Source organism: Molothrus aeneus, chromosome 1 (genome assembly GCF_037042795.1).
Source record: "Molothrus aeneus isolate 106 chromosome 1, BPBGC_Maene_1.0, whole genome shotgun sequence".
NCBI lineage: Eukaryota > Metazoa > Chordata > Aves > Passeriformes > Icteridae > Molothrus > Molothrus aeneus.
The window spans coordinates 42913228-43157889 of record NC_089646.1 but is presented as its reverse complement, the minus strand read 5'-3'; the positions used below and the strand labels follow the sequence as shown (position 1 = coordinate 43157889).

The window sequence follows — 244662 nt, the reverse complement described above, 5'->3', positions numbered from 1 at the left end:
AGGCGTCTGAGCAAAGCTTGCACAAGGCCTGACCGAGACAGTCTGTACTTTCTCCTGTATCAATATTTCAAAACCCCAGTCCCAAGTATTCAATATTTGAACAAAGCACTCTGAAGTCAAGGCAGGAAGAAACCACTTGCTCTTTCACTAATGGGATTCCAGAGTGGCCACAGTAGAGAATTAATCCAGACTTGTCAGGCTGGGCAGCAACTTAACATGAGCTGTGCTGAAGAGGGTACAGCTCAACTAAAAAGCACAAGGAGAGGTTCTGGTGCAGGAAAAGCCACGATCCAAGCTGCTTCAGCAACCAATTTAAGTGTATCAAGCAACACCTTATATTACAGCAGGCATTTAGGGTGCAAGCTTTATCAGTAACATCATGCCCTGGAGCAGAAATCCCTAGGCAAGGGTGATGTTCTGGCTGAGAGTACAGCTACAGCTCTACTTTTGGGGGAAGTTAAGCACATTATCTGGTCCCGTGGAAATCCTCAGTGTACAGGCAAAAGGAAGATTTGGCAAGGGAAAGATTGAAATGTCTGTACTTTGAGGAAGGAATTCAGAGAAGAATTCTCTTCCTCATTCTGGAAGATGGTTTGTAGATTCAGTATTACATTGCTGAATAGCCATTGGGGAACTAGAAGTTGCATTTTAAATAAGATCAGCTGGGAAGAAGTATGCATCAGTGAAGAATTGCCTGAGGAAACATTCTAATGACTATAGTTAATTTAGGGATAAAATTCAAAGGGAATGGATAGAGTAATTTTACATATATTTGATAATGGTGGATTCTGAATGGATTTTAAGGAAGATTTTTTTTTCCAACTCTCATTTTACATTCAAATTTCTGCTAATACTTGCCCTCAAAGCTTGCTTCTGCCCCAGCACTAGAGGCAAGAGCCTAAAACACAAATCAAAAGTTGCATTTCCTTCCTCATAAACATGTATCTTCTCTTTCTGAACATTGATAGCAAATTAAGCAAAGTTCAGGACTAATTAATGCACATTTGATTACTGAAGACACATTTCAGCTCACAGAAATGTTCAAGAAGAAAACAGCCTAAGAGACAGAGTCCTGCTTACAGAATACTGCCCCTCTCCTCACGGGGACTGGAGAAACAGTTCTGCTCTGAGAAATTCTTCTGCTTCCCTTGATGACGGTGCTAGAGGCTAACTTTCAATTGGCTTCAAATGTTGAAGGGCTGTTGTAATTCAATTTTAAATAATTTACCAACAAACGAACACAGAAGTATAAACAGTCCAATTCTAAGGAGTAACACAGTCCCCAAAATACATTTATGAGCATAAAATCTACCATGTAGCTTCTTAGCTGAATTAACCCTGAAGACCAGTTTACTACACTGACTTTTGCAATGTTACACCAGAAATTAGTCTAACTCAGGGAATGTCTCATTTAAACACAGAGCTACCGCCTCTATCTTCCAAGATGCAGCAAAGACATTGCTCTGCCAGTGTTCAAATCCAGTATACTTTCCTGGTTTTCCAGAAGTCTACTGCACATGTTGGAAACATTTTTAAACATTAAGTGGGATCTCACCCACAGTTATTGTACATTTGAGATCTGGGCCTCTATCACTTAATCATTTATAGGAGGCTAAGCACAAAATTTTTATGGAAGATATGCACTGCATTTATTGAAGATTTTAAATTTCTGGAATGCATATGCAGGGTATTAAACACAAAGTGGTCAGAATCAAAATTTCCCCCGGCTTATTTCTCAATAAATTTCACGCTTCCATACTCACAGTGGTTGTGGCATGTTTGTGCTCTGCAGTTTAGAAAGCACTAAAAATCAATTATCTCTCCTACACCAATCTGTAAGATGGTATCGCCTTATGAACTTGCACACAAAGAAATATTAATGGAGCTTGAGCATCTGTGGTACAAAAAACTTGTAGATTTCCCCACCTACAAGGAATGTATTTAAAGAAAAGGCTACATTCCAAAATACCCTTTGATTTCACTTCTCTTTAACAAGCACAATTTAAAATTAAAAATAACCTCCAGGCTTCACAGGGCTACAAAGAAAGGAGGCTCATTTTAAAGAGGTACAATCTATTTTCAAGCCACACTAATCTTAGTATCTTCCATAAAAACTAAATACAAAGATTATTAGCAAAATTATCCACTGGGCTATTTTCTATTGTATATACATTTATCTCCCATCATATCATGAGTTACTTTTCTTATTATTTTGAAGGCTGAAATTGATGATGCTTCATACAGAGAGTGTGAGTGCAGTATAGTTTTTTATACACACACATAGACACACTCACATGCACTATGCTATATATATATGTGTGTGTGTGTAAAAAAATGCATGACTAACAGCTTGATGGATTTCCCTGCTGGTTCTTATTTCATTGGGAAAGAACCACCATCATCACAGGAAATTTTCTCCTCCTCCAAGCTGTCCTTTGGCAAGGCTGGTGGTGGTGGAATTTCCCACTGGAAAAAACCATCCATGCAATGACACTACACTTGCAGCAGTCCTGCTGCTCCTCTGGCCACAATGCAGAGTGTGCTGCACTTGCAGATTTAGAAAATAACAGAGTAACATGAGCCTCTTCCTCAGATGTGCTGCTGAATGATAAGGAAGATCTCTTTCACAATGCTTCATACTTGAACAGGGAAAAATCCTAGACTGCACCCTTTTAAGTTGAATATATCCACCTAGGTTCCCAGTCCTGCTATCTGCTTTCCTTGATAAGCAGCCTCACATCAGTTTCAATGGCAGCAGGATCAAATGCAAAGGTGTTAGTCTGTACTCAAAATGAGGCCTTAGACAAGAGGCATTGGCTTGTGAGAGCCAAAATGAGATGCAAGTGCCATCCTCCTCTAGCCAGCCTGGCAATTCACTGAGGCTTTGCAGCGGTGTGGATACATCATTGCTATTCAGTACAAAAACACCCACCCTCCTCCTTTATTCTTTGTACTTAGACATCTATGCAAACCACATCTAAAGCATTTATTTAAAGAACCACCTCTGACTCTCAAATGACGTCAGCCACGTGCAAGAATACATCTCATTTTTTCAGTAGTGAGCTTGATGTTCAGACCAGTTCCATATTTGTGGCTATTTAACTGTATCAGTAGATTTCTCATTGGTAAATTAAAGATAAAATCAATTCACAGGTTTCTTGCCATCAGCCCATGCTCGAATGCAACACTGACAGAAGGCAGGAGTTCCTGTGAAAATGTAAGGACAAACAAGAAACTCCAGGTAGTGAAGTTCCTGTGGCTCTGGTTCAGGGTATTCATGTGTCTGGTGCACTTTCTGTGAGAGAGCCAGGAAGGGCTGCTTAAAGCTGGCAATTTCCACAACCTCATGCAGCATGGCTGCTCTACATGCTTGGCACATTCCAGCTCAGCAGGAGAGGGTCTCCATGTGTCTCCATGTGTCTCCATGTGCCTCCTGGTCACAGGCAATGCTCCTGACAGATGCTTTGTGACACCCGCTCCCTGCCGTGAGTCATCTCCCATGGAGGAAAGGTACCTGGAGTGGGCAGGCTGGAGCACAGCTCTGTGCAAAGGCAACCAGGTGACTGCTGAAGGCTCTCTGACCACAGACTTTGCTTCCTACTAATCTTGTTATCAGGCAGGAAATTCACTCATGTCCTATTTTAAGCTGCTGAACACACAATATCAAAATCTTGAGCTTCTGTCAGAGATCTCAGAGCATTCCTTCAAGCATGAACTATCCAGAGAACCTTTCCCTTTGTATCCCAGCACAAATCCCATTTATTTTACATGCCAATTGATTAATAGAGGGAAGTAGCATAGACATTTCAAGTAAAAGCATGGCCCAGAGGATGAGGGAAGCAAATACCTATTCAAAACTAGCTCCCTGAGTAGACCAGATAGCCACAGGAAGATTTGGGATTTCATTATCATCATGAACAGCTCAAGTGCAAAGAGAAAAGGCAGAATCATGGTCTATATCTAGAGAAAAAAGGAAAAAAAGACAGGGATGGGCAACCAAAGGGTAACTCCTGCCTGTGAGTTGTGAAGGCAGACTGGCAGCCAAGAGGGAGACAGCTGGGAAGCCCAGAGATAGGGACAGACCCTTCCACAGCCAAGTCTCATTAGCAAGATATTAAGAAAGGTCTTTGCACTGCCTATTTGCTTCCTAACCACATTTGACTGCCTATAAACAGTGACGGGAGAAATAGGAAATGTTTTTATACCCTCCTCTATAGTTTCCAGGCTGGTTATAGGCTATTTTACCTTGTGCCAGAAAATATGAAGCCTATGAAGTATCTAGATACAGAAAAATTTGTCAGTTTTGCAAACTGAATTTGATGTGTGCAAGATCCTAAGTGTCCACACTTCAAGTGTGCCCTTCCATATATTTATGTATATAGGAAATTCAAACCTTTAAAATACTTGAATTAAAAATATCTGTCTCAGATTTGTACAAGTGAAATGCTTCCTGTGTACAAAGCCCCTTTTTTTCCCCTCTCCCAGCATTAATAGCTAGATTTTCTGCTCTGGCAGAATCAGACTTTTCAGTGCTTCCTGTTACATTAAAAATGGAATGATTGAGCACATTGTGTGTAGGAGTGAAGCAGAGTCTGTTTTAGCATCCAACTTTATATGTCAGGAGAAGTAGTGATTAACTGTGATCCCTCTCCTGCCTTCTCCCATGCCATAACCTCCAGAAGCATGCTGCTGCAGAGCCACATCCCTGCATTTCCATCTTGGTGCCCGAGAGCAGCCTGCAGCAGCAGCACCAAGGCTGTGAAACTAAAGGCAGTCACACAGGGCAGGTTTTGAAACCTCCCTGGCACAAACATGCTGCAGCAGTACCTGACCAAATGCCTCACATCTCCTAGAGCTTAATAAACACTTTGGATTGCAATGCAGATCTCACCTCTGCTCCTCACTCCTCAAGTCTGTCATCTCTACTTCTCCCTCACCATCCAGCTCAGCCTTGTTTATTCCCCAGTCTCAATACCTTCCCCTTCTTTCTACCACTGCAAGTATCATTTAAGCCATTGTTTCCCTCCGTCCTCAATTTGTCTTTATCCTTCTTTTCTCTTTTCCCCTTCTTTCATGTATGAACTGTTACACAGCAATTGCCATTAGCTATGCTAATGGTTCAGCACCACCATTTGTCAAAATGATGCAGCTTCATCATTTCACCTCCCACTTTGGGGTTGGGTTTGCTCATCTGTTGCAGAGACTGAAAAACTTTTGCAGTGTCATTTTAAGTATGTTCATCACCCCCAAAGCAGAGCAGTGTCTTTTGCCACAGGAAACATATTCAACCCTAGCTGCAAATTCCTCTCCACTAAAGTCTCTCCAAGATGAGGGCAGTTTTGCAATCCCAATGAATAAGAGGTCATAGGGACAGAAATGAAACATTTTAATTTGAAAGTCCCTGCAACTCCCCCAGTGGTTAGAAATTGTTCTTTTTTTTAAATGCCCTCTAGACTTCCAGAGTGGGATTCATTTTGTGCAGATAACTAGGTTAAAAAACTACTCCCTTTTGTCTAAAAGGGCATTCATTCTTTGGTTTTCCTTCTTCTGTTGACACAAGAAGATAAGATGACAATTCCTTTTTTCTCTTCTAGTGACTATACCAGAACAGCAATTTTCCAGCTCAGGTTGCAGGTATAGTTCCTAGATGTAACAACCATTACAAATCTCAGGAGCAAGTTCCACAACAGCAGGAAGAGATAAGGGAACACACATCAGCCCTTTGGAAAATCCTGCCCAAAAGGATCATGTTGAGCCTGACAGATTGTCATTTATTAAGATGCAGATGAACACAAATCACTCCACACTGGGGACTGTGTTCCTCTGATCTAAAATGTGACCCCTGAGCCTCTTTTTTTAGCTCCTTGGCCTTTCCTCCAATTTCCTCCCACCCCTTTTTTTCCTACCCTCCCACAGGGTAACTCCTTTCAATTGAGCTGTTCACACCAGAGGCCACACATACACCCCTGCACCCACACTTCTGTCGAGGCACCGAGGCACAAACAAATCTCCTGTGATGCAAAGCATCTGAATTCCCTGCAGTGGTAGGTATGCTGAATACCTGGGGGAGATTCTGAGTAGGACAGTGGGATTTTATATGTCCAAAATATGATTTCATATGTCCAAAAAAAGAGTACCTTCATTTCTCTGAGTTTTTCACATTACTTTCTGTGAAAAAGTGTTCAGGTCTTGAAAAGAAAAAGCTGCCTAGGTGATTTGCTGTCAGGACCATTTCAGCAAATGGACTTAGGAAATCAGTGTGGAGGAAAGTAGTTGAAGGGATTTGTGTTTGATGGTTCTGTGAGGATCATCCAGCCCTTGTTTGGAGAAGGATACACACATTGCAAAATAAGCTGAGAAGATGTTTGGCATATCAATCTCTCAACCTACCAGAAAGGAGAGGGATCTGCCTCCTTGGTCACAAGAAGGTTTGGTGTGCTCAACACCCTGGGGACCCAGAAGGCATCTGTCAGAATTCCCAGACAAATCGGGAAAACTGTCAATAATGCAAACAAAAGCTGCTCAAATGCAGTCTGGCATCCACACTGCTCCCCAGCCCCAGCAAACAGGAGTGGGAGGGCACCCCAGTATAGCAGCAGGGACAGACTCAGTGTTCCCACTGCCACTGCACAGTGCTGGGATGAGCAGTGGGATACCAGCACAGGAACATCCTCTCCAAACAGCAGGAGATGAAAGTGATTTTCAGGTGCAGGCATTCTGCAGACAGAGCAAAAGGAACAGAGCAGATGTCAGGCAGTCTGCAGTACAGCTCTCCTCTTGCAGGCACCCCTTTGCAGCAGTAACTCTTTCAAGGGGGGAAGGGGAAAAAAACCAGCCACCCAGCAGTGTGTCAATCTTCACAGATGGAGCAGCTTTAATGCTGTCTAATCCTCCAGAGGGAGGAAACAGCATTTCCTTTGTGCCAAGGATATCAAAATGGTTGAAGATGGCAATCTCCACTGACATTAACTTTATTAAAGGAGGGGTATTTCCACGAGCTTTGAGAAGGCTTGGTCAAGAGCCAGCTGGAGATGCACTGAATGTAAACATCTACTCCTAACAACAGAAAATAGCAGGCAGTCAGGAATTCCTGGAAGAATTTACAGGCACCAAGCATGCACACAAACTGGAGATTGCATATCACAGCCACACACATCAATTATACAGCTATCAAACAATTGCATAGCAGCAGCAATGTGAGCAGGTAGTTACTGCTTTTTACTCTTCTTTAATTTGGCTCCTCTATTATTTTGTTGCAGCTATATAATCAACTTGTACTCTGAAGAGGGAAGTGGTGCCCCTGGGTTGTCATAACTAGAATACCAAACCTTCTTGAGCCACTTCCTTGACAGTGAATGATTTTTATATGTAAATTGGATGCAGAAGTGAAAGAAAGGATAATCTTTCTCAGTAAATTTTGAGTATCAGGAGCCAGCACTGAATTAAACTTTACTTTAAATAGCAGTAATATTTACATTCCACTAATAGATGCTTTCTTGCATCTAAATATCAAACAACTGTCACTTCACAATGGAATTGCATACAAATTCAGTTCTCAAATAGTTTAGGTAGTGCACAATTCAAACATCATTTTAGGTGTCAGTACATCTCACCCAGCCTGCTTGGGAAAAATGGAAAATTAAAGCTCTGAATCGAGGATCTGAAATACAAAGCTCCACTGTTGTAACAGAAGCAGAAAATGCCCACGCATTCATCTCCCCTTCCTGGAGGACAGTTCAATTATCATCATGTCCCCAAGCAGATTTTGCACTGAATCACTGTGACATCTGCTAGGGAAATGAACACAAATCTATATCTGCATGCAGCAAATACATTGGCAAGGTTGCAAAGGGGGGAAGGGAAATAAGTGTCACTTTTCACACAAACTAGAAAATGACAGCTTGTCACATCCATGAGTAAATACTAGCAGAAGTGAGAGGAGGCAAGATGCTTCTTCACCTTTTCCCCCTCCATAGTATTACAAAGATACAGATTAAGGACAAAACTGGCTCCTCCTTCCTTGCCTACAGTAACAGCATCTGGACATTTCACCATCTGGGAACACTAACAATAATGGATCATATCTGCCATTGGCACAGGTTAGTAGAGCTCCCCTGAGTTCAAGGGAGCTGTGCCTCTTTCCTAGCTGAAGGACAGGCCCAACACGCCAGAGCTGGGGAAACAGAAACTGGAAGAGCCCCAAGGAGTGAGAGTGCAGAGCAACCTCCTTCAGGTCACTTCTGGCAAAGAAGACTTGCCCATTGCCTTGTCAGCAGGGGACAATTTTATGATACAGAAGCAAGGGGTTTAGTCATGATTTGCATGCATGCAAAAATCATGATGTAATGTAGTACAACTCTCTTTGTACAGACAAAAAAAAACAAACCAACAAAACATAGAAAAAGTATAAAGTTAGCTTGAACACTCCTGTATTTCCCCAAGGAGAGGTGGATGCCTAAGGACTACTGCTTCCAAGCCATCCACACATTAAAGCTGGTCTGTGGTCTGTCTGAGCCCATGGGCACCTTTCCTATCTTCTTCCAGTCCAGCACATGGGTCTTCACCAGTTGCATCACATGGCAAGGCACAAAGTTGACTCTCCAGTGCAGGATGGAGGAAAGGCCATGGTATGCAGTTACTAAGAGAAAATCACATTCTAGCAAGAGGTCCCTTGGCTCCAAAACCTAACACAGCTGCACCAGAACACTGTGACCTCTCCTCCATTGCAATCATACGTGAAGTTGGAGATGAAGGCAGCACAGCAGAGCACACCTGAGACTCAGATACCTTAGTCTCATGCAGGATGTGCAAGATGGATCTGACTTTACACACATAGAGGAAGCAGCAGCATCCTTCTAAGCTCCTTTTAAGTTAATGATACCTTTTACACAGGGTTACAGTAGCTGCAGCTGTTTTAGAAGGAAACAGGCTCTCTACTAAAAATACATAAAATACATAAAAAACCTCTGCATGCCACACCCTCACCTGTAACAAATGCATTGCATTAATATCTAACAGTATCTCACTGCTAGAGCAGAGCAGAGCAGAGCATTCTTTCATCAATCATGGTTTGTTTTCTGGTGCACCTTCCCCACACCCAAAAGCTTGTGTTCAGACATCTCTCCTCAGATATTCCCCAATTCAAATGGCATGATTAACATGACTGTAAAATGGGTATCATTACAGTTTCTTTTTAAAGAGATGTACAACCTTCCACCCACTCTTTCTTGTGCTTTTGCAGTGAGAATTTCTTCCTAATTGGTATCCAAGTGTGCAGTCAGATCAATTTCTCTTCAAAAAAGAGTGCTGCTTTTTATCCAGATGAAAACAGATACTACAGACTTCACTTACAGGCTCTGATTTTAAAAATTACTCTAATCAGACTTTGATAGTACCACTCTGATAACAGATGTGTGACTAATGTGTTTCCTGATGTTATGATAATTCAAATACTAAATAAATAAATAAATGGTTTAAAATGAGAAAAACTTTAGGAATTTGGACAGCAGCAATGAATGCCTAATTCAGAATTCAAAACCCTCCTCTGAAATGTTGTTCATATCCTCCTACTTCTCCACAACCCTGATCTTTAAAACTTAGGATAAAGAAAGCTCTGAAATTTGGACTCTTGATCTGAATACACTTTTTCATAAAGGAAATAAACTTTAAGCTTTCAGGAGTTACATATTTAGAGTCTGGTCTCACAATAAAGAATGTTGATTCTTCTAGTCAGTAGTAAAATAGAAACAGTTTCTCTTGAAAACTTTATTACATAGTTTACAACTAGGAACTGCCTGGAAAAAAAAAAAAGTAGAAAAGAAAGACTAGAGGGCTTTTTTAAGCTATGTAAAGGAAGGTTATTATTAGAACTGCCAGAATTCTTTACATTGGCATAATGCAGTAGGAACATTGAAATATTTCTCTACTAAATTATGGTTTTCAGCCCGGCACTTTAAATTGCTATGTTCACAAATCCATATGGTCTAACTCTTTCTGGCTAGAGCCATGCCAGAAAGCAGAGGTGGAGAACAAGTGTATGATCTGCCAGGTACCTCCTTGTGGGCTTGCCACAGCCTGACCCACAGCCAGGCTGCTGCTGCTGCTGCTGCCACCCCTGCCCCAAGCACTGCCATGGAAAATTGCAATATGAGCAGGTACAGGGACAGCAAAGGAACACCTGTATGCCCTGAAGGGGAAAAATAAATGCAAGCAAGAAAGAAAACTTCAGGTTTAAAACTCACCTTCTTCCAAACGATGCATTAAAATGGTCTCAAAGCTATCTTACACACAGATGTATCAGTAATAAAAAAATCATTGAGAAGTTCAAAAGAGACCAGTTTGCTTTTATCTGCCACACATTTTGCTTTTAAGCCTGCAGTTTCTCAGATGGGGTTTGAGCCTGGTGTTTCTCAGATGAGCAGACCTCTCTTCTAAGTATTTCTAACACACCTATTGACTTAGATTCCTATCCTGCAAATTCTGACAGTCATTACATGCATAAAATCCTTGTCTGCAGTATCCAAAATGTATTTTATATCTCTTTTATCTACCATATATTATATCTAGGACATCTTTAAAAGTTTCAAGCACATGAAACACAGCAGAGTTTTGTAAAGTATTTCTGTCACAATACAAAAAGTCCAGCAGTTTTTAAATCAAGAAATCCTAGATAGGTTTCCCCCATCAACTCCACATAATCTGGTACATTTCCCACCTCTTCATCTACAAGAAATATAAGTGGGGGAAGAGAAGGAAGATAATTCTGCAGCTTCTGCATAATACAATCAAATATCCTCCTCCTGCCAAAATGGCTTAAAATAGTTTCACAGAAGACTCTCCATTTGAGGGTCTTACTATCATGCCATTGTTTCAAGCTCTGCAACTCAGAGGATTGGGAACTGAGGTTGTATTTCTGGTCATGAGAACTGAGTCTGTAATTCAACAGCCTGAACTAGGACTCCAAGAAGAAAAACAAAATAATGAAAGTAGGCTGCATATTGGGAAGACAGCACAGAGATTTGACACTGCACACAAAGCCTTATTTCCACACTCCTTGCTTAGTTTCTCTTCTACTGGTGTCCAAATTGAGTTTTTGTCTTTCTTCTACTGCATGTATTCCCTACTTTCAGGACAACTGAGCAACTTTTCTTTGTAGAGACTTTGGAGGAACTCAAAGCAAGACAATGAAATTTTTCTTGAGAGCTAAAGCCAAGTCATGCCAAGTGAGCAAACCTTACTATTTATACTGATTAGGAGTTTGAGCCTCTCACTACTGTATTGTATGTTATATCAAGAGCCTCGAGTCAAAGGAAGAAGCTTGGGAAAAACAAGAAGAAGGGAGTCAAGTCACCTCTGACTGCCTGAAGCTCTCAGCCGGGTCTCACATGAAGCCTCAAGGAAAACCAGATCCTACCTCCCTCTGGTCCTCTTTTCCTATTCTAAACAGACTGCAAGTGGCCAAAATACATCCAGAGCTGCTTAACTCAGCACTTTCTTCTTTGTCTATGCCCTTGCAGCTATAAGCCCTAGCTAGTCTCAGTATCTCAGCTCAGTGATACAAATCCCATAGTGAGCCTGACCATCACTCTCTACTGCTTAATCCCCCTCTGCCTCAAGAGACTGAGGATGGGACCTGCAGTTTAAGTTTCTCCAAACAGATTTTCTGTGTGTAAGACACTACCATGCATTTCCTAGCCAGCTTTATGAAAATCCTGCACTGTCCAGGTAACTCTAAGGAACAGAGCAAACTGTTTGGAGAGCAGATAGCAGGAGCACTTATGTCTTGCACCACTTGACCTTTGTGTTCATGACACGTAAGGATCTTCAACCAAATCCACTCTCTAGGCAATGATTTACTCTACCCGTGCTTCTCTGCTGGTTAAAGATTCCATAGTCTTTGTTTTTTTGGAACCAAAGCACAACCCACCAGCCTCTGTTTTTTCTCACACATGTCACGTGTGGGAAATGGATTTGTAATTCAAACATAATTCTCCTCAAATCTCTCACTTCTTCATCTCAGCTGGGCTGCTCTTCCTCTCATGCCTACTTTCTGAAGGGAACATGACCCAAAATTGGAAAATAAGCACTTGGAGTGAATCTAAGAGCACAGGTGCTTTCTTTGCACAAATATCTGTAATAACCATTTGGCTAAAAGAACTTCAAATGCTATGAATGAGGTTTCCCCTCTTTCTGTGCACCCTCACAAACCAGGCTACATTATATGTCAGCTCACAGACCAATTAATGAAATTTAGGATCTTTTTTAGACTAAGAACTTGCTGAGATGAGGGCAAATGGCTGAAGGGAAGAGGCTGGATGACACACTCTGCTGAGCTGTATGTGAAGAGTGATGTGAAACTGTTTGAACTCACTACTCAGCAGAATAAGATGACAGAGAAGGCTCTTGCTGCTCATATAAGAAAAAAATGTGAATTGTTTACATTTTTCTGGGGGTTTAACAGAAAAAGGAGAAATTAAAAGAAAAAAAATAAAATCGAGATGTTGAATAAGGGTATAATAAAGTGCAATTTACTCCATGTTGTGTGTAGAGCAATTTCCTCCAACACATCCTCAATGCAAATGAGGCACAGCAAGAACCAAGGTCAGTGGAAGAAGCAGTGCTTTTTACAGAGCATTTACCTGTGGAACTTATCTTTTATAAATGATAAATAAGAATAAGGATGACTAAATCCTGATAGTTTCAGCCCAAATTTGGATTCTGCTGTTGTAAATACCATATAAACATACAGGAAATCAAACCTGCCCTCAAATATCTGCAGTCTAAAGACAATAAGCTAGAGAAGGAAGGAAATGTTTATCACATGCAGATAACAAGGGTTAGTTACATGGTAGCTTGCATCACTGAAGGGAGAGAGCCAGGCAAGTCAATTTCCTTAAGGGTAGGAGGATAATAAAGAAGGACATTATGGAAAATGGGGAAAAGGGCTGGATAGGGGATGACTTGTTGATGAGCTTGATTTCCTGATTCAGAACTCACCCTGAGCCAAGCAGGCACAGAGGTCTGCCCTGTGCAGTCTGCTGGCTGCAACCATGAAGCCCTGTGCAACGTGGGACTCTGCAGAGGAGCCTCCCAAAAAGTGCAGCACTGTTCCCTTCCCAAGGAGCACAGCCAGTGCTCCTCAGCACCCACACTCTGCACAGGCTTGATCGCCCTGAGCCTGCATCACTCAGTGGAATGTCTGTCTCACCACTGTCTCTCAGAGAAGGAGACCCAGGCAGTGACCCAGGCTGACAAAGCAATGCTCTGTAGAAATATTTGCTCCCCTTACCATTTACTGTTCTTGGCATTTTCCGGTGAAATTTCTCAGGAGCCAAGAAATCCCAAGTGGCATCTTAATGCTATCAGGATGAGTATACTGCATAATACAAGGCAGTACCTATGGAGACCTTTCTGGCTTTCTCCCTTCCTGCACAGATATTCTCTTTCTTAATGAAAACAAAGACTTTGAGAGAGAGAAGGGGAAATGGTGCACAAACAAGCCTATCCCAACATTCAGTCATTCGGGGGCCATGCTGCAGGTCCAAGTCCCACAGTTTAGCTGAGAAAGCAGTGTCCCAGCAATGCACAAGGTTTAAATGCATGTATGCATTCTTTTTAGGCTTTTGGAACTTTGCTGGTACACCAAGCTTAAAAAAAAATGTTTGAATTCTTCAAGCATTTTTCTTCCAGGTCATGGAAAAATGCTCCCTTTCTAAATGCTTATTAAATTTCTTTGGGTTCATATATGAAGTGGATAATTCTGGATTTCTGCCTTCTCTCAGAACAATGAGCAAATGGGTATCTATGCTGTTAACTCCCCTATTGATTTTGTGATTCACAGTGTAATCAATTTGCCTGTCTCTCCCCAGACTTCTGCCTCAGGGCAAGGAGAGCTATACTAATGGTATGGGACAGTGGGGCTGTCTCTGTTTGCTGCTGTTGCAAATACTGCTGATCTTTGGACACACACTCTCAATTTTCTTCTCTTTTTTTTTTTTGGCTTCCTTCCTCTCTAATGGCATATTCACCTTAGGAAGTCAGCAAGTAGGTAAATCCCAGATTCCCATAACAATTAGTATCCTCCCCATGTCTGCACTGAGCAAACTAATAGAGCCCACTCATAGCTTACCAAGATTGTCAATTTGCATCCCTTACCACCATGTCTTAGGCTTTATCTGTTTCTCTTCAGTCATATCAGCACTGTGTCTATGTTGATATTCTTGTATTTGTGGATCATATCAGCTTGTGACTCACTGGCTAACTCTTTGCTAACACAGCTGTGTGGTTTAGGAGAGATTTGCTTCAGCTGAAGCAGTATCCACTTTTTCTTTCTTCCTGAAGCTCACCATCCTCCAGTCCAACCTATACTCTTTGCATTCCACTAGCAAGTAATACAACCCGTGGGTGTTTTTGCATCCTTCTTTCAAATGTTGCATTGTCTTGGCTAACAATGTTTGCCAAAGTCTCTACATCAGCACATTTTTAGTTCTGGCATGTCTTTTTGCATTTCTTCTCGTTTTTAGATTTCATTTTCTAGTGCCTCTGCAGTACTGGACAGTTGCTCAACTTTCTTAAATTTTCTGAACCCACCTGGGGGTTTCCCTCTGCCTTGCAAATTATGATCAATCAATATAACAGGTCAGTTTTGTGTTGTCTAGTTAATAATGCTCTCTGACCCCCCTCAGTGCACAGCAATTCATCAGGGACCAAGTTAACTCCCTTGATGGAAAAAGCTGGTGTCTCAGTTTGCATTTTCAATTTGTATTCCATACTAAAAACAGAACAAGAAAATTCACTCTTCACCTCTTCTCTTTACTTGGCCACAATTCAAAAGTCTGAGACATATCAACTGATTCAGAATGGGAAGAAAGAAAAAGTCTCATGACTGTCTTCATCTTTTGCTGGTACCCACTGTCTGCATGAAAGGCTTTTTCAGTTGGCCTCTGCTTCTCCAGAGCCACGTCAGCTGTGGTGCCATTTTTAGCTGTGACATTTTCCCCACTCAGAATATTTTCTCAGCCCATTATACCCCGTGTGCCATCTGCCATACAATAGCCACACAGTGCCAAGAAGCCTGGTCACAGTCTGCTTTATTCAGTGGACGAGCCCTAATTGCTCAGCCTGGCACAACATGAGCCTGCCCACAGCACAGCCTCCCGTTCCAAGCGCTCGTGCCACGGCTTCTCCAGGGTACAGCAACCCAGCCCAGCCTGGCAGACAGCTGTGACACCGATTCATTCCAACACAGAGACACAGGGGGTCGTGCTTCCAGTGCTTCCATGCGCCTGCTGTGAGCACAGGAGGGAGCAGCCACGCTGCAGGCCCCCAGATGCCCTTTGTTCCCAGTGTCACACTGAGAACATGGCAGGCAGGAAGAGGCTGTGTGGTATTTTTGGGGTCCCCTGTGGCAGGAAGGAATGATGAATCTGACTCCATGTTCTTAGAAGGCTAATTTATTATTTTATATTATATTATATTAAAGAATGCTATATTAAAACTATACTAAAGAATAGAGAAAGGATGCAGACAGAAGGCCACAAAGAATGAGAATGGAAACTCATGACTGTCTCTCAGAGTCTGACGCAGCCTGACTGTGATTGGTCATTAAGTTAAAACAATTCACATGAAACCAATCAAACATCCACCTGTTGGATAAACAATCTCCAAACCACATTCCAAAGCAGCAAAACACAGGAGAAGCAAATGAGATAATATTGTTTTCCTTTTTCTCTGAGGCTTCTCAGCTTCCCAGGAGAAGAATCCTGGGCAAGGGGATTTTTCAGAAAATATGATGGTGACAAGGCTGTGAGACCGGGAGCCCAGGAAGGCACTGCACATCCTGGATGCAAATTGTCCCAGTGATTCTGCTGTCCTGCCTGGTGCTAAAGAGTGCTGGAGGGGTGGGGAACAGGAAGGCTGGAGTAGTAGTGTTGTCTCTAGCTTTGTCTTGGATGCAGCCTCAGTAATGTGAGCCAGGATCATCTAACCTGTTGAACAAAGGGCAGATGCCAATTTTAGTATCTCCCTTGCAGGCTGTACAGTTGTTGGCTCTGAAAACCTTGGTGCCAGCAATGTAGAGTGCAAACATCCAGTCTCATCCTTCTCCCCCTTGATCTGGCCATGGCTCCTGGAATCCACAGGCAGTGACACAGACCAACCTGCCAAGAGAAACACCACAGGGTAACACTCAACACCCTTGTCCCACCTCTGCTTCAGTGTGTAGTGAAAAAAGATGCCAAGGCTGAACACAATCCTGACACAACCAGGGAAACCTCACAGTCCCACAGCTGTGACACCCATCAGCCTGTACTAACCAAGGAGGGAAGACTTCTTGTCCTGCCCAAATACACCAGTGCCCTCTGAGCTGCTGCTCTCTCTGGGTCTGCTGCTCTCAGCCTGTACAGACAAAGGAAAGTTTGATATGACAATGACACATTTTCTTTTTGATCACTGAGTATTTAGAGAAGAAGTGGTAGGCCAGATGCTACTTCTATATCGTGGAAATCAGAACAAGTTTGGTGGAAAGGGAAGGAAGAATAACACAATGTACCAGGAGTCCAATACCACAGTATTAGTACTCACCTGTTAACCCCCACTGTAGCTCCCAATCAAAGTAACCTTTCCTTGGAATGTCTCAAGGCCCAAATCTGTGGTATGGTGTGGTCCCACCGTCAAAGTCAGTAGAAACTAATGGCACAGTGCAGCATTTTGTAAGATCAGGCCCTTGATAACCAGTCAGAGGGCTCTGAGCAAGAGAACCCACCAGATGCATTTGTAGATAGCCATAGTGCCTGTCCTCTCTCAGTCCTGGAGAGGGGCCAGGAAAAAACTGAAAGAGCCTGAAGAGGCTGTCTGTGGGAAGCAGGTGCTTTGTGGCACTTCTCCTGGGCTGAACATACCTGCCAGTGCACTCACCACTGCCTTGGGAAGTAGGAAAAAGCAGCTCTCAGTCTTTTTCTGCCTATCATCCAGTTGCTGGGAAGGAGCCATTTGGATACAGCCTCTGCACTGTGCTTGGTGATAGGTTTCATTCATAGAGGCTTTTCCATAAAGTCATGTATTTTGGGGTTGGCAGATCCCACTCACTTGTGCAAAAGGCAAGGAGAAACCAGCTCTAAATAAAGAGAAGGGAAGGTGTAAGAAAGGCCAGGAGAGAAGCTATGTTGTTACAAATCAGTTTCTGCACTGGCAGCTAATTAGCATTTACACTACCTCAAATATTTAATATCCAAAAGAATTACTGTTCTTAAAATGAAGAATTGAAGAAGAATTACTGTTCATAAAATGCAGTTGAGGCAATTTTACATGTAGCTTATTAGCAGTAATGGATTACACTGAACACACCATGCTTAAACTGAGATATAAAGCCAGCAATATGTAAATGTAATTTTATTCTATTCTTCCTCTTTCCCTTGAAATGAGAAGGGCTTGCCAGAGACAAAATGGGGATTACTGAAGTAGGAGAAACTGTAAAATGGCAAACTAAACTGCAGCTGACTTCACACAGTAATTAATGAGAGAGACACTGCCTCTCTGGTCATGTGCATCCTATGCATCTCTGCTTGAATGGCTGCTCAACTGGAGAGCAGCTTGTCTGTAAAACAAAAGAAGTGGGACAAAAACGGGAGCAGTTAATATAAACAGAGATTCGTCCAATATTTTTGTGGAATTAAAGAAATCTTGTATAAAGGCACTGCATTTTGAAATTTGTATAAAGCACTGCAGTTTCTAAGGTATCAGTACAGTGGGACACAAATGAAGCAGAAACAAACAGCAAGCTGTCAATGCAAAAAATTATTGCCTCATGGGTAGAGACAATTAGAATCCAAGCTGCCATTAATAATAATAGTATTTCACTGTACCCTCCCTCACATTATGCTAAGAACATTCCCTCTAACTAAGCATCTCTGAGATGCAACTATATTTTCTTTAAAAAAAAAAAAAAAAGTTTACATTTCTCTGATATCCAAGTGCTATTTAAGTAGACAAAAAAGAGGACTTGACTGAATGTAAGAAAACACTCTTAGTTGTCTGGTCAACAGTTAATCATTCCCAGCTCTTCCTACCACCCTGTTAAAGATTTAGACAATTCAGTGCTGGGACTTAAAGGAAGGTAGCACTGGTTAGTGGCTAGTGCCACCTTGTGAACAAAATCCCAAACACCCTTCCTTCACCATTTCTACCAAACTACTTATGCAGCAAAATAGAGCAAAAAAATAAAATCCAACTTTTGCAAGAATAAGTGACTTCATGCTAAGAAGTTTATCCCATAGGGATAAACATGAGACTAAGACTCCAACCAGGCCAGACAAGAGCTTTACAAAATAGAGACAGTCTAGAAAGAAGAGAAATATTTTACAGTACAGATGATGGTAAAAGAAGCTATTCCTTTTTCACTACATTTCAAACAACACAAACACAGGAATAACCAACCCTCCAGCTTCCCTATGGACTCCACAAGAGTGGGATTTGCAGTGCTCTGATTAGGAACAGATAGGAAAGACAGGGGAGATCAGAGGGAGAGCAGCACTGACGCTTTTTCTAACATACTAACACAAGATCTGTGCCTGGCAGCATACAATTGTAATTGAAACTGTGCCAATAAAACGAAAATTATTTTGTATTACTTACGGCACTTCAATACATTTTTCTCCTCCTCACCCACCTCTCCTACACCCCCACTCCATCCTATGGATTTTGAGTACCTACTTCATCAGGGGTTTTTTAATCAGGTTTGTCTATATCAGTGTTTCCTCTTTTCCCAACATCAAGGGTCAGCAAGGAGGAGGATCCATTAGATCCCCCATCCTGAAGTTCAAGCCCTTTTGCCATCCTAGAGGTGCAAGCAGCTCTCAAGGAAGTCAGATGAATTTTCCCCTCAGCTTCCAGTTTTGTCCTTTTACCCAATCCTTTCCTTTTCAAGCTTGCATTATGGTTAACTCTCCATCTCCTACACTTTAAAGACTTGATGTTTATAGCAGTAGGAAAATAAGAATTAGAACTCACACCAAATGTATCCCCTGGTTTCTTATGAACCAGGAGGGGGGACTTATTTCTTATTTCTTGTGGGGGCACTTCAACTTTCCAGGTGTGTGCTGGAAAGACAATGCAGCAGAGAGGAAGCAGTGTAGGAGGCTCATGGAGTGTGTGGAAGGTAATTTCCTGACACTGCTGATGAGGGAGCCACCTGGGGAAGGCACTGGACCTCTTGTTTGTGAACAGAGAAGGAGGGATGGGTCATATGATGGTTGGAGTTGATCTTAGTTATGGTGATCACAAAATTAAATGATAGAGTTTTCTATTCTCAGAGAAGGATGGGGATCAGCAGAATGACTAACTTGGATTTCCAGAGGGCAGACTGTAGCATGTTTAGGAGACTGTTGATAGAGTCCCTTGGGAAGCAGTCCTGAAGGGCAAAGGAGCCCAGGAAGGCTGGACATGCTTCAAGAAGGAAATAATAAAGTTGCAGGTGCAGGCTGTCCCACTTGCCTAAAGAAAAGCTGGAGTGGAAGAAGAGAAGCCTGGCTGAACAGAGAGCTTTGGCTGGATCTCAAGGGAAAAAAAGAGGAGAGTTTATGAGCTTTGGAAGAAGGGGCAAGCTTCTCAGGCAGACTACAAGGATATCTTGAAGTTTTACAGGGAGAAAATCAGAAGGGTCAAAGCCCAACAAGAGCTTATTCTGGACACTACTGTAAAAGAATCAAAATGTTCCTATAAATACATTAGGAACAAAAGGAGAGCTACAGAGAATCTCCATTCTTTACTGGATGCAGGAGGAAACACAGTGACAAAGGATAAGGAAAAGGCTGACATACTTAATGCTGCCTTTGCTTCAGTCTTTAAGACTAACATTAAGTTGGTCTCCAGGTATTCACTAAAATGGAAGACAGGGACAGGGAGCAGAATGAAGATCCCATAATCCATGGGCAAATTTTCTGTGACCCACTACACCTGTGGAGCCAGGCAAATGATCATCCTCTTGTATTCAGCACTGGTGAGGCCACATCTTAAAACCTGTGCTCAGTTTTAGGCCCCTGAAAAAGGCACTGAGGTGCTGGAGCTTGTCCAAAGAAGGGCAGCAAAGCTGGTGAAGGGTCTGGAGCTCAAGTTTTATGAGGAGCAGCTGGGGGACCTGGGGGATATTTAGCCTGGAGAAAAGGAGGTTCAGGGGGCACTTTATTACTCTCTACCACTGCCTGAATGGAGGGTGTAGGCAGGTGGGGATCAGTCCCTTCTCCCTAGCAAAAAGTGATAGTACAGGAGGAATTGGCCTCAAGCTGCACCAGGGGATGTTTGGAGATGAGGGAAAAAAGTCTTCACCAAAAGGGCTGTCAAGCACTGCAGCAGGCTGCTCAGGAAAGCAGTGGATTCACCATGCCCAGTAGTATTTTGGAGACTTGTAGATATGGCACTTAAGGACATCATTTAGTGGTGGACTTGGTGGTGCTGGGTTAGTGCTTGGACTGAATGATCTTAAAGAGATTTTTTTCTACCTAAATAATTTTATGATTCTTCAGTTTTTCACTCCAAGATCTTTCCCTTTTCCCTACAAGGCAGGAAGTGAGAGCAAAGGCTTGAAGTCACCCAGGAAACCAACAGCAGGGCTAGGAATGGTACTTGCCATTCAAATTGCAGTGAGAAGTCATTCAGGAACCAGGTTTTCTGTCATCAGAGCCAGTATCTCCCATCTCTGCAATAAAGGACCTGCTCTGCATCAAGATGGCTTGCTAGTTATACACTGAACCAAGATAAAGGAGATAATTTCTTCAGTCCCTTAAATTTGAAGTAGGGAAATTATCAATCTCTGTGTTTTACCACAAGGGGGATGTCCTTTCTTCCTCTTCTTACCCATCTTGCATAGTTGAATGGTTACAGTTTTTAGGACAGGGATTGTCTCTTACTGTCTGAGTCCACAGCACCTAGGAGAATGCTGTCCTATTCAAGGGTTCCCAGACATCACCCCAACAAGCATGTAGGGAACATTTTTAAAGGAGTTTGTTCAATAGATTCCTTGATGGAAGATGACATGTGTTAAACTTGTCATTCAGGCTCCATTCACCCTGGTTTCTTTGACTCTTGTTGTACTGTACAATCTATAATTCCAGTAATTTATATTTCTTTCCATGTCCTGTAATATTTAAGACACCCACCATAAAAATCAATAGCAACATAAAAGTAGCTAAAGTAAGGATATATTATATGAAAGGCTCCAGGAATTGACAAATCAAGCCACAAAAGAAGATTTCTCATACTTTGCTTATATTTACTTTACTCATATTTATGAATGTAATCAGCAGTAACATAGTCACAATTCTCTACAGGGTGACATGAAACAGAAACCATATCATCACAGTAACAGATAGTTACACTACTGCTGCCTATGCTGCAAAACCATTTGAGTTACCCTGCTCCTACCTATGCTGCAAAACAGGAGCAAAGTCTGGCATTGCACATCTTCAGCTCTGTTTAGTATTTAAATATGAATAATGCCACTGTTGCAGCTACAGTTTATTTGCATGCTCTTTGAATATGCCAGGCACATTCAAGCTCCTCTCTTGAAAATTTTTAAAGATGTTTTTTTAAAAAAAATTCTTATTGTTAAGGACATTATTTTTTGAATTCTTTTTTACAGTACAACATAATGCTGCCTGACACTGAATTTCCTGCCAAACAATAAGCTGACCTGGCACACGAACAAACAATGTTGCTGCTAGCATTAACAAAACAGTCTTGCCCCTTCATCAGTCATTCACAGGTAACTTTTTTTTTACAGAAGCACTAATATATCTTAAGATTTGTTCTAACTGCAAAATCATTTTGTCTCACTGATCTACTATTGGTGATTGAATCAGGCAAAGATCTCCCATAAAGAAGTCAGTGAAAATGAAGTACAAACTGCACATAATGGAATTGAGGTTACAGCTCTCAGTTGCTAAGCTTATCCCATCTTCAGTGGGCTTTTGAGAACACCACTGCCCTACTTTAGGAGGTGCTGTAGGGTCTGTTTGTGGTATTTTCTTTTCCTTTAAGGTTTATGGGTTTTGGAACTTGGAAAGTAGCTTGGAAAGGAATCCTTAAGCCTAAGGGCAGGTTAGTATTTTGTATGGAGGAAAATCTGTAAGAGGAAGAATTTTCATTATTTCTAAAATACATTCCTGGCTCTGTATTAGCTTGATTGTTTCAGTTTACTTTGAGGTGGGTTCTTGCCTCTTCTGAGCTTTATTTCTAACAGGTTTTTTCTTGGCCATTGTTTCCCAGCCAAGTACAGGTCAAGATTACACAGATAATTGCTGATCCTTAATTTATTAGCTGCTTTCAAAAACAAAACCACAGCCTGAAACTGTTACTGGAAGCTGATCCAAAGCCAGCAAAAGTCCTTAGTGGCATACACGGGATGGAGCCAAGAGGGCATGCTGCTGCATCAGGTGGCAAGTCCAAACATCTGCATATTCAACTCTCAGGGACTCAGATTCATCTGGTCAAGAGGTCACAAATGTGATGTTCCCTGAGGCCAGGTCCTAAAGGACTCACTCAACCAAGCACCCTCAAATTCTAAATGTGAGATCTTTGATTAGAGACTTCACCCAGATGGTCACAGCCAAGTTTATGAAGTTGTACAGGATTTCAGATCTTCCTGAATGTAGTTCTCAAAAAATGGTGGCAATGGTTTTGAGGCAACTTCAAACTATTTTCATGTTCCTGTGAAATGTGGTTTGCAAATAAAACAAATAGAACAGAACATTTCCTTGTTGTGTAATGAAAACAAGCCTCCTTTCCTCTCTCCTTAACTTCTTCCATCCTGCTTTTGAACGCTCTGGTTTTAGCAAAACAGCAACAGGTTGTTACGTTTTAATGAAAAGTACTTTTATTAGATGATAAGAATTCCAATTAAGCATCCTATTTCAAACAGAAGTTTGAAGACAAAGTTGGGGGGAAAAGATCCCAAAAAAACACATGACTATCCTTAAACTTCAGATGCACAACAATCCCATATGTTTGAAGATACCATTATCTCTTTGAACAGCAGCTTCTCTGCTGTACCAAGTTTACAACAGCAATCCAAGGGTCCAGAGAAATGGGCTGTGGAAAAATACTGAGTGGAGCCTAGACGGTAAGCAGGCTTGTCCACCTGTAATTTGCCTACTTTCTGACTTTTCCCGGTAGCTACCCTCATTTATTTCCACTCTAACTTCTCTGGCTGCAACAGGCATCAGAAAGCAGAGCTGCAGTTGATTGCTGCCATCTGACTTAAGACAGCACAGCACCTCAAAGTGGGAGCTGTGAAAAAGCACTGAAGTGACAGTGAAGTATGAAACTTCTTTCAAGTCAAAGGAGGAAAACAGTGCTCGATTTGTATTTTCAGTCACACAACTGCCTTTTAAAATATTTCACATCATATATTTTTCAAGCATATAAGTTAATCCTATGTCTTTGGCAAGGATTTTCAAAAGCGATCTAATTTTTCAAGGATGAGACCTAAAATTTGCTGGGAAAGAAAGTAAATGGTAACAAACAGAATCATTTAAGTAGAAATACACAAAATCACTATTAACTTGGAAGAATCATGTAGTCTTTTACTTGTGCCCTTGTCTTCCCTGATTTCACAGCACCCTGCTGCAAACACAATGAACAGTGCACATCAGCCTAGGAAGTGGGAATGAAAAAGGTTCCCTAATGGAACATCTTACTTGGCTAATAGCTTCTATCTTTGCAAGCAATGGCTCTGTGTGCCTCCCCACAGTGCAGGCTCACCATCTGCCTGTGCTCTTATAAATGAATTCACATTGCAAACACAGAGCACAAACATACTCATATCCTGAGCCTACTGCACCCAAGGGTCAGATGTTTTTGCAGTATGTCTAACTAGCAAATGTTTGCTCCCAAATGTTTGAAATGGCTCACAATCTTTCCTCATAACAATCATAACCAGTGAAAAATTCATCACAGCTATATTATGGTAAGGTAAAACTCCTTAAAAAATACTTATCTATTTTCACCAATTGTATCTCAGCAATGTCTTTGCAATATAAAATTCTGCTTCCCACAGAGTCTTGCATGTATTACTAATACCACATACAATCAGATGCCACCTTCCTGCCTCCCTGGAACATCAGCCTAATTTTGGAACCTGCAGGCTTCCATTTCCAAAATTTCATTTTTCAGATGAACAGCTTAATTTATTATATGTCATCCCTGATCTGTGAAACTCGGGATTTTCTTTTTCTTAGAAATTTAAACATAATCTTACCGTTTTTCCTTCACACACTGATGCTCAACATTGATATCCTCTCCAAATATATATATATATATGTATATACATTTCAGCTAACTCTTCCATAAAGCACTTAATTTGTAATTTGTATCTCTCAGTATACTCAAATGTATGAACTGTTCAACAGATCAAGCAAAAAAAATTATAACAGGTGAGCATATTAATGACATTTTCAATTTCATATACCAGTTTTCTCCTAGGAGACCAAGGCTGTATGTTTTACAGTTGACTGCTGCTGCTTACAGCTGCTGGAGTTTTAGGTCTCACTTTTATAGCACTTGGTTTCGTAGAAGTGATGCACAATCAACCATGGCTCTAGTATTATATTAATTAATTAATTAAATATTCTGCCTTTGGAACCCAAGGAGCTTTCAGGTACCTGAAAGATGCACCTGAAATAGCTTTTTAGCTACCAAATGAACCACATGAAACCTGCTGTGACACTATCACCTTAAAGCTGAAATGCTTTTTTCTCAGTAGTGCATATTTCTAAGGAAAGAAAGCTCACCCATCCATATGGTACAGACACAACACCTGTGTGGATTTCTGTCTAGTCCTAGCTTGTTGTCACACATCAGACTACATCAATCAAATTTGACAGAAGCTGTCCTTTGACAGAAAGGACACACAATGTCAGAGAACTCAAAGACTTCATACTTCTGTAAATTCGATGAAAATAGATGACAGTCAGACCTTACCCATGTCCTCATTACCATCATTCCTTAATACATGATGTCCAGTTCCAGGAGGAGACATCAAAGAATCCCACACTGAAAAGTGGTATTTAAGATTCCCTGACTTCAGGAAAAACCTTAATCCAAGTTCATACTTTATTAAACATTAGAGAATGCAATCTCAGGGCACCAAATCACTAAAAAAAATTGGGTTTTCTCAGTCCCATTACTTCAACAATTATTTCCTTCTATTCTAAGTATTGCTCAGAACAGGGTGTTGGCATAAAGGAACTTACTACTTATGCAGCAGCTAGTTCATCTTAAGGGGAACAAGAAGCAGGTCTACAGACAATTGAGTCACCTCAGCAGCCTCCACTGACTGCAGACAAATCAAAGAACAATCAGGACATTTATAACAATCACAGCACGGTGGCTTGCTTGTGCAAGGTGAGCATGATTCAGTGCATATATGCTTTTTTCAAGTCATTTTAACACCATTATCCCTGATTACTACATCTCCCCAAGGACAGCTCTACACAGAATGGTTTGGGTTGGAAAGGACCTTAAAGAGTATCTAATTCCAATCCTCCTGCCATGGTTGTTCAAAGCCCCATCCAGCCTGGCCTTGAACACTGTCAGAGAAGGAGCACCCCCAGCTTCTCTGGGCAACCTCTTCTGGTGCTTCACCACCCTCAGAGTAAAGAATTTTTTCCATATATCTAACCTCAGTTTCCCTTCTTTCTGAACCAGTAACTCCTTGTCCTATCACTGCAGTTTGGTCAAGTAAGGATACAAGGTACAGGTATTGCTGGCATGTGCTGCTGGTGAGCTTCCTTGAGCTTGGAAAGCTGAAGAGTTGGGGGAGTAGATTCCCTTTAGCCAGCACTGCAGCAACCCCATCAGTTACTATGTCTCACATGATGAGGCAAGGATTTCTTAAAGCTGACTCAACTTCCTCAAACTTTACCACAGTTACAAAAATTTGCCATGATTTAAAGTCCACAGAAGCAGAGTCATAGAAACTAAATTAACCTTTCTGACCATTCATCTCAAAATAACTTCTGCTTTATGAGAACTACAGCAGATGATCTTTCTGGCAGGGGCCTTAAAGCATGCTACTTCATTTTGCAGGTCTGACTGGAAATGAGACTGAATGAGATATAATAAAAAAAGTTGTTAGAAATATTGCACTCCGTTTAACATGCTGCTACACAAAAAAGTGTACACAGAAATACTGAAGCTATAGCCACACACAAAAACATGAATTATTGTTCTGGCAGTAGTTCAGTGTAAAAAGGAACTCAGTGGTTGTCTGAGTCTATTAGCTAAGTCTATTGGGCTGACTCAGGTCTTCTGATTAATATTTTTGATTCTTGCCTACATCTCATTTCCTTTTGGGGATGAGCAGTTTATTGCACTTGGATTTGCATGTGATGACAAGCACACAGCCCCAAGATAAGGCACCATGCAAGGCATTCCTCCAGTCTCATTTATGTGCTGTATACTCCAAAAGGACCAAGCCTGCAGTCCTGAAAGGCACTTGGAGTTACAGGCTGCAAGCACCACTAAATATCAACAGAGCTCAGACTACATATAATCATTGCAAAACTGCCATGCTAAAGATGAACATGTGCTGATGAAAGCAACCAAATAATGATAACTCAGATTAGGAGAGTGCTGTCATCATTATATCTCTTTTTAGCAATAGCTTTTCATTTACTGTAAGTGTTAGTCGATATTTATTACTAGCATGGCAGAAAGAGCTAATGGGTAGCACAGCAGGGGCCAGCAATGCATAAATCTCTGGGATAATATTCTCCATAAAAAAAAAGGAGATGACATGTAATAACCCTCCTTAAAGGGTCATTAGGAGAATTGTGAATGATTTAAGCATTTTTTTTCTCAGAGGCCAAAGATTTGTGATCTGTTGCAAATTTATTTCTAACCACATCAACTGAATAAGACCTTTAGCAACTCCAATTTGTTAAAAAAAATTGACTGGTTAACTTTTTAACATTAGCTTCAGGCTGGAAAATTATTACTTCTTTCGTTTCATGCACAATACACCCAGTGTTAAGAACCTGGAAAAAGAAAAATCATTATTATATCCTATATGATATACAGAGGGAAAAAGTCACCTCTGGTCCACATCAGATGTGTATGGCTGGGTCATCTAACAACACTCGAGTCCAGTGGAATGACAGCTTGAGTCAAGCAATCACATATTCGTATATACAGCCTGGGATTAAATCCCTACTGAGAACAGGGCCACCCTCAAAGTCACAGGATGCTCAAGGCCTTGGCCAGTCTTATTCCAAGTATTCCCAAGAATGAAGGCTCCAAAACTTCACTGGGCCCTGCCCCAGCATTTGCTTTCCCCTTAGTATTTCACTGGAATTTCCACTGTTGCACATTGTGTACATTAGGCAGGATCAGCACAGGCCATTGCACAAGGCACCGGATACTTCTGGGCTTCCTCTGCTGCAGTGCAGCTGCTCAAAATGCAGGTTAAAGACACAGGCATGATTCTGAAACTACATCATCCAAGAGCACAGAAAAGGTCCTGCAGTGCAAAGTGCCACAGTGCAAAGAGCTGTAAGGAAAGGATGAAGTTCCTTCAAGCAGTTACATCTGCAGCAGCAACAGTAAAGTGGCTTTTAGTGGCAGGAAGAGCAAAGACCAACACAACTTTCCTGGGAGTGATGGAAAAGAATTAAGACCTTTTCCCAGGAAAGAAGCAGCTGACTACACTTCATATCAAAGAAAGTACTCCTGACTTGCTGATTTCAGTTTCAAACGGGAAACTGACTTGCAAAACGTCAAATATTTCTGCATATTAAATGAAAAACATCTTAAATTAATTAGGGATAAATATCCACTAACATGATTCTTCGAGCATGAAATCAGATAAATTAGGATCTGCCTTAGAATATAAGCATTTGTTTATAGATCTAAATGCTAAGCATATTAAAAAGATACCATTATTAAAATATTAAGGCAGCTTACACTATACTGCTCACTGAGTCTGTTTCACTCCTGTATCTGAGAAAGTACACTCAGAAGTCCTACAAGTACTGAAAGTAAATTAAATACTATAACAAGCCTCAAAAATCACAAGTGACAGGAAACACAGGATACTTATTTAAAAATAGTTTTTAATAAAAATGGAAGTTTATTTATTTGCTTTACTTGCTCCTCCAACAATGTGGCAAAGGTTTTATTTTAGAAGCAGGAATACAGATGCTTAACAGGTTGCCTGCATCACTAAACCGTCTTAAAATTGAATTAGAAATAGAACTCATATTTTGTATCCTAGGATGGAAACCAACAAGAGGTACTGGATGCCAACATTTTTGGTGCACCAGAAAGATGAGCACACAGCAAGCTTCCATTTCAAACAAGCAATGCTGTTGCTGATGAGCAAGAACTTATGTCTCCCTGAAAGGCTTTTGAAACTTGCTTTGAAGAAAAACTCTTGGAACACGCAAATCTTCTTTCCTATTCACAGTTTCTCGCTGCACATACTCATTGACCACTTGCTCATATCCCTCAGCCTTGAAAAGCTGAGATAAGAACTCTGAAAGAGAATTTAAAAAAAAAGAAGATAAAATATTATGTTTAAGCTATTTATAAAACACCAGACAGCATTTATATAAGCATATGTTCTTATGTGTTACAGCATGAAAATCACACAGGCCTTCAGATTTCAAGCTGTTCTATGTGGGCAGACTGCTGAATAAAAATCAATAAAGATCTCTTTTGGAAACATCAACCTAAGCAAAACAGCTTGTAAAACTGGGGCTTAAGCTAGTTACTCAGTTCAATTTCCAAAATTTGCCACATCTCTTATTTTTATTAAGCCTTGTCGTTCTCATTGTGACTGACACCAGTGCATTTTCCCTTCGTGCAGCTGACCTTCACTAGCTGAATACATCACTTACCACAAATATTTCAAAGGTAATCCAGCTGTGCAGCTGCGCCTCGGCTCAGGGAAGAATAACACCCCATGTTACATGCAATTGCTCAACAGAAAAACTGAAAAAATGGCAAAGAGGATATGGTGGCACCAAGAGTCCACTAAGTTGAACTGAAAGTATTTTCCAGAAACAAAAGAATTTCACTCAGAGCCTATTTCCCTTAAGGAAGGCAGAAGCACCTCACAAACAGAGTGACCTGTGCAGCAGGAAGGTCTGCTCATGCTATTGACTTGTCATGTTAATTAAAAATCATAGTTTTTCCTTTCCTGCACCTCAGTTCACTTAGTCAGGCAGCAATTTCACAGCAAATTTAAGCTGTTCTAAACTTCTGTTACTTGATAGAAAACAAAGACATTCCATTTTTGACTGTTCAGGGGGATTAGCTTGATGAAACAGTGATCATGTGGGTACAGGAAGCGCCACCAGAGATGGTGTATTGAGGAAGATGAGACCACCCCTTTGGTGGCACTGCAGGATTATATCAACCCAAACTCACCATGGCTGTAAACATTGTGTGTTCATGTAAAATGGGGACCCACACCAATGAAATATAAATAAACAGCACTCCATTGTGGACCTATTGAAATTTTTTTGTAAGGAAGTTGCACATATTTCATAATACAAGACTACAACCATGCATTCCTCCACAAATTTAATATTATTTCAAACAGTAGAAGAATGGATTTTTTTTCCCATGGAAGAAGTTTGGTGTTGCCATCTGCCATATTATAAACAAGTATAATTCAAATCACCCCATGCAGCATAACTTGGTGTTACCAATGCAGTGCTAAAGAAATGAAAAATAGCAAGGGTTGCAACCTCTGTGGAAATGATGGGAGTCATGTCTCCAGTAACAAAAGAATTCTCAAGTGCTAAGCAATGTTTATATGAAAATCTGTGAAATGAATGAGATCATAATGATTAAAAATGGGAATAGAGGTGATCTGTGAGACAGTCACAGACCAACCCAAGGAAAAACAATTGCTGACATGAGCAATATAAAATAAATTCTCTCTTTTCTCCTTCCTTCCTGTTCCTTATCCCCACCTCAATTCTTTTTGCAAGGGAAACATGCATACTAGCAAAGAACTTCTCATTCAGAAACTATTCTAAAACACAATAAAAATGAGATTTAAAATTTCACAGATAGGTCAGTCTCTTATTTGTTCCCTTTAGCATCCATTCTCTTTGTAAGAGCTAATTGTTTAAACAGAACTAAAAATCAGTAAATAACAGTTCTAGAAATGCTTCAATGAAGTTGTAGCACTGCATTATCTTAGATTTCATCATTGTCCTATGAAGAATAGGGGGAGCTCAGACAAAAATAATGGTTTTTATGTATCAGAAGCAATTAGTCAATATGTTATGGCATAAAATATGAATAACATTTACTTGGCTCCAAATCGGTCTCTTCAGGAGCTGTATCTTGCTTTAGACTTAAGAACAAAGTACCCCACATAAATAAATTCACAGCTCTTGTTACACAATGCTCTACAAGTGATGGGGGGAGTAGGGAGTTTAGCATGAGGAATTGGGAGTTAGAAGCTATAGCCAAGCTGTAAACCCAAATCATTGTAAAAGTCTAAGCAAATTCCTTCGTGTGTCTGTCCTTCAAATTCTCCACCAGTAAACTGCAATAACTACCCTTCCTCCTAAACCATTATGAGCACTGAACAAAAAACTAAATACTGTATCACATGGAAATGGTTTTTTGCATTGTCTTCACTAAAAAACAAACCCTAGAAGACAGAGCTAGTCAGTGCTATCCCAGCAGGATTTGTGCATGAGCTTTTCAGTGCTGCAGTCATGGTTCTGCTTTTAGAAGTCAATAGACCTCATCCTGCTCACCTGCACAAAGAATGATGCCAAAAGGACTGCTTACTTGCTTCATGAAGATGATTAATTCTCTTACTGAACATAGGTCTTTTCCCCTTAGGTAACAAATCTGAATGAAATTCAGCTAATTCAGGAACTCCTGCTCTTGGAGAATTATAGCACATACAACAAACTTATAAACAAGAAAGGGCTCCACAAAGTTCTTTCAGTCTAAATAACTGCTTCTTCCCAAAAAGGATGGCAAATGAAATAAACCACAATTTAACAGTTCATCCACACAAAATAAAACTTCCCTGGGCATGTTGGCAGTTTGCTGGAGAAAGTTTGAAGAGAAGATGCACAGAAAAGAAAGCACTCTACAACATGTCTTACCTTCAGTAAAAAAATACGACCTTGTCCCATCTTGTCTGACATAAAAGTTTTCCCCGAGTTTGCTGCCTGATTTAAACCTGAGCATTGCATGATCATACAGGCCATAGTCTCGGAACAGGACACACTTGCCTGGTTTTAATACCTGTCACATAATACACACGTGCTTTAATAAGCTAAACAGATGTAGTAATAGATGGGTATATTTATTTGTGTACACATACAAACACAGGTAACTAAGACAAGGTAGACTAACATAGTCAATAAAACAGTGAGATAGATATCTATATCTATAGACAGATATACAATTCATTCCCTGTGCAACAAAAAGGTGGTGCAAAAACTGGATTGACTCTTAAAAACATTTCCCTATGAATAAAAGACTACAACTAGTTTTAGAACACCTATTTGGGTGCTGATCAGCTAAATTAGCAACGCTCTTCAAACACAGAAAAAAGAAGAAAATACAAAGTTTAACAAAAATTCCCATCAGCGCATTTTTTTCTGTTGGCTAGTATCCTGTTTAGCACCTGATTTTGTTTAATGGTTAACAATAAAATCTGGAATATTGTGACATTTCTTTTTTCATGGGAGAAAGAAACATGTTGCAATATGTTGCGAAATAAATAAGAAACCATTTTAGCAAAGTGCATAATGGATTTTTAACATTGCTTTTTGGTAAAGAAAGCAAGCTGTAAAGAGTTTAAAATTTATAAATACATAGTCATTGCCCACGCTGATTTTAGATATCTAAATATTTATAAGAGCTAAGAACCAATCCTGATTTTGGAAAACAGCTGGAGATATACAAAAAAACTCCTAATACTCCTTTTTCAAACTGCTGATAGTAAGCCAAATAACATCAGGAAATACAAGACTTATTATACACACATGTGCAATAGTAAAAAAATGTATTGATTGTTTTCCTCTGCAGTCAATATATGACATCTCAGGAAAATTCAGAATAATCACAGTTCAGGTTGTTTAAATCACCCTTTGGATGGGCCTGTCCTAGTCTGTCAACTAACAAAGACAGCTTAGAGGGATGAGTCTCTCTAGGTTAATGTTGACTTCTGAACACTCCACTGTTAAATCACCACAGGTCAAATAGGTTTCATAATAACAGCAACATCCTAACTGCAGGTCACTGGATCTCTGGAAGTTAATTTTGGCTCACTATCATTCACATCTTATGAACACAGACAGCTCTGCAATATATAAACATTATTCACAGCATACAGCCCAAGTCACAGCTTTAAAGTCACAGAGTCAGAGAGTGGCCTGGGATGGAAGGGGCCTGAAAGATCACCTGGTTCCAACCCCCCTGCCATGGTCAGGGACAACTTCCACCAGATCAGGTTGCTCAAAGCCCCATCTCTCCCGGCCTTGAACACCTCCAGGAGTAAGGCATCCACAGCTTCTCTGGGCAAGCTGCACCAGCAACTCCCTAAAGAATTTCTTCCTACTATCTAATCTAAACCCACTCTCAGTTTGAAGCCATTCTCCCTTCCTTGTCACTACATGCTCTTTCTTGTAGAAATCTCTCTCCATAATTCCTGTAGACCCCTTTCAGGTACATCAAGGCCATACTTTATATATCTTTTTGTTACACTGACAGCATGAATTAGGCCTCAATCCAAACAATCTCACAATACCAGAAAGAAAAAAAAAGGAAATTGTAAAATATATTTTAGTCCTGCATACTTGGTGAACTAATGAAATACATCCATGGAATATAAGATGAAAACTCACCATTGCAAGAGAGTAATTTTCTCAGAAAAAAATATACTTTTGAGCTAAAAAGAAGGAAAGTGCTTTAAAGGCTGTAAAATCAGCTGGTTTTACCTTGTAAATGTTCCTCAGGACAAGATGCATTTTGTCAGGATGAATGGCAGAAAGCACAAATATAAGTGTGACAACATCCACGGAATCTGCTGGTACATTGTCTAGAAGATCATCTTTGGTAAGATCACACTGGAACACTTTACATCTTTCAGTACTATATAAGGCATTTTTCTAGGGAAATTAAAAGAGCAAGCTTTCACTGAAAATTAGCAGCATATGTTGCTACAATAAAGTAAAAATCTTGTGAAATTAATCAGTAGAGAGACACAAAACACAGTGGCAAGATAATATTAACCTCCAACAGGTGGCTACTGCTATCAGAAATTCTTTGCTGCTAACTACAATAGTGAAACTACTACTAGAAGAATAGCCTGTTCCCATGAATTTGAGAAGGAATGTGCATTAAGACAATTCAGAAAACATTTCTGTTTTACTCCTGCTTCTACTTTTTAAAGAAGACATAAACTCTGTTGAAAGAAATTACATATTCCAGGATGATGAAAGTAAAGCTCTTGAGCTACAGGTAGATTGCAAACATTTGGGGTTCCTGTCACACAATCTGCAGCTGGGCTGCTCTAGCCCCAGTTTTGCTATGGAAAAAAAAAAAGAAAACCCAGTCTTGGCAAAAAAAAATAAATTCAGCAAGAGCTGTGGAGGCAGATGCCATTAAGTCATCCAAAACCCAGGGCACAGGCTCAGCCCAACCTCATCTTGGGGTGCAGCCACAGCATCCCAGGGAGCTGCTGTCCTCTTCTGTTTGCCACAGGTATTTCTTCCCATCTTTTGCATGATAAATGCTGTCTGTGCCTTGTGGTTCTTGGCCACACTGCTTTCAGTTAACAGATATATATAGGAATTTACCTGTGATTACAAACTTAATAATGGCTTTTAATGCCCAAAGCCCCCACCAGCCCTGCTGCAAGACTCCACTTTGGACTGCAGTACCCACGACTAAGTGTAAACATACCTACTCCTAATCAGGTTACAAACCCCTTTAACAATAATTTCCAGCCTTGTTTTTAAGGTTCTCCTTGGGACTCCCTCTATTAAGGGCAAGCTTCCATGACAAACAAAATTTTGGTTTTCCTGCACAGTCAGCAGAGACATAGTAGTGCACCCAAAAAAAAACCTATCTTCATAAATCATTCAAGTAATATACCATAATGCTCTAATTTGACACTGAAAAGCCAAGTTTTGAGCAATGATTTGGCTTCTTACATAGGATCTCCACTGAAATGCATCAGTCTCAATTTTTTTGGCAAAACATATTCTACCGTTCCTACAAAAAGGAAGCCAAGAGAAGTCTGTTGTTACAGTCATTTGTAATTTTAGAAGCTTCTAAAAAACACTCTAAAAGAAGTTCCAAATATCACACCAACCTTCACATACTCAACAGCTCTAGGAGAGAAATCACAGGCATATGCAAAAATATTCTTATCTTCTTCTAAGAGTGGAAACAAGCAGTTCCCAACCCCGCAGCCTGCTTCCAGAATGGTCAGCTTTTGATCTGCAAACTGGGGAGGAAGCAATACAAGACAAAACATAATTTTTGTTTTCTCATCATGTGAGCAGAGGCACTGTTCAACCAGCATTTTAAAAGCTATAATCAATTTTAATTACAATTCTTCAAAAAAAACCAAAGTAGAAGCCACTGCATAATCTGACATTAAAACCCAGACATCCTGAATTTCCACAGAATTAGAAATCATTTTAGAACATATTAATATTTCTTCAGTCATCTATCTCTTAAGTAATCAACAGACTTGTGCTATTTCTGTCTTGTCTTTCATTCAGCTGTAAGGAACAACAGATGCATCTGGCTATTCCCCTTAACCGTGTTCAGCAGTCAGCCTGCAGTTCTGGATGCTTTTCTCTAAAGCAGTGTACTGAAGTGCACCAGCTTGCACACACAGAGACAAGCTGTCTACTCTAGGACTCAAAAACCAAATATTCCAGACTGCACTCTCAGCATCCAGGATGCTATGAACAGCACCCCCATCCAGTAAGGGCCAATTACACACTGAAACTAAACTGATGCATATGATTCTGAGACATTATCTTTTATATTAAAAGAAAATACACAGTGCACTGCAAACCTTACATGTGGCAGCTCTTACCCAAATGGCTTTGTTCTAAGTATTATTCACTTCCCTGGAAACAACTTATTGGAAACAAGCAATCCCATCTTTTACAGCACAACTGTACAGACCTCACCTCACGACATGCCTTTAACTCTTGAAACTCTCTGGTTGTCCAATGTCTGTCTTTGAAGAAGTTGGTGCTGTTTCTTTTGTAAAATAGATCCCAGTTCTTCTGTGCCTCTTTCTCCAGTTTTAGCTGTTTGAACTCAGACACCAAAACCTGATCTTTTGCCAGTTTTTCCGCTTCTTCTGGGCTAAGGACTCGAGCACTGTGGCCTTTCTTTTGGAAAGCACCATCTTCAGTAGATGTTGGTACTATATTTAAGCAATTTGCTGATGCCTTTTCTTGAAACATCCTAGATTCTTTCACACAAACATGAACACCAAAGACCCAAGGATGATATTTTTTCTTTAGTGTATGGTTCCATCACTTAACTTAGGTTAAATAAGTGAGGATCTAGAAGCAGAATTAAAAATGAGAAATAATTACAGTATGCACTTACTACAACTTTAATGATGTGTCCTACCTGATGGACTTACATCTCACCAGATTTCTCTTAATTTCAGAAAACGTTCATCTAAGCTAAGAACTGTATACAACATCACACTGATGTCAAAGTTAAAGAGGATACTTCAGAGTCTCCTGGTCTTCCCTCTGCATTCTAGAAACCCAACAAGAAAAAGCTGGTGCAGCTCTAACTTTATTTTCACTAAAAGAGACTTAAGAAGGAAAGCAAGGGCTTTGTTTCTCATTAACCTCACTTAGAACACTTCCGGGAAAAAAAAAGGTAACTTAAGAACAGATGACATTTGAGAGTCACATTCAAATTAATGAAACAAAGTGTATTCACATTAGCATTTCTCCTTCCTGCTCTCAGCTCTGTGAGAAAACACTGGTGAAAACAGCATTTATAACATGTGACCTAAGGAAGGGGACAAAACCAGTACTGCAGGAAAAATGCCCAGAGCTGGCCTGTGCCAGCATTCATCCCACTGCCTCCTCCTGAGGATTCACGCTGGTTTTAACAATCACAGGTGGTTTTACTTTCAGAAGTTAACAGAAAGAGCTTCACATAGGCTGGGAAGGCAGTCAAACATTTTCTCTGATGTTAAACTGGTTCTGACATCTGCCTTGTCATAAACATGCAGATCCTGGATGATGGAATATGGCAATTAAATCCTGCATGGCCCTGTAACTCGCAGGGAAGCCCAGGTAGCAAACACACACCACTCGTGTACATCAGTGCCCAGAGCCAGGCATTGGTGTCAATTTACCAAAAAGGAAATGAGAAAACCACAACAATACACACCCTAAAACAAACAAACAAACAAACAAGAGTAATACTTCACTTGTGTATTTTATCTTATGATAAAATACATTCTATTACACATAACATGGATTGTATGTACATGTTATATATGATGCTATCATGATATATACGTCATGACACAAACATAAAATACGGAAGCGTGCAAATGAAGAACTGTCAGAATTTCATCCAGTGTCACAGACACACCCTCCTTTCCTCCAAGAACAGCGCAAGAGGTTATGAAGAAGAGGCTCCTTCGAAAGGATGTCTCTTCAAGAAGAGCATATCATCAAAACAAACAAACAAAAACTTAATCAGCAACATTTCTGCCGTATTTCTACACCCGCCTATATCCCAGGCACGCTCCATTATTTCATCACAGAAGGAGCACAAACGCAAACAAACAAACGCGAGCCATTCCTTTCAGTGACGCCTCTGCTGCGGTGGGAAGGCAGCGCGATGATAAACTCAGTCGCAACAGCCCATGCTTAGGGTAAAGAGCCTTTTAAAGGTGTTTAATCCAGAGCTAAGCCCACAAACATGTAACACCTCCGAGTGATCCTCCGGTCCCCTCACGCGGAACCGGCTTCCCTCCAGCAGCTCCTGTCCCAGCGTAGCCGGGGCTTAGATACCCCGGCAGGGAAGGGAACACCTCCTGCCCTGCCCTGCCCTACCGAGGGCTTGGATACCCCGGCAGGGAAGGGAAGGGAAGGAAAGTCCCTCCTGCCCTGCCCTACCGAGGGCGGGGAGCGCGGGGCTCCCACCTCCCCGGGGACCCTCCCCGGGGCAGCAGCCCCAGCCCGGCCCCGGGCGCCCGCCTCGCCCCGCCGTACCCGCCGCCAGCCCCGGAGAGGGTTCCCGGAAGGGAAAGCCAAGAATTTCCGGGAGGACGCCGGGCGGCCGCGCACGGAGGAGAGGGAAGGGACCGGCCGGGCCGGGAGCGGGGCCATGAACGGCTCGGCGAACTCGTTGCTGGACAAGGAGGAGCACCCGCTGCAGCTGGGCGAGAGCTTCGAGCGGCGGCCCAAGGCCTCCTTCCACACCATCCGCTGTGAGCGCCTCCCCCGCGGCCGCCTCTTCCTCCCCGCTCGCGTCCCGTCCCCCGGCTGCGCTACTCTTTCTGCCGCGCCCACCCCGCTGCTCCCCTCGCCTCCCTCGCTCCGCCATCGCGGGGCTCCGTCCCCGCTCCGTCCCCACTTTCTTACCCGCTCCCCTCCTGCCCCCTTATCGCCCGTCTCCCCCTTCCCTTCTATCCCATTCAGCGCCGTGCTCCCCCCGTTCCCCGCTGTCCCTCCACAGCCGTCTCCCCCTTTCCCTCTCCCACGGCGCCCGTCTTTTCTCCCCACGAGTGTTTTCCCCACAGAGGGGTCGCGCCCGGGAGGAAGGGGAGGGTGGATGCTGGCGGGTTTGAGCGAGGCAGGCCAAGGCGAAGGAACAGCTTTAGAAAGTTTGCCATTAATCGCTCGGAAGCATGAGGAGTTGCCCCCGTAAGGGGTGGCTTTGCCATCTTGGTTTTTTTCTCTTTGTGGTAATTAACTGCAGGACAGGTGCCACCTCAGGCCCGGCCTGGAGAGGCAGCCCGAGCATCCAGAGTTGGGTTTTTAGCTGGGTGTTTTCCTGATGAAGCAATGTGTATCCCAGAAGAGCTCTCCCTGGCTGTCCCGACGCCAGCCAGCTGTAATAAGTCAGTATGCCAGGAAAGCAAGCAGAAGGGACTCAGACACTTACAGTAATGCCTAATAAATGCAAGATAAATCCTGAGGTAGATTGTTTTGAAGAGGAACACATTGTATTACTGTACTTGAATTCTGTGGGGCAAGAAATCTGAGCAAAACGAGTCCAGTTTTTATTACTAAAATGACTGGTAAACCATCAAGAGTAATTGTAAAGAATACTAAACTTATAATTTAGTAGGGGAATTTATACAAAAAACAGTAGGATATTTTGGCTTATGATGCACAAATACAGGCCTGGTCTCATTGCCCATATTCATACATCGCAAATAGTAGTTTCAGTGATACTGGTCACCCAAGTGCCTGATCCTGTGTGAATTAAACCCTAACTATATCCAGGTGGAAATATACTGGATTTCTGAAATGGAAAGTGCTTCAATAACCAATTTCCTAAGGGATTGCAAAGCCAAAGGTCTTCAGACTACAACTGGAAGAATGCAGTTTTATTTCAGAAGATCTTTCTGAATGCTCTATTTTCCATCTGTGACTTTTAAATGAGATTTCTTGATTGTCTTGGTATATTTTTCCGAACCTAACTGTTGTTCTGGAAAGATTTATCTGGGTTCCAAACACTATATTATTGCCATAATCCTCTTCACACGAACTACAAAGAGAGGATTTTGTAGGCTACATTTGTTTCAACTTTCTTAAGATACTTCATTCCTGTACTGAGAAACTGGATTATCCTTGAAAAACACATCTTGAAACATCTGATTTTTGGGAAAAGAGCTGTGGGTATATTTGGAGGGAAATATGTGCTCTCCATCTACATGAGCATTAGCCAGGCACGTGATAACAAAATGAAAACAATTAGTTGAGTGTTTGTTTAAAGTAATTCTATATTGCTGTGCCTAAGAAAGAAGTCTGGTAGTGATATTCCTTTTAAGTTGGTGACTATGCTGTTGGAACTCTTGATGCCGTTTTGGCAAAGACACTATCTCTTGTACAGCTGGTTTATTTTATTTAGCAAGCTTGCACATAAAGTAGGTGGGAAACAATAGCTAGAAACAGATTGCTCAGATGAAATTGAAGGCAATGATTTGATCTGGCAGTTATGGCATGAGGATTAAGTCAAGTGTGTCTGATTCTGCTTGTTGTGCTGTCAAAGTAAAACTCAATTAAATATTAACATCCTCTTGATGAGAATTTATTACAAGCCAGGGTGTGGAGTTTTTCTCCTGCAAATGTGTTTTTCATAATGGAATTATATTTTAAATTTGTTCAGAGGTATTAATTTCATAACTAATGTGGTAATTAAAAGCCTTGATCATGAATATAATTGCACCTCTTCAGATGCAGGGATGCTAGAGTTGAATGCAGGCTTCTTATAAAAACAAACACAAGGCAAACTAGCCTATAGCTGTGTGATTTTATTTCAACTTGTCTAAATCCTCTCTCAAGATATTAGAGGTTCTGATAGGTTTTTTTTTCCTGTTATAAAATTGGCTTACCAGCACAACAGAATAATGAGGGGAAAATACTTTTAACTTAAAATATTCTCAGTTCAAATGAATACATTAAACAGAAGAGCCTGGTTGGGAGACAAAGCGTTGCTCAACAGAGCAAAACTACCTAAAACAAGTGTAAATTTAAGGCCAGTACAGTGCCTCCCCTTACTGGTGCTTTCTATCCACAGTGGCTCTGGACCAGCATGAAGCTGCTGTAGTAAGATCAGCACCTCTCTCTTTCCTTCTAAGTGGGAGCTGAGATCTCCTCCACCCATGTGGAGCTTTTAGCACTATTGTGGAGGCAAGATGGCCATTAAAGAAATTACTGAAATATCAGTAAGACTAAATAAGTGGGTGTCATTAAATTGGTGTTTGTCACAGAGGAGTCCTCAGTGTTGCAATTGGCAAGAGCTAAGCAGAGCCCAGGGTTTTGGAAGTTGTTACTCTCTTGAGTTTGATTGGTACAATTTACACTTGCCTGTAAAACCAAGTGCCACTCAAAGCTACAGTTGTCGTGGCAGGCGGAAGTGGTGAGAGTGCTGTGACCTTCCCAGAGAAGTGTCTTTAAAAAGACTTCTTGGGTGGAAGGGACAGAGTCTTCATGTGGGGTTCCACAGAAGGTCTTTATTGAGCTCCTGCCAGGAAAGGGTGCAGGGAGCAGGTGTTTATATAGGGATAGCGAGGGGTGGGGCAGAACATCAGAACAAATGAGAGGAGGGCACAGGCGTGGAACAAAGGGGAAGAGCCAATGGGATACATAAAATCAACATATGGCAATATCACTATGGCAATAATGCATTCTAGGGGAAGCTTTTTCCTCACCATGACCAAGATGTTGTTGCTTAAGGACTGTCCTTCAAGAGGACTGTAGTCAGCTTCTCAGCCAGTTTGCCAGCCTCCACAAGTGTCATTAAATTAGTGTTTGTCACAGAGGAGTCCTCAGGTTTGCAATTGGCAAGAGCTAAGCAGAGCCCAGGGTTTTGGAAGTTATTACTCTCTTGAATTTGATTGGTACAGTTTTACACTTGCCTGTAAAACCAAGTGCCACTCAAAGCCTGGGGGTTTGGAGAAGTCTGTTTTTGGTGTTCAAACACAAGATCTACAACCTTATTTCTATTTTAAAAAGGAAGCTCAGAATACGGTACCACCACATGACAGAGTTGCTACATGTAGACACAATGTACTGGTGTGTTATTCTGCCCTGCTGTAAACACTAGTGTGTGTTTTACCATTCCCTGTAATCACAGTAAATGTATGGTGGCTCTTTGCAAGGCACATTGATGCTTCTGGAGACTCTAACAAATGTAATCACAATTGTTTTCCTCTTTAGATGATTTTAAGCCAGCATCGATTGATACGTCTTGTGAGGGGGATCTCCAAGTGGGTAAAGGAGATGATGTTACCATCACTTTGCCACATATTCCAGTAAGTCTCTTATATATATGATCCTGTTTTCTCTCCAACAAATTTGCATTGTTGTTACATTCTAATGTAAATGCTATTTTCACTTTCTTTATTAACACTGTGGGTTCAATATTTAAGCAGCCAGACTTATAGTTTACCACCTTAGGAAAGGACTGTACAGTTGGCTCTTTGTAAAGGGCTCTATTTGTAAGGTTGCCAAATTGTTCTTTACTTTTGATTCCTTCCTTCCTACTCTTCCTTGAAAGGCAAGGAGACTTTTCCTATTAGCTGAAGCTGTACACCTGGTTCCCATCCATTTTTAGTGCTGTGTAAATGCAATGTCACTCGGGCTTCAGTCAAGGTTGGATGTTCAGAACCCACAGTCAGACCTGTAAGCATGCTCCTGCCTTTCTCAATCATGTACAGATAGGGCATAGAGGGTTCCCTGCCTTCAGCTTTATCAGTGGAAGCAAGGGGACAGTCCTGGTGAGTGGCCATGAAGTAGTTTCCCATCCACTTCCTTCCCTAATGATGCCATAAAGATCTACTGTGTGAGGATGATGGTCAAACAGCAATAAAGTGATCAATCTGTTTATAGGTGCAGCTGGTTTGTAATTGAAGATTCAGTGGTTTCCTTACCAAAACAAAAGAAATTGCTCATGTGCTGGAAGTGGATTTATTAGCTGAAGTTAATGCTATGTGTCAAGCCAATAAACCAGAATTCACAGACATCAATGGGTCTGGTAGCTGCAGGGGGCACCAGTTTGGAAGCCGTGTGTCAGATCCTTTTGGTATTGTTGTTCCCAGCACATCTGTGGTTTTAATTGGTAGGTGATGGTATTGTGATAATTGTCACTGAGTGAAGCTGTAGCCTGCTTCACCCTGCTCCTGTTCATTATATGGCTTTGGTCACCTTCAGTGCTGCAGGAGGTCACACACTCCTTTATGTGAGTTTTTGTCTATAGAAATGATGAGCATGGTAGTGCTATTGGAGAGCAGGTAACAGCACAACAGCAGCATTCATCTTGGATTAGTTGGAAACAGAGTTGCTCATTCATTTTTTTGTGTTGAGCAGCATCACTTGTAATGTTCCTTTCCAAATCTCTGTACTGAGGAGCTTAATTTGATTATCTTCCCCTCAGTATGAGCAGGCTTGAGTTTATGGTATGCTGCAAAGGCTGAGGCAGCCAAGCCACTCTGTGTATGTTGTTCCAAGGCAATGCTGCCTGTGTTCTGGACAGAGAGCTGGAAAACACTTGTCATACTGGAAAAGAATGAGAGGTTCTGAGATTGTTTCATCCTGACAAGTTTCACTGAATTTCTTGGATGCTGCTTTGCTTCCCAGTTGTCCAACAATTGGATAGGATTCAAATTCTGAGTTGAGGTTTTCTTTTTGAAACTGCCTAGTGCCTGAGAATATCTCTGATAATTTGTTTGGTGGAAATATTTTGGTGTCTCTTGCAGCTTGGATAAATTGAAGTACTATTTCTACATGTGGATTTAGTGACTTTAATACTTGAAAAAAAATCTGGATTGGGGAAGGGAAAATTTCTGCTTGTTAGAGTACTACAGAAGAAGATCATAGACTATCATGAGTTGGAAGATCCCCACAAGGATCATCAAAATCCAGCTCCTAACCCAGCACAGAACAATCCCAAGAATTACATCATGTGCCTGAGAGCGTTGTCCAAGCGCTTCTTGAACTCTGTCAGGCAAAAAACCCTCACAGGTGAAAACAATTCTGTCCTGTAATCAGCAAAATCTATAAGCCACTGTTACTTAGGCACCAACATAAACCCTAAACATTTAGTTTTAAGTAGAAGAGTGGGACTTAATTTGCTTAAGCGCTTACACTTCTACTTATTGTTTAGCCAAAATCACAGTCTTTGCTGCTTTAGGAGGCTTCTGGGTAGCAGAATGATAGCCAACAAACTTTGATCATTATACCTTTCCTGGCTTAGTTGTCAACAGCAAGCAGGATTTGACTTTAAGCTTTCTTTTTACTCTCTTAATTGTTGCTTTCCTCTCTTAAATGTAGGAATGATAAAAATGTAACATGCCTTTGAAGACTAGACTTTCTTGAGACATCCTTTCTGAATCTCTCTTACTGTGTCTTTTGTTAGGAGCTCAGATTTTTCACACTTACTGTTCAGAACCTATTTTAAATTCAAATATATTCTATCTGTGAACAACATGGAGAATAGGAATTGCTTTCAGAGTAGCTAAAATGTGATTGTTCATTTTTGCTACTCAGAATAATATATAGGAGAGTGCAGGATTTTTTCATTTGCTCCCTGGTTTCAGTTGCTTTCCTGCAGTATGTGCAAAGGTGCATATGAATAAACATTTATTTTTAAAACCACATTCTTTTATACAGTATCTACACATTACAGAGAAACCTGAGAATGTTTTATAGTTGAAACATAACCCCTTGAGTAACAGCTTTTTGACGTGGCCAGGTGTGTATCCATTCTATTATATGCAGATAGACCATGGGTTCAGTTGGCTGTAATGTCAAAACCAGGTGTATGGACCAGGCTGTGCAAGGATGCAGTACAGCTGATCATAATCTCAGCATTACCAGTTAGCCAGTGTGCACCACCACATGAGTTTGTTCTCTTTTTTCCTTCTCAGTCTAAGCCTTTAGACTTCTAAGGCTCTGTGTAACATTGTGTGGACTTGGGGACTTGATGGGAAGGCATCAAAATACCCCACTTGCCTTTGAGAAGACATTTCAGTATGATTGCATGGGCATATGCATGCTAATCTGACTTTGAAGAAGGCAGCTGCTCTTACATAGTTTGTGAGTGACAATTGCTTGTAATCCACTGTGAAAATACTGCCTATATATTTATGTAAAATATATGGTGCAGTTTAAATTATTTTTCAATTGACCGCATATTTCCTTGGGCAATAGTTCTGCTGCACAAATAATTAGAACTCTATTTCTTATCCAAACCCATGATTTCCAGGGCAGAAACATCAAGAAGATTTCTGATACTTGTCAGGGACAGCTATGCAAATTTAGTTACGCTGCCATTTTGGGAATGAGAACTGTAAATAAAGGCAGCCATGGCGAAGATGTTTTGTCACAACAGAGACACTTAAAATGATGAAAGGCATAATATTGCTATGAGGAAATGTCTGATCTACTGCACATTTTCTCTGTATTTCTCTCTTCATGAATGAATATTTTCTGTAGGTACTAAACATTAAGTTCTTAGCCTGTTTTTCAGAACAAAACATACATTCTTTCCTCTTAGTATTCATAAATTTTTGGACAGGGTAGTATAACCAGACAAATATGTGCTCTTTCTTTGTACCAGGGTTCAACTCCACCAATGACTGTCTTTAAAGGAAATAAAAGGCCGTATCAGAAGGACTGTGTGCTTATTATCAATCATGACACTGGGGAATATGTGCTGGAAAAACTTAGTAGCAGCATTCAAGTCAAGAAAACAAGGTAAAGCTGGGGACAGGGTTAATTGATAGGATTAATTATTGCTGAAGTTTCAAATTAAGACTGGGTTTTGAAACAGAACTCTCTTATTTTGTAGTGATGTTTAATTACCAAACCTTAGCTTTACATGGCCAATTATCATCCCTAAAAATGCAAATAGGAGTGTGAATCCAAGAGTAAAGAATTTGCAAATTCTCCACAGCTGAAATGACATAATTATAGTTTGCAGTGAAACACCTGTGATGGTTTCAGGCTTTAGACACTGGCTGAAGGATGGGGATGTGTTTCAAGAATCTCTAGTTAGCCAAAAAAATCCATGAAAATATTAGGCTGTCAAAAGGATTACTGGACTTTCTAGGTTTGTTCCCTACAACTTCCTGTGGGAGTCAGGACATTTCAATAACATAATCTTAGGGAACAAGAAACACTCATTCCCATATTGGATAAGCAATATATTAAGTGAAACACAAGTACAAAGCCTCCAGCTGGTGAAGGTGGGCAGAGAAATAATGGTTATGGTATTTTGCCTAGAAGAATTGATGAAGCCAGAAATACTTTCTGACCCAATACTCTGCTGCATAAATGCTACAAAGTATGCAGCTGGAAAGTTTTTGTCAGTCCTATTGCTCAGCAAGTACCTGAAGTGTCTGGATCTTTCAGCATCACTGAACCACAGGTTGACACATAAAGAGAAAACAGTCACTCGAATATCTTGTGAAGAAAAGACTCTTGAATAAGTTTACAAGTTTTACATTAAAAACACTTTGTTGCAGTATAGAACCCCTGGCTGCTAAAACTACTAGAAATGTGGGTTGCTGCTCATTGGTAGTTGGCTGGGTGTTTGCCAGGAACACCTTGAGTTCAAGGTAAATGGACTGTAACTCTCCTCTGAGTCACTGATGTGAAAACTCATCCATGTAGCATTCATCTTGTCCAGTGGATATGAGCACATCAGAGATGAGATTGGAATTCCCAATTTCAGTTCTGCTGGACTTTGTCTGGGTGAAGCTTAAGTCAGAAGGGAGCAAATAAGTGCAGGAGGGCCTGAGTTCTGTGAGATTGGTTACACTGAGTCTTGAGTCTCATGTGGGTAAAAATACTTGAAATTTTCTCAGGTAGTAAAAAGTTTGGGGATCCCTGTTTTGATGAACAGTGCTTTGCAAAGTCATTGATTTTCTAGATCAGAAGTGCCTTTTATTTTCCATGGCTACTCTGATCTTTAATGACCTGTTGGCACTCTGTGGGAACAGGGCTTTTAGTATTAATACCTTGATGAAATTCACAGGGGAGTAAGTGAACTTACTCCACATAAAACCATCTGTAGTTCCAAGAACATAATTAATGCTGGAAATCTTTGACTTTTACCATCCACTTGATACAGTGAGTATCTTGCCAACTTGTAACTTCTGCTGTAGGTAGACTTTAAGCTGCATTAATGTGGTATCTAACAGCTGCATGTCACTGATGAATGAAGAGAGGGTTGGTTCTGTGTGAGACTGAATCTAGAGTTCACTGAGGCACAGAGATATCCCAGTAAATGCTCCATGTACCAGCTCTGGTACCACAGGCGGTTTTAGGTGAATCCACACGACGTTGAACATGGGCTAGTTTAACTTATCTCATATTATGGGATTAGTTTCCAGACACAAAGTGGAACACTACTGAGGTGGGACCCTCCTAGAACAGAAACTGAGCTCTCATATCCACAAGCTGCTTCTGTGCTGCACTGCACAAAGCCATAACCCCAAAGGCTTTGCTGTTATGCAATAAATACACCACACCCTTTAGACTTATTATGGTGTACTGTAAAGGAACCTACTTTGGGTTTGTGGTTTGTTTTTTGGGTTTCTTTTTCTGCCAAGGGTATTGACTGTTCTGCAATCTCAGTCACATCAGAAGTTTAGTAAAAGGCAGAAATACCTCGGGTGAACTGAACAGATTGGCATAGTGTTATTCTAGAGACTATTTTCCACTAAGGAAATGGCTTAAACTGTTTTGAAGGGCTAACAGCAAATGGATAGAACCCAGGAATTAAATGCTTATATGCTGTATTTAGCAGTAAGAGTGATTACTCTAGCCAAGTTGACCTCTAAGAGAGTTCAGTTTGAGATTATTTAATTGCAACTGAGAAAATTGTTTCTTTTGCTGTGACTGTTTTAAGCAGGATTTTGTTGTGAATGGATTTGTAGTTACTTTAAATTACTATGATTGATCATTCTTTTTTTAAAAATGCAACTACTAATTGCTAAATTAAAGCCTTTATTGTTGTTCAAGTAGAGAATTTGGCATCACTGAACCACATCTGGATTTGAAAATACATTTTGTAAGGGTGTTGCAGTGTAGTATATGTTTCTTTGTTATTGAAAGTAAGTGTTGCATACAGAAAGCTGTAATTCAGTCTTCATCTTTGTAAAACAAATTAGAGATCTGTACAAAAGGAAGTCAGAGATGAAGCATTAGTACAAGGATATTGAAAAAGCTGGACATAGTTGCACAGTACCACTAAATGTGTCTGGTTGTTTCTTCAGAGCAGAGGGCAGCAGTAAGATCCAAGCCCGAATAGAGCAACAGTCTGCCCGAGCATCTCAGCCTCCTTCACAGTTCAGAGCCCCAACCAAGCCAGCAGTTGGACCTAAAACTTCTCCTTTGAAGGATAATCCTTCACCAGAGCCCCAGCTGGACGATATTAAGAGAGGTAAAGAAGGGTTTGTAGTTTCTTTGTCTTTCTTCTTTATAATAAAAACTATGACTGTGCAATTTCTAAAAACATTCAGGGATTAAAAGATGGTACTTGATAGCTGTGTTGACTTCTTTATATCTTGTTTCTTTATTCATCTTAGTAAACTGATTATTTATTCTCTTTACTAGAATAGATCTTTATATTGCCATCTTCTCTGGAGTGAGAAAACTTCCTCTTTCTGGGTAATTTTCTCTCTTCCAAACTATTTCTCTGTTGGGGAAAGAAGAAAAAAAGTAATGTGAATTCAGAAACCTGTAGCTCAGTGCTGGACCAATTGCAGGGGTGTCTTAGGCCACCACAGCAGCAATAACAAAGTGTAATGGTCCAAGGTCTCGTTACACAGTCAAGTCACTTGGAGAAGGTTACCCTGCACTGAGTAAGGCTGGGGGGATGGAAGGGCTAGGCAGCTGTGTTCCCAGTACAAGACAAGCTTGCACCATGGCAAGCACTGCTAGTAGGGGAGGAATGAGAGAGTGAACAAACCTGCAGCTTACCCTCTTCCACAATCACTCCTTTGCAGCTTTGACACACATGCCTTATGGCTGCTAAACTTCTATTTAAAAAGTACTTTAAAGAAATGATTGGCTCAACTCACTCTTTTGCTTAGGCAGAGCTTTGTCTTAGTGTTCTGCTGTGGGTAGGGCGCACTTTCTTTGCCCATGCCCTTCTTTTGCTACTGATGGGATACCTGTTTTTGCTGTGGATAATACAGTCAGGATAAGGAAGACTTTAAATTTTTGTTTGGTTCTTCTCTGGCACCAACACCAGACACAATTATTTTATTTTAAGCTAGTTCTTTCTGTCTGCTTTTTTTTTTTCCTGGGTTTCTTTCTCTTTTTTATCTGTCCCATATAGCTATTTTTGTCTGGAGACTTAGCCTATGTTAATTGCCCAGATGAAGTTAATTACTCAGCAGGGTGTTTTTTCAGTTCATGCTAATCCCTAGGTGACACTTTTGCTGCTAAACTGTGTGTTTGCATAGGTGCTGACTGGTCTCACTTTTCTGCAGCAGTAGTGTTTTCAATACTTGGATGCTGGTCAGCAGCCTGAATCAACCTCTGAGAGATTCTGTTAGCTACATTGTTATTTTTATTTTCTGTATAATAGGTAAGAAAAAAGATAATAGGTGATATATCAATTTTTTAAAATCAGATCAGTTGTGGATTTTAAATGTCTTTTCCTATAGGGTATAATAAGTTACTTAACCTTTGGGGCACTCTTTTGTATACATACAGCAATTTGTAAAGATTGTATTACAGTAAAATAATTACATTTGTCTGGGGTGACACCTATTCTAAAAGATAATTTTCTAGTGGTCTAAAGTATAAGTCACATTGTTCAGAGCTATCCTAATATTTTTTTGCCACCTGATAATCTTTTATATGAAAGTACCTCCAAATAAATAACCTGTGGGGTTTTGTTTCCAAAATCCAGAGTTAGAGCACCTGACTTGTACTAAAAATAGGACTTTAATTTGGTGCTTTATAGGGGGAGTTGTACAAAGCCCCAGAAGAGCCAAAAGCCTGGGCAGGGGTGTTTTTGCTTATAGTCTATAACTCTTTCCAGCACTGATGATCTAGAGTGTCAGCCTTGCTGAACCATTTATATCATAAGAACCTACTTAAAAGAGGTAGAATTAAAATGACACCATTCCACAATGAAATGCGGACAATGACCTGTAAAAGCTGTAATGTAGTCTGCAATCCTGTTATCTTCCCTTAATGTGTGTTTTTATGAACACAGACTTGTAAGTTCAGAAGAGCATGTGTTCTTTGCATTCAAGTAGAAGCTTTAGTTTTGGTTGAAGTACTTCCTCTGTATGAGAGAAAGATAAACAGAAAGCTGAAATTCTGTGGGTTTTGTTTAATGAACACAGCACAGAATTTAAAATTCCCAAAGAAGCTTCTTGAAAGGATCTCTGGCACTTTGACACTCTCTTGCTTCCTGTATGCCCTACTTAAGGGTGTGGTGAGACACACAGCCTTCATGATGGTTCACAAAAGTTTTAAGATAACCTCTGGGCAGGTTTCTGCTTTCCCTGGTACCCTCAGCTGTGCATTTCCACCCCTCCCTTACAGGTGAGCTGGAAATGAACTTTCAGGTAGATCAATTCTGTCCCAGTACACAGCTGTCCAAACAGCAGTGTCTGAGGACAGAGTCAGAGCATCTGGGAATTGAACCACTCCCTTCCTTCATGGACAGAGGCTTTTGGGAGGCTATGTTGAGGGTTTTGCACAAGTGGAATCCTTTCCTCTTCAAGCTTCTATATTTTCCTCGTGCCTGATGGGAGCATAGGAGAGGGTAGGAGCTTGTTCTTTTGAACACTCAGCTACACCTGATAATGTCTCATTAAGCTGTGAACATTTGCACGCATATACCACAATACAGCCATTTATTTGCACAAAATAATTGACATTTATCAGACCAATTTGACCATAGCAGAAATGTTTTCAAAAGCATTGGCATAATTACAGCATGCAACATATTGATATATGTCAATAATATTGAAAAATCACAGCATGAAATAATATTGACATGATTACAACATCTGAGAAAAAAACCCACAGAAACATATTTCAGGTTTGAAGACTGAGTGCTTAAAAGTCTGAGCAGATTTTATTTACCTGGAATGTAGCTCTGGTATGTGAAGATTATGCCATAGCACTGTTTGTCTCTCAAGAACACCTCAGTCAAATTTTCTGCACATCAGTATAAAATACTGCCTCTTTTAGCTGCCATCTCCACGTGCTCAGGGTGCCAGTATCAAGTTGATTTCTCCATCTTGCATTCTATTATTACCAGTAAGTGTTCTGCTATAGGCATTCAAACTTAACCCTCCCTAAAGTTAAATGACTTTTTTCTGGCAGTCCTTGGTATTCTTGCAGTCTGAGGTGAAGGCTTTAGTTAAAAAATCTGCACAACCTATTGGAATTGAGAGAAGAAGTTGGAACAGTTAAACATTCTTATGGTATTTGATACTGAATACATACAGAAGACAGCCCTATTGAGAAAGGCTGTTCTGTTTGGATAATGATTTCTGACCTTGAATTTATTTTTTTTTACTCTAAAACCTGCATTGCCTTCCAGTGTAAAATGGTCATTTTGTCTTCTTGAAAGAAATCTTACAGCTGTAACATGAAATGTAGAGAAGTTAAGGTTCCCAAAGCATTGTCAGCCTTTTCAGATGATGTAGACTCAATTAAGGCAAGTGTTCAAAACTGTACTGTATGGAAAGCTTTTTTAAAAGTAACTGCTGCACATCCTGACTCTTGTCATCTTTCAAACTGCAAAGGTGCATCAACATGAGGTGTTTGATTTTACGGTGCAGAAATGTCTAGGAAAGGTCAAATTCTTTCGTTGTTCAGCTTAGAATATATGTGCACATACACACACAGCTATTTTAATGGAAGCACCATGAGGAAATGTTTAACCCACGTCTTCAGTACCTATAGCTGTACTAAGCATAGCAGTCAAATGGGAAAATGCAAAATTGAACCATTGTAAAGCAGCTGTGATTTTCCTATAAGGCTTTGATGTCGTCATTGGCTTAGTCACTGACAGTGTGAGACAAGAGTGTTTTCAACAGAATTCCTTTGTGGTCCGGCTGAATTTCTCTTGACAGATTTCTTGTGTTGCAGCAGCCACCAGAACATTAGTGGAAACAATTGCTTTTCTCTTCATCTGCTCAGACAAGATGTTTAAAATTCTGGGCTCAAGGAATGAGAGACAACAGAGATCTGAGGGGAAGCTGTCAGCCTGTGAGGCAAAAGTTGATTAGAAGATGGGCTCTGACCAAGTTTCTACCCGTGACCAGTGTCACTGATAACAACCTTAACATCCCAGTCCTTGAAGCTTGTGGTACTGCTTCTGTTTTGCCTTTTCTTGCCTCTGTTCAGCATAGCAGGCTTTAGCACTACTTCCAAGGCATTCTCTTATTCCTTTCTAATAACCAAATGTCTTTTATGGTCTCTTAGTTTTCTGCTTCCCCAGCAGAAACCTCCCATTCTTCATTCTCACACTAATCTCCAATTCTGTTTAAAATTGGCCAGGCTGATCTTCCTTTCCCACTGGTCAGGCAGCATCACTTCCTTCAGTGATCTCCTCACCTCCTGTATCAAGTCCACACTTCTTGCTTAGGTTTTTGGGCTTTTTCCTAGTTCTCTGCAGTGTGTTTTTGTTTTAACTTTTCCCTCTCACTAGTAATGCCTAAGATCACCTCACCTTCTTCACTCTATTTTACATATGGGCTCTATGTTCTCAGTCCCTGTGCCAACATTCTTCCATTCCACAGAGTCCAGCTTTGTAGTGATATATGTGTAATTCTCAGGCACTTGTCCTGTGTTAGACTTGTCTGTTATATCTTTTTGCACTATGGATTGTGATAGGTGATTGTGCTTGCTGCAATCCAGGATATTCTAACAATGTATTACAATCACTGTAATTTGCAACTAACAACTCCATCACTAGAAGAATGCAGAAATTTTACATCATTAAGCCGGGGGGAAAAACCTGGGCATTTTAAAGAGAAAGTACCCTTAGTCCTGGTTACCTTTCCTTTAGCTTTCCCCTATTAATTTCCTAGCCTTAAATACAAGGAACATTTATAATTTGAAAGCCTCAGTATGAGTAGGCTGAGAACAGTGATTCACAGGTGCTCATTTGTTTGTGTATCAGACTCCAGGCCTGAAATGTATTTTTAAAGCCTGCAAGACTGTGTTGAGAGGCCATAAGGGAGAAAGATATTACAGTACAAAGTAGTATCTGCTGCTGGCCAGTTGAATCAATATATGATTCTGTTGAATCATATTTTCTTTCTCTTCCAATGGTCTCTTATGCTAAGTCTTCAAGCTGAAAGAGTAGGGTTTACCTGGCATACTGGTAAACTACAGAGAGCACAGATGGTATAGGTAGGGATCTATATGTAGGAAATAAATTGGAGAAACAGCACTGCTATCCTGAAATACCCAGCTGGAGTGTAACCATAGCACTTGAAATTGAGCTCTAAACCTTGAAAGTGAAAAACAGTGATTTTAAATCTGGCAAAAGAAAACACAATTTCTCAAACTGATACACGATAAGCTAGAGGAATTCTCTCCAGCAAATATTGCGGAGGATGAAAACTTAGCTGTTACTCTTTTTTAGACTTATAAAGTTCTCTAAAGTTTAGAAAACTTTAGCTGTTACTCTTTTATTTTTGTTGGGCTATTTTTTAGCCCAAGGAAAATGAGTCTTAATCAAAAGGAACTCGTGACACACATCTGACCTAACATGAATTACTCCTGGCATCAGTTCTTCACTTGTTAGGTAGGGTTGATAATACCTCATCTCTCCCTTCTTTCATTCTTGTCCCTTTAATCTGAGTTTCCAGGGCAGGCACTGAGTTCTAACCCTGTGGATATAGTACTGCTAGAACAACAAAAGCCTAAATTTTGAGGGTTTCACATCCCATGTTTAATATATGTGTGGATGTTCTCTCATGGAAACCTGCCAAAATGAACTGAGTCATTAGATACTCAGCCTTGTGGGTGGATACAAAGGAGTTGTCCTCTACTAGTGTTTAGACCACTTATAATTATGACAAATTTAACAATATTGTATAATTTGGGCTGACATACCTTAATAGCTCTTTAGTAACCAGTCATTCAGCCAACATTAGCTGTTCCTGATGAGGCTGTTGTGGGGCTTGCATGGTGTTCCAATGTTTCTTTGCACTGGAAACCCTAAAGTAGGCAGTGTCTTGAGTTGTAGACCTTCCTAGTTTCAGAGTAGTTTTGTTATTTCCTGGCTACTTGTAAGCTTCATAGGAGGTTATGGTATTTTTGCCACTCCCCAGTATGTGAAAATTCTCAGCTATTCTCATCTGTCCTACTGCAAAGTTATTTGATGTCATCCATCTGCTTCTGAAGTTTGTTTACATGGGCTGTGTGACTGTGCTGAAGCAGTTTCATACATTATCTGAAGTCAAGGCAGTTTCTGTTGTAATCATTTGCCAATGTCCATGTACCCACCCCCCAACACACCATTTTTTGTGTTTTCCAAAAGCCTAAATGTCAGCAGCATCTAACAGTTCAGATTTAGATTTCCGTGATCAGCTGATGTGCTTACTTTGTATGTAGACCATAGCCTGTCAGAAATAATGAAGCTGAAAGTGCTTTCAGGAGTGTGAAGTAGATGAAGAATAATTGTGGAAGTGAAGGTTTTATGATGTAACCTATGCTGTTGTTTCTTAAAATTTAGCTATAGCAATAAGTTTAAAACTTTTCAGGATTTTTTTGTTTCCCTTTCCTTTCATGTGAGATATTTTGGTGTGATAAACTATACTTGATAAAACCATCGCATTTGCACATTCTTTCCAAAATTCCGTGGGGCCCTGTTTATGGTATCAACCAGATGAATTCCTTTTTATTTCAGAACTGAGAGCAGAGGTTGAAATTATTGAGCAGATGAGCAGCAGCAGTGGAAGCAGCTCATCGGATTCAGAGAGCTCATCTGGGAGTGAAGATGAAAGCTCCAGCAGCGAGGGGGAAGAGCCAGCACATGTTTCCCCTTCCCAACCACCACACCAGCAGTACAACAACAGGAATGCTGTTGCTAATGGCACCAGCAGGCCACAAGGAAGCAATCAGCTCATGAACACGCTCCGTAAGTAAATGCTTGTGTCTTACCACTGTGAAAGCTGATTATGACCACTCATTTACTTAGCATGATAGGCTAACTTCATGAAATGCCTTTTGCCAAATAGTAGTTCCAGGGAGCTGCACTGGCTGAAATACTTAGGCAGATTTTATGAGCAGGGGGCTGAGACTTGTCTGAAGGTGTGGAGAGCCTGTGGGCATCTTTGCAGTGGTCCCCATTGTCCCTGTTGGGTCTGGATTCAGGCCTCCAAGTAGCCACTGGTGTGGGAGGATCTGGTGCACTGGAGGATGGGATTTATTTTCATGTGAGTACACAGATTAAATGGAAATACTGGGGTTGACACATGTCAGTTAAAGGTCTGTAAAGAGCTGTGAACAGCTCAAGGCTGTTCTGGGTTCCTAAGTCCAGTCTTGTGGTCTTCAGTATTGCTTTGTCAGCAGATTTATTGTGTTGGTCTCAGCTGTATTTTCACAAATACCACATTTTGAAGGGAAAATTTAAATGGAAATTATGTTAAAATATTGCAGCTATGGTGTTGCAAGCATTGAATCAGTACAAGCTCACTTCACCCTTTAAGAAGTGTCAGGAACATTTTTAAAGCATAGTTCTGTCCCATGAGACTCTCTCTGGGGACGTGGTGTGCCTCTGTGTTGCTCTTTCCTTACGCTACATCAGGTATATTCTAACTCCATGGAGTTAGAATATTGAATTTACAATTGCCATAAATTGTTCTTAATTCCTCCTGAGGCATATTTGCACACATCTCTTGGCACCCATTCATAGGGAACTGGTGGAGTCTGAATACAGGTATGTGTAGGGTTTCCAGCTTTGAGAAGATAAGTATATTGTACAGACCCCACCAAAAAGCCCCGATGGAAAACTTAGAGACCTGTCAGTCTTGCTGCCAGTAATGAAGGACAAAGTGAAATCCAAAGTTCAACAAAGTCATTAGGACTGTGTCTATTTCCCTGTTTCTGGTTGTGAGCAGCCTCCTCCCTGCTTCTCCTCGACCACAATACTGCATGGGTTTAATGATCTGAAGCCTCTGACTGCAGGAGAATCTGGGAACTACGAGGGTAGCTCCTCTCTTCATGCAGTGCTTTTTGCCTTTGGATTTAAAATACTTTTGCTGTGGGAGAATCACCCCTAACCCTAGTCCTTATCTCCCATGTCTTGTCTCTATGTCTGTTGAATAGATGCCCTGCAGCTCCTTTGAGGGGAGGGCAGTGGGAGAATGCTGGAAGAATTAGGTTCAATTATCAGAACACAAGCATGATTCTTGCCCCTTTTTATCCCCTCTAGCTCACCAAATCACAAGTGCTCTGCAAAACAGGATCAGAGCCAGTAGGTTTGATCCATATCCTGGCCTTTCATCCAATCTCTGCACTTTGGAGGGCAGCCTTTACCATCACAGCACATGTCAGCTTCGTTCAGCCTTGAGTTGTGATGGCTTTAACAGCCCTTTTGGTTTATTGACATGTGGAGGCCTTGCCTTGGCTACCCAAATGGCCTTATGCCAAAAAAAATCTGTTTTTAAAGGGTAAAGAAAGCCAAGGAATTCCCCAATGCCTTGTCCCAGAGCCATATATGGGAGCTTTGGTGGGTGGAGACTGTGGAATGTTTTCTGCAGCTGTTAGCTTGGAGAGGGCTGTTGTCCCACCAGGGAGCACCTTTGGTGGCTCTGGAGACAAGGATACTTGGTTTGGCCTGAATCCAGCTATTAGCCCCTTGCAGCTCTTTATGTTCTTGGGCAGTTTCATTAAATCACAGATGATGTTTGCATTCATTTAATGTGTTATTCTTACTTAAATCTTCCAGTGTAAATGTGACTGTTCTTTGGTTTGATTGCCATGAAATGTGAATTGACGCCTACTCACTTGTTGTGTTTTGTTGGTTTTTGTTTTCCATAGGAAATGACTTGCAGTTGAGTGAGTCTGGGAGCGACAGTGATGACTAGAGGCTGAGCTTTTGCTGTTTCTGTTACATATACATGAAGAACTAATTTACCTTGAAGTGATCCTATTGCTTATGAAGAGGAGCTGGCACAGAGATGGTTCCATGTGTGGAATTTTAATAGAAGAAATGCATAGCCCTACAAAATAGCAGATGTTGAGGACTGTTTTACTGTGTGAATTACGTGTATATATTGTGTATATTCTTATTCTGCTAAAGCTTTGAGTACATATGTACAGTGGGTGAGCCAATGTATGTTCCTGTCCACCATCTGTAAGTTTAACATGTAATTATGTGAGGTCATCTAAAAATCTCTTGTTTGTAGGGTATGTTCAGCGCATCATGACTTTGTCAGGGGACTTTTGTATATAGGGTGAGCATGTGCCTACAATGAGTTTAAAAAAACATCCAGGAGCTAGTGTGTGCACTGAAGTGGGACTGCCATAAATTAAGTTTCAATACTAAATTGATTTCTTTGGTTTGGGACTTTTTTAATGCCTTTTTATTGCTATTTATGGTTGATTTAATAGACTGACTTTTAAACAGTTGGACAATAGGAATGATTAAACCATGTTCGTCACAAACCTTGCTGCATCAGTGCCTTATAAGCAGGTTTTTTAAATAGTGCTTCAATTCCTGCCACCTTCCCTGTATGGAGCAATACTGAAACCTGAGATTGCTTCTGAAACAAGAGCTGTGTGTCACATACAGGCTGCTGTGCTCTGAGGGCAGTGACTCTAGCAAGATGAAGGATACACATCAATCACCTAAACTCATCCAAGTAGGAATCAGATAATCATTCTCTTTAGAAACTGAAGGGTCTCATTTAACTCAGACTTTCAGACCTAGTCTTCAGAAATACTTACAATCCTAACTACTAGTGACATTGCAATGCTACAAATGCAAAATATTTGACTTACTGAAATTCTAAGACTGGAGCCCTCTTTGCAGTTTCCTAGAGAGTGCAAAAAGAGGTGGCAAAACAAGTAGCCATGAACCAGCAGAAGTCTCTCTCCCACCACAGTTGTAAAGGTAGACTTTAGTCCATACTGTTCATTGGACGAGACCTCTTTGTGCTTGACAGGAGTACACAGAACATGAAATATTTGCAAAGGGTGAAATTCACCCCTGTTTAAGGGGTGTTTAAAGGGTGCTTAGTTGGATTATTATTAACTTTTTTGCTCACATGGAAAATGAGTGCCATAGGCAGCCTCTTGTGACTTTTTAAAATCAAAATTCTGCTGACATAGGACAAGTTGCACCTTAGTTGTAGTGTAATCCTGAGGAATGGGAAGCTGAATCAGATGCCTTTCCATTCTCAGGTCTCTGCTTTGCACTGCTCTCATCTGTCAGTTTGTGTTTTAACTCCTGTTTGTTTACTGAGCTCTGTCCTTTTTTTTAACATGTTAAAGAGCAAGGGGACATTTGAAGGGAGATTTTATTAAATGGTTTATTTTTTTGCATTAGATACATATTTAGGCATATTTTTGCATTATTGTACATACATTAAAAATACTTGCTTTTTTTTAAAGTGTTTTGTGATGTAGGTATGTATTTTAATGGACAATTATGAAATATACTTGATGAAAAGCCACAATTGCTCTTCTTTTTTTTTTTCCTGTTTTCTTTCTTTTTCCCTGTTCTCCCTCTTACAGTAAAAATGGCCTGTTTTACAAGCTTGTACCATTTCAGGATTTCACACTTTGGTACCAGAGATCTGCATGGTATGGTTTGCAGTCTAATAAATGTTAATGCTGCTCCTGACTCTCCCCCAGCTAAAGATCTGAATAAGCAGGGAGACATTTTTCTGATGCCATTTTCCCATTACTGGAGTGAATGCCTGAGTTCTGTTGATATTATTTGCACTCAATGGAAAAGCAGCAGAGTGCAGCATTTTCATTCCTTACCATCCACTACCTTCTCATGTATTCTAAAATCCAGGACATGTCATAGGAAGTTTATTAATTATGTGTAAATAAAAGATATGAAACTTTAGAGGGTAAGATAGCACCAGGCTACATTGATTTGAATCGCTGCTTTAATTGCTGATTAGGTCAACAGCTGGGAAAGCTTCATTCAGATAATCAATTTCTGCCTTGTTTTTGTACTTTAGGCCATGTTTTCCTGCTCACTCGTCCCTGACAGATTTTTTCCCTTTCTCTGTTGGTAACCAAATTAACACACAACTGCACCACTTTTAAACTCCGTTTGGCCATGCTTTGCATCCCCCTCAGATGCATCATATCAAGGGTGGCCTGTTGTTCATGAGCTGTTTATGTGCCCTTTTCCACAGGCAGGTGAGTGAGTGGCCACAGCCTGCTGGAGGGTGTGAGCCAGCCAGTCCCTATGAGTGTGTGACCAGCCCCTCCCTCCCTGCCGTTGTCCCAATCGGCTCCTGGCATCTCCACCCTTCCCACAGTTCTCGGGTACTTGGAATGTATTTTGTGGAGGTGAACCATGCACAGGCAACTTCTAAGATCAGAAAAGGTGGCTGCCACCACCACCAGCAATATGTTGACTTCTTTCTGAATACATCTGTGTGTTGTAAAGCCATTGCCAGCCTGGCATTTTGATTGAAATTTTATGGGTTTTTATGTATTAAGAGACACTAACTGTTGTCTGTCTGTTCCTATTAGATGCCTGCTCATTGGTTCATAACTTGCAGTAAGTTTCATTTGGATGGAAAAATTGAATCCAAGCAATTATCTTGAATTTTCTTAATTAGTTAGCAATATATTTAACATGCTGGAAAAATTGTTGACTAACATGTTTTGATTAGGCTTGTTAATGAAATAAAGTATTCCTGATTATTTGTGGTAGGTTCTAATCCTGCAGGATTTTAGCACTAGCACATCTTATTACCACACAGTAATTCTTCCACATAAAGCAGGAATTTCTTTTATATGCCAGTTAGTTAAAATGTGGATTAACAGTGTATGTGGAGTACAATTATGAGAATGAATTGAAACTGAGGATTTCTTTGCATTCACGGAGAGCTGCCTGCTGGCCACGGCAGGGTGAGCAGTTCAAGGCAGCTTTGGTTTCTGATGGTTTCTTCTGTTCAGTGACTTCATCCATTTCAGTGGTTTGGTTTTCCTTAAACTTCACCAGCAAACATGGCCTGCTTATGACTTCCCATAACTAGAATTGCTGTAGGAGTAATAAACAATCATGATTTAAGTAGGTTGTCACAATTTCAAATATTGTTACAATTTATTTTTTTTTTCATAAAAACGCTTGGTTTCCAAAGGGACAAATTCAGTCATCTGCTTGTCTGGGTGGGATGTCTTACAATACAATTGCAGCAATGCCTAAGCCCATGTCCCAGATTTTAGTCATGCGCAGAAAAACATCCACCCATCTCTGCCCTTGTTCCAGCCCCAAGGGCTGACCAGCCCTGCCAGCAGGCATGGTTTGAATCACTCCAGCTAAACCATAGGAACAGCCACCTCCGGGCAAAAGGTGTCCCAGGCCCCTGATGAGAGTCACATGTGGAAGAGTGGGTGGCACTTCCCTTTTTCATTCCACCAAAGCATCCCCTCTTCTCACAAGTCTTGGCTGAACTGATTTTGTGGGGAAGGCAGTCTGATGGAGAGAGGTTTTTCTTCAGCATGTCTCGGAATAGCTCTGTGTTTGACTGTGGGTAGTGCATCTATTTTGAAGATGCTCTCCCTTAGTTGATTTGCAGTTTCCTGTATATACACTAGATATAGATCTGTTTATGTATAGAAAGAGTTTGATGTGCCAAGTTTTACAGTCCATTTGCTTGAGTTGTCAAAAAAACCCAAAAAGTTCAACAATCTGTGCGTGTCTACTTTTTTTTTTTCCATTTGAAAACTGAGAGAAACATAGCCTGGAAATGCATGTGTTGGAGAACACTTATTTTCAGTAATTGCCTATGCTTCATTATTCAGTGTGCTAGCTGCTGAGTCAGAGATCCTGTGGAAAACACAGCTGCCCAGGAATGGGCATCTTGATGGGATGAAGGCTTCTGATGATAACTGTGGATTCAGCTGCTGACGGTGAATGACGACATCTTGGGTCTGTCTGGTTATTTACAGTTTGTTATACCCACACAAATATGTGTGCCATCAAAAGGAAAAGAGTCTTGTTGATGCTTGCCTCACAAACAGAAGCTGCCATGTGGGGAACAGACATGTGGACTAAAAGTTGTTGATCCTACACCCGAACCCTGTTCTCAGAAGATAAATGATCAACAAAACTAACAGTCAGTTAGGCAATAGCTGCCTCTGGTTTATGTGAGAAGGGTGTGTATATAAAATGGGAAAGTCTCTGTTTAGCTATTGCTTCCTATTCCCACTGCTTACACTCCCTTCCTTTCTTTCTTTTGTAATTCCATTACTTCTAGCATAGTTATGCTTTCTGCTGCCAAAAAGTCCTGCAGGAATTTACAGGAAAGGGGGTAGGTGTTGAAATGTTACAAATGCACTGGCTGTATTCATCCTTGCTCTAAACTTACTGTAAATACTGTAAATGACAAAGACCTTGTGAATGGACCCATCTTCCTCCTCCTCCTTGTCTTTGCTTTTTAGGACTAAGCATTGTTCCTTTGGACAAGAGGAAGAAAGTGCAAGATGGCAGAGGGTGAAAGACCTCAAGCTGATGCTGCATATGTTGAGGATGCTGTCATGGAGCCATGGCCTGAGCTAGCCTGACTTGATCTCACAGCATTGCTGTAAATTGGACACAAAATTCATCGCTACCACTGCCCTGTGGCTGGGATGAGTGGAGGTTGGAGAAAAATTAGGTTGAAAATACCTTGCTAAAGCAATTTGTGCAAGAGTTTTGAGGGGATGATTTGCCTTGCTAAGTTTTGTTTAGCTCTGTCAGTGAGTTTTTGTGTGCCCTGTGTAGTGGGGGTACCCACACTTCCCTAATTTTTTAGGCAGATGCTGGTGGAAGCAGGGACTGGAGTGAGGCTGACATGTTTTGTTCTTCTGTGTGCTGTTGGATTTCGTTCAACTGCATGTTTTTTACATGGCACTGACAACTAAATGAGACAATTGATGGGATATCTCAGAAGGAATTATATGAGTCTGACCTGAAATCCCACAGAACCTGCAGGTTCTGGTAGCTCTGACTGCGATTTTCATTCTCATAAGCTTTTGTAAAAATAGGGCTTTGTGAAGGGTAGAGTGTAAAAATGCACTAAAAATCATGCTGAAGGTTTTACATGAAAATTTTGACCTGTGTTTCTTCCCAGACCAGCTAGCTCTGTTGTAGGATGCTGTGTGAAAATCTTTGATGCACACTTGTACAGGGTCAGCTCTGAAGGAAAGCATGCCCTGCGTGCTCACAGTAAGATATAATTCTCTGCTCTTTTGCCACCCCAGTCAGCCCATAAATTCTGCCATCACCCCATTCATAACTTGGGAATTGGCTTTTTCCTCTATAGCTCTGACACCTCCTTAACATATTCCTACTGCCAGATATTAACAACACTATCAAAACTGAACAAGCACCTGCTCAGGCAAACAGCTACCAAATACTTCAGTGAGCATCATGGATTTTGCTCCAGTGCTCCAAATAAGTATTAAGATTGTGATAGTCTGCTAGGAACACAGACTGTGCTATGAGCCCTGCATGCTCATCACACATCACAAAGATGACAAAAAATTGTGTAAGTGTATGGGACATGTACCAAAATGGTCAATTACACCAGAGCCACAGGCTGTGCCACATGTGCATTGGGAAGCTGAGTGGGAGGAGATGTTTGGGAGTGGTTTGCACAGAGGAGATGACAGCAAGGCTATTGATGGGACTGAAGTGGAGAGAACACAAAAGTGAGAGAGTACCCAGTGATGGCAGCCACAGTGTTCTGTCAGCTGAGTCAGACCATAGCCTCAGAGCAGCCCAGCACAATCAAGGTGAGAGATCACCTTTATGGTGGAGAAGCTTTGAGTGCCCTGAGAGTTACTGGTAGCTGTCACCTGTGGGATTCACATTCTCTGAACCTGAGAGAAGCAGCGAGAGAAGCAGAGAAGAGAATGATCAAAACAATTCTTATCTCATTTGCTGCTCCTGTGTTGTGCCAAAGTAGAATGCAATATGGAGATTGTTTACCCAAAGCAATGGTGTTTTGTTTCCTTGGCCTATCAGGGCCAAGCGCGTGTCCAGACTGCCAGTCAGCAGACAGTCACGAGATTTTGTTCAGTTGAGTTCTTGTTCAGTTTCAGTTTAGATGTAATGTAATATAGTGTAATATAGTATAGAATAATATAGTATAATTAGTATAATATAGTATAATTAGCCTTCTGATATCATGGAGTCCTCCTCATCATTCCTCCCACCAATCGGGCGAAATTTCACCAATAGTCACCCTCTTCTTCACAATGTAAGAAATGTTTTATTTAGGTATGCAGTCATTATAATTAGGGAAGAGAGAGTTATTTAGGTCTGGGCTCTGGAGAGTGATGGCAGAAGGGAAGGGTAGGGATGGGGCTCACTCAGGAGCTACAGACTGTGGTGGTTTCCTCTCTTTTCCAAGAGGAGCTAGTGAGTCTTAAAGGATATCACAAGTTCCCACCGGGAGTAAAGATTCTGATTGAACTAGACTCCAAGAAGTGACTTCCAAAGCCAGCTCTGTTCTAACCCTGTCTTACTCCAAATTAATTTTTCAGGTTTCTGCAAGACACTAAGATGTCTTACCTCAGAAACAGAGCCAGTTTTTTCCTCCATACTACTGAGGCTGGACTCAACATCATAAACAAGATGGTGTAAACTAGAAAATAAAGCCCCTGATTAACCATTAGCCAGTCAAAATACCAAGCTTGGTGGTTAATTAATCCAGGCAGTGAACTCACCTCCCAAATGCCATCAAGAGATTTTTAAGGTGCAATAAATATATTGCAGCTGTGTCTGTGCTAGTAAGTAGTACAGCCCGGGAGCAGATCCATAATGCAGGAGAGTGCTGAGATTGCAATGTGCACGCTGTCCGCCTTTCATCTGAGAGGAAGCCACCTCTTGTGCCCTCTTCATGATGCAAACCACAGCAGGGTAAGTAGGGATGATTGGAGCATTCACTTTGTAAGTGCTTTCCTGACCTGGGCTAACTATTAATGTGTAGGCACATTGCATGAACTGGCCCCATTCCAGCTTCTCTGCAAAAATACTGGGATAAGAAACACATTAAGAAATACTGCTTAATCTCAGAAGCATATTAGGCCTTATGGAGACATTGGTATTGCATTAATATATGAATCATACTGAATAATAATAACACAGGATCAAACACCTAAGACAACCATTTTTTTAAAAAAAATCTTTTTCTACATGAGAAACTCATATTTTCACAAGCTCTAAGGTATGAACAGTATTCCTAATTAATACACACAAATCTCCATCTTATAAGGTGCTAAGTGACTATGCCAAATCAAAAGGAAGGCTGTCAGCAGCACAGCTAGGACCAGGCTCAACTTTCCCATCTAATCCTATCAGCAGCCTCATGCCCATGACATCAGCACAGGGCTTGCCCTTGCAGGAAGGCATCCCAAGAGACTGAGGCTGTATGCTTTTAGGAGCTTAGGCTAACCTTGGAAAGGAGGGCAGCTTTCTTTTCCACAGGGTGTTGGCCCAGCCAATGTCATTGCTGTCACTGCCTGCGCTTGGTTTTTCAATACTCTTCCCCTAAAGCAGTGGCTGTGTCAGAAATAAGGGATGCTTCCAACATCACTGTGAACTTACAGAGCAATTGCAGCAGAAGTTAGGCCAAGGTCTGGGCCAGTGCTGTGCTTGGGAAAAGACCCTCAGGGTATGATGTGCCAGATACTGTGCTATCTGTGTCAGTTCACACCAGTGCTTGTACCAGTACCTTTTTTTTCCCCTCGTACACAATACAGTCAATTTTCCTCTGCTTCTCCCCTCCTTTAGAAGGAAAGTAAATTGCTGCAGTTAAAATCGTAAGTCCTCTTAAAAACCTGCTTGTGCCCAGAAAGCTAAGTATCAGAGCTTGCCTAAAGCTTAAGAAGAAGTGGCATCTTTTTCAATAAATTTACATCTCTAAATAGATGGTAAGTGTTGAATCAATTTCCATATGTTAAAATAGCAGAGCATTAAGGATTCTGGCACTTCAAGCAATCAACTAATTTGTGACTATTATGAGAATATCTTTTATATTAGTGGAGCAATTCATTTGAAAATCAGGGACAGTCTGCAGCTCTGTGCCCTCTCAATATCATAAAGGATCACAATTTGACAAAAAAATCCTGTTTGTTTGCCTGAAGAGATTATGGTGCATTATGACATTCAAGTCTTTGCAAAGTCACCTTTCAGCTCTTAATAAGCCAATTCGTAATGTCTCCCCCACCTGGCTTTCCTGGCTGCATGGTCTGCTCATGGATACACAGATCCAGCAATAAACAAGAGTGTTGACAGATACTTCCTGGTGAAAAAGGCAGGAACTGTGATGTACCAACTTCTGTGTCCAAAAAAGATGCAAGGGCAGAAGGTATCCAGTGCTCTGCTCCCAGTTTCTACCACCCCTGTATCCAGTCTGGGCTCACTAAGCCTCATGTCTGGCCATGTTGGCTGGCTGCTTGCTGAGCCTCAGGTGACAGGCCCTAAACAAAGTACACGACTCTTCATTCCTACCATTGTGTCTGTGTCTGAAACATACCGTTTCCAAAAGGACACAGAATGTTAAACATGTATGCAGCCTGAGCTTCAGAAAGCTTCAAGGAAAATCAACTTCTTTCAACATCAGCCGGTGCTGGTTTTACCAGCATGTGGCAGGATGAGGGCTTTGTACCAGGCTTGGAGGGTCAGAATAAAGGGAAGATGGATGAAAAGTTTCAGGTGAAGGGATCCACAGTTAATCCAGCCTTGTATCACCCTCAGCTTGCTGAGTCATCAAATATTCCATCACATCTCAGTGCACTGTTCACAAATGTAACATGCTGTTGCCAGTAAGTGCATGGCACTATCAAACTGGTGGGGGGACACTGTGCTGTTCCTGCACAGCACCCAGCAGCAATGTGGTGTGACACTGCTGGCCTGGATGTCAACAGCAATACAGACCTCAAAAGTGTCTGCCTAAAGACCAGGAAGATGACAGCACATCAGTATATTCTCCCTCACATTTAACACATGAACTTCCTATTCCTAAAAAGCAGAGACTAGGAGGAGGATGAAGGCAAGGGTTGTTTGATGCCTTTTTAAAATTTAAGTTCATATTTTGGAGCTGGCAATGCCATCAGGGAAAGCTGCTAATTAAGTAAGTGGATTTTTCATAGCCCAGATCTTATCACTATTTATGTGTTTAATTTCTTACTGCCAAAGAAATAGGATGTTGAACCATTGACTTCAAAAGGAGGATTTGTGGGAGCAGCAGGATCTTTATTTTATATAGATTTCTAACTAACATTTTAATTTAATTGAGAAACTGTGCATTTCTAACTCACTTTCCCTTTACAACATGTTCTTGGCTTGGATTATTCCTCAAAGTTTTCTTGCTCTATCCTCAACTCCATTTACCATTGCGTTTAAAAAAAAAAAAAAAAAAAAAAAAGGGAACCCAAAGCAAAGAGGACAGCCACAGCTGTGCTCCTCATTAGAGACAAGATAAACACAGACTGCTGTCTGGAAAGCTGAGTATCTCTAGGAGCAGGGAAGTAAGGTGTGGGAACAATTTGCAAGATACCAACATGTTGGCTCTTGGATTCCAGCCTAGAACTGATCTGTTGGACAACAGTCACTCAGCTTGAGTCCCTGGAACAGCACCCTGCTGCTCTGCTGCAGCAGGACATGGAATGGTGTTAAAGTTGTTAAAGGCTCAGTGGAAACCTGTGAGGGTGCAAACACCACTGGAAGCCCTGCACAGACCAGGCTTTTGCAGGGACAGCTCTTCCAGCACCTCTCTCAAGCAAGTGCAAGTGTGAAGGACACTCTGGATGTGTGAAAAGCGTGTTTGTGAATGAACCAGTACTGATAACAGAAAGAAATATTTTCTTTTTAAAGGTTCATGGTATAAAGGTCTATGAGGGGTTGTCCATGAAGGAATGAACCCTTCTCACCTATTTTATTTCCCCTAGGATTTCTTGATGCTTTTGTTTTCTGGAAGAAGGGAACCAATCTTTCCTTAGGAGACCAAGCTGCGGATACAGCGTAGAGATGCCAGAGAACAAGCTGACACAGCACAGCAGCTAAGGGTGTATCTCTTATAATTTACTGGAGCTCACCCTCCTGACCTTTCTGTATTTGGATCAGCAGGGAGGGTGCTTAATGAGGGCTGCAGGAGGGCAATCGGGTTCTTACAGCTGGTCAGGCGAATTAATGCGAATTGCTTGGCAGTTCACCAGAAGCAGACCAATGAGGGCACTTCATCAGGAAAAAAAGAAAAAAACCCCAAATCTTGAAGGTGGCCAGTCCATGAGTGGAATTTGTCAGATTTCCAACCCACTGTAGAGGAGAGCAGTGGCTTGGTGTTTCAGAGAGACACCACAGCTGCGGGTGAGTTGTGTTTGTCTGGCACATTTCAGAAACCCTTCTGCTCCTCCACCTTCCACAGCTTCTCGCTTCGCTTTCCCTACATGTCTTTTCCCAGTGTCATTGTGTCCAGGAGGAGCAGAGAAATAGAAAACACCTAGCAAGGTACTCTGAACCTCTTTAGCCTTCTAGACCACACTCATCACCAGGCATTGCAGAGGCAAGGGCTTTTGTAAAGGTAACTCCTGCGAGCCAGGTACTTGGAAAACCTTCCCCTCCACACCTCCTCCAATCCATGCAAAAGGCAGAAAATTGGTTTATCCACTCAGCCCTCATGTTGACGCTCCCCTCTCACCTGAATCTTTAATTTCTGTGGAGGTGTAGAACCTGCAAAAACCAGAAGTCACCTGTAGAATGCTGGTATTTATATCTTTGTTCCAACTAATATGGCTATGGCAGTGTACGTGGTCTCCCTTCCTAATGCTCTCCATATGCTCTTCAAAGTGAAATGCCTTTTCTGGCTGGTCACAGTTATTGACTACTGGCATCCCTCTGAAATGATCCAGCAATATTTCCCTCCCCTCTCTATGGCCTGGATCAGGGCAATGGCAAGCATCAGAGCTGCTGTGTTCCAGAAGGAGATGGAAACAAAGTGCATCCCCTTAGGATAGGGGAAACTACTTTCCCTCTGGTTTCTCTTCTGTAAACCATCTTTGCTACAGCAGATAGCTCCTTGATCCTCCCCTCTTCTTTCCCAAGAAGGTACTTGCTCCCCTTATGAGGCCATGCTCTGGGGCATGGATGCTCATGGGTATTTGAAACAAGTAGGAAGAAAAACCATGTGTGTGATTTCAGTAGACACTATTCCAGAGAAGCTGAGGCATTGTACACACTGTTGGCCATCTCCTCATCTTGTAAAAGAAGCAGCAGGTGCTTCTGATATTGACTTGCAGAGAGGCTTAAGGGTGTTGTGAGCATTGCAATTGCCTGACATCCATGTGTCCATCCCTCAGCCCCTGGCTTCAGCACAATGGTCAGGACCACTGACCTGGCTTGCTCTGCAAGCAGCACTTCTGCATTGCCAAAATCACTACCCTTTACCAGCCTGTTTTTATAATCTGCTTTTGGGGAACAGGTGTTAAAGCAAAAAGACTCATCACATGTAAATAAACAAATAATCACATCTGTCTGATTTGAATGGCTGCACCCTCAAACGTGACAAAGGATTTTGCAGTGCATGCTGCAATAAGATATTTAAAATTTCGTTTGAAACCTGTCAGCTTCCCTACTCCACAGAAGGGAGCTAATGAATACCACATACTTCAAAGTGATGTTTTAAGGACTAAAAAGATGTTCATGTGGGGCTTTGAAAATGCACATAAATTGTAAGAGTTAACACTGAGACCCAATTTATTTGAAACTGTGCCTGTTTGCAACACAGCCTTGACCTCCCCTTGCTGTTATGGGCCAGGGCTCTGCCAGACAGGAGGACATGGCTGCCTGGCTGCCCAACTTGGGGGCCCCGATGGCCCCAACAGTGACAGGAAAGGCCAAGGCTTCACTCCCACCACCACATCCTCACCCAATGCCAGCATGGTCTTTGGGGAGAATAGAAAACAAAGCCAGATCTCTGGGAAGCACAAAGAGACATTGGGATTGGGGTTGACCTTGGTGGCTGAGCCCTGTGGCAGGGGAGATATCTGCCCAAGTGGTGGCTCCCTGCCCACTGGTTGCAGGCAAGCTTTTGTAAATGTCACATATTGGGAGAAAAGATTTTTCCATGTCCTATTTTTGTGCTAACTACTTAAATGTGTTTGGAAAGGAAAACATCAAATACCCAAAGATGAAAGAATATTAAAATTGAGAAGTCCTGCACAGGACTCACAGCTGTGCCAACACCTGGAACCGCGACAGCCTGCAGTAACCTTTGGTTTTCTGCAGGACTCCTGGCTCCTTCAGGAAGTGGCAAAAGGTTTAGGATTTCCTTTCCAGCTATTCAGGACTCACTGCTCCAGCCCCAGGCTGCCTGCAGAGCCACAGGTCTTCCACAGGTACCGCACAGAGGGAGTGCTTTGCAGGTATTACTGCACTCACCTCCCCAGACTCATGCAGTAGGAGACTGATGGTGCTTCATTTTCCAGGACCAGGATAAGTACCTAATACAGCACACCCAGATTGTGAGATTTAAGGCACCTAGACCTAGAGGAGTTTTGGGACAATGGTAATTTTTACCATGTTTTGCACATTCAGAGCACAGCTCTAAGTGTAATGAGGAATGTTCAACACTTGCCACTCTAAGAGCACCCCAGGAATGAGGGCATTATCCAAACTATCTGTGCAGAATAAATGAAAAATCTTTTGGTGGAAAAAACAGCAAGCACTGCCATCCCACCACGCATAAAGGAGCTGAGTTACAGTTGCACAAGCAGTCATGTTGTTGGCATTTCCTGACACTTCAGTGCTCGGCTGCAATGCCAGTGGAGGATTTTCTCCGTGGTATCACTAGCACTGAGTTCTGCTGCACTCACGCCCAGACCTGTGACAAGCCAGCGGCAGCAGACAGTGACCGCGGGGCTGAGCACAGCAGCGTGGGTGCTCGGAGTACGCTCCAGGTCAGCCAGAGGCAGTGGGAATGTGTCCTTGCAGCAGCTTTGCTGGTGCTACCCTGCTCAGTCACATTCCCTCTGCAGCTTAGAATCACAGAATCGTTATTGCCACCATGCTGTAGCCAAGCCAACCTCAGGGTCATTAAGGCTGGAAACGGCCTCTGGTGACCTCACCATTACATCGAGTGATTTATGCACCGACTGATACATAGGGTGGGAGCGCTCGATGTGTGACACCGACACAGTCAGCTGGGCTTTTGGTACCTGCCATGGGAATGCAGTGGAACAGCACTCAGGAGACCAGAAATAGTCACTGGGCTGTTTCAGAGGCCAGTGTTCTCTTTGTCCGTGCAAACTTTTCTGCCACTGCCACGTACGGGCTCTGTGCTTCCCGTTCACCTGTATGAATTCCTGTTCACCTCTATGAATTCCTGGGCTTCCTGCTGAAAACCCACACAGGCCTGTGAGGATTTGTTTTCCTTTGCAGCACAGTGCATGCCAATGCAAAGCTAAGGCCCTTTATAAATGCAGATCAGCTCTGCTATCTCTTATGCTTTGGCTGGACATACAGGTAATCCCCTGGGATAAGCTTGGAAGAGTAATGCAAACCTCATTGTAAACCCACAGGTCCACTTTAACAGAACAGTGGGCCAGGAGGAACTTCTGTAAAGCTTTCCAATGTCACAGGGTGATTCTGCCTGTATTTGGACAGCCCAACAGCCCACACGTGGGTGGCTCCCAGGGAACCCAGAGCAGGGGGTACCCGTGTGCCCAGCACAATGGGCGCAGCCGAGATTACGGCCCAGTTCCAGGGAAAAGGGATGGGAAGCGGCGAGGCGAGGCACGGTCTCGCCGACAGCGCCTTCCTGCGTGGGGCTTTTCTTTATGATTTATTTTTGCCTTCCCCTCTGCCCCAGGTTGCCAGAAGGAGTCAATTGTCTGCGCGGATCCCGGCGGGGCCGGTGCCGGGAGCCGCGCGCGGGTCGCGAGGCGCGGCGCGGGGGGCGGGAGGGGCGGCGCGGGGGGCGGGCGCGGGGCGGCGCGAGGCGCGGGCGGCGCGGGGGACGCGGGCGGGAGGCGGCGGCGGCGGCGGCGGTGGTGGTGGGGTCGGCGATGGCTTTCGAGGCGCTGGCGGAGGCGGCGGAGCGATGGTGCGCCCGCACGCCCTTCCAGCTCATCGCCGCCGAGGAGACGGAGCGGCGCATGGACTTCTACGCCGAGCCCGGCGTCTCCTTCTACGTGCTGTGCCCGGAGGCCGCCTGCGGCGACAATTTCGTGAGTGCCCCGTGAGGGGATCGGGGGTCACGGGCGTGCGGGGCACCCCCCGCGCGTCTGGGGGGCCGCACGGGGAGCCCTCGCGCCGCTCCGGGACGCTCCGTCCGTGCGGATCCCTGGAGCCCGGCGGGAGCACCCGAGGGGGAGCGCCGGGGGGGGCGGAGGACGGGGCCGTGCCCGGGAGGGAGGGATGCGGTGATGGAGGGCGGCGGGGCCGGGGGGATCCTCCCACAATCTGCAAAATGGAGTCCGCTGCCGGTGGGGGGCGGCCCCGCGGGCAGGGACACCCCCCCAACCCCCCCGTTCCCCATCACCCGGCCCGGGGTGGCTGCGGGCTCCGGGCGGGCGGGGAGGAGCGGTGCGGTGCCCCCAGCCCGCCCCGCGGGGGTTGCAGCTGCCGCTTTCCCCCGCGGCCCCTCCATCCTCCCGGGGTGCCGGGGCTGGGGCACGGCGGGGGGACGGGAGGACTGGCAGGGCTGTCACGGCAAATGGAGAATGGGCAGGAATAAAATGGAGTCAGGATGACAGGAGGGCCGCGCCCCCCCCCGCCCGCCGGGCCCGCCGCGGGATCCGTGCAGGTGCCGGCCGGGCGCCCCCGCCCCGCCGCCTCTCGCGGAGTTCAGCGCCGAGTTTGTGCGGAAAAGGCTCCGGCACCACAAGCCCTGTCTTTGGGAAGGGTCGGAGGGTGCTTTTCCCCTCGGCAGACCCTCCCGGTGGTGAGCAGAAGTGCAGGAAGAGTCACGGAAAAGCGGCGCCTCGCCACGGGGTTTGTAAGCTGCCAAGTGCCAGTTAACTTCAGTGAAAGGATTTTGGTTTGCTTATTTTAACAAAACAGGTCCTAGCACCATTATTGTAGGAATCTTGTAGGTTCTTTCATTCACGAAGCAAGTTTCATCCCTCCACTTGCTTGACAAATGTTCGCTAATTCCCTTTCCAACAGGTAAGTGGGGAGTGAGCCCGTTTGACAGATGGGTCCGTGGAAACAAAGAGCAGTGGAGTGACTTCTCCAGGAGCACAGATCCCAGCGAGCAGGACATTTATTTATTTATTGTGTAGAGTAGATGGTCACACTGAATTATGAAAGAAGATGTCTGGAGTTTAGTTATGCATCTGTCCAGGGATTCGTGAGACGTTCAGATGTAGCAGTGGGGTATCTCAGGATGTGGATTCTCTGAGTCCTCTGTGGGAATAGCTCTGTGCATCTGTCGTCCCAGCACCTCTGAGCCTGTCAGACCCCAGTGCTCATGGCTCTCTGGAGATGCCTGTACCCAGAAGGGGCCATGCCTGCTGCACTCCTAAACAGGAATACATATGAATCCAGTGCAGCACTAGGCTAAAACTGAGGTTCAACATTAATTATATTGGAAATGGCAAAGAAAGTCCATTTATTTTTCTTAGACATGTATTGTTTCTTTATATGCTGCTCAATAATTGAGTGAACTCTTTCATACAAAGTCTAGTCAACTTCAAAAAAAAATCTTAGGCAGCTTCAGACCCTATTCCAATGCTGGCCCTTTTTTTTGTGTTTGAAATCACATTTTCCCTTTGTTTTTTTTGAAAATATTTTCATTCCAGGGTTGGTGTGGGAAGAGCTCCCTGCCCAGAGTCACCACTAGTAAAATGGAGCAAAGGGCCAACTCCTGTCAAATCTGGAACATAAGCAGTGGAAAACTAGAAGTGATGTTTTCTTCTGTCTTTTCTAGCCTTATTAGTTGAGGCACTTTTTGTAATGCTAATACTTTTAAGACAGGCAGATAGGTGTCATTCTTAATTCGTTTTCTTTAAAGAGATGGTGTTTCTTTAATATGATTAAGACCCACTAATGATTAGATTTTCCAGCATCCTGTTTCCTTCTCCTAGTGCACTATGGGACTTAATTTCTTCTCCCAGCTTGATTATCTTGGTTTTTTGCAGTCACTTTCCTTTTCTTTAATGTTCCAGATTATAACTTTGCTTTCTGTGTGCAATCACAGGCTAAAGTTTATTTAAAGGAGACTTAATACAAGCCGAGGGACTGATTATCATTTGCACTTTAAAGCCTTGTTGCATGGCTCCTTTAACACAGTGCGGAGTGTGAAAGTGAGTAAATATAAACAGAATTCACAGTGACACACTTCACAGCCTTCTTGTAACCTGTACTTCTTATAAAGGAGCCTCACATTTAATAAGCATCTGATGCCTGGTATTCTTGTTCTTTCTTTACGTCGTCATTTCATAATGATGCAACTTAAAAAGCTATGTAGGAGGTGCCAGAGAATTCCATGATAACCCACTTGTAAGGAGGAAATGATGAGCATGATGAACTTAAAAGGAAAGAGGAGAGGAGAAAAATTTGGATAGATTGCCAAGATGCAGTCTGGGGGAGAAAAACACTGAATTTTGTCTAACATCAGAGATCCCACATCATATCAATTTGCTAGTTTTCATTTCCTGAAAAGATATCTTTAGGCTAGTCTTTTAACATGCTAGAGATACAGGAGACCCATGTAGATGCTTGTTGGCATTTTCAGTACCACCTGGACACTGAAACTCCAAATCAGCATTTTAGATAGCTGAACAATGTACTTACTATTCAGCTCCTGATGATCCTGAGGTTCTCGAGAAATTAATTTGACTTGTATAGCCATAATCAAGGAGAAAGAGGTTGTGATGCTATTCTTTACAGTCTGTCATTTGTTTTGTCACCATGTTATTACTGGTATTCAAAGTAACTAAATAAAATAAATAAAAATATGATGCCATCTTGCTGCAAGATTTCCTGAAAATATTTCAGAACAGAGTCAGCAGGTCTGAATATTTCATGCAAGCCAAATTATCCCCATAAATAAAAAGTTTTGCTGTCATGCACAACAAGTGGGCTGCTTAGAAAAAGGTGGGCCAGGCAAGTGATTCTGTCATCCAGCTAGACTGAGTCATCTAAACGTGTGAGGGAAAGCAAACCCCTCCAGATACAGCCCTATTGATTTCCTCAGCTATGTGTGGATGCTGAACTAAATAATTCAACCATGATCTTAGGTGGAAATTAGCGGCTGTGTGCTTTTGTAGGGACACAAAGCAACAGTGAGCAAAACTGGGCAAGCTTGGAAAACAAATACTCTGATGATGGAGTTAATATTTTTTAATTGCACAGCCACAACCAAACACTGTGCTCCACCAGTTTGCCAGCACCCATCTTCTCCCACTGCAGAGAGATCCTCAGGCATCAGGTTTTCCAGGAAAAGCATGTCCATTTATGCAGCCTTACTGAACTTTCTAAGCAGGAGCTGAATCCTGAAATTGCATTTGTTTTTATTTTGAAAGGCTGAAATTCCTTTTGCAGGTTCCTCTGGAGATGGGTGAGTCAGTGCCGAGAGGGTTCCTGTGCTGCCTGGGTGCAGCACTGAACCACCACAGAGAGCTGTAGATGCAGCTGAACCTACAGACATCACAGACCTGCTCTTTATTGTGGTTGAGGTTTTTGAGGGAGAAGATTAAATCAGCCCATTTCCGAATGAGATGTGTGCGCTAATGGCACATGAAACTTTTCATAATGCATTTGTTGCTACAGTCAACATTTTAAATCCTCTGCAGATGGGGAGATTTTTTTAATTGTTACTTGCTAATTGTCCTTTGATGCTATGCAAAAAAATCTCCTCAAAAACTCAGTGATCAGGTTATTCTCTTAGGTTTTCCTCTTGTGTTAGGTCATCTTCCTCTGCCTACTGCTGATGAATTCACACTGGTGTCTAAAATGTGGTGCAGCTTGAAAAGAGATTGTAAAAACACAATTGGACAACACGGGGTTAACTTGCCCTGGGGAACGAACCAGCAATGATTTATTAAAGGGCAGGGCCTGATTTTCATTTATGTGGAAGCTCCTGTGTATAGCTCTGGTAGTCAAAAGAAGCCACAATTTAAACAAGAATGAGGATCTCAGCAGTCATAATTGTTTTATATATATAAACAATTGCAACAGGTTTGGCATGAGCCAGGAATTGCCAAGCTGCAACATTCAGCTCTGATGTTTAGGAGTAACTAAATAGTTATTGCTAACCCCAAGTATGAAGCAATCAGGGGCCAGACCTCCAAAAACTTCTCCAGAGGCTGTTTTTAAAATGTGATTTGGAAGTGTTCATTTGGTATTTTCAAGAGGGCTCATTTCGGTTCACTTCATGTACGTTCTGCTTTTTTAGGCCATAGGAATCACAAAGTGCAGATTTTTTTTCTGCTTTTTTTTGTTGTAAACAGAAACCGAGATTTAGTTGTATATTTATAGGATTACAAGGCCCATGACTCTTAAGATGGCATGAAGCATCATGAGACTTGTGGTATGTGTGTTTGGGAGTTGGCAAGACTGTAAAGAACTTATTTTTATTGCCAGAATGGTTAAGACATGACTCTGGTTATATGGAAAGAGCAGAACCTACTTGGTAATGCAGGGCTCTTTTCATAACAAAACATTTCACTGTGTTTATGCTTGTAAAGTGCAACAAGCAGCAAAGAAAATGTAGGTCAAGTGAGGTTCATAGCAAAGCAGTTACAGGTTTTATCTTAAAGGTGCAGTTTAGGTGATGTCAAGTACCGTTTTCTTTTGTTAAGTGCAAAACTGCGTCCCTGGCAGGTACTCACTGCTGAAGAGGAAGGCAATATGCAAGTCTTATGCTAGGGATTGAAACATCTGTCGTTTTGAGTCTTTCCCTGAATGTTAGTTAAGCTTTGGAGAGATCCTCCTCTTCCTTGTTTAAGCATAACCTGCTGTTTATAGCAAGTAAAAAGGCACTCTGGGGAAAAGAGCTGCTGTGCAAAAAGAGAGGTACAAGAGTCTCAAACCAATTTGGCAGTATTGCACTTCTCTGTGTGGCAGGCTGCCTAAGACAGTCCCATGCACCAAGTTTTCAAACAGAAGGTGTTTAAGATGATGCATTAGCTTGTGCCCTTGGGCACAGGAAGCATTGTTGTCTGGGTGCTCCCTCCATTGCTTGCCAGCTCTGTTTCAAACAACCTCCCAGCAGCAGAATAAACATCAGTTTTGAGAGAGGCTTTGCGTGTAAGGCTGGGGAACCAGCATCTCCAGAGCAGGAAGGTCTCAAGTGTGTCTAAATGTGCCTGCCTGGGAAGAGAAGATTGTGTTCCAGGAGGAGTAAATCTCAAAACAGGGTGGGAGGCTCAAAGTGTCAGGATGCTGTGAGTGCCCAAACATCTCTCCTTGGCTCTGTGTCTAGCCTGCAGGCAGATTTTGCGTCTTTTCTTCTGCATCGTTGAGAGAATTACACATCAAATTCCACCTCCAGGGTCACATCATATTTGCACTAATGCCAGAAGACAAAGAGATGCTTTAGCTCTTCCTGAGGGCTTCACTGCAGCAGATGATGCAGAAAAAGAGAAAACCCAACCTGACTTCCAGGTCTGAGCAGGGCTGATGTTGAACAAAAGCACCTTTATAGGTAAAATGTTGTGCGCCAAGTGCATGTATGCTTCACGGCTGGTGCGTGTACTCTTCTTGGCTGGTGCAACCATTTCTGCTTCTGGATCGATTTCCCTGTTTTCTGATGCATCACGTTAATAAAATCCAGGTTTCCCCTCAGAAACATGGCTTCTGAAAGAGCCTGCAATGCCTGTCCCCAAGGCGGGTCTGAACTGCGGGAGGGTCAGTGTATTTTGGCAGATGTTTACAACATGTCACCTTATAAAATCACATGGAAAGGTTGGCGTGAATTCCTGTTAATGCCTTTCCTTTCTTGTGTTGCTGTTGGCTTTCAGCATGTGTGGAGCGAAAGTGAGGACTGCTTACCTTTCCTGCAGCTTGCACAGGACTACATCTCCTCCTGTGGGAAAAAGACGCTCCATGAAATATTGGAAAAAGTCTTCAAATCCTTCAGACCTGTAAGTGCTTTTTTTCCCTTCTAAACATTGACAGTTAGCTGTGACTTTTAATAGGACAGCACTGGATAGAGCAAGATGGTTTTTCTTCTCCAGAGACTTACTTCTCCAGTTAGCTGCCTGGGTACAGGAGTGTTAGCACATAAGCTAGCATCAGGCAATTGGAAATTGTTTCTTGGAAGTCAGCTGCCTTTTTATTTCCATCTCTGTGCTTGAGGGGATGAGATTCCTGTGTGGGATGGCAGGCCAACTGATGTGTCAGCTAGTGGCAGCGGGCAGGGGCTCGCATCCTGCTGATACAGCTTTGACTCCAAGGAACGGGATACGAGTCAGCGCCACGGGACTTTGTGGCACAGTTGTTTCCTGGCACTGGAATTGGAGAGTTTTGCAAGGATATGAACAGCAAGAGTAAACCTCTGGGAAACTGGAAGTGCGGTCTCTCCTCAGGGTGGTTTATTTTATGATTGGGGTTTTTTTCCCCCAAGTGATGCAGATTTTGCTATTAGGATGGTTGCCACTTGGTATTTGCACACACTGGTTTGGTCACTGCTTGAGAAGAAGTTGGAAGAGAAGCTGGGTTTTGTGGGGAGGGGGCCTGTATTTTCCTGTTTTGCTGCTACTCAGCTTTCTCCATCCTTGTTTAACGCTAAGATTTGTGCCAAAGCCAGGATTTCATCAGGGCGTGGTGTCTTAGGCTGGCCATTGTCCTTCATTTCTGGCAAATACTCCTTTTGCATGTTTAGGGCTGGCTAAGGGCTTGGTGCAAAAGCAGGGGAAGGTTTGTAGCCAGAGCCATTCTCCTGTCATGTTCATAAGAAAGTTCACCAATGGATGTTTTTATACTCAACTTTCCCCTCCTGTCTTTTTCTGGCTGACTAGTTGAGAAGACTGGAAATGTATCCCAAGTATTTAGTGTGAAAGGGAGGGCCTGGAGCACCGATATGAAAACACTGGCCCTCCCTGTGTTACACCCTTGCACAGATCACCACAGCTGGTCGACATAAAAGAGCATCGTTCTAAAGAATCCTTTGAGAGGCTAGAAATAAATAGAACAGATGTACACTTTTCTTAGAAAGGACTGGAAATCTGATCTGTCACTACAGCTGCTTGTAATTGTGAAAACATGCAAAAAATATAATTATGCTTTCCGGAACAATATTGGGCTCTGAGATCTTCATAGCTGTCCTCTCCTGCTCAGGGAAGCTGTGCCTTTGATGAGGAACTTCCATTGGTTTAACTAAGGAGGACTTAAAAAAGACTTAATTAAATTGGTACAGAATACTTATTTCACTTAAACCACATTTATTCCAGCATAATTTAAGTTACTGAGAAATTGACTTCAGTCAAAGCAACTTGAGCTACTCTTCAGAATAAAAAGGTTGAAAGCAAGGGGAACCATTATGCTCATGTATCCTGAGCCCTTCATTAATACATCACATTTCACCTCATGATTCCCACAGCTGACCATATAAAATGAGGTTGAACTAGAATGTGTCCTTTCCAAAGACACTGACTCTTGATGCAGTCTTCAGGTGACTTAAAGGATACAACACTGCTGGGCACTTTTTCTTCTCATGGCTAGTTATGGTGCTCTGAATAACTCTTTTGTTTACAATCTGCATTTTTCTAGTTTTGCTTCCTAGCTGTTGAATTTCATTTTGCTTTTGTTTGCACAAAAATGGTGTCCTCAGTTTCCAGAAACATCTTTCAGACTGTAATCAAGTAACTCTTCATTTTTTCGTGGTTGTACCACAGATATTAAGTTTCTCAGATTCTCCTTTCACCCAGTATTGAGAGATTTGCATCAGCGTAAGAGTTTATCATTTGAGGTATGGCTGTGTGTAGACAAGTCTAATTAAGGAGTGTATTGACATTTTTTCCTAATAGTAGCAATTAAAAATAGCACATACATGGGAGGAAAGATTTTAAAAATTGAATGGTATTACAGTAGATGTATGGAAAGATCTACTTTGCACCCTCAGGCCTTTCCCAGAATAAAACCTCTTTTCTTTGAGATGGGGAAATTATTTCCTTGGCATCACTTCATAGTGTCTCCTGTCCTTTCTGAACTGGACCCATTTTATTAATGAGACCACCTTGCTGTCAGCTTCAAGGCAACAGTGCATTTGCAAGGCATTTCTTCTCTATCCCAGCAAATCAGCTGACAGAGACCAGTCTGGCAAACTCCAGTTCAGGAAGAAACTGCAACTGAAGGTCATACTGGGCTTTTCTGAAGTATGTAGTGGCTCTGGCTCTCAGTCTGGGACACTGGGGACCAGGTTTTTAGCAGGTTCTTGCTAAGCACTGTAAAGCACCTTCTGAAAGTCTTCTTCATTTTGGTATTCCCAGTAGACATCTGTGATTATTAGACAGTTCTGAAATTCTTTGCTGGGGTCCTTTGAAGGGGAATATTTAGAAGAAAACAGTGGCAGTGCATCTGCAGCTTTTCATGCCGTTTTGCACAGCATGAGCATCTGCCTTCCCATTACTGAGGGCCCCAAAAACAACTTTTTCCAGTAACTTGGCTCAGCCCTGCTCTGCACGTTCATGATAACAACCCAGCTGTGTCTCCATGAGCTTGCCCTGGGGCTGTGGAGTGGGAAAGGCACTGGCTCCTCATGCTGCTGGGCCCTGGTTTTGGAGACAGTGAGAATATGAATGCCCAGCAGTTGGCATCTCTCTCAGTGAGAGACAGAGAATTCCCTCTGCTCACCAGTCTTCCCTGGGCACAGAAGGCAGTGAGGGTGGTGTAGGTCTGCTCACTGTCCCTCGCTGCCCCTCACTGCTCTCAGGCATCTCTCCCTAATGTTTTATGTGCCTAAACACAGTGCCAAGCAGGATATTTAATTAGATGAGGCTTTTAAAAAGTGCTGGTTTGCCTGCAACAACTATCCACACCTCTCAAGGTGTTTCTTTACTGAAGGTGATGAGGGGCATGCTCTCTCTACCCATTACTGCCTTCCTGGGTTGGTTTCCACAAGACTTTGTGATTTGTCTTATTATCCACTTCTTCAGGGAGCATCCAGAAGTGCCAGACACCACCAAGGTACATGATATCAACGAATAGCACTGGGCTCAAATACCGTTACTTGCCTCAGAGCATCCCATCTCCTTCTGTGTTTTGGTCTCTCTGGTGTCAGAGGTGCCATGATCTGGTGCTAGGATGTGCCCATGCTGGTGCTTTCAAGCATATCTGTCTGGAGACGTAGTCCTTCCCACAGGGATTCAACAGAACTGGTTATCTCTAGTGTAGCATCACATGGACTGCTAAAGTTCAGTCTTGTCCATGGTTGATTTTTCAGTGTGCTTGTGTGCCAGCTTTTGGTAGGAGATGGTGTCACTCTGCTTCTGTGAGTTAGTAACTGTGAAGTTATTTGTAAAATCAGGGCACTTTGAAAGGGTTAAGGAAGACAAATATAAGAAATGCCTGAAGGACATCACACCAACTGGCAAAGTTTGCAGGAAACCAAGGCATGAGTCATACAATTCAGCAGCAGATTTCAGGGGTCCTACACTGAGCTCATCTTCAGCCTGGAAAGCCTACATCTGAAGTGGGTAGTCTGCAGTGTAAAAGCCATTTATTCCATGTGCACTGTATTCATGCATGTCCCATGACCTCTCCTTTACCTCCAGATGGGTAGTTTGGCCAGCAGAAATAAATAGCTGTCGTTCAATGCTGCTGGTTGTTACCCTCCCTTCTTCCCTCCTCACCATGCCCCTGACCTCCTCCTAAGTTATGCATCCCTGCCTGGCAGTTTTGGTTCCCCTTGGCTTTTCTGCTGATGAATCAGCTCTCTCTTTTTACAACACTTTTCTATTTTATGTCTTTTCTCCTTGTTTTCCTCTGCAGTTAAGTCCTTTCAAGTCTGCTGCATATCTGATACTTCAAAATACATAGCAGCTATGGACTAGAAGCAGAAACTAGTGTGTGGGAAAGAAGATAAGGGAGTCAATCTAGGATCAGCCCAGGCCATCTTCATCATCTTACTTTGTCCTTACCTTTTGTATACCCTCCTTCTGTCTTGTCCCAATGTTTGTAGAGCTCCCTGCGCTTTGGACCCTGATTCTCCCTTAGTGTGTTGAAGGTGTGGGCTGATTTGTCACTGCAGTCCAGAGAGCAGTAAGGGGTTAACAGCAGTGAGGGGCCACCATAATCCTGTGGGAAACAGCAGGATATGACACCTAAAAGCAAGACTTGCATGGCTGAGGTCCTTGGTGGCTTGGAGGGTCATAAAATGTCTGCGAGAGAATAAAACTGCATCTCCCTTGGAGAAGAATCCCATCCCATCCCACCCCACCCCCATTCTTCCTCTGTAAAACCACTAAAGCCTACAGCATCACTCTGATTTACACTGCTCCCTCTGATTTACACCTCCAGGGAAAGAGGAGCTGGATTTCCTGATGGCAAAGAGAGTGGGGATGTGTGAAAAGCAGGATGTACTCCCCATCCTTTGGGATTGTGCGTATGTTTGGAGTTCTTGTGGTGCACATTGTGTTTTCCATGCAAATTTTGCAGTATAGTATCCCATAAAATGAAGATTCATGTGACTCATTTCCTTGCAAATCAAAGAAGAATTATGACCAGAGGTGGGGAAAAAAATGCAATCAAAACTCTTTCTGCCAGGTGATACAAACAGGAGTGCAACACTCACATGTAATTTGAATATACCAGATTAGTTGATCAAAAATAATACTGGTGTATAAGAAGGTCTAGAAAGAGTCCCTAATTTTACCTTTTGAAAATTGAGTATTTTAATTTTAGCTTCAACACAAAATAAAACCCCCACATCCTGAAAATGAACTCAGCAGTTCATGTTCAATTAAGCATTTGATTTGAAAAATATGTATGCAAAAGGAAAAATTACTTTGTTCTGCTCAGAAAACAAATTTCCATTTGGGGTCTCTGTAAGTATTTTTAAAATGCGAACGAGGGGATTTAGTCAGCAAATTCTCCTTCCATTTCCCTGCCAAAGAAAGCCTGCAACAGAAATCTGATTTTCTCCCAGTGACAGTGAGGAATACAAGCTTCATTGCACCCAGAAGCTAATTCTATGCCTTTTATTTATGTCCACTGAATAATTTTGAATGTCGATCACAGACTGAATTAGTTTAAGTCCCTGAAAATCTGCCTCATTGCAGCCTTCTCATTTCCATGCTCTCACCTAAAGAGCGTCACCCTCTTCACGATTTTTCTGAGCTTTGCCTCTTTCAAGAGCTAACAGCTGCATCACCAAAGAGGGTGTTACATGCATCTGTGCTGCTCTTCCAGCCCTGGCAAGCTAAATACATGGTATTCTCAGTAATGCCAGGCCTATGATTTTGCTTTGTGGCTATTAATAGCTGTTAGTGGAGGAATCTGAGATTTCCACAACAGATGCATTATTTTGATTGTAATTTGGCTTATCTGTCTTCCTGACTTCTGTTGGTGTGGCAACCTTTTGGGGGAGAGGGGAGAAGTTCAAACATGGCTGTTTGCGCTTCTTCCTCTACCAAAGAGGTGACATTGCAGTGGTTGGAGCCATCAGGTAGAGGCATCCAAACATTATCCAAGCAGAATGGACTGGCAATTGCTTGCAAGCCCAAATCTAATTTGCAGAAGTCTAAAGGGACAGCATTTCAGTGGAATACACGGTAATTCTTACTGCAAGGGCTTCACACAGCAGGCAAGACTTTATCTGGTGTGAAGGCTTCAAGAAGAGCGTTTGACATGACGGGTCCTTTGGGCTTTTAGGGACTCCTTGCCTATTCCACACTAGGCAGTCCTTCATGAGGATGTTTTCTTCTTTGCTTTTATAGGGCTGATGAAAAACAAGCTTAAACCAAGACAACTACTGCTACAGTATTATCATGATTCTTTCTGAAGTTAAACCACTGCCAAGTCTAAACACTCAACAATTCATAATGTGACCTCAGGGAAGAATGTGAAGCTTTTTGCAAGTGCTTTGTTTTTGTTTTATTTATCTTCCGGTCTCTGAGCGCTTAATTTGGTGTGAGGATGCATTTTCAAATCTTTCTTTATCCCAGGAGAGAAAGAAAAAGAGTCAAGATCATTATGCAGTATTGTTATTCCGGGGTTTGAGGTTTTTAAGAAGTGCACGTAGGATTTGTGTGAAGATTTGCAGCAAAGCTGCACAAGTGGGTAATTCACTGTTACACAGTATTTTCTCTTCTTTGTAGTTACTTGGGCTTCCAGATGTTGATGATGATGCATTTGAAGAATATAACGCAGATGTGGAAGAAGAGGAGCCAGAAGCCGATCACCAACAGATGGGTGTCAGTCAGCAGTGATTTTCTGAGAAGCTATAAAAAAATTCGGAAGCCTTTGGTACCAGGTGGGGTCAGGTGGTCCCACGTTAGCCTGCTTGAATTAGCACATCACAAGGGGATATCTGGCTGCCAAGATAAAAGTTTTACAAAAAAAGGTTTTAAAAAAAATAATAATAATCCGTGATGAGCTTTGCTAAGAAGTGACCTGAATTTTGCTCCTGCTTCAGTGGGTTTTCTATGGAATTGTCTTGGTAGCATTCTGCCGTTATCAGTCTAGAAGTAGTTTTGTCGCTGACTTGTCTCTTCGATTTGTGTTCGAGAGTAGTGTTTGCTGACATGAATGTAGAGTACTGAGAATGTAGGAGGCGTGTGGGGAGAGTCCTCACCCGTGACCTTTCCAAGGAAACCAGCGCAGAGAGCAAACACCACCTGCGCTTTTCTTTTTAGTTCAACAGCTATAGGTTTTTGACAAAGTACCAAACGTGGAGAGACTTCTCCTGAAAAACAATAGTTTAGTAATGGTTCGTGCTGCAGAAGTGCATATGAAGGCTTAACAATAATAATAGGACGTAGGAATCCAGGGGGTGTCAGACATATTGATGTGATTTCACTGAGACCTGAGTTTCCAAGTGCTGAATTAATACCTGGGAATAACTGGCACCAGCAGCACACATTGTAACCAGCCCTTCCACACCATGTGATCCAAAGGCAAGTGCTGCTTTCCTACAAATCAAGTAAAAAATAGCTGTCGCCTGTCCCACTTCTGCATGACAACTAACTTTAAGCTTTGCTGGTTTTGATACACTGCCAAATTATTACTCAAACCTTGTGGCATTGTGCATTAGAGTCATGGAATCATAGAATATGCTGAAATGGAAGAGACCCATCAGAATCCTCGAGTCCAACTCTTGGCCCTGCACAGGGCAGCCTAAGAGTCAAACCATGTGCCTGAGACTGTTGTCCAAATGCTTCTTGAACTCTGTCAGGTTTGTGCGTGACCACTTCTTTGGGGAGCCTGTTCAGGTGCCCAGCCACCCTCTGGGTGTGGAACCTTTCCTGATAACCAACCTGAACCTCCCCTGACAGCTTCAGGCCATTCTCTTGGGTCCTGTCACTGGTCATGAGAGTGGAGAGACGTGTAGCTTCCCCTCCTCTTCCCCTGCTGAGGATGCTGAAGACCACAATGAGGTCTCCCCTCAGTCTCCTCCAGGCTGAACAAACCAAGTGACCTCAGCCATTCCTCACCAGGCTTCCCTTCCAGACCCTTCACCACCGTTTTTGCCCTCCTCTGGACACTCTCTAATAGTTAAATGTCTTCTTTATATTGTGGCTCCCAAAACTGCCCCCAGCACTTAAGGTGAGGCTGCCCCAGTGCAGAGCAGAGCAAAGCAGGACAGTCCCCTCCCTTGCCTGGGTGGCACTGCTGTCCCTGATGCCCCCCAGGACATGCTTGGCCCTCCTGGCTGCCAGGGCACTGCTGACTCACATTCAGCTTGCCATCAACGAGGACCCCAGGTCCCTTTCTACAGCACTGATCCTCATCCTCTCATTCCCTGGTCTTTACACACAGCCAGGGTTGTCCTGTCCCAGGTGCAGAACCTGGCACTTGCCCCTGTAAACTTTACACAATTGGTGATTGCCCATCTCTCTCTGCCCTCTAGAGAGTTGACAGCTCCTCCCAATTTAGTGTCATCATCAAACTTACTTAGTATTCCTTCAAGTCCTGTGTCTTGGTTGTTAATGAGATGTTGAAGCACACAGGGCCAAGGATGGAGCCTTATGGAACCCCACTGGTGACAGATCACCAGTCAGATGTCATGCCGTTCACTGTAACCCTTTGTGCCCAGCCTATGAACCAGTTACTGACCCATCCCATGACATGTTTATCCAGCTGTGTGCTGGACATTTTGGTCAGAAGGATACTTTTGATACAGTATCAAAAGTTTTACTGAACTCCAAATATATGGCATCAACTTGCTTCCCTTGATCAGCCAGATGGATTACCTTGTCATAAAAAGAAGTCAGGTTTGACAAACAGGACTTTGCCTTCATGAAGCCATGCTGGCTGTGACCAGTACTCCAGGTGTTTTTATATATCTTCCAGAATAATGTTTTCCATGATTTTACTGGGCACTGAAGTGAGACTGATAGGCCTGTCGTTTCCAGAATCTTCCTTGAACGCAACTTGAATGCAACTTAACACTGAAGCCATAAGGGTATCAACCAGCACCTGGCTCTTAAAATTCTGCCAGACCTCTTCCTGGGCCTTTGAGCAAGTCTGGGCATGTACACCTTATTGGAGGGGAGCTAAAATACTGCTTCAGCTGATAGAAAATCTAGTGAGGTTTTACTTATCCGGGGACTTGCTCCCCAAGGGATTTGGTGAGGCTCTTAGTATGAAGGGTATGAAGGAGAAGATGACCCCTCATACTTTTTACCTGTTTTACGTAGTTCCAGGTAACTTGGATGAGTGCCAGACTGTGAAGATGCAGGGTCTCTTTATTTACTTGCCTTTTGTACCGAAAATATAAGAAGCAAAGGTAATTCTGTTGTAATACAGCTGTTTTCCACAATCAAGAATGATGTTTCTAAATTTACTCCTTTTTTTCCAGTTTTTTAAAAATTGTAAAATGAAGGTCACATGCTTCAAAAGCCCTTTTATACAGAATTAGCTTTATAAAAACAAAGAGTGAGCAAAAAGAAAATGCTTGGACAATTCCTATAAATAACTCGCATAATTTTGAAAACCCTGTTGTTAATGATGTTTCCTTTTCAATAGATTTTTTAAAGACTCTTTTTCCAGGGTTACTAAAGAGAGCAAGTTTTCTTGATGGTTTACATTTATGATGGTTTGAGAGATGCATAGCACATGATTTTTCTGTCGGAGGCAAAGATCTTCCATAACTGGGATGATGTGTGTTCCCGGAGTCTGCACAGAAGTGTCTGCAACACAGTAAAAGTCAGAGTCTGAGAATATTAAAAAAAATGTGGAAGAAAACCAGAGCTTAATGCAACTTTGTACATTCTTTCAGCATGCAGGCATAGACATGGTAGTTGCAGCACCTTTTCTATGGACTAGTGATGTGAGAACTGTGGCAGTTCACTGTATAGCACTGTATAGCAGCAATAGGCTTTTTGCTTACTGAAATAAAGTGTAAGACCAGTGGTTTCCACCCCTGCTTTAAGCCCCTAAATTTTTCTTTCTTCTCCAGCTAGGACAGATGCTACAACCTTAAACAGAGCCTTCCATTGGAAGAACCACTCTCTTCATAGCATCCAACCCTTGGGTTGTGGCTCAGACAAGTAGATCTTATGGGGCTGACTATCCTCTGCTCTACTGTAGTGCAAGCGAGCAATTTACAGTTGTGCAAGCTGGAGGCAAAGTCCTGCTGTTCAGGTTTGCTGGGCACTTCACCCATTTGTTTGAGGAGCAGGTGGCTGGCACCAATGTGCAGGTGCAGGCACCCTACTCACACCTGCACAGTGAGCTGGGCTGAGAGCCTGGCCTGACTGGGACACAGCCCTGTGCCTTTTACAGACAAGCAGGCTTCCAGCTGGATTGGTCCCACAACCTGGCTCAGCCTGTGGCTGCACAGAGTGCTGGCACAGCAGAGGGGAGGGTGCAGGGTGGACATGGGTACTAGCTGAGGGCCTGCTGCTAAATGCGCCTTGCATGGTGTCAGGGGCCTGTGGCAGAGATGGGGACTGGCCTAAATGCTGTGAGGGATTGACTCCACAAGGCTCAGTGGGAACTGGGCGCTGGTGGCAGCAGGATAGGCAGGAGTTCATGAAATGAGAAAAGACTAAGATCCAGTGCTTGTAATTGCATGCAGGTTGTAACGTGTACTGCACTCTGCTACCTTTCCCTGCATATTGATTGAATTGTTAATGAGCAGTTGAGCATTAGTACAGTTACAAGCAACCAACGCTGTAAATTATGTAGATATGTTATTATTATTTTCTGTATTCACTAACTCACTTTTTCTTTGGAATGTCATGTGCCATTTGAGTGATTTCCACACAGACTGCAAGTGCTGGACAGCCAGCCCTTCTGCAGTCCCCTGCAAAACTCCCACTGAAGGCAGGGAGATTTTGTTCAGGCAGGACCTGCAGGACAAGGGATGTGTGAGGAGGCTTGGCCCTGCAGAAAGCTGAGCACTCTCGTTTCCTCTCACTTCGCTAGGAGCCGAAGATGTTGAGCCCTGCTGCTGAACTGAAGCATGACCAGGCAGCACTGAGAATAAACTGGAATTTTATACATAGAAGATTTAATTTACATGTAATAAATGTGAATGAGCATTAATATAGAATGTATTATATCAAAAAATATTGATTCCTTACTTTGACCAAATACATTTCTTTATTACTGTGTTACTTTTCCATACTTGCCAAATGATGCAAGAGGTGTGGAGCTGGTTTGGTTGTACTACAAAATGTTTTTGTATTTCATTTGTATTTTATTTTTCCCTCCCTCCTACCACATATTGCCATTAGTAGCTGTTCAGTAAGTAATCAGGGGTAGCATGACCCTGTGACTAGGCTGCCAGACTGAGACATAAGATTTGCCAACACACACATAAATGCTTCTAAGCCTGGGTACTCAGTGAGATATGGGTTTGTAGCTCTGCCATTATCTTGGCCTGAGCTTTAAGTGGGTCTCAGGCTGAGAATTCACGGCAGGGCTCCAGTTATGCATGCAGGCCTCTGGAAAATTTAACAGGTGCAGGATAACTCCTTTGAAAGTCCCACCTTAAGCCTTTTCTAAAAGGGACTGTTAGTATTATTTGTCCAGCAGTGTATATAGCACTTTAGGTCTGTGGGTGAACAGAGATACACATCATCATTGCCTATCCTCAGAGCAAACCGGTAATGAAAGGACATAGAAGGGTTTCCCTTTTCCCTCGGCCTTTCTCATAGGCATTTCATGCTCTAAGTAAATATAAATACAGCAGAGCAGGGCCTCCTGCAGAACTGGTGCTTCTGAATATGAGTTGCATGAATGCAGTAAGCAGAGTGCTGCTTGCGTGATGAGAAATACATGGGATTTCCATCTGCCAGATGGAAAGGCAGATTTCAGAACTGTGACAAGTGCAGGGGCAAGAGTGAGCAAAGCCCCTTCAGAGAGAGAGATGCTGATATTTGTGAGACAGCCAAAGCCATCCTGCCAAATATCTGCATATTGATGATCATTCATGATCACGCAGTTTATGAAAAAGCTCCTCTGGACACTACCGAGGCCTTGAGCTCAGTAGTGTTTTCCTGTTAGTGTCCTGCCTGATTAATGCATTGTGATGGTAGAGGGAGGAAGGGATAGAGAAAGCAAACTGAAAAGCCTATTTCTCTTCTCCAGCATTATGATATTGTGTGAGTTGGTAGGAGCAGCAGTCAGGCTGCAGGAAGCTCCTTTTTTAGGTGTATAGTATCATCTCTTTAAAAGGACTTGTTCATGAGAAGAAAAAAAATTGTGAGAGTGTTATCTCACAGAAATGAGGGGAAAAACTCACCCCAGAGCATGACGACCTGAACCATTACCAGACTTTAGCTCCACCTTCTGCCTTGCTCCCAGCTCTTTTCCAGGCAGTTTCCCTCCATGCATAGTGCCGTGCCTTTGAAAGTCTCATGCGTGTAATAATGCCACTTTTTCTGGGAATAGCCATAGTTAGCTTGCCTGCATCAGTGACATGCATGTCAGCTGCTGCATCTTGTCACTGTGACCCATGGAAGATATGCTGTATCATATGGTGGCTGGGGGCAGCGGGGAGGAGTTTCTGCTGCAAAATTGCTGAGTAGGTCCCTGCCCTTTACCCCTCTGCAAGGTGGGACATGAGACTGTGACAGTGAAAACGATTGCAATAACATTATAGACAGTGTTTTGGAAAGCTGCCATTCAGGACATATTCCCAGCCTCTTTCAGCGTCTTTCCTGATCTTTGTCTGGAATCCAGGGCTGATGTCTATGGCTGTTTTACTCAGTGTTAGCTTCAGCAGTGGCAGGAGGTGAGGTTACATCCTTATCCTGTGTCCATATTTCCTTCCTGTCCATCCTTACCATTCTGTTCTTCTCAGAAGTTCTCACTCCCAGAAGAAGGGAAGCATAGGAAGGAGGAGAGAAGCACCTCTTACATCCCACAGATTGAAGCCAGGTGCATCAGTGGAGCTGCAGTTCAGTACAGTGTGAGTCACACTGTCCTTTCTGTACAGGGGGATGAGGTGGCATGGGAGATGTGTTATCTCTTGAGGACCCATGAGTGGTCCATGCCAGACAGGGGTTGTGCAGAAGACAGCAGTCATTCATGTGCCAGACCCAGTATCTTTTTACAGGCAGTTATGTCTAGCCAGATAATCCAGTCTCTGAAAATCATAACCCATTGAGACTCTCCAGGTTGGACATCAGAAAATGAGACTTGTCTAGTTGCCTTGGTCACTGGGAGGTCTCTTTCTCTGCTGGCTGTTTTCGGTCTGGCCAGAGGACATGGGAAATTGGGAAAGATCCCTTCAGGGGCATTAGCTGGATGCCCCTTTCTGTAAATTGCTGAGCAGAGGCAAATGCTTTGTTTTATGTGTTTAATTCTGGCAGGACCTCCCCTCCTCCCCAGCAGCCTGTCTCTGCAGACAGCTGCAGCTGGGAAAGCTTTGTGTGAGAGCCGGGCAGGAGTGACTCAGGGCAGCAATTCCTAGACCCTGTAACAAGCTGGACTTGATGACATGCTTGCAGGGTAACCACGGAGCTGAAGGCTCAGGGGACATCACTTCCAATGCAGATATTTAAATAGAGTCCTTAAATTTGGTCCTTAAAGGGCAGATTCTGTTACTTTGGAGTTTTATTGGACTTCAAGTCTTAGTTGCACTGTTGGTGTCTGATGTCTGTGGCAGGTGGGCAGAGGAAACATCTTCACTTAACCACATTTACCAGTTCAGTGAGCCACATTGTCTTTTACATGATCTGTGTTTGACTTTTTTCTCATTGCTGATTTTTTTTTTGAAGAAAGACATCCCCTAAAGGCACATCTGCATTATTGCAAACCCCAGTTTTTACGGAGCTGTGTAGCACTACACTGTCAGTACGAGCTTGGACATAAAAAAAAATAGATTAACAAAAAGGGCCTTCATTTGTCTACAAGAAAAAAACCCAAACTTCTTTGAACTAGTTATTGCTGACTATAATGAACCTTACTGGTTTCATGTAAAATCCATTGAACTTTGAAATTCCCTTTCTGTACCAACATGCTATTGCTCATGTAGGCAAAGATCTGTGGTAACACTGCATGTAAAGGAAGCTTTCATCTTCAAGGGTGGTAGAAGTGTCAGCTCTGGATTTCAGTCAATGCAATTCTTTTGTCAAGTTTTCCTTTACTAATGCAGGGACTAGTCAGCCCTCAACACACCAAACAGAAATCATGTTGTGCCATGCCGTGCCAAGGCTGTCTTTGGTGTGGTTTCCATAATGTTTCTGGCTGGAAGACCTCTCTGTCTTTGGGACTATTAAGCTGTGAAAGGAGTCAGCAAAAGAAGTTGCCCTTTTGTTCAGCACTTTCAGAGGTGTAAGCCTACAGTGGAGCACTGCCTGCCTTCTGATCCTCCTTCCTCGTCCACCACCAAGGTGTCAAATCCAGCAGTGTCATAACACCATGAGCTTCCCATTAAAGAGCTTACCAAACTCTGATGACTGATGGTGTCTTCTCTCTGTGAGCAAAATCAACTCAGTTGTGAATCTGAGAGGGACTAAAAACACAGCTACAATGGATGTGGCACAGGCCTGACTTTAATGGGCACTGCTGGTGCATGGTAGGATAACACACAGTGTTTATAGGTGTAAGGAGGAGAAAATTATGTCATCTGAGCTTTGGGCGCTGCAAAGCCAGCCCTGATGGACCCAGAATCATCAGTTGGTTTGGTTTGGCACAGTCTGAGGCAGTGGATTTGCTGTCAGAAGCCAGGAATTGGTGGTAGTATTTGTGTATGAGCCAGTATTTCAGACCTCACAGGTCCTTTTCTGTTTTGCACAGAATAGGGAGACATCTGTTCTAATTAAGAGACATGTAACGAAGCTGAAATGAAAATGGTGATTCTGTTCAAATAATTTGTCTCTTTTCTTTAAACACTTCACTCTTAATTGCCACTTTGACATCTTCTCACCCTGATTAGTTGAAAGAGTCAAGTCAGTTGTTACCTTTTGTCATGAGCCTCTGTGGGTTGACATTTTCCAGCCCATGGAAGAGGAATTGCTTTAACTTAGCACTTGCCTTGTATTTTTGCCATGTATTTTGGCACTTCCCAGGGCATGAGCACTGAGTAGGAGCACACTAATTACATGTCCTCTGGTGTGCCCAGAACCCCAAGTGCTGCCTATAAAGTCATTCCTGTGGCTGGTGGAGTGCCTGCCAGGACTGCCTCCCTCGTGTTGGAGCATGATCCCAACAGCACAGGCCCCACAGCCTCTTGAGAGACCTTTGCATATGGTGGAAGCCACTGGGACAGTCAGGCTCTGGCTACAGATAGAGCTGCCCTTGCAGAAGCAGTGCTGTTCCCAGGCACCTCTTCAGCTGCTTGGAGCCTGCTGCCCTCTCAGCTCTGCTGGATGGGCTTCTGCCTGTGTCAGAAGGTCAAGTGAATTTAAATTGTTTAGACATCAGCTGTCTGTAACATGGACCTCAGCCCAGGGACAGCCATCTGCCCTGCTGTGGTGGGGAGCTGCCCTGCAAGGTGGTGGCTGCAGCTGGGGGCACTGCCATGAGCACAGGTTTTTTTTCCCAGCTCAAGTCTGTCCACGTTCCAGCTCTCCAAAGTTACATCATGTCACACCTTCCCTGGATCAAGGAATTAGGATCCTCTAGGGCTGTGATAGGATTTGGCTTTCTATCAAGAGCAGGTCCATTAGAGGTACACAGTATGTGCTGCCTCTGTTGGCTCTTGCCTAATGCTCTGTTCCCCAGCACAGCTGTTCTCAAGCAGCCAGCTGGGAAATGCTGTTACTGCCCTTGGCAGCACCATGGGCTGTTTTAAGGAGCACATCAGATTTTACGTTTTCTTCACATTCCTTCTACTCTGTGACAAGGTTCTTGCTTCTGCCACTTGTTTACTGAGTGATGAAATGCCATAAAAAAGCACATTTAACTTTATTTCCAATGCCTAGATGTATGCATCCATGATTTTCACCAAGTAGTGCTGTACTTGTGACACCAAGGCAAGGCTTTTATACCTTTTATTAGACAAACTGATACTGAAACCCCCAAACTCCCAGAGTGCTTCTCCATGCTGAAAAGCAGCAATTACATGAGGCAGTCTGATAGCAGGCAATATCTCCCCAACAACCTAACATTTCTTGTACACATTTCTTGAGATATTGCTGCCATAAGGGTGAGATGGAAGAGGCAGTGTTGGAGCCAGGGTTTTATTTACAGCTCCTAGTAGTGCTAAAGAGACCAGGAGTGGGTTATGTCAGCTGTGTTATCCCCACCGCAGGGCTCCTGAGGAGCCTGGGAAGATGGGCTGTAACGTGCTACGAGCTTTGAAGCCTTTGTGGTTTTGGGTTTGTAGCAGTCCCCTAGAGGTCAGCAGAGCCTACATTTTGAAACAGCTCTAGTTGATGGTACCTTTGCAGGAATGATGAAAGCAAGTTTGCTGCTGCCCTGTGACACCCTGCTTGTGTTCTCTGACAATTTCGACTGTTGCTGGAGAAGGGATCAGGCTGGGGAAGAAAAGAATCAGCTCGTGGGACAGGAAGTCCTGCTTTGGAGACAGGCTTTTCCTTTACAGACAGACAGGTTGAGAACCTGAAGCAAGGGGGAGAAGCAGCTAGAAGATGGGTACAAGCATTGTCAAAGCTGCATGGGGCAGTGGAAGGTGGTGCCTCCACCTCTTGGCTCCGATGGTACCCATTCCTTCTGGGATCACAGCTGGACTGAACAGTGTCAGAAGCAATGTCCCAGCAGAGCAAGCTCTGCCCCAGCCATACCTGTGTGTGGATGTGCACTCCAGTGCTGCAGGGTGCGGCTGCTGGTCACACTGCTCTGCTCTCAGCGTTCACCTGTGTGCACCATGCCACGCTGGCCTCAGCCATGCTGCAGCTGCTGACCAGATGTTTCCTCTGGTTGCACAGATCCTTGCAATCCCAGCCTACTTCATGCAGGCACTCTTTCTACCTGCCACCCCAGCCCAGGACTGGAGGTGGAGCTGAGTTTTCCCTGGACTTTTTCAGCTTCTGGGGTTGGAATGGCATTGTAAGGGAGCCAATCTCTGCCGCATTGAAATGACTTGAGGCTGACAAGCAGGTCACAATCATTCCATGTCTGGTCAGCACAGGCATTGTCCATGCATTCCATGTCTTTGCTTGCAGCAAACAGCCCTGTCAGGGGAGACCTGAAACCAGTGCCTGCAGGACACTGCCAACATGTGCATCACACTTCTCAGTAATGAGAAAATGAGTTACCTTGAGTGGACGTGAGCTTGCATTCACCCTGCACGCTACTCACCCTCTCCCCAGCTACAGCTGCAGGCTAAGTAACTGGGAGTGCAGTTGGCAAAATATGCCTCTTTCTCCCCAGCTTTTCTCCTGGTCAGCATACTCAAGTCTATGGCTGCCCGTTTCCCTATTCTTTAGCTGGAAACCCTCCAAGCACAGCTCTCCATTTTCCTCTGCATCCTTAAGGATCATATGCTCAGCTCTAGTGAAGAGCAGAGACTGGCAGTCTTTGTTCAGGAGGACACATAGTGCTAGACATGCAGCAATTCACACAAAAAATCAGTGCCAGCTTTTATGCCTTCACACTATCTGGTTTGGTTAATAAAAGTCTGGAAAATTTGATTTTGGCTCTTCTTGAAGGTTTTTCTTTTTTATTATCCTATTACTCCCTGTTTACTGTATTGCTTTTTGTTTCTGCAAACCCCTTATCAGGGAAGGTTTTGAGCTGCCTGTGAGTCATGTAGCAGTGATGGGGAGTGGCAGCTCTGGGAGCTGAGCATGTGAGTTTGTGCCCAGCTCACATAATCTCATGACAAAGGCTGCTGATGTGTCACCCAGCTGTCAATGACCCTCTTGGCTGCCATGCCTAGGGTGGTCAACCAGGTGCTGGTCACATATCTCCTCCTCCATGTGCCTCTGGCTGTGGAAGGTGAATGCCTTGACCTTGATGAATTCAGCTCTGTTTTGGAGCCTTCTGAAGTTAGTGTAGCAGGCTGCAATAAAATTATTTATGCAAAACCTAAATTACAAAGCACGACCGTGGACTCTTTCTTGCCATCACAAAATATCTGAGCCTGAGGGCATGACAGTTTTATGGATCCAGCAATCCATGAGCTGCAGATATAAAACGGGATAATGAAATGTTTGCTGAGACCTCTCCAACTGTGCATCAGGACCAGTGCACGAGTGTGTATTTTTCCAGTTCTGCAGGATTTCAGGAGGCACCTTTGTGGGCATCACCAGAGCAAGGCTCTTGCTACATTCCTTTAGATTTTGTCAATGTACAATTTTTTTGTTATGTCATCCAAAAAAAGGGAGGGCACTACCTGCAGAACCAGTAATGTGATCACTAACCAGGGTTCATCAGCACTCCCTGAACCCTCCCAGGCAGATATGAGCAACCAAGTAGGTAACAGGCCCCGTGCAGCATCCCTGCTAAAAGATAGATTGCATTGCAGCAGCAGATCAGCAAAGGCCCCAGGAACATGCTTTCATCCATCAGCACATAAAAGAGCTCAAGAGGGAAACTGGGGATAGACTTGGGTTAGAATCTCTGGGTTAGAATCATTAAGGTTCAGAAAGGCCTCTAATTAATCATTGAGTCCAGCCTTTTACTTAACCCTGCCAAATTCACCACTAAACAGTCTTCAGAGACACGTAAGAAATGGTGGAGATAACATCTCAAAACTGGAGTGTTTCTGGAGAGAAGAAAAGTAATCCGTGTGGAACCTAAGCAATGAACAGCAGCCACTGCCCCTCTTCTTCCTCCTCACAAGTCCCCAGTGAGGTGCTGTGTACCTGGTCCTGCTCCAGGAGCTGCAGCCAGCCTCTGGCCTCTTCCCCTGTCACTCAGGTTCTTCAACCTTTGCAAGAAGAGCATTGGCAGGACCCCAGATCCTTATGACTATGTGCTGTCCTGCTGCTACAGTGCTCCACACCCAGCCAGCCACCACACTGAACAGACAGGGCTATTTGCTGCTCTGTGAGGGAGGCACTGCTGCAGTTCTGAGGCTAAAGTCCTCTGCACCCTTGGCACAGCTTGTGACCACATCCATTTGCATGAACTTGTACATGTTATCACACATTTCACCACCAACTGTCGTTCAGAACAATAAAAGTAATCTTTTCCTTCCTAATAAAGTCTCCTCCCTCCCACTGGCCCTGCAACCAGGGCTGTTTGTGCACTGTATGGCAAGCCTTACCCACGGAGAAGGGACCTGCCCAGGCCTACAGGCTGCTTAATGGGATGATGATGCTGAGAGTTACTACAAGTAGCAAAGTGACGACGCAAAGTGACCAAGTTCAGCCATTCAGTCATCTGCAGTGGCCTGACACTTGCTGCTGTGTATCAGACATTTAGACACGCAAGCAAATCACACAGAAGATGTGAATAGCGTGCTTCTGACTACTGCCACTGAAGCCAGCACATCTGATGGGCAGCTCATGTGGTTTTGCACGTCCCTGAACCCCTGCTCTCCTTTGCCTTTGCAGCTACTGCTTGGCAGAGTGAACCTTCCAGTCAGTGCCTGTCACCTACCTGTCATTTCTCAGAATGCATGCACTCTTTTCCAGTAGTGGTACTTAAATGGTCTCAATCTGCATTCCCAATATCTCATAAAAATTATTCATTAGCTGTGATGGCAGAGGAGTAGAGCTTCCAAGAAGAAGGAGAAGACCGATGAAATAACTGATGTTCATATTAGCTATCCTGGCAATGGAGATGGGGGGCATGTGCTTCTGAATGGACAACCTTGTTCAGAGTCACATCTCTACTGACACCTCCACTGTCACCCCCAAAACAGGTCACAGTTCACAGCCTTTCTGATGAACAGCACAGCCCCTCCTAGCTAAGGGGGGCATTTCTTTCAAATATCCTTTGAAAGGTGCTCTGTCCTCTTCCCTGCTCCTGTCTGCTCTGCTGTTGCTGATACTACTGCAGCAAATGGTAACCAGTGCAGGGAATGTGGGAGCAGGGATGTGGCTCACCAAACCACAGCCAGCCAGAAGAGCAGGTCAGATGCAGGGGCAGGAGCCACTGCCAGCAGCCAGTGAGCAGCAGCCTTGCATGTGGAGCTGTCTTGACCACAACAACACATCAGGACTTGGCAAAGTCCCCATCAGTCTTGGAGGACAAGAGTAGGTGAGGTGGCAAACAGGGCTTGCAGAGGCTGACCTGCCAGATCTGCAGTGTGGACCCTCCTGGATATTTTCTCTTTCATATCCTGTTGGTATCACATGAGAGACTCCATGTGAATCTGGATTGACTCATCCATGGAAGAAGGCCCTATGTGGGGAGGAAACACCTTGATCTGATAACCTGTTCTCTGTTTGATGACAAAAGTCTGGTTTAATTCCCCTCTGCTGTGATTGACTGCATTCCTTCAACTCCATGAGGGTTACCTCAGAAATCACGGAATCATAGAATTATAGAGTCACTAAAGTTGGAAAAGACCTCTAAGTATCTCAAATCCAAAGGCAAGAATCTTCTTTATTTCTTAAATAAATACATGTTTTGTGACAAAGAGCAGGGAATTAAAGTATCCCAGGTCTGCAGGTAGGCTGTTAGTGGGGACACCCACTGGATTTTCAGTCTATGGGAATAGACTGGGCCAGACCAGCTTAGTTCCTCTGCAGTGGCTCTGACCTCCTGGCAAGTTAGCACTCAAGATATTAAGGATTCCACTGTGTTTGTTTATTGGTAAACTTGTTAGGTTGTGAAATGTGTGTGAAAATACACAGTTAAAGCTGATTTTACTGACGTAGCTCAGTGGTTTACTAAAAGAGTAAAATCCCAGATTCCTCTTCAGCTTAATCAGTGAATCTTAGAGCTGGTTTTCATCCAGCTCCTGCTCTTTTTGTCCATCTAAACAATTGCTTTATGGCTGCATAGAGAACTCCAAAGAATGTTTTGGTGTTGCCTTTTCTATTCATCTTCAGGATTTTCTGGGTCATGGAGTCCCCCGTCATGCTGCCCTGGCATGTGTCCATGACTTCTAGAGGTGCCTCAGAGGGCAGACAACAGGGATGGACCTTGAATAACCTGGCTGTGATCCAGGAGAACTGGACAGTCCACCTCAAAGCCTGGGCAAAGGCTCAGGTGAAGAGCCATGTGCTGACCAAACCCTGCTGGAGTCATCAGCTGGGTGAGCCACAGCTCCATGAGCCAGTGTTCCTGTGCAGAGGTGGCAGAGCCATGCTGTGTGCCAAGGCAGGCACCCTGGCATAACTCCACATCCTTCAGCATGCCGGCTCCCTCCTACGCCAGTGTAGGAAGTTTTCTCCCCAGCCCTTCCCTAATTGCTTGTTCCTGGACTCTGGCCACTGTTTGCTGCTCCCAGTGCTTCTGGTACAACTCTCTGCAGAACTGTGAAATGAGCTGGGTTAAAGACCAACAAGGGCAACCTGGTTACTGGTTTCTTCTGAAGGGGTGATTTAAACCTCAGGCCTGTGAGCAGCTCATTTTTACAGTTGAATCAACTCAGAGAGCAGGGGATGACAGCACAAGGGGACAGGGATGGCAACAGGATGGATGGGAACATCTTCAGTTGTCTTTGCTGCCAAAGCTGGCAAAACAACATCCCTACATTTCAGCTCTGCTAGAAGCTCTCTCTACCCTTCACGGGCTCCCATCACTTTGCTGGTAGATCCTACACTGCTTGAAGGATTTACTCAATTTTCCTTTAAGGATTAAATGGTTCGCATAGTTTGACATTTATTCTGTCATTGCATATGTGGGACTATCATTAACATTAAAAGGAAAGACACATCCATCCAGCAGACAATAATCAGCTTAATGGCTAAATAGGAAAGCTGTGTACATTAAATTGCAGTCAGCTTCGTGATGTAGTTTTTCCTATGATGAAATTGAGACTCACTCAAGGCAGGAAATTAATTTTCCCTCTTTTTATTCATTGGGTGCCATAACTACAGACCTGCCCCTTAACAACCTATAGAAGTCTCCACTAAAATGTATTTATAGGAACTGATAATGGATGCCTTAATGTAAAATCAGCTTCTGGTTTTTTTTGACTGATGGCTTTTGAGGTGACAGATAGCCTGGGACAACATTTGTCTCAGCTCACACTCTGCGCCAACCCATGAACAACTTTTACAGGCTGAACTTAAGCATTTGAAATTTTCTCTTCTGGAAAGCAGGAGATAAAGTGATTTGAAAGAAGGCTGAAAAAATTTAGGTGAACAATAAGCACTTGATTTGTAGAAGTATAAGTTACCACCACATATTTCGTTGTTCTCAAGAAGGGAGTAAAATCTGGATTAATTTCATCAGAAAATTCAGACCAATTATAATTAAGTCCATGCTATTTCAATAACTAAAGTTCTTGCTACAAATTTTCATAACCAAGGATAGAAATTCTTGTTATGTGTTTTAATGTATGAAATGGAAGTAGAGCTAGAAAAAATGGGAACTAGGGAAGAGTCACTGAGGAACCAACAGCAGCAAAATTTGAGACTACCACTTGAACTACTGCCTTCTCCATTACACATTCAGTTCTTCAGTAGATGTAAAGCAGTTGCTGATACTCGTATTTAGAGTGCATTTACCACTGTGCTGCCCACGCAGGTTCTGGAGAGTGTGAGCAATAGGCAGCCCCTGTATGCATAGCAGCAGCAGCAGCATGAGCAGGAAATAGCACCTGGATGGCATGCACACTTCTGGAGGAGGTCTTGCTCAAGAGAGACTTCATTCTGCATTTGCCCACTCATTTCTCTCCAGCCCTGCTCTCCCGGTTGTGTCAGTGAGACTGTTTGTCAAGATACACAATGAAGAGACTGAAGACTTGATTTGTGTTGCAAACAACCTCCATACAGATGAAGTTATTGCTAACCCAGGCTGGTTCACCTTTTGGCCCCAAATCAGAAAATGATGGAGTAACAAGTGAGGATTCTTAAGGGGTGAGGAATAGCAAGAAAAGAAGCTACAGCTGAAAGCAATGTGAGTCAAATGACTGCCTGAGATGGTGGTGTGTCACTTCTTGTGTACGTGCTTTACAGCTGTTTGGCTATGGACCATGATGTTCATCCCAATCCTCAAGTGCTGGTTGAAGTTGCATCTAAACCACAAGTGTTCAAGTACTTGAATGCACAACTGTGTTAATTAATGACTATTAAAATATCATCAAAAGTGGAAGAACAGAACTGAAGCTTCTTTCACTCGTCTCAAGGTTACAAAAGTATCTGGAGAAATCAGGACAAAGTGTGTTTCCTTCTCTGCAAAGTCCCACATCACCCTCCCTTTAATTTCCACTGCATAAGCACTTCTGCTGCTGGACACTGAGCAGCTCTCAGCTTCTAAAAACCAATTCGATCAGGCCAGATGTGTGAGACCTACACCTGGGTTAGAGTGACCCCCTCAGCCCCAGCATCTTCCCTGAAGACAGGGGAAAAGTGTGAGGTTGAGTGGAACAAAATCCAGCTTCCCTGACCCCTCTCCGAACCCATCTGCAAACCTGGGGGATGGCTCAGGCTTCTTCCCAGCTAAATTCTGGTTAACTGGAAATGTACTGGGCTTGTACTAAAGTACCAAGCAACATGCTCAGTACAGGCAAACCAGAAGCCAAAGAAATACCATCCTTGATATTTTCTTTAAACAACAATTTCCAGTATAAACTGTGTATGCTACAACTGTATCAGACTGTGCTACAGTCTGGTAATTAACAGCTTGTTGTTTATGTCTGGGATGGATAATAAATACATTGTGTCCTGTCTTCTCTTCTTCCTCTCCCCATCCCAAATAAGTAGGTTCTGTGCTTTTCAGGGCTGCCACTGGCTGTGAACATGAGCCATCCTCAGCAGAAGGTACACTGAAAGGGGATAAGCAACCACCACAAGTGAGTACCTTGGTCCCCTCTCTGGCCCCTTGCCTCCATCTGTCTTTGCAGCCTCTGACACTCCATGGGGAAAGAAGCTGCAGCGTAACTTCCTCCCTCTTTCCCCCCATCCTCACTGCTCCTGGGAGAGCAAGGAGGGAAGCTGGATCTAGGGTGGTCCCATCCAGCCTCACAGCAGCTGCAGCAGCTGCAGTCCTTCACCCCACAGGGGCAAAGCTGCTGGATGCTGCAGTGTGAAACCAGGGGAATGGAGAAATTGGTGCCTTGCAACATTTTGTTTCAATATACAAGCTGTGTCTTAGTTGCTTCCCTGCAAATATATTCTCAAAAGCTACCTCTCCATCATCACTTTTGAAATATACTTTTCTCTCTGGTATCAGGATAAGAAACTTCAGCCACAAAGCAAATGCTCCTTAGAGCTTCAGACTTGGAAGTGATTTTTCTTAACACAAGCAACAGGCAGCATTCATTAAAAACCTTAGCACTGGAGCAGGGTCAAGCTGAAAAATTTAATATTCTGCTGCTTTACAAGTACTGAGCTGCCACAAATTCATCCTGGCTTCTGCAGCTGCCCAATATGATTTGAAGAGATGAAGAGGGAAAATCTAATGAAGAAGGAATGGAGTTTGGGCTAGTAGATGCACTGGATACAGAGGAACTTCACAGATACTGCTTCTTGTTCCCAGAGGAGAAGGAGCTCAGATGGCTTTGGGCAGTTTGCAATTGCAAGGGATCATATTTTATTTTTCACTTGTGGCCAAGTCAGCTGCTGTATTAAAAAATGACCATGGTCAAAATCAGCGCTGGAGACGGCTCCAATACAGGAGTAAAAACCATGCTGTTGTACATCTGCTCCCCTGGCACACAGCCCAGCACGTTAACCAGAAGTGTCGGGGAGGAGGAGGAGAGAGAAGAAGGAGCTATGGCCTCCAGAGGCTTCCATGTTCTGGCAGCGAGTGTCTCTAGGGCAAAATCTTCCTGGTTTGGGTGTGTTTGTGCATCCCTGTGCAGGACACTCTTAGACATAAGATTAGACACTTTCCTGAATAGGAGCAATCTCAAGTGCAGGTTCACAAGCTTTTGTCCTGATCTCTGACTGGGACCCATGAAAGGAAGGGGCATAAGATTCTTGAGGGAGTGTGTGGGGGGATGCAATGACCAGGCTTGCCAGCCCAGGCAGGCATACAGGGAGGTAGCCAAGCGAGACTGGGAGGTCTGGGAGCTTCCCTGAGAATGCCCTGGGGTTGGCAGCCAGAGCAGCAGGGCCCTATTATTCTTCTGAGTAACAGCCTGTGTTTGCTGCAGGGAAGCAGATCCCTCTGTGCTGCCTCATCCTGCTCGCCCTACCCAGCTGCTGGAGACTGCAGCAAAGGGAGTCCCAAAGGCAATGACTGGGGGTCAGAAACCTCCTGACCCCCACCTGCCTCTTGCTAGAGCTCTGCAAGCTCTCACACATGCTGCCAGTACCCAGGGGATGGTAATTGTAGGATGGGGTCTTGCAGTGTAAGTGCTTGGGGAACTATTTCTTTGTCTGGATTTCTCTGCTGCCACCACAGAGGGGTACTGATCTCTGCCTGGGAGCCCTGTGTGCAGTCACTGTGTCAATATTTAATCATGGTGATTAGTAACAGGCTGGGTGGCTCAGGAATTCACAGCTCAGCATTTACCTCATTCACCTCACCCCTCTTTTGGGCACGTAAGGGATGTGTCTACAGCAGAGAGAAGCAGATGCTTGTGGAACTGCAGCTGCCCCATTTTTTTTTTTTTTTGGTAAATGTTTTATTTATAGCCTTTCACAAATCCTTTTGCTCTGGTGGCACATGATGCTGTGAAACTAGGAAGAGAGGAACTTCATTCCAGGTCAAAAGAAGTTCTTTTCGTATCTAACCCATGGACAGCTTCCCTTTGCTACTAGTGTTTTAAGGCTTTTAAAAACCACAGACTAGTGGCAGAGCAGCAAGCCTCCTCTTCCCTCTGAAAACTGGGTTAAAGCAAGACCCTGCATGCCTCACCAAGCTCTATCCTTGCACTGTAGCAGAGTAGAACATATATCCAGTTACATCAATCAATGCCCTGCACCTCTGCCAAAAGCATTGGCTACCAGGAGTGGGTCCTCTCTGTTTCAAGGCATGAGGCTCAGCCAGCAGAGTGGGGCTATAACTGCTTCTGAAATCTTTAGGAATTTCTGTTCAGGAGTTACAAATTAAGCTCTCCTTGGAGACATCATAAATCAGATCCAAGGCTGCCTGCTTTGAAGAGCCCTTCCAACACAGCAGAAGGACTCTCACTTGTGATGTACATGAGCCATGGCTCCAGGATATACCCATTCTTCATCTGTGAAAGTTCAAGTTAATAGCTGTAGGAAAATGAATTAATAGGTGTAATAAAATCGAAACCAAGTGCAAAGAATTGCAGGGGGAACAGGCAATAAAATGGCAGATAAAACTTAATATTGATGAGTGTTTCTGGGACTCTTTTTCTTGTAAAAGAGAAAATGCAGAGGGGAGATTGTAAAGATCTGTGAAGTCATAAGTGATGTGACCATGGAGAAGAGGAAAAAAGTTTTAACTTTCTCCTCCAATAGTGGGGGCCACTAAATAAAACTAGCAAAAGGCAGGTTTAATTAAGTTCTTCACCAAAATGTACTCAAGTGCTGGAATATGTTACTTAACACAGGATGTGGATACCCAAAATTTCACTCAACTAGTATTTGTGGAAGAACTGATATCTGAGGAAGGTCACTACAGAAGAGCTGATATCTGAGGAAGGTCACTACAGCCATTTCTGGTCCCCTCATATATCTTCTCAGATATCTGAGGGGACCAGAAATGGCTGTAGTGACCTTCCTTCCCTTTTCTTTTTAGCCTAATTTCTTTTTAGTAGCAGAGGAGAAGTGGCATGTAGCCATCATAATGGGAGCTGCATTGAGTCCTGAACAGGTGAGACCTCTCAGACAGGGAAACAAAATTCACAGTTCATAAGAGAAAACACACATCTCCATCACATACTGAAACTCCTGGTGTTTGCACTTAGTGCACAACAGAAGACAAATCACTGGGTCAGTGTCTCCTCCTCATCCATCCTTATCCTCTCATATCCTTATCAGGGCACTGATCACACCACATCAGGTGTCTAGGATATGACTGATAGGAGATGTAGGTTTGAGGTGGCCACACCACTCTCAGTCTCAGCACCCTGCAGAAATACGAATCAGTGGGCCAGGTACTTATAGCAGTGCTCCATGACACTGGGTAAGCTGTGCTCCTGCTTTTTTTAGAGTGCAGGTACTACAAAATATTGTAAATACAGAGTGATAAGCCTCTCTCCTTGCTGCTGGCCTGTGGGACCACAAACTGGGAGAAGGCCTATGCTGTAGCAAAGGGGGCAGCAAGGCATGGACAATCCATCAGGGGCCAGTGTGAAGGGACCCAGCTACTTGGCTCTCTCTCCCTACACAGCTGTACTGAGCTGTCTTCTCTCTGATGCCTGCTGAGATCCACCTACCACCATATCAGCTGCCCACTGCCTCACACAATGCAGGAGATCTCAAGATGTCATTGTCACCTTTCTCTGATGCCTGTGTGCACATGCCAGTGTGTATGCATTAACTACAGTCATGTGAACACCTATGCATGTATTTTTATAGAGATATAAACAGGGATTTTGTGTCTGCTGCTTTCCAAGCAGATGAGGATTTGGAACTCTTTCCTTCCCAGAGGAGACAATTAGGAGGTCTATTTTAATAAGGACAGTATCCTGTTCTGCCAGTGATGAGTGAGGATGACTGCCACAACAGCCAAGTGGTGCAGCCAGTGAGCATTTGGCTTAATCACTTCTTGACAGGAGCTGGTCTCTGTGGAACATTCATAAATAATTATACTGGGGGCATGGGAGCTGGCTCATTGCTGCAGACCCACAACAAGACAGACAACAAAATCCCGACCAAATCTTGAATATTTTCTAATTATTGCTGTGAGGCTTCCTACTAAACCAAGTTCAGAACAGAGCTTCTTGTTCATGCTGCAGGGGAGAGGGTATGGCGTTAGCATCCCTGGGGGCTTGTGAGTGACAAGTAGAGGGAGGGGGGAACATCTGGAGCCCCCATGAGCTTGGATGGCAGGAGGTGAGTGAATAGGGAGCTTCACTTGGAGGGTGACAGCTGTGAGGCTCTGTGTCCCCTCTGCTCCTGACAGCAGTGCCTCCTGAAGCTTTTGTTTCTCTGCAGCCAGCATGACAGCCTTGTGCCACTCTTCACCAGAGTACGCCTTCCTTCCAGGCATGGATGCTGTGCACATGGCACTGAGCATTGTTAGTGCCTGACAAACAATAGGCATCAAGGAAAAACAAAAAGGTGGCTTTCTTCTATCACAGACTTTCTCATTTCCAAGCAATATAGCTTTCAATGAGAACATCTTACCTGGCTGGACCACTCCAAATAGTCAGAAAATATGCTCTGTGCTGGTGATGTTTAGGAAAAAAGCTGCCTTCTCAATGCAAATGAAAATTGGTAACAAGAGAGCATAATATGCTCAGAGCTTTCCAGTTTGTGTTTTCTCATTCCCCACCCTGCCACCCTTGCTTGCGTCAGTCATCCCTCCTGTGCTGTGATCTCTCTGAATGCAGCACTGCACCCCCTGACCCATCACTGTGTCAGTGAGAGGAGGAGGGGGCTGTGCTCAGCCCAGCCGTGGCACAGTGCTGCAGAGACTGTGAGTGAGCCTGACACACCTTACAGCACCTTACAGAGTGTTTGCTTTGTAGGCTGGTTTCACTTCTGAACCGTGCTCTGGCACGGCACAATAGCACTCATGGAGGATTCCGGGTGTGTATCTGAATGTGATAACCAAAAAACACCAAAAACTGCTCAGTGACCAAATGGAAAATTCCCCAGTGCACACCTGTGGCTCCCAGTATGGTCTAACCCCAACCCTAAGGGACACATCCTCAGTAGCAACCAGGGCATCAGGAGAGGACGTCTGCAAGGACTCTCAGTGTGGTACAAACAATGCTCAGTGTGCTTGGTGCTTTTTCCTCTCTCAGGAAGGCAGAAGTGGTTCCTAAGTAATTGTTCACAAATGTCTGAATAATTCATGCAATGCTAACATGGTCCATAGGTAGCTCCATGCTGGCATGCACTCAGCCTTTCCCACAGTGGCTTCCCAAACAAGACTTGAACATTTACAGAAATATTTGGTGCAAAATTAGTTGGAACATTGTATGGCCTTCACCCCCTCGTGGACCTCTTTAAGGCTGTGAGTGCTAGATTAACTGCTTTGCTTTGTCTGGAGCAAACAGAGAAAGCTCTGGGATGGGCTGGAATGCAGGAGAGTGGTTTGGGAACTGGCTGCAGCTGTGAGGAGGGCTTTCCTGTGAACCCTTGACACTTGCATTCCCACGTTCTGTTCTTTCCCTGCTTATCACAGTTCTCTAAAACCAACCTCCTCTTGCCTGTTCCCACGCCTGCCTCTGATCTGGAGGGGACTGCTCGAGCCATTTTACTTCTCTAGCTCTTGGTGTTCCTAGCCAGCAGAAGCTCTGCAGAAAGACCTAAGGGTGACAGTTTCCAATTTAACATGCATGGATGGTAACACATTGTGGTGAAAATGTGTGGGAGACACTCGATTCACTTGGTAGATGTTATCCACAGGACACTGGGAGCACCACAGCTCTGCTGGAGACCTGTATTTGGCATCTGCCAGCACACCAAAACAAAAGCCCTTGATATATCTCAGTATTCAAAGGAAAGCAATGACCCAGGGGAGTAGGACTGTCTAAATAACACTACCAATAAGAAAAGACTCTACAAATGGGCAGTGCTCAGTAAGATCAGAAAGGAAAAGAGAAGATTTAGAATGAGGACTGCAGCCCTCAAACGTGCTATGGATAGGCAGGGAATTGTCTTTCCACCACAGGCTGGACAAGAAAAAATGAACTTAAACTTCAGCAAGGGAGACTTAGACCAGGAAATTAAGTTTCCTAACTCTAGGTATTGTGAGACTGCCTGGTTGTTTATAGAGTCTCTGTCACTAAAGGTTTCTAAGAGAAGACTAGAAAAACTCCTGTCAAAAATCTAGTTTACATCTAATTGATTCTATCATGGAGCATAATGGTAGACTAGGTGTATGCGAAAGGCAGTCCTATTTCCTGAGGCACTTTTAGATATGCTAATGATCTAAAGAGTTCCTAAGAGTTAAGTATTTGTTTATAATACCAAGCATAGCTGGTATATTTGGCATGGTCTTAATCATGGTCTGGCTAAAAAGAGAAGCTTCCCTTTCAGTCAACTAGCAATGTTCCAAGCAAATTATCTGTATTAAAAATGCTATTCATGGCACATATTTTAAAAGCAGCATATTCTTCAGTTTGCCAGCCAGCCACCTCCTGAACACGGAGCACATGAAATCCTTGGGTCACACGTTTATGAAACCTATGTCCCCATGGACTCTTTAAGTTACCAAGGATCTGTGATTTAGGACAAGAAGCAGCCTTGCCTGGCTTTGACCAGGGTTAGAAATGCTTACATATGCAGGTAAGGTGTCAAGTCAGAGGGGCTGGGAATCCCCATCACAGGCTGGAACAAGCACCAGGGACACTCCACTCTGGAGACTTCCAGTTACTGTCCAGTACAGTACAGAACTTTCCAGAAGAGCGTGAGCTGGCCTGGCTTGGCTTACTGTGCTCACCAAAATCACACAGGTTCAGATGAGTCAACATACCAAAATCCACTGCTAAAGTGACACCATGGAAAAATTGAGAACAAAACTATGGAAGAACAAAGAGAAATAAGTACACATGAGGCACTGCAAAGCCAGTCACCTGCTTGTGCTGCCAGCCCTCTCCCTTCGTGTGTGGATCCTGCAGGAATGCAAGGCAGAGAAGCATTCACAAGGGAAGGGGAAATTATCTCCCATGCTGGTGATACAGAATGAAGAAAACTCTGTCTCCAAACCCATGTGGGGAGTAGGATGGTGCTAAGCTCTGTCTTTAGTCTTCTTTTGTGGGGAAAGTCCTGGCAGGATGGATCAGGAATTCTGTGGCAACCCGATTTATATATGAAAACATAGAGAGTACGTATGAAAATTAATGCACAATTCAGAGCCCTCTGTGCTGGGCTGGGGCTTGCTTCTGACTAGCTTACACTAAAAAGCAATTAGCTTTGAAAATTAGCTGATTGGGCCAAGAAAGCAAGGCAAACATTTTCAGTCTGACAACCATTTCAGGCCAATTTCAGTTCTTTGACACTATTTCAATAAATTCCATCTTTCATCTACTATTATTGTGGTTTTCCCCAAAACAGTGCAGAACCTTAAATTCCCCAGGCCTTTGGGATTTTGGGAGAATATGGATAAACTCATTAGCGGAGCAAAATGATCACTGAATGAATTAATTTGCATAGACATTTAAATGGCTGCTTGCAGACACTAAAAGGAGTAGAACAGTTTCCATTTGGAGTTACTGCCTCATGCTTTGGAGAACAATTTGCCAACAGTTCACATTGAGCTTTCTTCCTGTGATGATGGTTAGTTTGAAAATAACTGAGGTAAAACTTCACCAAATGCCTTGTTCCCAGGCACACTGGCTCCTGAGCTTGTCTGGCTGAAAGCTTTCGCTTCTTGTTCTCAGTTTTGACATCCCAGTTTTTCAGCAGGGTATGGAGACTTTGGCAGTTGTCAGGAATGGAAGTAAGGTAAGTGTAAGCCTTTGGTAAAGGGAAGGAGAGACATGCCTTAGCTACCTGCCAGAATGGAAATTTACCAGGGGTGTGTCTGTCTGACCCAGCTCAGCACCAGGTTGTTTTGTGCCACAGACATGCAGTGTCTGCCTTGGCATTCAAGGCTGGCACACAGTGAGTTATTGTGTAAAAGATGGAAATAATAGAAAAGGTGACAGCAGTTTTAATCTTCTTTGTCTTCTGGGAGCCCTGGCTGCTACAGCAGATGAGCCATTTTGTCTTGATGACAGCTCGCTCTGATAAGGCCCCGTGAGAAACTCCAGGTTCACTGGTGCTCCTACAGGGTGGTACCCACCCTACAGATTCAGCTGTCACTGACAGCAATCTGGTCCAGCATGTGGACTGAGCTTTGAGGAGTGCCTTGGACAACATGCTCTAATGCTTACTAATAAAATTATAGTTCCTTACTAATAAAATTATAGTTCCTGAATAGGTGTACGTGGTATTTCCAGTGGGTAAAACATATACTCATCCCAATTAATACACAAACATTGACTAATACTGCTTGACTATATGTGCATTGGTTATCCTGTCAATGAGATACACCATGGGTAAGCAGCAAAGGCACAGCATCCTTGACACTGAGACATGTACCTGGATGGATAGTGGTGGGCTAGTGAGCAGTCACAGGCAGCTCAGCACACATGGGAAAGCAGCAAACCTTCAGATTGCACCTCGTACAATAACCATAATCCTTATACAACCATTTCTGGGTCCCACACAACACACACAGAAACAGCTAAGCAAGCAGCTTGTCCTCCATATGACAATAAAGAAAGTCGAGGAAAAATAAAAATACAACAACAGCATTCATAAAGCTCCACATGCTCAAGGGCACTGGGATCAGGCAGCTCTGCTGAAGCAAAAGACCTTTCATGCCACTTCACGTGTGCGTGCAAACTGCACCCTCGCGAATTGCTAACTTGTCCTTTAGGAGCGAGTCAGATAAATGAGATTGCAATATCAGAGCTAATGCTCCTTTGAAGTGTCGCTTTGCCTTTGTGCACTTCTGTCTCTGCATTATCAAAATGTCTTCCACAAAGCTTTATTATCACTGATAACGTAGAACTAAGAGGAAAAATTTTCTATTCAAGGATTGAGTAGTTAAAAAAAACAATACTTCCCTGGATACTGGAAAATCAAATAGAAGACTCCAGGGCAGAAGGGCTAATTAAAAAAAAAAAAAGCCTGCTTTACTATGAAAACCCTTGAGGGGAGATAAAAGCTGAAGGGAGGTGCATGCTTGAATAATAAAGCCTTAATGAGTTTGGGTCCGTGTCTAATACAAAGCATTGATTTTGGCTGCTTGATGAAGTTAGCTATTTGATTAGAAAAATTTAATTTAAATGGACACTGCCCACTAAGATCACTCTATTGGAGAAGTCTTTATTGCTGTCATAAGTAACTTATTTTTTTTGAAAAAGAAAAAGAGACAGGAGTGAAAAAAATCCTTTGGAGAAACACTTTTTTTCATACAGCTGGCAGAATTAGTTGTATGTCTTAGCTTCTCTCTTTGCTGTGTCCACTCTTTGTGTGCTCTTAGTAGTAGCTCATAGGGAGTAGAAGGTGACTGGAGAAATATAATTTAAAAGATAACAGGAAAATGTGACTGTAAAACAGCAGCAAAATATAGCTGGCTATCAGCTGGCTATGTAGAAGCCAGGGACAGGAGGTATTTCCGTGATATTTACACTTTATTTGAAACTGGGCTATTTCCAGTTTGAGAGCACCCACTCAAGTAGGCATGAATTCGACACATCATGCTCAGGGCGAGTGCTTTGTTTTATTTAGAAAGGACAGGCCAGGACTGGGCCACTGACACACCTCAAGATATTAAGAATAGTGCTCTGCTAGTCTTAATATCTTGAGGTGTTACCTGAGCTTGAGGTTTGAGCTTCCTTTGTAGTAAATGGGAAGAGCGTGAGTCATCTCACCCCAATGCAGACATTTCAGAGGGGACAGATGACTCATGCCTACAAGTACCTACTTCACTGATGACAAAGGCCAGCTCAGATGGAGACACCTGATGTCAGATGAGATGACTCCCACCTTGACTTGGGACATTACTGATGCAAAACACGGAGTTAGATAAAGAACAAGAGACAGACTGCTCAGCACCTGTATGGTATGTTACCCTAACTGGGGACTTCATGAGAAATCTTGTGTATGATTGCTGTCTCACATCAGTGTACACCAGCTAGAGAAGTATGTCACCATCCACTCAGATCTCTCCTGCTATGCTTCTACCTTACAGGAATGACCACTGGATCAGTTTAGCAGAGGCTAGGTTGTGGGTTAAACCTTGTGGCTCAGATTATGCAATCATTCAGAGGCATAACAATCGTTGGCTGTAGTGGTTAATTTTAGTCTGAGCATCTGCCAACAGACACATGAGTACATGGTGTAGGAGCACGAACGTAAGCAAGGCAGCAGGTTTTCAGAATTAAGACAGGACCAAGTAGTTTTTCCCTTTTTCAACCCCTCTGTCTTCAGCCACCAGGCTTGTCCTCCTTAGACTGTGACAAATGGTGACAATGGTCACTGGCTAATCCACTGCAGCTGAAATCCAACTGCAAGGGTCACTGAAGAGATCATCCAGAAACTCCTGTTTGTTGGTGACTGTAACACCATCACATGCTTAGGAGCTCAACCTGATCTTAGGTATGGACAAAGCCCATCTTCTGCCAGGGTCACAATCTCCCTGGGGGGCCAGCTTAATAGGGGTTGTCAAGTTTATCAATTGTGGCACCATCCCTTCAAATCAGCAGTACATGCTGCATTCCAAAAGGAAACCTGTCATTTAGTCATCTACAAGGTTGTCTTTGGAATGGATGAAGGATTCAGGGCTCAGCCAAAATGACTGCATGTCTGATGCATGTTATTTCTGCTCTCCTCCCTGCATGGTTATTTTGGGCTCTGTACAGTTGCCCAACTCAGCTCCCCCAACTGCTGCCCATACTGGGTTCTGGCTATGTGTTGCATGGACATGTCATTGACACTGCGATTGTCTCAGGCATCTAAAATTCATGTGCCCATCTTGTAGCTCTGCACATTCCTTAGACTGGTGTGTCTTCACATCCAGTGATTTTTTGACTGCACAAAGGGTTGATGCATGTTGGCTAAAATTAGCTACAACACATCTAGGAAATGGGCAGTATAACAACATCCATTAATCATAATAATACTTGTAATACTTCCTCTAGTTTCTGAAACAAAACCTTTTTAAGTATTCAAACGTCACAGAGAAATTCAGCTGTTAGGGCTCACCAGCATTACAGACCCTGGTGCTGAAGTTTACTGCAAGTGTTGTCTTCTGCAAACACGTTGCTCTGTCAGAAGCAGAATAAATAGATATTGAATTCTTACAGATTTTTGTCCTATTTCCCCTCCTTTGCCTCTAGATATGCCCTTCACAGCACTCCCAGCTTCCACCCAGCCCATCTGATAAAGTAACAAGGTCTGTGATACTGTCCCTTCTGAGTCCTTGCACGAAGGAAACTAGGATTACAGAGGACTGATCTCTAAGTTGCTGTTTATCCATATAGTTTGCAATTTCACCACTTGTGGAGGAAGGGCAGGCTAAAAAGAAGGGTCAACACATGCAATTTTTCACTACTGCAGAATCTGGTATGGTACAAAACAACACTGCAGACACAAAGGCTTTGCCTCAGAAACCAGAGGAGGAAAGGAGTTGTGTGCCAAATTGTCCTTTTTGATATCAATGACAATCTTTGAAATCGTCTCATTTAAAACTACTTTGGCATATTTCTTTCTCTCTCAGGCTTGTTGGTGATGTTCAGTCTTGAAACCAACTCACAGTTTGCTCCATCCCTGGCAACTACTGAGTTCCACCTGCATGCCAGCAATTGCACTTACTGTGGGCAAAAGGGTTTAGAGATCCAACTTGCCAAGTCCTACATTGTTCTAGTTCAGGGGCTATCCATTTTTATGAGCACTCATGGACTGTTTAGATTATTTTTCTTAACTATGCAAGTTCCCAAATAGAAATATTATTACTTACATCCATCAAGTCCCTCACTAATTCAAATTCTGCCCTCTAACAAAAAAACCATAAAATGACTCCTAAGGGAGGAGGTTGCTTCTGAGTCACTGACAGAGCAGCTTGTTCCCTGTTCTCATGGGCTTCCCAGCATATCTGGCCTTTATTACCATCTCTTTCTGGTTTTATGAGTCCTCTCTTGGATTACAATCAGCTGCCAGTCCTGCAAGGTGGCAAGAAATGAACAGGAACATCTGGGTATTTCTCTTAGAGCTGCCAATCACTGTCACTGCTGAGTAAATGACCTGAATGGTGCTCATTCACATGGCCAAGTAGCACTGAACATGAGTTAGGGGCATCTTTCAGCAAAGAAATGTGAAGTTATGGATCTGTCCTTATTTTTGTATTTCAGAGGCTGTTGGTCTGAAGTGATTAGGCATTAGAGTGTGCATGTTATAACACAGCATGATAGCTAGCCATTCAGTGACCTAGCTAAGGAGGAAAGATGATCTCACTCTGTTTACGAGAAGCAAAATTCTTCCTGCAGTGTCCAGATGGCAACACAACTTGGTGTGTGGTAGCATTTCACTTCCCTATGACTGGGTGAAATCCTGTGTGAGAAACAACCATGCTGAGCCTTACCCCTGGAAATCCTCACACGTGCCACGCTCTCACCATAGAGGCTGTGCCTTTTGAACCAAGAGCAGAACTTTGGCCTCACCTTTAAATGCAGTAGCCAGGCTTGTGATTGCCTACAAAGGCAAGTTACACCCAAGAGCTTCTTGCTGCTGGAATATGAGGACCGTGGTGGGCTGTGGTATTTTCAGGGACCCCTGTCGAAGGAAGGAAATTATTAATCTGACTCCATGTTCTTAGAAGGCTAATTTATTATTTTATGATCTATATTATATTAAAGAATACTGTACTAAACTATACTAAAGAATAGAGAAAGAATACAGAGAGAAGGCTAAAAGATACTAATGAAAAACTCATGACTCTCTCCAGAGCCTCAACACAGCTGGGCCATAATTGGCCAATAAGTAAAAACAATTCCCATGAAACCAATGAACGATCACCTGTTGGTAAACAATCTCCAAACCACATTCCAAAGCAGCAAAACACAGGAGAAGCAACTTAGGTAATACTGTGTTCCTTTTTCTCTGAGGCTTCTCAGCTTCCCAGGAGAAGAAATCCTGGCGAAGGGATTTTTCCAGAAAATATGATGGTGACAGTGGGCCACTGCTGCTGTGTGGCTTGCCATTCTCTTGTGACAGTGATGAGTATCTCTAATGAACCTCACAGTTGCTCCCCATCTCAGATGAAGGCAAGAGCAGGCCTGACTAGACATGTTAGCATCACTGCTCACTTTCTGGCAAGCAGGACATTAACTGATCGTGACATGGGGAACAGCAAGATTGGGTTGCTTGTTTGTTTTATTGTTTAAGTTAAGAGAACTGTAATGAGATAAAGTACCCTCTAGGAAAAGCTAATTGGATTTGAATAGCTTAATTAATGGAGACAGTTATAATGGAGACAGTTATTAATGGAGACCTACATAACCCCCTTTTCCCCCCAAGTAATGGGGATCTGCAGTCTGCAAGGAGTAAAAATCAGCACAGTTTGTTATACAGTACTTGGGTATTGGTTAACAATGTTATTAATGGTTGTCAAGGAACTGGAAATAGTTTTTCTGTTCAGGAAGGATATATGTACCTTTCAATATCATGAGCCATACAACAAAATATTCACCGCCAAGAGGTGGTGATATATATTATATTATACCTCAGATTATATTCTGAAGTATTTTTTCTTTTCAAAAAAATACAACCCAGTTATAAACAAGAATTAAAATATGACAAAATGATGAGCAACCAGCAGACATCTATTTCATGTTTGAAGTACTGGTTGAAGGTCTTAATCTGAAATGAAAACATTTCCCATTTAACCTGAAGAAATTCTCTTATGATTACTGTTAATATTGATTAAGCTGATGAACTTGCAGTTGTAGCATTCTTGGCCACAATTTAACAACAGTGAAAGGAGAACATTTGTGTCACATTCCTGCTGCCTGTTGGAGCAGGAAAAAGATATAATCCAGGTATGGTAGTAGAGCTATGGCTGTTCTCTAAACTGTCACGTCCCATAGCCTTCAGGAATCACCTGAACCAGGCAATGCTTAGCTGATAGTAAATTTGATAATGTCTTTTTCAGACTAAATGAGGGATTTACAGAGAAGGAGCAGAATTTCCCCTCCCTCAGACTCCACAGGAAAGAGGTGTCAGAAAAGAGTGTTGCTTTAGGCAGCTGGGAGGGAGGGGAGAACGATGATGGGATGGGACACACAAAAGACCACTGTCTTGGGAGGGACTTCAGAGATGCTGGGAGAAATAGGCTAAAATACACATTAATGGAGGCTACAGGCTGTTTGAAATTTCCTTTCAGCCTGCCTAAAGTATGGCCTGCCAGACTGGTACTTTGATGGACCAAGGGACAGAGTTAAGGTTGTAACACTGACAATTCCAGTGCTCAGTCATGGTGCTCCACATGTTAGGTGGGATGTTTCTAGGAAACACAGCTCTTCTCTTTCCATAGGGTTTTCCTTTAAAGTAGAACCACACTCTTAGCAGAAGTTCAACATACCCAGGACTTTACCTTCTGAAGTCCCTGCTGGAACTTCAAGGAAGCTTCAAGCTGTTGAGTCACCTGGAATGTTTCTACCTCCTGAGGTATCTCTGACTATGTCCATGATGAGGCATGGCTTCCCAGAGACTCTTGTTTTGGCACTTACATACTGCTGATTGTAGTGCTGACAGACTGGCTCGATCATCGTCTGATGAAATCAAGCATCTTAATTGTCTTGCAGGATTTAGAATTTTTAAGTGCTCAGTGCTTATACCCTCTGTGGAGGTCTCTTTGGAGATCAGGTTTACCAGGATCAGATTGCCTTTCAAGTGCAAAGTACAAGAAATGAGCTACTACACAGCAGTGTAAGAGAACATCTCTTCCCATTGTTTTCCCTTTGATTAAGAGACAAAGGAATCCATGGCTGAACTTCTGCCACTTGTTAGAAGTCCTTTGGCTACCCTGCTAAACTGCATAGAACACCATGATTTGATTTGCTTACTCTTTTTTTTTCTTTTATTTTTTTTCCAGTCATAGTGGCCTAATAGTGAGAGGAAATTTTTGAACGCTATTGTTCAGCAGATTTCTGGACATTTTAACAAATGCTTCATGAAAAGTCATACTGATATGGTGAGGTGTAATCAAGTGGTCTTAATGTCACTCTAATATTTCAGATTTCTTCAAGTCTGTTGAAAGTGTATCCTTCTGAAAAGAAGCTCAGAGTACCTTTAACCTATGTTACAGCTTTTTGAGTCAGTAGGCACAGCTTCTAACGTACATGATATCTAAGCTTGGCTCCTACTTCTCATTTCCTTATTTTTTTTTCAAATCTCCTTATTTGTTTTCACCCCTACATTTAATGCATTGAATGTCCTGCATATCCTTAACAGAGTAAATATGTTAAAGGCCTTGTGCTCTTGAAGCATCCTGTCACAAAGGGATTTTCCTTAGAATACAACTGACACCTTCAAATTTGTCTTCTTTACACCAATAAATATTCTAATGAGATCATTTGTGCAAAGAGCATTTTCTGTCCCCCAGTGTTAATCCCCTTGCAGGTCTCCTCAGGTTTTAGGAGCAATCAGGCCCATCATTGTTGATAATCAGTCACAGCTCCCCTGAACAAACATGGGCCCTTGGTCCACAAACTAATGCCAGGCTAATGAGGCAGCATAAGCAGGACTTTTTTCCTTGATTGAGCTTTGGGAATGCAAATTCCCTTCTCCCCTCCTTAAGCAATTTGGTTTTTGACAGATGTGGCAGAGAAACTCTGGCAAGATACAGCTCTCTTTAAAGCCATACTTTTACTTTATCATGAGCATTTGCTTACAAGAATGCCCAGGTTTTGTGCTGCAAAGTGTAGTCCTAAAAATGGACAATCCATGCTGGGACAAGAGACCCAGTTGCACTGTACACAGAAAAGGGATTTAAGACATAAGTGGAGCATGAAGGGGCCAACCATCTGACCAGGAATTATACAGAGAGTGCCCAGCAGATGTCCATTTCCCAGAGTTAGCAGAAAACCTTGGGAAGCAGAAGATAATGTAGTTAGGCCTTGAAGCCCTGTTGTCTAAGATGGCTGAAAAAAAAAAACCAGAGGTTTTCCCACAGTTTCACTCCAGGTACCTAACTCAGTAGGAACAGAACCCAGTTTTTTCTTAGTGCAGAGCCTTATGTTATGTCTGGTAAACAAATTTATACATCTTATTTTGCAAACCTACAGTCACAGAAATGAACAAAACCTAGAGGTGACAAAAGTATTTAAACTAAACTCTACTGCTTTCCAAATGAAATGTATAAAAGTGTATACTTCACTATGTTTATGTAGAAGAAGAGAGCCTGTGTCTGCAAAATGTCCATTTACATAACAGCCAACTCTTTTTCTGAGAACTCATATAAGGAAACTACTAAAATAAATCACAAAGTAAATTAATAATTCAGAAATCTCATTTGTATGAACCCACTTCATAAAATATGTGTATGTGTGAAATGGAAGTCAACTGACCATAAAACAAAGCAAAAAGACATGAGCTCACTGTGGAAGGAAAGCTATTTTTAGTCAAGTTTTAAAGAAATGCATTCTATTCAAGGCTTCAGATCATGCTCTATTAAATCATAAAAGTGAAAACAGGTTCTGATTTAAGAAGAGATAGCACAGCAAGATGCAACGTGTCAGAAATGTAATTGTGTACTGTGTGCTGATGTTCTGCTTGTCTTCAATTTGTTGGAGCTGACCAAACAGGGAAGATGATCATAGCCAGGAGAATCTTAACCCTCAAGAGTCCAATTCCACAGCTCTTACATCCAGCAGCAATATTTCCCCCTTGTGTAATCAATAGAGCAATTATTTAAGAATTCACAGGAAGTAAATCCCCCAAAGTACAATTTTAGTCACTGGGGCTGGAGGAGACAGCTATCTTTGAAAATTAGGCTATGAAGATTAAACTCACAAATAATGTTGGCATGGACTGGGTACCTCTCAGTGGCAAATGAAGCCTGGGTGTCATGCAACTAAATGTACATTGCAAATCTGGCTCCAAGTGCTCAGACCCATCCCTGTCTCACCATGTTCCAGCAGAATTGGTGAAATTCTCCAAGGAGCTTGACTTGTCCCCGAGACACTCATGACTTCTCTTGTGGCACAGCAACCTCTTCTAGTCCCAGTCCCACACAGTTCTTTTCCTGTCAAGGCTGCCAAAATATGACACACAGACAGCTTGAGCAGAGGCAAAGAAACGTATGTTTAAATAAGAAAACTATTCTGGGGTTAAAATGCTATCTCCAACACAAGGTTTGACAGCCCTGATCATTTGAAGGAGAGAAAGGAAAGACAGGTTTTAACTTCTGTAATCCAAAATGGCCAACCTTAGGCTTCTTACAATGTCATTGGAGAAAGGCAATGCCCAAGAAACAGAGGCTGCAATACCAAATGAGGGGTTACAGTGACCAAGCTGGGTGCAATCTGTGGTGATCCAGTCCAAAGTACTAATAAAATCTTATCATGTAGGAGAACATTCATTTTATCCAAATTTAGTCTTCTAGATACCAAGCATCTACACAAACCTTGACACAGAGTTTATTTCTATAGCCTGTCCACCACTGGGAGCAATTACCATATCCTAAAAAAGGAGTATAAGCTTGGTGGGCTGAAAGGCCTTTGGAAGATACCTATCATTGACCATTGGCCAAGTGGAGGATGCCAACCTTTTCCTCCTTAGTGTTAGGATTGCTTTGCATTCAGAAGACTACCTTCCTGACTAAGATTTATAATTCCAGCCTGTACCACAACATAAATGCACATGTAGAGAAAAGAGAGTACATCGCAAAAGAGGTTTTCTTGCCCAGAGCTTTTCAAAATCACTTGAACCAAAGTTTCTTCTCAAACTTCCCAGTTTTGATGAGGTCCCCAGGTACCTCTGGAGTGAGGAAGGAGCAGCCTGCTCAAGACTGTTCTTCCCTACAGACTCTGAAAAAGGACTCCCACGGTGACAGAAAAGGGACTTACTGAAACTCAGATGCCTTCCATCCTTCTCTTTGAGGTTCCTTCTGGTGCAGCAGGCACAGACTGGTGGCAGGAGGTTCAGGCTAGAATTTGCCATCAGATGCTCTTCTGTGTTCTCTCCAAGGTTAATAACTGATTGTGCCCACAAGCTGTACTGCTTTAGCCATTCCAGCACAAACACAAGTGGGCACAGCTAATCTGAGCAGAACATCTAGGACAAACATCTATACTGCCCTAAAAAGTACAGGAAAAATAACTAAAATTGCTTTTGAAGTTATTCCTGTGTCTCTTTTCACTGCCAAGTCAGAGAAACAATTCATTGGTTTCCTACTGACAGCAATAAGTGACTTTTCATTGGAAAATAGATGCTCCTGGTGACTTCTGAGGGTGTTGAAGAAAAGTGTTGGAAAACTAACAGGTCCTTAATATTTGTGTTCTTATGGTTATAATCATGGTGAGGAGGACCAGAGAGAGGCCAAAAAAACTCAACAACTGTTCCACATTGTTCATAAATTAGGACATCTTGTATCTAGAGACAAGTTGAATAATAGGCTCATTAGGCTTCAATTCATAATGCTTTGCTCCTGTGCTGCAGTGGTCATGAATGGAACAATTCTGGAAAAGTCAGCCAGAAGAGCCAGCATGTGGTTCCAAAGTACTCCTATTTACCAAAACAACTATTCTGATCAGATAGCAAATCCAAAGGCAACAGGAAAAATGGGAAGAGGGGGAAAAGAACTGAGCATTTAACTTGATAAACATCTTAGGAGGCCTACTTGAGATTAATTGATGGATACATGGGCTGCTTGGCAGTGTACTTACATCAACCCTTGCTTTTCTTCTAGGCTTTTCCTCTTAATCCATAATATGACAGGGCCATATTTATGTGGTGTTGCCCATGCAGCTAAAGGTCATTTGATGATGGGTAAAAGATAGAGAGGAAATCTCAATAAATGTCATTTGCAATCTGAGGGAGGGAATAACGAGAGTGACTCATTTTGAGAACACTGAACTTTCTGAGCCAAGGTATCCATTTACCTGGAGGTCTGATGTAGCTCATCTTTGCTCCAGAATTTTGTCTATGGTGGGTTCTGACTTGCAGGGGTCTGGGAAAATAAGTTGGAGGGAAAAACAAATCAGGTGATTTTCCTCTCTTGCATCCATGCTGCCAAAGGGAAAGATAAGCAAAACCTGCAAAAACTCTGGAGACCTGTTTCCCTTCAAATTGCTCTATGCTTAGCACTGGTGTTTTTCTGCAAGTTGTCTGTTGCATAGGTCATTTGTTGATAGGTCATTTCATCACAAGCATGTGTTTTACAAGCCATAAAATGAAATTTTTAGCTCCCTCAAGTTCTTGCTTGTCAAAAGCTTTGCTTTTCCTTTAAAATTGCTCACATGCTTTGCATGCAGAGTGCCCCGAGTCTGACTTCACTACTCCATTAGACACAGAGAGGGCAGATCAGGGGACATAAGGGGGCAACAGATTGGCCAGCGTGTGTGCAGGGCTGTAATTGCCTGTTCCTGCCTCCTCTGGAAACAATGGAGGAGCAGAAGCAGCTGCTCTGCAGAGGAGATGAGGTGTAACATCTCCCTGGGAGCGGTGCCTGCCCAAGCACCCCTGGCTCCGAGGGATGCTTTGGGCTCTGGTCTCTTCCTGTCTGGCTGCCATCTGATACCATTGCCCAGCATGGGCACCTTGCTCCAATCTGCTGCTCTCCTCCACGTGCTGGTTCTGACAGGAGCAGCAATGATGCTGGTAGGGTCGGGCACTGGACAACCTTGGAAAGTGAGTTTGGCCCTCAGTGGGTTACAAGAGGAAAACAAACAGCATAGAAAGCACCAAAGTGTGGCTTAAACAAAAAGACTTGCTAAAGACATGTCTTTTTTCATGTCCCCAGCTGGATTTGCTGAGTTCATTGATTTTAATGGAGTTATTCCAGCCTACCTAGCTGAGATTACAGCCCATTAGATGATGTATTGCCATGTAAAATTCCAGTGAGTGGTACAGTTTATTTTCTCATTTGTTGGTTCTGCCATCTGGCACGGCTTTCTTATATCCTTCTCCATTCGCTATCCTCTGAAAATATATTTTGTGTTCTCTACAGACTGTCACTTTTCCCTTGCCAAATATTAGCTTCATGACTGAACACTTCTGGTTCCTTTTGAAATCACTTCGCACCATCACTTTTTTTCCTGACAACACCCTCAGGTGTCTATTATTTGATACTGGATTGTGTTGCCAGGTGCACTATTTTTGCTGTCGAGGCAGTCACAACACAAAGCAGAGATTACAAGCAGTCTCAGTTGGCAACTTTTTATTATTGAACATGGTTGACTTTTATACACTTTCTAATTGTTTATGCTTCTTCTACCTTTACTATTGGCTACAATAAGTCAACATAATACTATTGGTGAGAAGTTATAGTGACTTCAACTAACTTTCTAAAAATACTTTGTCCAGCTGCAAGGTTCTCTTATCTTTCTTCTCTCAGTCTCTTTGGTTACAGCCTTAGAGAAAGCTCCTTATCAGCTTCTTCTTACTTCTCAGTTTCTTCTCACTCCTATAGCTAACAAGCCTGCTGTTAGCCCCTTCCACACACTATGAGTTAAAAGAATACAGCTCCAGTTTGGCAAACATTTGTGCAGCTTCACAGCTTTAATGGGTCCTGGTGACTATAAATAATAAAGAGAAACTAAATAATACACTACTTCTTGTAAGTCACATGTAGGTTGGCTCCATTTTGGAATTCACCTCCTGAGAGAAGAAGGTTTGCCTCCATTTTAGGACAGGTATCATCCTGTCTGATGGCACAGGATCATCCTGTAGTGGATGAAAAGTCATGGATGTCACACACTCCAGAATGACACATTTAAACTCTAAACTCTATGATTGATACAGAACATGTTCTCCCAAAAAGGTTTGTGCTCACCTACTGAGGGATGGGATTAGGAATTTTCCTGCAAATATTCCCACATTTAATTTCCTTTGACTGGATAGCTACAAGAGTTTGTTCTAAGTATGAGAAAGTGCTGCTGAGGTCTTCTCTCTTTGAGACACACCTGAAGAAATGCAACCACAGGTACTGGTTGGTACCTATCAGCTGATGCTTGGCAAACAGGAAGGGTGGGAAGCAGAAGCATCAGGGTGAAGGGGTTGAACCACTTAGAATGGATAAACAGCAATTTTAAAATAAATTGTGAGTATGATATTCAGGGGAAGTGACCTCTAAGAGCAAATAAAGCAGAACTTTTTCTGCCCTGGAGGGTGTCCTTCGGTTGAGTCTGTGTTTGTAAAATGATTAGGGAAAATGAGACATATTTTAAAAGACCAGGAGCAGCAAGAACCAAACACAAGAGAAAACATTTCAACACAAAGGCTTGGTGGCAGAAGGGCCATGCACAGAGAGAGCCATTCTGCATTTCATTTCTGCTTCTTTCACACTTGGAAATACACCACTGAGAGATTAACTGAATGAAGTAAAAGCAAGGATGGAATGCAAAAAAGAAACTGTGATTCCCTAATAACTGACTGGCAAGCTGGTGTAGTGGGTCAGTGAATGCTATGAATGATTTGCAGACCAAGATCAGAGAGTAAAGGGGACACAGTCCACTTAGCTGGGCATCTGTGCAGGGCTTTGACTAACTGAAGCATTCGGAATACCTTTGTTTTTTCTCTTCTCACTTATAACCTCTTTTCACCTCTGTTCCTTCCAGATAAAGCCATGTACTTGTTAGTCTGCCTTGCCTAGTTCTTACTTTGTTTCATCATGTTAATGGAGAAGCTGAATTTCAGTTTGTTTCAGTTGTTTTTACCAAGAGGAAATCACACCTAAGGATTTCTATCATATTTTTTTCCATTTCTTCCAAGTGCTGAACCTTTTATTGGGTGAAATAGAAAAAAAATCTCATATTGGGAAAAATAAGCATTGACTGGGGCTGTGCCTGATACTATTTCATATTTTGCCCCCATCTGATTGTAGCATATTGTAATTGGAAGACCTATGGAACTTGCAATCAAATTATTCTGGTGTACATGGAGTTCATATCCAAACAGTCAGATATGGGCATGCCATAAACATAAATCAAATAAATCTGTAGAGCAGGAGAAATTTGTCTTTTCAAGATATCCAGAGCTGTCTGAAACCTCTCCTAAAATCAAAGTGTCATGCATAGCAAACAGCTTGGGGGAAGAGTAGCAATCAATACATCAGAGACAGACAAGAAATGGAAAACAGGGCTGTAAATTTAAGCATCCCTAATGCCACAATGCTTCTGAAGCAAGTTTGACACACCTCTTATGCTTTTACACGAGATACAGCTAAGTCATGCCCAAGATTTTCAAAATGCCCACTTGAATCTGCATTTCTTTCAGAGTCTAAGCTGACCAAGGTTGCTGTTACCTCTTGACTACCTGCCCCTCTGCCCCGTGACACTGACTGGATTTTTCACCTCTCCATCACACTGGCAAAAACTGTACCTAATCCTGCAGTGAGTTGGAGAGCTAAACTGGAAGAAAATGCTTCTTTTCTCCTCTGAACACCTCATGAAATGATTTGCTTGTTTCTCCCCCTTAATTGGCTCTCTGTATGATCACACAAGAGAAGAGAAAGAGAAGAGAAGAGAAAGAGAAGAGAAGAGAAGAGAAGAGAAGAGAAGAGAAGAGAAGAGAAGAGAAGAGAAGAGAAGAGAAGAGAAGAGAAGAGAAGAGAATGCAAAAAAGGAGGAGGGCAATCCCACTTTAGGTCATATACTAAAGTGCTGTGGAATTGCAGCTTTAAGAACACAGCCCCACTCCCAGTCATGCATATGTGTGGATGTTCCAAAGGGACTGCACATTGACTTTACTGCAGTGGCATATGTTTTCTTTGATACAGGATTCTTGAAACACTGGGTCACCTTGATTCATGAGTTAACCATAGAGAACCACCATATTCATTGGCATTTATACTTCCATTAAAGTACAAAAATTGCTCTTATCTATCATGGTTGTTCAGGAAATCTTCCTAGTAGGTCCAAACTGTGCAGTGTTTCCTTTCTTCAGTCCAAAAATAGTCTGAAATGATACTGATGAGATATAAACCCTGGCCAATTTGCTTGTTTCTATTCAGGCTTTGACTCAAAACCTTATTGACAACATTATAAATGTCAACATTTGATACATAATACATGAATACATTTTAGCAGATGGAGAGGAATAGAAATGAAGCCAAGATGCAGTTGAGGCTGGGCTTGGAATTGCTGGAAGGAGAAGGATGAAGAAAGGAGAGATGCCAAGAAGGAAGTAGAGCAGAAGGAGAGAAAGGAAGATGGGAAGGAAGGGAAGAGAAATCACTCCCACTGAGTTTTGCTGAATCAAATACTAAAAGAGTAAAGAGATAATAAACAACCCATCACCTTCTGCAGCAAAAGGTGAGGTTTTGTCTTTGTTCATTCTGTGAAGCTCTCTTTGAGACAAACAGGAGCTGTGCAATGGACAGAAGGCAATCTGCTTGTCCATACTCATACCATAGCCCATTCTTTGTACCCAGGGATGGAGTTTGCTCTCTTCCACAGGATGAACAGGGTAACCCCCTCGGTCAGAGACAGCTCAAGTGAAACAGCCTGGTAACCATCAATTTTAGATTAGCAAGAGAAACCCACTGCCTAGAACCAGTAGCTTATATCAATACTACAAACTGCTCTAAGCTTCTGGATAACAATAATGATCATTCTAGATTAAACAGATATGGAGTGCTACCATTCATCACTCAGTCTGTAAAAAAATTCAAACTGTTTAAAAAGGCTAATTGCTGTGCAGCAGAAACATGTGGCATAGGGATGAACTGCCTGCAAAACAGTCATTGCAATCTGCCAATGCTAACTATACTTTTAGGGGCTAACAAAAAGATGCCAGAGGACAAGATGAGAAACAAGGTGAAAGTAAAAGGTAAACTTATGATTTAGCATTCTGGGGACCAGGTTACCAATAACTATTATCACTACCTGTGCATCAAGCAGGCACAGAATGTGATTTTCAGAAACCCCTTTACATTTTCTAAAAAGCAGCTCCAGGAACTTTCCATTTTCTTCTTTTTCCTATGTTGTTTCTGTATTGAATATTCACATTCTTTTCCTAGAAAGACAGTTGATTTGTCTCAAAGTGTCTGCATTTAAAATATAAGTGTATTACTTTTGATATTCACTATTCCCATGCTTTTCTTCCTCAAAATTTAAAACAACAACAACAGTGCAATACTAAGAGGAAATTTCCCCAGGAAAACAAAGGATCTTTTCTATTTTAGATCCTTGGTAGCTCCATTTTCAGACCCAATCAGTTTGTCTGCTTTCGGTCTCAGAATTGCTTTTCTAGCCTTCAGCAAGTGCAATGCACAAGTCAAAGTCTGACAAACTTGATTTATGTTAGGAAATAATTTTTCTGTTGTCATAGAAACCACTGCAAGACAATCCAGGCATGAGTAAAAAGTAACAATGAAAAGCAGGTTGCTGGTTTCACCAATGAATATCTCTTCATTGCTGATGTCCCATCAGTAATTTCCTTGTCCTCTAAGGCAAAAAGGGCAAAAAGATGGTATCCAGAAGATTGGCTGAGAGGAAAAATTTGCCTAGAAGGAGGCTTTATTGTCCTGAGACAGGCACATTTCAGCCCAGAAGAGGGTGTGCAGCCAGCCCAACTTCTCCTGCAAAGCTGCAGCAGGGGAATGTTCTTTCCAATAGGGACCAAAGCCAGACTAGAAATCCCTCAAGCCTGTTATAAAGACGTCCATGCCATGGTGGAAAGAAGCAGAATAATTTCCTTCTCTTATGCCATGGGTTTTCTTCCATCAGCAGGAACGAATTATATCCACATTTTAATGTTTGCACGGCTCTTGGCACCGTGCTACGCATAAACAATTTCTGCTTCAATAAGAGGAAGCATTCACCTGCACAGCAACAAATACAAGGGAGTAAAAGCATCAATAATTGTTGAGGATCATGACACGCTCACATAGAAGCCTCTGCACCCAGCCCAGCCCTGCCTGCCCATGAGCTCTGTGGCACAGCACAGGCAACTGCACCCTGCCCAACAGAAATGATCGCTCAGTGCCATTTTCGCGTGATGAGAGCGCAGGAATGTACACTGTGTACTACAACACCTACCCTCCACTCAGGCTCCACCATCAGGCACGTTAGGGGTGTTTATCCCCAAGATTTACAAGGGCAATAAGCATTGCTAGTACTTGCCACTACAGCTGTCAGACTGGCTTGACATTATTTCCCAAGGGAAATCTGTTTCTGCATCTGCTACTGTTGGTTCAGTTTACAACAGGCTTTCAGCTAAAGGGCTGTTGCTGTGGATCCCTGGCCTCACAAAAAGGCAGAAGGACAAAAGTATTGCTGCAAAAAAATCAGAAAACCTGCAACATTTTGTGCAGCCTTTGAGTTCCTTTAAGTAGAAAAGCCAGAGTATTTCAGTCCAAAACGCTCCACTGCTGAAGTTATTACTGGGAACAGTCCAAAAATGGAGAACATGGATAGATTGTAACTTTTTTTTGCCTCTCATGCTGAGTAGTTGCAGTATGTCAATAATTAGAAAATAGTTTTGTGAGCCAATATTGTCTCTTTTTTAGCAGGTACACTTCCAGACAGTACTGTTTCCCCCCTGTTATTTATCATTTGAAAATATCTGCCAGACAATCTCTCAAAGTCCTTTCTGAGATGACACTTACTGGTATTAATTTTGCAAGTATAAGAAACAGAGGCAGATCTAGCATTGGTTCTGATTCCTGATAAAGTGGAAGCAGCTTTTAGTACTGGGTGTGCCACAGATTATGAAAAGGGAATTCTGAATTTATATTTTCCAATGTTCTCTGTAAGATGTGTTCTTGTAGGCTTTCCATGCAGCATTCTTCTTTTTAATAAAGAAAAAAATACAGACTACAAGGGGCAGCAGGACAGATGAAATAAATGTGCCTGATCTTATAAGTGAATATTAGTGGACATCTTTGACAGGGCTCATTGAACCCTAGTTATAAGAATCTGAATAGAAAGCCTCATTTGCTCCTGGTCATTTGCTCATTGTAAATGACCATTTGCAATGTGGTCATTTGCTTCTTTTCTTGAGAGACAAAAGTGCATTGAGGATGGAAAATAAAAAAGAATTCAGTTATTGTCATGATTATTGTTGCCAGATTATAAGAAATCTGCCACTTCTCCCGTATGTGCACATGTACATGTCTCTTTTTATGTTCACTGCCTGTCCACAGCTTGTCTCACACATGCATCTCGTTATGTCTCATTATCACATTTCATTCCCATGCTCTTTACAGTGCAAAACAAGGTGTGTACTTGGTTATGAAAATGCTAGAGGGGGTTGAGGGCAGTTTTGCATGGGAGATGCTGTATTACCATGTCAGTCACTGCTCCTTCTCTTTCCTAGCCTTTGCAGATGAATCCTGGATGAGCCTCAGCTGGGGCACTGGGGAAGCTGAGATTCAGAGAGCAGGTTCTCAGCCCAGGTCCCTCACACACTGCTATCAAACTTGCACTGAGGGGCCTGAAGGTCTCCTCCCACCATGCTGAACACCGAGTTTGGAGCTCAGCATAATTGATGGGTTGCTGGGGGAAGATGGTCCTTCCCAGTTGAACTCTTTCACTCTAGGCCTACACATAATCCTTTTATTTTACTTTTTTTTTCCAGAGGGAAGGCTGTTGCCTATTAACCAGCCCAGCTAGTCTAGTAAAAGGGGAGTAGGGGAGGGAGAGCACAGGCTTTTGCTGCAGCATCATGCTATCCACTGGTGCTATGCCATTCCTCCCTGTCATCCAGGCTCCTGCTGCAGTTTGTCCCCTGTGAATGTGAGTACTGATGAACCTTCTGCTGCTGCTGATCTGCTTCCCCTTTCTCTTGTGATGTGAGCTGTGTGTTTTGACCTGTGTTCAGCAGGGGATGCCATTACACATCAGGACCCGAAGTCTCTTGGAGGAAGTTTTCTTCTCTTGGAGGCAGCAGGGCATGCAGAGGGACCATAGTGGGAAAGGATGTGGCAACTTCCCTAAGGGAGGGGAGTAGGAATGGTTGGAGACAGAAGTGCAAAACAAAACCCATTCAACTGGAATAGCAAAGGCTGCTGAGCAACGGTGGCTGCTGTGACCTGAGCTGTGGGCATCGTGCTCAGCTGCATGAGCTGCACTCCCCAGAAAAAAAGTGATGATCCCTGGAAATGAGTGCTGAAGTCACCTGTGTGCTCAGAAGGCACAGCTACATCCTGGGGCAGCTGTAGATTCATCCGCTGTTGGTAGAGACTCTTACGGAGAGATAGGACCGGAGAATGGTTGTGGAGACGTGGAAGAGAATGCCTGCAGTAATAGAGGAGTAGCAGCAGCAGGCAGGTTGGTGGGAGAGAAGGTGTTGCATTTGCTGGGATATGGATATAAAACGCACAGCTGCCAAATCAAACCGTTCCCCTTGTTTATTTCCTTTTTTTTTTCTTTTCTTTTTTTTTTTTTCAATTTTTATTTTACGAATTACCAGTGACTTAAAGACAAAGAAAGAGAAAAGTATTCCCTCCTTTATATTCCAGAGCGTCCCCCTTCTCCCTGCTGTTTGGCAGCGCGCCCATCTCCAGCAGGCACTTTCAGATGCAGATTTTCCCTGAATAGGTGTGGCAGGGCTCTTTGTCCTCATGTCCCCACCTTCATTAGCGGCCCTGCTGCTCTTGGGGGCCTGCCTCAGCTATCAGAGGCACCAGGGCCGGGCGAGGAGCAGAGCAGAAAAGGCTCCCTTCACACTGATTCATTACCATTCAAATGGAGCAACACCCCAGCTATGCAGAGGGCGGTATCTTTCTAAAACATGCGTAAATAGCACACAAAACAATGATTACACTGCGCTTATGCTCCAGTTAAAATTCACCCTGGGTAGGCTGGATAAGGCATATCCATATAGGATAACAAGGATTCGCTCTGGATCTGCAAATGGTTCATAGATGTCTCTTGAGATAGGGGCACTGCCTGGGGCATGGGGGACCTGTCTGGGTAGGAACCTCTCAGCAGGGCAGCAAGCCGTGACAAGAAGACAGATGAGGAGAGGAGATGATCCCCGGTGTCTGCCGCCCTGGTTCAGGCTAAATGTTGAAAGATGAGACATCTGTGTATGAGACATCTGTGTGCGTGTGGTTCAGAGGCCAGTCATCCCACATAAATGGTGTTTGGAGGTTTGTGTCAAGCAAGAAAAGTCTCAATTATCAAAATTTGCTTTAAAAAGGTAGGAGAGGGAAATGCTGGGTAACTCGTGTGTTCAAGAACTGAAAACCAAGCCTGGTTTTAAAGTGCTTTTGGTGAAATATAATCTGACCTCGTGCTTAGTGAAAATAGTATATAAGGAACACTGTGAAAAGTCTCTTTTATATGAATATATTAATTCTGTAGCTTTATTGATATGTGAATGGTAACACCATATAGAAAAAAAGTATTGCCTGGTGAGAACACACTCCTGGGTGAACATGAGATGGAATGTCACATGTTCAAGACAAGGAATTGTAAGGAAGAAAAAGATTGATTTCCTCAGGCCATTTGGGATATGTTCCCTCTCTGCTGGAAGTTACACACTTCTCCATCAAGGCTGCTAATCTCTACATTTCCTGAATCTGCTTAAACTTACACTTCTGAAGTTGTAAATATCAGGGTCACGTTTGGGAGGAAATAAAAAGTGAAAACAGACTGACAGCAAAGAGAGGTCAGACCACAAATGGGGTTAATTAAAGAGCTGTCCATAGTCCAGAAACTGGGGAGCTCCTTGCCTGGGCTGTTTAAATCCAGCATTTCTGGACAGGGGCTTTCAGGAGGAAGAAGATATTGAGGCAGAGCCTGTGACCCTCCAACTGCCCTTACAGGTTTGCAGAAAACAGATCAGAGTGGGAAGAGCCACATGTGCCTTTGGGGTCAAACCCCTCATACAGCTAAAGGACCATCACAGCCAGATGTTGATTAGTTTGTATTGCCAAGAGAAATGGTGTCAGTCTTTCTGTGGACATCTTGTCAGTACTGAGGGCACAACTACTCCAGAGGGTGGTTGGACACTGGGACAGACTCCCCAGGGCAGTGGTCATGTCCCCAGGCCTGCCAGAGATCAAGAAGTGTTTGGACAATGCTCTCAGGGACATGGTGTGATTGCTAGGGTGTCCTGTGTGGGGACAGGAGTTGGACTTGATGATCCTTGTGGGTCCCTTCCAACTCTACATATGCTGTGATTCTGTGACCACTCAGGATTCACTCAGGGCCCTAGCTGGATGCTATGTCCAAATGTGACAACAAATACATACCAGCTCATCCAAGTGTTTCCTTTGCACTGCACTAGGCTGGGTTAGAACCCTAAATCCCTCTGCTGTCAACAGTCACAGTGGCAACACAGGGAGCGCCATTTTGCAAGAAAACCATTTAAAATGAGGGTTTTCCAGTCATGGCCTGAGATTCATTGGAAACAAATGACAGAACAGCTTGGGTTAGTATAAGGCTGAGAGCTGTGGGATACACCCACAGCAGCTCTGACACCAAACACAAATGATAACCAAAGTGCTTGTGCAGTTCTTCCACCTCTGTTTTCCTGCCCTCCTCTTTCACTAGAAGGCACTAGGATGGAGATGGGTGATGGCATGAGAATGCAGCCCTGCAGTGTGACTGCACAGGCTCTGGCTGGGTCTGCTGCTCACTTGAATTAGACCCAGAGTGCAGACAGATCCTGAGGGGCTAGAGCTGAACAATGTGGCCTGGGAAAAACTGGTTCATCAATTCCAGCTCTTCTCTTGCCACTATCAAAAGATTTTCTGGAAGCATTTTATAATGTCTACCTACACCAACAGCCACACAGCATGCTGGATTTGTAACCATAAAATCACACCTGCCAAAATAATATATTTTTGCCCTCTAAAGACCTGAACAGGTAGGTAATAAGCACCTTTTTTAGCAAGTACTCTGAAAGGCCTTCAAAAGCACAGTCTGCTGTGGAGAAGAAGAGGAACAAATCACCCTTTCCATAACCTCTTTGATTTATGGAGAGGAAAAAAACCCTTAAAATCCACCATGTTTCTTTGAAAACCAGCATAAGGCAATACTGTCTACAGAAATCTGCTTTATGTCCTTTCAGGTTCTCACTTTTCAGGCATATTTGCTGGTATGTGAAACACATATAAGCCTCTCAGTAACAGCTATGCTTTCAGATCTTTATTAACCAACAGAACTGGGAGACTGGCATTTCCCCAGTCTGGAAGAGGAGGATAGGGAAAAGATCTTCTGAGTTCTGTGAAAAACTAAATTTGGAATCTAATTCAGGATTTCCTGCAAATATTGATCAATTGACCTGCAGCTTGGATGTGAGCCATGGCTGTAGTCTCATTAGAGATTCCAGATTAATCATATGGCTGTCAAAGAGGCATCTTAGTGAGATTTTTCTGCGAAGACTATTGATGTAATTCCAGTTATGTTTAATTCTGGTAAATACAAGGATAGGTTTTTTAGCATGTGTGTTACAGAAAGAGGTGAAGAAGTATGTCAGGCTAGTTTAACCACAATTTCAGCACCGGTCTGGTTAAATCTGTTTCTAAATCAATCTAGCTCTGCTACTTCTGTGACCAAACCACACACAGAAAGGCCTTAAAAACTGAAGTGATAAACCACCAAGGAACTGCAGTTTTTCATGAAAACAACAGGGATGATAATTAAACTTCCACCAGTGGTCTGAATTGGCAGTCAGCTCAGTTAGAGAACTAATAAAGAGACAGACCAAATTCTTTACTGCCTGCCTGTGGGACAGATCAGCCTTGACAATGTTTCACCCTGCCTCTCTAAAATGGGGTGAAAGACTGTTCAGGCAACAGGCAAAGCTGTTTCCATTTGGCATCCTCCTCCTTTCTCATGAGTTTTCACCTGCTGTTTATTAAGGAGCTGTTCTATATAGACCTCCCCACCCCATTTGCTTCTGGACTCCCAGCTAATTCTGGTCTCATTACCTCTGTCTTGATGCCCACAAGACTTTTTAATAAGAATTAATTTCTTACCTGAGAAAGCCCTATTATGTACCATACAGCAATATTAGCAAAAAACATTAGGTTCTGTACCATTTGATTTCTGGGATTTTGTGATTAATTGTACAGCACTGACAGTAAATACATTTGGTCTATGTCAGCAGCTGATCAGAAAAAAAATTATCTATTTTCTCCTAGTACAGGTCATATCTATAAATCACCAGGTGAATTCAAAAGTGGCTTCTCAGGCTGCTACAATCTCTACATGACAATATATTTCTCTGACTAATTTCTTCAGAGATATCCTGCTGTATACAAACTTACAAGGTATTTTTGCAGAAATATTTATTGCATGTTCTGTGCTCCATGGCTGTCCCTAGTGAGACATTAGTGACATGGGTTTTTTTTGTGACTGGAATTTGCATAAATTGGATACCATGAGTTCCCTAAAAGTTCAGTGTTTCCAAAGCTCTTCTTATCATAAGGATATACTACAAAATGTATTGACCTTGTGGGCTTATTAACATGCTTTTACTTACTCTTTGAGCTTCTTGCAATCTGTAATGTGTTTTATCCTGACAAAATGATAAAGAGGTAGGGAGTAGAAAGGGAGGAATAGAATCAGCTAGAGACTAGACTGACTTATAAGTTGCCCAAATAATTAAGCCAAATAACTGAAAAACAAGGACAAGTTTTCTTCTGACCTACGCTGCTGCTCTTCAAGCATTGTACCCTCTTTCCCTTTGTTCCTTTTCTTCTGAGAAAATATACTGTCTTTCCACTTTTCTTCCACTGGGAAGATATCCTTCATGTAAATAAGTTTTGATTTAACAATGTATTTTAAATAATTTTTAGCATCCTTATCCTTTAGCTCATCCTTATTCGGTTTGACTTTTTCTCTTCCCTTTGCAAAATGCCCTTCATAATAATGGAATTGCATTAACATTTCTCCTTCAGCCTCCACTGCAAATAGGGACCTGAACCAAAGCCCTGGTTTGAACACTATTAGTAGAGGCACATCAGTTCAGGAGGGTTACAGCTGTTGAAACCTGCTCTGTAATACTGTCAGACAGAGCAAACTATAAGATCATCAAATATGATTTTAAATGAAGTCTGAATTCTAAAAGGATTCTGGAAAGAACCATTTTCAGATAAAGGCAAGGAGAATTACTCCAATTATAATGAAGGAGATAAAAAAATGCTCCTGAGCTTCCTCAATTCTAGGGATTTTACTGTATTTTCTAAAGCATTCTTTTCCTCTGTTCTCCCTGTCTAACACACCACACTGCATAAGTGTCACTGTGCATTTACATTTTTCTTTGTTACTGAGGACAGCCAGCTTGAATTAGAAGCTGTTCATGGCCAAATTCCAAAGAATTGGGATATTAACTTGTGTGTGGCAATGGATTAAAGCAGGGCTGTCCCAGCCCTTCTCCCAGCCTCGCAGGGGAGGGTGTTGATGGGTCACACAGCTGCTCCTGAGCTGCCACTGCTCCTGACTGACATATTTTTTGCTTTCCTCTAACATGTCAAGCTGTCTGTATCCTTCTGTCAGCTCCAGGCAAGGATGGCAGCCTCTGAGATAAGGGCAGCATGATGAGGCAAGGTTGGTACTCGTGTCATCCACCCCAGCTTGATCTGCTGCTGCATGGTCTGCACACTGCCAAAACTCTGTCATTCCTGTCTTCTGGGCAGCTACTGCTTGTAAAACCAACCTATTACTTTACAAAAGTTGTTATTTCACCCCAGACTGGGGACTTGTGGAAGTCCTGAGTCACTGGGAGGCCCCATGGAGGCTCTGTGACCTGGGCTCTGGGTGTAGCCCCACCCAAGTCACCCTGTTTGTGTGAACAGGAGCATTCCCTTCACTGAACCCCACTCCTAAACAGAAGGCAGAGGACCAAGTAGGGAATTTAATGTTAAACTAAGTTATTACCATTCAACCTAACTCTCTGCCTCCCCCCAAATATTTGAAATTCAAACAGATCGTGCTCTGCACAAAGCAAGCCAGTGCTCTCAGCTGGGAATGGATCTGTTATTGCCTAGTACCACACTGAAAAAACATTGATTTCCACACACTCTGAATGTTCCTAAAGGCTTAGGAACTCATGTCAGCTGACTGTGTTCGTACTGGATGCTCAATCACTGCACCAAATATGCTCTGGAAACTAGTCACCTTTAAAATGATAGTGGCACCTTCTTGAATGAATTCCTGCCACCAGATTTCATGGGTTTCCTTTGGGTTTTCTCGGGAGCAAAACGGGAAAGGATGAATATGAACATGACATGATGACAGCAATGTTGAAGCAACTTAATTCAAGGTTATTAATATACATTTGACATTTTTTCCCATGTTTTAAAATTTCCTCAGGGACATTTACTGCATTCTTTTCTTGGCATTTCTTTCAGTCTTTCATTCTCATTCCCTTTTTTCTTTCCTCTTTCCACTGTCCCCTTCCTCTCCTTTTCCTTTACCTCTTCCTGTTCCTGTTCTTTTTCCTTCTTTTTCTTTTCTACTCTAGTCTATTATACATTTTTGGCTTTACTATTCTATTACTTTTTATTTCAAGAAAATTCTAGACATGTGATACGGTTTTGCATGCTTTTGCTCCTAATAATAATTATGGGTCAATTTTCACACGCTATAAATTTGGATGGATAAATTTGGTGCAATTTTCCTGATATTGAGGGAATTTTAACTGACATTGGACTCTAACCTGACATTTTAATGATTGATTTGCATGGTCTCAGCTGCAAGACAATTTGTCTTAAGCCCCCATTAAATCAGAAAATGACTGTTTCTGACTGAATATGCCAATCATCCTAGCTTATCTAGTGAGAGATGCCACATGCTTTCTCCTGCTTTAGCCTTATTTTCTGACAGCTACTTACACTATTTACTGTCTAATTGGGTCTGCCAATCCTCCGTGCACATCCCAATCTGTCCAGCCCAGACACAAAAGTCTGAAAACATTTCTAAAATCTGCATACTGTTGTTGATTACAAGATACAGGGGCAAAAAGAAAATGCAGCCTAGATGTGACAACATGCTCACTTCTGTATCATTATTTCCCAGAAAAAATAAAAAATTGCAAAAACTGACAGAAGAAATTATGTCTGAGCACCTGGGCTGATTCTGATTATAAGGGAAGGAAGGGTACTATGTACAGGACAAAAGCCACATTTTCTTCTGAGGCTTTCACACTGGCAAGGCAGTAAGGACTAAATCCTGCCAGTTGTTGCTTGCTGTGCTGTGAAGGAGGAGGAGGAGGAAAGAGCTGCTCCCCAGGCAGTACCAGGGGATGCAGCTTGCTGGTGTGCCTCAGTGTGTGTCTGAAGGAACAGGATGCTCTCACACACAGCAGCTCCTGGTAAGGCAGGCCCTGCTTTGCCTCCATGCAGAGAAACAAGGACTCCCCTGTGCTGGGTCCCACTGTGAAATCCTGCTCATCAACACCAGGATTCTCTCCATGAAGGAAACATCTGCCAACATCACAGCTGTGGCTTGCCAAACAGCACACCAGCATTTGGACTACAGTTTCTCTGTGGGGTTGGCAGAGCTCTGACATCCGCCAGGACCTGATCCAAAGCTCATGGGATTTAATGGGGAAAAAAAAGTCCATTGATCTTGGTGGCTTTGGATCTGTCCTCTTGCTCATCTCCTTTGATGATTTATACAACACTGACATGCATATTTCACCTCTGAAGCACACAGAACACATGGTTTTAATCTCACCATTTCCCTGGTGACAGGGAAGGAGCTGTGTTGGCAGCTAAGACACTGAAAAACATTCATTATTCTGTATATTATTATTACTTTTTACTTCCCCATGAAAGGTAGAAATTACAATAAAAAATCACAGATATTTTGTTTTACAATCTTTACTTGCCCGAAAGACACAGTCAAATATTGTAAAGTGCAAATTTTTGTGTGTGCATAAAAATAATGAAAATGTTTTGTATTGAAGTGGGAGGTAAGAGAACATCAAGAACTAAAAGCCACTGAAAAATTTAAAAAAGCCCCTCTTCCCTAGAAATAGCTTAGAGAGGGAATCTTTCCAAAGTACCAGGAAATTCTCTTCTCAGGTTGGAAGGTGAGAACATTTCAATCTTGTGAAGACTTTGTTTATAACATCGAGATTACTGGGCCACTGGCAGCAGTTCTCTATCAGTTATGCTGATCTGGACCAAGTCCTACAGCAGCAGTGGCTAGAAAACAAACTTAAAGTAAGTCACAAGTCAAGATTCCTCCTGACCTCAAGAGCAGTTTTCCGGAGCAGCCAGGGCTTGCTATGTTCTCTGTCAGACCCAGTATCCCGTGCGTTTTCCCAAGTGATGCCCCCTCAGCACCCAAGTTCATGGAGACAGAGCAGTTCCTGCCCACAGAACAGACCCACAAACAGCCAGGCATTTTCATAAAACAGGAGGGATGCTTTGCTGTATTTTTAGATTTTTCATTCCTAACCCAACACCTTTTTCCTTCTTTGTTTCCTCACTGGCTAGTGCAATTTTTTCAGCACTAGATGTCAGTGTGGACTTGCAATACCAGACTGCTCTGTAAGTTTTCTTTAACAACAGAGGAATAATTGCTACCCAGAATGAATCCAAGCCTCTCCAGCCTCATTATATGCTTTCTACAAAACAGGTCTTTTTTTGCTGTTTAAACTCCACGTGGAAAGTGTAGAACTGCTTTCTGTCCTTGACTGGGATTAATACAGCTGTAAAAAGACCCTAATCTAAATTGTGATCATATCATGACTGAGTTAAAGAGAAGTTACCATGAGTCCAGAGGAAAAGCTTTGTTTAGAAAATAATACAGAAAAAGAAATGGTTCTGAATTATCTTGATAATTTGTGACCCTGCTAAGAAAGCATTGCACAGGTGGTCCATGGGGATGGTTGATCCTGCAACTAAGAATACTCATCTCAACAAGAACCTACTGACAAGACTGAGTCTTTGCTTTCCTACTGCCTAGAAAGATAGTGCATCATCTGGAAGTGTTTTGCTACACCAGGCAGTTACAAGGACTGTTCTAATTTGCACTTGATTTACTATTTGCCTGGCATTTTCTGAATATTGAACTGAAACTATCTTGGGGCAGAACAACCAGCCATGAAGTGTATGTTGGCTTTCTGAAGTGATGAAATGACTGGTTTCTACCACTCTTTGGAAAACATTTTGCTTCTTTAAGAAATTTAAGTCCCTCATTCCCTATGCTGTTATGGGAAGGCTGAGGAAGATGGATGAACCCTGACTCCCCTCATTCTGCAAGCAGCAATCTAGAACAAGACACAGCTCCTCTTGCTCCTGGAGAAGTACAAACTGGGGAAAGGCAAAGCAGAGAGAGGAGGAAGTGGGTTCACAATTCTGATTTCTCATCTCTTACGTTCATGGGATTTGGCTTCTGTGGAGTGGATGTGAGCCAACATGGCAGATGGAGCCTTTTACACCACCCTCCTGCTTTGTTTCCAGCAGGCGTGATGCGCAGGAGCTGGGGCAGAAAACGTTTCTGGCAGAGAGTGCCGAGCTCTCTGTCATCCTCCTGACCTGGTACTGCTGGAGCTGTGATCCAGGCCTTCAGAAAAATCCACTTACACGCCTTTGTTCTTCAGTAAGCATCAGCTAATGAAGTATTATCCTGATACATGCATTGGTGTGCCTAGCTTTTACTGGACTTTGTGGTTGTTGCTGTCCCTTTGACTCCTGCTGCACAAAGTCACTGTGACACATGTGACTGCCCACATGTGACAGCTGTGCTTAGCATTCCTATGTGTTTTTGTTTCTCATTATTAGGCTTATCAGTAGCAGACTGCAACTAGGGGGCTGTAGAATATCAATTAATAATTCATATAAAATATTAGCAAATACTGTGCAAAAAATAAGGACAAAGGCATTTTGTCTTCTGGGCTCTGAGAAGTTAAGGCAATATTTGGTAGATAATAGATAACCTAAGAGAATACAGATTGTACTTGGCAAATCTAATATCACATGGATTTACCACCTGCTCTCATTCCTACATTTTTTGCTGTTATTTTTCTCTAATACTGTTCTCCATATACTTACCTCTTTGTTTAGATGTCTGGCATTCAAAGAATTAGTATCAATAATGAAAGATGCATCCTGTAAAAGAGCTTTGCCTGCAATCAGCTTCTGAAGACTGATTTACCCGTGTAATTCTCACTGTGTCATGACTTGAAGTGTCTCCCTTCTTATTAACCATCATGAACTGCTCTAGATAAAGCTCTCTGTTAAGCCAGCTGCCTCTTTAGGTGCAGAAGGATTTTGTGGTCCCACCCTGCATTGAAAAACAAATTAGTGTAATTCAGGGATATACCTCAAAAGACTGCCATTATTTCTCCCTGCCCAAGTAAAGGGAGTATAAGGTGATCAATTCTCCTCCCCCAACTCCCAAATCCACACTCAGCTGGCATTGCTGGGTACTGACAGGAGATCTGAAAACAAGAGAGAGTAAACATGCTTACCATCGGTTAGTTTGTCCTCCACCCCCTCTCGGAAGTCACAGAAACAGAGAAATAAGCTGGATGGCACCTTTATATGTCAGCTTCTACCCCGGACCGGCATGCCTACAGATGTGTGCATCGTGCCTTGCCCACATAAACATGCACCCAGGTCACTTCATTGATGAAATGGTGCAGATTCCTCCGGTGTAGAAATGGGCATAGCCTAAGCAGCTATTTGTATTCTTTTGTTTCTTAAGCATGTAAAAATATGAGGGTTGGGGGTGGGGCTGTAACTGCATGAAAGATCAGGAAACTACACAGAGAGGTGATCAATGCTAAGCTGATAACAACAAAAACCCAACCAACAAGTAAAACTAATACAGTTTATGGCAGAACCAGTAACAGTACTGGCCTGATCACGTAGCAAAAAGGTAAATTCATTTGAATAGCATTTGGTATTGCCTCTGGTTACCTACATAGGTACTCAGTGGCTATGATAATACAACTATGAGTGTAGGACAGTATAGTAATTATTAGGGTGAATACCCTTTCCTATGAGAAATCTTGGACTGAAGTATATTTCCTAAAGTACTACTTTACAACATGTGGTAATGAAGTGCACAGCACAAATTGCCACTTTGTCAAGTATGTTATTTCCAAGTATTTCTTCCTGTACAAAATGGTCAATCAATAAGTCCAGTCAAAATGTCAGTTTATTTTCAAGATTATCTTTGTGAACATCAGTTTTCTCTACGGGCAACTCTAGAGTACAAAATACAGCATATTGTTTGCAGTGTGAAACTAGAAAAGCATAGAAACTTCAGAAAAGCATAAACTTCAAACAAAAGACAGAAGGCTTTAAACAGAATTTTTATAAAGCAAGGGTGAACCTCCTTACCCTTGTGAGCATCACCACACATTTACAAAACAATTTTAGAAATCAAACTTTGAGTTTGACAAGCAGCTTGGTTTTTTTATTCCATGAAGATTGATCTCAACATGTTGCAGAATTGTTTTTCACGTGTCAGTGCAAGCATGTGCCCAAATCTTCCTATGATTAACATCAATATGTGTAAAGAGTTATTTAATGCAAATAAAAATCTAAATCTGGATAATGGGGTCTCCTGCATCTATTAAAACACCAGACACCAGCTGGAGCATCACTGACACCAAAATCTATCTAAAGGGATTTCTAAATAGCTTTATGTATTGTTTGTAGTCACACTGAGAGGGATTACATGGGACCTATTTCCCTCAGTGCACAGATGTGAACATCAAACAGCCTCATCTCCTGGATGGCCTACTCTAGCTACAGATGTAAGGAATGTACATTTTACATGTCTTATTTCAGGAATATAAAACAGCTCTATTTTGCTTTCCCTATGAGCAACTGAACACATCAGAAGTCTCTATTTTCAGTTATCTGTGCAGAGCTATTTCTTTCAAACAGATGAAATACACAGTAATGTAAAAATTGCACTGACCTCTTTCAATCACAATGTGCAGTTCTAGCCTGGTACCTGCTCAGAAAATCGAGTTGGCTAAATCTTTTTAGAAGGTTTTAGAAGCCCACACTACTTAGTATAAAATTAAGCTGTATGTTATGAGGGTATGCCATTACTTTTCAAATCTTTCTCCTTTATAATAGAGTGTCTGATTGGTTCTGAGCAGAATGAAACTCTGGCTGGCTTTATTAGTTCAGGGTCAGATGCTTCTGTCAGTAATGAAACCTTGCTTAAATCCTTGTTTCAGTGTCCCTTTAAAAGCCATCAAAGAAGGGGGCAGGAGGGGAGAGGGGAAATTATCTGTCTGCATAGCTCACTGTCAAGCAAAATGCAGGCCCCTGTTCCATTTATCAGCACACATTTTCCAAAATGTGCAATATTATGAATTTACACCTAATTTTGTATGCTTAGGGCACACCTGTCACCTGGTATGTTCAAGGAAACTGGTCAAGAATCAAGTTCATTATTTTCACGTGCTGATAGACAAAGTGGTGCAACCAGAACTGAACAGGAGGTATGCAGCTTATAACAAAGAACAGTGAGTATATTTGCCTGTCTAAACCAGTTTTTTCCCACTATCCTGGACAAGGAACAAATAGTGGTTATTTGACTACGATTCCCTAGATATGTTTCTACAGGAACAAAAGCAGCATTCACCCATATGGACCTATAGAAGTTAATTTTTATATAACTATCTGCTTTTCCACTGAGTTCTTGAAATCTGTAGAAATATGGCCAGCAGCAAGATATTCTACTTTCTCTCTGCAATGCTTGGTCTCATCACTAGTGACTTTCTTTTGTAATTTACAAAGTTTTTATGCAAGCTAGTTCTGGAGTGTAGTAATGAACAAATGGGTGTAGGTTACAGCACCAGATACTTGCCTCTACAAGACTAGACAGCTAATAGACATTTGTTAGAAATGTTAGCTTGAAAACCTAACTGTACTGTTGCTTATATAAAGTAAATTTTCATATTTAGACAAATTTCTTTCATTTTTTCAGAGAGACCAGGAAGAATTGAGGGGCGAAAACTGGCTCAAAGGCGTGGCACGCTTTTTTTCCTGAAGATGTAGGTGTTGAGAGATGTGCCATGTTTAGACTCACACTTGATAGTGAGAGAGCTGCAAATATGTCCTAGATGCAAAACAAAAACTGAAGCCTACCAAAAAAAAAAAAAAAAAAAAGAAAAGAAAAAAAGAAAATCACATTGCACTGGGAGCAATCATGCTCCCTGAGAAGGGAACACAGGCTGACCTGTTGTTGTGATTTCTTTTCTGTGAAATATCCTATGCTGTTAAATGTTACTTTCTGACTGTAAGACTGAGTAACTGGGTGTCTTTTTTGGAGGTTTTTTTTCCACCACAGGCCTCATGATTTAATCCTAAATTGAATAAAATATTATTCACAGTCAAATATGATCTGTATTTAATACCTGCTCAATTCTTAAATCCACTGTAAAAAAAATACAGAAAGTGCTGTGATACTGTGTAGCAATGTGCTATTTTCAAAGTGTTGTTTATTCTAGCAGCTGAACAGCTCTACTAACACTCAGTAGTGGAAATTTTAAAAACTCCATAAAACTCTGAGCATGCTCCCTGTAACCCTGCTCCAATAGGGCTCAACATGCCACAGGCATTCTGTGAGCAGCAGAAATTATGAGTCATGTTTGCAACATCCTTTGCCCAAGCAGATTCCTGGAATCTAGCAGGATAGGAATTCCTACAGTAGCTTTCCTTTCTGTGGCAACATTAGAATCTCTGTCTTCTACATAACCACTTATTTTCTATGCTGTTAATGTCTCTGAGATTTGGCTGAAGCTGGACAAGGATTTAAAAAGTAACTAGTGGTGGCAAAGCAGACAGCATATCCACACCGATTTTCTTTCTGCAGGGAATTGAACTAGAAAGTGCTCATGATTGATCTGCTTTGGAGTATCTACCACTGCCAGCAGAGACTGCAGCTTATAATTCACAAGTGGGGATGACATAGCTTGGGACGGCAGATTATCGACCCCAGCTGTCTGCCCAACACCCAGCACACAAAAGACTCTTCATGATACAGCTGTGGAATCACTGCCTCCCGCTGAAATGGGCAAACAGTTTACACCAGCATGCTCTAAATGGGGTTCAGAGTATTCACAGAGTGTCTCAGCTATCCAGAAAAGTGGTGTTAGAAGAATGAGTTAGGGCTTGTACCCTCCTGTGCCACCCCCAACCATGGCACCTCTTCTTGCAGACCCAGCTGTGAGCTGCAGCGATGCCAGAATGTGATGCCACAGGCAGTTGTAAGAGTCATGGCAAAAGGAGGTGGAACAGGAGGCCTTTCACATCTGAGAAGGAGCATCAAAGATGCCATGAGTGTAAATATCATGCTTCATAATGCTTTGTATTTTAATTAAGGTTTGGATCAGTTTTATGGTATTAATTGTAACATAGATTGGATACTGTGCCACAGTAGGAAGACATAGGAAGGAATGTAGATGGAATCCCTACTGAGAGATTATAATGGAGAGTCCTGATGCACTGCTTCATGGTGACACAGTCTATTTTAGAGCAGACAAAAATCCATAAACCAGCAGTTTTCCTCAGATGACCGACTGTAGGAATCATGTTTATATAAATTCAATGTATGTGACATTCAGTATCAAACAAGGCACAAAACAGTTTTATGTCTCTGAATGATTTGTTATGATCAAACTGAGCCTGCTATCCACACAGGTATTATTCACTGGGATAAAATTTAGAGCTTAGTTAATGCTCGTGTAAAAAAAACCGTGACTTTGAGTGAGTGACTGAGGTATACTGGATTTTCCTGTATCACCTGTGAACCAAAGATGTCAGAGATTTTCGTCCTTCTAGTCCTGCTTCCCGATACGTCCATATGTCTCCTGGTACATCCAGGTTCTCGGAGGACACAGACTCGCAGCCAACCGTCAGGGTCGGAAGTTGCCGATCGGGGAGAGCTCCCAAGGGGGGCACGCGGCCCTTTCCCCCACTGTCCCGCCGAGCCGCGGCCCAGCCGGGCGGCCGGGAGCCGCCCCAGGCGCTGAGGTCGGGCATCCGGGCGTTTGCTAGAGCCGCAGTGCCGGAGAACCGAGCGGCGGCGGCGCAGCAGGAGGGCACAGGAGGGCACCGCCGCTCCGCCACCGGGCCCTGCCCGCCCCGCCGGGCCGCTCCTCTCCTTCACCTGCCGGGACTCGGGCGGAGCGCGGACTCGGGGGCCGCCGCCGGCCGTCCCCAGGCACGGCCGCTCGCCTTCCGCCAGCGGCGGTCTGGCTCTGCTCTGCTGCCCGGGCGGGCGGGCGCCCCGCGGGACGCGCCTGCGGGCGAGGGCACAGCGAGCTCCCCTCGTGTTTGTGTGTGCAGGCTGCGTCCCGCCAGCGGCCCCGTCGCGGGCACTGTCCCTCCTGCCGAGGAGAGCGCGGCCGGAGGCCACGCGGGCCTCACCTGGCGCTGTCCCGCACCTTGCGGGAGGAGCGGCGCGGGAGGCGGGGCGAGCCGCCGGGCCCGGCCCGTTGCGCCGCCGCCGGGGGCCGGTCTCCCGCTGGGCGCGGGGGGGGAGCTGAGGCGGCGGCCGCCGCCCGCCGTAACCGCTCCCCATCCCGCCCGCTGGTGCCGCCCCCAGCATGGCGACACGGTAGAGGAGCGGCTGCGCCGGGGCGACCGCCCCCTCCCGCCTCCTCGGCACGGGCACGGCGCGCCGCGGGTGAGCGAGCGGCCTCGGCGGCGCTGCTGCCGCCGGTGCCCCGCACAGGGCTCAGCGGCGGCGGACGAGGAGGAGGATGGCTGTGGTGGTCGCGGCGGCGGCGGGCACAGCAGCAGCAGCGGCGGCGGGACCGAGCGGCCGCGCGCCGGGAGCCAGCACCGTCCCGAGCAGCTCATGGTGGCGCCCCAGACCCGCCAGCAGCGGCCGCGGTGGGGCCGCCAGCTGAGCCGGATCCCGGCGGGCGGCTCTCCCCTCTCCACACCGACCCACCGAGCGACCCGTCCCCCTCCCCCGACGCTCCCTCTCCCCCCTCCCCGGCGCGACCCGCGCCTCGGATCGCCCCTGCCGGGGCCGGACTGCCACCACCCCCGGGCGCCGCGGGGAAGGCGGCGGCGGCGAAGGGCACCGGGCAGCGCCAGGCGGCGGCGGGACCATGGGCGCGAAGCAGAGCAGCCCCACCGCCGCCAATGGCCGCACCCGGGCGTACTCGGGCGGGGATCTGCCTTCCTCGAGCAGCAGCAGCAGCGGCGGCGCTAACGGGACCGGCGGGCGCTCGGCAGGCGGCGGCGGGCGCTACGCGCACCTGGCGGCGGCGCCTCACGCCGCTCCCGGCGGTGCGGCGGCCGCGGCGGCCGGAGGAGCGGCGGCGGCGGGGAGTGCCGCGGGGTCGGCACCCCGGAGCAGGTCCTTAGGGGGGGCCACGGCCTCCGGGGCCCGGGCGGCGCAGTCCGCCTTCAACATCCCCCACAGCAGCGGCCCCTACGGCTCGCAGGACTCGGTCAGCAGCACCCCGGAGGAGGGCGGCCGGGAGCGGCCCGCGGGGGGCGGCGGCGGCGGCGGCTCCTCCGGCGGGCCCCGGCTGGTGATCGGCTCGCTGCCCGCGCACCTCTCGCCGCACCTGTTCGGAGGTAAGGGGCACTGCCGGGGCGGGAGGGTTTGGCTGCCCCTCCCGGCGCTGCGGGGCCGGGGTTGCGGGCGGTGGGATGGGGTGCGGAGGGTCTTTCCCCGGCTCCGAGGTGGGACGGATAGTGAATCATCACTCCAAGCTGGCGTCCGGGTTTGGAGACGGGCTCTCGGGCCGGCGTCTCCTATTGTGTGTAAGGAGAGCTGTGAACGGGGAGGTTAAAAATGAAATGAGCCCGGCGGCGGGGAGGAAGCGGAGCCTCTCCGGCCGGCGACTTTAGACTCTAATAGCTGTAATCAGTGCCTGTGTAAATACTCTTGCCTACTACTTACATAATTAGAATTTAATTGGATCATGTGTCTCCGCCGTTTATTCTAAAATCGGACCAAACCCCTCTTTCGGCACTGATTAATGTGTGGCTGATGCTTGTTCCTCTTTGTAAGTTCTCTGTTCAGAAAGTCGGTACAGAAAAACAGAAGTTAAAGTTTCTTTGTTGGTGCACCCTCTAAGAGGTGAGCAGACCCGGCTAGCTGTCCGTGCCGCTGGAGTACAGGCTTGCAGCGCCGGCACCCTGTAGTCTTGAGGATGGGCACATGTGCTCCTGAGGCAGGAGGAACACTCGGCTAGACTCTAAAATAACCAGGGAGCTGAGGCCCTTGGAGAAGCACAGTGTACGTGGAGCACTTTGCAGGTTTTTTTGTCTGTCTTGCGCTACCGAGATTAATTGGGCTGTATAGGATGAAGGTTTTACTGCCTGTATTTTTTACCTTGAAGTTGGAAATCATCTTGTTCGTTGCCAGCTGCGTTCAGAGTTGCTGGCTCCTTTAAGTACTGCTCATTCTAAAGGCTGTTCATATAGGTCAAACAATGAGCAAATTTGTTTATTGGATGTATTCTTCAACTGACATTTTTAATACACACATATATATTTAGATATAAAAATATATGTACCTATAAACTTAATACCCCAAAGCTTTTTTTTTAGGGGATAAAAGAAGAGGCTAATGTAAAATTTCTACATTTCGTTATTCGTATTAATCCATTTGTGAATGCCATTTGTAGCAGGTTGGCTTTCTCGTTTTCTGTAATTCACCCAGCTTTTAGCCAAAGCAGAGCTGTGTGCAGCCTGACCCTCGCAGGGTACACGAGGTTTCTGTCACATGGCCTGCCGCTTCTGGCTTGGTGACCTCAAGTCAGCATAGCTGTTAGTTCCTATATCTAAAACTGCCTTGTCCCAGCGGTTGAACATTAACAGAAAGCTGTCAAACCCTATTATAATAAAATAATATTTTTCTCTAAGAAAGAAAACATAACTATTCTCCTAGGACCGAGCTGGTGGACCGGAGTGCTTTGTTGCAAGGATGCTCATTACACCACCAAAGTACCTTGAGGGGGAAGAAGGTGTGTGTGTTTCTTGTAGTGATGAAAGGATGTGCTATCATGGAGTATTGTACAGCTTGTGCTAAGCACAAGGGAATCGTTAGAATGTGTAGCCAATTGTTGCTCAAAGGTGAAACTTTTTTTTCCCTCCTCAGTGCTTTGACACTGTACTGCAACTTGCTTTGGTGCCAGGAGGGAGTGGATTAAATGTAAACGAAGTGATGAGGCTGTATTCAGATGCAGGAAGGTCTCTTCAGAATAACTCTGAATTTGATCTTACTTTTCTACGGCATGTACTCATTTTTTAATTGCTGTACTACACTGTATTTTTGTCCTTGGAGTGATGCAAAGCTTGTTGCTTTTACCAGTGCAGGAGGAGTGCCCGGAGGGGTACACTGTCTTCATCTACTCACTAATGAATAAGGACTGCCATATGTTAGGAGTATAACTGGCAAGTTTCAAGATACAGTAAGATTTTTAGTGAAGAAGCAAATAGATTCATGACTATCTTGTGACCACATAAAGACAGTGTGTCTTAGTGGGATGAATACTTGTTTAATCATACTACTGCAACACCTGTGAAGAAGGCCTCACTTGAAGCATTATTCTTCCTTTCAATTTAAATATTTTGTGATGTTGATGATACATTACTCCACATCCCACCCAGTGTTGCCATCTTTTTCTAGTTGCGTGCTTTGTGTTTTCTTGATTCCTTGTAATAACTACATGGTTGGAAAAAGTAGCCCAACTGGAGATCATACATTAATAGCATCAGCATTCTGAAAAATAACTTGAAGCATTGTTTTTGTCCTGATGGTAACTAGCTCAAGCTTGTCTAGGTGTGGTATCTGGCATTTATCTTGTGTATCTTGAGCATGCTTGAAGTCCCCTCCCTTGTTTTGTAACTTGCAAATTAGCTGAATTACTTCTTTTTATCCTGAAATCTGCCAAAATTAATTGTGAGGATTAGCATAGCAATTCTGTGAAAATTAAAATAAAACAAGAAGAACAATAATACCTTCTGTAAGTTGAACTGAATCTCCAGCTATTTATGTTTTTAGGAATACTGCTTTGCTTCGTCGGTCAGTGCCACGTGGGTGTTGCATTTGTTAAATTACTGTAATTAATTTGCCATTAGTGAATTACACTCTATTGTCACTTTTACTGAGCTGTTTTGCATGCTGAAGTAATGTATAAATATTAACCCTCTGATGTAACATGCTTAAATCTATACTAAGCTTCTTACTACACCATTTGAATGAGAATATAAAAGTTACGTTAATGTATTGGCGAGTATGTTCAGTTATTGCCTGTGTTCCTTTAGTAGCAGCTGTGGTAGTAACAGCCTTTCCTGGCTGTGAAGGTCTCGTGTTCCCATCTGACCTCAGGCTAAGGCACTTTTGTGAACAGCATACAGTGGAGTAAATGCTGCTGTGTAGCTTGGTCTTGTCTCAGGGGGAGTTCAGCTCACTCAATAATCAGTGGCTTGGTCTCACAAAAGTACATATATATGTATGTGTGTTTGACTTTGTGCTGTGAGCATGAAGTAGGCTTAGGGCATTAAGTAGAGTGAGACCCAAATTCCATAAGATCTTAGGCACTCCCAGAGAGGCCAAACCTGTGCGTGACATTCAAGAGCTTTCTTGCGACACAGTGCCAAGTTCCAGCTTCCTTTAAGGTGATAACACTTATCGGGAATTTTGACCAGTAGTTTCCCTGCTCTGTTCCTCAGTGAATGGGACTTCCCCTCTCCTCCAGCCCCAAAGTAAATATTCTTACCTTCTGTTATGTGTAGAAGAGTTGGCCCTGAGGACCTGGGGCCAGATTCACATTAGTTTTTCCACTGTGTTTTTATAGATTACATACTCGTGAGCTCTGCAGCAAAGCTACCACTGTAGTTACAATGTAGCTTGTTTTTGTCAGTGATGCAATTGGTTCAGCTAAAAATGGACTTTTGGGATGGCCTTTGCTTTGGATAACTGCTGATGTGTTACTTCCATCACTTAAAGTGTTGACAGCTCCTTAGAACCCTCTTCATGTTTATGTTCCTGTTTCTGGGTGGTCATAACTGGGAGAATTCTTGGCAAAAACACCTCGTATAAGTATCCTTCTGGTGTTCAAATTTGGGAATGTTGTTGTGATGCCTTTAAATGCCTTTAAACTGTTTTTTCTTTTGTTCTGTTTTGTTTTGTCATTTAGAGTCTCTTAGGGAGTAATATATAAAAATTCAGGTGAAGATAGCAGAAACTCAAACATACTGAGTTTTTAAAATTTTTACATCAGTTCTTTCAAGATGACTGAGCAGAGACTGTACAAGTATTATACAGAGTCTTAGTTTGTGTTGTATATGATGTTTTTACAGATAGATTTTAAAATATGTAGTGTTAGGTACAGCTGTTAACAGCCTTCATGCCTATGTCAAGATTGGGAGTAATGATTTGGAGATAAGGTTGCATCTCTTCAACTCTATTAGGAGAAGGAAGTTTGTTACATTCTTCTTAAGCCAAACAATGATCAGACTTCTATTATTAAGTAGTTTACAGTGCAGGATTTATCACCAGCTACTGAATGTACATAACATGGGTAGAACCTTGTAGGTATATTATAGTGGCATCTGTTTGTGATAATAGTACAAGAAATGAATGAATTCTTCATTCTATAAATGAAAGTTTATGAAAGCCTGAGGTTATAACCTAAATTCCTAGTTGGATTGTGGGAAGCAGATAACAGTAGAAGAATGATGTGAATTCTCAGAACAGTTTTTTAGATGTGTCTCAAACTGCCTAGAAGGCCACATCTTGTTTGGTTTCCCATCAGATCTGTTTAGTTATATGATACATTTGGATGTATTTTTGAGGTTCAACTGTCTTTTGGTCACTTCTCTTCCCGTATGGCACAAGTACTATGGCTTTGAGAAATTATGAAACTCTGAAACACTTCAGACCTAATGCTGCTCCCATTTTGCAAGCTAAAGGGGCACTCTGAGGTCTTTGCCCCCTGAACTGGGAGAAAGGTTGGGAAGTGTGCCTTGTAACAGGACTGTTGGGCTGGTGGGGGCAAGGAATAGATATTTTCAGCTGTATCATTGAGTTGACTCCAAAGTGAGAGAGAACAGTCACTTTTGCAGTCTCTGAAGATATGGGGGATTTTGTAAACACATTAGCATCCCCTTCACCAAAACACAGATTGAAAAATCCATTGGTCTAGGAGAGCAGTCCAAGGATAAATCTATTGATAATGAGCTTTAGAAGGTCTGTTCTGACTGATGAGTTTGAAGAATCCAGTCCCTTTGCAGAGTCTTACTGTTTCAGTGTTTAGTTGGGCTGCTCTGTTCCTGTGTACATTCAGTGGGCAATACACAGCTCCTGGTTTGGCAGCAAAGGTGTAAATCCTCCCGAGTCCTCCCGGGACAAGAAAAAGTAGCAAAAAGTCCAACACCACCAGCCACCTGCTCCAGCTGAGTCAAGAGAGTGCTTGTAGTCTCAAATGTTAAGTGTTTGGACAAAGTGAGCTAAAAGAAGAACTGTTTGAATCTTCTGATGGCACTCATGAAGTCCCTGGGAGTCATCTCACATTTCCTTCAGTTGGAAACAGGTCTCTGTGATGATGAGTAGCTTGGGGCAGTGAAGTAAAGGCTGAGATGAGTGATAGGGGATCTTTGAAAGGCTCTTTTTTTTTTTTTGAAGTGCTTTTATTTTTTCCTTTGTTCCCCTCTTCCTGTTTGGTCAACAAAAGGGTTTAGGAGAAGATAAATAATAAAAAATGGCAGCATTGCATTTGTGGGAAAAATGTAAATAGTTAACCGTCTGCAGGAAGGGAAAGAGCCTAATTGTAATGGCATATATAAATATTTCTTTTGGCTATCAAGATAGTGATAATACCTGATTGAACCTTTGCAGTGCCAGTTCAAACAAAGGCCTTCCTCTTATTTAATGTCTTCTGAATACCTATGCAAGCCTGATATTCTGACAGTGTCTCTCCTCATGTTCTGTCATATAATTGCAAGCTAGTCTCCAACAACCTCCCAAGTAATTTCTTTGTCTCATAAAGAAAGCCTTTTGTCACTGCTAGAAATTCAAAACTATTTTTAAAACACGTTGCCTATGCATCTGTTTGGGTAAGTTCTCCTCCCCTGTTCTTGCCAGCTGCTCATGGAAAACTTCATCATGCAAACGTTCTTGAATTGCTCTCTTAGTTTCCTTGCAGGAAACTTTTAAGTTTTGAATAAAGTTGTGAAAATTTTGGGGTAGGTTTTCCTTGCTATTTGCATGCAACCAATTTTATATTACTTTCAAGATTTTTCTGCAGCGTGTCTGCTGCCCATTAATGGCTTAATTAGTTTCAGGAGAGGTGTATGGTCATTTCAACAGATTGTGTTCATTTACTGTGGTAATGGAGCATGTTGTTCTTGCAGATGTTTAACCCGTGAAAAGAAAGTGAGAAATCCTTGAGTGCTCTGAGTTTCTATTTTGGAGCATCTTTAAAGACATGCATCTTTCCAATCAAAAGAAAACAGTTTGTATAAAACTGCAACTACTTGAGTAAAACCAGAAATGCATATCTTAAGCGTCTAGGAGAGTGGTTTTTGTTGACTGCTATCTGGATAGATATTTCCTGAACAAGTGCCTATATTCCCAAGACCACTTTTCCCTTGTAAATGATCGTCATGACTTTCATGAGGATATCTCCGTGTGCATCCAGAGGCTTTTGACCTCTGTTGTTTGGTAGGCTTCAAATCCCTGGTGTTTTCAAAAATGGGAGGGCAAGCCATAGAACGAATGAGGCTGGTTCTCCCTTTCACTCAGGACATGCTTCTATTTTCTGCATGGAAATTGAATAGTATTGACCTGGAGAGATCAGGAAGCATGCAGGAAAATCTCATAGGGCTCGAGGTGTCTGACTGCCTGCCAAACAGAACACACAGGAGCGCTGTGTGGGATTTGACTGTTACCACCCTGTTGTCTTCAGGAGCTGACCTAGCTGGGTGTTTTCTTGCTAGTCTGCTCTGTCTCAAAATCAGACCACCACAGCCTGTGCACAGTCCCCAAAGGGTGGGTGTGCTGCATACCATCAGGGATATTTTTAGTAGATTCTGTTTGCTGACTGACTTAGTGTGCTATAAATACAGAGTTCTCATCTGGCATGCACTTTGCGTGTCTTCTAGTAACTTATAATAAATTCACCTAAGAATAATGGCAAGGAGAAGCAAGCTGTTACGATTTGATTGGCTTTCCATACAAAGTGTCATTTATATAAAGCAATTATTTAGTAACATTTAAACTGTAAATGGCTTTTAAAACTAGTGGTATTCCAAAACACTTCCTAGTTGGGTTCTCATAATTAGTCCTTATGTCAGACTGATTTATACTGCGTTTTCATTATGGTTTTAAAAGTTGAAGGTGGAGTTTTTAGGCATGGGAGGTTACTTGAGCATCTGGAATACTGTCGATACTAGTAAATTACAGTCCTTTTTTATACCAATGCTAGCATATTTCATAAGGGTTATTCTCTGGTAAAAAAATGAAACTTAGTTATGACTCTCCTGGAATTTCTTTTCCCTGAAGTATTGGTATATATACAATTTCTTGAGTTGAAATATAGTTAGGGCACTTATAGGACTCAATGCAGAAAGGGGAGGATCCCATGTCTTATTAAAATACAGATGCATTTGTCTTTGAGTGTTGACTTTGACACAAAATTGAAGGATGGGTTCTTCCTGAGTTGTACTGAGAATAAATGTAGTTGTTCTGTATTGCTAAAATAAAAACTGTCATAGCATGCACTAACGGATGTGAAGTTTTCCATATACAGCAAAAGTCTGCTCAGAGGTGCTTTCTGTAGATTGCCTGAACATATAAGGAGTGTTTTGAGAATCTTAATTTTTTTTATAATGAAATCCGGACCAATCTTGTGATAGTCTTTCAGAAAACTTACAAACTAGATTGTCATGCTGTCAAGAATCTTAGATAGTCAGCTGAAAAATTATGTTACTTTGAATCTTGATTTCCTGCAGTTATCAGAAGTTTTACTTAGTGTAGAATGAAGAGTATCACTCCTTTATTCTTCAGTGTGAACATGGATAAAAGTTTCAGTTTGGGAAAAAAGAATCTTGCTTCCCTTAAGAAAATGCTGTGGCCACTACCAAATAGATCAGAGCATCATCAATTAAGCAAATGTCAGAGAGATAATGGTGAACAATCTCCAGATCGTAAAGAATAATGACAGTAGTAAAATGTGGTTCTCTGTGGTCATTTAACTGCTTTGCTTTCACTGTGAGGCAGTTCTCTTTCTTCTCAGTGTCTTTGCTACATCAGCAAGGATGACTGAAGTAGCCTAAGATGCCAGACTTGAGAATTTGCTGTCCATTTCCTTGTGTCTGTCCTTTGGGAAGAATGATTTTTAAATCACAGACCTGTGTTCTGAATATTGGAAGGCATACTTTTCATGTGTATGAGTGGCTCAGGGCTCCTATAATATCTTACATTGGATAATGATGGTTCATCTTCAGAGCTCATTATGATGAAGTTTTCTAAAAGGTGGTGTGGCTGAGTTCAGGCATGAAGTGCCCAAAAACAGGGTTAGCTGTGCAACTCGTGATTTTTCAATGCTGTGATTTTTTTCAAACTCAGTTGTAGATTAGAGCTGGTTTAAGTGTTTGAGTTTTAGGGTTTTTTTCACTCTCTTAGCCATGTGGGTGTAGTTGTTAGAGGCAGTCAGATCAGTTTGGATAGATACTTGTTTTATTTTTATATTGGGAGTATTACTCAATGAATGGCAAGTAGGTTGGTTGCCTGAGTACAAAGCAGAACAAAGATGACTTGTTTTTTTATCAAACCTCTAGCAATCTATTAACAAATTACAATTCCAAAATAATAAAGCATAATTGTAAAACTATATATATATTTTTAAAGTGCTGTGTAAAGAAATAAAATACCTGGTTTGCCCATGCAGTAGTGCCATAAAGCTGTTGCTGGCTGAAGAGAAATGATCCACTAAAACAGCACATGAATGAAAACAGCATGAAATTCACATATGGAAAAGGGCTGCATGCTATCAAAGAAACACTCTTTGAATATCTAATTCAGCTGTCCTAACATTTGCATACTAGATATCTAATATTAAAATACCAGATGACAAGTGTAGAGGCATTGCCTTGCTTTTTGAGGTCTGAAATACAGTTAAAATTAATTGAAGACTAATGCATATTTGCTATAGCTCGGCAGTTGGATTAGTTTATATCCCAATGTACCATATCTGTGCATTTGTGTGTTTTTAAGTGATAACATTTTCAAAGACACATTATACTGAGCTTCTTCATAACCATGGATGTAAAAAAAATGAAGTGCTGAAAATATTATTGTAATAAAATACAGTACTGAAATAGCTTCTGGTTTGGAGGAAATACAGATGCCATTGCTAGAATAATAAACCATGTACCAAAATAAACTGGTTTTCATGCACTTGATAAGACTGAGATCCAGTGACAGCATAGAACTAGGGAGTGGAGGAAATGTTCCTTGGAAATGTGGGCTAGTTTTGCTGCAAACAAAGGAATAAGAAAGCTAATGCAAATAATGTGTTTTATATTGTGCAAGGGCGGGAATGGATGATATGTTCAGCCCAGGTTATTCCCTTTGTGCCTCCGCTTGGCCTCTGCAGTCATAAAGCACACAATTGTGTTCAGCTGATGAAGTCAGAGTAAATTCATTTGATCAAGTTCAGATGATGAACACATTTGGAGCTGGAGGGCAAAAGTTCCTTCTAGTGGGTTGGGCTGGTGCACGTGACTTCTCTAGAGGTGTGCAGGCAACCAACCTTTTACATATAGTTAATGATTGTATGTTTTGCTTTAAAGCTTTGTTTACAAGAAATGTTTAAAAGTATTGTAAGCTTGGATGATGTAATTTCTTGACATTAAACCATTTAATATGTTGGGGAAAACCATTAATTTGTGAAAAGTGAGCTGGAATTAAGATCTCTGAAGAGAGCTTGGATTGACAGCAGTCTTGAGATTGTTCCTATCCACAGAGATTTATGTGGTCATGGAGTGGTTGTCAAAAGCATTCTAATTCTTAAATTCTGGTCATTGTTGATTCTCTTTTAGGGATTGACTAGCCATTAAGCAAGTTGCAGGGAAAGGCTGCCATGTTACAACAAATATAAGGCAAGGCATACTTAGCATTGATAAAACTATTCAGGGTATAATTTTTGCCAGGAGTTAAAAGAAATAGCAGAAATTAATCTTTATTATTCTAAAAGCAAGAACCACAACAAGGGTCCTTGAAATCTTTTGCTCTGATGCTTAAACAAACAAGTTAAAAGGGCAAATATTTAACAAGTTTTTATAAGAATTGTTTAGCCAGTGGTCAGAACTACAGCTTGCCAATATCCTTGTATTTTTCAAAGTGCTGTAAAATACTTTATTAAGATGCCCTTCTAGGGACTCCTGTTTTTCATCATTGTTCCATCATGGATTTGCACTATCTCTGGGCTGTTAAATGGCTGTGCCCCCTGGCAGCCTAAAAGTTTGTTAGCTGTAACATGCAAGCATTCTTCTAAATATGTTTAAAAACAAATGTTTTTATTCAACGTGTTGCTGGCCCAGCACTATTCACAAAGATGCAGAATTAAAATGAGTGAAGAATGTAAGCACCCCAGGAAATGTTAGCCTCAAAATCATCTGGCAAGGATGCCAAACTTGAAAGCAAGAGAGAAGGAAAGGTTCTATGGAATGGTGGTGTTTGTTGCATTCTTACTTAGAGGGAATTGGGATGCAGGGATATGGATACTGGTCCTGTTGTTTTCCCATCTCTTACTCTATGGTCCTGTGACACTTAAAGCTCTGTGTCACTTACCGAGAGCCTCTCCTTTTTTCTTCCTTTTCCTGACCCTTTTGCTGTTTTCTGTGTGGATGAGTCATCTTACTTGCAACACCTTTATTAGCAACTGTAGTGCTAGTGAAAACAAAAATAAATATGCAGAAATACTGACTTCGCTGGATCTTAAAAATACTCACATTTAAAAAGAGGATCAGTGTTTAAGTTTAGGAGTTGTTTCTTTTTTTTTATTAAAAGACATAATTTAGGGTATTATATATAATTTGGATTTTAACTTCAACATCTTCGTTTTATCTAGCAATTCTATATCAGTACTATTAATGGAGGAATAACACTGAAGAGAAACCTGCTGAAATAGATAATTAGTTCTGTATCAAAGAGGCCATTTTGATTAAATTATTCATTTTAGGGTATCTATTAATAGGTATTTTCTTGAATTCAAATTTTTCTTACTTGCATTTCCCCAAACTTGAAAATTGTGACATAAATTTTGCTTTTTATTGGCAGTGTTTTTAAGCACATATGAGTTAAAACTGATTAAACTTGCTCCCTCAAAGAGCTAACCATGTAAATAGGCTGTACATCTAGCATAAGGCAATATAGCCTGGAATTAAAATGTCAACATATTAAATTCTAATCCTATTGGTTTTCTGTTTATGCCTTAAGGATTTGTAAATTTGCAAAATTACACACTTGTGATTTGATTTCAGACATGTAAAATTTCAGATAGAAATAGGAAAGGAAGAAAAGCCTCAAGATAGGACCTTATTTTTCTTTTATTTTCCCTCCTGGAGTCTCTCTGACATACTAAGCCTCATGCTCCTTCAGGCAGCCATGATAAATGTACTAGGTAGAATGTGTTTAAGATACTGGTACAGCTAAAACACTTTGAGGACACCTTTACTGAAATCAGTGAGTCTTGCTCCTGCAGAACTTCTTGTTTGCTCACAAATCTACCTTGAAGGGCATAATCCCATTTGTCAGGAATTGTCATCTCTAACTGACAAGGATTTCTTCCTCTGCTGAAGGGGAAAGAGCTCTTTCTGCAGTCTCAGTATTCATGCTCTTAAATTGTTACATTTGTAGCCCTCTGCAGAAACTCATAAATTGTAAGTAAGTTGTAATGGTGCTTTCCTAACCCTGGAAGTCAGTGAATCCCATGGCAATTGAACCCTCTGACTGAGGATTACAAATATCACCACAAGTACTTGTACACAGATAGGTAAGTATAGAGCTTGTTGTTGTAAGCAATACTTAAAACTTACTTGTTTTTTCCTTTATCACTGTGTATTTTGGAAAATAATTAATCATTAGAAAAATTGCATTATTATATTTAGGTTATGCATACAATGACTTTTCTCCAAAAACTTTATGCAAAAGGGCTTGTAAGGACAGATTTAATTCTAATGAGTGATGTGTGGGCTGAAGTCTCTCTGATGTTCATAGTACATGCAGAGACCTTGGGGTTCCTACCAGCAATGGAATATGGGATCAGCTGGGTTTAACCCATTCCAAGCAGATGATGTTTATTCTTTCTTAATTTCTTAGTGGAAAACCATCTAATTTCTCTGGTATTTTATTTTGACAACTGATTTTACCATTGGAAAAATTCCTAATAAGCAAATTACTCTTACTGTTTTGCAACTGATTTCCCATTTTGAATGCAGAAATTTGCAATTGATACAATTTTTTTTTAGCAGATAGTTCTTTTCTCATTACAATCATGAAAGGCTCTTTTTTTCCTTTCTAATTGTACTTGACTCTTGCTAGCTATTAGCTACAATTTCAATGATGCATATAGCCTTGAAATGTAACTGAAAGGACATTTATTGCACTTAGTACCTCTCGATTTTTATTGCCTCTTACTTTGAATTAGGCTTGTGGAAAGCTCTAATTTGTTAGGTGTGTCTGACAAATAAGGACCAGGGTGGTAATGAAGAAGACAACATTTAACAATAAAGTAACTGTCTTTAAAAACATAGGTTATTTGTTTCTATCAGTGGCTGCCTGCCTAGTGAGATTGAGGAGGATAGATTGATAAGAGAATTCATTGAAAACAGGCTTGTGTATAGAGTTATCTGGTGTTACTGTTTGTGTTAGCGAGTAAACTTGAAGCTGCTGCTTCTTGTATAAACAAGAAAGCCAGCAACAATTATTCTTTAAAACTAAAAGCAGCTGTTTGGGCTGTGAAAACACTGTTTCCGTATCACAGATGAAAGTGCCATTGTGACTGTTTATACAAATTGGCACTCGTGCTGTATAAATAGAGGAGAATTTCAGGGTTTTTCTTACACTTTTCTTACACTTCTTACACTTATACCTCATCATCCTGGTACACAAATTGAAGTTTTTATCTTTCTGCCTTTAAGCCATGAATCTCAGCCTAAGGCTGAGTAAAAACTTAAAGGGCTTGATCCCGGCCCGGCTGCAGAAATATGAATACATTCGTGTCATTCTTGTGGTATTTGGCTAACTGCATTTAATAACAGGATTACCAGAAGACTGGTAATCAGGATATAAATTGTTAGGGGTTAATAGCCGCTGTGTGGAGGGCAGGGAGAGGAGAAGGCATTGCCCCAGGCGGGTCCCTCCCGGGCAGGCCCGTTCAGCACCCGCGCCCTGGACAGCGCAGGCCGAGCCTCGGCCGCGGCCGCTCCCCTCGGGTGCTGCGGGCCTGGGGGCTCCCGGAGCCCGCCGGGGGGAAACCACAGCACAGCACAGGAGCTGTACCTGCCCCATGGCCCTCAGCGTTACAGCTGGGCCACGCAATCCCACTGAAAAGAGCAAGAGTTCCTGATAGACCCTCATTTGCCCCTGTGGTGCAGAAAGCAGCTTAGACAGCCTCGAGGGCAGACCATGTACGCTTCCCTGGAAGGCTCTTAGTCGTTCTTTCCAAGTTTGGCTCACAGCTCACAGGCCTGCAGTTTGTTTTTTTTTTTAATCTACTTGTTCACTTTTTTCTTGTTACACACTGCTAAACCAGCAGCTTCCTTGTTCTTAGTTTCATCTCTGTTGTTTGTTTTTCACGTGGTTTAAGGACTTTCTGGACCTAGTTCTCATTTTCTGCTGAAAGTTTTGTTAGGCTTGTGGTTTCAACTGGACTTCCCTGCTTGGTTCCTCACAGTATGTGGAAGTTAAAAAGAAAAAGCAAATTATGCAGATCCTTGCTGTTCTCACTCTGTTTGATGCTCTGTGAATGTTTTTAAAAATGTTTTAAAATTTGATGCTCTGTGAATGTTTTTAAAAAAACCATTTTATTTCTCTTTTTAAAACCAATGTTTTAAAAAGAGAAATAAAATATTTGAACTTAACCTGGAGAAACCTCCGATATGTTTTGAGTTAGTATTAGAAAGATGCCTTGAGCAGTAGGAGGCTCACTGAAAGATTAACCTTTAGAAATAATATTAGTTTTTCTTGACAAGAAGATAAAATCTACAAGGTGGTATTATGAAATATTTACTTTTGAAAAGGGATAGCTTTGTATTCAGTATTGCTGAGGTAACAAGACAAGATCTATCTTGTGTTTGGAAGAAAAAGAACAAAAATGTGAATAATTAATTTCACTTAATGGCTTTCAAAGCCCAGATGGAAAACACAATAATACTTTGATTCCTGTGTGAAAACAAGTTTTGTAAATACTTTTGTGACCTTTTTTCTTTCTTTTTACGACCTGCTGCAGAGACCAGTGTGGTTTGAATACTTTTTTTAAATATTGTTAAGTGCAGTTTATTTAAGACAGTATGTGGTTTTTTTCCCTACTTGCTGTCATCTTTTTAGCAGTTTTGCAGAATTTGCCTTAGGGGTGGAAATTTTTAATAAATATGAATTCCTTTTTATGCTGAAGACCTTTTGGTATACTGCTATATCATTAGAGCAGGTTCTATAAGAACATTGGCAGCTTTATTCGGTTTGCTACTAAACAAATAAAAAAAGAACCCACATGCATTTCTTGTACTCCCTACTGGAAGAGATAAGGTGAATTTCAGGAAGAAAAGAAAATAAACTTGTTTTGCTATTTCAGTTGTTGGAGTGTATTTTCTAAATGAAAAATAGAAATCCATCACTAAACAAAATTAATACTAGAGTTTTATTAGTGTCTTGGAAAAGATGTACTTCTAAATCACTTGTCCCTAAGTTATGGATAACTTTGCTTTGTTTAGGTTGAGTTAGGGTTAGGTTGTTTAGGTTGGCCCCCTGCCATATATCTGGGAACAGTGGCAAGTTGTTGGGTGATTTCCAGGGCTGCATTCTACCTTTCAATGTTATTTTTTTTTCCCCTCCTCTTAATCCTGCTTCATTTGAGACATGATATATTAACGTGATTCTATTTATAAGTCCTGGGGTTTTACTGAAGTTGCATTCTGGAATTTCTTTCCCTGGTATTCTGATTTCTTAGGTTTGCTATAAGAACAGTTTTTTCCCTGAATAGTTACAGAAACATACAGAGATTGGACAGTGAATTAAATACTGTTTCTGTTTGCTTGGTTGGGGATGGAACCCACCATGTACATTTAGGTTAAATAAATTTCAAACCTTTTTTAACAGATTAGCCTGTGTAAGACAAGCTAGTAGTTTTAAAGGGGTTTTTCTTTCCTTGATTAATTTTCAGTTTCTTTCTGCAAAACTGTCCCTGAGGGAATAGGAGTTGATAATACAAGTTGTCATAACTGGCACTTTAGAAGATGTTCCTGTGTCTTTTGTAAATTGCTTGTGTACAAGCCATTTGCCTATGAAAAATAAGGCAGCTTTGTAGCTGTCCATACTAATACATTTGAGATCAGGATTTTTGTCTAAATTGGTTTTAAAGACTCTGATTTGTGTACACACGTTCTTGCCAGAATACTAACAGATTAGAATGCTGTATTATTCTTTTAACATCTGGAACAGATTCCAGAAGCTGTTTTTTATTTTGTGGAAAGCACTGCCCTCAACTTCATGACAAACCTGGCCTGGCCAAGAACAATAAGGTACTGCAGGAGTTATAATCCCACCTGTGTTGTAGGTTAGAAACATGGTGGATTGACACACATTTGGTTTTGTTTTTCTGAGCCTAGATCACCTGCTTCCCCTTGAAGCTGTTACTGTATGGCTCTAGAGTAACCAGGTGACAGTATAACAAGATCAGTCTGTCTCAAGATTTAGTGCAACCCATATGAATTTTATTGCAGGTAGACACCTGGTAAATGAATTTTTATTTTTCTTCTGGAAGTTATTGTGTAGATGTTGAGTGCTGTGAACATCCTTAATTAAGATTTTAATTTGCAATGTTGTTTTGATTATCTCTGATATTAATAGATATTGTCCTATTTACACAATACTGAAGTAGGACAATTTTCTTGGTTTTGACTTCTACCCAGAAATGTGTTCTCATGTATAAAAGAATTCTATTTTCATATATGTGACATAACCCTTCCAACTGCATCCATTTTTTCCTCTTAGGCCAGCTTCTGGACAATTCTGATGCAGTTTTAACTAAGCACCAGTTTTACACCAGGAGCAGAATTTCAGTCTGTCCCACTGTGTTCTGGGCCAAGTACCTGACAGAGAGTGTACCAGGCTGAATCTTCTGCTCACAGAACAAGTTCAGCATTCACTCATTTTGCAACCTGGAGCTGGAGAAACTCCCTGGAGGATTAGAGGGATGTTAGTTTTTTCTGTGGCCCTGCAGAGATATCTTCCAGACCAGAAACTGCTGTTGTAGGTTGCAGGATTAATAAAATTAAGTTGTACAATGTCTGCACAGTTCTGGAAAGAAGAGACATGAGTCTCTCATTAATGGTTTCTCACTCTCTTGTCATTAATGGTTTAAATGGCATTTGTACTGCCCAAAGCCAGGAATCGTATTGAGTATTGCTTTGTTTCAAGGGAAAAATCCAATAAAAATAGATTTCCTTTAGTGGCAGATCTCTTGGTTTACTGATCTCTGATTTGATACAACTGCTGTAAAAGACAGGTATGGCAAGACCTCCTCTAGAGAGAAGAGTATGCTTTTGTGGTGACTGGCAGGAATGCCAGCTTCCCTTAGGAGCTTTTATTAAGTGTTCCCAAAAATGGTAGTTAAAGGCAAGTTTTAAAAAAAGTTACTTGATAAACCCACAAAGCCTGGAGGTAGAGGCTGTCCTTTACATGCCTATGACTGACTTCTCAGAAGTCTTAAATACAGATAGAATTTGCTGTGGAAGAACTGGAACAAGTCTGTCTTTTCACCAGAGCTCATGACTTAGACCTGGCTTAATCTCACTATTCTGTGTTTGGCTGTACTGTGAAATTTATCACAGCTGCTCTTACACTAACCAGTGTGAAGTGGACTTCCTTGCCTTCTGAGGGCTTCTTCCACAATGAAAGGAGTGGGTTTAAACTTGTGTCCATGTGGGAAACAGCTACTTTGACCTCTCTTAAAATCCAGGATAAGAAAGCCTTTTAGAAAACTGGTAACAGTTTAAGTATGAGAGAATTATACTTCAAGACTATCATGGGAATTTTATTTCATAAGACATTGAAAGTACATCTCCTGTCTACTGAAACAGGTACTAGTGCTCCTCTTAGATAAAGGAGAAAGTTTAATTTGAAAAAGTGCCTATAAATTATGTTAAGTGTTAGAATTAACAATGTGATAATTCAGTGCCTGAACACTTAACAGTGTGAAATCTTTCTTACTTGGGCAATGGTTTGAATTAAGTTGAAGTGCCTTTTGAGAACTATTGTTTCCTTCACAGACTATTTTGGAAAGTTACAAATTTCAACCTAGAATGAAAGGCTTCTATGGGAAAACAGATACAAATCTGTGTCTCTAATTAGTTTGACATTTGGGTAGTAGTTGTCCTAAGTAGTCTACCTCAGGGCTTTAGATGTCTAATGTGTGAGAGACACTAAAAAATAATTTATGAGTGCCTCTCTGTAGATAATTAAATCCCAGGTGTTGTGTTATTTGATGTGTATTGTGGAAGGTTTTTTTTCTAAAAGTAAGTTGCTTGCTGGTAAAGTATGTGTACAGTACACATTTTGGGCACATCTTTCATTTGCTTGTCTCTTGTAGCATGGGAGTTTTTTTAACTGTTTGTTTGGAGTTATGTCATGGAAGGGTTTCTTCAGATGCCCCTTATTGGCCTTTCCCCTCTAGCTTCTGTTTTGATCTTCTTAATCTCCAAGCTGGCTAATACAGCAGAAGAAAAGGAAGGTGAAGAGATGAACGTGTAAATAAGTTAGCAGTGCAGGCTCAAACTCAGGCATTTTTTATGCTGCAATCAAGAACTATTCTAAAGAGGTTTTTAATTCTTTCAAAACATGAAATTTTTTTCAATGAGCATTTTATTATTTATGTTTAAACTACGCAGTCACTGGATTTAGGGACCTGTGGTAGGGCCTGGCTAACTCATTAGGTAAGATGCTGGTTAAAAAGGCATTGCTGCATAGAAGGCAGAGCAAATTTATGTCACTGATTTACTTTTTCTGTGATCCTTATCTCAATGTCATTGTGCCCAAATAGTCATTTTTATATAAGCTCACAGCTAGGGACTTGGGAGACTTGTTTGACTCTGTGTAAGGCAGGGCTAGTTTCTTACTGCCTTTCTCAAGTATAAAATGGAGACATTGCTCCCATTGTAACCATTGCTTGTTCTTGTCTATTTTGGAGAGTAAGCTCTTTGGAGGAGAGACTAATACATATTTGTGAACAAACATATTTTTAACACTTGGCATGCTGTGATTCTGATCTAATACAGACACTCCTGAAACAAGAATACTAACTGCGATTGCTCCTTAGTTGCTCATCAGAAAGAGCAAAAACAACAAAACAAAAACCACAAACCTCAACAACCTTTCTTTTTAAAGTATAATTCATTAGCATGTTGCAGTTTAATGCTCAGTTTTCAAACTCAAGACAGTGTCTGCTTTTTTTTTTATGAGTATTGCTTATGTATATAAGGGCAGGTCATGATTTTCTTTGAACACTGAAGAAAAACCCCATACCTCTTAAGCAGGTGTAGATTCTTTTACCTTCAGTAACCTTATGGATGAGTAAAGCAATAAAAACAGGTAACACCCTGAGTGAACGGTGTAATTAGATAAGTAAAAACATTTGAGTTACTGTGTCATTTTTTCAAACTTCTGAGGTCAAACTGTCATTCAATCTATTATTTCCAACTGCAGATCCCTGTTAAAATTTATTTCGAGTCTATGCTCTGTGTGTGTGTGTGTGCATGCATATGTGCATCTTATTAGCATGATCTGGTTAATGTAAACAAGATGTTTCTCTTCTACATGCAGATGTTTAAAATAGTAACTAATCAACTTTCTCAACAGTTTGACTGATAGACCAATGCAGCAGTTGTAAACAGCAAAAAAAAAAAAAAGGAAACGTTCAGTAGCATTCTTTACCAGGGATATTTAAAATGCGAGTGATACAGAAAATATGAACAGTGTGTTCAAATGGTGTTGTCTTAGCTGTGAAGAAGCAAGAATTACATTTTCTGCCTTAGTTACTGTGGTAGCAGTGGTGTAACATATCATTTGAAAGTTTGGTTGGTTTGGGATTTATGGATGTTCTTAAAGATTTTGTAGAATATGTTACAGGTGCTGTGTACTCTCATAATAGAGGTGAAAGACTAAATATAGACAAATCTCTCATTGGCATACTTAAAGCACGCAACTCAATAGCTTTTCTTCGCTTTTTACTGACGATAAATACTTGGGGAGTTATTCTTTTTGACTTCAGTTCTGTCTTTTTCTAAACTAATAATGCATCTTCTTTACTGTTCCTCTTACTAGGCATTTTGGATACTTTCTTCACAGTGCTACATTCTCAAATGCTCTTAAAAGGTTCCGTTTTAGACATAGGAACTTTTGCAAAACTAGTGGTTGCATTACATAGGTGTAATGCAGCACATTTTCCCAAAATACATTTTCCCAAAATTTGTATGCTGCTTATGTTAAACACTTAAATTATGTTAATACTGAGGAATTTAATGGTCTCATTACAGTGTACACTTTTGAAATTAACATTTTGTAACCAACCCTTGGACGTCTCTATATTTTGTAATATTCTCTTTAATTATCTTAAATGTCTGGCTTATTATGATCCAAGTTGGAAGAATAAATGGATCAGTGTAGAGTGAACTTTTCTTAGCTGAATTTTCCATTTAAAAACAAAAGGCTGCTTTATGATAAGCAGAGAATGTCCATGCTTTTAGATAAAAGGTTAATCCTTAAAGAAAATTCTTTTGTTCTGACAATGAGTGGTATTTTTAAGCCAGACTTTTCTAATAAGTTCTGTTCTTATTCATAAGCCATACTCCTACTCTGGAAAAAAATCAAGCCAAATGAACAAAAACCACAAAAAACCATCCCCAAAACCCTGAACAACCTCCCCCCAACAAATTCAAATAACCAACCAACCAGCCCTCCTAACTCGACTCTCAGCAGTTTCAAGTGAATGAAAGTAAATGAGTGCATTGGTTAGATATTTCCCTGCTGAATTGATAAATGATGTCATCTATGGAGGACTGCTATTGTGGAGAGATAAAGGGGGAAAATACAGTGTATAATGATACAGGAAAATCTGCTGTTGTGCTTAAGTAATAAAAATTATTGTTGTGTGATGAAAAAATAAGATGAAAAGCACAAGAAAACAAATATGCTTTGAAACCTTTGTTCCGGGCTTTCTTGAAACTGTAATAGGTAAAATTTTCTTGTTATACTGAGTAATAAATGTAATAATAAGTACTTTTGGTATATAATTTAATGCTGCTGTCAAAAAATGAATCATTATTCTGTTTAGAATTAATATATAAACTCCTGGGAACATTCCACATAATAATATAACATTTTACTTACATATATTCTTCCCAGATAATCTTCTTTTTTGTCATTGATTGGTTTTCCCCTTTTTTTTTGTTTTTGTCACTGCTACCTCTATTTCTGCAGGAACAAGTAGGTTATTGGTAAGTATTTCGACTAAATCAGACTTTACAAAGTTTTGCCTTAGTGAGGATCTCTTTTTTTTTTTTTACCCTCACTTACTTTGGTAAAAACTTTGTAGATAACAGACTAATTGTCTGTAAATGCTGTGCTTTCTCAGGTCTCCATTATCGCCTTGTTTGTGTCGTAGAATAATAGTTCTCAGATTCTCCGAGAGACTTTGTCTTCTGCATGCTTTCAAGCAGCATCATAATCTGTGCTGTCTTCCAAGATGCTGCCTTCTCCTGGGGTTTGCTCCTTTGTTCCTGTCTGCTGCGTTTCAAGTGCAGTGTTTACTTTGTCTCTCCCATTTCTTTTTTTCGTGAGACCTCGTATGCATTTTGGCCAGTTTGCTCAGAAGACTTCTCTGCGTCCAACAAGATGCTCTGTTTCACGTGTTCAGTTTAGTCATCCTTGTCAACCATTATTCAGCCATTTTCACATCATACCTCTTCCCTTTTAGCTATCATTAAATATATTCTCAGCATGGTATAGCCACCCTCTCCTCTCTCGTTATCGTGCTTCATGTAATTTTTGATCAGATTTGTTGTGCTGTACAGTACAAGCTTTGAAGATATTTACACCTGTGCATTTTGAAAACCTAGGGCTTCTGATCTTGGAGCAGCTCTTCCTATACTCCCTTTTCAATTATGTGATTTCAAATGGAAAATTTTCTTTAACCCTGGTATGTTTTTGAATGTAGTAACTTTATTGACAGTGTGAAGTAGGGCAGGGAAGTGTAGACAAACTGGTTCCCTGCACTTAAAAATTTGTAGTTGTCTTGCCAAATTACTCAGTTGCCCAAGCAGTGCCTTCTGACAACAGAACACAGTTGTCCTGTCTGTCTTCCTCCACTTGTATTGTGAAATTATGAGTGGAAAGACCTTTTTCAGGTGTTTAAGAAAAATCTTGCTCCAGGCAGTAAGAGAAAATTGAGGGAGTAGCAAAATTCAAGAAGAAAGAAAAAAACAAATGTATAGGTTAAGGAGAGACTGGGAATGAGAGAGAATTCTTCCTCTCTGAACTGAGGTCGATGAGTTAAGAAGAAAAAAACCAATGGGAATATGAGGTATCTCTGAAGTAAGAGTTTTCAGGCATTTCATTTGCTTAAAAGTTTTCAGACTTCCAAGCTGGCCTGCAGTGGGTTGTTTGTCATCATAATTGAGCTAGATGAATGTCGGCAGGATGATCTTGCCTGCTGAGTGTAAATAAAATATAATTTGTGCACTGAACCATTGACTGTGCTTTCTGACTACTTGCTTTCTGAAGAAGGTAGTCAGGCTCAAAAATGTGTCCACCCTGGCTGAACTTCATATTCAGACAACAGCTGAGCTCCCCAAGGTTTCACCTGCGTGGCAAGTAGCTCCACTTGTGTAGAGAAGCCTCTGAAATGGTGATAGGGTTACTTTCTTCCCCTACTCCTTATGCTACCCTGCTGGTGAGGCTAGAAGGGGACCTTGCTCTTGTCTCTGCTTGCCAAAGATCTGATGATGGAGAGAGAAGAAAAATGTATTTCCTTTCTTGTCCTTGAGTCAGATTTTGGAAGGGAGTCATCACACGTACATGAAAAAGAGAAGTGTGTTTCCTTGGGTTCTCTCCCCTTCACCCTCCCTTGGGAACATACAATGGAAGTGAAAGATATTCTTCTGGGCAAAGTCTCATTGTTAAGGGGAGTTTTTTGGTTGCTAGTTGAAAATGTACTTCTCGAGCGTTGTAAGCCAAAAGCTAAAATCTTCTGGGTTTAGGGTGTGGGTGGAACCTTTTTTATATGAAAACAAAAGCTTGCTCCCAACCCAAGTTTATATTCACACTTGTCAGTCTTCAGCTACTTCAGATCCATTGAGAGACTTGTGGTGTGGATCTGTGATGGGAAAGGTGTGATGTGTTTCAAATGCGGGTAATGAAGTAGTAAGTTGAAGAGTGAGTAAATGGCTTACAAGTCACTTGAAGAACTGTTCCTGTTTATGTGCTTGTCAGTTTGAAAGTGCAGGTACTGTAGGACTTTGGATGGCAGAGACTTGAGCAATCCCTCCTTTAGCTTGACTACAGATCCCCATGGGACTGGGGGGATAACACTGAACCCACAAAACAGGTGGAGCTAAAAAGGTCTTGTCTTTCTCCCTTTGTGGGGTGCTTGCATCGATCTGAAATGTCACTCTTAAAAGGCTGTTCCTCTAATAACAGCTGTTCTTATTGTTCTGTTTAAAGTTAATATCAAGCTTTCCTCAGGTCTGCCTGTAATTTCATCTTCTGGTTTGCAAGATATATTAAAATTGGGCTTTTTTTACTCTCTTAATGGTTGTGTTCATTCAGTTTCTAAAACTGTGCAGCTGTCAATTATAATCATCATTACATGATAATTTTACATTGGTATTAGACACCTGAATTGTGTAGTTGATAAAGGCTTTGTTTATGAGTCATAAAATATCTTATTCAATTGATTGTCTTCATTCTGTACTGCATTATTTTTCAGTGATTGCTACTGAAGATCTAACTTTTCCACTTACCAAGATGAAGGGAGCTGAAGAAGTTTGTAATAAAATTTTGTCTTTCATGACTTTTTGCTTAGGAGATGAAGTATTATCTAAACATATATTTTCTTATTATTCTGTGGACTCCTAAACTAAAATAGTTCATATTTGGTTTTATTCCCCACTTTATATATCCCCCTTTCCCACTGAGTTCTGTGGGACATTTAAATCAGAAAACAGAAGAGAAAATCCCTTGTTTCCCTCAAGGAATTCACAGATTTGTTTACTTCAGTGTTATGGCACAAAAGTGGGGAAGAAAACCCCTCTAGATTATGAACCTGAAATCAGTAAGTGCTTATTTGTTCTTACTGTGGCTCAGTTTTCTAGAAAAGACAGAGCTTAGAATGTTTGTACTGTGTTCCTTATTTCTGTTTGATTTCATATTCTCTCCCAAAGTGAGGGGAGTATTGTATTTCTTTATTTCTTTTCATCTCCAGAAGTCTTTCCAGGTGGTGCTGTGTTCTCCTGGCTTAGACAATTGACAACAGAAGGAAGGATGAAAGTTAGAGAACTAGGTGTGATTTTTTCACTGAGACACGTTCTTCCTTAACAAAAAACTTAAGTCCATAAAATGTCAAACTTTCTCTGAGTAGCCATTTCTATTGCCAGCTACAGCACCTAGAAATTTTCCTGTAGAAGGTTCCCTGGCAATTGGTAATGCTCTTTTTTCTTTTGCTTTCTAACTTAAAGACTTTTAAAAATGTTAGTTCTTTGTTCTTGAATTTAGTCTGAAATAATTTTCATATTCTCTTTGATGGCTAGGGTAAACTTGCCAGGCAAGATCTTAGCTGTGTTAAAGCAATAAGCTTTAGTGTACAAAACTTTGTGGTTTTGAGCTTACAGAATTACTCATTCTCTTTTTCCATTTCAGCTGTCTGAGGAGAAGAGAGAATTCTGTGACCATATAACTCTGATAGACCATGCGGCCTTTACTGAACAGTTGTTTTTTTTTTAAAACTACTTCAAATTTTACAAATTAGTTTACAGAAGAAGGGAGTAATAGAATTTTATCTTGACCAGGACTGTTACTTCACCGAGAAGCTGAATTATTTCCATTTATTTTTCTGCTGTCCTTAAAATTTTACTTCATAGTCTTCTACACAGTTGAACAGAAAAAGGAAGAAGTGGAATAAGCAGAGGCATTATGCTTTGACTTGAAAATATTTATGCTATTTTGATGTATATTCTTACAAGCCAACTTAGAGAATTTGGTCCAGGTGAAAAAGTAGGTGGATGCTGAAATAGTTGGGGAAAAAAGATCCTACATCTGCTTTAGGAAAGCAATTCAAATCAAATATCACAGTGGTCTGCTTTGGGTTTGTTTTCAGTCAACTTCTTTTTTGGAGGCTGGGCACTTGAAAAAACTAAATAAAATTCTAAACTTATAAGCACTATGGAGGGCAAAATTTGCATTCATAATTTTTTTAACAAGTTAAAAAAACACCAATAATGGATTAAAAAAAAGACAAATAAGAGTTAATAAATGAGAGCAGAAATATAGCACTAAAAATGGACCTGGCTAGCAACAGTTCTGCTGAAGATTTAGGGGTTGTTGTGAGACATGAGAGGAATGAGGCAATCACCTGTTGGTTTGTTGAAAATGTACCAACCTATATATACACCCATAAAAGAGATATCACTGTGTATAGATAGATCTATATATACTAACACCTTGTGTAATGGAACAATGTAATAGGTAAGTATTAATTTATGCTTAGAACTTATGAAGTCTTAGCCTGAAATCTCTGCCCAGTTCTTGGCAGTGCACCGTGGTAAGATTGGAGAGAAGACAAGAAGAGCAATAAACGTTTAGGCATCAGGGCCTGTGAGGAAACATTAGAGTAACCTATTTGTTTTCAGGCTAGGGGAAAAAGATAAAGGGTGCACACTTCCCAGTGTCTATGTGTGTTTTATACTAAGCAGAGTTACTGACTGTTCTCCATGTCTACTGAACACATAAGAAGTAACCAACTCTTATCTGTGTGGTATTGTTTCCTTTTTAGCATTATTATGCAGGCTTTCTTTGTGTGATAGTGATTTTGCATACCACCTTCATACATCAAATTTACTGGATGCTGTGTTTCCAGATTGTCTGTACTTCTTTTTTGAAGTACCAAAGAACATGTGTGAATATGGAAGTAACATTTGTCAGGCTTCTTATTCTCAAATACACTTTTTCTAAAGTGTGTGGATGCAAGGATTTCTCTTACAACTTCTTTAACTGCAAAACAAGGTAGATTTATCCATCTTATTTGAAAACACAAGGATACAAAGACTTAAAATAGTAGTAGGCTGCATACTTGAAAATAGCAGCTGCTCCCATTCTGCTTTTAGTTTGGCTTTGGCAGTGTTCCAGTTGATGTTTTCTGCTGAAAAGTTACTCTGATCAGGCTCATTCAGTCTTTTGTGTTGGTGCAGGTTTTATTTGTGCTTACTTCTTTCTACAACTGTTTAATATTGTCTGAAAGGATCATCCACTCTTCTGTGCAAGTCTAATATGTTTCTTTTTGTGCAATTCTGTGACACTCTGCACTGTGTTGTCTGGAAGCTCTTAGCAGTTTTGTGGGGTTTTTTTCTGTACCACAAAGTAGATATTCAAGAATAAGTGCCGGCATGATTTTGTAAAAATCTTAGCAATCCGGGAGTTTGTTTTTCGTTTGATGTTTATGTTTGCTCTGCTGTGCACTGATGTGCAAACATAAGCAGCCTGATGTTTGCAAAGCAAGGCAAACACAGTAAGGCATCGCTAAGAGCTTGAAATTGGTGCTGATGGAGTGAGTGGCCACCCATCAACCTGTCCCTGTGGGTAGTTCCCAAGTCTGCCAGAGAGGAAAAGCGTGAGTTTGGTAGATGGATGTCAGAGAACATGGGATTTCTTACCCAACTGGAGGTTCACTTGCAAAAGATGGCAGAGCTTGAAGAAAGTGATACATTCAAGAGAGAATGAGACAGAATTCACCTCTGCTATGTCCTAATACTGAAGCAGGTTTAGTTATTTCAGATTTTCTCTGTCACCTTGGGATTTTTTAGTAGCTGTGCTGCAACTTTCTGTTCTGACTCCATTTCTTGTAATTGTTATTTTTTTCCCAGGATTTTGGTTTTGTTTTAAGTAATGTGTTACTTTCAGTATTGTACTCAGGGCTGTGAAACTAGATGGTGGGAGCTAGTAAGAATTTGGCTCCCTGCCCTCCTAAGGATGCAGTTGCAAAAGTCAGCTAGAGGTGTACGTGTGCTTGCTTGGTTTTGGTGCTCAGTTCTTTAGTGCTGTACTTCTGTATGTAGGGAATGGGGTGAGGGGTGGTCCTTCAGTTGATTTAGGGTGTGTCACAGCCTGAGTTCTCTACTAAGGGAGAAGGAAGGACTTGGCAGTGATGTGCTGACAGTGATAACGCTGATGCAAAGGTGATAGTTGTTATCTGGGACAAAAATAAGGGATGCTCTGAAATCAACACCTTCCTAAGAGCTGAATTTTTACCTAGAACTGTATATTCTCTGTTGTGCTGCCCTTGTAAAGAGAGTGAGAAAGTAGTTGATTGAGTTTCATAGGTTTTTGGAAGACACTTCATGTGATGCTACCTCATCTGATAACTGCTTCCACTTTTTTGTCCAAATGTCTGTGAATTATCTACAAAACCCAGTAAAACAAGTCATGTAGAGAGCAAGTTATTTCTGACCCATTGCTGATTGTTAAAGTCATGTGAAATTTTCTTTAAGTTATCGGAATTGTTCCTTGAGAAGACAGTAAAAACAAACATGGGCTATAAATGTTGTTATCCTGCTGGGCAGGGGTACAATAGAGTCTTTGTTCTTTCCCAGTACTTAATTGTAAACTGGGTCATGAAACTATTGCTTTCTGATTTGAGGAAAGGTAGAAAAAGATGAGCTTTTTTAAGGACCTTCAACTGACTTGTGGACAGTGTATGTTGTTTGCTTATTTATATTTTTCAAATACAGTTAGACTAAAGTAAATATTTTGTCTGTAGTCAAAATAATAGTTCTTTGGGGTTACCAAAAGGAGTTGGAGATGGTAATTTCCTTCACACAAAACTTAGACTATGCATCTCTTGGGGAAGATGGCTAAATCCAGGAGCTGGATTGCAGCTTAACATTGTGAAGGCATGAGAAATCAGATTTCACTTGTATTTAAAGAATGTTTCAGCAAGTGTTGTGAGCCTAAGGCTCTTTTTCTGCTATTATGCTAGTCTCTGGCATTCAGCTGACTGTGGTCACTGGAAAACCATATTTTCCACAAATACACCTTTTACTTTGGTCAGCTGAGTTGTTCCTTATACCTTAGTTAAGTGTGATGTCCTCTGTTCTTTGGGTTCTTCAGTTCTGCACACTGAGTAGAGCTACAACAGCCAGGTATCCCAGACTTGCTGTGTCAGTATGTTTGTAGTTGTTTAACCATTACCTTCACATCCCCCCTGACACAGGACAAGCCACAACAAAATGTATTGTTAAAATACGTTCTATATTGCTAGAACACAGACTATTTACTACATATAAGGGCAGGTGCATGGTGGTAAAAGCATATTCATCTGAATATTCTAGGGGATAACCTGAAATATTTTTCACTGCTGTCTATCTTGAAGCATGGTTTAAAGTAAAAGCAGTATTATTATTAAATTATCATTATTATTCACTCAAACTCTCCCCAATACTTTATTTGGATTAAAATATTTCCTCCAAGAATTCCTGGGATACATACCTTCTTAACACTGTTAACTTTAACAATAGTTCTAAGGACCTATGGTGGTTGTCCCTGCCCCCTATCACTCCCAATTACATGTGCTCATGACTCTAGGGAATAAGCTAGAAGAGTTCTGTCCAGAAAGCAGAGAGAACTTGTTAATGACTGTCTCAGTGCTTAACTAGCCATGAAAATAAAAGTCAACTTGCTGTAATGCAAACACCCCCTTCTGTCACAGCAGAACTCAGTCTGAAGCATATGAGGAAGTTCGAGGCTTTTTCACATCAAACTGTGTTGTCAATTATGCCTTACAGAAGGTTATAAATGAGAATAATGCATGGGTCTTGAGTCTAGTCAAAACCTAGCAATCAGCAGCAGTAGGGTGATAAAGATTGAGAGAAAATTTACCCTGGGTCAGTTTTTGAAGAAACTTGTAACAGAACAGTAATGGGTGGTGGGTTTGGGTGTTTGGAAGACTGAGTTACTAATTTTGATTTTCGTTATGTTGAGGTGTAGCCTGCTGTCCTGGTTTAGGGCAAATTTGGGAGAAAACCTCTAAAGGGGTTCTTCTAGAAAGCAGATTCAAGCGGCCTCTCCCCCAACTAGTTTGGGAAAAGATTTCCATGGAGAAAAGTAGAAAAAAACCTGTTTATTTAACAGGCAAAATGAACAATACTAAACAACAAACTGTTACTGTTCTGAAGAGATGATAAATTCAGAAAGTCCTCTTTGTGGGCTGTAGCTCAGCTCACTCAGTCTGTTACCAGTCCTTCCGGTAGTGTCCTGGGCCTGGTGGGCCACAGGTGTGAGTGAGCTCCTGGTGTTTTTCTGGGTTCTTCAGTCCACAGCAGGTTTGAACAGTTCCAAGAAAAAGAAAAAAACACAGTCCAGGGAACTTCACTGCCTCAGCTAGCCAAAAACTAACTAAAAGCACAGGAGAGCTCTCTCTCGCTGTCTGTTCTGCAGACAACACAGCCCAGGAGCAGGAATGTGGGGGAGTGAGTGCAGTTTCTGAAAACAAACTCCATGCTTCTTCTCTCCCCAGCCTTCACTCCCAGAACCAGTCTTAAAGGTGCAAAACTTATTTCTGGCCTAAACAGACAAATGGGGATGCAATTCAGCATCATAAAGTCACCCCAGGACACCTGTGTGAAGGAGGCTACACAGTGGCTGAAAGGTCACTGATAAAGCTTTCAACAAGCAAATGAATGCTTTCAGCTGTTTTTTTCCGAAAGACATGTTTGGCTGTGCTATACTTATTGATCTGTTGTTTGTAAAAATGTGGGTTGGGGGAGGAGGAATAAAATCAAGGAGAGAAGAGCAATGTTCAAACCTGAAGTGTAAGATTGACACAAAGAAGAAATAGCTATGACTAAAATTGAAAACTGGAAGAAGCAGAACTGACTTTATCTCAGGAAGTGGTTTCCAGCACATGTTCAGCTGCTGCCCTGAGTTCCTTATAGTTGTTACTAGCTGTCCTTGCCTGTCCTTGACTTGCTTCCTATGAGCTGCCCATAAGAAATACATAATTTTCTTGATAAAGAGAGAGCAGTGCTTGTATCAAGTGCTAATGCTTCAGGTTAGTTGCTTGATCTACATCTGGATAATAATTAACAGTAAAGATGAAAATTCTCAGGCATCAGTTATTTGAAAGTGCAGCATCAAGTTGCTTGTCATCCTTGACTGACTCGGTTTATTGTGGACTCCCAAGGTTAGAAGTACAGAAGCAAGAGGCAACAAACTAAAACATGTGGGAGCAGGCCCAGATGGGAATGCTGGTGGAAGGTGCAGTGACCTTTTATACAGGCCTGCATCATTATTCTTCACAGCATCAGAGAAGAAGTTGTGCCTTTGTGCTGAAAGTGGATGTAGATTTGATATTTTTGCTGAATGTTATCCTATTGGACAATGCCTGTAGGTCCACTCCTTAACAATTACTATGCATCGAGATCCCTGCTGGTGTTTTTTTTGTCTCTCACTTGTGTGTTAATTATTCAGCAGATCAAAATCAATCAGGCTCTTCTGTGGATTGTGAAAGTTGTCCAGCTGATCTTGTCCTTTAACTGGAAGATTTCGTCTTTGGCAATGACATAAATTAACATATTTAAGCACTTTTGTCATAGGCTGTGATGCAGTTGCATCACAATGCAGACTGTCTTAATTATTCTTTACCCCATGTTGCCTGAGGCAGTGACCTCAAAAGCTAAACAAGGCCATGTTTGGCTAGGATGAGAGCAGTCAAACAAATTCAGTGCTACAGGAAGTTTTAGTGATTCAGTAGGTGAGGCAACACCCCTGAGTTAATATTTTCCCAGGGCCCCAGATGGGTAAAAGATGCTGCAGTTTGTATGATGAGATGTAAAACCCAGATCCTTGGTTAAAATTTCAGTACAATTCCCAGTAAAAATGAACATGTTAATTCAGGATTCCTGCCCAGGTTCGAATTTTAATGGCTCTGTCCTCTGCACATTTGTAATTTCTGTTTGAGTATAGTCATATGATCTCTTGCTCCCGCCCTAAACTGTTCTTAAGTTGTTGAGAAAGTTTGTGTTCCAGAGGTGCTGACAATGTTTCCAGTTGTCAACAGAATGATTTCCAGAAACAATGGTCCATTTTGAGATCTTTTAAAATCAAGGGAATCTTATTTATGTAAGAAATGTCAGGTCAAAACTGAAAATCCTCCAGGATTTCTTTTTTCTTTATTTTTATACGTGCAGAATAGCTTTTTGGCTTGAATACAAATATTTGCTACATGGTTGAGTATGCTTACACTTACATATTTTTATTTTCCGTAGGATTCAAGTGCCCTGTATGTTCAAAATTTGTATCTTCTGATGAAATGGATTTACATCTTGTGATGTGTTTGACAAAACCAAGAATAACCTACAATGGTAAGAAAGAAGTAAGCTGATAATTATTTATTCATTTTAAACATTGGTGTGATTATAGTCCCTTACTTACTAAGATATTCTGGTAACTAGTTTGGTGGACTCATAAATTATGTGGTTGTTTTGCTTGTAGTTTGTTTTCTAATTAATTCCTAAGAACTTGGTCTTTGTATACTGCATGCCAATATAATTTGCCCTGTGTCCTGCAAACATAAAATTATTCTTATTTGAATGTGTTTATTCCATTTTTTGACTACTGGTCAGTGTGTGCTTATTGTCCAGTTGAGATATGTGTAGCTTACACCTCCTTTCATCTAATGACATCAAGTAGTGAGGTGGGTCAATTGAGTCTCCTGGGGACTTTATTAAGGACTGTTACTTTTGACATGCTATGCATTTGCACATTATTCAAGAAAATTACATTTTCTGTGAGGAACTAAAGAACTTCTCCTTTTCCACTTGATTCCATATGTGATACTTCATAAAGACTGGGTATATGTTTTTGTTATTTTAATCAAACTGGCCAATATTAAATGAATCACCTGTAGTAGCACTGTTTTTTTCCCCTACTACTAAGCTCTCCTTCTAGGCAAGCTTTAATGCAAGGCAAACAGGACTTTTGCCACTGAGATCAAACCTTTCTATCACTGTGGCTTAGGCTGATACTCAGTTCTACGGCAAGCACAAAAAAAGGCTTGAGGAAACAAGGAATTAGAAAGTCTTACTGAAATTTTAGTTGCCTGCTTTGGCAGAAAATCTTACAGTGCATCTTCAATGAGATTCTTGTTCACCAGTCATCAGATGTCAGAATAGAATGCAGTTAGAAAAAATTGTGGAGAGGAGAGGGAGCTGGGCTTTTTTTGCAGGTGAACAGCAAGGTGAACAGCAAGAAGCTGAAAGTTGGTGCTCACAAGTTACATCAGGGAAATATCTGATTCAGTGTTAAGTAGAAATGTGACATAAAGGGGGTTTGGGGCAAGGCACTGGAAGAGGTTGTGCAATCTCCATCCTTGAGCAATTTAGTCTAACTTGGTCATGCTTTGAGTGAGGGGCTGGACCAGAAGACCACCAGAGATCCCTTCCAACATGGGTTATTGACTACATAAATAACCTGCAGTGTCATGGGCTCTTTGACCCTCCAGGTACCTTGCTGTTAGGGTATTCTACACTGGACCATTTTATTGAAACAAGTCTTGAAGAATGGTTGGGCCCATCTTATTTTTTGGATACCATAATGCTATCCAATACTACTGGACCTTAACTGCAAAAATAATTTGAAATCATATGCTTAGAGTTCAGAAGTCCATTTGAAAACACAGTACTTAGGAAAAGTAAATACTTCTTTTTTCTTCCTGATGTTACCACACATATATTTGAGAAGGTTGACTTCATCTAACAAAGAGGGCTTTTTTTCCTCTTTATTTTTCCTTCTTAAATTCAGGTCTGAGCATTTTCCAAGATAAGGTATGTACTGAGGGATGTTGGACATTGGAGAGAAGAGAAGCACACTAGTCACCCCAGTCAGGACAGGAAAATGCACTTGGGATCAGTTAGGGTGGAGCAGGGGGAGGCAGACTGGCAGAGAACAAGCTCTGGCACTAATCCACCTGATGGGGGGTGCACAGATTTGACTGAAATCCTTTTCCCCTGCTGCTTCCTACAGGTACATATGAGTGCACTCAGCTGACTAACTTTTGTTTGAAGATATGGCAATTACATAATGTAACCTCTCAGTATTGTTTATGATGTTTGTTTGAATCGCAATGGTGATAGATTCTTATTCAGACTCCTTTTTCCATCTTGCATTGTTTCAGCTTACACATGGCTGGTTGGAGTCCCTTTGGGCCATTTTCTTACCTTTGCACAGTTTTTTAAGTCAACAGATGAGCAGAAGTAAAACCTGTGAGTGGCAGCTGAAGCCACTCTGGATAATCTGCAGCATGACAAAAGTGGTTGTGGGCAATGCAATAGGAGTTAACAGCAGCATGTCATCTCTTGCCTTAGGAGTGTGTCTGCTGTACAGTGAGCCTCAGAAACTGATTCTAGGAAATCGTTATGTAAGTGTGAAATAAGGAAACTATCAAATTAGGTAAGCTGGCTTGAGAGAGATACTTAGAAGTATGGTCTCATTTTCATGCACACTTCAGAGAAGTGTGCATTGATCCTTGTAGCTCCAGTTGGTTAGCTCCTGGAGTCAGGGACTAAGGCTGAAATTATAGCCTGTAGCTGGCTATTTAAATTACTGCAGCATGAAGAAATTGAGGATATGGCTTCTGAGTTGTGCAGTGCTCGGTTGTTCCTTTGTGTTATAGTTGTGGTCCCTTTAATGAGGCTCATGAAAAAAATTAACTAGCAAGTTGGTAACTTAATGCTGCTATGATTTCAGGCCCAGACCTGCATATGATTGTCTATATGCATGCATTTTTTTCTTGTCTGTTTTGCTGTTTGTCATCATGAGATCAGTGATGAATCGGCCTTTTTGCCATAGGCCAAGGGCATCTCAAGTTTTGTTTGAGAGAAGAAAAGATGCTGCTGTCAACTTTGATACCTGCTTCCAAAATAGAAGGCATCTCTTTATGCTTTACTTTCTCATTGTTATCTTGGCCTCATGCCATATATACTAGAACAAAGCCAAGCAGGCATCATTTGCTTGTGTTGGTCACTGATATTTCCCAGTCCTATTATCACTAGAAGGGAAAATATCTTTTTTCTTTTCTTCCTTTTTTTTTTCTCCTCACCTTCTTTTAGCTTTTCGTTTTGTGTTGCAAGGGGTTGAAGGGAGCCTTAGACTTTGCAGGTGCAGAAGTATTTAGAGATTGAGCAGTTGGATTGAACTGTGCTTATGTCTAGTTCTGTTCTAGATGTCTTTCCTCATGGTACTGTAAATGTATTAGTTGCTTCTAAGAAACACCAGGGAGCAAATTGTATGTATTTTGTCATTCTGAGAAGACAAACCTTTCTTTTTAAATATGAGTCTGAGGCATACAGTCTCCCCCAGAAAAAGGTTACAAGACTGCTTAGCTGTGATTTCAAGTTTAAATAAATTAATGAGTCCTCCCAGCCAATCTCTAATTGCTTTCTGAGCTACCTTTGTGCATTGCATTTGGCAGTCGAAAGGGTCAGTGAACTGCAAACTCGGGCAGCTGTCTGATTTACATGTGTTTTCTGAAAGAGTGGTCACAAAATTGTCTCAGTTTTATGCTGGAAGTTGTGCTGATTTTCATATAAATATATCAGTACATTTTATTAGCCTTATTCTTTCAAAATCATGTGACTTGCCTGTAACAGAGATCTCATTGCTGACTGAATTAGGCATTTTAAAAGAGCTCTTTCTTTTTTTCTGTGGAACTTTGTTCCACATTCCTTAAACTACTTGTGGTGTTCACACATGAACCAATATCTAAGCATTTTTGTACAAAAGCTGGTTAAATGAATGGTATTGTGCAGAAAACATCATGGTGTTTGGTCATGTTGTCTTTAAAAACCTTTCCTAGCAGTTAGCAAATGCTTGCTGAGTTGTTGAGGAGCCAAAGTAGGTCCCATGCACTAGTTAACCACAGGTTGCCAAAAGCCAGTTTTTGAAGAAAGTGGGTTACTTGCTAGTTGACAGGTTTGTTTTTTTTTTTTTTTTTAAACTGCTAAAATATTGTATAGCCATACCTAATCCTTTGAGCTTCTCCAGAGTGTTAAATGAGGCCTCTTGCACAGTCTTGTTCAAATTCATCATGGTGACAAGCAGGGAGCCCACTTAGGGACTGCTCTCTGAAAGGTGTTGCTTAAATTGTAGTCCCATGTTTTGGTCAGATACTGGCATTTATGTAAATTTTCTCTGTGCTTTGGAAGCAACTTACCTTAAACTCCTTGCTGATGATTACAGGTGCCTGGTAAAATTTAGATTTTGAATATAATTATTGTGTTGTTGCAATATTAATACAGCTTTTTTCACTGGAAGATGTTTTATAAAAAATTGAGGAGACACAAGAGAGACTCGTGACTTCAGATGCTTTGCAACAAACATACCCAATATCCTCTGATGAAACCCTGCAGTTGGTTCTGAAATAATTCTGGTTTTCATTTTGAAATTCTTCTGTTTGTTTCTCAGCACACTTTGTAAGACTCCGTTAGTTTTATTATGATTCAAGGGCCCCTCAGAGGGCAGGGATAGCAGCCTGGCAGCTGGCCAGATGGGGCAGCCAGTGACCCTGGAGGGCTGGGGAGAGCCAGTCAGCTCACTAGGCTGCTTGGCTGGCCTGGCGAGCCGGCCTGTCCTCTTTCAAAAGTTTTGATTGAATTAGCACATTCCTGTGGAATATTTTGGGTTTCATCAAGTCAGCACTTTCTGTTGGAATGGTGTTCTACTGGAAACTTTCTAAGCCGATCTCCTCAAAGCTGCTTGCTCAGGGGTGGTTCTGCTTTGACATCAGTGCTGCTCTTGCTCAGACTACTCTTCATTTAATTCATATGTGGCAGAGGGTCTGACTGTTGGCCAGCATATTTACTCAGGTTCATTTTAAGGGGAAAAGCTTTCACTAGTGTAATTCAGACAGGACCAATGTTGAGACATCCAGTGCATGAACCGCTGAAAGTTTTTTCATTACTTGAAGTAAGAACTTTGTAATTTTTCTATTTAAGTTACAATGAGTGATTTTTTTTTAGACCTATCATATTAAAATACAGCTGGAGATCTGACATCACTGATAGCAGGGATTACAGATATGATCTTATATTAAGAGTTTATCCAATTTCTTTGAAATGGAGAATTACTATGTGGAAAACTGTTATAGACAGAATATTAAAAATGAAGGTATGTGTACCAGAAGGAAAAACAGGAGTGGAACTCAATGTGCTCTTCCTCTCTGGCAATGTACTTTGTTTTCTGGGGTGTTTGCATCACCAGGCACAAATAGTGGAATGTTCCCATGCTGTCTAACCAAATTCACAGAATCACAGGATATTCTGAGTTGGAAGGTACACACAGTTGGATCATTGAGTCCAACTCCTAAGTGCATGAACCACACAGGGAAAGAACCCACAACCTTGGTTTTATTAGCACCATGCTCTGACCAGCTGAGCTGATCTCAAACTGACTTGGGCCACAACAGTGCAATTGATTCAGATGAACACTGATTTTTGTTTCAAGTTGGTTTGAGATGTTATGTCAAGTTTTGTCTTGAGAGGAAAGCATTTCTTGCTGGGACTGCCATATGCTGAGGCCTGCATGTGAGCAGAATCTTGAGTTGGAATCTGTGTAAGCAATAATCCTTCTAGAGGAGTTGTCAGCATTGAAATGATGGCCATAACACGTATTTTGATCAAGAGCAGAGACTTAAATACTGGCACGAGTCACCTAAAGGATTAAATAAAAATATTTTGGCAACATTCTTTGTGAATGGGGCTGACCTAATTTTAAGGTAAATTAAAGTTACAACCTTTGTTGATTGCTACCTGTTTCAGCGTCTTTGGAACAAGATAATTATGCCAGAACTTGAGTTCATATTGCTCAGTAGAAGGAAGGAAAACCAGTGCACCTTAACCTAATGTTTGAAGCACCAAAATGCGTGATTCTGGTAGTCCTGCCCACTGCAGCGACTTGATTTGCTTGGTAACTTCTGTGCACCAGAGGAGAGTATTCAGCAGGGCTGATGCTCTCAACTGTTTTGACTGATGCACTCAAAACTTCAGGAATGAAAAGGATTATTAACTTCAAGTTAATTTCTCTGCCACAGTTCCTGAGATCATACCTTGAAAGACCTTGCAAAAGGGCATCTTGCCAGTCTGCCTGGAAAAGCTTAAGCCTTCCTCCTTGTCCTCATCCTTTAATAGGACTAGACTTTTAGCAGAGCTGTACAAAATAATGCTAAGGCAGATCAGTTATTTCATTCCACTTTATCCAAGGTGTAAAATTCTCCATAGGTTTTTTTTTATTCTTTAATTTTTAAAGTTTAACAAGATTCCTGGCTAAAAGTTTCTAGTTTCTTACTCTGCCCTAGGTGGTTCTGTGCTCTGTCCTCAGGGATGCTGGGGAGGCAGAAGAGCATAGTTTAAAAGGTAGTTTAACAGAACATGTAAAAAGACACTTACCCCTCTGCTTGCAGTTAAAATAGTGGTATTTACTCTTTCTTTTGATCTTGTGTTCTCGTGAACATCCTCCAGAGTATGTAGGAGGTTATTCAGTTTCTCCAATGCTTTAAAACTGTTTTCTTCAGTAGTTCTTGAGAATATAAAAAACTGTTGAACTTTGAGATTTTTTTTTAATGTGGTGACAGTAGAACATTATTATAGTAAATAAAATTTTCATCTCAGACATTTGCACAGATGTTCTTCTGTGAATTAATTTAATACTGGCCCAGGCTTCTCATAACTTGTCTTTCAAATCATTGTTAGATTTGAGGAGGGAAGAGCAATTATGTTTAAAGTAATGTTTGATTAAAATATATTGACTAGTTTGTACTTTCTGCCTTTAAGAATTGTTGATAAGAGCAGACTTTTACTGATGTTCACCAGTGGAGGCCAAAGATAGCTACTTGTCCAAAGCAGACTGCCAAGAGGAACAGTGGCAAAGTTAATTTCTTCCTCCCTTTGTTCAATAAAGCTGTGTTTCCTTCCCACCATCCCAAACCTCTCCTTCAACAGTTTTTGGTGCCTCACAGAAGAGCATCACTGCAAAAGCAGCCTGTTACATTTCAAGTTTGTTGGGAAGGGAGGTAGTTCATCTCGAAGAGTAATGCTGATGGATGTCACTAAATAAGACCACACTGTAGTTCAACTTGTGCAACCTGTGCCTGCCTAAAGGGAGGAGGTGGGACCTGCTTCAGTGACCCCATTCCAGCCTCAGTCACTGGATGAACTGGGTTAGTCTCTTACAGTGTGGAGTTGCAGCACTTTTAGAAGGTGCAGTCTCTTATCTTTTCTCCACACCCACAAACTGTCAGCCCTTTGCTATGGAGCCAGAAAAGTAAGCTGTGTGTTTGTATTGGTGTGGCTGTGAAGAAAGCTCATCAAATGGGAACACAGTGTAACTGACAGGGAAGTACTTTGAATGTCTGGAGCAGCAATTCCCAGAACTGCAGACTGCCCCATTTTTCTCTGCAAGATATACTCATGGAGATGTGGTTGTGGTGGTTGAAGTATCAATATTGCTTATTGTTTTACTTTGCATGCAAGAGAAATGTGGGATATAGATTTGTAAAGAAGCTATGACAGCTCACTTTCATGGTTCAGGTTGGAGATGCTCAGTCGATCATGCTGGATTTTCTTTCTACTGTAATGAACTAAAGTGGATATGCTTTGATCCTGCTGAGAAGGACACACTGCAGAGATCACACCTATTAATATCTTAAACTTTTCTCTGATTTGTTGTGCATGTGACTTACTCTTCTAACAAACCTTTGGGGAGAAGTGTTTTCCGCATACTTTCCCTTCAGCCAGGCCTAAATCTGCTAGACTGAACTTCCTGTGGCAAAGCCATGGCAAAATAGCTTCAATGTCACCTAATACTTAATTCAGTTCTTGAGAGCTGGACAATATTTTTTTTCTCAATACATTGGAATTGCCTTTATTTAAATGCATACCTGTGTCATGGGAATATTTTGGATAAATACAGTAAAGCTTTTGACAGCTATAGAACAAGCCCACTTGTTTCTGGAAGAAACAGAGAAAATGGGATCATTCATGTGCTGAATAGCTCAAGTTATTTCTTTTGCTTCTATGCCACTCCTTAACCCCAGATACCTCTGTTGTCTGGCTGTTGCACCGACAGCGCTGCTGAAGTCGAAGGACAGTTCTTGTCCTAGAAAATGACAGACACACCTGTGAGCCAGGGCCGCAGGGAACCTGTGCGGTGACACGGGGAGGGGTCCGCCAGCCGCGCTGCTGTGCGCGGTGCTCCCTTACATAATGGCAGCGCAGGGCTGCCTGCAGCAGGGCTGGCGACAGCTCTGCCCGCCGTGCTGTGGTGATGCGATGTGCTGTGAGCGCGCACCATGTGATGCGGGCAGACGGAGCTACCTTCCATGCCTCGCACTTAATCAGTCTTTAGCTCCGAGAGGTCATTCAGAGGATGTCATAAATCGCGTCTGCAACTGCTGCAGTCTTGTGACTGCTGCGAACTTAGCTCCAGGGGAAATAATGCTCCTAGCTTTGCTAGCTTTCTGTGGTAATTCTGCAGTCTTTAAAGCTGATACCTCTAAAACCTTGAGATTTTACTCATTTGCTAGCAGCAGTCTTTTTTTTTTTTTTTTTTTTTTAGTTGCCCTGTGGAGAGAAACCTTGAAAATATCCCTTTTCTAATCATAGAAAATGGATTTCATTTGCTGGATTTTGAAATAATACTATTGGAAATCATTAGGTCTTAAAAAATAAATACCAGAGTACATCTCACTGATCTATGTAGGAATTTCATGATATTTCTTTCCCTAAATTTCTCAGTTTTGCATGAACTAATACAGATTATTTGCAGATCAGGACTTTCTCCCCCCCCCCCCCCCCTTTTTTTTTTTTCCTCTAAAGAAGTATGAAAGAATAAGAGCTACTCCTTCTGGCTCAGAAACTGCCCCAAGGGCAGATCAGTTAGAAACTACTGCCTTAAATGTCATTCGTAATTTATTTTTTTCTTCAGATTAAAATCTTGCTTTAAAACCTGCTGCCCTTTGATTACTTAAATAGTCCTGTGCTTCTGAGCTGCAGACTCAGCCTTTCAATGCACAAAAGAAGTCAGTCCAGCTTTTGTAGGGGATTCCAGTGATAAAACAAGGCAAACTCTTTGGAAACAAGCTGGGTGAGAACACTGCTAGTGTGATAGAGTACTCTCACTTCTAAACTGGGGATTCTTATCACTGCTTACATAGGGGAAAGATGACCAGCTTCTAGTTTCTAGACTAGAATTTTAACAAAATCCAGTGATTCTAGAACAGGATGTAAAACACCTACTGACATAGGTACAAAATACTAGACTTGCCTATTCTATCCTCCCTGGGGGAACCTCTTTGCTCCCCAAAGTTTGCATAACTTTGTCTCACGTGGCAACAGATTTGCTCAGCTTCAGAAATAATCCCAAGTTCTAACACACAGCTGAAACATGAGAAACTTCACTGGTGTTTAGTGCTGAATTATATTAACACTCATGAAACCTTGTTAAAACTTCCTCATAAAAACCTCAACTTCCATTTTAACCCTGCACTACCAGCTTATCTGTAATTTAAAGCCTTATCAGATTTTCATAATTTTGACCATGTTCCTCATGCCCTCCTTCCTTGTGTGTATTTTAATTAGGTATTATTCATGTGTATTGTTAGGTATTTGATGGCCCCTGTGTAGCTAAGCAAGAATGTAGTATTCACTGTTAATTTTTAGCCCATAGATAATGTTTATTTGCTTGGAATGAAGAGGTGGAGGAAGGAATTGTTTGGTTAACACTTACCTTTTTTCTTCTCCCAGTTCCAATCTATGGCTTTATTAGCTGAAATTATGTCATAATGATGTTCAATAGTTTTGGAAACGTCTAAATTGAAAGAAAACAAGGAGAAGAATAAAACTTTAAATGGCTGTAGAAATACACAGCCGGATTATGGACATGTAACTTGGAACAAATACTGGAGAAATGTCTTTGGGGACGTTTGGTTTTTTAAACACATCTTCCATATTAACCTTTTTGTGTTATTGTTTGTGAATTATCATGATTACTGAGTACTGTTGGAATTGTGCTTGTTTTTTATTTCACTTAGTCACTTTAAAATTTAAAGGAAGGTCTATTGATGGTTTGGTTTTGGGGGTTTTTGGTTGTTTTGTTTTTGGTTTTTGTTTAGGTTTTTTTTTTTTTCATCCTCTTGCAATTCAATACCTACATACTCAGTATCTCACTGGGATAGTAATAACCTGTAGGTGCCTGTTAGCACCAGAAATACTGTATCTCTATGCTTGCTGCAATAAATTATAATACTGGCTAATGGGTTAGTGTAGAGTAGAAAAACTGAGATAACTTTGAAAACTCTGACTCAATATCTGATGTTATCAGAACCTTTGCATTCAGACATGTTTTGCATTCCATCTATATCACAAAGATAATTGCATTTGAAATAGGAATAGCTTGTAAAAAGCAGTCTGTCTGCTGCAAACAGAAAAGACAGACAAGTAAAAATTATGCAGTTATTTATATCCTTGTCCCATGTATGCATGTTAACACCAAAAATTGTGTTAATCTGGAGAAGGCTGATCTGGAGCTTGTTGGGAAAAGTACCTTCTAGGCCTAGCACCTGGCACTGGGGTTAACAAGCCAGACTTCATGCACACTGGGTTTTGGCACCAGTGTTTTCATTGTCTATTGCTTGGTAATGCATCCTATCTTCCCTAAGAATAGTGTCTTAGTCACACACACCTGCTTTCTCTCCCCCCCTCCTGTTTTACCTTAGGCTTATAGTTTCATCTTTCATGCCATCTCCCTGTGCACTCATTTTGCATCAGATCAAACCAAACTCCTCTGCTTGCAATGAGTCAGTTACTTGGCCAATGTTAAAAGACTGGAAAAAAGATCTGGCAAAACTTATTGTGCTTAGGGCACCTGCAGGAAGCCTGGAATAGGAACCTGAAGAAGGACAAAGTGAGCAAAACATGGAATCAAATCCTTCATCCAACTTCAAAACAAGTCACCATTAAAGTAACCCATATTGCCCAGACTAACAGGATAGATAACGTCATCTGAGCTGCTTCTCTTCATCCCCTCTCCTGCCTCTGTCATTCCTGCCCTACCCTTTCCTCCTGTGAAGCTTTCTAATGTGCTTGTTTTATCTGTCATGTGAGAGTTCTCTTGCATTTCATTAGGTCAGTGTGTCCCCATCACACTCCTAGTTCATTGCAGACCATGAAGAATGAAACATCTTATTTGAAAATCTTTGCAATGCAATTTCTTTGGCTTCTGGCTGTAATTTCAGTGATGGTAAATGATTGAAGACTCACCATTTGGAAAACTTTTCTCTGCAATCTTTTAGGTCTTCTGTTACATTGGGGATAAAATAAATATAGTCACTTAAAGAAGCTGACAAAGCAAATGGGATTTCCCAAACTCAGTGGGGATCTTTTAGAACTGCCACATCAACATCCTGCACTTGTGAGATCTTATCCAACTTAGACTTTTCCTTCAGCTCGATCAGTCAGTCATCTTCTGTTGTTTCCTCTGCCACATCCGTGCTCCGCCTTACTGCTAAGTTTTTAAGAACATTGTTGGTGATAGCATCCAGTCTTGATTTGCAAAAGTTGCTCATTTTAACAGACTTACAGCATCTGAGTGAAATATTCCTTCTGACTGTAAAGTTATGGGAAGAGACCTGTTTCTGCACTGTATTTGGAAGGAATTCTTCACCCTTCCCCTGACCACAGTGGTAGCTTTTCTTCATGAAATCATTAACTCAGACACCCAAGTGATTTGCTACCAGAAGAACCTTTTATAGATAAATATTCTTGGGGTTATATGCCTTGGTGGAGTTGGGGTTTTTTTGTTGTTGTTTTGGTTAGTTGGTTGAGTGATAGGGGTTTGTTTTGGTGTGTTTGGGTTTATGTTTGTTTGGGTTTGGGTTTTGGTGTTTTTTTACCTTTGGTAAAGAAGTGCTATGCAAGGCAAGCTGGAATTCAGGTCTCTCATTTTTCTTGAGTGTACCCTGCATGGTAACCCTGCCTGTTGCTTAAGCAGAAACTGTATGGTTCACCCACCTTTGTACTGGATTTCTGGCCTGCAGTCCCAAGTTTTCAATAGACCTAAGTTGATTTTTCATCTGTCATAGCAGTTTCTTGGTACTGATATAGATTGGTGGGTATGCATAAGCAGCACTTAAATATTTTGCTTTGTTTTACTCCTGAACAAACAAAAATGATAAAAGATCTGCATGTGTGGATCCCACACTTCTATTCTTTCTTGCCTGCTTCTGTAAGTTACTTTCCTCCCAGCTCTATTTTATCTCCAGCTCCCTGGAAGAAAGGATCCTCTCTAAATGCAGCAGACTCTGTCAGCAATACAGTCTGGTTGCCTCTGGCCATTTAATCAACCACTCCTACTTTTGTAGCATACTTGTGGTGCAAGATCCTTTTTGATGGTAAACTCAGCCTTGGGAAGTGTAAATCATTCTTCCCCGATGGAGCCAAGGAGGATGTATTCCCCAAGTGATCCTTTCTTTACGCTGTCTCCTAAGGTATCTTGTTTTGCTGCTGTTTTGTTTCTTGTGGGTTTGCCCCTTTACATGCTGCTTTTAACTCTTGACATTCAAGATTAACACTCGATAACCTGAGAGGTCATGTAATACCGGTGAAAACCCAAGAAAACAGCCTGAAGGCAGCTTCCTTATTCCGTGTGCTGCAGTGAGCAGTTTTGTTTCAGGCAGCATGTGCTAGGGTACACCGTTCATGGTGGGATTTCACGTGGGGTGCTAGTTTGCTGTGGCTGCATTCAAGAATTTTTCACCCAATCACCTTCTGAGAAGACAAGATTTAAAGTACTGTCTCCCAGAAGCAACACTTCTGACAAGAGAGGGGTAAGCCTCTGGACAAAATACATCATGGCAAGGATGACACTTCAAGCATTAGGTACCCTTTGGGTCATTCAAAAAACAAATATGTCAGTTCACTTGAAGTGGGGACTTCGTACAAGATGGGTAAGGCTAGCAAAAAGTCTTTTTACATCATGTTCTGGAGGACAAGACTGTTTATTTGCAGTTCATTTATGAACAGGTGCAGCTCTTTGGCCCATACCTAGAATAAAATTTGGCAATTTAAAGACATAGTACTCACAAGTGTGGTGAATGGAACTTATCTTTTGTAGTCAGTGCAACAGGAGAAAGTTATATAGCTATCTTGAGATTATTTAATGTCCAAAGGCATTGTAAACTGCAAGCAGACTGATTAAACAGACATTGGAAAGACTTAAGCAGAAATTTTAGAGTCAATCAGGTAATTGTATTGAGAGCAAATCTTGAATTAGTATGGAAAGGCATAGTCACTAGCAATCTCAAGATGGGAGGACAAGACATTTCATGGCCAGTTGGGCTAACAGAATTTATCTAGTATGAATACCTGTTTCACCCCAACACTTTCTGTCAGCAGTGTAAATATGGGCTGTGAAAGCTGGTATACTGATAACAACAGCACAGGAATGGCTGTGGATGTGGATGCTTGGAAGCGAGGAGCTTTATTTCTCTGACTACTTGGCCTTTTTTGCAAAGCATAGCTTTTCACTGGGAGCCCTGAGGTGCAAACTTGACTTTGTCTGCAAGCAAGATACCTTAATTGGACATTGTCTCAAACCTATGTTATTTATACTTGGGATTTAAATTTTGGGTTTTATTCAGAACCATAGCTTGTACTGGCACCCTGTATCATAGCTCCAGCTAGGTTTCCCTTGTGGTCACTGAAGCTAAATCTCTCTACAGAAGAAGTCAGTTTTCTTCAGTGTGCAAATGCTTCTGCCTTCTGTATTAATTAGCTACCTGGATACAAGTCTGTTTAGGTAAACTATGACTACACAACACAGACTTTTTTACTTCTGCTCACTTAAATGTATTTCTATCACTGTTTCAGTGTTTCTATCACTGTTTCTACTGTTTCAGTTTCTACCTTTATCTCACCAGAAGTGTTTTTCTCTACCATAGACCCGATTGTTATCTGTCTGAACAGGAAGCATCTAGCTATTTCTCAGAATTTACTAAGCTCAGAATGCCCCATAAAAATTTAAAGCCAGTTCTTCAAATGTGGGTTAGCTAAGAAACAATGAAACTTCTGCAGCCATCTCCTTCCATCTCAGCCTGATGTTGCTACACAAGTATTGCCACTTAGGCCTAATTCTGCAAATATTTTTCTTGTGTGACTTTCCCTTTGTGTTTTGCAAGCTCCCTCCTCTTTACTTTTGTGTTTTCAGAAGAGGGAGCACCAAAGACTGTAGACAGTGTGTGTGCAGGAAGCTTTCATGATGGATATCTGTACATAGCTGTCTCAGTCCTGGACCAACACTGAGCAACGTGGGAGGGATGGGGAAAACAAGTATAACACTTGGACTTTGAGTAGGAGATTGTAAAGGGCTGCAGTGTTGCAAGGGCTGAAGAGTGAGATGCTGAAAAAACATCACCACACCCCCCAACCCAGCAGTTCATCAAGCACTTTGTCAGTATTTGATCAAGTGTCACATTTGTTGCAGCTTGTTAGCTTGCTTTGGAGAGGTTTAGTTTTTGAATATTGCGGCTGGGAAGGTATTTGTGGCTTGCTTAAGTTCTAGGTATTACCACATGAGTCATGCAGTGCTGTTTGGGGTGACTGTATGCACAAAAAGTTACCATCTGTGCTTGTTTGATTAGCACAAGGGTATTGGGTTTTTTTCAGCAGCATAGAAGGGAATTTGGATTTAAGTTATTGACATGCTCAACTTTGTAGTGTTGTGAATCCTGAAAATTGCTTAGCTGTGGTACAAGTTAAAATATTGGATGTTAAATATTTTCCCTTTTAAATTTGATCCAGAGGAGTTGGCTTATACTAGAGCAAAGAGAAATCTTTCTAGTTAGAAACCCACTGCTCCTAAACTACCCTGCTGAGGGTAGTGAATTTCCACTTCTGGCTGTGAAGGCACAATCTTCATAGGTGAACTAAGCTAATGGCTTCAGCTCTGCCTTGCTCAATCTGCTGACTGACCCTGTAGCTGTGAAAGCTGAGTGTCAAAATAAGCATAAGCAGTGACAACTGAATGATGTTCCTTCTTCTGTTGGGAGCTCTGAGCACTTAAGAATCATCTTTCCTTCAGAGTGTCCTTCTGCCTCAACTTTTGAGCAGCAGTGGATTGCTAACCTGGTCATCCAAGAACGATCCCTAGAGAATGAAGAGTATTCCTCCTGTGGCAGCCAGAATACTAAAAACCAGCTGTAATGTCAAATAAACTGCTGGCTCTCCTAGTGCTTAGCATGGACTGGGAAGGACAGGTTTTGCTTGCAGTCAGTACCAGTTTGCAAAGCTCAGTCACTGAGCTACATGAGAAAAGCACTTCCCGTGCATAATAGTTTTCCTTCCATTTTAGTGTCTACTTCTCCCAAGGACCTTAACCCCATATAAGAAGGCTGTCCATATTATTTGTATCAGATAGTTTAAAATATTTCTCTCTTCCTCCTTCCTCCAGTGCCTGATTTGCAGCAGAAAATGGAATGAGATGATGGAGGGCAGGAGGAGTGGTAGAAAATCCAGGTCTAGAGAAAACACATTTTAGGGAAAATGAATGTGAAGAGGACGAAAGCATAGTAAGAAACAGTCAGAAAGAAATGGAGAGGGAGAAAAACAGATGTGACAGAAGCCATAAAGATTTAGTAAATGAAGTCAGTAACATTTAATAAGTGTGTAACCACGTACATACATGCTTCCTGGCTGCTGAATAGTAAGGTACCTGTAGAAATGTGTAGGTCCTCCTTGACTCCTTGTGTTACCAGCAAAAATGTAAATTTTGCAATATGGATGAAATCAAACTCTACATCTGAAAAAATATATTGGTTTCTAGATGTCTAGAGCTCTGCATACTCCATTTAAAAACATGCAGAGACAGTCTCTAGTACTTTACTAAGACAGTTTTTAGTCACCAGCTTCAAAACAGATACATGGTAATATGTACTATTTAATAAAGTTTCATCAATATTTTTTAATGGCTGATGTTTTACCAATTTTAGTGCCAATACTGTTCAAAAGGTATGTTTCAATTAAGTTTCAGTGTTCCTGAAAGGGTTGACCTTTGTGGTGTCCTTCACTAGTAAGCTAGTTGTGATGGCAGCTTCCATGGGCATTTAAGGTTTTAAATTTTAGAAAAAATACAGACATTTTCAAAAATTGTCAATCTGAATTGGGTCAAGGTGTTTCTAACTTAGTGTTCTGTTTCCAGTGAATGCCCAGAGTGAAGTAAAATACTGCAGCTATAAAGTGATAGCTCTCAAAATATATTGACATCTCCATGATTTGTGACTTAAGTTTCTTGAGCCTAGGGCTATATCTGCCTGTGTTTTAAAAGGCAAAACGAAAAGCATCAGCACAGATTTTAATTACCTTATCCAGAAGGTATGCAGTGCATACACTTTTGCAGTCCACAGTTTAAAGACATTTTAATCATAGATATTGCCTACAATCCTAATCATGGCTGAGTTAGTGGCTTTCATAATTATTAGATGCCTTTTCAAAAGTTCTAAGAAAAGTTTTTAAATGCTAAAGTATGTGCAAAATTGCCAGAATGCCTATTTTTTAATCCTCTACTACCTATTTTGCTATAAATGCAGAAATGCCACAGAATTTATTTTCCAGTCAAGATAAAAGCAGAAGCTTGGGAGGAAAAATTACTGACAACCCAAAGTTAAAACAGTAGTAACCAGGGATAGAGGAGAAGAGGAAGAAGTATTTGAGCAGACTCAGGAGGGAAATACTATGCTCTTTTGCAAGATTTCATCTTTAACACCACTCTTTGGCTAGTGAGTACTCACTCAAGTAGCTGGGAAGGTGGAGGAGTGTTTACCTCCTATAAGGGCAGTGCACTTGGATGTGGGGGTGTGATATTTGTCTATGTACCCACATGTGGGTGAAATGGAAAAATGTGGCTTATTTCCTCTTCCCACTTTCATTTAGGTAATACACCGATGTAAATGTTTTAATCATAAAATTGATGAAGTTTTAATCTGCTTTACTCCTTCTTTTGGTTTGTGTGTTTTGTTGTTGGTTTGGGGTTTTTAAGGGAAAAAATTTAAAATAAAATGTATCTGCTGAATCACTCTGCTGCAGGAAAAGGTGAAAACAAAAAAAAACCTCTTCAGACTGCAGTGGTTCTGTGCAAAATGATATACAGATTTTTCTGTAACAGGTATGTTTAAAAGTCATTGTTAAATGGCCCTTAAACTGACTTGCATCCGATACAAGCCAGTGTTGGTGTAGGAGAGTGCAGAACAAATTCTGACCAGATTCAGGTCTAACTGGATTATTCACTCTTTTTTCTTTGTCTGAGATTGATGATCCAAATCACCTAAAATGGTCAAAGGTAGTCAGATCTAAGGTGGCATAACTCTGTGAAGGATTGGTTTTGCTGTTATCACTCTATGTGTGTAATTAATTATAAACTTAATTATATGGGTTTGGAGTATGTTAATGTGCAATTTACACATGGGCATTTCGAGCAGTTGTTGTTTTGCACTCATACCTTCAGTATTTATGCACAAGAGCCTTAGGTAGGATTCATGAGGTTTGCACAAGTAGGGAATGCTGATTCCTCATTACTCCAGAGGAAGAGGAGCATGGAGACCTGTTAACACAGCCTCTCCTACTGGGATGGCAGAGCTACACTGTGTTTCTGAGGTCGGGTCTGTGCCAGCACCAGCTCCCCCTGGCCTGACTGGGCAAAGCCCAGTGTGTGCCTGGTGCCTCGTCCCAGTTGGAAAGCCTGGGGTGAAGCCAGGCAGGGCAGCAAGCTGTTTGCCAGGGACTTGTGCAGTAGGGCCAGTACTGGCAAAAGGGAGAGTACAGGAATACTGGAGGGAAAATAAAAGGAGTGTCAGACACTTACGCCAGGGCTGTGGGAGGTACAAATGTTTGAATTGGCATCACGCCCTAATGTTAGCCAAAAGGTGCAGAACCTTGTTAAATTGCTCAGTGGGAGTTCAGACCCAAGCATTGTGCAGTCTGGGGAGTGCAGGATAAGCCAGACATGTACAATAGAGAACGATGGGAAAGCTGTTCACAGGAATGCTTTCTTTTATAAACTGTGTTTTTATCGGACAGCTTTTCAATTTCTCTTATCAAAGCTTGACTAAATGCTTCCCTCTTGAGAGTGCTTGAGGGAGCGAGACTGAGATTTAATTCACTAGAGGTATCTTAGTCCCATTTTGGTTTGGGTAACAGCTACTGATCTGATAAAGGGACTCTGTGGAAAAAGTTACTTTTATTAAGTATGCTCTGGATGTATGATACATGCTTGAATTATTGATGGTGCTGCTTCCTATAACCTAACTGTGAGAACTGCTCACAGGAGTTCTTGTAACGTTTTGCAAAGAGGTGGTCTAGGAGGATGAAGTCTGACAGCATCAGACAAAGATTGATATCTCTCTAGCCAGACAGTGTCTGGAGAGTATTTGCCTCCCGGTCAGATATTAGAATACCTTTGTATTAAAAAAACCCCAAGTAATCAAATACCAAAATCCAACCTCAAGGAAGTATTTATCCTTAGCACCCTCTTCTGGGCAAGTTGACAGGTAAGAGTTCTTAAAATATGTTCTGTTGTTTTAAATTACATTGTCTCCCTGGTATCTCTGTTATTCTGAGAAGCTTACAGTTTCTGATTGAAAAACAGGAGTTTACTGTGCCTAAAATAATTTTTAAATTTTCTTTATTGTGGTGGATGTATATTGTTTATATTTTTGTTTTGAATAGTTTTGTTTATAATAGTTCACCTCATGCAATATATTTTTTCACATCTCCATGAAGGTGCTACACACGTGGCATTATACAGGATTTTTAGCATAACCAATGAATGTAGTGGAGACTGAAATAAGTACTGCTTTAGAAACCCAAGCACCTGCATGACAGCTGTCATTTAATGGAAACAATGTAGACCTAATTTCCTTTTACTTTCTTGCTGCCATGGTAGCTTTCGAGTAGTCTGTCATTCTCTGTGTTTGGAATGCCAGTGGTGATGGAGCCACAGGAGACAACAGCATAGAGCTGCTGGTTTCTCAGTCATAGCTGCAAAAGGTACTCTCCATAAGCAATCACTTGAGGTGCCTTTTGGCAATGAAGAGGAAGCTTTTCCCATGAAACCATGGAAACTTGAACATTGCACCTTTGCCAGGTGTGCACCTTTCTGATCTGCCAGTTTGGTTGCTACATGGTCTCTTGTTGGGAGTGCCCTGTGGAGTGTGAGGCTGTGTCTAACAGGGACTTCTAATCTGTATCTGGCAAAGAGGGCCTTATGTGATCTTCTGTTTGTGCTAAGACTGAATTCTGCATCCCACATTCTGGCTAAGAGAAGTGTCCAAGAGAGAAGGTTTTTATTAAAAATAATATGTTTTCCCAGAAACTTCTTAGTGAAAGCCAACTCTTTTGCATTCCTAGTAATTTACTTTTTCCTCCTTTGTTCTCGGACTTGGTAATACTGCAAAAAATTCATTCTCCAGGACTCTGGAGCTATACAGCAATGACCTTTCCCTCATGGAAATCTCACATTCCTACAGTTGGCAGTTTCATACTTTACACTGAGAAGAAGGTGGATGGGATGTAGAACATGCTAGCGTGGTGAGAAGAAGTTGAAGGTGTGAAATATGAGTTACCAGTAAGGCTGGTGGAAGAAAGCCAGATGTATACAAGAGAGATGAGTAGGAGAGTAGAAAAATCAAATGACAGGCTAAGTGTTTAGAAGCTACCTAGTTATTTACCTACAGAGTCTTGTCAGAGAAATGTTACATTCAGGCTTGAACTTCACTTCCAAGTTGAAAACTGAGCATGGGTTCTCATGAATCTTCAGTCAGTTGGTGTGTCACTGATCCTTGCCTTTTTGCAGGACAAAAAATACCTTCTTCAATAGCTGTCCTTGATGTTCTGAATAAAGAACATTTTGCTTGCAGTAGTCTGATTCTTAACCCTTTCACTTTGTGTTCTTTCCCCAGAGGATGTGCTGAGTAAAGACGCTGGGGAGTGTGCAATATGCCTGGAAGAGCTGCAGCAAGGAGATACTATAGCACGGCTGCCTTGCCTCTGCATATATCATAAAGGGCAAGTATTCCTTAGGATGGATGTAAAATTCACAAGGTTGCATTTATGGGTAACTCTTCTTAAGGGGTGCTTAAAGAAGTGCTTAAACTTAATTGCTTTTTTGCATTTAAAAATAACAAAGAAACTGCAGTAGCAGCCCTAAAGTTGTTTTTTAAATTACATCTTCCTGCATCTATACCAAATGCATTTGAAGTTCATTTTCCCTGCTACAAACTCCTCATTCTTGGAAAATCACCTGGATGGGGAAGGAATGTGTATCATGGCTGAGGAGTTAGGTCATGTGGGCTTAAGTTTCATCAACGCTAATAGAGTTGGGCAGAGAGAGGGGGGGATTGGCTTTTTAACCTCTTTCATATTGTTTTTTCATAAGTGTCTGTACTTTACAGAAAGTAAAATGTCAGTGAATGATATAAGCAAGATGATGTTAGTAGCTAATTAACCTGTGTATGAAATCTGTAATTTGTAAAATGTTTCCTTAGAAAATTTTAACGCTTAAGAAATTTAGGTTTTCAACACTGTTTAATACCCAAGTATTACTGTGGTTTGGGGTTATTAATTTTTCCAGTGATGGGTGTATATGCATATACTTCTTTGTATAATATAAAATTCTACTAGTCATTGAAATGGAGAAACCAATTTATATTCATATCCTACTGCTAAATATTACTTGTATTCATGTCAATTGTTCTCATTTTTGTCATGTATCCAACAGCTGCATAGATGAATGGTTTGAAGTAAATAGATCTTGCCCTGAGCATCCATCAGATTAAGACAAGATTCATATTTTTAGGTAATGTTTATTCATGTTCCAACAATAAATATCTTGACTACCTGAAATAACTGTACTATTTCTTTTTAATTGTGAATTTACTACTGTGTCTCAGAACTACAATATTAATCAGTAAGAATTGATGTATAATTGCAATATAGGCAGAAGGCTTCTACATCCTTGCATGGCGTGGTCTTTGCAGTTTTAGTACTGGAAAATGGCAAGTCAGTGTCAAGAAACCTTTAGCATTAACTTTCTAAGAGGATTTTTCCATAGAAATGAAACAAAATTAAAATAATACAATTATGTCATTTTGGATTGTTCTGTGAGTACTGGCATGTATTTCTGACAGAAGTCTTTTGGAATCATATGAAAAGGTTGAAACTAGGTATTTTCAAAACTACCTTAATGTTAATGCATTCCAGAATGTTTAAAGCATATAAATAAATAAAAAATGTTGACATGTTTCTCTCCCATCTCACAGAAGTTTGCATTTTTCCAGCTTATGTTTTGTGTTAATGGTTGCAGATCTGCAATCTGTGTTAAAAGCTTAAAGGATAGTTTTATTCTTTAGTTGACTGACTCAGAAACTTTAACTTAGATTAAATAATTGCCTCTAAGCATTGCGAAGCACATCAACAATCATAATTCTTAGAGAAATAGAGATATCTGAAATCCTATCTGGTAGCTGAGAGTTTGGTTTTGTAGTTCTGAAGGAAATTAAAAAAAAAACTGAAGTATTCATGACTAGCATTTATTTGTGCATTTGTTTCACGTTGCTTCATGTGTCTGTGTTGTAGGGCTAGCAAAGAAAACCTCAAGGAAGATATCCTGCTACTGAGATAATTGTTTTGATCTCAGGGCAGTGTTAGCCAAAATTAATAACCAAACACATTTCCTCTATTGCCCCCAGTCTCTGGTTGTGGTAGAAGGCTGCATGCTGTTCATGAACACCTGTGTCTCTGTACCTGCTCATGACTGTCCAGCCTCATGTTAAATTCTATTTGCTTTTTCCACAGCAGGGATGGTGATAACTGGGGACTTAGGTAAAAAGGGGAGGAAAACTCAGTTGTTGTGCTCATGTTGTTTGAATGATTTCTGTACTGAAATAATGCTATTTTCTCCTCTGCTTTTCCAACAGCTGCTTCCACTGATCAGAAAACATAGGAGATGTGAGGTTCTCTTGCTGAACACAGCGTGCCTGGCTTGAGACTTAGTTCTTTGTGGCTGAAAAAGGCAAAGATGGATAGTGACATGGAGAAAGCATTGCAGACACCGTTACTTGACAGTAGTGCTCAGTATACCAAACACTCATGCAAAGGACACACAGGGATTTTGAAAATGCTGCACATCCTGTAACAATCGACTCCCCAGAGACATTACTGACACTGTTTTGTATTGAAGGCCAAAGTTCCAAATTTCAGCCTAACTTGTGGTTCTGTGAAGAAGCGAGTTATTGGACATGTTTCCTACTGCCTCCAGTGGAAGTGGAGACGTTCGATACGTGCTCTCTGAGACCCTCGCCGGGGGACGGCCCCAGATCGGAGTGGGAACGTTTTCACCTTCTCATTGGCTGAAGAACAGTACATGGCAAACTAAATAAAATCTAACAGTGTGACCTTAATTTACTGAATTCACACCCTGTTTTACGTTCTTCACTTTTTTCAAGAACAGAAAACATAACCCGCTCTGTGTAAGAATACTGTATTTCAAAGTTTTGTAACTAAACCTTTGTCACAATGCAGTCCAAAGAGTAAAACCAAGACAGGTAACTAATTTATATTGATCAAGCTATAGAGATTGTTGAAATCTGCACATTGTATTGCTATTTAAGTAACTAAAACGTCTCTTTTATTGCTCATGAGTCAAAATGACAGAAAGAAATGCAGCAAAGCAAAATCTTACAGCTATGCAACTTTTTTTAAAATAGGAAAAAGAAATGAATTACCAATTTTAAGTGCTGCCAGTTAAGGTAATTTGTTTAACGGGTATTTTTTTAAAGATGTTTCAGGTAATTATTTTATTGTACTACTCTCATCTCTAGGCTGCCTCCTGAGGTGTAAATGAATAACTGCAAGTGTGGGCATGGGGAGAGGTTTTTATAGGTATGGGCGAGATTACATCGAGGTGGGATTTGTGTTTATTTTTTGAACATGCGCAAGTTCATGTTTCCTTGTTTGAATGTGTTTTTCGGTCACAGGATCTGTAGTACATTGCATCTAAACCCTTGGTGTCTTCGTGTGGAGACCAGCATTTGACAGTGTGGATTTTCGTTTAGTTTGGGTTTTTTCTATCTTTCTTTTTTTTTTTTTTAATTCATCTGCATTTGTTTAATTTATTATTATTTTACTGTATTATATTGGTATACCAGAGCTCCACAAAACACAGGATGTCTCTGGGTGGGTACACCAAGTAAAACTGTGGATATGTATGAGTTCCCACAAAGTAGCACAGTTAATTTTTTTTTTTTTTTTAAAGACAATGAACTGGAACAGATATCAGGGTTTAGAAGCATACTTTTTATATCGAGAATTAATTGTAGTAGTTTCTGAATTTCACAACACAGGGAAGAGTTTATGAATATTTATTAGCAACAGTATTCTTAGTGAGTTTCAATAGCTAAAATAAGTTGCACAACACTTCAGACTTTTTTTCTTGTACATAAATAATTCTGGTTGGGTTTTGGTTTTTTTTGTTTTGTTTGTTTGTTTTGTTTAAGTACACATTTCTCTCTGTTGCTGCTGTGATTTATATCAAAAAGGGCAAAGAAACAGGAGCAACTACCGCTATCTGGAGAAGAAGTGCAGTTCATGTTCTTTAACTCTCCCATCTTGCTTGAAGAGCAGTTCTTCCCTGGATAACATTTTCTCCTGAATGTTGCTCTGTAAAATGCCTTTGTTACGCTGCAAATCTAAAGGAGTCCAAACTAGATAATTGTCATAATTGCCAGTGCAGTTTCTATACTTTTGGGCTTGCATCACTGGTTTCAGCTGAACCTGTAAGCTATGGGGCCCTGTTGAGTTCTCTTTTTCAGTGGGAGCAGAATCATTCTGTCACACATTCGATTCTGTAGTCACATCAAATGTACAGTCATTCCCTGTACAGAGTCCTTTTTTGATGAGAATATTTGTGTTGCCTTGTATTATCTTGGGGGAGGGAGGGAGGGGATGAGGAACTACAGCACCTGTGATACTCAAATAGTGGTGTTGCCTGCAGGCCCATTTTCCCAATGTTTTAAACTCCTGATATCTTCTGAAAGTAAAACTTTTCCATTTGCATTGATTTAATGTTTACTGTTGGCTTCATGCCTGCAGAAACTCACCTGTAGCCATGTAAAGGGGGTGGGTCAGTGTTTTGATGTCCTGTGCTCTGAGGTCATAGATAGTCTTTGGCTTGAGGGTTAAGTACGTAAATACAAGAAACATAAATCTGTGTACAACTTGAGCTCAGTTTTGGTAGTTCATACTTCTAGTTCACTTACTGTTTCCTCAAACCCCTTCATCTTCTGTATTCAGATGGAAGTAGCTGATTTAAAGACCCAGCAGTTGGGACTATTGTCTCATGTCTAGGAACAGTGTTGGAAAAGCAGGTCACTAGCTATTGCACTGGTGAAGCTTTTGCAGGCAAGAGTCCATGGCTGCTTCCATCAGCACAGTAGAGCAGCAGTTCCTTGGATTATTTGAGGAACTGATACAAGGTCAGCTTTAGTTTTATGTTCTTGGTATCCATAAATCCCTTCTGAAAGACAATGGGAGGTTTTCTTATATCAAAACCTTTAAGATAGATCAAGCCTGGAATGACCCTGGAAGCATGAGAGCGATGCTTGGGTTTGAAAACACCAGTGGAAACTCACCTAGGTAAGCTTTCTGTCACCATCAGCTGGTGATGACCATGCTGTAGGCACAGCTCTAGTCACAGACAACACCTTCATTTTGAAAATGTCCTCCCAGGGATGTCAACTCATTGTGCTTCAGAAGGGAAAAATAAGCACCAAACAAGTCCTTTGTCTCAAACAAGGAACACCACACTTGTCCACAAGAAGCAATAACTTCAGTTTTGGCGAGATATGCTTCTTTGCCTGTAAATATCTTGAGATTGCCAATTTTGTGCTGTTTCAGAGTATTTTCTGTCATCTGGCCTATATCTTCCCTAAGTATGTACGGGTGTGAAATAATTCCCATACTCAGGTCTGCCATAAACATGCTGCTTGCCAGCAGGGGAAGAGTAGATTTGACACTGTCTTGAAATGTGCGATTTTTCTGAACTTGTAACATACCCATGTCTCTTCAGTAGCAGCTCGTGTTTTGAAGTTCATAGTGGAGGTGGCTGTGAGTTGGTTTGTATTTAACCATACCCCGTACAATAACAAGGGAGTCAAGACTGCTGTCAGCACAGGGCACCCTTTGTCCTGGCTCTTACAAGTCAGTATATCTATGATAATGCTTCCCTTTGGAAGGAGATAGCTCATTTTCTTGCAGTGTGTACATTCAGCAATGAGTTGGATAGGATGTAAAAGCAAAAATACAAAGCACACCACAAATTATTGGTATTTTAATTTTGGGAGGGATAAAGCCAAAAACAGATGGTCTTATTTGTAGTCAGGTTAGCTGTCATAATCAAGGGGAAGTGTACTGGGGTATTTTGGAAGGGAAAACATGTAGGGTATTTACAAAAATGTGGGTGGATACTTGTAACCTTGGTTTTTTTCCCTGCTTCTCCTCTTGTGATGTAAAGGGGGTTTATGACTGAATCTCAAGATTTATACATTTATCCTACTTCTTAATTTTAGCAGCACTGGGTTTTTAATTAAGCCTTGCTGAAAGGCTGGAGAGCTGGTACAACAGACTCCCAGGAAACTAAAATCTCAGCAAATATGGGAAAGATAATTTTTATTGAGAAATGTGGATCTTTGGTGTTTATGGAGGGATATGTCTAATATGCAAGATGTGCTGAAGAACACTTTTAGTGCTCTGCCTTTTCTATGTGAGGGCTTTAGAAACTTGCTCCATTTCTTCCATGTTCCACCAAAAGCAAGGGACTTGGCACTTGGATGTTACTATCTCTCTTTGTAAATGGTGGCAAAACGTTGCTTTTGATGCAGACAGTGATCTCTCTGAGTTTCTTGTGGCTTTTAGCCGTTTTCCTGTATTGAAGGAGTATTTATGTGCAAATTTGGTACTAATTCTGCTGTGCAGTTGGGATTTTGCTGCTGAGAGACTACCACATGCCTGGGAGTGCAGAAGTGCTACTATGGGATCTTCCAGCTCACCTTTGGTAGTGGAGGATTATCTCTTTTTTTGATGAGTGCTATATTTGATGATTCACTTTCCACCCATCCGAGCTTAAAAGTCATTTTAGTATCCATTTCTTCTCTGCCTAGCTGAAGATGAGATACAGGCCATATTCCTATATGAATAGGCTTTCCATTGGCATCAGCAAAAGTGATGTAAGAGTCTGTAACTGTAAGAGAAGGCTTCTTATGGATTTCCTACAATCCAGCCAAATGTGTTTTTTTTCATGCAGCTCCTACCACTTTTTGTCATTCAAAACACTCTGCATGAGAAATCCACAACAGAACTATGTCCAGGATTTGTTTTCCTGAATGAGAAATCTGTGATGTTTCTGTTTCTCCACATAAGTAACCTGCTTCTAAAATCAAGTTGGAGATGGTTTAGCCTGTTGGGGGTTAAAAAAGCCTATCCAGTCCATACTCTCAAATTACATTTGGTTATCTTACTCCACAATTATAGGCTGGCTTTCCAAGCTTGCTTGTGTTCTGTAAAGTCATGTCTCAATTAGTACATCAGAGCTGATGATGGGATAAGCTGTAAAATGACCTCACTGTGGGGCATTATTAGTTGTTGAAGACTTGCTCAGGTAAACCACCATAGGAGTAACCTGCACCTGAAAAAGGAATATCCTGCACCATAAGAATATCCTGCACCTGAAAAAGGCTGGACTTGGTTCTGTCTTGGATCTAATAAGTTGCCAGTGTACAAGAAGTAGAAGGCAGCCAGCTCGCTTACTGATCTTTCTGGCAGGTTTTAATCTATGTGTGTTTGTTTGAGAGACTTTTGCCCTTGGGTGTGTTTTGGCAAAGATTTTGCAACGATAAATAGGATTTGCTCGATTTTGGCAGAGTTTCAAGTGTAAGTAACCCGACATTGCAAGAACATAATCTGTTGCTGAATCCTGTTCCTCTTGTTTTCTCTCAAATCTGTCCCTTTTAATGCTGATATGTTATATTTCATAGTAAACACTTCTCAACACGACTGGTCACAAGCTCTCAAGGTGTGAAATTCTAAGAGAAAGAGACATCAAAGCTTGATTCTATGCTCTTGTATATATTAAGATGAAGCTGGAATATTTGTTACCATACAGTGAAGAATTCTCCCCTAGCTGATATTGCCAAAGCACTATAACTTTCAAGGAAGAAGGGAGGTGGCTTAGCTGTAGAGGGGATGCTTTAGTGAACTACATAAAAACTACTTGTAACAAATTTTAAGAGCTGCAGCGTGGCACTGAATGAGTGGTGATCCAGCGTTAACCTTTATCCCTTGATTACAAATCTCATTCTGGCTCTTCCCACCCTTTGGCAGACACCTGCTGGGAGGGAGCAGAGTGTGTGCTCCCTTTTTTTATATGCCTCTTCCTACAGAGCTAACCTTGCCCACAGTGAGTTAGAGGGAAGTCCATGCTAGCTTCTGAAATGCCACCTGTATGTGCAGTGGTAATGGACAAGATACCTTCCTTCATTACCCAGAGCAGAAATTGGAATGTAATTTGCAATGTCTAATGTAAATGTAAAATATATTTGTTTGTTTTGTTGTTTTGTTTTGGTTTTTTTTTTTTAATTGAGCAGTATGATTGCAAGTTGACTTAAGTTGTTCTAAGGTACTCTTTTCAGTGGTTTGCCAGTACATAATCACGAATGAAAATATTTTTTTATTGATTTTTAGGTTGTATGTTTAACATTCCATTCATGTAAAATATGTACAAATATATGTAATAAATCTTTTGAAGCACAGTTTTCCTCACACTTCCAGGTGATTTTTTTTTTTAAAGTATTGGTGAAAGAGGCATTGCTGTGGGACAGAACTTCTGTATGTCTGAGCTGGAGCAGAGGAAGGAAAAGCACTGCATGGTTTAGAGCCACAGCCAGAAAAGCAGCTTGGCATCTCACCTCTCTGCAGTCCTGCAGGTGGGAGTGCAACCCTCCAGGCCAGCCTCTGGCCCCTCTGAGTCCCTCTCACTCTTCACCTGTCCCACAAACTGTGATGTGACAGGCTTGTATCCCTCTGGGCAGGGAAGGTCTCAGCAGACAAGAGCTGATGTAGCTGCTGTTTTGTGGAGGTGGCTGAAGGTGAGATGTCTCTGGTTAATGCATCCTCTGTAGATCTTCAGCAGACATGATCGCCTTCAAGGTTCGCATAAGTTAGAGCTGCCAGGTCAGCAGGTAGGGAAACTCATGGGTGCTTTCCAAATGAAAAAAAAAAAAAAAAGAATATGGGGCCAAGATGGTAGCAAACAGTCCTTTCTCATCACCTGGAGTCTGGGAACACCCATCAGAGTATCAAGGTAACTTAATAGCTGCTCTTTCCTTCAGTTTCCTCAAACCCAGATTCCACTTTAGCTTCCTCCCTAAACACTTCATGGTTGCCTCTTAAAAACTGATTCCCTGACAGCATACCTGTGGCTGGGCAGTGCATGGATTTCTTTGTCCTGGATGGTTACCAGCACTCTGGTCTGTCCCTAAACAGCTGGAAGGAGGCTACTATAACAGCCTCCTGCAGAGACATGTTGCTGGAGGAGGGAATTTCTGCCCAGTACCACTGTGGGTGTTAAATTGTTCTCCAGTGGAGCATCCTGACAAGGGCACAGCACTGTGATGTGGACTGCCTGGAAACTTTCTCCTGGGGCAGTGGCTGCAGCTCTGCAAGTCAGGTCACCTGCAGCAGGTGGGTGTGCGTGTGAGAGACCTGGCTGGCTGTGTTACCCCTCCAAACCTTCCTGCCTGGCCTGGCAGCAGCTGGGGAGCTGTAGCCCTTGTGCTGAATGTAAAGTGAGATGAGGACGGGAGCAAAGCTGAGCCGTGTGGTTTCAGATAGTGTACGGGGTAAGTCTGCTGCGGGGAAGGTGTGATTTTACACCTCTCCCCTACACCAGTTGGGAGTGGAGCTGTGGGAGCTCTGAGTAAAACCAAGTGCATTTCACCAAGGTTATGTGGAGGATGTGGGAGAAAAGGAAAGGAGTTCACTCTCCAGGCAGGAGATGCTTCTTGGGTGCTGCTCCGTGCCAGGGTGACTTGTGCAGGCTAATGGAACATGATCCACGGATTGATGGCACAGATTCCCCCACGGCTGTGTTCACATCCTTGCTCCACTTTTGAGATAAGCCTTTTGGTGTGACTGGGGGTAGCTGAACCCATTGCTAAATCACAGTGACTTTTGGATCATCACAATTCTCTCTGTGGGAGATGAGAGTTCTAATGCATAAATTATTCAAGCCTGCACCAAGAAACAGTTGGATGCAATAACTGAGGAACATGTTCCTATCATTTGTTAGAGTAACTTTCTTTCCACCACCCCTCCCCACTTCCCCAGCTGCTCCTCCCAGTTGCCTTCTGGAAAGTCTGAATTCCTTAACTGCCAGTCATTTCTGTGTTTTCCTGCTCAGTCCTGAGCTGTGTTATGGAAGCAGTCTATTGACTAGTTAGAGCCGAGTTTGGCTTTGCGTCAGAAATATCTGCTGGAAATCATTCCAGTTCAGTAGGTACAGGATTTCATGTGTGAAATTTAAATTAGTGGCATCTGTTGGTATCACATCCTACCTTCCTCCCTATGGCTGGGACATGGGACATGCCACCTCTGCCCTGAGTTACTTTTCCTGTAGGATGAACTGGGATGCTGTGCTGGCCCCAGGGTGTTCCTGGGAACTGTCAGCAATAGATGGTGATGTTGTACACGTGTGTGTGTGTGTGCATGTGTGTGTGTCTGGCCCTGCTACCACACACTGTTGTTTGGTACAGCCAATGGTCCATGTCCACTTCTGGATGCCATGTTTTTAGCAGAAAGAGGGGAACAACACACACTCGGCAGCAAAGAGAGCGGGAAGGTGGGAAGAGTCTCCTGCAGCAGCAGGAGCTAAACAGGGAAATTCCTCCCCTGGTGTTTTAGTGCCTTGCTCTGTAAGGTCTCATTCTCCTTCTGAGGCTATGACACCTAAGCAATGTCTGTGCCTGGGGAGGTGCAGGCTGGAGCCTGCTGGTATCTGCAAACATCCCCCGGCATGTTTGTTCACTAGAGGAGGCTCCCTGCTCCATCCCACCCTGCAGGGAGAGGGATGCTGGTGTCCAAAAAGCAAAACAAGCAGAGCACACTGCCTGTGAGGTGCTGTGCAGCTCATTCCTGCTATCTCCTTGCCAGCCAGCCACTGGGGAACAAGGAGCCTCAACAAAAGCCAAGCGAGATGGAGTTTTCCAGCCTTCATGTAATAAAGCATCTGTTTTCTGAGGGGGATGAGATCAGGGATGCATGGTGGCAGGGAGGAGGGTTTGACATAAATAAATAATCGCATAAAGCCCATCCTCAGCTGACGCAAGATGACTCACTCCTCGTAAAGGCAGGAGCTAGAGGAGGCAGATCTGAGGCGCAGGGACACGGCCCCAGCCGAGCCCGCTGGAAGCGGCAGGTGCTCTGTGCCTCCGCATTTGGCCCCTTGTCTTCGGAGTCATGCTTTGTGTCGAGCTCCTGCCCTACTTTCCTTTCTTCCTGTTTACAGATTGCTTTGTTTGAACACGCGTTTACATTTTAACAAAGCCTCCCCCTCCCTTCCCTCCTCGTTGTTTCTGTAAACCGGCTTCAAACAGGAGGAAGAGGAAGCTGCCAGGCCTCTCCCCGAGCCCCATCGGGCCTTGTCACTGAGGGCCATGAGCACCGCGGGGCTGCTCCCGCCCCGCCGGGCTCCTCTCTGCCGCTCCCTTCCCCTGCGGACCCGGGTGACTCCTCAAGGGAGCAGCCTTCCTCCTCACAAGTCACCCGGGCCGGGACTAACATCTGCTAAACTCAGGATTAAAGCGTCTGGCAGGTAATGGGAGCATGAAAGCTTGACGGCTTCATTTGCTCCAGCCCGTGAGCTCCAACTCTGCCGGCTTGCGAGGCTTTAGCAGCTAATTAAGTTGCTGCCTTCAGTGTACAAGGGGAATCCCTAGACAGGAGTGGCTGGGCATAATTTAGTTGTTTGCTGCAGCTGGAGCTCTGGCTCCCTGTCCCACGGGAGCAAGGGGGACACTTGTGCAGCAGGGCTGCAGCGATGGAAGCGTCCCTTCAGCCGTGTCACCAGCCGCCACCTCCCGAGCCAGCTGCCTGCGTGGGGCTGGCATGGGCGAGCAGGGCACCTCTCTCAGACCAGCTCTGCACAATGGGGCTGCTGGGAGCCCCGCTGCCAGCAGCCCTGTGCCAGCAGCAGCTGCAGGCCCTGTGTGTGGCAGGAATTTATGTACTGCTACCCCAAAGTGTTGCTTGAGCCCTGCAGGTTCTGACCTCGAGTGGGTGAGGTGGCATCAGCACTGCCCGAAACCTGCTGTTTTCCAGTGCATCGCCCAGAGACTCCCTGTCTGCAACAGGCACAGGACATTTCCTGCTTTCCCAGTATAAAGCAATGACTGTAGTTTTTGCCCCTGGCTAAGGCCAGTTTTTATTCCTTAACCCACCTGCTGTGACCTCTCATGCCTCGATGCTCCTGAAGCTGAAGCTGCTGTTTTCTCTGAAGCATCATCCCTGTTTTCACATCCCCCTGTGTACCTGAGGGCAGCTATTTCAACCTCTGCAGCTCTCATTTACTTCTGGGTGTGGAGAATGAATACTGGCTGACCTCAGCCGTGTCAAGATTCACAGGGGATTCCATCAGCCATTTCCCAGGATTGAAGAGGGACTCCCCCAGCACTTGTGACACTCCCTGCCTCCTCTCACCTTTTCTTCCCACTCTGGCAAGTGAGGAAGGACTCGCCCCAGTAGGTCTGCTGTGTTTTCAGAAGGCTGACCTATCCCACAGAGCAACTGAGAGCCTCCAGCAAGCAAGGAGAAACCTCCTCCTGTGAGTAAATTTGGAGTCCCTGAGTGCAGCTGGCAGCTCCCAGCCTGGCCTCCATTTTCATCTAGCACAATCCTGCTGTTCTGTTTCTACCTACTAAAGCAGCAGTTGAGACCTTTGTGTACAGCTGCAGCTTGAGATTACTCGTTCCATCAGTTGAAAACAGAGTGGTTTCTGCAGTGACCTCTCCTTCCTCACGGCAAACCCATCCCTCGCTGCTGTTCACCTGCCTCTGATGCAGCCTGGCTGCACCCATTTGTACAGCTCTGCAGTGGGCTCCTGGTTTTGTCTGCTGCCACAAGGTAAGGGAGCAGAATGAAGCTCCAGAAAAGCAGGCAGGGGTGTCTGTGGTGGCAAACAGCAGGTGTGTGTGTATTAGGCCTTGCAGACTGGATCCTGACTTGGCCCAACACAGCCCTGAGAAAGCCAACATCTCTTCATGAAAACAGAAGCCTGCAACAGCAAAAAATAACTTGTTTCCCTGCAAAAGAATCTGCAGATTAGGTCTGTTTTCCTGCACCTGTTTCAACAATCCCAACCATCTCAGCTTTAAGAATGACAACAGTATCTCACAAACAATCCTTTCTTGCATGTAGACACCTTGTCCAAGACTGACCTATTACCACGGGGTAACAGCTTGTTACTGACCAACTGGAGATAGACACAGGAGGGTTTATAAAACTTTATATAAAGGGATGTGAAAAATAAAGCTTTTTTCACTACTGAAAAGAGTGTATCTTGTCTCTCTGAAACGAGGTCAACAGCAACAGGTGTCTTGCTGTATTTTCAGCATCAGTACCACTCCCTTGGGATGGAACAGTGGGATTGGGATCCTGCCCTGGCTGTGGTTGAAGAGCAAAGGCTGCATGGCCTTGCACCACCCTGCAAGTCATAAACTGAGGCCTGGAACCTAGAGACATGTGTGACAACAGTGAGCCACACCAGGCTCAGGCAAACTTCCTGTCCTGAGGACTTGGCAGTGTTTGACTGGAGCAGGACTGCGCTGTGTCATAGCAGGGCTTCCTTGAGGGCTGCAGCATCACCTGGCACCAGTAAACACACACAGCTTGTACCGGCCCAATACAAGTGGTGGCACCTCCAGCCAGCAAGTCTTTGCCCCCAGCAGCAGGAGGTGGAAATGAGAAGAGCTCCTGCAGTCAGTGCGGCAGGAGGACTCCAGGGGTGCAGCACGGCTGCAGCACATCCCTGAGGCACCACTGTGCTTTTCCTCGCTGCCCCTAACTGGATTGGCACCTGCAGCTGGAAGGGCCCCTCATGGGCAATGGCAGCTGTGAAAGGCCTTCTCCAGCTGTGGCAGCTCCTCTCTCCTGTCTGCAGCCAGAATTGGTTGGGGTGTCACGGTCCCATCTTGATGCAGCCAAGCATCTGCTCCACAGGGCTTCAGCAAAGCCTGAGCACTTGCAGGCAGCTTGTTCTTTAAAAAGCTGTTTATTACCACAGTGGACGAGTGGAAAAACATGACACAGTGCACAGAGAAGGCTTTGGCAAATTACAAACAAGTCTGAAAATGTTACAGTTGTCTCTGAGTAAACAAGGCTCTCCCTGCAAGCTGCAGAAGCGTTGCTCCAATGCCCCTTACAAACAGGCTGGTAAGACTAGGAAGAGCCTCAGCCAGAAATGCTGTGCAGATAAACAAGGGATGTCCTGCTGCTCCCAGAGTTTGCCCAGCATGGCTCCCAGAGCTGGTATGTGCCCTGGGAAGCAGACCCCCTGCTCTGGGGGAGCTGGGAGCAGGATGCTATGAAACTCCTTGGTTTTGTTAAACCCAGAGTGAGCTGTGCTCAGACCTTCAGTCCAGTCCACACAAATGTTTGCTGCTCAAAATCACCTCTGGAAGGAGTGGCTGTGACTTGCTCTGTCTCTGGCACTGTAATCTTGTTCAGTGCCAAACTCTGTCCTACATGGAGCTGGGCTTGATCCTGCAATCACTTATCCTGAGGCTGCATTTAGCTGCTGCAGCCCTGTAAATGCTGCTGTCTCTGAAAACACCCCCTGGATGCCCAGCTTGTAACAGCCAGGTATGGAACAAGATTTGCAACAGGGCTGAGCTTGTCACTACAAACAATGCCAAAGGCTGCTCTAGCCCAAAAAAGGGGCAGATGTGACTGCACTGGAAAGTTTGGGGGAAGCTATTTTAGTCAATTAGAGAAACAAGGACAGGAACTGTAGTTTTAAACGTATTTTCTACCTGGTAAATGAGCAAATAATTCTGTGATTAGAGCAAAGTAGGAGCACGCTTCCTCAAACACAGGCAAATTACACCTCTGGTGAAGGCCTTCCTTGCCACCAGTATCTTCTCCCTTCCATCAGAGTAGGCTGGCAAAACACACTTTGACAAGGTGCATGAGTCTCTGATTTGTTAGAGTCACTGAGAAGTCTTTAAAGGCTTTGCTTTGGCAGATGTTTTGGCAATTGAAATCCAGCTCATCTGTAACTGTGTGCCCTTTTGCTTCAGTAAACAAATGGCTCAGGTGCAGAAATCATTCAAGTTAGCTGAGTTCCCTTGGGCATGGTTGAAAAACCTCATCTGTCTCCCTGTGAAAAATCAGTGTTGATACCACAGGCACAGAGGAAAAGCCACTGAAAAATAACTAAGTTGGTTTTCTTCCCTTTTTTTCCCCTTTATAACTGCAGGTTTTGTGAGAAGCTCAGTGAGTATTTGAAAATGTGTTAGGGAGCTGAAGGGAGTAGACAGAATTGAGGGCTAGGAAAGGTTTGCTACCTCATAGGAAAGGGAGAAGCTCTGACCTACAAAGCAAGCACTTCCTTTGCTTCATGGGGCAGATTTGGGAGATGGGGAGGTGAGGGTTCATTGGTTTGGCATTTTAACTGGAGATTCTTCTTCCAACCTACCAAGGTTTTGTGGGTTAGTCAGCAACTGGAGAATTGTTTCTCAAAGTTTGGGGGCGGGGGAGATGGTAACACGGGAGAAGGAAGAAAAATGGCTCACACTTTTCCATTTTAGGTTTATAAACTCAAACTCTACCCCCTACACTGCGGGGTAGAGTTTGAGTTTATAAAGCTCCCACAAAAAAATAATCAAATATCCCACTCCTTTGCTAACTGATTTCTTTTAAAGCCTCTAAAGTTATACTCCCTAAGCAATAATCATTTGGGGGAGGATAATGTTTTCTGCTGATCCTTGTTATTACTACTGCCCCTTGCTTTGCTGTGTCCACTGATTCAAGCATAGACTAAAAGCTTTCCAGGCCAATCTCAATCCTCCTGTGTGCTTGCCTGTTGCTGGGAGAAGGGATTTCTACTTGACGCAGTTGATTTTCAATCGTCCTTTCTCCCCACTGATGCTGGGCAACATGACATTGGTGTAGTGCCACCAGCACGGAGCCTAGGCCAGGAGCCAAGGCAATGAACAGCCTGCTAATTAATTGTTCACATTTCTCTCCAGACCCCCTCCCCAGAACAAACACTGTGGAAACAGGAGGCAGCTGTTTCTATGCAGCCCTCTGGAAATGTGAAGCAGAAGTGGCTTACTGCCCGTGTTATGGTTTTACCATCAAAAAATGTGATGGCAGCAAGGGCTTCTGGTTGCATGAAAGAAAATGGATTGGCTTTGATATGGGACAAAAAGATTACTGAAAGTAATCTGAGCCTGATGCATCCGTTCCTACCCATCCAAAAAATCCCAACAACAAAAAAAGCAGTGTCTACGATGCTGCCTGTAGTCAGTGGAGAAAGAGGGACCTAATTTCTAGGCAGGAAGAAGGAATTCATGTTCAAAACACCAAGCAACTACTATAGATACCATTTCTGGTAAAGCTGTGTATATATTCATTTTCAGTTCTGAGGCAGGTAATACTCAGAGCTGGCGGAGTTTGCGCATCTTGCACCCTTTCTTGTTTATGCATACTTGTATGTCTTTATTTACGTATATAAATAAGTTGACAGATTATTTACATCACTGTACAGAATAGATCTAAACTCAGTTATCAAAATGCATACACCTGCCAGTGGATTTAGTCTGTTAACACTTGGCATTTCATCTTCAAAGCACCAAACAAACATTAATTATTTACCCAGACAACTTCCCACTCACCAAAAGGATAAAAAATAACAGGCAGGGTAAGGGATGGAGCTGAGGGAGTGCAGTGTGTTCATAAAAAGGCAGCTTATTGTGTATCTCTCTCCTGCCACGAGCACTGTAGATTGGTGCCTTTATAAACTCTGCAGTCCAAGTGTAGAAGTAGCCTTTGTTAACACCAACTTGGCAAAATGGGAAAGCCCTCATTCAAAAGCAAATGATCCGCTCTTCATTTTCAAAAGCTTTGGCCTCTTCTTGGCTTATCAGGTTCCCATTCAAGCTGGAGGAGGACAACAAAAGGGATGTGAGTGACAGTAAGGTAGTGACCGTTTCCCATCATCTGTGTGCACCATCTTTGGTGCAGAGGTTCGGAATGTCACGTGGGCTGCATGCTTCTCAACTGGGAATGGGTATTAGGCTGGATCCAGCACTGCTGTTCCTACTGCACATCCAAGGAACAAGGCTCCTCCCTCAGAAATAAAACCTGAACACACACCTAAGCTCCAGTAACTGAACTTGGCATTGGAAACCCAGCTGTTTGCATTTCAGCAAGCAGCACAGAGTTGACAAAGGTTCTAACTGTGCAGTGGGCTGGTTTAAAGATATTTAAAGTTTACAGAGCATTTTGTGTCTTCTATGACAACATGGGAAGAAAATTCTGTGAAGTATTCAAGCATTATTAATGTGAAATGACCGATAGCAAAATTTTCAATTCTGGCTTCATAATCTACATTGATACTTACACTCCTGAAAATGAGCAGCCTGGTTAAGTGCTGCTCCCAGAAATGTTGAAATCCATTAAACCATGCAGATTTATAAAATTACTTGGGTTAATGAATGCCTCTGAACATTCAGGCCAGAATCAAAAGACCGATTTCAGTCTGAAGATTCAGAATGATCTGAGGGGAAGTTGATGCCTCTTCTGTCGACGAAAGCTGACAGTGGCTTTTGGAAAAAGTACCTCTTCCACATCTCCAGGGAACACACTAGTCAGACAGTGAGTCATTGTCTTTCTAAGCAAGAATTCAGTGTCCTTTCACTAAACAAATACATATATTTAAAAATAAATTTCATGTTCAATAATAAAGCAGCAGTGCTAAAACCAGCTCAGTTCTATTGACTCCTGAGCTCCCTGAGGCGAGGGAAGGAATGTGGTATTTGGCTTTCTGCCTTAAATGTACACGTGTGACTATGTGATGCCCACCTAATCTACAACAAACAAATCCTACAAAAAGTTAATCACCTTGTAGCTTAGCACTTTCAGTATGTTTGGAGCACCGCCCAAAAAAATCCAAGCACAAATTCTGTGAACCAGACTAGTAATGCTGATTAAAGGTAACATCTCCTGCTTATTTGGCATTTAGGTCCTGAAAAGCATGAACATGTTCAGAAGTTTAAAAATAAAATCAACAAGCAAAGCTGGGTCTATAAATTCAGGCCCTGATTCTGCAAATCAGTGGTACAGACAGATGTGAACCAAGAAAACTGCCTGACATTCATAACACACAAGGAAATGTTTCAATGGCAGTGGCTTTTTACCTGTCTGAAATCCACAGCTGGAACTACAACCCCTGCCTCACATAAACTTGCTCTGAATTTTTTAGGCTGGGAAGTAGTAAGGCCAGTAGGGTTTTAAAGGAAGTTTACAAAGTGACCCTTTGAGAAAGGGACATTTACCAGATTTCTTGAATAGTCGTGTTCTCCTTGAGAGCTTCGCTGAGGCACTTCACCCCTTTGGCTGTAATTTGATTCTGGATAAGCCTGAAAAAAAAAAGCATTTCATGTCAATTTAACATGGAAACTAATTTGCAGCACATGCACAACCTGTGCTCAGCTTGACATTAAGGAGCAAAGCTGTCTGTCACAAGAAAATTACTGTGATTTTATCTGTGAGAATGGTACACAGTATTGGTCAAATGTCCCACAAGCACTTTCAGAAACAGAGCTCAGAGTATTAATCTTTTCCTTTTAATCTTGCATGTGGTTCCATTCTGGAGATTCTGAGCAATTTTAATTACACAGCTGACAAATTTCTGCTATGTTCACTAATGGTATGGGATTGTGGTATTTAGACTGAGACAGACAAACCTCTCAGCTCTGCTTTCTTACTAAGAAGACTGTGAGACATTTTTAAGTGATGTACAGAAAATTCTGAGTACAGACCCTGTGTAGGCCTAGTGTTTTAGCAGTTATGATCCAGAAGCTGCCAAATATTCCAGTCTTGTTATCTTTGAAAAATAAAGCACTGATTCTGACTCTGGTATGAGCAGGTGCAAGTCCCAGTGAAGCCAACTTACCAGCTATAAATTATGTCTCATCTGAGCTTAGGGAAGGAAAAAAAACATACATAAGATCCTCAAGCAGTGAAACTGATGAAACAGTAGGTAACTCTTATTAACCACTGTAGACCATCCCACTAGCTAAAGATGAACAGAAGCCACTCATCTGCATGAGTATAAAAATCCTCATCAGCCTAGCTTAATTCAGTACTCACCTTTCAGTCTACCATGGTGAGCCGTACTATTCCATGTGACTGGTTGTATGAATCCCTCAGGATTCAGGATGAGGCTGAAAACTGGAGTATATTGAACAATCTCTGAGGGAGGGGAGGAGGCATTCCCATTAAAGGAGTTTCTGCACTTGGAATCAAAATGCAAAGGGATCCAGTAGAATCTTTCAGCTACTGGAAAAAGACTTTAACTCAGCCTCAAGTTCAACTATCTATATAGGTCACCACCTTTTGGAGGTATCCACTGGTGCAATCAACAAAGCAGGATATCAATTTGTCCACTGGCAGACACCCTTGGACAACACTGAGCCATGACAAAGACATTCATCTCGATTACTATGCCTGCTTTGGCTGGGGTAAGTTTTATTATGAATTCAACCCAAACTGCTCAGTGAATTATATCTGCAGCTGTGCACAAAGAAATCAAGCACTTCCCCCAGTGTCTTTTCATTTTCAGGGTGATGGGCACCACAGCTTCTGCTGCTTTCAAAAGAGGCTGTGAGTACTTGGCACCCATGACAGCCAGCATGCTTCCTAAGGGGCTGGAACTAGGATTAATACAGGGAGTGTGCTGGAGCGTGGTCAGCAGAGTCTTTGTAAAGCATGGAAAGGGACTCCATGTCTGATGTTCCCTTGATCACTTGAGATGAATGGATGGCTACTTTTTTTACAGCTCACATCTGCCCAACCCCATCCATTGGCAACCTCTGGATTAGAAAAGCCAATGCTGTGTTTTCTTAGAAGTGTAAGAAGTCTTACTGTGACTGCTAGAAATAATCCCTGGTTTCCTGGGGATTGATGCCTTGAGGATGAGTGTCATGCATCAGTATATTGCTAGCTTGAAAAGCAAGCATCAGGCAAATGTGACATGTATCTGTCTGTCACCTAGGTTCTTGGTTGAAGAGTTACTTTCATAGCATGATAATAAACAGAAAAAATTGTAATAACCTTATTCTATTCTAGCTGTCTGCTTGTGGTTTTGGGTTTTTGTTTTTTTGAAACATTTGATTTTGAGGCCAGTACCGTTCCCCTAAGGAGAGATGAAATCAATCATTAGTTTGAAAGTTACCAGAAACAGCTTGAACTTTTCCCTGTATGGAAGCAGGTTCCAAATGCTAGACAGCAGCTTTATTAACTTCCCGTTAGAACTGTCTACAAGCAGTCAGCTGCATCCAGACCATGCACAGAAGCTGTTACTGTGACCTACATAGACTTGGAAGGTGAAGCTTTAATGTAGTTACTGCCAAAGAGTCTGTGCCACTGTGGAATGTAGCTCACCATAAATGCACCAGTTTCTTGTTGACCTTCAGCATCTCTGCAAAACTCATTGCTGCCTCATCATCCAGCTCGTTTTTAGTCAACCTAAGTGGGAGAGACAATGTTCACTTAGGATGTTGACATTATTTTTCAGCCCCCTTTTTTGCAGCTTTCTGTGACTTAGCTTTAGACAGCCAAAGGGGGATGTGCTGTTCCTGCCCTGAGCAATTTGTAAAGGCTGGACACAAAGAGATATTGAAGAGAAGCCCTGGAGGTAAAAGAGACAAGAGTATCAGATCTTTATTTCTCTGAGCAATGCTCTAGTGATACTTTCTCATGATGCTTTAGTGTCTAAAAGGTGAATGAGGTGTGGTGGGAAAAGGTACAGACAACACTGAAGAGGTGCAAAAACTGAGGACAAAGAACTTGACTTCAGATGATGGAAAGGAGAGAAGGTGGGGAAAGCAAGATGGAGGGAGCAGAGCGAGGCATGACACTGGTCACTGGAATGTATCCCAAAGGACACGTGCTGCTGATCCATTACTCATGCCCACATTCTTCCAAAGGGATATCTTATAGCTTGCTGATAGGGAAAGCAGAGGGGATGAGGGCAGGGAGAGAAGCAGGAGGGAGAGTAGGAAGGGCTATGGGATTGGAGGACATAAACCAGCATTTTGCTCTGGAAAAGGAAGCAAAGGAGAAAGAGACCACACTGTCAATTACCAGAATATCCTCACGGAGTTGTTGTGCTGCATGGCTTCAGCAATACTCTTGCCTCCCTCTGTTGTGATGCCATTGAATGCAAGACTGTGAAGTAAAGATACAAATGTCTGAGAAGCAGAACCACTTGGCTCTCCCACTGCCAAATACCAGGGAATATCCTGGATGATCTGCTTCCCAGATGTACAGCTCAGCATTTGTGTGTTTCAAAGACTCACATACTTCACAAACCACTGAGTCCTTACAACTTTTACAAGTGAGAGCAGTTCACAGTCTGCAGCCTGAGTACAGGTCTATCTAACAGTCCACGAGGTTTGCTGTCAGTGAGTTGTGCTCTTGGGACTGACAGCGGAGCTGCACTCAGTAATTTTGAGAGTTGAAGCTCTTAACAAGGACCAAGAGTTGTGCTTAGCAGTACACAGGTTTTTACATGTGTTTGTCATCCCTGTACAAAGTGGGCACTTTGTCCTTTAAGTCCTTCAGGCATCCAAATACTTCATTCTTCTTCCAAATACAACACCTTGTGTTGTGTATGGAGAGATGAGTTTGTAAATGCTTTCCATTACAAACCACAAACATTTCTTAGTCTGCCCTTCATTCTTTGAATAGACATTGGCAAAATCATGCAATCAGTTACATTCTGGGCTTTAGGAGTTCAAAAAGCATCTCCTCCTTAAAATAATGCAAGGCCTCAAAAAATGTAGAAAGGGGAACCAAGTAGAGCAATAGCACAAGTATGTATTGGCATGAGTCCCTCCTAGCTTCAGTTTAAACTGGATATTCTCAGTCCATCATGCCTGGGCCTCAAAATGGCAAATAAAGTAAACTGATGTAGTAGGAATTATCTTCCCTTGGTCTTCACATAAAGCTACCACAGGTGCTTACTATGAATTCTAATCATGGAGCAAGATTAGCAGTGGGAGATAAGAAATGAAGCCAAGAACAAGTGCACTGCAGAGCAGAGGATTCACCTTGCACAAGTGCCAGCAAACCCAAGCTCGAGACAGCACAGTTACTCCTCTTTATTTCTGCAAACACATTCATCAGCATATTTGCTCTCATCTGAGAATCCCTGAGCTCTGATTCAAGTTCAAAATGTTTTCTTTCAAGTCTGATGTGTCTGGATGGATTGTGCAATTATGGGAAGATGGCTATTTCAGATGGCTTTTAAGTTTAAATATATCTAGGTCACTGCACCTGTTCAGCTTTTAATTTTTAAGCTTGACTACCCGCTTGCAGAAAAGAGGACAAGGCACCAGCTCTGAAATCCCCGGATCTGAAGTGGCAGCAATAAACTCTCCAGAGATCCCCAAACTCCCAGAGTATTTCTGAAGAAACTAGTGCCATGTGCCACCTTGTGGGGAAACTAAGGAGCCTTGCCTGCTCCCCTCACCGTGAAGGCCAGTGGAACTGGGAGACAAACAGAAAGGGTCACCATGAACCCAGTGCTCCAGCTGTGTGGAGGGACTCCAAAACATCTTTAAATCTTTAAATCCCCAGCCAGCATTTGAAAGTTTAGCAGGGAATGGGCTGTTTAACACGCTGGTTTCTGCTGTGCTTCCAACCTCACCTGTGTTATGGCTTCCAGAAGGCTGGTTTGAGATCCATTCCTGAACTCCAGTCAGGCCAACATCCAACACTGACTGTGTGGTGGTGTAGCTCCACTGGAGCACAGGATGAGCCCAAATGTGAGAATGTCCCAGCCCCTCATATTATGACCTACAAAGTGCTTTGGTAAGAGCTGCTGCACTTTTTCAATAGATGCTGTTAATACTGAGCTCACTGGGAACCTGATTCAGTGACAGCTGGTGCCTGCTCCTGCTAATGCTCCCAGATCAAAATGGCACCCACTGACCATGTGCCTTTACAAATGCAGCATGAGGGCAGGAGGTGCACACAGAGGAAAGGATGCCAGTCATGTGGTATTTTTAACTTGCCTAAAGGCTGCATAGGGCTATTTGACAGAGTCTGGCCTCTCACTTGCACCAGGGACCTCTTCGCTGCACAGCAAAGGCTACAATACCAGATGGCATTCCAAGCCAACCCTTGGTGGGAAAAGTCACTGCTTCACAGCAGGATGGAAAAGCCAGCACTGCACCAAGCTACCTGGCTCTGCTGATGTTTTACCTCACGTTTGTTAACCTGGGGTGGTTCCTCAGAGCCTCTGCAAATGCCTTTGCTCCTTCGTCTCCAACTTGATTACCCCACATCCTAGTGAAGAGAGGAGAACATGAGTTATCAGTTGTGCTGCCCTACTGACTCTTGGCAATGCATTCTGCCTGTTTCTCTCCCCTCCCCTCCTTCCTGGTTACTTCACAGTCTTTCAGGCTTGTAAGGAACCTGGCAGATACCCTCCCCAGTGAGGCAGGTATGTTCCACTGCCTGCACATGGCACCAGTAACCTCTGCTGACTCACCAGCACCCTCAGGCCACAGCACAGAGGCAGCTCTGGGAGACAGCCTGTGCAGCAGGAATGCTTTAGGGATCACCTTGCTGCACACTGGTAAGAAATAGTATTTCCAAAGGCAAAACAATCCTTGATTACACAAAGGGTTATTTTGTGAGAGAAGGTAACATGGTACAGTCTGGAGAGATTGGATCAGAAACTAGGAGTATCTGGTCAAATCCTTTCTATGCAGAGTAATCACTTTGAAAATTCACCCTGTATTACAAGGTTTGAAAACACCTCTGCTGAGGTCTGTGTTGTTGGGTTTTTTACAGGGATCCTGGCTTGATGACTCAGAGCCACACTCAGCTTATGGGTAATTAGTTGGCAGCTCTTTTAAAATCAATTGAGCTCTGTGGTATCTAAACATATGGACTTCCAGTAAGTTCCCCAGAATTTCCTTGTCCTCCAGAGCTGGTGCAGTTTTGCTATTTCGACATTTCTGTCCAAGCTATCCTAAGTCCATTTGGAATGATCATTTCCTCCACAGGAGAAAACAGGAGTCCTTCACTGAAATTACAGCAAGTACAGCACAGCAGACCCAGCTATATGGAAGTGTGCAGGTTGCTCACTATATTTGTGAAATATTGTAGAACAACAAAATTAAAGGCCAAAAATCTGATTGTACACATCCAATTTCCATGTCTCACAGCTACTGTGATTTTCACAATGGCCAAGCAGAGGTTTTAATTCCATGTATTCAAGTACTAAATTTTAAGAAATGTGTTCTCCTGTAGAGTGAAAAGAGAAATTGGGATTTGCCAGAAGGGGAAAAAAGTAAATAAAATAAGTCAAACCTAGCACCTTTCCTGAGAAACAGGGCAGGAACTAAAGGTTGGGAGTACATGCAGAGCTCTCTCCAATAATAGCACTTTGCTATTAGGGGCAGCCTAAGGGAAAAGGACGATGTGAATACCCTTTTATTCTCCCAGCTAACAACTTTATCAGCATGTGATGCAGAAGGTTTGACAGGTGTAACAATGACACTCAATAACTAGATGCAGTGCTAATTGTCATAAAACCACACAGACTTAAAAATAACCAAGTATCTCTAGAGGAGTTGTGCTGCCATAAAGGAAGTGGCTAGCTCTATATACTGTCCTCTTCTTTGCTTGTTTCTCCTTTAAGATTCTGTCAAAACAGTGAAAAAGAAAAGAACAGATGCCAAAAGCCAAACCAAACCTTGTGTGAACTGAAGAACAACAAAGCAGCATTTCCTTCCATGGAAAATGTGGCTATGCCTCTACATATTGTCAGCATTGTTTGTTCTAATGCTGTTGTTGAGGAGGGAAAGAGTAGAAGGAGGAGAGAAGGTAAGCATAAAAAAAAGGAATCCTAAGGGATTACAGGTGCCTGGCCAAGATCAAGCCCTAACTTCTGCTCTTTAGCACTGAACTTACCCAATTTCAAACATTGTCTTGCTCTTCTGGATGGCCTGGGCAAGGCACTTTCCTCCTTCGCTCGTTATCTTGTTTGCTCCTATTCTGCACAAAGTACAGAAATTGATGAGGTGCATCACTTACAACTGTGCAGCTATCAGAACACCAGTTCAGAAAGCCACACAAGTACTTAAGGCTAATTAACTCTGCAGGTTACCTGCAGTTATCAAAGATTAACCCAGAGTGAAAAAAGACTGCAGGCACTTGACCTTTGACTAAAAGACATAATTTTATGTTGTCTTTTGCATATTTTGCATGTCAGCCCTCCAAATCAGAAGTACTGCAGTAGAGTCTTGGGTTTGGTGCTCAGTATGTTAGAAATGAGCTTTAGGAGCTGATCCTCAGGGCAAGGACCCCAGCCTTGTTTTTAATATAATTCATACTATCAGCAATTGCTACAGAGCTCATGAATTGCATGCAGCATGTTTCATGATGCCACAGGGAACAGAATATTTCTTGACTGTGTGTTTCCAGAGCAGACTGCAGCTGATAGGCACAGACTGCAATAATTTCAAGTCTTTCTGTTGTAAGCACAGGCTCTAGGCAGTGGCATAGGTCAGTGCAGCAGTCAGTCCCAGGCTGGCATTTTACGCAAGGTCTCTTCTATTTTTGGCCTACGTGGATATCAAATGGCTGGAGTTCAAGGGAGAGATAATTGCATATAGATTGATTTAAAGAACAGACCAAACCCCCAACCCTTCCCCCCCAGCCACTACATTTACATAAAACTGTCTTGTTTGGCTGACTTTGGGCACATGAATGTGCACTCTATCTCAAAATAACCTCTAGGGTTACTACGTAGCCTGAATGCAACCATCCTTCAACAGTTTTTTTTTTTTTTGTGAAAGCTACATTAAATAAGCAAAGCACTGTCAAAGCACTGAAAAAAATAAATGCTCCTGGGTTTCAAAATTCTGCAAAAATTTCAAGTAGGAAGGATATGGCCAGAGTGAGGTTTCAGACCAAGTCAGTGGTAGAACAAGGACTAGAACCCAAGATTCTCTGGCTGCCTGTTCCTACATTCCCTCCAAAGCTGACATTGCTGCAGTTACCTCTGATTTCTGCTATGGTCACAATTAAACCATTGGTTAATGATCTACCTTTATGTCCAACCAATGTGCATGGCCAGACACTCTTATCTGGGGAAGTTCCAGGAATTAAAGGGAACAAGTCACCAGGTGAATTTGGGGAATTCCAGAGTTGAGGTATGACACCAACACAGCCTGACCCCAGTGGCCCATAAAAGGTCAGACACTAAAAAGCTTGGTACTAAATCCAAGGGAATTTGCCTGCTGGAAGCAGCAGCAAGGTCCATGCACAGCTTAAGCCTCGCTCAGGAGCTCAGACTGGATTTAGGTAAAGAACAGGTCTCATGCACTCCTTTAACTCACTACTGTATTCCAGAAAAGACTATGGATTCAAGAGTTTCACCTGCTGCTATCCACTGCTAGACTACTGCAAAGCAAATATACAACAACAACCTAAATTATATTTTATTTCAAATGCAATTTCTGTCTTTTTTTCTACTCTTCCTCCCCTTTCAAGTTGCTTAATCTTAATTAGGATAGTGTAGAAAGGAAAAACAATCCAACATACTTAACATATTCCAGGCTTGAACACTCTTCAATTAATTTTGCAACATATTTGGCTCCAACATCAGTGATTTGGTTGTTGTATAAGCTTAAAGAAAAATCACATTGGTAAAAATAGGTTATTACTGCTGTTAAATATTTACAACCTGAATGTTTTATGATGCACACATAGCATCTATCTTTTCTGTGCAGCTTTGTACATATTCACAGTTGCTTGTATTTCTATTTTGATATATAATTCATATTGTGATGGGCTAGATATAAAATATAAGGAGACTAGACTGCAAATCATGAATATTTATATAATTTTTTAAATAAATGGTCTCCACAAGCAAACAAAGTTTCCCTTTATTCCTGTGCTAGTACAGAAATAATATTGCCAGAAGGTAAGTCAAAAGACAAAACACCATAATGTACTTTTGGTCTTTTAAGTCATAAAATCCCCTTGCAAATATTACTGAAGAGCAGATACCTGAGCAGTTGTACTTACATAGGGCACTGGAGGAAAAAAGCTATTCTTGGTATTCATGTTTATCTTTCAAAAAGTCATTTTTATGTAGCTACTTAACCAAGAGCAGGAAGTCAGAGCTAACGTGCCTTCTAGCTTCAGCTTCATTAAGAACTAATTAAGCTCTTGAAAGAAATTGGTATCATGAACATGACACTTGAAACTGCATGTTCCTGACAGCAGTCTCTACCAAGCTGTATCTGCTTTGCATAGTTGAAATAAATCAGTTTACAGTGGAGAAAACAGCAGGCTATAACTACACATGCTCTCTTGCTTGCAGTCTATCCCTTCCACAGCAGAAGGCTTTCAGTATAAAAATTAGCAAGCAGGTTAATTGGTGGTCCACACTGTGCCACAGAAGGCTTTGATGCCAGCAGGAGGCTGTGAGGGAGTGTGATGGGAGAGGAAGCTGTGGTCCTTGTCCCAGTGAACTGTCACAGAATCATTTCTGACACAAAAAGCTGCTTTGCTTAAACTGTAGTTTCCACCCCACCTCTGCTGTGTCAGTGCTGACAGCTTTAGAGTTTTATTTTCCAGTATCACTGCTGAGTGTTTTGCTCCCAGCTGGGTACGTACCCCAAGAAAGACACAATTTGGTACTTGGAGAGTTCTTCATACAAGATCCTCACCCCATGATCTGTGACCTGATTTACACTGAGCCTGGAAAGAAGGGAATGAAAAGCCTGAATCAATACATACTAGAAACGTTCATCACCTGTGAGTTAACAAATGTCTGGAGGCCTATGCATTTTCCTCTGATATTTTAACAGGTCCTTATGCCACATATTAAAAGCTGTTAAGGGAAATGTGAGCTCACATTCATGTGGCTCACTCCAAAACTGATAAAAATCAGAAAGTCCCAGATCTCCTAGGTAATGTTCTGGAAGCTGTCCACAGAACTGAGAACAATAAAATGTAGGAAGTCAGACTCCAGATAAACATCTCACCCTCCTTCTGTGCTTACTGTGATTCCAGGAAGAAAGTCTGCTTAACACCCTAGCAAAAGCAAGCTGTCCAAACTACTAGTCTTGCAATCTTCTCTCTGAGTACAGAGTGAAAGCCAGGCATCTTGAAAGTCACAACACATTCAGGCTTCACCAAATAAAGGCTGTGAAAAGCCCTGGCCAGAAAACAGGACTGTGCTCCCATGGGTGTGCTAGATGTTTCTAATTTTATTGTCCCAGCCAGACACGAAGCAAATCAATATCAGTCATTCACAGAATAAAAATGCTTCGTCTCACAGTTGTTTGGGGTGGGGTTTTTGTTGTTGTTGTTGTTTTTTTTTTTTTTTTTTTTTTTGTAACTTCTCAAGCTTTTTCACCTTATGAACAGGTTCAAATGAAGCATACCAATTGCCATGAATCACATTTTCTGGGTACAGCTGTCCCTGTGAAAACACTTTGACCACATTTAGTGTGCACATAAAGTCAGTACCTGAGGATTTCCTGCTGAGAGTCCCTTATCACCAACTGCCTCCCTAGCCTTTGCTAGTTAGCACCCTGGTCCCTTTGGAATGCACCAGCACACAGGAGAGATCAGCCAATTTCTACAGATCAGGACAGCCTGCTTCTTTGAAAGGGATAGTTAAGCTCTTGGAAACAGTATTTCCTGACCTGCAGAAATTGCTCATTAGAAATAAAAGTTCCAACATCTGAAGATCCATAAAGGGCTCCTAAAAGGGCAACCTAAAAGACTGTTTTGGTGCTGGGGATGGTGTTAGGATCACACTGTGTATGGCATGATTACGATAGGCACGAAGAATGAAAGGCTGGCCTTTGCTTCTTTGTTTTGTCTTATGTACTTATGTGTTTTTCCCAGGAGTTTCCTTATTGCTTTCTGCTGGGACGTCAGTCAATTTGCAAATCACTGAGGAAAAAACCAAGAGTCACTGGCTTTGATTTATTCCTAGAGGAAAACAAGGCAAGGCATAGCCAAACAGGAGGAATAAATCCAGTTGTTAAAAAAATTCTCATGAGGCTGAAGGAGCTTTAAAAAAGATCCTGATTTTCTGCACCTAAATGTTTGGAAAATAAGATATAGCTACGTGGTACAAGCTCAAAGAGCTGGAGGTGAAACAATCTGGCCTGTGATGTCAGAGGTGCAGTTACTTCTCCCTGTTCACACCAAGCCATGTCCCCCCTTCACAGCACCTCAGGGAAACACCACATCTGAAGGCATCAACTACATTCTTTCATGGATGTACATGAGAGTTTTTGTCCTATGAAAGCCAGACATTTGGACAGGATGCAAAAGCAAGAAATTCAGAGCTTCTGATCAAGGGTTATTGGAGATCCTCCCTTACCCTTTATGACCAAGGGCAGAGATGACCTCCGGCAATCTTCAGATAATGGAGGATCCCATTTGTTTCCTTTTTCCCTTAAGCACCTTCTCTCATAAAAATTCTCTTCTGAGACAAAACAATTTGAGATGGAGCTAACTAAACCTAGAGGTTTAAACAGTCTGTGCTTCTAAGGACTTCTTTCCATTCTTTCCATTTTGGTTTCCAAATTCACAGCTTATCTCTGCTCCTGTGACTAAATGAACAAAGATTTCAGAAGAACTGAAGTATTAATTTCCAGCAGCACTGATCCTCATAATTCTCCACTTGGGACATCAATTCCTTCAGCCCACCGGTTTATGGAATAAATGAAGAATACACAAGGACCTGCTTACATACAGAGACCCCTACCTGATCACTGCAAGCTTGCTGAAACAAGGTTGCAGCTGCTTTATTCCATAGTCATTGATGTTGTTGTTGTCCAAATCCAGAGCCAGGTGCTTTTGGAAGTGGTGCAGAAGGAAGGAAATGGCGCTGCAGTCGGCAGAGCAGGCGTTGCAGTAGGCCAGCTTGATGTAGTTGGCGTGCATGCGGCGGGCTGCCATCCTCCCCACCTTCTCACTCTGTGTCTCGTACAGGCACCTCAGCATCCACACAAAGTTGGGCTGCATCTGCACCTGGTTGTAGCTTTTCAGCCTGGACCGAGTGTAGCCTTTCAGGCGGGATTTCATGCTGTCCCCAAGGTATGTGATGAGTGTTTTTCTCTTCCTCTTAATGACTGCAGGCGAAACTAAATGACTGAAGAGCTTTTGCCTGGATCCAGAAAGCAGGCCACAAAGAAACATGTTGGTAAAATTAAAGTGTTCTTTATTTTGGAAAGGATCCTCCCCTGCTAGTTGTTTCTTCAGCCAGGGGATACGAAGGCAAGTAGGCTGGGCAGTCTCCATGGAAGAACATTCATTGAAAAATTCAAGTAACTCCTTGGTACCCACCTTCTCCTCCATAACCAAAAATAAAGCTGTGAAAAAAGACTGAAGGGTTAAGTGCAAGAACTCGTAAGTGGCCTGACTGTCACAGCCACTGTAACTTTTAACTGTCCTGAGAAAGCCCAGTTGCAAATCTTCGTCAGAGATGTTTGCCGATGAGACTTCCTCCTGCTCAAAGATAAAGGAAGAGTTCTCCATCCCTTTGTATGCCATTTTACCCAAAGCTAGAAGACTTTCCTTTCTTGATTTGAACATCTCTGCTTGGCTCCTGATATTGCTCTTCAGCAAACTTGTTTTCACAGATCGGTTCAGGTGTACTTCAATCATGAGCAGAAATACATCTGTTAATGTAACAGAACTGTCTGGGAGCTCGTGGCTGTCAAACCACTGGCTGGAGTGGAAGTGCTCAAAGCATTTAAAGATAATCCAGCAAAATAAAGGCACTGAACACAAACTGCAGAGATTTGGGTTAGCTTCCAACTGGTTTGACACCAGTGCTCGTCGCTGCTCATCTTTGAAAAACATAGCCGTGTATTCCTTCAGGTTATTCCTGGAGAAACCACGGAGCAACACTTTCTTCCTAATGATGTTTTTTTGGATCTCAGTTCCTGTCCGGGCTGTAAGAATTTTCTTGGATCCCTTAAGAAGCTTTCCTCTTAGAAGGCTTACAAGCAGTGCAAGGGGGTGGATGGGTTCATTGGGTGAGCATACCTCAGGTACGCTGCTGAGATCAAAGTCGGAATAGATCTCATCAAAGCCATCAAAAGTGAAAAGAACTGTATGAGGGAACTGCAAGATGTGATGGAACACTTCTGCGGGGTCCAGGTCTGGGTAGCAATTATATTTGAAGAGCAGGTCTTTCAAACATATGGCTTCATCTTCCTTGAAGCAGCTAAACATCCTACACCGAAAACAGAAGAAAAACTTGGCCCCTATGTCCAATTCATTTCTGGCCCAAAGGCTTTGTATCTTTTGCAGCAAGATGGATTTTCCAATTCCTGCATCACCGTAGACATAAACAGTCTCTCCATCTTCATTAATTAGCCCAACTGCATCATCAAAAAGGGCTTCTAACTGACCCACCTGGCCAAGACTCTCATTGGTAAAACTGACCAGCTCCATAATACTGTTGGAGTAGATTTCTTCAAGCAGCATCTCCTCCTTCTGAGCGTACAACATAAAAAACTTGGAGTCCCGTCCCAGTTCATGTCTGAGTTTCTGGCAATACCTGCTAACTAAAAAGACAGTGAACTATTATTAAAGAGACTATTATTTAAAAACCTATGTATACAATGACCCACCTCTTTGGGAACTCAGAGGGGGTTATAAACAAAAGTAATTCTAATGTGAAAAAGGTTCTTTGGCAGATTAATTCTATTTGTGCTGCCATCATCACTCACTTGGGAAATTCAGGTGCTAAAGAAAGGTCACATGTGAGCCACCACTTCCTGAAAGCCAGTACTGATGCTGCATTAGTTTAAGGGGTTACTATCCTTCAACTGAGACTCAAAGCTAAGCCCCTGATCTTTTGTCAAAGGCTGCTTAACTCTCTGCAAAGGCTTGTTGGAGTTGTTGGTCACTGATTTCACTGTACTTATATTCTAACTGCAGTTCTATCAGGTAGGTGGTTATTCTTTCCTAACTTCTTTAGTCATTTATATTGTTGCAAATAGAAGCCATGCATTTTAGAAACCTAGCACCAGGCATCTCAAAAGATTTTTTTAAGATGACAAAAAACCCACAAGAGAATCTCAGTTATTGCACAACATTGGCCTGTGGTTTTCAACAGAAACTTTGCTTCAGATGGCGACAAAGTAATTCTTATATTTATGTAGTATGGAAAAACCTCTCCAGAGGAAATAATTTCTCTAATACTTAAAAGTCTGATTTTTAGGGTTGCTAAAAATCATCATTTAGGATGACAATAATTGTGGTTGGAAGGGACTTCAGAAGGTCTAGTCCTACCTCCTGCTGAGAACGGGATCATTTCTGACATCAGATGAGGTTACTCAGGGCTTTGTCTAATTGGATCTTGAAAACCCCCATGGAGACTGCACAGCCTCTCTGGGCAACCTGCCTCATTGCTTGACTGTTCTCATCATGAAATACTGTCTAGTCCATGGCCAAAACATCACAATGTAGCTAATAAATTGTAGTAGAGGCCTAGAAAATACTACAGCTGGCACAAGGTGGTTCTGCCATTGTTACATACCTACAACCAAATGCAGAAAGAGCCCAAGTTTAACAAAACAGGATGTAATTTATCAACATCACCCTTGTGTTATACAGTGTGCCTTATAATTTGGCTAATTAATTTTGCCTTTTAATTTTCCCTGGCTGTGCCTGCCTAAACTTTTACTCTCCTGTCACTTGGTTGGAGCTTCCTACGTAGCAGGACACTTCTAAGGGAAGGGATAGAGATGCATGACCTTACCTGGATCTGTATTTACCACAGGTTTACTACAAATATTCTCTGAAGGCTCATAACCTATTTCATCCAGCCAAGGCTGAAGCTCATAGTAAGCATCAGTGACTTTCTGCAGTACATAGACAAAGTATTCCGAAACTTCTTCTCCCTTGCTTTGAACCAAGTCTAGAATTTTGCGAACCTGAAGAAACACCACAGAAAAGATCATTGATACACAGCATTTTATCACAGTAATACCTGTCAGCTTCTTTAGGATCCTTTCTGGACTGGAGCAGGGGGCCAGAATCCAAACTGGTGCTTCAAAAAGGTGAAATCAAAATCCAGCTCTGAACTGGAGCCACCACAAAACTCAACTGCCGTTTGTGTTTGAGTGCTGCGAGAGAGTTGGTTCTGCAAGTTAAGGTCTGAACTTGTAGCTCAATCACACTAACCAGAAATAAAATGGATAAATATCAGTCCTCAACAGGGAACCCAAAGGATTTCCTCAGCTTGACTACACAGTGTATTTTAAACCCTGTGCTGTTTAAAATGAAAATAGAGGTGGTTTCTCAGTGCCCTAAATTCACCTTCTGTTTTGTAAATACTCTAGTCACATTTGGATTTACCTCAGGATCCAGCCAGGTTCAGAGCAGGATAGGCTGAATCCCTCCCTGGATCTTAACGCTGAGCTAAAACCCTACAATTTTTCCTTCCAACACAGCAACTCAATTCTCCAGGCTCCCTCTGTACAATGGCCCCTCTGCCTGCAGTTATTACCAAAAGGAATGGTAACTACCAGGCAGTGGCTGCAGCAGTTCAGCACAAAGTGTCACCTCCACGGGCAAGGCAGAGGGTGATCTCTGTGCACCAGTACAAGGCAGTCCTAGTACAAACCCCTCTGCAAGACAGAGAAGTCATCTGAAGGCACATTTTGAATGTCAGGATCCCCTTGCTAGAAATGAATGAAGAATGCAGTTCTAGACCAGACAAAGGGTTTCCAGAGACTGTGGTCTCTTGTGAGCTTAAATCGGGGTGATATATGTGAAGCACAGCAAACATGGAGCATTTTCTGACAATTTGTATGCTCTAAAAAGCAGTTTTATGCCTTCCAGAGAAGCTCCCACAGAGTCCACTTCACTTACATCACTGTGGCCTGCTCTTTGTCTCTGCTTAGACGCCTGATGCATGGCCTCCCCCTCAGCTTTGCATACAACCATGTGTATTATGCCAAACAATAAGAAATTGAGATAATCATACAGTGTGCATTTATTCAGCTTTGACCCTACACACAGTGTGAGCACTGTGTTACCATTTCAACATGCCAGCAAGAATGATTATTTTATGAAAATCTGCACTGTTGGTGAAGTCCAAGGTCTTTGAATTTTTTATGGTTTGCCTGCCCCTAACTGTGACAGGGCTCTGAAGCTGCCTGATTGGTTGGTCTGGGAAACAATCTCCTCAGCTGTTTCAAGCTACCATGCAAAGACCAACTGTGTAAACGGTAATTTTTTTCCTAATGAAGGGAAATAATTCTTGCTATTGATGTCCAAAGATGAATTAAAACCCCAAATATGCCAGGATACATCAATTTTCCACAGAAACATTTACAAGGTACATAAGTCTTTAAATAGAAAGGAAGGTGTTCACACAGACAACAAACAATTATTAACTTCTAAAACAACATTTCATTTCTGTTCTCCTACAGCAGGATGGTCTATCCCACAGCATCCTAAGCAGATTTTCCTTGCTATACTCTAACAACCATGTGGCCACATCTTTATCAGAGGACAAAGCCGCAGCTGGGAGGGACAGAACAGCAATTATCACCCTGCTAAATTCCTACAGCTGCCAACGGGCATAACCAGCAGTGCCAGCCGAGCTGGAAAGGGATGTGCTGGAGACACTCATCCAGGAAGAACGGGCGGGAAAACTCCAAAACAACAAAGATTAGAAAACACACTAGATGTAAAATTGTCAGATGAACCCTTAAAATCTGGTGATAAACTGAAAGTAACCAAAAGCTTCACTGGCTAGAAAAAAAAAACAATTATACCTTATCTGCTTGAGTAGGAAACTGGACAACAATCTCTGCATCTTCAGTGGAGAAGTAGTCGTTCTTAATCAAGTTATCAATCAAGCACTGCGTGTTTCGAATCCTACCGACCAGGAGCTCTCGGTGAACCTTCAGCAAAGCAATGAAGGACCGAGGGCTTGCTCCTGGAGGATTTTTCACAGAAATGTCCACATTAGCACAAAGTTGGCCTTCCATTGTTGAGATACCAAGAAGCTGCTTCACCAAGCCTCATCTTTGAAAAACTGTCCATTTGTAGTGACAGGTCAGCTCGGATTTAACTTCAGGCAAACGGGAAATCTGTCCTTCACATCACCGAGCCTGCAAAAAGTAATTGTACAGAACCTCAGTTTAAACCTCACTCTATGCACATACATCCTTCAATTAGACATCACAGAATACTCCCAAACTCTGTGTAGTATCGTGGCCAACTTCTTAATAATGTTTCTTCCTTAGGTACTTTCATTTATTTGTTCAGGTTTTGAAAAATAAAATACCTACAACCAGCAGTCTCCCTCCTGTACCACTATTTTACTCTAGCTTGCCTCAAACACCATCAGTAGCATCTGCTTTATTAATTGCCTGTTCCTAATGCATAATTTAATATTTTTTATTAGTTTTTCATGTTTGAGTAGACAAAGCAGGGCATCTGTCCAAACATAATCTGGACAGAATAAAATTATACTTCATAGCAATTAATTTTGTAGGAGGAATTAATTTTTAGTAGCAATTCACTCTGTTTTTTCGTTGTTAACAACAAGGGACTGTAAGAAGTGCTGAAAATATAATACCTGTTCCTGAAAGCAAGGCCCTGTGAACTCTGAGGCAGTTTTAGCTAAACTAGGAAAAATAGGAAAAAGAGTTTAGCTTCTAAGGATAGAAGGTTCATCAACACCAGGTGGGATGTTATTTTGAAACCATACTCTTTAGCATGGATGCTCTCTCCTTGTCTGCAAATACATACACAGTGTATGCCCTTGTTCTCCAAACCACCCCTTGGGAGCTCTTTTTAGATGCCCATTTATTCCTATTTTTTCTCTACAGGGCATAAAGCAAGAGGAATCAGGATCAGACTGCTCTCTATTGTATTACTAAAGCAGGGCTTCTTGTAATTTTAGTTAGTGTGCCCACCATATAGTAGGCATGAAGTTATACTGAAATTACAATTCAACAGTAAGTTCATTTAGGTACTACTTAGGTACAAATTGCACATATGATTTCACACGCAGGAAGCTAATTTTTTGCCAAGATCTCAACTGAATCACCTCCACACAGACAGTGAGAATCTGCATGATCAACACAAATCACTGACAACGCCCAGTAACAGTTAAAACATACTGTTGTCTCAGCAGGTCAAGGGATATCTGGAAGAATGTTCTTAGATTCTGATTGCAGTCATATCAACAAAACCAAAAGACAAAACCCTTCAAAAATTCTGTAAATGTGCCAACACTGCTGCTACAAAATTCTCACAGTTTCCCAAGACATTTGTGGTGATGGCAAACTTTCTCAAATGCTCCCCAGCACTCCCCTGTCAAGATATATCTGAGCCCTGCAGCTCACAGATTATTCTAAATGACCTGCAACAATCTCACTTCTATGGCTTTTCTATATCAGAAGCTGCTGTCTGCATCAGTGAAGCTTCTCCTGCTTGATGCTGGAGAAAGACACAGTTTATGCCACTGCATTTTAGTGATACTAACTATCTACACTCAAACCAGCAGGGCAAACCAGCTTAGCCCCTCAGATTTCCCAACAGGTCCCAGCTTAGGGTTGCTGACCTGCATGGATGCAGATAACTGCATTAAGAGTTGGGCTCTCCAAGGGCTGAGACCTGGCAAATCCCCAGCACAACTGTTCTGGGTCACAGCCAACTCCCAAAATGGCAAAACTGTTTCCAACAAACGGAATGTAACCAAGTGATCTGAATTTCTTACCACACCAGTAAGTGACTGCCTCTACTCAGACAAATCAAGCTTTCATTACCCCATTCAGATGACCCACCCGAGGAAGTGGCTGATTTCTGAGTCACTCAGCTTTCCAGAAGCCATACTGGCACATCTCTTTGTTCAAGAAAGCTCAATCCGTGAATGAAGACCAAGCATGTTGAAAACATAATTTAGCCTTAAATATCTGTAGGCTTTAGTTAAAGAGATAGTATCAGCTTAAAACATGCAATTAAAATATTAACCCTACTCTTTCAAGATTCTGCATCCACCCAACATTCCTTGCTTGCTTTGGTTATTCCAGGACCACATTATTCTAATGCACTTTCTTTCTTTCTTCCTAATTTGTAAGAAGAACTGAGACAAATATTCAGAAAACCGTAAGAACGAACCAACGCGCTGTCAAGTGTACAAAGCAAATTGAAGTATTTTTTCACTATTTCAGTTCCATCTACAAAGAGCATAAGAAAAGAAAGAAGAAATACAACAGCAGGACAGAACATGAAAAATATGGAATGACCAGAAGGTCTCAAAAATGTCTGCCCTGCATCTGACTGTGTCCAAGTCAATACAAACCATGGCTGCAACTGGAAGTGGTGTGCATACAAATGTTGCAGGACAGACCAGGTTCCCTTTCACACAGGGTGATCTGCAGAATGGAGAAACAAGAAACCAAGCAAAAAGGAATATAAAGTGAGGCTAAACATCAGGGAGAAAAGGAGAAAGAACAAAAATACCAAGCAGGGAAGTCAGGACTGGCAATATGAATTCTCAGTGATATTTTCAATGAAAATACTAAATTTAATGCAAAACTCCACACCATCCAGTACTGGAGTACTTAGTATTTTTCATCAGTCCGTTTTAGTAAGAAAAAAATGGAAATTTCCACCATTCACAGACTAAGAAAATCCATACCAGATGAAGAGCTGAACACTTCAAATGGTGCTGGAACAGAAGGACTTCCTGCTACATGTATTCATAGCAAAGTGTATCAGCTGTATGAAGAAATTTGACATATATGATTCTGTTTCACTAGGGCTTTCTTTGTGTTGTTGGGGTTCTTTTGGCGGTGTTTTTAAAAACATGAGGTCAGTGTGTGACAACATGAGGTCTCCATCTTATCTGCAAGCCCATCACCTCTTTCTGCAAAGAGTCCCAGCTTCCATAGTGCTTCAATATGATTTTTTCATGGAGGGAACACAAGGTTGCTAAGTGTCTTGTGGAAGATCTGTCAGTTTTACAATGCTAGGTTACACATCTGGTATGTTTAAATGCTTATGCAGCTTATAAATAGGCATTGAAAGCACTTTCTTACTAGAGTGCATACAGTGTTCCTTGCCTTATCTTGGGCCCTCCAGATGCTCGATTCAATTCCAGTACAATTCATGTGACAACAGTTGCATCAGTCATGGGGATGCTGTTAGAAAAGACTGAGACACACATTAATGTCAGACACCTCAGGGTACTGCCTTCCATTTCTGAAAGGGAAAAAGTGAGTAAAATCGTTTTTCTGAGAGACACCTTAAGGCTCTTACAAAGTTATGGACAAAACAGATCACCTGTTCTAACAGCAACAGCTTGTGAACACATCTATTTGCAGAAATGAGCAAGAAAAAGGGAAAGACCTGCAAGCTTGACAGAGTAGCTGAAACAGCAGAACACCTAAGGAGGAATGGAGACAGATAAGACAAAGAATACCTGAATGAAGCAGGAGTCTAGAATGGGGAGACAACAGGAGAAAGACTCATGGGGAAAAGCTTCCTATCTGGGAACAGAATGGACTTCTGGTTCCTAAGAGGAAAAATTAAAAAAACCCAATTACTTACTGAAGAGACTGCCAAAGATGTTGGAGAGGAAATGCAGTTAGCCATTTTGAGGGCAGCAAAGTCCATCAGGCGAAGAAGGCAGGAAACAGACTAGAAGGAATTAAAAAGAACCCGAGAGCAGAACACCTCCCCACCAGCTAGCTGTAAAAGCCAAGAAGAAAGGGAAGACAGGGTCTTGGCCAAATGAAATGCTGATGGGGACTGAAGCGATATGAGAAGCAACAGCAAGTGTGGCAATCAATGGCATCAAAAACCTGTGCCACTGAGAATAAAAAGAGGAAGCAAGATGGGGATCAGGCCAGGAGTAAGGAGGGAAATGAAACAGGGAAATGAAATTTGTCATAGTAAGAGGTACCGTAAAAGCATCAGTACTTCCAGCAAGGTTTTGTACAATCCATGTCAATAAGCTGCAGTGAAGGCACTGGCACTTTATCTCGTGTCTCCTCTGAGTTCCCTCTACTCTCAGCATTGTGCAAGCATATATACATTTCTACTTTCCCTGGCCCTGGCCTCCTCACATCCTCTTTCTACTAAGATCTCCTAGCTCTTTCTTCTAACAAAACTGTGATGCCTGTTCCACTGCCAGTGCTGCAAGACCCCTGGCAGCAAAGAATGTGCTGGTTTATTGCAAAGTCTTGCAAAGTTTATTGCAAGGTCTTGTCAAAGATAAATTCTGTAGATAAAGGGGCTAAAGGATCTCACAGAACAGCTAAAAAAATTTCAACTTCTGAGTCAGCTATTGAATTGAGTCCTTATTGAGCTGGCTGCTCCAAAGGAGACTGTGTAGAATGATGCAGTAAAGACAATACAAGGAACAAATTAATTTACAACTGTTCTAATTAAAACAACTAATTTGAGACCAATCTAGAATATTTCTGAAGAGCTGAAAACTCAGTCAATTCTACTTCTTCTTGCTATCCTGACAAGAAGTGTTCCTCTAAATTGCCTGTGAAATAAAGTCCTCTGCTACTACCTAGTTACCTGCAGCCAGCAGCTGGATTATCTTCAGGATTTACACAGCACCTAGCAGCCAGCCATGGCAGGACAACAGTGAAGCACACAAACCTGAGTGCCAGCCCAGGGCTAGGGGAGTCCCCACTAGCACAGCCTTCTGTCCATAGCATTCAAAACACAATCACTCTTCCAGAGGTGGCTGTATGAAAACAATGCTCCATTTCACATGAAATGGAGCCCTATGCCCTTTGTGTCTCCAAGTCAGGTTTGTTTCCTGAGAAAAGCTATTTTACAGTGCCAGTTACTTGCTACAGAGTCATTACAGCAAGAGAACTGGAAATTTTGGTATGCTTGGTAATCTGGACTCTGTCAGGCCAGCATAAATTCAACTTTTTGCTATCATTGGGAGAGACATAAAAGGGATTGATTTTCCACATCTCATGTCATGCATGCAACAGCAGACAGTCTTTGACTATAATAAGGGAATAAAACACCTATTTCCCCACAGCAGGTCCCACATTTAAAAGAACTTCAGCTATTTTACTTAGTTCAAGAACAGTAAAAAAATGCAGAGATCAGAGGTAAATGGGCACGTGTGCTACACAAAAAGTCTGCATGTTTGATGAGAAGCAATGCAATGTATTTCCAAAGGTACTAAAAAATAGCCTTTTATTATTATAGCAAAAATGGTGCTTTGGTAGATCTTGTACAGAGTCCCTGTGCAGATCTTAAATTATTCTGTTTGTGTGAATTAAAGCATACTCATCACGCCCCACTTCACAATATCTAACTATCATCAGTGATGCTACACATGTCAATAAATGCCCAGGGAGCTGTATGTTAACATCATGCTCCGGTAAATCCATTACAACTCGTGCTTTTGCATTGCTCTGGGGTCCCAGAGATCAGCATCTTTCAGTGGTTTTTTTCCTCCCTCCCCTCTTTCAGTCTCTTTTGACTGTATCATAAGCTTTTGTAAGCATCCCTAGTTATTTGAAGAGCAACAGATATAAAAGAACACAGAAGAAATTATTTCTGCCTCCATCTGGTAAAATGACAAGCTTTCTTTAAAAGGCACAGGCTTTGACAGAAATATTCCCATCTGTCACAGGTTTTGTTCCTATATATCTTAACAGAATCCTCTGTATAGAAATATAACTTTATATATAGTGTTTGGATGCATTAAGAAGCCCCTGTCAGGAAGACTTTACGTGGCTTCCTTGTAACTTCTTCCCGGTGGGAAAAGATCAATAAATAATGAGCCACTACTAGAAAGCAAAGAAACTTTCTCCAACCAGAGAAATCTTGGGGAATTGTTTTTTGCTAAAGACAGAGGAGGAGGGGGCAATTTACTGTGGTCTATAAACATGGAACTTTTATAATTTACTATTTTCGCATTCAACCAGCAGTGAATCCTACACGGAAAGCTGCAGCTGATGGAATCACGGAACTGATGGAATTACGGCCAGGCCACGGGGCACCATCCTGTCCCGCGAGCCGCTCCCGCCTCCTTCTCTTCCAGCTTCTTTCGGGTGAGGTGGGCAAAGCACCGGGGCCTAAGCGAGTGGCCCGTGAGTCCGTGAGATCCCTGCACTGGGATCTGCGCTGAGGCTCTCGGGGCAGCAAATGGCTCACTGCACCCCGCCACGGCCGCCAGGGCGGGACGGGAGCGATGCATCGCAAGCGATGGGACCTCGCCACCCTTCCCCAGCAGCCCTCAGGAGCGCCACATCCTCGCCAGCATGTGGAGCACCATTTACGCCGGGCAGCGCTGCTGTGTTTGGTACGAAGGCGCCGTCGCCACGCCGCGGAGCTGCGGGCGCTGCCGCCCGTCCCCGCTCCCCACTCCCCGTCAGGCAGCGCCGGCCGCCGGGCGGGACGGACCCTCCTGAGGAAACACCACGGAGCCCCGAAGTTTCCAGCTCAGGAGCGGCGCATCCCTTCCCGTTCCACCTTGCAAGCCTTTCAGCCGTACCACAGAAACTTTTTTTTACGGAAAGCCGACGCTGGGACCCGCCAGCCCTCCCCCCGGCAGCCCGCCTGCGCCCCGGCCCTTCCCCGGCACTCACCGCGGCGGCGGAGGGACGGAGGCCGGGGAGGAGCCCACGGGCGCTTCCCTCACCCCCTCCCGTCCCACACACGGATTCTCCTCCCCGGCGGGAAGCGCCTCCTCCCCGCGCAGGAATGGCCCAAGGCTCCCCGTCACCAGCATCGCATTGCCCTCCGCACCCACCCCTCCTGCCCCGAGAGGTGCCCGGGTACCCCGGCAGCGACCATTTCCCTCGGTCGAGCTCCCCCCGTGTAAGGATACTGCCAGAGGAGTGCTTCGTGCATAGTTTTGCGCTCCCTACTGACTGTACATCCATTAAAAAACACAAATAGCCAACGGAGGCTTCAGCTGTATTCCCACACCACCAGTTTTTATTTACATCAGCAACGCACTCTGCACAGGGAGGTTCTGGAGTCTTCCTCTCCAGAGACATTCCAAACCCACCTGGACGTGTTCCTGTGTCATTTGCTCGAAGTGACCCTGCCTTGACAGGGTGTTGGGCTGGATGTCTCCAGAGGTCCCTTCCAACCTTAACAATCTGTGGTTCTGTGATATTCTTGAGGGGTGCAAACTGAACAGGCGTGTCAGAGGTTTAGTAATCACAATTTTATTTATTCAAACTAGACAGTGCTAATATGGAAAGTACCATGTTTTACAGCAGTCACTGTGCCCAACTCTGGAAACAGGCATATTACATCAGGACAGCAGCTACACATACCTGGCAGAAGTTTATAGAAAAGATTTTATACAGAGAAGACATGGGCAGTCTGTTATTTTATCATTTATCTAAGCAGTCACACAGTGACATCAATTATCTCTTACACCTCTCTGTACATCAAGAGAAAAAAATACACTGTAGAGAAGATAAGCCAAATCTCAGTGATTTGACATCTTCCATGTTGTCAATTTTTCCTCATCCCCCATAGACAAATTGCAGGGGTTGCACAGTACCATGAAAATAAATACTCTATATGTTACAAAAGCTTCCAGTTATGCATTGGACTGTCAAACTGTGGGGAGAAAAACAACAACAACAACAGAGAAAAAAAAAAAACCCAAGAGGTCAAGTCTGTTCATTTAGGGTTTAACAGACAAAAAACCCCACAGAATAAATGTGCTAGGACTCAAAGGAGACTTTCTGATTTCACTGGACCAAGGCCTAGATAGGCAAACAAGCCAGTCAAAAAGGTAATTAAAAAAACCCTTGGAAATATCAAACTAAAATGAGTTCTTTCAAAAATGCCTTGGTTATAGCTAACCAGTTCATCTATGACTTTCACTAGACATTGAAAGGAAGGAAGCTATGATGGTTTGAATGAGATGCTTTGCTGAATATTGTCTTCAGGCTCAGGCTGCCTTTTGGACTTACACTATAAAACATGGAAAGGAGTTTAAAAAATGCTACTTTTCTATTAACTACAAAACAGGAACAGGAACTCCATAGCATCAGATAGGATGGGTTTTAAACCATTAAGAGAAGTAGCAGAGAAAAAGGTTTAGCCTTAGAGGTTTGAGTTTACTTTGCATCTAACAAATGTAGCCATGTACACGTATAACTTTTACAAACACATGACCTGATCCTGCAGCCCTTATTCCTCAGAAGGCAACAAGTGCCAAAACTCATAAAGATGGCCTTTTTCTTTTAAAAAGGTCAGCAAACTGGACAGGAAGCACAAATTTACATGCAGCACTGCATGACAACTACAGAAAGATAATTTCTAAATCTGCAATGTGCGTGCAGCATGTACTTCAGCATGTAGTCAAGCTATACATACAAAAAGAAGTTACCAATGTCAGTGTGTCCTCAGACTGCAAGTTATGTCTAATGGTTTACTGTAGATGCACAGCAAACTCATCTTTTCTTGATAAATAAAGAAACTGCTGATCAGCACAGTGAGGAGAAGTATCTAGATCAAGGTGAATGGCCAAGCAAATGCAGAGGCATTCTATGCAGAATTTATTTTCTCTGCTTTAACAGCAGCTTCAATCTCTTCCATGATTGGCACCGGTCCTGCATAGTTATTAGTTTCAATAGCTTCTAATTTCTCCTGATAATCAGTTGGCAAGCCATTCTGTTTTGCACCCATGCAGATAACCTATAATTAAAACAGAAAAAAAAGCCTTCAGTAATAGAAAGGACAGACTCCTCCAAACAATCGCTTGAGAAGGAGGAACCATTTAAGTTACCCAGAGAATTTATCTCAAACAGAGATATTTGTACCTAAGGTTAGCCAAAGGCTTCTGGGAGATCAGAACAGCATGAACAAAATTACTCTGAAAAGGCTTTTAACTACCCCTGAGATTCTGATGTGTTACTGAAGTGCACAAGCCTCTCTAATTAAGCTGTTATTCAGTTATTCAGTTCTTTCTTCCAGACAGGATGATAACTTCAATAATATATGCTGCTTCTCACTCAGGCGTGACACTCAAGTTGGCTGAGAATTTATAAAGTGGTTATTTTTAAAACTAAGCTGTCCAAAGGACAACAGCGAGTACCTAGACAGGGTACAGGAATAGGAGAAACAGACACTTAACTCAGTGAAAAAGCACAGATTCCTTAGTTTGTTACTGCAGCTTTCCTTCCATACATAAAATAAACTGAAGTATTGGTGCAGAAGAAAAGATGTGACAGTGAGAGGAGAAGGGGAAGTTGTAGGAACACAGCTTGAAGGAGACACCAGCAAGGTTGCATATAGAAATGAATATTCTAAATATGCTTTCATGCATTTAATGGCATGCATTTCAAGGATGAGGTGTCTAGAAAGAATGAATTTTGCCACAAAAAGTACATAACAGTAGATGGATGTAGTTCAATCACTGCATGCTAATGCAGTCATCTTTTAAGTTTTTAGCTCTTCTGCCTGGTTAACTTAAACAAAAAAAAAAAGAAAATAAAAAGCTGGGGGCACAGGAGAAGAACAGAAATAACAACTGCTCCTGACAGGAGCAGGAGGGAATGATAAAGTTGCCAATAGTGGAGGTCTGCACTTTCAGCATACCAATGAGAGCTGACACACAGCAGCAGACTATGTATTAGCTCCCTGAAAAGCCCTAAAGATCTGCCTTGCCACAAGGTGGGTTGGCAGGGAAGAGGTTTGTGGAAAAGTAAAGCCTGCTTTCTAAGCAAGCCCTCTCTTCAGCAGTCCCATAGCAGCTGGCCTTAGCTGTGCTCCTGGAAGTCAGCTCAGAGGAGTGAGTTCCTCAGTTTGGAGAAGGCAGCACACCTGGGAGTTAACAGGCTCGCTCCTGGTTTCTGCACTTCAGGTAGGAAAAGCCAGCTGCAGTGACGTCTGTACACATCAGACACAGCCACACCAGCCCAGCCTGGGCCTGCCCAGATCTCACAGACTAAGCAGGTCAGGCCTGCTGCGTGACTGGATCATGTGTCTCTGCAGAGTCAGTGTTGCAGTACAGTGTTGCAACACTTGTGCCTCACCAGCCGTCAAGGGGGAACCCTGCAGTGCTCTGTAATGCTGCTGCAGCCCTGTGATGTACCGGTGATGTGTCTGGTAAAAGGTGACAGCTGCATCCTGTCATCATAGCAAGTACTTCCCAAGATAGAAAGGATAATCCACCTCCTGGAAACTACAAGCCAGGTGCTGCATTTTCCCCACAGAAGATTCCCTCTGTCCTTTCAGTGGAGTACATTAATTTTTCAAACAGAGAATTGCTGCATATATGTGAGCAACATCCTCCAGAAAACCTTGTGCCAATCACAGCTAATTCCCAAGTTAAATAGGGGATTCCTGTAAGGTATAACTACACCAAAAACCCCAAGCTGATTTAATAGGTCTGTAAGAGCTAGCAATCTCCTGTAAGCATCATTACAGCAGTACATTGCACAAGGACTGTTATACCTTTACAGTAGTCATGCCTTCCATGCACTGTAATCAAAGTACTTATTAAATAGCACAGAAGTACTGCATTATAAACTTCTGTACACTCTTCCAAAATTAAAGTGCTGCAACACCTACCTTTTTATACTGTGGAGAAGGGGGACCAGAGACATAGTCCTTCATCTGGTAGCTTCGACAGGTCAGTACCTTTCCTGCTTGAGTGTGGACATTGACTTCTATTGGGACATAAATGCCATCCTCAACTCCCTCTTGCCTGTAAAAGACATATATTCCTTTCATGTCAACTATCCAATCAATTTCAAACCAATCATGCAATAAACATATGGATTTATTACAACAGAATACAAGGCAGGACACTGGTCAGTGCTTTAATATACTTAAAAGAAAAATGAAGCAAAACATACTTCAGTGCTTTTTGTGCAAACTTGTTTCATATAAGAAAATATGTTTTTACAGAAGCAGCATTCACTTTTATCATTTCAGCTCTGTAAGAAATGATGACTTGTGGTTAACCTGCAAAGTCAGAAAGAGAATATTCCTAAACTAATTACTGTGGAAGACAGGTAGTCAGAAAGAGAAATACAAGCAAGATTATTAGACTTAATGAGCCAGACACATGTTCCTTAGTTGCCACTCAGATAAAGAAGCAATTGCAAAGTTTTATCTTGTCCATTGTGTTACCTTTTAATAAGGGAAAACTTGCACAACTTGTGCAATGCACTTTCCAATGAATAATCCAAGACACCTTTTAACTTGCACAAGACATACAGAGCAGTAATGAGCTAGGTCGGGACAAAAAAACTATTTTTTTTTTATTAGCAAAATTATGCTTCAAAAAACAAAGACTCAAAACCAAGCCTACTTATTGTCCTCAACCACTGGCATTTAGCCACCAATAAAAATCTGAGAAAACAGTAAGACGTAAACGAGAAACTTAAGCAATACAAGAGACTGTATAGCACAATTGACTTTAGATGTACTTTAGCTACAAGTCATAACATGGTTTAAGCCCTGCTTGTCCAATATAAATTTGACAACTCATCTTTTTCTCAAAGACTTGCTACCATTTCAAGTTATTTAATGTACAGAATGTGGGCCATGCTAGGCGAATAACTAGGTTAAGTGCAAGTACAGACTGGAAGCTAACTGCAGATTCAAGGCCAGCAGACTAAAAATAGGTCATGTGGTTGTGTGAGAGCAAGAAAACTGTTTAGTAACATCCATTGCTAGACTCTATGAGGCAGAGTCATGATTTAGTTTGTAACTTACAGATTTGTGAAGTACAGAGGACAAAAAACCTCTTAGAAGTGGCTGAGACAGCAAAGAAAATGAATTTGAAGCCAAAGAGTTCTGCCATCTAAGCAAAAGGTTCTCTCCCATTTTTGTTTTTTATATATTACATTGTTTTGTTAGTGCTTCAACTAGTTACATGCAGCCTCAATTACACATTCCCTCCTCTGCCTCTGGATAACAAAGCACAGACTACCCAGATTAGGAGGGGTAAAAAAAAAAAAAAGGTGGGCATTTTCTTTTTGGATACATGGTAATTTCAGGAAATAACTTGGCAGAGAACCTACAAATATATCAGATTGCACACAGCCAAAGGATCCCAAGACCTTCAGGAGGAGCACCTGCAAGCTCATTTGAGTGGGTTAGGAGTGATTCTTAGAAGAGCACTGTTGACTATGATTATAAAAGCCAAGAACACATCCCATTTCCAGTCTGCCTCCATGGCATCAATGAGGCAAGTGGGAAAAAGTAATCTGCGGTGCTGGTGTCCATGCTGCACATTTTGGTGGTGTTAGAGCACTCAAGTCTCTAGTACCTTAGCAAGCATTGAAATTTATCCCCTGCCAAACAAATACCAGGGATCTGCAATCCTACACTATGTCAAGTGTAAACAGTGTGTAAACACGTATGGAAGTCAAAGTACAAAATACTGTCCCCATGGAGGGAAAACACAAGAGCAGATGCTGTCAGACAGGATCATCATATTTAGGAAGTTTATGCTTCAGGAAAGCATGGCCAATCAGGAGTTTTAAGTAAAGGTCAGCAGAAAGGGTCAGGATATTTAAGTGCTACTGTAAGCGAGAGCAGAGGAACTCAAGGGATAATGAAGTGGGGACATGTGAAGCTGTCCCCAAGTACAAGCATGCCAACTCAATGCCCATGCCCTCTTGCTTGAGGCTAACACTCCCAGCCAGGACAAGAGTGCTCAAGAGTGGCCATTACCATAAGGGGCTAACAGAACTTGGGCAACAGTTTCCGTTGTATTTCAGCTTCACTATAGGCAACAAAAACCACACTGGAATCAAGTTTCACTGCCAGGATTTTAAGGACATATTTACACACCGGAATTGCAGCAGTAGCAGAGGCAGGAGAACAGTATTGAGGTAGTGCTTTCATTGGGTTTATTATGCTCTGCTCCCTTGTTTTCACGAGCCCAGATTTCTACTGGAATTGTCAGTAATGATCTGCTCTGAACAAACAATCTATGTGTACCAGAAGCACCATGCTGTGCAGGCACATCTCAAAAGCTGCAACAAGCACGTGGCAGCAGGCAAAGTTTTGGAGATAACATTCTAAGCCCTGTCTTAGACCCTGCAAGAAGTCATGCTATTCCTTGCTTTGTTTAACCAGGTGGTCTTTTAGACTTCAGCCTGGGAGCAACTTGCTTAGGGCTTCTTGAAGGTCTCTCAATGACCAGGCACAGGTAGAACATTCTACACCATCCATTGTAAAGGTGTAGGCAGGCTCTCCCATTCAAAGGGGGAAACTACAACACCCCAGCTCTCTGCTGAGATGTTCCTCAAGCTCACAAAAGTTTACATCCTTGGAAGAGAAGAGATGTCAAATAACTTCCTCAAAAGGTCCCTTTGCCTGAATAAAAGATCTCTCTTCTGAAGTCTTGTCCTTATCCCTTCCTTTACTGCTACAACTGGAGTCTACAGATGTAAACAGACAGACATTGATGTCGGTCTCAAAGGAAATTCTCCCTAAAGTAATGGGAAAAACACTATAGGACAAATACAGGTTTTAGAATCTTAAAAAAGACAGAAAATTGGGAAGACAGTTAAAAAGAAATAAAAGAAGCATGACCTATTGACTTCAAATCAAGGTCCACAGATTGTTGAAATACCCCTAAAAGTAGCTTTAGCTTGAAAACAAAGCTATTTTAATCACAGAAGTGTCAAAAGTCAATACACATACTGTGAAATAGAATTCACATATTAAAATCGAAAGCATCTTCTTGATTCCAACACACAGTTCTTCACCAAAAATTAGCTAATTTTCAATCACTCTCTAAAGTAGTAGAAGACAGCAAAAGTTAAGTCACCTACTTATCCAGCGAACTCAGATTGCAAGTGTTCATTTTCCACACTATTCCCCACACTTCGTCTCCAGGGCTCTGAGCAATGGTAGCTGTACCTCCATGCCAGACAGAACTTGTCCTGCCTTGATGGTGGCCAAACTCAAGCCTAAAATCCTGCAAATCAAAGCAATGCAGAGAATCAATTTCCCCTGGAAATTAGGGCTGTTGGCTATTCTTGACACAAAAGGGGCAGCCAAAGGACAGTAGTACACATACAGTTGGAGACACAGGAGGAAGAACAGACAGGTGCCACCTACCTGGTGCCAAATCCTTTGCAGGTTTTTGTGACAAGAGTAAAATGATACTATGGCAGGATCCAGGAAAATAGTAAAGGTAAAGAAGTCTACAAGATGGTAAGCTTTGGGTCCTGTTCTCATGCACTAATAAGATTGCCCAATTATAAAACACCATCCCTTGTATTTTACAATGTTTTGTGCCATCTCATCACTGCTCTGGAACATTCTTGGGTATTTCTAAGTCAAGGCATATGTCTCAATGAGTGAGCTTATTCAGGTTTTTTAAGTAGAAACATTATTTTAGAAAACCAGTATCACTTTTTCTTACATGCAATATCAGTATATATGAAAAAGAGAATAATGGGTTATTGAATGGTATCAATGTAATTTCTCACCTGATTCAATACACTCAGTATCCTCTCCTACTTATTAATCAATTTGTGGATCCTTCCCTAGCAGTACAAAAGGGAAACACTCCCTCCCCCCACAATCCAAACTAAGCTTTAAGGAAGACTACCTGCTTAACAACAACAACAAAAAAAACCCCCAAACCTATGCAGCCCCACAGCTTTGTGTATTTCTTACAACAACCCTGTTGAACCTATGATTTTGATTTGAAACATACACATGTACACATTAATATTCCCTCTGAGACACATCACTCTCTTGTAATATGTCCTAATAGATATAGGAAAAAGGTTGTAAAAAATAAAGCACTTGGAGGCATACACACAGAACATCTATCAATGTGTGTGTGTGTGCATAAGTGACAGCAGCCTGGCAAAGCCACACTGTTTACTCCATCAACAGAGTCATCTTCCTGCCCCATGAAATGTCCCCTATTTAACCAATTTCACTAGAAAATGGTTTACTTAGATGCACCAAGTTACTTGCACAAAGTCCACTTGAGTCACAAACTGAAGTTACAGATGAGGACAAGTAATTGCAGAGCAGCCCCAAGGAAATCCTGGATAGAATCAACTGCTCTCACTGCAGTCTCATTAAAAAAAAAAAAAAAAAAAGAAGAAAAAGGGGAACCCCCCCCCCCCACCAATTTTTACTTTATTCCTCCAGTTATATTTTCTTGGACCTGACCTGCACTGAATAGCTGCAAGGAGCTGCATAAAATCATCAGGCACCACCCAAAAACAGCAACAGAAATCACACAGAAACAGCACAGTTCACTCTGGTTCTGGGAGCAGGAAACTCTAAGTTACACCATGTGTGCAGCTGCATCAGGCACTGCTGGGAAGAGGGAAAAAACACGGTAGATACTTTTTTGGGTTAAGAAATTGGTCTTTGGTCCTTCTAAGTACCAGTGTAATAAGATCCTTTCTGTGCTTGTTACACTTCCCATTTCTTAACAGCTTTTGGCTGAAGATTAACAAAGCTTTGAAAAGTAAAATTAGAGGGAAGTTTAGCTAAAGTTTAACTGGAGTTTTTACTTTAGTTTAGGATCCAGAGCACTCTGTTTACAGGCTGTTTCTCATTTTTTTAAACCCAAGTGGCACTATCACAGAGCAATTAATAGGAAATCAGCTCTAACCTTCCTGCAGTCCCTCACTCCCCAGCATCAGTGATTTTCCAGCTGGAAGCAAAGGAGTGAAGCCACGTGGTGTCAGCAGGGAACACAGCAACTGGTCATAGGCCAGCTGGAGAAGGCAGTGGGGCAAGAGGTGCTTACTGACTAACCTGGAAATCGACCTGAAGAAGGCTGCTTTTATTCAAAGATAAGCACACACTACTAGTGCCTTTCTCCTTGCCTTCAAGGTCTGATCCTGCAAGGTTCAGCAGGATGGGATCTCAGTATGTTCAGTGGAGGGGTAGCTGTAAGTTCCTCACACTTTACAGGAGCAGGCCTCAGCTGCCATGTTGATAGTCCCAAGAGACACCAAGTATCTGACTATGGGGAGTTTATTAATGACAAGTTTTTGGAACTTCTTCATACACTCTAACATAGATAACTTTCAGCCAGTTACTCCAAGAGAACATTCAAGTCATCTTTAAGTGGTATGAATTGATGCTCTGCTCCTCCAAGCACCCTTCTAGTTGCACAGATCTGTACATCAACAGCTTTAATGACCACAAGGTGGTGTTTCCAAGCCTACACTAAAGCTGAGCTGATACAAATGGTATTTAATAACCCCGGCAGGGAGAGAACTGCCCTGTAGAGTTTATTGTGTCAGCTGCAGATGTGCAGAGCTGGCTGAAAGCTCCCATCTGCCCATCACACAGTGCAGGCAGAGCTCCTCGCCTGTACCAGGGACATCTCCCACTAGACTGGTTTGCTCAAAGCCCCATCCAACCTGGCACTGAACATTACCGGGGATGGGGCATCCACAACTTCTCTGGGCAACGTGCTCCAATGCCTCACCACCCTCACAGTAAAGAATTGCTTCCTGCTGTTTTACATTTCAAAGTCCGGAGTGCTGTACACACGGGCCATGGGTCATGGCTGGCAGCCTGGAAGGTTAAGTCCTGTCAGGTGACCCCCGAATGTTTGGGACTACCACAAACACTCCTTCTGCAGTGAGCAGCCCCGGCAGCAGGCCCTGGGTCAAGAAGCAGAAGATAATCCTTCCAGGGTTGGAAGGGACCTCCCGAGATCATCTGTCCAACCCCCTGCCAAGGCAGGGTCACCTCCAGCAGGTGACACGGGAACGCGCCCAGGAGGGTTTGGAATGTCTCCAGAGAGGGAGACTCCATGGCCTCCCTGGGCAGCCTATTCAGTGCTCTGCCTCCCTCGACATAAAGAAGTCACTCCTCACGCTGAGGTGAAACTTCCGTTTTAGTTTACGTCCATCGCTCCTTGTCCTGTCACGGCGCAGAACCCAACACCATCATCTTGACGAGGACCCCCCGCCTGATCCGTGCTGGGGCCGCCCCCGTGGGAGGGACGGACGGGCTGCAGCATCGGACCGCAGGCAGCCGCGGGGACGTGCGGCTCCTCGGGGACGCTGGGGCTCCCTGCAGGAACGTCGGGCTCCCTCAGCCCCCCGCGGCCCCGCCAGCCGCCCCCTCACGCACCTGCAGGCGCGCCAGGGCGCAGAGCGCGGCCGAGGGGTTGCGCAGCAGCAGCCGCTCCCGCAGCAGGTTGCTGCCGTACGCGTAGTACAGGAACCAGCAGCCGCTCTCGCCGCCCGGCTCCATCAGCCCGGCCCGGTACGGCACGGCCCGGCCCGGCCCGGCCCCGCCGCTGCTTTAACGCCGCCCTCCCGCCTCGCCTTCCCCGCCGCTTCCGCCGCCGCCCGGGAGCCGGCGCGGAGCGGGGCCGTGACGCAGAGCGGCGGCTGCAGAGCCCCGGCAAGGCCTCAGGCGGGCTCCCGGCGGGGCCGTGACGCGGACAGGAGCGCTCCGCCCCTTCATCCGTCCATCCATCCGTCCATTCATCCATCCATCCAGCCCGGTGCCGGCAGCGGCGCTGGGCCGGAGCCCCCGCGGCTCTCAGGGCTGCGGGGATGAGGGGCACAAGCCGTGAGGGGTTCAGTCTCCTCGTTCATCTGGCTTAGCTCGTAACACTGAAGTCTCGGTTTGAACAGCGTGGAAAAGAACCCA

General features: G+C 42.3%; 6 protein-coding genes and 1 long non-coding RNA gene across 14 annotated transcripts; 3 read left to right on the top strand and 4 right to left on the bottom strand.

The window, feature by feature from the left end:
* Positions 1-15436: 15436 nt before the first annotated feature.
* LOC136571352 (uncharacterized) lies at positions 15437-17073 on the bottom strand. Its single transcript, XR_010785700.1, has 2 exons — positions 16915-17073; positions 15437-16157 (listed from the first exon to the last, which is right to left on the bottom strand). It is a non-coding gene; the product is annotated as an uncharacterized lncRNA (long non-coding RNA).
* An 11021-nt stretch (positions 17074-28094) lies between these two features.
* Positions 28095-37375, bottom strand: METTL6 (methyltransferase 6, tRNA N3-cytidine). 5 transcript variants are annotated; one of them, XM_066555800.1, is made up of 6 exons: positions 37257-37375; positions 35187-35570; positions 34352-34486; positions 32973-33143; positions 31131-31272; positions 28095-28522 (listed from the first exon to the last, which is right to left on the bottom strand). In XM_066555800.1, exons 2-6 carry the CDS (start codon positions 35466-35468, stop codon positions 28374-28376), a joined length of 879 nt encoding a protein of 292 aa, XP_066411897.1. In that variant the 5' UTR covers positions 35469-35570; positions 37257-37375; the 3' UTR covers positions 28095-28373. The 5 variants fall into 5 exon arrangements, with proteins under 5 accessions (XP_066411897.1, XP_066411912.1, XP_066411921.1 ...); XM_066555815.1 differs by lacking the exon at positions 37257-37375 and adding an exon at positions 37161-37230; XM_066555824.1 differs by lacking the exon at positions 37257-37375 and adding an exon at positions 36973-37115.
* Positions 37295-57394, top strand: EAF1 (ELL associated factor 1). Its single transcript, XM_066555843.1, has 6 exons — positions 37295-37474; positions 40935-41029; positions 44335-44471; positions 46997-47163; positions 53620-53850; positions 55755-57394. The coding sequence occupies exons 1-6, from the start codon at positions 37372-37374 to the stop codon at positions 55799-55801; spliced, it is 780 nt and encodes a 259-aa protein (XP_066411940.1). The 5' UTR covers positions 37295-37371; the 3' UTR covers positions 55802-57394.
* Positions 57395-69948: 12554 nt separating this feature from the next.
* On the top strand, positions 69949-139510 carry MTURN (maturin, neural progenitor differentiation regulator homolog). Of its 4 annotated transcripts, none has more exons than XR_010784087.1 (5): positions 69949-70121; positions 75861-75983; positions 82158-82312; positions 138509-138611; positions 139100-139510. XR_010784087.1 is itself a non-coding variant. In XM_066555782.1 (4 exons), exons 1-3 carry the CDS (start codon positions 69960-69962, stop codon positions 82266-82268), a joined length of 396 nt encoding a protein of 131 aa, XP_066411879.1. In that variant the 5' UTR covers positions 69949-69959; the 3' UTR covers positions 82269-82312; positions 138509-139510. The 4 variants fall into 4 exon arrangements, 2 of the variants coding, with proteins under 2 accessions (XP_066411879.1, XP_066411865.1); XR_010784086.1 differs by having other exon boundaries at positions 138509-138635; XM_066555782.1 differs by having other exon boundaries at positions 138509-139510.
* Positions 139511-142235: 2725 nt separating this feature from the next.
* On the top strand, positions 142236-195458 carry ZNRF2 (zinc and ring finger 2). Its single transcript, XM_066571718.1, has 5 exons — positions 142236-142710; positions 172897-172992; positions 192627-192732; positions 193445-193522; positions 194643-195458. The coding sequence occupies exons 1-4, from the start codon at positions 142236-142238 to the stop codon at positions 193500-193502; spliced, it is 735 nt and encodes a 244-aa protein (XP_066427815.1). The 3' UTR covers positions 193503-193522; positions 194643-195458.
* Positions 195459-208469: 13011 nt separating this feature from the next.
* Positions 208470-230734, bottom strand: NOD1 (nucleotide binding oligomerization domain containing 1). Its single transcript, XM_066571705.1, has 12 exons — positions 230638-230734; positions 226848-227186; positions 224822-224996; positions 221813-223622; positions 219700-219783; positions 218620-218703; positions 216985-217068; positions 215266-215349; positions 213142-213225; positions 212440-212523; positions 210330-210413; positions 208470-208932 (listed from the first exon to the last, which is right to left on the bottom strand). Exons 2-12 carry the CDS (start codon positions 227061-227063, stop codon positions 208860-208862), a joined length of 2862 nt encoding a protein of 953 aa, XP_066427802.1. The 5' UTR covers positions 227064-227186; positions 230638-230734; the 3' UTR covers positions 208470-208859.
* Positions 230735-234228: 3494 nt separating this feature from the next.
* Positions 234229-244347, bottom strand: GGCT (gamma-glutamylcyclotransferase). Its single transcript, XM_066571693.1, has 4 exons — positions 244135-244347; positions 240840-240985; positions 237616-237751; positions 234229-235737 (listed from the first exon to the last, which is right to left on the bottom strand). Exons 1-4 carry the CDS (start codon positions 244255-244257, stop codon positions 235588-235590), a joined length of 555 nt encoding a protein of 184 aa, XP_066427790.1. The 5' UTR covers positions 244258-244347; the 3' UTR covers positions 234229-235587.
* Positions 244348-244662: the final 315 nt, after the last annotated feature.

Excerpts from the sequence above, each read along its gene's own strand:
- METTL6 (XM_066555800.1), bottom strand. The coding sequence starts at position 35,468 with ATGTTTCAAGAAAAGGCATCAGCAAATTGCTTAAATATAGTACCAACA. Across the intron at positions 33,144-34,351 it reads GAGCTGTTGAGTATGTGAAG|AAAAATGCCTTATATAGTAC; the intron begins GTTGGTGTGATA and ends TAATTTCCCTAG. Across the intron at positions 28,523-31,130 it reads GTCGTATTTTTTTACTGAAG|AGTTCTTATCTCAGCTTTTC; the intron begins GTAAGACATGTT and ends ATTCTCTTTCAG.
- GGCT (XM_066571693.1), bottom strand. The coding sequence starts at position 244,257 with ATGGAGCCGGGCGGCGAGAGCGGCTGCTGGTTCCTGTACTACGCGTAC. Across the intron at positions 237,752-240,839 it reads AATCTGAGTTCGCTGGATAA|GCAAGAGGGAGTTGAGGATG; the intron begins GTAGGTGACTTA and ends TGTCTTTTACAG. Across the intron at positions 235,738-237,615 it reads CTTCTCCACAGTATAAAAAG|GTTATCTGCATGGGTGCAAA; the intron begins GTAGGTGTTGCA and ends TTTTAATTATAG.
- NOD1 (XM_066571705.1), bottom strand. The coding sequence starts at position 227,063 with ATGGAAGGCCAACTTTGTGCTAATGTGGACATTTCTGTGAAAAATCCT. Across the intron at positions 218,704-219,699 it reads CAAATTGTGTCTTTCTTGGG|CTTATACAACAACCAAATCA; the intron begins GTACGTACCCAG and ends TTTTTCTTTAAG. Across the intron at positions 215,350-216,984 it reads AAGACAATGTTTGAAATTGG|GATGTGGGGTAATCAAGTTG; the intron begins GTAAGTTCAGTG and ends TCTCTTCACTAG.
- ZNRF2 (XM_066571718.1), top strand. The coding sequence starts at position 142,236 with ATGGGCGCGAAGCAGAGCAGCCCCACCGCCGCCAATGGCCGCACCCGG. Across the intron at positions 172,993-192,626 it reads ACCAAGAATAACCTACAATG|AGGATGTGCTGAGTAAAGAC; the intron begins GTAAGAAAGAAG and ends TTCTTTCCCCAG. Across the intron at positions 192,733-193,444 it reads CTCTGCATATATCATAAAGG|CTGCATAGATGAATGGTTTG; the intron begins GCAAGTATTCCT and ends TGTATCCAACAG.
- MTURN (XM_066555782.1), top strand. The coding sequence starts at position 69,960 with ATGGCTTTCGAGGCGCTGGCGGAGGCGGCGGAGCGATGGTGCGCCCGC. Across the intron at positions 70,122-75,860 it reads CCGCCTGCGGCGACAATTTC|CATGTGTGGAGCGAAAGTGA; the intron begins GTGAGTGCCCCG and ends GTTGGCTTTCAG. Across the intron at positions 75,984-82,157 it reads TCTTCAAATCCTTCAGACCT|TTACTTGGGCTTCCAGATGT; the intron begins GTAAGTGCTTTT and ends TCTTCTTTGTAG.
- EAF1 (XM_066555843.1), top strand. The coding sequence starts at position 37,372 with ATGAACGGCTCGGCGAACTCGTTGCTGGACAAGGAGGAGCACCCGCTG. Across the intron at positions 44,472-46,996 it reads ATTCAAGTCAAGAAAACAAG|AGCAGAGGGCAGCAGTAAGA; the intron begins GTAAAGCTGGGG and ends TTGTTTCTTCAG. Across the intron at positions 47,164-53,619 it reads GCTGGACGATATTAAGAGAG|AACTGAGAGCAGAGGTTGAA; the intron begins GTAAAGAAGGGT and ends TTTTTATTTCAG.